At 42.1% G+C, this 288,358-nt stretch overlaps 1 long non-coding RNA gene across 1 annotated transcript; it reads right to left on the bottom strand.

Moving 5' to 3' along the window:
* Positions 1-109,231: 109,231 nt before the first annotated feature.
* On the bottom strand, positions 109,232-109,950 carry LOC106599637 (uncharacterized). Its single transcript, XR_014393117.1, has 2 exons — positions 109,904-109,950; positions 109,232-109,680 (listed from the first exon to the last, which is right to left on the bottom strand). It is a non-coding gene; the product is annotated as an uncharacterized LOC106599637 (long non-coding RNA).
* Between the last annotated feature and the right edge of the window lie 178,408 nt (positions 109,951-288,358).

Raw genomic sequence — 288,358 nt, 5'->3', positions numbered from 1 at the left:
AAACCAAAACCACAGCTAAATGCAGCACTAACCTTTGATGATCTTCATCAGATGACACTCCTAGGACATTATGTTATACAATACATGCATGTTTTGTTCAATCAAGTTCATATTAATATCAAAAACCAGCTTTTTACATTAGCATGTGACTAGCATGTGACTAGCATTCCCACCGAACACTTCCGGTGAATTGACTAAATTACTCACGATAAACGTTCACAAAAAATATAACAATTATTTTAAGAATTATAGATACAGAACTCCTTTATGGAATCGCGGTGTCCAATTTTTTTAAATAGCTTTTCGGTGAAAGCACATTTTGCAATATTCTGAGTAGATCGCCCGGCCATCACAGGCTAGCTATTTTGACACCCACCAAGTTTGGTACTCACCAAACTCAGATTTACTATATGAAAAATTGGATTACCTTTGCTGTTCTTCGTCAGAATGCACTCCCAGGACTTCTACTTAAACAACAAATGTTGGTTTGGTTCCAAATAATCCATAGTTATATCCTAATAGCGGCGCTTTGTTCGTGCGTTCAAGACACTATCCGAAGGGTAAAGAAGGGTGACGCGCCCGGCGCGTTTCGTGACAAAACATTTCAAAATATTCCATTACCGTACTTCGAAGCATGTCAAACGCTGTTTAAAATACATTTTTAGGCGATTTTTCTCGTAAAAAAAGTGATAATATTCCGACCGGGAGTCGTTGTTTTCGTTCAAAGACAGAGAAAGTAAAATGGACTCTTCTTGTGCACGCGCGCACCCGTCTCATTGTTCTCAGATCGACCACTTACCAAATGCGCTACTGTTTTTCAGCCAGAGACTGGAGAGTCATCATTCAACGTTCTGGCACCTTCTGAGAGCCTATGGGAGCCGTAGAAAATGTCACGTTACAGCAGAGATCCTTTGTTTTGGATAGAGATGATCAAGAAGGCCAAGAAATGGTCAGAGAGGGCGCTTCCTGTTTGGAATCTTCTCAGGTTTTGGCCTGCCATATGAGTTATGTTATACTCACAGACACCATTCAAACAGTTTTAGAAACTTTAGGGTGTTTTCTATCAAAATCAAACAATTGTATGCATATTCTAGTTACTGGGCAGGAGGAGTAACCAGATTAAATCGGGTACGTTTTTTATCCGGCCTTGCAAAAACTGCCCCCTATCCCAAACAGGTTAAGGGGGAGTAAAAGTGGTCGAGCGCTTTAGCAGCGCAAGTACTACAGTCAATGTGTTGATAGAACTTCGGTAACATTTTCCTCGAATTTGCTTTGTTAAAATCCCCAGCTACAATAAATGTGCCCTTAGGATATGTGGTTTCCAGTTTGCACAAAGTCCAGTGTAGTTCCTTGATGGCCGTCATGGTTTCTGCTTGAGGGAGAATATACACAGCTGTGACTATATCCCAGTATTCTCTTGGGAGGTTTTGATTAATTGTGAGGTATTCTAGGTCATGTGAACAAAAGGACTTGAGCTTCTGTATGTTATCACAATCACACCGTGCGTAACCATAACATCATAACATCATGACATCATGAAACATACACCATAACATCATGAAACATACAGCAGCGCCTTTCTTCTTCCTGGAGAAAGTTCTTTATTCCTGTCTGCGCAATGTACTGAGAACCCAGCTGGCTGTATGGACGGGGACAGTATATCAGGAGAGAACCATGATTCCGTGAAACACGGTATGTTACATTCCCTGATGTCTCTCTGGAAGGAGATCCTCGCCCTAAGCTTGTCTACTTTATTGTCCAACAACTGAACATTAGCGAGTAATATACTCGGAAGCGGTGGATGGTGTGCACGCCTGTAACGGGGTGAGTGACTGGTTGCCGGGAAGTCAGGCGCAGGAGAGCAGAGATGGGTGATAACAGGAGAACTTAAATATACACCCTGGCCCAATGGCACAGGCGAGGCAGCACAAAGCACTACCATGGTAACATGAACTGGATTAAACAAAACAAACACATCTAGGTTTGAACCAAACCTAGCGCAAGCCAGCCTGTAGCGTAACACCCTACACAAAGAACAATTCCACACACAGACATGGGGGAAACAGAGGGTAATATACATTTAGCCTGATGAGGGAATGTGAACCAGGTGTGCGGGAAAACAAGACAAAACAAATGGAAAATGAAAGGTGGAGCGGCGATGGCTAGAAGACCGGTGACGCTGACCGCCGAACGCCACCCGAACAAGGAGGGACTGACTTTGGCGGAAGTCGTGACAACGCCTCTTGAGTCGAACTAGAAGTCCACTCCAATTACCTCTTCTCCACCGAAGGTGTCTTGGAGCAGCCTCTGGGATAAATTCAATTGCCAGGGGGGTACGAACAAAGGATCCAATTCGGGAAAATCGTATCCCTGGTCATAATGCTGCTCAGTTACCGCCACTCTGATATCCAGAAGTTATTTCCGGCTGTATGTAATAACACAGGAAACATTCTGAGCTAATAATGTAAGAAATAAAAGACAAAACATTTAAATACTGAAAGTTGCTTAGGAACTAGAATCAGAGCTGCCAGGTCTGTCAACACCGTTTTATATTTCACGAAGCTCCCGATGAACAGTTCTTGTGCTGACATTGCTTCCAAAGGCAGCAGCTACACGCTTCATCACTCGGCGGTCCCGTTCTGTGATCTTGTGTGGACTACCACTTCACGGCTGAGCCATAAGACTGATAAATAGTTATATAATGGTACCTGGACTAACACACTGACCCTACATACATTCACAAGGTTATATATAAATACTATATACACACTCACTCACACCCACACACAATACATTGACACTCTCGCACAAAACCCACACACATTCATACACTACATACAGTATAAACACACGCACACATAAAAATACAAACACACAAAAACACACTTTTACACTGTTCTGCTCTGTTCTGTATGTACATATCGACCTCTAATACTGTATTATTATCTCTCCTGATGTCTAGTCACTTTACCCTGCCTTCATGTACATATCTACCTCAAATACTTTATTATTATCTCTCCTGATGTCTAGTCACTTTACCCTGCCTTCATGTACATATCTACCTCAAATACCTTATTATTATCTATCCTGATGTCTAGTCACTTTACCTTGCCTTCATATACATATCTACCTCCAATACCTTGTTATTATCTATCCTGATGCCTAGTCACTTTACCCTGCCTTCATGTACATATCCACCTCCAATACCTTGTTATTATCTATCCTGATGGCTAGTCACTTTAACCTGTTAGAGCTAGGGGGCAGTATTGACACGGCTGGATAAAAAACGTACCCGATTTAATCTGGTTACTACTCCTGCCCAGTAACTAGAATATGCATATAATTATTGGCTTTGGATAGAAAACACTCCAAAGTTTCTAAAACTGTTTGAATGGTGTCTGTGAGTATAACAGAACTCAAATGGCAGGTCAAAACCTGAGAAGATTCTGTACAGGAAGTACCCTGTCTGACCATTTCTTGGCCTTCTTTGCCATCTCTATCCATTACAAAGGAACTCTGCTGTTACGTGACACTTCCTACGGCTGCCATAGGCTCTCAGAAGGCGGCAAAAAGCTGAATCATGGCTTTGCAGGCTCTGGCTGAAAAAAAGTAGCGCGTTTGGGTAGTGGCTGGTTACAGTACTGTGAGACTCAGGCTCGTGCCCGCGTCGACCGAAAGCTTTGTTTTCTTTCCTCTATTTACCTAAACGGAGATTCCCGGTCGGAATATTATCGCTTTTTTACAAGAAAAATTGCATAAAAATGGATTTTAAACAGCGGTTGACATGCTTCGAAGTACGGTAATGGAATATTTAGAATTTTAATTGTCACGAATTGCGCCATGCTCGTAACCCTGATTTACCATTTCGGATACTGTCTGGAACGCACGAACAAAACGTCGCTATTTGGATATAACGATGGATTATTTTGGACCAAACCAACATTTGTTATTGAAGTAGCAGTCCTGGGAGTGCATTCTGACAAAGACAACAAAGGTAATCAAACTTTTGTAATAGTAAATCCGACTTTGGTCAGGGCTAAACTTGGTCAGTGTCTAAATGGCTAGCCGTGATGGCTGGGCTATCTACTGAGAATATTGCAAAATGTGCTTTCACCGAAAAGCTATTTTAAAATCGGACACCTCGATTGCACAGAGGAGTTCTGTATCTATAATTCTTAAAATAATTGTTATGCTTTTTGTAAACGTTTATCGTGAGTAATTTAGTAAATTGTTAGTAAATTCCCCGGAAGTTTGCGGGGGGTATGCTAGTTCTGAACGTCACATGCTAATGTAAAAAGCTGGTTTTTGATATAAATATGAACTTGATTGAACAAAACATGCATGTATTGTATAACATAATGTCCTAGGTGTGTCATCTGATGAAGATCATCAAAGGTTAGTGCTGCATTTAGCTGTCTTCTGGGTTTATGTGACATTATATGCTAGCTTGAAAAATGGGTGTCTGATTATTTCTGGCTGGGTACTCTGCTGACATAATCTAATGTTTTGTTTTTGTTGTAAAGCCTTTTTGAAATCGGACAGTGTGGTTAGATTAACGAGAGTCTGGCCACATGGCCCATAGAGAGACACAGGAAATTCTTCCAACTCACAGAATTGGGGAGCCAAGCGACATTTGTGTTCTGGAGAAGGTATGGAAGATTGGTGAAGAATCCAGCTACGAACTGGTCCGCTTGGTACAATTTTGTGATACTCAGAAGAGACAATATAGCCATATTACCATAAAACTGTTTATATAATAGCCTCAGCTTGAGACTTGCATCATAATGGTTGTATAAAATGTATTAATAAGGATAAATCTATTTGTAATACATTGAGATGCTATGTACTTATGTTAATGTGATAGAATTGGATTTCTGTACCAAGCTTCACTCAGCCATCGGCACGCCCCCAAGGGACACAGACGGGACCAGGCATCATTTGACAAGCCTGTTCAAGGGTCACTATAAAAATATACCCTGAGCTACATTTCTCGAGACCAGGCCTCCACTCCATGGCCAATAGGTTTTACCATCCAATTCCTCTACTGAAAGTGAACTACACCACGTGGTTAACTTTTAGACTATCGAGACCGACAGAATAAGAACAAGTCTTTGATATTAATTATTAGTCTGCAGCTAAGTAAATTATATCATCGAACGCGAAGAGCAACGAAACATCCATTCTATAACGACATTAATGAATGTCGCTTTGAAATATCCATTCTAACCGAGAGAGAGAGAGAGAGAACTCTCCATCAGAACGACGCTCAAACAAGGATCCCGACGACACAGGAGCGTAAATATATATTGATTGCAATTGTTCCCGAATGAGCGAGCTTTCAATTGTCAATTGTTAATATTAATGAACTCTGTGTACCTTCTCAGCTGACCGTTTATGACCCATTGTCTAACAGACCAGCCATGCCTGTTAGCCATTAGGGCACATTACTATACCAATCCTTTGTGACGATAATTACTGTTTGTATGTTTTCTGTTAACCTCTATGGGACCGGCGGGACGAATTCGTCCCACCTACGTAACATCCACTGCCAGCCTGTGGCGCGATTTTCAAAATCTTCAAAATCCTAATTACTTCAATTTCTCAAACATATGACTATTTTACAGCCATTTAAAGATAAGACTCTCGTTAATCTAACCACACTGTCCGATTTCAAAAAGGCTTTACAACGAAAGCAAAACATTAGATTATGTCAGCAGAGTACCAAGCCAGAAATAATCAGACACCCATTTTTCAAGCCAGCATATAATGTCACCAAAACCCAGAAGACAGCTAAATGCAGCACTCACCTTTGATGATCTTCATCAGATGACAACCCTAGGACATTATGTTATACAATACATGCATGTTTTGTTCAATCAAGTTCATATTTATATCAAAAACCAGCTTTTTACATTAGCATGTGACGTTCAGAACTAGCATACCCCCCGCAAACTTACGGGGAATTCGCTAACATTTTACTAAATTACTCACGATAAACGTTCACAAAAAGCATAACAATTATTTTAAGAATTATAGATACAGACCTCCTCTATGCACTCGATATGTCCGATTTTAAAATAGCTTTTTGGTGAAAGCACATTTTGCAATATTCTAAGTACATAGCCCAGGCATCACGGGCTCGCTATTTAGACACCCGGCAAGTTTAGCACTCACCATAATCATATTTACTATTATAAAAATGTCATTACCTTTTGTTGTCTTCGTCAGAATGCACACCCAGGACGTCTACTTCAATAACAAATGTTGGTTTGGTCCAAAATAATCCATCGTTATATCCGAATAGCGGCGTTTTGTTCGTGCGTTCCAGACACTATCCGAAATAGTAAAGAAGTGTCGCGCGCTTGGCGCAATTCCTGACAATAAAATTCAAAGTATTCCATTGCCGTACGTGGAAGCATGTCAACCGCTGTTTAAAATCAATTTTTACGTCATTTTTCTCGTAGAAAAGCGATAATATTCCGACAGGGAATCTCCTTTTCGGCAAACAGAGGAAAAAATCCCAAAGGCGGGGGCGGTCGGGGTCACGCGCATAAGCTAGTGTCTCTTGATCGGCCACTTGAGAAAGGCGATAATGTGTTTCAGCCTGAGGCTGGAATGACGACATTCTCTTTTTTCCCGGGCTATGAGAGCCTATGGACGACGTGGGAAGTGTCACGTTAGAGCAGAGATCCTTAGTAAATGATAGAGATGGCAAAGAAGTTCCAGAAATGGTCAGACAGGCCACTTCCTGTAAAGGAATCTCTCAGGTTTTGACCTGCCATTTGAGTTCTGTTATACTCACAGACACCATTCAAACAGTTTTAGAAAATTTAGGGTGTTTTCTATCCATATGTAATAAGTATATGCATATTCTAGTTACTGAGTAGGAGTGGTAACCAGATTAAATCGGGTATGTTTTTTATCCAGCCGTGTCAATGCTGCCCCCTAGCCCTAACAGGTTAATTACTTAGTGTAGTCAATAAATGATTTTAACCTCTATGGGCTAGGCGGGACGAATTTGTCCCACCTACGTAACAGCCACTTGAAGCCTGTGGCATGATTTTCAAAACCTTAAAAATCCTATTACTTCAATTTCTCAAACATATGACTATTTTACAGCTATTTAAAGACAAGACTCTCATTAATCTAACCACACTGTCCGATTTCAAAAAGGCTTTACAACGAAAGCAAAACATTAGATTATGTCAGCAGAGTACCAAGCCAGAAATAATCAGACACCCATTTTTCAAGCTAGCATATAATGTCACAAAAACCCAGAAGACAGCTAAATGCAACACTAACCTTTGATGATCTTCATCAGATGACAACCCTAGGACATTATGTTATACAATACATGCATGTTTTGTTCAATCAAGTTCATATTTATATCAAAAAACAGCTTTTTACATTAGCATGTGACGTTCAGAACTAGCAAACTTCCGGGGAATTCGCTAACATTTTACTAAATTACTCACGATAAACGTTCACAAAAAGCATAACAATTATTTTAAGAATTATAGATACAGACCTCCTCTATGCACTCGATATGTCCGATTTTAAAATAGCTTTTTGGTGAAAGCACATTTTGCAATATTCTAAGTACATAGCCCAGGCATCACGGGCTAGCTATTTAGACACCCGGCAAGTTTAGCACTCACCAATATCAGATTTACTATTATAAAAGTTTGATTACCTTTTGTTGTCTTCGTCAGAATGCACTCCCAGGACTGCTACTTCAATAACAAATGTTGGTTTGGTCCAAAATAATCCATCGTTATATCCGAATAGCGGCATTTGTTCGTGCGTTCCAGACACTATCCGAAATGGTAAAGAAGGGTCGCACGCATGGCGCAATTCGTGACAAAAAAATTCTAAATATTCCATTACCTTACTTCGAAGCATGTCAACCGCTGTTTAAAATAAATTTTTATGCCATTTTTCTCGTAGAAAAGCGATAATATTCCGACCGGGAATCTCCTTTTCGGCAAACAGAGGAAATATCACAAAGACGGGGGCGGCCAGGGTCACGCGCCTAAGCCCAGAGTCCCTTGATCGGCCACTTGAGAAAGGCGATAATGTGTTTCAGCCTGTGGCTGGGATGACGACATTCAGGTTTTTCCCGGGCTCTGAGCGCCTATTGACGACGTAGGAAGTGTCACGTTAGAGCAGAGATCCTTTGTAAAAGATAGAGATGGCAAAGAAGTTCCAGAAATGGTCAGACAGGCCACTTCCTGTAAAGGAATCTCTCAGGTTTTGACCTGCCATTTGAGTTCTGTTATACTCACAGACACCATTCAAACAGTTTTAGAAACTTTAGGGTGTTTTCTATCCATATGTAATAAGTATATGCATATTCTAGTTACTGGGTAGGAGTGGTAACCAGATTAAATCGGGTACGTTTTTTATCCAGCCATGTCAATACTGCCCCCTAGCCCTAACAGGTTAAGACAATTGATGTATGGATGATTTTAGTAAAGACTGGGTTCGTGCAGATACAACAATTTACGACGTTTGGAATGAGACTGGACTAGAGGTAAAATACACCATTTAAACCGGAAGATAATCGGCCTATATTATAATATACGAAAGTTATATTAGGAAAATTATAACTTTGTAATCTGAATATTCTCCTTGGTGCCCCGATCTCCTAGTTAATTACAATTAAACGATTAATCAGTTTAATCGCGTGATAATAATTACAGGGAGTAAATTGATAAACATGTCTTCAGTTTAATGGTACCCCAAAGACACGACATATATGGTGCCCCCTGTGAGGAATCTAAGATAGAATTGGACTTTGCTGTGAAATTCTATATATCAATTGTGCAAACAGAATTGTACAAACAGCCTGCTATCTAAACAAAGTGATTGTGTATTTTCCATTGAGAGAAGCTATTTAGAGTGGCCCCGGTCTTATGTCGATAGCAGTGAGGGATAAATTCCAGTTTTAGTCCGTTAGGCCAAACGGTACTATTTCTGTCGGTCAAAATTAACTTCTAGAGTAAGGTTAGAAATTAGAAGTTAACTGTCCGGTAACCGAGCCGAATAATTTGCCTACCGCACTAAGACAGTGTGGGCAGACCGTATGCGTATCTGTATTTAAGTACCGTGTCGCTCCGGTCAGCATAAACGCTAGCAGAATATGCTGAATGGGGTTAAGGTGAGACGTCACTAGAAAACCCACCCTTTCCATAGTGAAAGGATCCTATTTTGGTGCTTGGAAGTGATACTCCTGAACCAAGTAGCAATAGCTTAGCATTACGGGCAAGCTAACAGAGAGGGAACATTTTACCCTCCCCGTAACACGTTTAAAATTCCTCCGCTAGCGCGACGGAAGTCCGACCTTTGTACTTCCGTTTAATTTCAGCATTCTGCACCCTGGTGGAGAAGAATTGCCAGTACATCTCTAGGGGAAATTCAAACGTGGAGCACGGTAACATACCCAGACAATCTCAATAGACTGGATATGACGTCTCATTCAATTTAACTAACAAGTGAAATTGCCAGATTTACCTTTTCAAGTGGATCTTTCAAATAATATCCAAAATTGATTGGGCGTCTACAATGAGACATGATTAACTTTTTCCAAACTTAACTTAGATGAAGCAATGCTCTCAGGTTAATTGAAAGTTAATTCCCAGATAGCCTATACAGGTCTGATATATCATAAATAGATTAATCAGTAAAATCTGCTTTAGCAAAGCACAGTCAGTAAAACCCCTTTACTGACGCTCAGCCCCAGGGAGGAGCGTACCCTAGTGGTGAAGGGTCCCAACATTTGACCTACGGTTTACACTTATGATATCGAATCAATGGAGATTGTATGGATTATCGTCTCATTCAATTTAATAAGTTAAATTGTCGAACATACCTTTCTAGGTTCTTCCAATTAACCTGTTATGGCTAGGGGGCAGTATTTTCACGGCTGGATAAAAAACGTACCCGATTTAATCAGGTTACTACTCCTGCCCAGTAACTAGAATATGCATATAATTATTGGCTTTGGATAGAAAACACCCTAAAGTTTCTAAAACTGTTTGAATGGTGTCTGTGAGTATAACAGAACTCATATGGCAGGCAAAACACCTGAGAAGATTTCATGCAGGAAGTGGCCTGTCTGACAAGGTGTCGTTCTTCTTGTCTCTGTTTATTGAAGAGTGAGGATCTTAGCTGTCCCGTGACACTTCCTACGGCTGCCATAGGCTCTCAGAAGGTGGCAAAATGCTGAATCGTGGCTTTGCAGGCTCTGGCTGAAAAAAAGTAGCGCGTTTGGGTAGTGGCTGGTTACAGTACTGTGAGACTCAGGCTCGTGCCCGCGTCGACCGAAAGCTTTGTTTTCTTTCCTCTGTTTAGCTAAATGGACATTCCTGGTCGGAATATTATCGCTTTTTTTACGAGAAAAATGGCATAAAAATGGATTTTAAACAGCGGTTGACATGCTTCGAAGTACGGTAATGGAATATTTAGATTTTTTTTGTCACGAATTGCGCCATGCGCACGACCCTTCTTTACCATTCGGATAGTGTCTGGGACGCACGAACAAAACGCCGCTATTCGGATATAACGATGGATTATTTGGACCAAACCAACAATTGTTATTGAAGTAGCAGTCCTGGGAGTGCATTCTGACGAAGACAACAAAAGGTAATCAAACTTTTATAATAGTAAATCTGATATTGGTGAGTGCTAAACTTGCCAGGTGTCTAAATAGCTAGCCCGTGATGCCTGGGCTATGTACTTAGAATATTGCAAAATGTGCTTTCACCAAAAAGCTATTTTAAAATCGGACATATCGAGTGCATAGAGGAGTTCTGTATCTATAATTCTTAAAATAATTGTTATGCTTTTTGTGAACGTTTATCGTGAGTGATTTAGTAAATTGTTAGTAAATTCCCCGGAAGTTTGCGGGGGGTATGCTAGTTCTGAACGTCACATGCTAATGTAAAAAGCTGTTTTTTTATACAAATATGAACTTGATTGAACAAAACATGCATGTATGGTATAACATAATGTCCTAGGTGTGTCATCTGATGAAGATCATCAAAGGTTAGTGCTGCATTTAGCTGTCTTCTGGGTTTTTGTGACATTATATGCTAGCTTGAAAAATGGGTGTCTGATTATTTCTGGCTTGGTACTCTGCTGACATAATCTAATGTTTTGCTTTCGCTGTAAAGCCTTTTTGAAATCGGACAGTGTGGTTAGATAAAGGAGAGTCTTGTCTTTAAAATGCTGTGAAATAGTCATATGTTTGAAAAATTGAAGTTTTTGTATTTTTGAGGAATTTGTCATTCGCGCCACGCCTATCATTGGATATTGGAGCAGGTGTTCCGCTAGCGGAACGTCTAGATGTAAGAGGTTAAATGGTTAATTCATCTTAGTTATTTAGAATGTTATTTAAATGTTTAAACTAATTTAAATGTTTAATTAAGATGGTAACTTTTTGTTCTGTCTTTAAAGGTTTACAACCTAATTTACTGGCTAATTTACTGGCTAAATTACTGGACAGACCAATCAACTGAAGGCAAACTAGTTGTCCCTGTGTCCTTTGGATGGTAAACAAGAGGAGGACTTGACAGTTGTAGTCTCCATGTTATCAGAGTGTTATGGTCTAATACTTAGTGTTTAGTCTCCATGTTATCAGAGTGTTATGGTCTAATACTTAGTGTTTAGTCTCCATGTTATCAGAGTGTTATGGTCTAATACTTAGTGTTTAGTCTCCATGTTATCAGAGTGTTATGGTTTAATACTTAGTGTTTAGTCTCCATGTTATCAGAGTGTTATGGTCTAATACTTAGTGTTTAGTCTCCATGTTATCAGAGTGTTATGGTCTAATACTTAGTGTTTAGTCTCCATGTTATCAGAGTGTTATGGTCTAATACTTAGTGTTTAGTCTCCATGTTATCAGAGTGTTATGGTCTAATACTTAGTGTTTAGTCTCCATGTTATCAGAGTGTTATGGTCTAATACTTAGTGTTTAGTCTCCATGTTATCAGAGTGTTATGGTCTAATACTTAGTGTTTAGTCTCCATGTTATCAGAGTGTTATGGTCTAATACTTAGTGTTTAGTCTCCATGTTATCAGAGTGTTATGGTCTAATATTTAGTGTTTAGTCTCCATGTTATCAGAGTGTTATGGTCTAATACTTAGTGTTTAGTCTCCATGTTATCAGAGTGTTATGGTCTAATACTTAGTGTTTAGTCTCCATGTTATCAGAGTGTTATGGTTTAATACTTAGTGTTTAGTCTCCATGTTATCAGAGTGTTATGGTTTAATACTTAGTGTTTAGTCTCCATGTTATCAGAGTGTTATGGTCTAATACTTAGTGTTTAGTCTCCATGTTATCAGAGTGTTATGGTCTAATACTTAGTGTTTAGTCTCCATGTTATCAGAGTGTTATGGTCTAATACTTAGTGTTTAGTCTCCATGTTATCAGAGTGTTATGGTCTAATACTTAGTGTTTAGTCTACATGTTATCAGAGTGTTATGGTCAACCACTGGACTGGGGTCAGTAGGGTCATCTGTGTGTCCCAGTTTAAAGAGACCTGTCTGACTGTCAGGTTACCTGAAATAAGTCAAACAGGAGGTCAAACAGGAGGTCAAACAGGAGGTCAAACAGGAGGTCAAACAGGAGGTCAAACAGGAGGTCAAACAGGAGGTCAAACAGGAGCACTAACATTAGGTCAGGAAGTAGACTACAGGTATAAAGGCCTACTTTAGGTCTAACATTATGCCTACTGACTGACTACAGGTATAAAGGCCTACTTTAGGTCTAGCATTATGCCTACTGACTGACTACAGGTTTAAAGGCCTTCTGTAGGTGTAACATTAGGCCTACTGCCTGGCTACTGGTTTAAAGGCCTACTTGATGTATAAGAAAATACCTACTGCCTAACTATTGTAATAAAGGTCTACTTTAGGTCTAACATTAGGCCTACTTCCTGAATACAGGTAAAAAGGGCTACTTGATGTATGACATTAGACCTTCTGCCTTAATACAGGTATAAAGGCCTACTTTAGGTCTAACATTATGCCTACTGCCTCCTGCCTGACTACAGGTATAAAGGTGTACTTTAGGTCTAACATTAGGCCTACTGTCACAATACAGGTATAAAGCCCTACTTTATGTATAACATTATGCCTACTGCCTGACTACAGGTATAAAGGTCTACTTTAGATCTAATATTAGACATACTGCCTGACTACAGGTATAAAGGACTACTTTAGGTCTAACATTAGCTATACTTCCTGACTACAGGTATAAAGGTCTATGGTTCTATTTTAAGCCTCTGTATAAGTGTATTTTCTTGAAGGTTTAAAGGTCAACTCAGTCATCTAAATGTGTGTTTGTTTCTTCATAGAGTGTCTATAGGTCTCTTAAGGTGTTGCTATCTAAGGTGAACACCTCAAAGCTGAAAATGTTCCATTGACGTCACGTTGGTGTGAAACCTGTTTACCTCGATGCTAGACCCTCCTCTCCCTGTCACAACATGGGTTTCAGAGAAAAGGACCACGAGCTGAAAACTTTCCATTCGATCGAACCAATCGCTGCTCGTATGTCCTTTCATGGTAAAGTACATCTAGTCGTTAACACGGAAATAAGCAGCAAAGACCTTTATACTCAAAGACCCAGCTACTCTCTGACAGTCACCATCAGACCATCAGACCACCAGATGGACGGGCTGTGTGTCTCTCTGATTGGATCCTTATGTGAGTAACTCTTTTACTGGGCCTTATAGCTGGATGATAGATGATTTCTTGATGTGGTTTTATGGTTGACTAGATTTGTTATCTAATTATTGTGATATTGTGATGACTGTGGTAAAGACATGACGTTTATATTTTCATGTGGAGAAGTTTATGATGTCAAAATGACATTCTGTGATTATTCCAGTCAGTTCATCCTAACACTGTTCCTCTGCTACCTGTAGGTGCTGTTTCCTCCAGTCAGGATGGGATCTCTACAGCAGAGGTGGAGCTGAGAGTCAGACCAGGAGACAACATCACTCTCTACTGTGACTGTAACATAACTACTGAAGTATACATTATGTGGTATAGGAACTGTTCTCACAAGTACCAGCCTCCTCTAGTTATTTCAACTAAGTGTTTAAGTTCCATCTCTCTCCCTGGATATGTGGTGTGAACCCTCTAACAACTCCTATGATCTACTGATTGAGAACATCACTGAATCTGACTTGGGACTCTACTAATGTGGGACTATGGAGAACAAGGTAGTGGATGATGGAGGTAAAGGAGGTATCAAAGTGAAAGAGTTGTACCACTATGGAAACATCACCACTAGGATTTCACTTGGTAAGAACAGTTATAATTCTGTCTTCATCTTCTGGCTGTATCTTTGGTATTATTAATATTGTATTAGCATTGGTGTGTCTGGTTTCCTTGAATGAGAGGAGTTTAAATTGTTCGGAATTCCAAAGAAAATGCAACTTATTTTGAATCAACCCTCTGAGACTAATCTGAACTCATCAAATGTCTCCTCAAATTCATGTTTAAAATACCAAGAGTCATTATTAACAATAGATTGAGAAGGTCTTGATTGTTTCTAAGAGTGTAATTCTGTTTCTGTTTAATGTTTTGTCCAGATACCAGTCCTCCTCCTCCTGTAGACTGTGGTCTGTGTTGGATGTTGCTGTTCAGTCTGTGTCCTGTGTCTGCTCTCCTCTCCACTCTCCTCTCTCCTCTCCTCCACCTGTCTACTCCTTCTACAGAACAACAGGTAAACTTACTCTTTGTCAGGATTCACTTTTTCACTCATTCATGTTTTAAGTCTGGGTTCTACTAATCAATCTCACCTACTATTTAAACAATTACTGTTTGAATGTTAAATGACGAGACAGAGGCATTGATGCGAGTAACCAGTCTTGTTCAGTATATTGCAATACATCCGGGTATCTCAAGCACACCGGTAAAAACACTGGAGTTGCAGTAATTAACATTTACCAACAGATGGCATCACTGTGCAATCTTACACCCATAACAATTACCTGACTTTTTAATCGTCGTTTTTTTTTAAGGCATTTTGACCACAATAAGTAAACATCTAATAACTTAACTGAAATGTCCTAGTTCGACCTAAAACTCTGTTTTAATGGAGTTAACTCTTCCTCTGCAGCTCCAACTGAGACTCAGGTTTCTCTGAACAGGACTACAACCAGGGGAAGTGACAGCAGAGAGCAGACTACAGTCAGTGAGTATTGTAGTTTTATTTTGGGTTGCCATCTTGATTTGTAGTCCATGTGTTTGGTAACCCAGCCCTTTTCAGTCATTAATAACAGTAGATATATATATCAAAAAATATTGTATAATATTAATGTTCATTTGTTCATATGTCAATAAAATATAATTTATATTAGCTCTCTCTCTCTCGCTGTCTGTGTCTCTCTCTCTCAGGAGGAAGGAGACCTGTGTCACACCTCATTGGATATCCGTCAGGAACAGAGGAGACCAAGGAAGGAGTCCAGAACTCTGACTTCCATACCTACTCAGCCATCAATACCAGCAGAGTGAGACCTATACCAGCCATCAATACCAGCAGTGTGTGAGACCTATACCATCCATCAATACCAGCAGAGTGTGAGACCTGTACCATCCAGCAATACCAGCAAAGTGTGAGACCTGTACCATCCAGCAATACCAGCAGTGTGTGAGACCTGTACCATCCATCAATACCAGCAGAGTGTGAGACCTATACCATCCATCAATACCAGCAGAGTGAGAGACCTATACCATCAATCAATACCAGCATACTGAGATCTATACCAACATTGCTTGAGGACAAGGTGTGACAATAATTTTGATATTTAAGATTAACTTAAGGAATATTTTTGTACTTTTTAAACCTTTTCATACAAATGATTTATGATTTAACTTTTGTCTAACCTTTTCATAATAACAATAGTGATTTAGATGTTAAGATCAGGGAATAATGGTTATTGCTCGTTAGTCTAAGTTTGTAATTGTAGGTGTGAAACGTCATTGTTTTCCATTTAAGTGTATTGATGTGTTAATGTAGCTGAATAAATATTGATTCAGTTTAATTAGATTTGATTTAATTTTTTTTATTTTTTCCCCCTAAACTTCTTAGACCACGAGGTCATTGGTTTGCTGGAGCGTTTGTCAAACCAAATAATCAGAGCTATCTGAGGGTGTGGCTTAAGAGGATGACAAATGCATATACAGAGCATGGAGGCTAAGGGGTGTGGTTTATCACCTCCCTTTACAGAAACTATTGTGGTTCTTTGTTTCATACAAACACCCAGGAATCTTTAACCCTGTTACTGGAAGCTACCATCCTGTAGGTTCTCACTACAACCCTCATCTAGCACAATAGAAAATTATTCTAATAATCAGCTGGTTGATAAACTGAATCAGGTTAGTTACAACTGGGGTTGGAGTGAAAACCTACTGGAGGGTAGCTCTCAATGACCAGGGTTGGAGGGCCCTGACCCAGACTATGGTTGAACATTTTAAACGTTTTCAATGTTTCCCAGTAAAAGATTTCAGAGAAACATTCTAAACAGAGTTACATAGTGAAATCAGGTTAAACCACAGAACATTAATCTCTGAAAAACAATTTTATTCCAAAAGATATTTATTACAGGTATATTCACCAACTATAAATCAGACATTAACTCAATACAAACAGTAAATGCATACCAATAAAATGTAGACATTTTGAAATGGTAAATACAAATTACATTGTAAAAGAAAACAAAAAAGTTGAGAAAGTGAAAAGGCCTTCCCTGTGGCTCAGTTGGTAGAGCATGGTGTTTGCAACGCCAGCATGAAATGAAATGTATGCATTCTACTGTAAGTCGCTCTGGATAAGAGCGTCTGCTAAATGACTAAAATGTAATGTAAAATGAAATGTAAAAGTCCACATGTATATATTTTTAACTCCATTCCATAGAAGTGTGTGTATTGGGTATGTTCTGAAATTGCTAGATATTACTTGTTAGATATTACTGCACTGTCGGAGCTAGAAGAGCAAGCATTTCGCTACACTCGCAATAACATCTGCTAAACACCATGTGACCAATAACATCTGCTAAACACCATGTGACCAATAACATTTGATTTGATCTCTACGCACAAAAAAAAAAAAAAAAAGTTCAATTCACTACAGACATGGCGTTACGAATCCCTTTGGCCCAGCAATCTAGGGGGGATGGATACGAGACCCGTAACATAAATCATGCAAATTATAATAGTGATAAAGAACAGTGAGAACCAAAAACCACAGACAACTGAAATCTACCGTCAAACTCAAAAGGTTTATTTTAAACACACGGTAAAGGGGTGTGAGAAAAGGGGCTGAGTTGGACCCAAGCAAAGAAACAATAATCAAAAATGCCCCTAAACTAGACTAGCCTCTTTCAAGAACAGTTAGCTAACTAACCAAAAATACAGTGGGTGGTCCGCCCAGTTCTAACTAGGGTACTTAGACAAAGGATTCCTACGGGTAATGTATGCCCATGGGCGACTTGTTTTAGTACCCCCTTTTCCCCACCAAACAAACAGTCAACACTTTAACAAAATAATACTTACAGGTGGGATGGACAAAGTGACATGTAGTTGCAAAACAAAAGAGATCAATACAGAGATGTAGCGCTAGGGACACAGAGAGATTGAGAGAATGAACACAAAGATTGATTTGGGGAGTAAACAACTGACTGGGTTTTTAAACCAAGGGAAAGGGGCTGTGATTAGTTGAGGGAAAAGGAACAGGTGTCTTCTGATTGGGGACTGATTGATGACTGATTGGGGAGTGATGATTGTCACCTGTGAGGAGGAGAGCAAAGAAATACACATACAGGACACACTCAGGATACCTGTATCCGTAACACATGGAGAATGACTGGTCTCTGATAGAGAAGTTCAATTCACTACAGACATGGAGAATGACTGGTCTCTGACAGAGAAGTTCAATTGACTACAGACATGGAGAATGACTGGTCTCTGCTTCTTTTCTGAACTTCCCTCCTCTCCTTATGAAGTCCTGGTTTCAACAAAACACAACATGTAAAACAGGTTATCACATCACTGTAGTTGTTGAGAAATTAAGTTCATCTGAGAAGCCGTATGTCCTGACTGGGGTTTCTGTTAACCGGTAATAGCCGGCTTTTGGCCGGCCTATTGTCTGGGAGAAGAAGAAAAATCCCATTGAGAAATAATGTTAATTAATTAGCCTCTTCATTGTAGCCTAGGTCTACTGGTTGTATGAATTTGGAATCTATCGTCCCACAACTTTCTCAGAGTCTGTTTGGAATAGGATATTTATTTTCTCTACAAGCTGACCAATAGAATAGGTAAACTTTTCTACTATGGGGGACACTTGTCTTGTTGGCTGTGGAAAAGTAAATGTCTTCAAAGAGCCAATCAGAATTAGATAAGAAGGACCACACATTGTTGCATCCTTGACTTGCATGTTCTGTTGATATTAACTACCATAATCCAAATATGATTTGTCATTCTGAGCACTGTGGGTGGACACCCTAATCAGGTTACACACCCATTGTATATGGGTCGGGTAAATTTACCAAATGTCCGGTAAATTAACATGCGGATGTCAAATATCTGGTGCTTAACAGAAACCCTGGTCTTGACCCACCATGTGTGTTCCATGGCCCAGAAGGCAGCAGGAATGAGCAGCAGAAACAGAGCTTTGGAGGCCACCACCAGGACCCAGATCAGACCACAGTCAGGAAGGCAGTAGGAATGAGGAGCAGAAACAGAGCTTTGGAGGCCACCACCAGGACCCAGATCAGACCACAGTCAGCAGACACACCACAGTCAGGAAAGTCACAAGAGGTGATGGTGTTGGAGTCTTCTGTACAGTAGAGAGGTGATGGTGGGGGAGTCCTCTGTACAGTAGAGAGGTGATGGTGTGGGAGTTATCTGTACAGTAGAGAGGTGATGGTGTGGGAGTCCTCTGTACAGTAGAGAGGTGATGGTGTGGAAGTCCTCTGTACAGTAGAGAGTTGATGGTGTGGGAGTCCTCTGAACAGTAGAGAGGTGATGGTGTTGGAGTCCTCTGTACAGTAGAGAGGTGATGGTGGGGGAGTCCTCTGTACAGTAGAGAGGTGATGGTGGAAGAGTCCTCTGTAGAGTAGAGAGGTAATGGTGTTGGAGTCCTCTGTACAGTAGAGAGGTGAGGGTGTGGGAGTCTTCTGTACAGTAGAGAGGTGATGGTGGGGGAGTCCTCTGTACAGTAGAGAGGTGATGGTGTGGGAGTTATCTGTACAGTAGAGAGGTGATGGTGTGGGAGTCCTCTGTACAGTAGAGAGGTGATGGTGTGGAAGTCCTCTGTACAGTAGAGAGTTGATGGTGTGGGAGTCCTCTGAACAGTAGAGAGGTGATGGTGTTGGAGTCCTCTGTACAGTAGAGAGGTGATGGTGGGGGAGTCCTCTGTACAGTAGAGAGGTGATGGTGGAAGAGTCCTCTGTAGAGTAGAGAGGTAATGGTGTTGGAGTCCTCTGTACAGTAGAGAGGTGAGGGTGTGGGAGTCTTCTGTACAGTAGAGAGGTGATGGTGTTGGAGTCCTCTGTACAGTAGAGAGGTGATGGTGGGGGAGTCCTCTGTACAGTAGAGAGGTGATGTGGAAGAGTCCTCTGTAGAGTAGAGAGGTGATGGTGTTGGAGGCCTCTGTACAGTAGAGAGGTGATGGTGTGGGAGTCCTCTGTACAGTAGAGAGGTGATGGTGGGGGAGTCCTCTGTACAGTAGAGAGGTGATGGTGTGGGAGTCCTCTGTACAGTAGAGAGGTGATGGTGTGGGAGTCCTCTGTACAGTAGAGAGGTGATGGTGTGGGAGTCCTCTGTACAGTAGAGAGGTGATGGTGCGGGAGTCCTCTGTACAGTAGAGAGGAACAACATCACTACACAGCTTACTGTGTATGGTTAATGTAACCTATCATGTAGTCCACTGGATACAGTTACTACCAACTACGTGTTGTTTTAATATGAACTTTAAAAAGCTTCAGAACATGTTCACTACCATAGAACATGGACATTACTGGATGTTCACACAAGGAACACATTTTTACCAATTAAAATCCAAGTGGTGACCTTTCCATAGATGTAGTCCTGAATCTCCTCTTCATCATTAATCTCCTTAGTCCCACAGTAGTAGAGTCCCAGGTCATGCCCCTTCGTTGGGAGGATGGTCAACAGTAGTAGACCAGCTTTACTCCACACACAGAGTTGCAAACAAATATCTCCCTCGCCTTCCATTTGGCAAATTTGAACATAATTCTATCCTCCTGATTCCTGCTTACAAGCAAAAACTAAAGCAGGAAGCACGAGTGACTCGGTCAATAAAAAGTGATCAGATGAATCAGATTTTATTATTAATAAGCTACAGGACTGTTTTGCACAGACTGGAATATGTTAAAGGATTATTACGATGGCATTGAGGAGTACATCACATCAGTCACTGGCTTCATCAATAAGTGAATCGATGGTGTCTTCCCCACATTGACTGTACGCACATACCCCAGCCAGAAGCCATGGATTACAGGCAACATCCGCACTGAGCTGAAGGGTAGAGCTGATGCTTTCAAGGACGGGACTCTAACCCTGACGCATATAATCAAATCTAATCAAATGTATTTATATAGCACTTCTTACATCAGCTGATATCTCAAAGTGCTGTACAGAAACATATAAGACATCCCGCTATGCCCTCCGACAAACCATAAAACAGCCAAAGCATCAATACAGGACAAAGATTGAATCGTACTACACTGGCACCGATGCTCGTCGGATGTGACAAGACTTGCAAACTATTACAGACTACAAAAGGAAGCAAATCTCTGAGCTGCACAGTGACAGAAGCTTTCCAGTCAAGCTAAATTACTTTTATGCTTGCTTCGGGGCAAGCAACACCGAAACATGCATGAGAGCATCAGCTGTTCCGGACGACTGTGTTCACGCTCTCTGTAGCCGATGTGAGTAAGACCTTTAAACAGGTCAACATTCAAAAGGCTGCATTGCCAGACGGATTACCAGGAACTCGGAGCATGCGCTGACCAACTGGCAAGTGTCTTCACTGACACGTTCAACCTGTCCCTGACTGAGACTGTAATACCAACATATTTCAAGCAGACCACCATAGTCCCTTTGCCCAAGAACACTAAGGTAACCTGCCTAAATGACTACCGACCAATAGCACTCATGTCTGTAGCCATGAAGTGCTTTGCAAGGGTGGTCATGGCTCACATCAACACCATTATCCCAGAAACCCTAGACCCATTCCAATTTGCATTCAACCCCATAGTGCCCTCAATGCTCATCACTAAGCTAAGGACCCTGGGACTAAACACCTCCCTCTGCAACTGGATCCTAGACTTCCTGATGGGCCCACCCCAGGTGGTAATGGTAGGTAAAAACACATCTGCCACGCTGATCCCCAACACGGGGGCCAGGCACAACTCCAACACCATCATTAAGTTTGCAGATGACACAACAGTGGAAGGCCTGATAACTGACAACGATTAGACAGCCTAAAAGGAAGAGGTCAGATACCTGGCCGTGTGGTGCCAGGATAACAACCTCTCCCTTAAAGTTATCAAGCCAAAGAAGATTATTGTGGACTACAGGAAAAGGAGGACCAAGCACGCCCCCATTATCTTTGAAGTGGCCGTAGTGGAGCAGGTTGAGAGTTTCAAGTTCCTTAGTGTCCACATCAACAACAAACTATCATGCTTCAAACAAACCAAGACAGTCTCTGAAGAGGGAACGACAAAGCCTATTCCCTCTCAGGAGACTGAAAAGATTTGGCATGGGTCTTCAGATCCTCAAAAAGTTATACTGCTGCACCATCGAGAGCATCCTGACTGGTTGCATCACCTCCTCGTATGGCAACTGCTTGGCCCCGGACCGCAAGGCACTACAGAGGGCAATGCGTATGGCCCAGTACATCACTGGGGCCAAACTTCCTGCCATCCAGGACCTCTATACCAGGTGGTGTCAGAGGAAGGCCCTAAAATGTTCAAAGACTCCAGCCACCATAGTCATAGACTGTTCTCTCTGCTACCACATGGCAAGCGGTAACGGAGCGCCAAGTCTAGGTCCGAAAGGCTTCTTAACAGCTTCTACCCCCAAGCCAAAAGACTCCTGAACATCTAATCAAATGGTTGCCCATACTATTTGCATCGCCCCCCCCCCCTCCCCCTTCCCCCTTTTACGCTGCTGCTTTTCTCTGATTATAATCCATGCATTTTCACTTTAACTCTACCTACATGTACATTACACCTCAATTACCTCAACTAACCAGTGCCCCCTCACATTGACTCTCTACCGGTACCCCGTGTATATAGCCTCGCTAATGTAATTTCACTGCTGCTCTTTAATTATTTGTTATTTTCTACTTAAAGCTTATTTTTCTTAAAACTGCATTGTTGATTATGGGCTTATAAGTAAGCATTTCACTCTTATATTTGGGCATGTAACTGTTGAGGTAGGTTCCTTGTTCCTTGTCAATCATTGGCTTATTGTTGTTGCCGGGGTAAGTTCCATGTTCCTTGTCAATCATTGGCTTATTGGTGAAATCAGCAGTCTGACAATATCATCTTTAAGTAAATTAATCAAACCTTTATTAATGCAATTGCACACAGCTAACAGCTAACAATGGAAACACATAATGTATGTTTCAGAGTAAGTTCTGCACCCCACCTAAAGGCACAGCTGATTATATACATTTGATCACTCCCTGGTGGTATAATCACCAACGTCAGTGTATGTGTGCAGCAGTAAACTGAGGTTACCTTATAAAGTAACCTAGTACAGTAGCTTCTCTGAATTCATTAGCATTGTCCACTGTCACACAAGATCAACATGTCAAAACCAGACAGTGGTTACTTCTCTTTATCTAGTTTCAGTCTGACTCAGACCCAGCCTGCAGGTCACTCTCACAGCAGCCAGGGCTTAACCACAAAGACTAATATATATGCTTGTACAAATTATAGTGGCAGAGTTTTAGACACATAGCAACAGTATCTATTATAAGGCCTGCAGCAAAACATATGAATCTTAAAGTCCCTTTAATACATAATGGGGAGGGTATCTGTATTTCCGTGTTAACGACTAGATGTACTTTACCATGAAAGGACATACAAGCAGCGATTGGTTCGATTGAGTGGAAAGTTTTCAGCTCGTGGTCCTTTTCTCTGAAACCCATGTTGTGTGACATGAAGGAGGATTGTCTAGCATCGAGGTAAACAGGTTTGGAAAATATTCAGCTTCTTTGATGTGGTCGTTATAGATAGCAACACCTAAATAGCAGCAGCTGGTCAAGTCAACCTGCTGCAACATCATCAAACACAACATGAAGAACCAAACACTAATGTTGATGTAACTGTTGACCCTTGAAAGAGAAGACACTTCTGACAGAGACCTATCATGAGACAGAGACCTATCATGTGACAGAGACCTATCATGAGACAGAGACCTATCATGTGACAGAGACCTATCATGTGACAGAGACCTATCATGAGACAGAGAGCTATCATGTGACAGAGACCTATCATGTGACAGAGACCTATCATGAGACAGAGGCTTATTGTTGGCCTCTATAGCTGTAGCCTGCCAGTATTAATGTTTGATTTATCAAATTATGAACATCCAGTAATCATAACATTTAAATCTCAACATAATATGTATGAGCTAATTGAGGCATCCCAAAATGTAGTATTTATCCACAAAACATCTTGGCAACAAATAGGACATAGAAAAAGTGAGAAACGCCCTCAGTGTGAAATGTGAGTTCATCATCAGGAGAATAGCTGCACCATGGCAACAGAAACAGGAAGTAAGTGTGGGTTTCCAATGTGGTGAGTGTGTCTTCTCAGACAATCATGACTAGTTCTTAATGAGTACTGGAATTCCAACATCATAATATCAGACTTATCAACATTAGTGCGGATGTTAATTGATTGTCCACTGTTCATTGATAAACACAGAGATCATTCATCAAAGGGTATCACAAGAACTGTTTAACACTGGGTATATTGCACATCTTCCAATGCATCTTGGGTATTGTAGTTTAACTGTATTAAAACAGAACATTCAATGTTCAGTTAAGCGTGCATGAGGTCAAACATGATTTCTACTGCCTGACTACAGGATTAAAGGTCTATAGTTCAACTGAGCCTCTCTATAAGTGTATTTTCTTTAAGGTTTAAAGGTCAACTCTATCATCAAAATGTGTGTTTGATTCTTCTTAGTGTCTACACGTCTCTTAAGGTGTTGCTATCTAAGGTGAACACCTAAAATAAGCTGAATATTTTCCATTGACGTCACGTTGGTTTGAAACCTGTTTACCTCGATGCTAGACCCTCCTCTTCCTGTCACAAGATGGGTTTCAGAGAAAAGGACCACGAGCTGAAAACTTTCCACTCGAATGAACCAATCGCTGCTCGTATGTCCTTTCATGGTAATGTACAACAAGGCATGAACACAGAAATACGCAGCAAAGACCTTGTTACTCAAAGACCCAGCTACACTCTGACAGTCACCATCAGACCATCAGACGGACAGGCTCTGTGTCACTTTTTTTACTGTTCCTTATAGCTGGATGATAGATGATTTCTTGATGTGGTTTTATGGTTGACCAGATTTGTTATCTTGTTGTTGTGATACTGTGATGACTGTGGTAAAGAAATGACGTTTATATTTTCAGGTGGAGAAGTTTATGATGTAAAACTGACATTCTGTGAATCATCCAAACACTGTTCCTCTGCTACCTGTAGGTGCTGTTTCCTCCAGTCATTTCATCCTAACACTGTTCCTCTGCTACCTGTAGGTGCTGTTTCCTCCAGTCAGTTCATCCTAACACTGTTCCTCTGCTACCTGTAGGTGTTGTTTCCTCCAGTCATGATGGGATCTCTGCAGCAGAGGTGGAGCTGAGAGTCAGACCAGGAGACAATGTCACTCTCTACTGTGACTGTATCATAACTACTGGAGTATACATTATGTGGTATAGGAACTGTTCTCAGAAGTACCAGCCTCCTCTAGTTATTTCAACTAAGTTTTTAAGTTCCATCTCTCTACCTGGATGTCATGTGGTGTGGAACCCCTCTAACAACTCCTATGATCTACTGATTGAGAACATCACTGAATCTGATCTGGGACTCTACTACTGTGGGACTGTGGAGACGAACCTGGTTGGAGAAGGAAAACCATTTATACGTAAAGAGTTGTACCACTACGGAAACATCACCACTAGGATTTCATTTGGTAAGAACAGTTATTATTCTGTCTTTATCTTCCTGCTGTATCTTTGGTATTGGTTTCTTTGAAATGAGAGTTATGCCAATGAATCTTATTTTGTATCAACCCTCTGAGACTTATCTAAACTCATAAAATGTCTCCTTAAATTCATGTTTAAACAACCAAGAGTCATGATTGACAACAGATTATTGAGAAGACCTTGATTGTTTCTAAGAGAGTAGTTCTGTTTTTATTTCATCTTTATTTAACCAGGTAGGCTAGTTGAGAGCAAGTTCTCATTTACAACTGCGACCTGGCCAAGATAAAGCATAGCAATACGACACATACAACAACACAGAGTTACACATGGAATAAACAAAACATTCAGTCAAAAATACAATAGAACAAAAGAAAACAATGTTTATGTTTAATGTTTTGTCCAGAAACCAGTCCTCCCGAGCACTCCTCTTCCCCTCCACTTCCTGAAGACTGTGATGATGTCAGAACACCTGATGTCGACTGTGGGCTGTGTTGGATGTTGCTGTTCAGTCTGTGTCCTGTGTCTGCTCTCCTCCCTCCTCTCCTCCACTTGCGTCTACTCCTTCTACAAACAACAGGTGCACTGACTCTCTCAGTCAGGAATAACTTAATAACTCATTCATGTTTTAAGTCTGGGTACCTATGTTTTTAACCTTCTTTTTTTAAAGCATTTTGACCACAATATGTAAACATCTACTAACTATTAACTGAAATGTCCTAGTTTAACCTGAAACTTGGTGTTTTAATGGTGATAACTCTTCCTCTGCAGCTCCAGCTGAGACTCCACCAGGGGAAGTGACAGCAGAGAGCAGACTACAGTCAAAATGGGTGTTGTAGTTTTATTATGGGTAGCCATCTTGATTTGTAGTCCATGTATTAGGTAACCCTGCCCTTTTCAAATAGTTTTTTTGATGCCGATTATAGTCATTAATAACAGTAGATATATATATATATATATATATATATAAGTTGTAAAATATTAATGTTCACATATCACTAATATTAAAATATAACATAGAATCTCTCACTCTGTCTTTCTCTCGGCCTCTTTCTCTCTGTCTCTGTCTCAGTCTTGGCCTATTTCTCTGTCTGTCTGTCTCTCTCTCTATCTGTCTCTCAGGAAGAAGGACCTGTTTTATGCATTGTTGGATATCCGTCAGGAACAGAGGAGACCAAAGAAGAAGAAGAGAGTCCAGAACTCTGACTTCAGTACCTACTCAGCCATCAATACCAGCAGAGTGTGAGACCTATACCAGTCATCAATACCAGCAGAGTGAGACCTATACCAGCCATTAATACCAGCAGAGTGAGACCTATACCATCCATCAATACCAGCAGAGTGAGACCTATACCATCCATCAATACCAGCAGAGTGTGAGACCTATACCATCCATCAATATCAGCAGAGGGAGACCTATACCAGCCATCAATACCAGCAGAGTGTGACCTGTACCAGCTGTCAATACCAGCAGAGTGTGAGACCTATACCATCCATCAATACCTGCAGAGAATGAGACTTACACCATCTGTCAATACCAGCAGAGTGTGAGACCTATACCATCCATCAATACCAGCAGAGTGAGACCTATACCAGTCATCAATACCAGCAGAGTGTGACCTATACCATCCATCAATACCAGCAGAGTGTGACCTATACCAGCCATCAATACCAGCAGAGTGTGACCTATACCAGCCATCAATACCAGCAGAGTGTGAGACCGATACCAGCCATCAATACCAGCAGAGTGTGACCTATACCATCCATCAATACCAGCAGAGTGTGACCTATACCAGCCATCAATACCAGCAGAGTGTGAGACCTATACCATCCATCAATACCAGCAGAGTGTGACCTATACCATCCATCAATATCAGCAGAGGGAGACCTATACCAGCCATCAATACCAGCAGAGTGTGACCTGTACCAGCTGTCAATACCAGCAGAGTGTGAGACCTATACCATCCATCAATACCTGCAGAGAATGAGACTTACACCATCTGTCAATACCAGCAGAGTGTGAGACCTATACCATCCATCAATACCAGCAGAGAATGAGACTTACACCATCTGTCAATACCAGCAGAGTGTGAGACCTATACCATCCATCAATACCAGCAGAGTGTGACCTATACCAGCCATCAATACCAGCAGAGTGTGAGACCTTTACCAGCCATCAATACCAGCAGAGTGTGAGACCTATACCAGCCATCAATACCAGCAGAGTGTGAGACCTATACCAACATTGCTGGGAGGACAAGGTGTAACAACAGTAATTTTGATATTTTTTAGATTTACTTAATTTTTAGGGGAAAATGTTGTGCTTTTTAAAAACCCTTTCATGCAAATTGTTTATGTTTTAACTTTTGTCTGTAACCTTTTCATAATAATAACAATATTGATTTAGAAAATGTTTTGAAGCTCAGCGAATAATGTTTAAAAAGCTCTTGTTATAGTTTTAGTTTGTAATTCTAGGTGTTAAAGTTCATTGTTTTCCATTTGTAAGTGTATTGATATGTATTAATGAGTCTGAATAATTATTGATTCAGTTTAATTAGATGTTATTTCATCATTTATTTGTCTCCCCCTAACATCTCTTAGATCACGAGGTCGTCGTATTTTGTTTGACAAATGCTTCAGCAAACCAATCAGAGCTATCTGGGGGTGTGAATTAGATGTGAAGGGGTGTGACTTACAGGGGAATAAGGTGTGGCTTAGAAATAAAGAGGGTGTGGCTTTAGAGGATGACAGAGATGCATATACAGAGCATGAAGGCTAAGGGGTGTGGTTTATATGTTAAGGGGTGTGGTTTATATGTTAAGGGGTGTGGTTTATATGTTAAGGGGTGTGGTTTATATGTTAAGGGGTGTGGTTAATATGTTAAGTGGTGTGATCTATATGTTAAAACCTCTTACATCTAGATGTTCCGCTAGCGGAACACCACTCCAATATCCAATGATAAGGCGTGGCGCGAAATACAAACTCCTCGAAAATCCGAAAACGTCCATTTTTCAAACATATGACTATTTTACACCATTTTAAAGACAAGACTCTCCTTTATCTAACCACACTGTCCGATTTGAAAAAGGCTTTACAACGAAAGCAATACATTAGATTATGTCAGCAGAGTACCCAGCCAGAAATAATCAGACACCCATTTTTCAAGCTAGCATATAATGTCACAAAAACCCAGAAGACAGCTAAATGCAGCAATAACCTTTGATGATCTTCATCAGATGACACACCTAGGACATTATGTTATACAATTCATGCATGTTTTGTTCAATCAAGTTCATATTTATATCAAAAACCAGCTTTTTACATTAGCATGTGACGTTCAGAACTAGCATACCCCCCGCAAACCTCCGGTGAATTTACAAAATTACTCACGATAAACGTTCACAAAAAACATAACAATTATATTAAGAATTATAGATACAGAACTCCTTTGTGCAATCGAGGTGTCCGATTTTAAAATAGCTTTTTGGTGAACGCACATTTTGCAATATTCTGAGTAGATAGCCTGGCCATCATGGCTAGCTATTTTGACACCCACCAAGTTTAGCACTCACCAAACTCAGATTTACTATAAGAAAAATTGGATTACCTTTGCTGTTCTTCGTCAGAATGCACTCCCAGGACTTCTACTTCAATAACAAATGTTGGTTTGGTTCCAAATAATCCATAGTTATATCCAAATAGCGGCGTTTTGTTGTGCGTTCAAGACATTATCCGAAGGATAACGAAGGGTGATGCGCCCAGATCGTATCGTGACAAAAAAGGTCAAAATATTCCATTACCGTACTTCGAAGCATGTCAAACGCTGTTTAAAATCAATTTTTATGCGATTTTTCTTGAAAAAAAGCGATAATATTCCGACCGGGAGTCGTTGTTTTCGTTCAAATACTGAAAATTAAAACATGGAGTCGTCTCATGCATGCGCGCACCAGTGTCATTGTTCTCAGATCGACCACTTACCAAATGCGCTACTGTTTTTCAGCCATGGCCTGCAAAGTCATCATTCAACGTTCTGGCGCCTTCTGAGAGCCTATGGGAGCATTAGAAAATGTCACGTTACAGCAGAGATCCCCTGTTTTGGATAGAGATGGCAAAGAAGGCGAAGAAATTGTCAGACAGGGTACTTCCGGTACAGAATCATCTCAGGTTTTGGCCTGCCATTTGAGTTCTGTTATACTCACAGACACCATTCAAACAGTTTTAGAAACTTTGGAGTGTTTTCTATCCAAAGCTAATAATTATATGCATATTCTAGTTTCTGGGCAGGAGTAATAATCAGATTAAATCGGGTACGTTTTTAATCCGGCCGTGAAAATACTGCCCCCTATCCATAACAGGTTAAAACATCCTAAATATTGATGCTATACATCGTTTGACATGTTTCTACCAACGTAAATATAACTTTTTTTTACTTTTCGTCGTGACATTTTGCGTAGTGGACTAAACGCGTGAAAAAAAGGAGATATTTGAACATAAATGATGGACTTTATTGAACAATACAAACATTTATTGTGGAACTGGGATTCCTGGGAGTGCATTCTGATGAAGATCATCAAAGGTAAGTGAATATTTCTAATGTAATTTTTGTCATTTCTGTTGACTCCAAAATGGCGGGTATCTGTTTGGCTTGTTTTGATATCTGAGTACTGTACTCAGATTATTGCAAAATTTGCTATCGCCGTAAAGCTTTTTTGAAATCTGAGAGAGCGGTTCCATTAAGGACAAGTGTATCTGTAATTCTTTGAATAACTGTAGAATATTTTATCAACGTTTATGATGGGTATTTCTGTAAATTGATGTGCTCATTCACCGGAGGTTTTGGGAGGCAAAACATTTCTGAACATTACATGCCAATGTAAAATGCAGTTTTTGGATATAAATATGAACTTTATCGAGCAAAACATACATGTATTGTGTAACATGAAGTCCTAGGAGTGCCATCTGATGAAGATCATCAAAGGTTAGTGATTAATTTTAGCTGTATTTCTGGTTTATGTGACGCCTCTCCTTGCTTGGAAAATGGCTGTGTGGTTTTTCTTGTCTCGGCGCTGTCCTAACATAATCTAATGTTATGCTTTCGCCGTAAAGCCTTTTTGAAATCGGACAATGTGGTTGGATTAACGAGAAGTGTATCTATAAAATGGGATATAATAGTTGTATGTTTGAGAAATGTGAATTATGAGATTTTTGTTGTTTTGAATTTGCCGCCCTGCTATTTCACTGGCTGTTGAATAGTGTGTCCCGCGGGTGGGATGCTAGCGTCCCACATACCCCAGAGAGGTTACAGTCTCTAAGTTTAACTTTTCTTAGAGCACGAGGTCATGGTATTTGGTTTGACAAATTCTCTGGCAAGTCATTCAGATGTATTTCAGGGTGTGGCTTAAAGTTTTAGAGGGTGTAGATGACAGATATGCATAACCAAAGCTTGGAGGCTAAGGGGTGTGATTTATATGTTAAGGGGTGTGATTTATATGTTAAGGGGTGTGATTTATATGTTAAGGGGTGTGATTTATATGTTAAGGGGTGTGATTTAAATGTTAAGGTGTGTGATTTATATGTTAAGGTGTGTGATTTATATGTTAAGGTGTGTGATTTAAATGTTAAGGGGTGTGATTTATATGTTATATATGTTAAGGGGTGTGATTAAAATGTATGGGTTTTAAATTGCTTTTAAAGGAAGGGGTGTGGTTTTAGAAGTGAATGGGGTGTGGTTTTAGAGGAAGACAGAGTTGTTGAGTAGAAACACAGCAGTTTCTATGGTTTCATAAACATGAAGCCCAGGGCTCTTTAACCCTGTTCCTGGAAAGCTACCATCCTGTAGGTTTACACTACAACCCTAATTTAGCACAATAATAATCAGCTTGTTGATAAGAAGAATCAGGTTAGTTACAACTGGGGGTTGGAGTGAAAACCTACTGGAGGGTAGCTTTCAATGAACAGGGTTGGAGGGCCCTGACGCAGCCTATGGTTGAACATTTTAAATGTTTTCAATGTTTCTCAGTAAAGCTTTCAGAAAAAATATATTATCAATAGAGTTACATAGTGAAATCAGGTTAATTATACCACATTATCAATAGAGTTACATAGTGAAATCAGGTTAATTATACCACATTATCAATAGAGTTACATAGTGAAATCAGGTTAATTATACCACAATATCAATAGTTACATAGTGAAATCAGATTAATTATACCAAATCAAAGCAAATAAAAAAAATTCGGTTGCATACACAGTTTTACAGATGTTATCACGTGCAGCTGAAATGCTTGTTTATAGTTCCAACAGTGCAGCAATATCTGATGATATGACTAGAATACAGTATATATGTACATATGAAGTGGGTAAAACAGGATGGAAACATTATTGACTAGTATTCCATGACTATGTACATAGGGCAGCAGTCACTAAGGTGCAGGGTAGTAAAAATGTCTAAGGTGTGGGGTATAGTACTGAGTGGCTAGTGACAGTCTCTAAGGTGCAGGGTAGAGTACTCGGTGGTAGCCGACTAGAAACAGTGTCTAAGATGCACGGTAGAGTACCAGGTGGTAGCCGACTAGTAACAGTGTCTAAGGTGCAGGGTAGAGTACCGGATGGCTAGTAACAGTGTCTAAGGTGCAGGACATGGTACTGAGTGGAGGCCGGCTAGTGATAACTGTTTAACCTCTATGGGCTAGGTGGGACCTACTCAACAGCCAGTTGAATCCTGTGGCACGTTATTCAAATCCTTAGATATGCTATTACTTCAATTTTTAAAAAATATGACTATTTTACACCATTTTAAAGATAAGACTCTCGTTAATCTAACCACACTGTCCGATTTCAAAAAGGCTTTACAACGAAAGCAAAACATTAGATTATGTCAGCAGAGTACCCAGCCAGAAATAATCAGACAACCATTTTTCAAGCTAGCATATAATGTCACATAAACCCAAACCACAGCTAAATATAGCACTAACCTTTGATGATATTCATCAGATGACAACCCTAGGACATTATGTTATACAATACATGCATGTTTTGTTCAATCAAGTTCATATTTATATCAAAAACCAGCTTTTTGCATTAGCATGTGACTAGCATGTGACTAGCATTCCCACCGAACACTGCCGGTGAATTTACTAAATTACTCACGATAAACGTTCACAAAAAGCATAACAATTATTTTAACCTCTTACATCTAGACATTCCGCTAGCGGAACACCTGCTCCAATATCCAATGATAGGCGTGGCGCGAATTACAAATTCCTCAAAAATACAAAAACTTCAATTTTTCAAACATATGACTATTTCACAGCATTTTAAAGACAAGACTCTCCTTTATCTAACCACACTGTCCGATTTCAAAAAGGCTTTACAGCGAAAGCAAAACATTAGATTATGTCAGCAGAGTACCAAGCCAGAAATAATCAGACACCCATTTTTCAAGCTAGCATATAATGTCACAAAGACCCAGAAGACAGCTAAATGCAGCACTAACCTTTGATGATCTTCATCAGATGACAACCCTAGGACATTATGTTATACAATACATGCATGTTTTGTTCAATCAAGTTCATATTTATATCAAAAAACAGCTTTTTACATTAGCATGTGACGTTCAGAACTAGCATACCCCCCGCAAACTTCCGGGGAATTTGCTAACAATTTACTAAATTACTCACGATAAACATTCACAAAAAGCATAACAATTATTTTAAGAATTATAGATACAGAACTCCTCTATGCACTCGATATGTCCGATTTTAAAATAGCTTTTTGGTGAAAGCACATTTTGCAATATTCTAAGTACATAGCCCAGCCACCACTATGGGCTAGCTATTTAGACACCCGGCAAGTTTAGCACTCACCAATATCAGATTTACTATTATAATAGTTTGATTACCTTTTGTTGTCTTCGTCAGAATGCACTCCCAGGACTGCTACTTCAATAACAAATGTTGGTTTGGTCCAAAATAATCCATCGTTATATCCGAATAGCGGCGTTTTGTTTGTGCGTTCAAGACACTATCCGAAAGGGTAAATAAGGGTGACGAGCAAGGTGCAATTCGTGACAAAAAAATTCTAAATATTCCATTACCGTACTTCGAAGCATGTCAACCGCTGTTTAAAATCAATTTTTATGCCATTTTTCTCATAAAAAAGTGATAATATTCCGACCGGGAATCTGCGTTTAGGTAAACAGACGAAAGAAAATAAAGCATTCGGTCGACTCGGGCACACGCCTAAGCGCATAGTACTCTGATCGGCCACTTGCCAAAAGCGATAATGTGTTTCTGCCAGAGGCTGCCTCGATATCGTTCAGCTTTTTCCCGGGCTCTGAGAGCCTATGGGAGCCGTAGGAAGTGTCACGTTAGAGCAAAGATCCTCAGTCTTCAATAAAAAGAGCCAAGATGAAACACAACTTCTCAGACAGGCCACTTCCTGCATGGAATCTTCTCAGGTTTTGGCCTGCCATTTGAGTTCTGTTATACTCACAGACATCATTCAAACAGTTTTAGAAACTTTAGGGTGTTTTCTATCCAAAGCCAATAATTATATGCATATTCTAGTTACTGGGCAGGAGTAGTAACCAGATTAAATCGGGTACGTTTTTTATCAGGCCGTGTCAATACTGCCCCCTAGCCCTAACAGGTTAATATAACCTATCATCTAGTCCCCTGGATACAGTTACTACCAACTACGTGTTGTTTTAATATGATCTTTAAAAAGCTTCAGAACATGTTCACCACCAGAGGAACATGGACTTTACTGGATGTTCACACATGAAACAAGGAACACATTTTTACCAATTAAAATCCAAGTGGTGACCTTAGTCCCACAGTAGTAGAGTCCCAGGTCATGCCCCTTCGTTGGGAGGATGGTCAACAGTAGTAGACCACCTTTACTCCACACAAAGAGTTGCAAACAAATATCTCCCTCGCCTTCCATTTGGCAAATTTGAACATAATTCTATCCTCCTGATTCCTGCTTACAAGCAAAAACTAAAGCAGGAAACACGAGTGACTCGGTCAATAAAAAGTGATCAGATGAAGCAGATGTTATTAAGCTACAGGACTGTTTTGCACAGACTGGATTATGTTCTGGGATTCTTACGATGGCATTGAGGAGTACATCACATCAGTCACTGGCTTCATCAATAAGTGCATCGATGGTGTCATCCCCACATTGACTGTACGCACATACCCCAGCCAGTAGCCATGGATTACAGGCAACATCCGCACTGAGCTGAAGGGTAGAGCTGACGCTTTCAAGGACGGGACTCTAATCCTGACGCATATAATCAAATCAAATTAAATGTATTTATATAGCCCTTCTTACATCAGCTGATATCTCAAAGTGCTGTACAGAAACATATAAGACATCCCGCTATGCCCTCCGACAAACCATAAAACAGCCAAAGCATCAATACAGGACTAAGATTGAGTCATACTACACTGGCGCCGATGCTCGTCGGATGTGACAAGACTTGCAAACTATTACAGACTACAAAAGGAAGCAAAGCTTTGAGCTGCCCAGTGACAGAAGCTTTCCAGACAAGCTAAATTACTTTTACGCTTGCTTCGAGGCAAGCAACACCGAAACATGCATGAGAGCATCAGCTGTTCCGGACGACTGTGTTCACGCTCTCTGTAGCCGAAGTGAGTAAGACCTTTAAACAGGTCAACCTTCAAAAGGCCGCAGGGCCAGACTGATTACCAGGAACTCTGAGCTTGTGCTGACCAACTCGCAAGTGTCTTCACTGACATGTTCAACCTGTCCCTGACTGAGACTGTAATACCAACATATTTCAAGCAGACCACCATAGTCCCTGTGCCCAAGAACACTAAGGTAACCTGCCTAAATGACTACCGACCCATAGCACTCACACCTATAGCCATGAAGGTCTTTGAATGGATGGTCATGGCTCACATCAACATCATTATTCCAGAAACCCTAGACCCATTCCAAATTGCATTCAACCCCATAGTGCCCTCAAAGCTCATCACTAAGCTAAGGACCCTGGGACTAAAAACTTCCCTCTGCAACTGGATCCTGAACTTCCTGATGGGCCGACCTCAGGTGGTAATGGTAGGTAAAAACACATCTGCCACGCTGATCCACAACACGGGGGGCCCTCCTGTTCTCCCTGTGCACTCGTCCCTGGCCATGCAGTCATAACTCCAACACCATCATTAAGTTTGCAGATGACACAACAGTGGTAGGCCTGACAGACCAAGACAGTCTCTGAAGAGGGAACGACAAAGCCTATTCCCCCCCAGGAGACTGAAAAGATTTGGCATGGGTCTTCAGATCGTCAAAAAAGTTATACTGCTGCACCATCGAGAACATCCTGACTGGTTGCATCACATCCTGGTATGGCAACTGTTTGGCCCCCGACCGCAAGGCACTACAGAGGGCAAGGCGTATGGCCCAGTACATCACTGGGGCCAAACATCCTGCCATCCAGGACCTCTAAACCAGGTGGTGTCAGATGAAGGCCCTAAAATGTTCAAAGACTCCACCCACCCTAGTCATAGACTGTTCTCTCTGCTACCACATGGCACGCGGTAACGGAGCGCCAAGTCTAGGTCCGAAAGGCTTCTTAACAGCTTCTACCCCCAAGCCAAAAGACTCCTGAACATCTAATCAAATGGCTGCCCATACTATTTGCATTGCCCCCCTCCCCCTCCCCCTTTTTACGCTGCTGCTTCTCTCTGTAAATAATCTATGCATAGTCCCTTTAACTCTACCTACATGTACATTATACCTCAATTACCTTGACTAACCAGTGCCCCCTCACATTGACTCTCTACCGGTACCCCATGTACAGTATATAGCCTCGCTAATGTAATTTCACTGCTGCTCTTTAATTATTTGTTATTTTCTACTTAAAGCTTATTTTTCTTAAAACTGCATTGTTGATTATGGGTTTATAAGTAAGCATTTCACTGTTATATTTGGGCATGTGACTGTTGGGTTAGGTTCCTTGTTCCTTGTCAATCATTGACTTATTGTTGTTGCCGGGGTAGGTTCCTTGTTCCTTGTCAATCATTGGCTTATTGGTGAAATCAGCAGTCTGACAATATCATCTTTAAGTAAATTAATCAAACCTTCATTAATGCATTTGCAGACAGCTAACAGCTATCAATGGAAACACATCATGTATGTTTCAGAGTAAGTTCTGCACCCCACCTAAAGGGACAGCTGATTATATACATGTGATCACTCCCTGGTGGTATAATCACCAACGTCAGTGTATGTGTGCAGCAGTAAACTGAGGTTACCTTATAAAGTAACCTAGTACAGTAGCTTCTCTGAATTCATTAGCATTGTCCACTGTCACACAAGATCAACATGTCAAAACCAGACAGTGGTTACTTCTCTTTATCTAGTTTCAGTCTGACTCAGACCCAGCCTGCAAGCACACTCTCACAACAGCCAGGGCTTAACCACAAAGACTAATATACATGCTTGTTCAACATATAGTGGCAGAGTTTTAGACACATAGCAACAGTATCTATTATAAGGCCTGCAGCAAAACATATGAATCTTAAAGTCCCTTTAATACATAATGGGGAGGGTCTCTGTATTTCCGTGTTAACGACTAGATGTACTTTACCATGAAAGGACATACAAGCAGCGATTGGTTTGATCGAGTGGAACGTTTTCAGCTCGTGGTCCTTTTCTCTGAAACCCATGTTGTGTGACATGAAGGAGGATTGTCTAGCATCGAGGTAAACCGGTTTGGAAAATATTCAGCTTCTTTTCTGTGGTCGTTGTAGATAGCAACACCTAGTCAAGTCAACCTGCTGCAACATCATCAAACACAACATGAAGAACCAAACACTAATGATGATGTAACTGTTGACCCTTGAATGAGAAGACACTTCTGACAGAGACCTATCATGAGACAGAGACCTATCATGTGACAGAGACCTATCATGTGACAGAGACCTATCATGTGACAGAGACCTATCATGTGACAGAGACCTATCATGTGCGAGCCCAGGACGGACCTATCATGAGACAGAGGCTTATTGTTGGCCTCTATAGCTGTAGCCTGCCAGTATTAATGTTTGATTTATCAAATTATGAACATCCAGTAATCATAACATTTAAATCTCAACATAATATGTATGAGCTAATTGAGGCATCCCAAAATGTAGTATTTATCCACAAAACATCTTGGCAACAAATAGGACATAGAAAAAGTGAGAAACGCCCTCAGTGTGAAATGTGAGTTCATCATCAGGAGAATAGCTGCACCATGGCAACAGAAACAGGAAGTAAGTGTGGGTTTCCAATGTGGTGAGTGTGTCTTCTCAGACAATCATGACTAGTTCTTAAATGAGTACTGGAATTCCAACATCATAATATCAGACTGATCAACATTAGTAGTGGTCAATGTATGTACATGTTTACATGTGTTTATATGTATATATATATATAAGGACTATGCATGATATACAATCATATGGACACACCCCCATATACCCAACTCACACACACATACCCACACAAATATATATATGTATATACACACTGTCATGACGTTGGCCTGTGGGTAAGGTTTATGACCCCCCCCCCCCCATAAATACCTTTCTCCCTTCCCCTCTCTGACCCTACTGAAGGACTTGAATAGCCTGTGTTAAATATAGAGAGTCTGGGAACATCAAACAAATGGGGAAAAGGAACCATATTTTGGTAATAAAACCAGTTGGAAATATGCTTTAGAACGTAATGAGTATGGATTTCATTTCAGTTGTCATCTGAGACATTATGACTGATGACAGGACGACATAAACTGTACCTGGGAAAGTATCCACCCTCTAGTTATCAGAGTCACATGGAATTGTTATGCAATTGAAATGTTTGATATTGAAATTGTTTGTTAGGAGATTAAATGTAATTTTAGCTTCCAAATGAGAGAATTGGGTTTTCATAAGGAAAGTGCCCTGCTTGATCAGTGGCCCAACCCTGTGAAGAGACAGGGGTTATAAACGATGAAACACCTCCCTCCCCCTCTCCACTATATAAGCCTCTGACGAAAAGATAACCAGGTTGTTCCAGTACGGGAGGTCTGCAGCCTCTACGTTAGAAGGACACACATGTCAAGGACAGAACTAAGCCAACCTCGGCGTGAGCTATGGTATGAACTGGTATGAACTTTGAGCTTATTCACTACAGAAGTGCTACTTCCTAGCCGTTGAGTTAGCAGCGGCCGCTGTAGACGTGGGCTAGGAAAAGACGGATGACCGATCCAGTCTAACAGACGGACGAAGATACCACCACGTATCCAATTTACCACCAGAGACATTCTTCCGAGTATAGGAAGATCTGTTGGCCAACCCGGCCAGCATCTACGACCAATCTACCAAAGCGCAGCTCAGAGTAAATATTTATTGCATTTTCCTTTTCCAAATGGGCGGTAATTTAGAATGCATAAGATAATATATTTACGATAGCATAGCTGCTGTATCTGTGTTCCTAAATCTTCCCGCTCTTTCATTCAAGCCCAACCCCCTTTCCTCTGTGTAACCAGGTTCCGTCCACCAGGACGTTTTCTGTATGACATCATTTGATTCTGTGTATATGTAATTCTGTGTGATTAGTTTAGGTATTTAGTAAATAAATAATTTAACCCAATTTTGTATTGCTGATTCAACTTGTTAGCCAGGGTTCGTGAAGATAGCCAAGAATTTACAACTTTCATTATGAGACTGAAAATAAGACAAGGGTTAATATTGACTGTTATCGATGTAAAATATTACAAAGTATTTTAAGAGTTTATTCGGAAGATAACGGCTCTATAAACGTTCTTCCGTGGTGCCCCGACTTTCTAGTTAATTACATTTACATGATTCGCTTAATCAGGTAATATTAATTACAGAGAAATCATTTTATAAGTTAGCATGTCATATCACTTAATTCGGCATAGCCAAAGACACGACAACACATACATATATGTATGTATGTGTGATACTGTTAAAGGTGTGTCCATATGATTGTATATCATGCATAGTCCTTTTTGTGTTGTTGCTACTCTGATACTGTTACTGACAGACCCAGCTACTCTGATACTGTTACTGACAGACCCAGCTACTCTGACACTGTTAATGACAGACCTAGCTACTCTGATACTGTTACTGACAGACCCAGCTACTCTGATACTGTTACTGACAGACCCAGCTACTCTGACACTGTTACTGACAGACCCAGCTACTCTGATACTGTTACTGACAGACCCAGCTACTCTGATACTGTTACTGACAGACCCAGCTACTCTGATACTGTTACTGACAGACCCAGCAACTCTGATACTGTTACTGACAGACCCAGCTACTATGATACTGTTACTGACAGACCCAGCTACTCTGATACTGTTACTGACAGACCCAGCTACTCTGATACTGTTACTGACAGACCCAGCTACTCTGATACTGTTACTGACAGACCCAGCTTCTCTGACACTGTTACTGACAGACCCAGCTACTCTGATACTGTTACTGACAGACCCAGCTACTCTGATACTGTTACTGACAGACCCAGCTACTCTGATACTGTTACTGACAGACCCAGCTACTCCGATACTGTTACTGACAGACCCAGCTACTCTGATACTGTTACTGACAGACCCAGCTACTCTGATACTGTTACTGACAGACCCAGCTACTCTGATACTGTTACTGACAGACCCAGCTACTCTGATACTGTTACTGACAGACCCAGCTACTCTGATACTGTTACTGACAGACCCAGCTACTCTGACACTGCTCCTCAGACCTGAAACCCAGGCCCCCCTTAACCCCTCCCATACAGAGCAGCAGCACTAGCTGAGTAAACCACAACCACACACATAGTGATATATGAACCCACACATATGTTTTCACAAATGTGAACAGATCTACACACATGTAAACACATGTAAACATATACATACATCGACCACTACTGACGTTGATAAGTCTGATATTATGATGTTGGTGTTACAGTACTCATATAAGAGCTAGTCACTGATTGGCCAAGAGGACACACTCAGTACACAGGAATACCACACTGACTTCCTGTTGTTGTTGTCATGGTGCTGTCATTCAGCCTGAGGAAGAGAGTCCAAACATTGTTATTACAAGTTCATTTGTCACATATATCTCTCCCCTTCACACATATTGACTAGAGTGTGGATGTTAACTGATTGGCCACTGTTCATTGATAAACACAGAGATCATTCATCAGATGGGATAAAAACAACTGTTTAACACTGGGTATATAGCACATCCTCCAATGCATCTTGGGTATTGAAGTTTACTATTATCACCACCATAGTTTAGTGTTCCAAATAAAATGGTCAACAATGAAAAATAACACTATCTCTATTCACTAATTAAAAGTCAGTTTTAAAACTTGCTAGTTGAATGCTATATATTCATGAATGCTAATTGGCTATATATATGAGACAATATACCACAGGTACAATGCAAACAACTTATTTACTGTTCTAATTATGTTGGTAACCTGTTTATAACAGCAATATGGCACCTTGGGTGGTTGTGGTATATGGCCAATATATCACAGCTAATGGCTGTATCCAGGAACTCTGTGTTAAAGGTCTAAAGGTCTACTTTAGGTCTAACATTAGACCTACTTCCTGACTACAGGTATAAAGGTCTACTTTAGGTCTAACATTAGACCTACTTCCTGACTACAGGTATGAAGGTCTACTTTAGGTCTAACATTAGGACTACTTCCTGACTACAGATATAAAGGTCTACTTTAGGTCTAACATTAGGGCTACTGCCTGATTACAGTTATAAAGGATTATAGGTCTATTAGCCTATTTTTAGCCTCTGTATAAGTGTATTTTCTGGTTTAAAGGTTAACTCAGTCATCAAAATGTGTGGTTGTTTCTTCGTAATGTCTATAGGTCTCTTAAGGTGTTGCTATCTAAGGTGAACACCTCAAAGAAGCTGAATAATTTCCATTAACTTCACATTATTGTGAAACCTGTTTACCTCTATGCTAGACCCTCCCCTTAATGTCACACGAAAAGGTTTTCAGGGAAAAGGACCACAGGCTGAAAACCTTCCACTCGATCGAACCAATCGCTGCTCGTATGTCCTTTCATGGTATAGTACATCTAATCATGAACACAGAAATACACAGCAAAGACCTTTTTACTCAAAAACCCAGCTACTCTCTGACAGTCACCATCAGACCATCAGACCGCAACATGGACAGGCTGTGTGTCACCCTGATTGCATTCTTATGTGAGTAACTGTTTTACTTGGTCTTATAGCTGGATGAAAGCTGATTTCTTGATGTGGTTTTATGGTTGACCAGATGTCTTATCTTATTATTGTGATTTTGTGTGGACTGTGGTAAAGACATGACATTTACATTTTCATGTGGAGAAGTTTATGATGTCAAAGTGACATTCTGTGATTCATCCAAACACTGTTCCTCTGCTACCTGTAGGTGCTGTTTCCTCCAGTCAGGATGGGATCTCTGCAGCAGAGGTGGAGATGAAAGTCAGACCAGGAGACAACATCACTCTCTACTGTGACTGTAACATAACTTCTGGAATATACATAATGTGGTATAGGAACTGTTCTCACAAGTACCAGCCTCCTCTTGTTATTTTAACTAAGTTTTTAAGTTCCATCTCTCTCCCTGGATTTAATGTGTTATGGAACCCCTCTAACATCTCCTATGATCTACTGATTGAGAACATCACTGAATCTGACCTGGCACTCTACTACTGTGGGACTGTGAAGTACAAGTTTCAAGAAGGAAAACGAATGAAATATAAAGAGTTGGTCCACTGTGGAAACATCACCACTAGGATTTCACTTGGTAAGAACAGTTATTATTCTGTCTTTATCTTCCTGCTGTATCTTTGGTATTGGTTTCCTTGAATGAGAGTTACGCCAAAGTAAATGTATCTTATTTTGTATCAACCCTCTGAGACTAATCTAAACTCATAAAATGTCCCCTCAAACTGATGTTTAACCAACCAAGAGTCATGACTAACAATAGATTATTGAGAAGGTCTTGATTGTTTCTAAGAGTGTAGTTCTGTTTCTGTTTAATGTTTTGTCCAGAAACCAGTCCTCCTGAGTCCTCTTCCTCCTCCCCTCCTCCTGTAGACTGTGGGCGAAAAAAGATTCTCAATGAATTTCTTAATGTTTTCTTGTGTTTATGTCCAGAAACCTGTCCTCCTGCCAGTCTATGTCCAGAAACCAGTCCTCCTGAGCCATCCTCATCCTCCCCTCCTCCTGTAGACTGTGGTCTGTGTTGGATGTTGCTGTTCAGTCTGTGTCCTGTGTCTGCTCTCCTCTTCTCTGCCTGCGTCTACTCCTTCTATAGAACAACAGGTACACTGACTCTCTCACTCTCTGTCAGGATTGACTTTTTCACTCATTCATGTTTTAAGTCTGGGTACTCCTAATCAATCTTACCTATTATTTAAATAATTACCTACGTTTTAAGCCTTTGTTTTTTTTTAATCATTTAGACCGCAATATTTAAACATCTACCAACTTTAAACTGAACTATCCTAGTTTGACCTCAACTTGGTGTTTTAATGATGCTAACTCTTCCTCTGCAGCTCCAACTGAGACTCAGGTTCCTCTGAACAGGACTTCAACCAGGGTAAGTGACAGCAGAGAGCAGACTACTGTCAAAGTGGGTATTGTAGTTTTATTTTGGGAAGCCATCTTAATTTGAAGTCCATGTGTTTGGTAACCCAGTATTATTGAAATTGTATTTTAAATGGCAGATATAGTCATAAAAAACAGAAGGTAAAAAGTAACAATACATAATGTATAATCCTAATGTATGATGATAAATCATTAATATTAACAGATTATTATTATCTCTCGCGCTCATACTTCAGAACATACACATCTATCAATACCAACAGTGTGAGACCTATACCAGTCATCAATACCAGCAGAGTGAGACCTATACCAGCCATCAATACCAGCAGACTGATACCATTACCATCCATCAATACCAGCAGAGTGTGAGACCTATACCAATGTAGCTGGGAGGGCATTATTTTTAAGAGTTACTTAATTTTTTTTAACCTTTTCATACAAGTGATTTATTTTTAAACTTTTGTCTGTAACCTTTTAATAATAATAACAATAGTGATTTAGAAAATGTGGTTAAGATCAGGGAATAATGGTTAAATAGCTGTTGTTACAGTCTTAGTTTGTAATTCTAGGTGTTAAAGTTCATTGTTTTCCATTTGTAAGTGTATTGATATGTGTTAATGTAGCTGAATAAATATTGATTCAGTTTAATTACATTTTATTTGATTATTTATTTGTCTCCCCTTAACTTCTCTAAGAGCGTGAGGTCATTATATTTGGTTTGACAAATGCTCCAGCAAACCAATCAGAGCAATTTGAGGGTGTGGGTAGATGTGAAGGGTTGAGACTTTGGTGAAGAAGGTGTGGCTTAGAAATAAAGAGGGTGTGGCTTTAGAGGATGACTGAGATGCATATAAAGAGCATGGAGGTTAAGGGATGTGACGTATATGTTAAGGGTGTGATTTATATGTTAAGGGGTGTGATTTATATGTTAAGGGGTGTGATTTATATGTTAAGGGGTGTGATTTATATGTTAAGAGGTGTGATTTAAATGTTAAGGGGTGTGGTTTATATGTTAAGGTGTTATTTAAATGTTAAGGGGTGTGGTTTATATGTTAAGGGGTGTAATTTATATGTTAAGAGGTGTGATTTAAATGTTAAGGGGTGTGGTTTATATGTTAAGGTGTGTGGTTTATATGTTAAGGTGTGAATTAAATGTTAAGTGGGGTGGTTTATATGTTAAGAGGTGTGATTTATATGTTAAGAGATGTGATTTATATGTTAAGGAGTGTGATTTCTATGTTAAGGAGGAAATGTATATGTTAAGGGGTGTGATTTATATGTTAAGAGGTGTGATTTAAATGTTAAGGGGTGTGGTTTATATGTTAAGGTGTGTGGTTTATATGTTAAGGGGTGTAATTTATATGTTAAGAGGTGTGATTTAAATGTTAAGGGGTGTGGTTTAAATGTTAAGGGGTGTGGTTTAAATGTTAAGGGGTGTGGTTTATATGTTAAGGGGTGTAATTTATATGTTAAGGTGTGATTTAAATGTTAAGGGGTGTGGTTTAAATGTTAAGAGGTGTGGTTTATATGATAAGAGGTGTGATTTAAATGTTAAGAGGTGTGGTTTTAGTGGAATACAGAGTTGTTGAGTAGAACCAGAGTAGTTTCTATGGTTTCATAAACATGAAGCCCAGGTCTCTTTAACACTGTTCCTGGAAACCTACAGGATGGTAGTTTTTCACTCCAACCCTAATCTAGCACAAATAATAATTAGCTCGTTGATAAACTGATTCGGGTTAGTTACAACTGGGGTTGGATATCCCTGACCCTGTATATGGTTGAACATTTTAAGTTTTAAATGAAGCTCCGTGAAGCTTTCAGTGAAAGCACATTATCGATAGAGTTACATAGTGAAACCAGATTAATTATACTACATTATCAATGGAGTTACATAGTGAAATCAGGTGAATTATACCACATCATTAGAGTAACATAGTGAAATCAGGTTAATTATACCACATTATCAATAGAGTTACATAATGTAATCAGGTTAATTATACTACATTATAGATAGAGTTACATAGTGAAATCAGGTTGATTATACAACAAAACAGTAGTCTCTGAAAAAGCATGATTTAATTCCAGAAGTTAACCATTAGATGTATTTTCACCAAATACTAATCATACATGAAAAGTAGATAATTTCATCTGAATGAAGAGCAGATATAACAGAAAGTGCATGTTCAATCTATTAAAAGTAGAAAATAAATGTAAAAACTTTGAATGTTACCAAATTAACCTTTTGGTGACACTTCCTTAGTGGTTGGCATTTTCTGATTAATATCTGCATTTTTCCCAGATCAGATTACCACAGTAGAACAGTCCCAGATCAGATCATCACACTAGTACAGTCCCATGTCAGATTACCACAGTAGTACAGTCCCAGGTCAGATTACCACAGTAGACAAGTCCCAGTTTTAGATTAGCACAGTAGTACAGTCCCAGGTCAGATTACCACAGTAATACAGTCCAAGGTCAGATTACCACAGTAGTAGAGTCCCAGGTCAGATTACTACAGTAGTACAGTCCCAGGTTTAGATTACTACAGTAGTACAGTCCCAGGTTAGATTACCACAATAAAAAAGTCCAAGGTCACATTACCACAGTAACACAGTCCCAGGTCAGATAACCACAGTAGTACAGTCCCGGGTCAGATTACTACAGTAGAACAGTCACAGGTCAGATTACCACAGTACTAGAGTGCCAGGCCAGATTACCACAGTAGGACAGTCACCAGTCTGGTTTCCAAAGTACTACACTCCCAGGTCAGGTTACTACAGTATTAGAGTCCCAGGTGAGATTACCACAGTAGTAGAGTCCCAGGTCAGGTTACCACAGTAGTACATTCCCAGGCAGATTACTACAGTAGTACAGACCCAAGTTAGATTACGACAGTAGTACAGTCCCAGGTTAGATTACCACAATAAAAAAGTCCAAGGTCAGATTACCACAGTAACACAGCCCCAGGTCAGATAACCACAGTAGTACAGTCCCGGGTCAGATTACCACAGTAGAACAGTCATAGGTCAGATTACCACAGTACTAGAGTCCCAGGTCAGATTACCACAGTTGCAGAGTCCCAGGTCAGATTACCACAATAGGACAGTCACCAGTCTGGTTTCCAAAGTACTACACTCCCAGGTCAGGTTACTACATTATTAGAGTCCCAGGTGAGATTACCACAGTAGTAGAGTCCCAGGTCAGGTTACCACAGTAGTACATTCCCAGGCAGATTACTACAGTAGTACAGACCCAAGTTAGATTACCACAGTAGTAGAGTCCCAGGTCAGATTACCACAGTAGACCAGTCCCAGGTCAGATTACCACAGTAGTACAGTCCCTGGTCAGATTACCACAGCAGTAGAGTCCCAGGTCAGATTACCACAGTGGAACCGTCCCAGGTCAGATAACCATAGTAGTACAGTACCGGGTAAGATTACCACATTAGAACAGTCACCGGTCTAAATTCCAAATTAGTACAGTCCCAGGTCAGGTTACTACAATATTTCAGTCATAATGTCCTAGGGTTGTCATCTGATGAAGATCATCAAAGGTTAGTGCTGCATTTAGCTGTCTTCTGGGTTTTTGTGACATTATATGCTAGCTTGAAAAATGGGTGTCTGATTATTTCTGGCTTGGTACTCTGCTGACATAATCTAATGTTTTGCTTTCGTTGTAAAGCCTTTTTGAAATCGGACAGTGTGGTTAGATTAACGAGAGTCTTGTCTTTAAATAGCTATAAAATAGTCATATGTTTGAGAAATTGAAGTAATAGGATTTTTAAGGTATTTGAAAATCGCACCACTGGATTAGACTGGCTGTTGCGTAGGTGGGACGAATTCGTCCCGCCTAGCCCAGAGAGGTTAAACAGCGTTTGACATGCTTCGAAGTACGGTAATGGAATATTTTGAATTTTTTTGTCACGAAACACGCCGGGCGCGTCACCCTTCGTTACCCTTCCGATAGTGTCTTGAACGCATGAACGGATTATTTGGAACCAAACCAACATTTGTTATTGAAGTAGAAGTCCTGAAAGTGCATTCTGACGAAGAACAGCAAAGGTAATCCAATTTTTCTAATAGTAATTCTGAGTTTGGTGAGTACCACACTTGGTGGGTGTCAAAATAGCTAGCCTGTGGTGGCCGGGCTATCTAATCAGAATATTGCAAAATGTGCTTTCACCGAAAAGCTATTTTAAAATCGGACATAGCGATTGCATAAAGGAGTTCTGTATCTATAATTCTTAAAATAATTGTTATATTTTTTGTGAACGTTTATCGTGAGTAATTTAGTATATTCACCGGAAGTGTTCGGTGGGAATGCTAGTTACATGCTAGTCACATGCTAATGTAAAAAGCTGGTTTTTGATATAAATATGAACTTGATTGAACAAAACATGCCTGTATTGTATAACATAATGTCCTAGGATTGTCATCTGACGAAGATCATCAAAGGTTAGTGCTGCATTTAGCTGTGGTTTGGGTTTATGTGACATTATATGCTAGCTTGAAAAATGGGTGTCTGATTATTTCTGGCTGGGTACTCTGCTGACATAATCTAATGTTTTGCTTTCGTTGTAAAGCCTTTTTGAAATCGGACAGTGTGGTTAGATTAATGAGAGTCTTGTCTTTAAAATTGTGTAAAGTAGTCATATGTTTGAGAAATTGAAGTAATAGCATTTCTAAGGTATTTGAATAACGCGCCACGGGATTCCACTGGCTGTTGAGTAGGTGGGACGATTTCGTCCCACCCACCCTAGAGAGGCTAAAACCCTATTATGCACGTTCAACGGAGACTGAACAGTGGGAGTCTACAGAGAACGGTAAACCTGTTCTTTTGGCTGATACCGTTATATCCTTTGGTTCTTCTCATGCTAGGTCTGTGCATGATGAGAAAGATGTTCCTGGTCCCGACGATTGCATACTGCAAGGTAGATTGAAAAATTCAGACACTGGATATTTTGGACGACCTTCTTACTCATCTACCTGTTGATGGGCGAAAAGAGATGGTTGGTCTGATTCGGAAATTTCCAGTGTTGTTTTCTGATACACCAACACGTACAAACTAGATAGAGCATGATATTGACATTGGAGATGCTGACCCCATTCGTCAGCGGTTCTATAGAGTTTCTGTAGAGAAACTGCGTTGTCTGGATGCTGAGGTCAGGTACATGCTGGAGAGTAAGATAGCAGAGCCGTCTTTCTCCAGTTGGGCTTCTCCCTGTATCTTGGTCAGTAAACCGGAGGGAACAAACAGATTTTGTACGGACTACCGTAAGGTAAACGCTGTCACTAAGCCAGATTCATTTCCTCTTCCTCGGATGGAGGACTGCGTAGATCAAGTTGGAGCAGCTAAGTTTGTGAGCAAATTTGACCTGTTAAAGGGCTATTGGCAGGTGCCACTAACAAGTAGGGCACGTGAAATCTCTGCCTTTATTACACCCTCTGGTCTGTACTCATATTCGGTTATGAGTTTCGGCCTGTGTAATGCACCTGCCACTTTTCAGCGACTTATGAACAGGGTTGTCGCAGGTCTGGCCGGGTGCGCTGTTTATCTGGACGATGTAGTGATGTATGCAGATACCTGGGAGGAACATCTGTCCCGTATTCAAGCCTTGTTCGAACGTCTGGTTGCAGATCGCCTCACGATCAATTTGGCTAAATGTGAGTTTGCTCAGGCGACTGTTACATACCTTGGAAAGGTGGTTGGGCAGGGTGAATTGCGTCCTGTTCGGGCTAAAGTGGTAGCTATTGATGCTTTTCCACCACCAACTACAAAAAAGGAACTTATGCGTTTCTTGGGAATGATTGGTTACTACCGTGACTTTTGTAAGAACTTTTCTACTGTGGTCGCTCCCTTGACAGAATTGCTGAAAGCTAAGGCTGTTTACGTATGGTCTTCTCGTTGTCAACAGGCTTTTGAAGATGCAAAGAGGTTGCTTACCTCAACTCCGGTGCTGGCTGCCCCTCGCGTGGATTTGTCATTTACCTTGCAGGTGGATGCTAGTCATGTGGGGGCAGGGGCAGTTTTGCTGCAAGCAGATAAGTCTGGGGTTGAGAGGCCTGTTAGTTTCTTTTCCAAAAAGTTTAACCGTTATCAGTTGAACTATTCGGTCATTGAAAAAGAAGCGCTAGCACTCATTTGGGCGCTACAACACTTTGAAGTGTTTGTTGGGTCGGGAGTAGTACCTATTGTGGTCTACACCGACCATAACCCTCTCACCTTTTTCAGGTCCATGATGTGTCCTAATCAGAGGATAATGAGATGGTGTTTATTTTTACAATCCTTCCATCTCGATGTGCGGCACATCCGGGGAACTGATAACGTGATTGCTGATGCGCTCTCTCGTGCGCCCTGTTCCTGAATATTTACGTGACTGACCGTTGTTTGGTGTTGTCATGTTCTGTCTTTCCTGTGTGTTCCCTCCTGGTCTCATTTTCTTCTTTCCTCTTAAAAGTTGCTTCCTGTGAAAAGGTTGCTGAGGTCTGGGGAGGAGGAGGAAGTTGGTTGGGGCAGGTGGAACTGTGAACATGTAAGCCCTTGTCAATTTGGGACGCAGAGGCTAGTACGTTGTTCTGGGGTCCTTGTTGGTCCCCGGTTTTATGGGGGGGGGTGTGACGACCCTCCCACTCTGTCTGCCGTATTCTCTCTTTTTGTTCTTGTTTCCTTGTTGGGATGCGGGAGCTGGGAGGGTCGTCAGCTACATGGGAAACACCTGGGTCCGGGTGTGTCCCAGGATAAAGGCACCTCTTCCACATTCATGGAGGAGACTCTCTCCATGCAGCCACCTTGTTGTTTTTGGTTGTGATAGTTGTGGTTTTTTGGTTGTTTGCTTTGGCACCTTTCAACACTTTGCATTATGACATTCAGGTATGCAAAGCACTCACTTACACTACTGATTACACACACAATTGTTAATTACTTAGTTACTTTCTTTAATAAATATATATTTTGATACTCCTTGTCTCCACGTTGTCTCCCTTTTGTTGCGAACTCTGAGCCGGTTCGTAACAATAATAACCAGATTCTTTCCTTGACCCTTCACTAAGAGCCCTGCCATAGCTCCTTGCAGGCTCATTTCTCAGGCTCTCATTCATACTACAGGCCAAGGCCTTATCCTGTCTTTCTTGCCTTCTTATGATCTCTTTGTGTATTGATTTTGACTGTTCTAGTTCCTCTTCTATTCTTTGTGCCACTATTTGTCCTTCTCTCTCTATTTGTATCCTACAGGATCTATCATTCTCTTCCTCTTCTTCTTCTTCTTCTGCCTCGCTAGGACTATTACCTGATGCCCATTCTGCTAGTGTGTTTTGGCTTTTCCTGGAGTTCCCCTCTATTTGGTCTTTCGCTGTTCTTGTTTGTAGTTCTGATGTCTCCCTTTCTCCTATTGCTGTTTACATTAATGTTAGGGCTTTCCTCAGGCCACTATAGCAATTGAAACCTTCTTCTTTTGTTCTTATATGCTTCATAGTTTTTTCTTGCCTTGTTCTGTTGAATGTGAAGGTGCACACATTGCTCTAGGTGTGGTGATCCCTTCCCCTTCTTCCGTCACTTCCACTTCCCCTTTTATTTCATGGGAAACTGTCCATTGGAATACGGCGGGGGGCTGGTCCCCCACTCCGTTTTCTCTTTGCTTGTTTTATCATTCTTCTTTATGTAACGCCCTGGCCATAAAGAGGGGTTTTCTGTTCTTTATTTTGGTTAGGCCAGGGTGTTACATTGGGTGGGCGTTCTATGTTCGTTTTCTAGGTTTTTTGTATTTCTTTGTTTTGGGCCGTGTGTGGCTCCCAATCAGGCACAGCTGAAGTTCGTTGTTGCTGATTGGGAGTCACACATAAGGAGCATGTTTTTCCTTTGGGTTTTGTGGGTAATTGTTTCTGTTAGTGTTTTGCACCTGACAGGACCGTTTGGCTGTCTTTTTTTTCTTATTTTTGTATAGTGTTCTTTCTGCTATTAAATATTCAATGATGAACACTAACTCCGCTGCACCTTGGTCTACTCTCTCCCACGACAGCCGTTACAGAATTACCCACCAAAAACGGACCAAGCAGCGGAGGAAGGAGAGGAACCAGGAGATGGACTCATGGACTTTGGAGAAGATGGAGAGGAACATTCAGGATTCCTGGAGATGGGAGGAATTAATGGACGGAAAGGGACCATGGGCTCAAGCTGGGGAGTATCCGCGCCCGCAGTGGGAGATCGAGGCAGCGATAGCTGAGAGGCGCTGGTATGAGGAGAGAGAGCGCAACAGGCACGAGAGGCAACCCCACAAAAAATTGGAGGGGGGCACACGGGGAGTGTGGCGGAACCAGGAAGGAATTCTGGGCCAACTCCCCGTGCTTACGGCAGGCAGCGCAGTACTGGTCAGGCACCGTGTTATGCGGTAAAGCGCACTGTGTCCCCAGTATGCGTTCAAAGCCCGGTGCGCTACATACCAGCCCCCCGCAAGTGCCATGCAAGGGCAGGCATCGAGCCAGGACGGATGGTGCCAGCTCAGCGCGTCTGGTCTCCAGTGCGCCTCCTCGGTCGAGGTTATCCTGCGCCGGCGCTGCGCACTGTGTCTCCAGAGCGCTGGGAGGGCCCAGTTCGCCCAATGTCTGCGCTCCGCCCGTGCCGGGCCAAAGTGGGCATTCAGCCTGGAGTATGGGTAAAGAGCATAAAGTCTAGAACTCCAGTGCTCCCCCACAGCCCGGTTTATCCTGTGCCTCCTCCTCGGACCAGGCCTCCAGTGGATCTCTCCAGCCTGGTCCATCCTGTGCCACCTCCCAGGACTAGGCCTCCAGTGGGTCTCCCCATCCTGGTTAACCTCTATGGGACCGGCGGGACGAATTCGTCCCACCTACGTAACAGCCAGTTGAATCCTGTGGCGCGATTTTCAAAACCTTTGAAATGCTATTACTTCAATTTCTCAAACATATGACTATTTTACAGCTATTTAAAGACAAGACTCTTGTTAATCTAACCACACTGTCCGATTTCAGAAAGGCTTTACAACGAAAGCAAAACATTCGATTATGTCAGCAGAGTACCCAGCCAGAAATAATCAGAGACTCATTTTTCAAGCTAGCATATAATGTCACAAAAACCCAGAAGACAGCTAAATGCAGCACTAACCTTTGATGATCTTCATCAGATGACACACCTAGGACATTATGTTATCCTGTTGGGGCTAGGGGCAGTATTTTCACGTCTGGATAAAATAACGTACCCGATTTAATCTGGTTACTAATCCTACCCAGTAACTAGAATATGCATATACTTATTATATATGGATAGGAAACACCCTAAAGTTTCTAAAACTGTTTGAATGGTGTCTGTGAGTATAACAGAACTCATTTGGCAGGCAAAACCCTGAGACATTTTCTGACAGGAAGTGGATACCTGATGTGTTGAATTACCTTTAAGCCTATGCCATTGAAACACACAGGGGTTGATTAATGTTTTGGCACTTCCTATTGCTTCCACTAGATGTCACCAGCCTTTACAAAGTGTTTTGAGTCTTTTACTGTGAGATCTGACCGAACAAGAGCCTTGGAACGGTGATGGCCGATTACTCTGGCGCGCGAGTTCATGTTGGGTACCCTCGTTCCAATACGTTATAAAAGAGAATGCATTCGTCCACCTTGAATATTATTCATGTTCTGGTTAAAAAAGGCACTAATGATTTATGCTATACAACGTTTGACATGTTTGAACGAACGTAAATATATTTTTTCCCCTCGTTCATGACGAGAAGTCCGGCTGGCTTAGATCATGTGCTAACAACACGGAGCTTTTTGGACATAAATGATGAGCTTTTTTGAACAAAACTAAATTCGTTATGGACTTGGGATTCCTGGAAGTGACATGATGAAGATGAAGAGAATCAAAGGTAATGGATTATTTACATAGTATTTTCGATTTTAGATCTCTCCAACATGGCCGTTTGTCTGTATAGCAAAGCGTATTTTTCTGGGCGCAGTGCTCAGATTATTGCAAAGTGTGATTTCCCAGTAAGGTTATTTTTAAATCTGGCAAGTTGATTGCGTTCAAGAGATGTAAATCTATAATTCTTTAAATGACAATATAATATTTTACCAATGTTTTCTAATTTTAATTATTTAATTTGTGGTGCTGACTTGACTGCCGGTTATTGGAGGGAAACGATTTCCTGAACATCAACGCCATAGTAAACCGCTGTTTTTGGATATAAATATGAACTTGATAGAACTAAAAATGCATTTATTGTCTAACATAATGTCCTAGGAGTGTCATCTGATGGAGATTGTTAAAGGTTAGTGCATCATTTTAGCTGGTTTTATGGTTTTGGTGACGCCTGTCTTTGAATTGACAAAACATTACACACAGCTATTGTCAATGTACTCTCCTAACATAATCTAACTTTATGCTTTCGCCGTAAAACCTTTTTGAAATCGGACAACGTGGTTAGATTAAGGAGATGTTTATCTTTCAAAGGGTGTAAGATAGTTGTATGTTTGAAAAATTTGAATTTTGACATTTATTTGGTTTCAAATTTGCCGCTCTTGAAATGCACCTGCTGTTGATAGGGTGCACCACGGGTGGCACGCTAGAGTCCCACATAGCCCCAAGAAGTTATACAAAACATGCATTTTTTGTTCAATCAAGTTCATATTTATATCAAAAACCAGCTTTTTACATTAGCATGTGACGTTCAGAAAAAGCAAACTTCCGGGGAATTTACTAACAATTTACTAAATTACTCACGATAAACGTTCACAAAAAGCATAACAATTATTTTAAGAATTATAGATACAGAACTCCTCTATGCACTCGATATGTCCGATTTGAAAATAGCTTTTCGGATGAAGCACATTTTGCAATATTCTGAGTAGATAGCCGGCATCACAGGGCTAGCTATTTAGACACCCGGCAAGTTTAGCCTTCACCAAAATCCCATTTACTATAACAAAAATGGTCTTACCTTTCCTGTTCTTCATCAGAATGCACTCCTAGGACTGCTACTTCAATAACAAATGTTGGTTTGGTCCAAAATAATCCATCGTTATATTCGAATAGCGGCGTTTTGTTCGTGCGTCCCAAACACTATCCGAAATGGTAAATAACGGTCGTGCGCATGGCGCATTTCGTGACAAAAAAATTCTAAATATTCCATTACCGTACTTCGAAGCATGTCAACCGCTGTTTAAAATCAATTTTTATGCCATTATTCTCGTAAAAAAGCGATAATATTCCGACCGGGAATCTGCAATTAGCTAAACAGCCGAAGGAAAATACTGCACGGGGTCGAATCGGGCACGCGCCTAATTCCATTGTCCTCTGATGGGCCACTTGGAAAAGGCGATAATGTGTTTCAGCCTGAGGCTGCCTCGTCATCGTTCAGGTTTTTCCCGGGCTCTGAGAGCCTATTGGAGCCCTAGGAAATGTCACGTTACAGCTAAGATCCTGACTCTTCAATACACAGAAGCAAGAACAACAACACCTTGTCAGACAGGCCACTTCCTGCATGAAACCTTCTCAGGTTTTTGCCTGCCATAGGAGTTCTGTTATACTCACAGACACCATTCAAACAGTTTTAGAAACTTTAGGGTGTTTTCTATCCAAAGCCAATAATTATATGCATATTCTAGTTACTGGGCAGGAGTCGTAACCAGATTAAATCGGGTACTTTTTTTATCCGGATGTGAAAATACTGCCCCCTAGCCCAAAGAAGTTAAGCCTGTGCCTCCTCTTCGGACCAGGCCTCCAGTGGGTCTCCCCATCCTGGTCCGTCCTGTGCCGCCTCCCAAGACTAGGCCTCCAGTTGGTCTCCCCATCCTGGTTAAGCCTGTGCCTCCTCCTCGGACCAGGCCTCCAGTGGCTCTCCCCATCCTGGTCCGTCCTGTGCCGCCTCCTAGGACTAGGCCTCCAGTTGGTCTCGCCAGACTGGAGCCGCCAGAGCCGCCCGCCAGTCCGGAGCCACCAGAGCCGCCCGCCAGTCCGGAGCCGCCAGAGCCGCCCGCCAGCCCGGAGCAGTCAGAGCACCTTGGTCTACTCTCTCTCACTACAGCCTTTACACTTTAGTACTTCTCTTGCTGTCTTCATGCTTTGTAACAAACCCACTCCTTCTTTGAACATTCTCTGTATTTCATTTTCTCTTTCTCGTTTATTTTTCCTTTTTTGTTTCTTGTCCTTGGGTTTATAGTTCTTTATCAGAGTTTCCATTTCCTCACACACAGAGACATCCAATGTTCCCACCGCAGGCCATTTGGTGTTTAATTTTCTTGTGCATTTTTCCCATTTTTTATAGAGCTTTTTATTAACTCCTCTTTACTTAGTGTAACGCCCTGGCCATAGAGAGGGGTTTTTGTTCTTTATTTTGGTTTGGCCAGGGTGTTACATTGGGTGGGTGTTCTATGTGCATTTTTCTATGTTGGTTTGTTTCATTGATTTTGGCCGTGTGGCTTCCAATCAGGCACAGCTGTAGAGTGTTGTTGCTGATTGGGAGTCACACAAGTGCCTGTTTTTCCGTTGGGGTTTTGTGGGTAATTGTTTCTGTTTAGATTATTTCCGAACAGGACTGTTTTGCTGTCGGTTATCTTGTTTTTGTATAGTGTTCTTATGTTAATTAAATACAATCATGATGAACACTAACTCCGCTGCGCCTTGGTCTACTCTCTCTCCTGACAGCCATTACACTTAGGGGGTGTCTAATCCCTAATATTTCTACTGGTGTTTTGTTCATTTTATTGACTGTCTACAGTTTAGCTTTAATTTATTAAATCCTCCTTGCTATCTTGTTTTCCTTTTGATTTAATTCTTTATAATGTCTATCCTTTTTGTTTATATTTATTCACTCACTATATCCTATCTGATTGCTACTCATTGCTTTGCTCCTGTTTCACTCTATCTATTCTCAGTCCAAGTTCCTATTTTACCAGATTTTCTTCAAGCCTACTCTCTTCTAATGCTTATTACCTGATACTTCTGTCCTCCCTCAGACTGTAATCTCCAAAGGGTTCAGCAGCTTCAAAGTGTATAGTTGCCCACTGCTTCCCCCTACTGTCCTTTATAGTGTAGTAATATCTCTAGTAAGTACTACAGACCTATACCATGTATTTGTTGTTACTTATTCTAATAGCCTGAGTTTATTTTAACCATATAGTATATCTTATGCCTATCTGTATGTTTTGTCTCTCTACTTCACACATCAGTATATACTATATGTGCCTTGTTTAATACTTTATTCAACAAGTTCTATATATTCCGCAATGGTCACTTTAACCTACTCAACAGCCAGTGTAATCCCGTGGCGCGTTATTCAAGTACCTCAAAAATGACAAAAACTTCAATTTTTCAAACATATGTCTATTTTACACCATTTATAGTCAAGACTCTCATTAATCTAACCACACTGTCCGATTTCAAAAAGGCTTTACAACGAAAGCAAAACATTAGATTATTTCTGGCTGGGTACTCTGCTGACATAATCAGACACCCATTTTTCAAGCTAGCATATAATGTCACATAAACCCAAACCACAGCTAAATGCAGCACTAACCTTTGATGATCTTCATCAGATGACACACCTAGGACATTATGTTATACAATACATGCATGTTTTGTTCAATCAAGTTCATATTTATATCAAAAACCAGCTTTTTACATTAGCATGTGACTAGCATGTGACTAGCATTCCCACCGAACACTGCCGGTGAATTTACTAAATTACTCACGATAAACGTTCACAAAAAACATAACAATTATTTTAAGAATTATATATACAGAACTCCTCTATGCACTCGATATGTCCGATTTTAAAATAGCTTTTCGGTGAAAGCACATTTTGCAATATTCTCAGTAGATAGCCCGGCATCACAAGGCTGGCTATTTAGACACCCAGCAAGTTTAGCACTCACCAAAGTCAGATTTACTATAACAAAAATGTTATTACCTTTGCTGTTCTTCATCAGAATGCACTCCCAGGACTTCTACTTCAATAACAAATGTTGGTTTGGTCCCAAATAATCCATTGTTATATCCAAATAGCGGCGTTTTGTTCGTGCGTTCAAGACACTATCCGAAAGGGTAAATAAGGGTGACGAGCATGGCGCATTTCGTGACAAAAAAATTCTAAATATTCCATTACCGTACTTCGAAGCATGTCAACCGCTGTTTAAAATCAATTTTTATGCCATTTTTCTCGTAAAAAAGCGACAATATTCTGACCGGGAATCTGCGTTTAGGTAAACAGACGAAAGAAAATAAAGCATGGGGTCGACTCGGGCACGCGCCTAAGCCCATAGTACTCTGATCGGCCACCTGCCAAACGCGATAATGTGTTTCAGCCAGAGGCTGCCTCGATATCGTTCAGCTTTTTCCCGGGCTCTGAGAGCCAATGGGAGCCGTAGGAAGTGTCACGTTAGAGCAAAGATCCTCAGTCTTCAATAAAAAGAGCCAAGATGAAACACAACTTGTCAGACAGGCCACTTCCTGCATGGAATCTTCTCAGGTTTTGGCCTGCCATATGAGTTCTGTTATACTCACAGACACCATTCAAACAGTTTTAGAAACTTTAGGGTGTTTTCTATCCAAAGCCAATAATTATATGCATATTCTAGTTACTGGGCAGGAGTAGTAACCAGATTAAATCGGGTACGTTTTTTATCCGGCCGTGTCAATACTGCCCCCTAGCCCTAACAGGTTAACACATTATTATGTCAGTGTTTTATCTTTCCATAGCTTCTTTTGTCTGTTATCTATTTATTTTGTTCCCTTTTCCCAGTGAGAGTCAGATGCACTCTCCTTATCTTAATTTGGTTCACTGCCACAGAGGGGCTGCACAGTCCCTCCTCTGGCCCAAATGACACACACAAACACACACACACACTATTCTTCCTTCTTACTCCGCAACCCTGGCCTGCTCTGATATACTTTCTGAACACAGAGAAACTTCCATTCATTCAGACGTTTATTTGCACTCACACAAGTGTTTTATTCACATTTGTTCACTCATACTACGTTTTGCCTAAAACGACCTATATTTTTTAGCCTGACCTGTTTCACTTCCTCAATACAAGAGACAATATTCTACAGGATTTTACAGTATGATGGAAATTCTGCCTAAACGGGTCAGTTTTCCTTCATATCCCACTCACCCCCTCCCTGCTATACTCTGTTCCTCAGAGCAGCAACGCGGTGTGACCTACTGATCTGCCGACCCCGTTAGCTAGACGGAGCATTTTATCTGTAGGATTTTGTTTTGCAGTTGAACCTCGCCTAATCGGGTCAACGTTTTCCTGCGTCCTATCTATTCACCCAAGCAGACCCCCGTTTAATTGGGGCGGTATCGTGAATATGCCACCTAGAGCAGACCTTTTTTCAATTTTTTTAAAAAGCGGTATTTGTGTTGACAATATGTCCAGGCAGCCGCAGCCGCAGCCCCACACCAGGCCAGGCAGTCCAGCCAGGAGAGCAAACAAATGCACCAAGATCGTTGACATCTAGTGGAAGCCATAGGAAGTGCAAAATGATTCCTTTGTCACTGTGTGATTTATTACCAATGACTTGAAAATAGTACAGCCACAAAATTTTCATTTCCTGCTTTTATGTTTTCTCTGGTTTTTGCCTGCCATGTGAGTTCTGTTATACTTAGAGACACCATTCAAACAGTTCTAGAAACGTCAGAGTGTTTTCCATCCAAATCTACTAATACATATGCATATTCTATTTTCTGGGCCGGAGTAGTAACCTGTTTAAATTGGGTACGTTTTTCATCCGGCCGTGAAAATACTGCCCCCTAGCCCCTAGAGGATAACGTGATTGCTGATGCGCTCGCTCGTGCGCCCTGTTCCTGAATATCTATGTGACTGACCGTTGTTGGGTGTTGTCATGTTCTGTCTTTCCTGTGTGTTCCCTCCTGGTCTCATTTTCTTCTTTCCTCTTAAAAGTTGCTTCCTGTGAAAAGGTTGCTGAGGTCTGGGGATGAGGAGGAAGTTGGTTGGGGCAGGTGGAACTGTGAACATGTAACCCCTTGTCAATTTGGGACGCAGAGGCTGGTACGTTGTTCTGGGGTCCTTGTTGGTCCCCGGTTTTATGGGGGGGTGTGACGACCCTCCCACTCTGTCTGCCGTATTCTCTCTTTTTGTTCTTGTTTCCTTGTTGGGATGCGGGAGCTGGGAGGGTCGTCAGCTACATGGGAAACACCTGGGTCCGGGTGTGTCCCAGGATAAAGGCACCTCTTCCACATTCATGGAGGAGACTCTCTCCATGCAGCCACCTTGTTGTTTTTGGTTGTGATAGTTGTGGTTTTTTGGTTGTTTGCTTTGGCACCTTTCAACACTTTGCATTATGACATTCAGGTATGCAAAGCACTCACTTACACTACTGATTACACACACAATTGTTAATTACTTAGTTACTTCATTTAATAAATATATATATTGATACTCCTTGTCTCCACGTTGTCTCCCTTTTGTTGCGAACTCTGAGCCGGTTCATAACAATAATAACCAGATTCTTTCCTCGACCCTTCACTAAGAGCCCTGCCAGAAATGAGCTCCTTGCAGGCTCATTTCTCAGGCTCTCATTCATACTACGGGCCAAGGCCTCATCCTGTCTTTCTTGCCTTCTTATGATCTCTTTGTGTATTGATTTTGACTGTTCTAGTTCCTCTTCTATTCTTTGTGCCACTATTTGTCCTTCTCTCTCTATTTGTATCCTGCAGGATATATCATTCTCTTCCTCTTCTTCTTCTGCCTCGCTAGGACTATTACCTGATGCCCATTCTGCTAGTGTGTTTCGGCTTTTCCTGGAGTTCCCCTCTGTTTGGTCTTTCGCTGTTCTTGTTTGTAGTTCTGATGTCTCCCTTTCTCCTATTGCTGTTTACATTAATGTTAGGGTTTTCCTCAGGCCAATATAGCAATTGAAACCTTCTTCTTTTGTTCTTATATGCTTCATAGTTCTTTTCTTGCCTTGTTCTGTTGAATGTGAAGGTGCATACATTGCTCTAGGTGTGGTGATCCCTTCCCCTTCTTCCGTCACTTCCACTTCCCCTTTTATTTCCATGTGTCCAGTTATCATGGGAAACTGTCCATTGGAATACGGCGGGGGGCTGGTCCCCCACTCCGTTTTCTATTTGCTTGTTTTATCATTATTCTTTATGTAACGCCCTGGCCATAGAGGGGTTTTTTGTTCTTTATTTTGGTTAGGCCAGGGTGTTACATTGGGTGGGCGTTCTATGTTCGTTTTCTAGGTTTTTTGTATTTCTTTGTTTTGGGCCGTGTGTGGCTCCCAATCAGGCACAGCTGAATTTCGTTGTTGCTGATTGGGAGTCACACATAAGGAGCCATCACCGCCCGCCAGCCGGGCGCAGCTATCACCGCCCGCCAGCCGGGCGCAGTCAGGGTCGCCCACCAGACCTTCGGCGCGGCCAGGTGCGCCACCTAAGAGGGCGACTCCGAGGGTGGAGCAGAGACCACGTCCCGCACCTGAGCCGCCGCCGTAAGAAGTCCCACCCGGACCCTCCCCTTCAGTGTCAGGTTTTGCGGCCGGAGTCCGTACCTTGGGGGGGTACTGTAACGCCCTGGCCATAGAGAGGGGTTTTTTGTTCTTTATTTTGGTTAGGCCAGGGTGTTACATTGGGTGGGCGTTCTATGTTCGTTTTCTAGGTTTTTTGTATTTCTTTGTTTTGGGCCGTGTGTGGCTCCCAATCAGGCACAGCTGAAGTTCGTTGTTGCTGATTGGGAGTCACACATAAGGAGCATGTTTTTCCTTAGGGTTTTGTGGGTAATTGATTCTGTTAGTGTTTTGCACCTGACAGGACTGTTTGGCTGTCGGTTTTTTCTTATTTTTGTATAGTGTTCTTTCTGCTATTAAATATTCAATGATGAACACTAACTCCGCTGCACCTTGGTCTACTCTCTCTCACGACAGCCGTTACACCTTAGTACTTCTCTTGCTGTCTTCATGCTTTGTAACAAACCCACTCCTTTGAACATTCTCAGTATTTCATTTTCTCTTTCTCGTTTATTTTTCCTTTTTTGTTTCTTGTCCTAGGGTTTATAGTTCTTTATCAGAGTTTCCATTTCCTCACACACAGAGACATCCAATGTTCCCACCGCAGGCCATTTGGTGTTAAATTTTCTTGTGCATTTTTCCCATTTCATAGAGGTTTTTATTAAAACGTGGCGCGAATTACAAATTCCTCAAAAATACAAAAACTTCAATTTTTCAAACATATGACTATTTCACAGCATTTTAAAGACAAGACTCTCCTTTATCTAACCACACTGTCCGATTTCAAAAAGGCTTTACAGCGAAAGCAAAACATTAGATTATGTCAGCAGAGTACCAAGCCAGAAATAATCAGACACCCATTTTTCAAGCTAGCATATAATGTCACAAAAACCCAAAAGACAGCTAAATGCAGCACTAACCTTTGATGATCTTCATCAGATGACACACCTAGGACATTATGTTATACAATACATGCATGTTTTGTTCAATCAAGTTCATATTTATATCAAAAAACAGCTTTTTACATTAGCATGTGACGTTCAGAACTAGCTAACTTCTGGGGAATTTGCTAACAATTTACTAAATTACTCACGATAAACGTTCACAAAAAGCATAACAATTATTTTAAGAATTATAGATACAGAACTCCTCTATGCACTCGATATGTCCGATTTTAAAATAGCTTTTTGGTGAAAGCACATTTTGCAATATTCTAAGTACATAGCCCAGCCATCACGGGCTAGCTATTTAGACACCCGGCAAGTTTAGCCTTCACCAAAATCAGATTTACTATTATAAAAGTTTGATTACCTTTTGTTGTCTTCGTCAGAATGCACTCCCAGGACTGCTACTTCAATAACAAATGTTGGTTTGGTCCAAAATAATCCATCGTTATATCCGAATAGCGGCGTTTTGTTCGTGCGTTCCAGACACTATCCGAAATAGTAAAGAAGTGTCGCGCGCATGGCGCAATTCGTGACAATAAAATTCTAAATATTCCATTACCGTACTTCGAAGCATGTCAACCGCTGTTTAAAATCAATTTTTACGACACTTTTCTCGTAGAAAAGCGATAATATTCCGACAGGGAATCTCCTTTTCGGCAAACAGAGGAAAAAATCCCAAAGGCGGGGGCGGTCGGGGTCACGCGCATAAGGCCAGTGTCCCTTGATCGGCCACTTGAGAAAGGCGATAATGTGTTTCAGCCTGGGGCTGGAATGACGACATTCTGTTTTTTCCCGGGCTCTGAGCGCCTATGGACGACGTGGGAAGTGTCACGTTAGAGCAGAGATCCTTAGTAAATGATAGAGATGGAAAAGAAGTTCAAGAAATGGTCAGACAGCCCACTTCCTGTAAAGGAATCTCTCAGGTTTTGACCTGCCATTTGAGTTCTGTTATACTCACAGACACCATTCAAACAGTTTTAGAAAATTTAGGGTGTTTTCTATCCATATGTAATAAGTATATGCATATTCTAGTTACTGGGTAGGAGTGGTAACCAGATTAAATCGGGTATGTTTTTTATCCAGCCGTTTCAATACTGCCCCCTAGCCCTAACAGGTTAACCTGTTGGGTCTAGGGGGCAGTATTTGCACGTCTGGATAAAAAAAATGTACCCGATTTAATCTGGTTACTAATCCTACCCAGTAACTAGAATATGCATATACTTATTATATATGGATAGAAAACACTCTAAAGTTTCCAAAACTGTTTGAATGGTGTCTGTGAGTATAACAGAACTCATTTGGCAGGCAAAACCCTGAGACATTTTCTGACAGGAAGTGGATACCTGATGTGTTGTATTGACTTTAAACCTATCCCATTGAAAAACACAGGGGTTTAGGAATATTTTGGCACTTCCTATTGCTTCCACTAGATGTCACCAGCCTTTACAAAGTGTTTTGAGTCTTCTGGAGGGAGATCTGACCGAACAAGAGCCATGGAACGGTGATGTCCCATTAGACACCTGGCGCGCTAGTTCATGTTGGGTACCCTCGTTCCAATACGTTATAAAAGAGTATGCATTCGTCCACCTTGAATATTATTCATGTTCTGGTTAAAAAAGGCCCTAATGATTTATGCTATACAACGTTTGACATGTTTGAACGAACGGAAATATATTTTTTCCCCTCGTTCATGACGAGAAGTCCGGCTGGCTTACATCATGTGCTAACGAGACGGAGATTTTTGGACATAAATGATGAGCTTTTTTGAACAAAACTACATTCGTTATGGACCTGTGATACCTGGAAGTGACATCTGATGAAGAGAATCAAAGGTAATGGATTATTTACATAGTATTTTCGATTTTAGATCTCCCCAACATGGCGTCTAGTCTGTATCGCAACGCGTATTTTTCTGGGCGCAGTGCTCAGATTATTGCAAAGTGTGATTTCCCAGTAAGGTTATTTTTAAATCTGGCAAGTTGATTGCGTTCAAGAGATGTAAATCTATAATTCTTTAAATGAAAATATAATATTTTACTAATGTTTTCTAATTTTAATTATTTAATTTCTGACGCTGACTTGACTGCCGGTTATTGGAGGGAAACGATTTCCTCAACATCAATGCCATAGTAAAACGCTGTTTTTGGATATAAAAATGAACTTGATAGAACTAAAAATGCATGCATTGTCTAACATAATGTCCTAGGAGTGTCATCTGATGGAGATTGTAAAAGGTTAGTGCATCATTTTAGCTGGTTTTATGGTTTTGGTGACCCTGTCTTTGACTTGACAAAACATTACACACAACTCTTGTAAATGTACTGTCCTAACATACTCTAAATTTATGCTTTCGCCGTAAAACCTTTTTGAAATCGTAAAACGTGGTTAGATTAAGGAGATGTTTATCTTTCAAATGGTGTAACATAGTTGTATTTTTGAAAAATTTGAATTTTGACATTTATTTGGATTCAAATTTGCCGCTCTTGAAATGCACCTGCTGTTGATGGAGTGCACCACGGGTGGCACGCTAGCGTCCCACCTAGCCCCAAGAGGTTAAGGGAGAGGTTGTTATCCTGGCACCACACAGCCAGGTCTCTGACCTCTTCCTTTTAGGCTGTCTAATCGTTGTCAGTGATCTGGCCTTTTACTGTTGTGTCATCTGCAAACTTAATGATGGTGTTGGAGTTGTGCCTGGCCCCCTGTGTTGATGATCAGCGTGGCAGATGTGTTTTTACCTACCATTACCACCTGGGGTGGGCCCATCAGGAAGTCCAGGATCCAGTTGCAGAGGGAAGTTTTTAGTCCCAGGGTCCTTAGCTTAGTGATGAGCTTTGAGGGCACGATGGGGTTGAATGCAAATTGGAATGGGTCTAGGGTTTCTGGGAAAATGGTGTTGATGTGAGCCATGACCACCCTTTCAAAGCCATTCATGGCTACAGGCGTGAGTGATATGGGTCGGTAATCATTTAGGCAGGTTACCTTAGTGTTCTTGGGCACAGGGGCTATGGTGGTCTGCTTGAAATATGTTGGTATTACAGTCTCAGTCAGGGACAGGTTGAACATGTCAGTGAAGACACTTGCCAGTTGGTCAGCGGATGCTCCGAGTTCCTGGTAATCCATCTGGCCCTGCAGCCTTTTGAATGTTGACCTGTTTAAAGGTCTTACTCACATCGGCTACAGAGAGCGTGAACACAGTCGTCCGGAACAGCTGATGCTCTCATGCATGTTTCTGTGTTGCTTGCCTCGAAGCAAGCATAAAAGTAATTTAGCTTGTCTTGAAAGCTTCTGTCACTGGGCAGCTCAGAGCTTTGCTTCCTTTTGTAGTCTGTAATAGTTTGCAAGTCTTGTCACATCCGACGAGCATCGGTGCTAGTGTAGTACGATTCGATCTTAGTCCTGTATTGATGCTTTGACTGTTTTATGGTTTGTCGGAGGGCATAGCGGGATGTCTTATATGTTTCTGTACAGCACTTTGAGAAATCAGCTGATGTAAGAAGGGCTATACAAATACATTTGATTTGATTTGATTATATGCGTCAGGGTTAGAGTCCCGTCCTTGAAAGCATCAACTCTACCCTTCAGCTCAGTGTGGATGTTGCCTGTAATCCATGGCTTCTGGCTGGGCTATGTGCGTACAGTCAATGTGGGGACGACACCATCGATGCACTTATTGATGAGGCCAGTGACTGATGTGATGTACTACTCAATGCCATCATAAGAATCCTGGAACATATTCCAGTCTGTGCAAAACAGTCCTGTAGCTTAATAGCATCTGATTCATCTGATCACTTTTTATTGACCGAGTCACTCGTGCTTCCTGCTTTAGTTTTTGCTTGTAAGCGGTAATCAAGAGGATAGAATTATGTTCAAATTTGCCAAATGGAAGGCAAGGGAGAGATTTGTTTGCAACTCTGTGTGTGGAGTAAAGCTGGTCTACTACTGTTGACCATCCTCCCAACGAAGGGGCATGACCTGGGACTCTACTACTGTGGGACTAAGGAGATGAATGATGAAGAGGAGATTCAGGTCTACCACTATGGAAAGGTCACCACTTGGATTTTAATTGGTAAAAATGTGTTCCTTGTGTGAACATCCACTAAAGTCCATGTTCCTCTGGTAGTGGACATATTCTGAAGCTTTTTAAAGTTCATATTAAAACAACACGTAGTTGGTAGTAACTGTATCCAGGGGACTACATGATAGGTTACATTAACCATACACAGTAAGCTGTGTAGTGATGTTGTTCCTCTCTACTGTACAGAGGACTCCCCCACCATCACCTCTCTGCTGTACAGAGGACTCCCACACCATCACCTCTCTACGGTACAGAGGACTCCCCCACCATCACCTCTCTACTGTACAGAGGACTCCCCCACCATCACCTCTCTACTGTACAGAAGACTCCCCCACCATCACCTCTCTACTGTACAGAGGACTCCCCCACCATCACCTCTCTACTGTACAGAGGACTCCCCCACCATCACCTCTCTACTGTACAGAGGACTCCCACCCCATCACCTCCCTACTGTACAGAGGACTCCCACCCCATCACCTCTCTACTGTACAGAGGACTCCCCCACCATCACCTCTCTACTGTACAGAGGACTCCCCCACCATCACCTCTCTACTGTACAGAGGACTCCCCCACCATCACCTCTATACTGTACAGAGGACTCCCCCACCATCACCTCTCTACTGTACAGAGGACTCCCCCACCATCACCTCTCTACTGTACAGATGACTCCCCCACCATCACCTCTCTACTGTACAGAGTACTCCCCCACCATCACCTCTCTACTGTACAGAGGACTCCAACACCATCACCTCTCTACTGTACAGAGGACTCCCACACCATCACCTCTCTACTGTACAGAGGACTCCCACACCATCACCTCTACGTAACTATGTTTAGAATGTTGTTTCACTGAAAGCTTTGCTGAGAAACAATGAAAACATTTAAAATGTTCAACCATAGTCTGAGTCAGGGCCCTCCAACCCTGGTCATTGAGAGCTACCCTCCAGTAGGTTTTCACTCCAACCCCAGTTGTAACTAACCTGATTCAGTTTATCAACCAGCTGATTATTAGAATCATTTTCTATTGTGCTAGATGAGGGTTGGAGTGAAAACCAACTGGATGGTAGCTTCCAGTAACAGGGTTAAAGATTCCTGGGTGTTTGTATGAAACTACAGAAACTATTGTGGTTCTTTATATGTTAAGGGAGGTGATATAAATCACACCCCTTATCATATAAACCACACCCCTTAACATTTAAACCACACCCCTTAACATTTAAACCACACCCCTTAGCCTCCATGCTCTGTATACAGATTTCTTTCATCCTCAGATAGCTCTGATTGGTTTGCTGGAGCATTTGTCAAACAAAATACAATGACCTCGTGGTCTAAGAGAAGTTTAAGGGAAACATAAAAATAATTAAATCAAATCAAATCTAATTAAACTGAATCAATATTTATTCAGCTATATCAATACACTTACAAATGGAAAACAATATAGTTTCACACCTACAATTACAAACTAAGACTGTAACAAGAGCAATTTAACCATTATTCCCTGATCTTAGCATCATTATCTTAACATCATTATCTTAACATCATTATCTAAATAACTATTGTTATTATTATGAAAAGGTTACAGACAAAAGTTAAATCATAAATCATTTTAAAAAGTACAAAAATATTCCTCGATAAAAATCTTGAAAATATCAAAATTATTCTTGTCACACCTTGTCCTCAAGCAATGTTGGTATAGAACTTACTCTATGCTGGTATTGATGGATGGTATAGGTCTCACACTCTGCTGGTATTGATGGATGGTATCGGTCTCAAACTCTGCTGGTATTGATGGATGGTATCGGTCTCACACTCTGCTGGTATTGATGGCTGAGTAGGTACTGAAGTCAGAGTTCTGGACTCCTTCTTCCTTGGTCTCCTCTGTTCCTGACGGATATCCAACGAGGCGTGACACAGGTCTCCTTCCTCCTGAGAGAGAGAGAGAGTTATATAAATTATATTTTATTGACATATGAACAAATGAACATTAATATTATACAATATTTGTTGATAATATATATATATATATATATATATATATATATACTGTTATTAATGACTGTAAATGGCATTAGAATACTCTTTGAAAAGGGCTGGGTTACCAAACACATGGACTACAAATCAAGATGGCAACCCAAAATATGGCTACAACACCCACTTTGACTGTAGTCTGCTCTCTGCTGTCATTTCCCCTGGTGGTAGTCCTGTTCAGAGGAACCTGAGTCTCAGTTGGAGCTGCAGAGGAAGAGTTAACTTCATTAAAACACTGAGTTTTAGGTAGAACTAGGACATTTCAGTTAAGTTATTAGATGTTTACTTATTGTGGTCAAAATGCTTAAAAAAAAAACTACGATTAAAAAGTCAGGTAATTGTTATGGGTGTAAGATGGCAGTGATTCCATCTGTTGGTAAATGTTAATTACTGCAACTCCAGTGTTTCTACCGGTGTGATAAAAATACCCGGATGTATTGCAATATACTGAACAAGACTGGTTACTCGCATCAATGCCACTGTCTCGTCATTTAACATTCAAACACTATTGTTTAAATAGTAGGTGAGATTGATTAGTAGTACCCAGACTTAAAACATGAATGAGTGAAGAAGTGAATCCTGACTGAGAGAGAAGTTTACCTGTTGTTCTGTAGAAGGAGTAAACACAGGCGGAGTAGAGGAGAGCAGATACAGGACACAGACTGAACAGCAACATCCAACACAGACCACAGTCTACAGGAGGAGGGGAGGAGGAGGAGGAGGGAGGACTGGTGTCTGGACAAAACATTAAACAGAAACAGAATTACACTCTTAGAAACAATCAAGACCTTCTCAATAATCTATTGTTAATAATGACTCTTGGTTGTTTAAACATGAATTTGAGGAGACATTTGATGAGTTTAGATTAGTCTCAGAGGGTTGATTCAAAGTAAGTTGCATTTTCTTTGGAATTCCGAACAACTTAACCTCCTCTCATTCAAGGGAACCAGATACACCAATACTAACACAATATTAATAATACCGAAGATATAGACAGAAGATGAAGACAGAATAATAACTGTTCTTACCAAGTGAAATCCTAGTGGTGATGTTTCCATAGTGGTACAACTCTTTCTGTTTAATTAGTTTTCCTTCTTTCACCACGTTAGTGTCCACAGTCCCACAGTAGTAGACTCCCAGGTCAGATTCAGTGATGTTCTCAATCAGTAGATCATAGGAGTTGTTAGAGGGGTTCCACACCACATGATATCCATGGAAAGGGTTGTAACTTGAAACCCTAATTGAAAAAAATTGAGGAGGCTGTTACTTGTGAGTACAGTTCCTATACCACATAATGTATACTCCAGTAGTTATGTTACAGTCACAGTAGAGAGTGATGTTGTCTCCTGGTCTGACTCTCAGCTCCACCTCTGCTGCAGAGATCCCATCCTGACTGGAGGAAACAGCACCTACAGGTAGCAGAGGAACAGTGTTAGGATGAACTGACTGGAGGAAACAGCACCTACAGATAGCAGAGGAACAGCGTTAGGATGAACTGACTGGAGGAAACAGTACCTACAGATAGCAGAGGAACAGTGTTAGGATGAACTGACTGGAGGAAACAGCACCTACAGATAGCAGAGGAACAGCGTTAGGATGAACTGACTGGAGGAACCAGCACCTACAGATAGCAGAGGAACAGTGTTAGGATGAACTGACTGGAGGAAACAGCACCTACAGGTAGCAGAGGAACAGTGTTAGGATGAACTGACTGGAGGAAACAGCACCTACAGATAGCAGAGGAACAGCGTTAGGATGAACTGACTGGAGGAAACAGTACCTACAGATAGCAGAGGAAGAAACAGTGTTGAACTACACATTGTAATTTGGTTCATCATAAACTTCTCTACATGCAGAAGTATAACAAACATCACAGTCATCACATTATCTCAATAACAAATCTAGTCAACCATAAAACCACATAAATAAATCAGATATCAGGCAGCTATTAGACCCAGTTAAACAAAGGTACTCACACAAGAGAGTGATGAGAGAAACATACAGCCTGTCCATCTGGTGGTCTGATGGTCTAATGGTGACTGTCAGAGAGTAGCTGGGTCTTTGAGTAACAAGGTCTTTGCTGATTATTTCCATGTTCATGACTTGATACACTTTACCATGAAAGGACATAGGAGTAGCGATTGGTTCGATCGAGAGGAAAGTTTTCAGCTTGTGGTCCTTTTCTCTGAAACCCATGTTGTGACAGGAAGAGGAGGGTCTAGCATCGAGGTAAACAGATTTCACACCAACGTAACATCAATGGAAAATATTCTGCTTTGGGGTGTTCACCTTAGATAGCAACACCTTAAGAGACCTACAGACACTCTATGAAGAAACAAACTCACATTTTGATGACTGAGTTGACCTTTAAACCAGAAAATACACTTATACAGACGCTTAAAGAAGAACTTTAGGCCTTTATACCTGTAGTCAGGAAGTATAGCTAATGTTAGACCTATAGTAGGCCTTTATACCTGTAGTCAGGAAGTATAGCTAATGTTAGACCTAAAGTAGGCCTTTATACCTGTAGTCAGGAAGTATAGCTAATGTTAGACCTAAAGTAGACCTTTATACCTGTAGTCAGGAAGTATAGCTAATGTTAGACCTAAAGTAGACCTTTATACCTGTAGTCAGGAAGTATAGCTAATGTTAGACCTAAAGTAGGCCTTTATACCTGTAGTCAGGAAGTATAGCTAATGTTAGACCTAAAGTAGACCTTTATACCTGTAGTCAGGCAGTAGGCCTATTGTTAGACCTAAAGTAGGCCTTTATACCTGTAGTCAGGAAGTATAGCTAATGTTAGACCTAAAGTAGACCTTTATACCTGTAGTCAGGCAGTAGGCCTATTGTTAGACCTAAAGTAGACCTTTATACCTGTAGTCAGGCAGTAGGCCTATTGTTAGACCTAAAGTAGGCCTTTATACCTGTAGTCAGGCAGTAGGCCTATTGTTAGACCTAAAGTAGGCCTTTATACCTGTAGTCAGGCAGTAGGCCTATTGTTAGACCTAAAGTAGACCTTTATACCTGTAGTCAGGCAGTAGGCCTTACTGACCCTAGTCTATTGGTTGACCATAACACTCTGATAACATGGAGACTAAACACTAAGCATTAGACCATAACACTGATAACATGGAGACTAAACACTAAGTATTAATAGAAACCTCTATGAAATGGGAAATATGCACAAGAAAATTAAACACCAAATGGCCTGCGTTGGGAACATTGGATGTCTGTGTGTGAGGAAATGGAAACTCTGATAAAGAACTATAAACCCAAGGACAAGAAACAAAAAAGGAAAAATAAACGAGAAAGAGAGAATGAAATACTGAGAATGTTCAAAGAAGGAGTGGGTTTGTTACAAAGCATGAAGACACCAAGAGAAGTACTAAAGTGTAACGGCTGTCGTGAGACAGAGTAGACCAAGGTGCAGCGGAGTTAGTGTTCATCATTGAATATTTAATAGCAGAAAGAACACTATACAAAAATAAGAAAAAACCGACAGCCAAACAGTCCTGTCAGGTGCAAAACACTAACTGAAACAATTACCCACAAAACCCAAAGGAAAAACATGCTCCTTATGTGTGACTCCCAATCAGCAACAACGAACTTCAGCTGTGCCTGATTGGGAGCCACACACGGCCCAAAACAAAGAAATACAAAAAACCTAGAAAATGAACATAGAACGCCCACCCAATGTAACACCCTGGCCTAACCAAAATAAAGAACAAAAAACCCCTCTCTATTGCCAGGGCGTTACAGTACCCCCCCAAGGTACGTACTCCGGCCGCAAAACCTGACACTGAAGGGGAGGGTCCGGGTGGGACTTCTTACGGCGGCGGCTCAGGTGCGGGACGTGGCGTCTGCTCCACCCTCGGCATCGCCCTCTTAGGTGGCTCACCTGGCCGCGCCGAAGGTCTGGTGAGCGACCCTGACTGCGCCCGGCTGGCGGGCGGCGATGGCTGCGCCCTGCTGGCGGGCGACCCTAATTGCGCCCAGATGGCGGGCGGTGATGGTTGCGCCCGGCTGGCGGGTGACTCTGGTTGTGCTCAGCTGGCGGGCGGTGATGGCTGCGCCCGGCTGGCGGGCGTCCCTAGCTGCACCCGGCTGGAGGGCGTCCCTGGCGGCTCCGGCGGCACTGACCCAGGATTCACCAGGCTGAGGAGACATGTAAAAGGCCTGGCCCTAGGTGCAGGCACAGGACTCACCAGGCGGCTCTGACTTCTCCGGACTGGCGGGCGGCTCTGGCGGCTCCGGACTGGCGGGCGGCTCTGGCGGGCGGCTCCGGACTGGCGGGCGGCTCTGGCGGGCGGCTCGGGACTGGCGGGCGGCTCTGGCGGGTGGCTCCGGACTGGCGGGCGGCTGTGGCGGGCGGCTCCGGACTGGCGGCGGCTCTGGCGGCTCCGGACTGGCGGGCGGCTCTGGCGGCTCCGGACTGGCGGCTCTGGCGGCTCCGGACTGGCGGCTCTAGCGGCTCCGGACTGGCGGACGGCTCTGGCGGCTCCGGACTGGCGAGACCCACTAGAGGCCTAGTCCTAGGAGGTGGCACAGGACGGACCAGGATAGGGAGACCCACTGGAGGCCTGGTCCGAGGAGGAGGCACAGGCTTAACCAGGATGGGGAGACCCACTGGAGGCCTAGTCCTGGGAAGTGGCACAGGTCCGAGGAGGAGTCACAGGATAAACCGGGCTGTGGGGGAGCACTGGAGTTCTAGACTTTATGCTCTTTACCCATACCTCAGGCTGAATGCCCACTTTGGCCCGGCACGGGCAGAGCGCAGGCATTGGGCGAACTGGGCCCTCCCAGCGCTCTGGAGACACAGTGCGCAGCGCCGGCGCAGGATAACCTGGACCGAAGAGGCGCACTGGAGACCAGACGCGCTGAGCTGGCACCATCCGTCCTGGCTCGATGCCTGCCCTCGCATGGCACTTGCGGGGGGCTGGTATGTAGCGCACCGGGCTTTGAACGCGTACTGGGGACACCGTGCGCTTTACCGCATAACACGGTGCCTGACCAGAGTTGGCCCAGAATTCCTTCCTGGTTCCGTCACACTCCTCGTGTGCCCCTGCCTCTCGTGCCTGTTGCGCTCTCTCTCCTCATACCAGCGCCTCTCAGCTATCGCGGCCTCGATCTCCCACTGCGGGCGGCGATACTCCTCAGCTTGAGCCCATGGTCCCTTTCCGTCCATTAATTCCTCCCATCTCCAGGAATCCTGAACGTTCCTCTCCATCTTCTCCAAAGTCCATAAGTCCTTCTCCTGGTTCCTCTCCGTCCTCCGCTGCTTGGTCCGTTTTTGGTGGGTAATTCTGTAACGGCTGTCGTGAGAGAGAGTAGACCAAGGTGCAGCGGAGTTAGTGTTCATCATTGAATATTTAATAGCAGAAAGAACACTATACAAAAATAAGAAAAAACCGACAGCCAAACAGTCCTGTCAGGTGCAAAACACTAACTGAAACAATTACCCACAAAACCCAAAGGAAAAACATGCTCCTTATGTGTGACTCCCAATCAGCAACAACGAACTTCAGCTGTGCCTGATTGGGAGCCACACACGGACCAAAACAAAGAAATACAAAAAACCTAGAAAACGAACATAGAACGCCCACCCAATGTAACACCCTGGCCTAACCAAAATAAAGAACAAAAAAACCCTCTCTATGGCCAGGGCGTTACATAAAGAATAATGATAAAACAAGCAAATAGAAAACGGAGTGGGGGACCAGCCCCCCGCCGTATTCCAATGGACAGTTTCCCATGATAACTGGACACATGGAAACAAAAGGGGAAGTGGAAGTGACGGAAGAAGGGGAAGGGATCACCACACCTAGAGCAATGTGTGCACCTTCACATTCAACAGAACAAGGCAAGAAAAGAACTATGAAGCATATAAGAACAAAAGAAGAAGGTTTCAATTGCTATAGTGGCCTGAGGAAAACCCTGACATTAATGTAAACAGCAATAGGAGAAAGGGAGACATCAGAACTACAAACAAGAAGAGCGAAAGACCAAACAGAGGGGAACTCCAGGAAAAGCCGAAACACAAAAGCAGAATGGGCATCAGGTAATAGTCCTAGCGAGGCAGAGGAAGAAGAGGAAGAGAATGATAGATCCTGTAGGATACAAATAGAGAGAGAAGGACAAATAGTGGCACAAAGAATAGATGAGGATCTAGAACAGTCAAAATCAATACACAAAGAGATCATGAGAAGGCAAGAATGACAGGATGAGACCTTGGCCCGTAGTATGAATGAGAGCCTGAGAAATGAGCCTGCAAGGAGCTATGGCAGGGCTCTTAGTGAAGGGTCGAGGAAAGAATCTGGTTATTATTGTTACGAACCGGCTCAGAGTTCGCAACAAAAGGGAGACAATGTGGAGACAAGGAGTATCAAAATATATATTTATTAAATAAAGTAACTAAGTAATTAACAATGGTGTTTGTAATCAGTAATCAGTAATGTAAGTGAGTGCTTTGCATACCTGAATGTCATAATGCAAAGTGTTGAAAGGTGCCAAAGCAAACAAGCAAAAAACCACAACTTTCACAACCAAAAACAACAAGGTGGCTGCATGGAGAGAGTCTCCTCCATGAATGTGGAAGAGGTGCCTTTATCCTGGGACACACCCGGACCCAGGTGTTTCCCATGTAGCTGACGACCCTCCCAGCTCCCGCATCCCAACAAGGAAACAAGAACAAAAAGAGAGAATACGGCAGACAGAGTGGGAGGGTCGTCACACCCCCCCTATAAAACCGGGGACCAACAAGGACCCCAGAACAACGTACCAGCCTCTGCGTCCCAAATTGACAAGGGGTTACGTGTTCACAGTTCCACCTGCCCCAATCAACTTCCTCCTCCTCCCCAGACCTCAGCAACCTTTTCACAGGAAGCAACTTTTAAGAGGAAAGAAGAAAATGAGACCAGGAGGGAACACACAGGAAAGACAGAACATGACAACACCCAACAACGGTCAGTCACATAGATATTCAGGAACAGGGCGCACGAGAGAGCGCATCAGCAATCACGTTATCCTCTAGGGGCTAGGGGGCAGTATTTTCACGGCCAGATGAAAAACGTACCCAAATTAAACAGGTTACTACTCCGGCCCAGAAATTAGAATCTGCATAGTATTAGTAGATTTGGATTGAAAACACCCTAAAGTTTCTAAAACTGTTTGAATGGTGTCTCTAAGTATAACAAAACTCATATGGCAGGCAAAAACCTGAGAAAACATAAAAGCAAGAATTGAACATTTTGTTGCTTAACTATTTTCAAGTAATTGGTAATAAATCACACAGTGACAAAGGAATCATTTTGCACTTCCTATGGCTTCCACTAGATGTCAACGATCTTTATAAAGTTGTTTGAAGAGTCTATGATGAACAGAGACCGGATGAGAAGGAAAGGAAGTTGACGTCCCTGGGAGGACGTCTCTTCATTATTGTGCGCACATGCGCCTTCATGTGAGGCGAGACATTTTTCAAAACTTGTTTCAAGACACAGGAGAGGTCGAGTTGAAATATTACTGATGTTTCACGTTAAAAATGGACCAAAATATTGATGCTAAACAACGTTTGACATGTTTGAACGAACGTAAATAGATTTTTTTTAACTTTTCCCTCCCATTTTGAGTAGCCTACGAACGCGCTAACAACACGGAACAGCATGGAGTTCTTTAGACATAAATTATGAACTTCTTCGAAAAAACAACAACATTTGTTGTGGACCTGAGATGCCTGGAAGTGCCTTCTGATGAAGATTAAAGGTAAGGGAATATTGCTAATGTTATTGATGGTTTTAGATGATTCCAACATAGCGGCTAGCTTTTAATCAGATTAAATCGGGTACGTTTTTTATCCGGCCGTGAAAATACTGCCCCCTACTCATAATAGGTTAACCAGCTAAAATTATGCACTTTCTTCTTTTGGTGACGCCTGTCCTTGAATTGAAAATGGATGTGTGTACTTTTTTGGCTATGTACTCTCCTAACATAATCTAACTTTATGCTTTCGCCGTAAAGCCTCTTTGAAAATCGGACAATGTGGTTTGATTAACCTGTTATGGATAGGGGGCAGTATTTTCACGGCCGGATAAAAAACGTACCCGATTTAATCTGATTATTACTCCTGCCCAGAAACTAGAATATGCATATAATTATTAGCTTTGGATAGAAAACACTCCAAAGTTTCTAAAACTGTTTGAATGGTGTCTGTGAGTATATCAGAACTTATTTGGCAGGCCAAAACCAGAGAAGATTCCTTACAGGAAGTGCCCTCACTGACCATTTCTTGGCCTTCTACACTCTCTTTATGGAAAACTGAGGATCTCTGCTGTAACCTGACGCTTCCTACGGCTCCCATAGGCTCTCAGAATGCGGCAGAAAGGGGAATGACGCCTTTGCAGCCCATGGCTGAAAAACAGAAGCTCATTTGGATAGTGGTCGATCTGAGAACAATGAGACTGGGGGCGCGTGCACGAGAAGACTCCATGTTTTTATTTTCAGTCTTTGAACAAAAACAACGACTCCCGGTCAGAATATTATCGCTTTTTTACGAGAAAAATGGCATAAAAATTGATTTTAAACAGCGTTTGACATGCTTCGAAGTACGGTAATGGAATATTTTGAATTTTTTTGTCACGAAACGCGTCGGGCGTGTCACCCTTCGGATAGTGTCTTGAACGCACAACAAAATGCCGCTATTTGGATATAACTATGGATTATTTGGAACCAAACCAACATTTGTTTTTGAAGTAGAAGTCCTGGGAGTGCATTCTGACGAAGAACAGCAAAGGTAATCCAATTTTTCTTATAGTAAATCTGAGTTTGGTGAGGGCAAAACTTGGTGGGTGTCAAAATAGCTAGCCCGTGATGGCGAGCTATCTACTCAGAATATTGCAAAATGTGCTTTCACCGAAAAGCTATTTTAAAATCGGACATAGCGATTGCATAAAGGAGTTCTGTATCTATAATTCTTAAAATAATTATTATGTTTTTTGTGAACGTTTATCGTGAGTAATTTAGTAAATTCACCGGACGTTTTCGGTGGGTATGCTAGTTCTGAACGTCACATGCTAATGTAAAAAGCTGTTTTTTGATATATGAACTTGATTGAACAAAACATGCATGTATTGTATAACATAATGTCATAGGAGTGTCATCTGATGAAGATCAAAGGTTAGTGCTGCATTTAGCTGTGGTTTTGTTTTTTGTGACATTATATGCTAGCTTGAAAAATGGGTGTCTGATTATTTCTGGCTGGGAACTCTGCTGACATAATCTAATGTTTTGCTTTCGCTGTAAAGCCTTTTTGAAATCGGACAGTGTGGTTAGATAAAGGAGAGTCTTGTCTTTAAAATGGTGTAAAATATGTTTGAAAAATTGAAGTTTTGGGATTTTCGTTGACTTTGTATTTCGCGCCACGCCCATCATTGGATATTGGAGCAGGTGTTTCGCTAGCGGAACGTCTAGATGTAAGAGGTTAAGGAGATGTTTATCTTTTAAATGGTGTAAAATAGTTGATTGTTTGAGAAATTGAAATTATCAGATTTTTGATGTTTTGAATTTCCCGCCTTGCTAGCAATCCCGTCACAGGGATTAGGTTACCCTTGATCCCCAAGAGGTTAAAACCTGTTAGGGCTACCCCCCCACTTCTCTTAATTTCCGCCTGAAGACATACCCAAATCTAACTGTCTGTAGCTCAGGCCCAGTAGCAAGGATATGCATTTTCTTGGTTTCATTTGAAAGGAAACACTCTGAAGTTTGTGGAAATGTGAATTGAATGTAGGAGAATATAACACAATAGATCTGGTAGAAGAAAATACAAGGAAACAAAAATACGTTTTCTGGTTTCTATTGTTGTTGCACCATCTTTCAACTGAAAAGGAACAGCCAAACATTCAGATAGGATGCTGGGGATAATTTCTATGCAGAATGTAAGAGGGCAACAGTATCTGATTAAAGTTTCAGAAACATATCTTCAGGTTTTCCTGTTTCCGGTCACAACTTGCAGACTTGTTTACGCTGCTGTGCGTTTTTGTTGCCGATCTTACTTTGATACCTGATGGTTTTTTACTTTTTCATTACCGTATATTTTTACTTTTTCCCTCACTCAACTTTTTTCATTCAACTTTTTCACCCCGGAGGTTTTATCTGGACATGGTTCGTCAGGACTTCAAACAGCCGAAGCTAAGTAACATTAACATGATGCCTTCTAATTGCAGTCGTTGTACTTATAATATACAGGAGAACGATCGCCTTACGGCAAGGATAGCTGTGCTGCAAGCCCAGCTTCAGACGCGATCGTTAGGCAAGGGTAATTTCAGTGTAGGAAAGGATGAAACAGCGTCTGTGCCACCAGTAAGTACAGATAGTAACGTTAGTATAAACCCCCTCGCACGGTCCCCGCAGCCGGACATCTTTCTCATGGCTTCTGGAGGGAAACGCTGTAGGAATGCTCAACCGGTGTCGCTTATTCAGCCGACAGAAACTTTCAACCGGTTCTCCCCATTAAGCGAGTCGGAGTCGGAGGCCGAGACTTCTCTGGTCTCTACTCCTCCCGTTGTGGGGTCTGAGACGCCGACGGCTCCCACCATTAGCTCTGACAAATTGAAAACCCTAGTCATTGGCGACTCCATTACCCGCAGTATTAGACTTAAAACTAATCATCCAGCGATCATACACTGTTTACCAGGGGGCAGGGCTACCGACGTTAAGGCTAATCTAAAGACGGTGCTGGCTAAAGCTAAAACTGGCGAGTGTAGAGAGTATAGAGATATTGTTATCCACGTCGGCACCAACGATGTTAGGATGAAACAGTCAGAGGTCACCAAGCGCAACATAGCTTCAGCGTGTAAATCAGCTAGAAAGATGTGTCGGCATCGATTAATTGTCTCTGGCCCCCTCCCAGTTAGGGGGAGTGATGAGCTCTACAGCAGAGTCTCACAACTCAATCGCTGGTTGAAAACTGTTTTCTGCCCCTCCCAAAAGATAGAATTTGTAGATAATTGGCCCTCTTTCTGGGACTCACCCACAAACAGGACCAAGCCTGGCCTGTTGAGGAGTGACGGACTCCATCCTAGCTGGAGGGGTGCTCTCATCTTATCTACGAACATAGACAGGGCTCTAACTCCTCTAGCTCCACAATGAAATAGGGTGCAGGCCAGGCAGCAGGCTGTTAGCCAGCCTGCCAGCTTAGTGGAGTCTGCCACTAGCACAGTCAGCGTAGTCAGCTCAGCTTTCCCCATTGAGACCGTGTCTGTGCCTCGATCTAGGTTGGGCAAAATTAAAAATGGCGGTGTTCGCTCTAGCAATCTCACTAGTATAAAGACCTCCTCCATTCCTGCCATTATTGAAAGAGATTGTGATACCTCACATCTCAAAATTGGGTTACTTAATGTTAGATCCCTCACTTCCAAGGCAGTTATAGTCAATGAACTAATCACTGATAATAATCTTGATGTGATTGGCCTGACTGAAACATGGCTTAAGCCTGATGAATTTACTGTGTTAAATGAGGCCTCACCCCCAGGTTACATTAGTGACCATACCCCCCGTGCATCCGGCAAAGGCGGAGGTGTTGCTAACATTTACGATAGCAAATTTCAATTTACAAAAAAAAAAACAACAATGACGTTTTCGTCTTTTGAGCTTCTAGTCATGAAATCTATGCAGCCTACTCACTCACTTTTTATAGCTACTGTTTATAGGCCTCCTGGGCCATATGCAGTGTTCCTCACTGAGTTCCCTGAATTCCTATCGGATCTTGTAGTCATAGCAGATAATATTCTAATTTTTGGTGACTTTAACATTCACATGGAAAAGTCCACAGACCCACTCCAAAAGGCTTTCGGAGCCATCATCGACTCAGTGGGTTTTGTCCAACATGTCTCTGGACCTACTCACTGCCACAGTCATACTCTGGACCTAGTTTTGTCCCATGGAATAAATGTTGTGGATCTAAATGTTTTTCCTCATAATCCTGGACTATCGGACCACCATTTTATTACGTTTGCAATTGCAACAAATAATCTGCTCAGACCCCAACCAAGGAGCATTAAAAGTCGTGCTATAAATTCTCAGACAACCCAAAGATTCCTTGATGCCCTTCCAGACTGCCTCTGCCTACCCAAGGACGTCAGAGGACAAAAATCAGTTAACCACCTAACCGAGGAACTCAATTTAACCTTGCGCAATACCCTAGATGCAGTTGCACCCCTAAAAACTAAAAACATCTGTCATAAGAAACTAGCTCCCTGGTATACAGAAAATACACGAGCTCTGAAGCAAGCTTCCAGAAAATTGGAACGGAAATGGCGCCACACCAAACTGGAAGTCTTCCGACTAGCTTGGAAAGACAGTACCGTGCAGTATCGAAGAGCCCTTACTGCTGCTCGATCATCCTATTTTTCCAACTTAATTGAGGAAAATAAGAACAATCCGAAATTTCTTTTTGATACTGTCGCAAAGCTAACTAAAAAGCAGCCTTCGCAAATGGAGGATGGCTTTCACTTCAGCAGTAATAAATTTATGAACTTCTTTGAGGAAAAGATCATGATCATTAGAAAGCAAATTACAGACTCCTCTTTAAATCTGGGTATTCCTCCAAAGCTCCATTGTCCTGAGTCTGCACAACTCTGCCAGGACCTAGGATCAAGGGAGATACTAAAGTGTTTTAGTACTATATCTCTTGACGCAATGATGAAAATAATCATGGCCTCCAAACCCTCAAGCTGCATACTGGACCCTATTCCAACTAAACTACTGAAAGAGCTGCTTCCTGTGCTTGGCCCTCCTATGTTGAACATAATAAACGGCTCTCTATCCACCGGATGTGTACCAAGCTCACTAAAAGTGGCAGTAATAAAGCCTCTTTTGAAAAAGCCGAATCTTGATCCAGAAATTATAAAAAACTATCGGCCTATATCGAATCTTCCATTCCTCTCCAAAATTTTAGAAAAAGCTGTTGCACAGCAACTGACTGCCTTCCTGAAGACAAACAATGTATACGAAACGCTTCAGTCTGGTTTTAGACCCCATCATAGCACTGAGACTGCACTTGTGAAGGTGGTAAATGACCTTTTAATGACGTCAGACCGAGGCTCTGCATCTGTCCTCGTGCTCCTAGATCTTAGTGCCGCTTTTGATACCATCGATCACCACATTCTTTTGGAGAGATTGGAAACCCAAATTGGTCTACATGGACAAGTTCTGGCCTGGTTTAGAACTTATCTGTCGGAAAGATATCAGTTTGTCTCTGTGAATGGTTTGTCCTCTGACAAATCAATTGTAAATTTCGGTGTTCCTCAAGGTTCCGTTTTAGGACCACTATTGTTTTCACTATATATTTTACCTCTTGGGGATGTCATTCGAAAACATAATGTTAAATTTCACTGCTATGCGGACGACACACAGCTGTACATTTCAATGAAACATGGTGAAGCCCCAAAATTGCCCTCGCTAGAAGCCTGTGTTTCAGACATAAAGAAGTGGATGGCTGCAAACTTTCTACTTTTAAACTCGGACAAAACAGAGATGCTTGTTCTAGGTCCCAAGAAACAAAGAGATCTTCTGTTGAATCTGACAATTAATCTGGATGGTTGTACAGTCGTCTCAAATAAAACTGTGAAGGACCTCGGCGTTACTCTGGACCCTGATCTCTCTTTTGAAGAACATATCAAGACTGTTTCAAGGACAGCTTTTTTCCATCTACGTAACATTGCAAAAATCAGAAATTTTCTGTCCAAAAATGACGCAGAAAAATTAATCCATGCTTTTGTTACTTCTAGGCTGGACTACTGCAATGCTCTACTTTCCGGCTACCCGGATAAAGCACTAAATAAACTTCAGTTAGTGCTAAATACGGCTGCTAGAATCCTGACTAGAACCAAAAAATTTGATCATATTACTCCAGTGTTAGCCTCCCTACACTGGCTTCCTGTTAACCTGTTAGGGCTAGGGGGCAGCATTGACACGGCTGGATAAAAAACATACCCGATTTAATCTGGTTACCACTCCTACTCAGTAACTAGAATATGCATATACTTATTACATATGGATAGAAAACACCCTAAATTTTCTAAAACTGTTTGAATGGTGTCTGTGAGTATAACAGAACTCAAATGGCAGGTCAAAACCTGAGAGATTCCTTTACAGGAAGTGGCCTGTCTGACCATTTCTGGAACTTCTTTGCCATCTCTATCATTTACTAAGGATCTCTGCTCTAACGTGACACTTCCCACGTCGTCCATAGGCTCTCATAGCCCGGGAAAAAAGAGAATGTCGTCATTCCAGCCCCAGGCTGAAACACATTATCGCCTTTCTCAAGTGGCCCATCAAGAGACACTAGCTTATGCGCGTGACCCCGACCGCCCCCGCCTTTGGGATTTTTTCCTCTGTTTGCCGAAAAGGAGACTCCCTGTCGGAATTTTATCGCTTTTCTACGAGAAAAATGACGTAAAAATTGATTTTAAACAGCGGTTGACATGCTTCGACGTACGGCAATGGAATACTTTGAATTTTATTGTCAGGAATTGCGCCAAGCGCGCGACACTTCTTTACTATTTCGGATAGTGTCTGGAACGCACGAACAAAACGCCGCTATTCGGATATAACGATGGATTATTTTGGACCAAACCAACATTTGTTATTGAAGTAGACGTCCTGGGTGTGCATTCTGACGAAGACAACAAAAGGTAATGACATTTTTATAATAGTAAATATGATTATGGTGAGTGCTAAACTTGCCGGGTGTCTAAATAGCGAGCCCGTGATGCCTGGGCTATGTACTTAGAATATTGCAAAATGTGCTTTCACCAAAAAGCTATTTTAAAATCGGACATATCGAGTGCATAGAGGAGGTCTGTATCTATAATTCTTAAAATAATTGTTATGCTTTTTGTGAACGTTTATCGTGAGTAATTTAGTAAAATGTTAGCGAATTCCCCGTAAGTTTGCGGGGGGTATGCTAGTTCTGAACGTCACATGCTAATGTAAAAAGCTGGTTTTTGATATAAATATGAACTTGATTGAACAAAACATGCATGTATTGTATAACATAATGTCCTAGGGTTGTCATCTGATGAAGATCATCAAAGGTGAGTGCTGCATTTAGCTGTCTTCTGGGTTTTGGTGACATTATATGCTGGCTTGAAAAATGGGTGTCTGATTATTTCTGGCTTGGTACTCTGCTGACATAATCTAATGTTTTGCTTTCGTTGTAAAGCCTTTTTGAAATCGGACAGTGTGGTTAGATTAACGAGAGTCTTATCTTTAAATGGCTGTAAAATAGTCATATGTTTGAGAAATTGAAGTAATAGGATTTTGAAGATTTTGAAAATCGCGCCACAGGCTGGCAGTGGATGTTACGTAGGTGGGACGAATTCGTCCCGCCGGTCCCATAGAGGTTAAGGCAAGGGCTAATTTCAAGGTTTTACTGCTAACCTACAAAGCATTACATGGGCTTGCTCCTACCTATCTTTCCGATTTGGTCCTGCCGTACATACCTACACGTACGCTACGGTCACAAGACGCAGGCCTCCTAATTGTCCCTAGAATTTCTAAGCAAACGGCTGGAGGTAGGGCTTTCTCCTATAGAGCTCCATTTTTATGGAATGGTCTGCCTACCAATGTGAGAGACGCAGACTCAGTCTCAACCTTTAAGTCTTTACTGAAGACTTATCTCTTCAGTAGGTCCTATGATTAAGTATAGTCTGGCCCAGGAGTGTGAAGGTGAACGGAAAGGCTGGAGCAACGAACCGCCCTTGCTGTCTCTGCCTTGCCGGTTCCCCTCTTTCCACTGGGATTCTCTGCCTCTAACCCTTTTACAGAGGCTGAGTCACTGGCCTACTGGTGTTCTTCCATGCCGTCCATGGGAGGGGTGCGTCACTTGAGTGGGTTGAGTCACTGACGTGGTCTTCCTGTCTGGGTTGGCGCCCCCCCCTTGGGTTGTGCCGTGGCGGAGATCGTTGTGGGCTATACTCGGCCTTGTCTTAGGACGGTAAGTTGGTGGTTGGAGACATCCCTCTAGTGGTGTGGGGGCTGTGCTTTGGCAAAGTGGGTGGGGTTATATCCTGCCTGTTTGGCCCTGTCCGGGGGTATCATCGGATGGGGCCACAGTGTCTTCTGATCCCTCCTGTCTCAGCCTCCAGTATTTATGCTGCAGTAGTTTATGTGTCGGGGGGCTAGGGTCAGTCTGTTACATCTGGAGTATTTCTCTTGTCTTATCCGGTGTCCTGTGTGTATTTAAATATGCTCTCTCTAATTCTCTCTTTCTCTCTTTCTGTCTTTCTCTCGGAGGACCTGAGCCCTAGGACCATGCCTCAGGACTACCTGGTATGATGACTCCTTGCTGTCCCCAGTCCACCTGGCCGTGCTGCTGCTCCAGTTTCAACTGTTCTGCCTGCGGCTATGGAACCCTGACCTGTTCACCGGACGTGCTTGTTGCACCCTCGACAACTACTATGATTATTATTATTTGACCATGCTGGTCATTTATGAACATTTTAACATTTTAACATTTTGACCATGTTCTGTTATAATATCCACCCTGCACAGCCAGAAGAGGACTGGCCACCCCTCATAGCCTGGTTCCTCTCTAGGTTTCTTCCTAGGTTTTTGGCCTTTCTAGGGAGTTTTTCCTAGGGAGTTTTTCCTAGCCACCGTGCTTCTTTCACATGCTTTGCTTGCTGTTTGGGGTTTTAGGCTGGGTTTCTGTACAGCACTTTGAGAATATCAGCTGATGTACGAAGGGCTATATAAAAATAAATTTGATTTGATTTGATTTGATTTGAATGAGCGAGCTACATGACATTGAGTATGAAGTCACCCAGGTGTCCCACACAAATGTACCCAAATGTACCCAAGTGGCCAAATTGGTACAGTGATACATTTTGATGTAAAAAACTAAATACAAAATACAAAAATTATATTCTAACACACCCCTCAAAAAAAGTACAAAAAAAATACAAATATAAAATGTTGAAACATTTTAATAACAAGGGTAACTATTTACATACATTCAATATTGTGAGGACCCTCAGTCCTCTACACAAAATTGTGCTGCTTGTGCCATGGCCCATAGCAGTCTCTTTCTGCTGTAAAGCAGAGGGTTACTGAACAGGTGGTGCAGGTGATGGGGCTTTTCCTGTGACAAAGGGCACATCGTCGCCTCCCCACTGTGCCCTTTTTGCCCTGAGGCACATTCATGCCTGCAGAGATGAATTTAGGCAGGTGAACACCACTGGTTGAAGGAGCAGAAGAGGTAGAGGGGACAGAGGTAGAGGGGACAGAAGGAGCTGCAGTGGACTTGCTGTAGCCAGCAAGCTCCTGGATGAGCAGCTCTCGGAAGGCTAGCTGTGAGATGGGGGGCTTTCCACAGCTCTTGGCCATTTCCTTCTGTGTGATGAATGAATTCACAACAGCAATGTCAATGAAATGATAAAAAAAAGTATTGTACCATTTCATGGTCTTGTGGAGCACATTATAGTAGCCTATCAGTGCATCTGACAGGTCTACAGCCCCCATGCTCTTGTTATAGTCCTTGATAGCTGCAGGAAAGGGGACATTTTTGGCTGTCCATGCTCCAGTAGCGCCCTTCACACGCCTGACGACGTGATCTCCACTGAAGGACTTGTGGATACTGGAGCACATGACCACCTCTCTGGTATCCATCCACTTCACAAAGAGCAGGCCATCTTGGCGAATCCATCGCATGGTACCCCGCTCAGCCGCTTAGGCATGTCGTTCTCCTTGGTTTTTGGAAAGCCCACTCTGTTGGGCCGAATGGTGCCACAAGCCCACACCTCCAGCTTCCTCAGGTCTGTGAACAGGGTAGGGCTTGTGTAGAAATTGTCCACAAACAGTTTGTAGCCCTTCCCCAGCAGTTGAAAATCCAATAATGCCATGACAGAATCATAGCTGAGTCCCTTACCGGTCGCAAAACAGCTCTTCCCCTCATTAACAAAAAAATTGCATGTGTATGCACACGCAGAATCAGCCAAAACAAACAGTTTGTAACCCCACTTGGTTGGCTTGTTACGCATGTACTGTTTTAGTCTGATTCTGGCCTTTGAGGCTACCATCCTCTCATCAATGGAAAGGTTCTGGGCGGGCTGAAAATAGGTCTTGCAGGCCTCAACCATACTGCGGTAGAGAGGTTTAATTTTGCAGAGCCTATCATACCCTGCTGTGCCTCGCTTCTTGTTGTCCCCGTCAACTTCTGGGTCACTGATATGAAGCGCCCATGAGATTGTCAGAAACCTTTTGCACGACATGACAGTGGAGGGGAAAGGCAGTTGATAGAGGGGTGCAGTTTTCCAATACTGTTTCAGGGTTTTCAGCTTCACTAGACCCATGTATATGACCATTGACAAATAACAAAAAATATCTGACATGGAAATAGGCTTCCATGCCTCTTTTTTGCCTGCCTGCTTCTTAGCACCATATTTATTAGTGTTCAAGACAAGGGAATCAATCACTGAAGATGTAAAAAACAGTTGAAAAAGTTGCATGGGGCTGTAGTTGGAGGTCATGTCCAGCTGAGGTCCTGGTGGCCTTTTAGGTCTGAATATTGGAGGTGGTGGGCCCACATCCTCCACCGTCACAGAGTGCCAACGACCCTCCTCCTCTCTGATTGCTGGTTTAGCTTTGCCCCATCTCCGTTTCTTTGTCACAGACTTCACACCTAGCCGGGTGGGGGTAGGTGTGGAGCCGGAGACAGCAGGGGTCCGGCTAGCTGATTCAGCTCCTGTGGGGGATGGGCACCTTGGCAGTGGGGGCTCCCAGTCAGAATCAGAAGGACTGTGAAGACACAGACACAGATTATATACAGAGTTGTGAAACCCATGTCTAGATAAAATACATGTAAAAAATATTTTAGATATACAGACAGATTATATACACAGTTGGGAACCCCATGTCTAGATAAAATACATGTAAAAAATATTTTAGATATACAGACAGACTATATACAGAGTTGTGAACCCCATGTCCAGATAAAATACATGTACATTTTTTTTTAGATATACAGACAGATTTAACATTTAACATTTAAGTCATTTAGCAGACGCTCTTATCCAGAGCGACTTACAAATTGGTGCATTCACCTTATAATATCCAGTGGAACAACCACTTTACAATAGTGCATCTAAATCTTTTAACCGGTTAGGGCTAGGGGGCAGCATTGACACGGCTGGATAAAAAACATACCTATTTAATCTGGTTACCACTCCTACCCAGTAACTAGAATATGCATATACTTATTACATATGGATAGAAAACACCCTAAATTTTCTAAAACTGTTTGAATGGTGTCTGTGAGTATAACAGAACTCAAATGGCAGGTCAAAACCTGAGAGATTCCTTTACAGGAAGTGGCCTGTCTGACCATTTGTTGAACTTCTTTTCCATCTCTATCATTTACTAAGGATCTCTGCTCTAACGTGCTTCGAAGTACGGTAATGGAATATTTAGAATTTTATTGTCACGAATTGCGCCATGCGCGCGACACTTCTTTACTATTTCGGATAGTGTCTGGAACGCACGAACAAAACGCCGCTATTCGGATATAACGATGGATTATTTTGGACCAAACCAACATTTGTTATTGAAGTAGCAGTCCTGGGTGTGCATTCTGACGAAGACACCAAAAGGTAATCAAACTTTTATAATAGTAAATATGATTATGGTGAGTGCTAAACTTGCCGGGTGTCTAAATAGCGAGCCCGTGATGCCCGGGCTATGTACTTAGAATATTGCAAAATGTGCTTTCACCAAAAAGCTATTTTAAAATCGCACATATCGAGTGCATAGAGGAGGTCTGTATCTATAATTCTTAAAATAATTGTTATGCTTTTTGTGAACGTTTATCGTGAGTAATTTAGTAAAATGTTAGCGAATTCCCCGGAAGTTTGCGGGGGTTATGCTACTTCTGAACGTCACATGCTAATGTAAAAAGCTGGTTTTTGATATAAATATGAACTTGATTGAACAAAACATGCATGTATTGTATAACATAATGTCCTAGGGTTGTCATCTGATGAAGATCATTCATCAAAGGTGAGTGCTGCATTTAGCTGTCTTCTGGGTTTTGGTGACATTATATGCTGGCTTGAAAAATGGGTGTCTGATTATTTCTGGCTTGGTACTCTGCTGACATAATCTAATGTTTTGCTTTCGTTGTAAAGCCTTTTTGAAATCGGACAGTGTGGTTAGATTAACGAGAGTCTTGTCTTTAAATGGCGGTAAAATAGTCATATGTTTGAGAAATTGAAGTAATAGGATTTTTAAGGTTTTGAAAATCGCGCCACAGGCTGGCAGTGGCTGTTACGCAAGCGTCCCACCTAGCCCATAGAGGTTAAAATCAATTTTTATGCGATTTTTCTCATAAAAAAGCGATAATATTCCGACGTTGTTTTCGTTCAAAGAGAGAGAAAGTAAACATGGTGTCGACTCGTGCACACGCCTCCAGTCTCATTGTCCTCAGATCGACCACTATCCAAATGCGCTAATGTTTTTCAGCCATGGCCTGCAAAGTCACCATTCATCGTTCTGGCCCCTTCTGAGAGCCTATGGGAGCGTTAGAAAATGTCACGGTATGCCAGAGATCCCCTGTTTTGGTTCGAGATGATCAAGAAGGCCAAGAAATAGTCAGAGAGAGTGCTCCTGTTTGGAATCTTCTCAGGTTTTGGCCTGCCAAATGAGTTCTGTTATACTCACAAACACCATTCAACCAGTTTTAGAAACTTTAGGGTGTTTTCTATCCAAATCAAACAATTATATGCATATTCTAGTTACTGGGCAGGAGTAGTAACCAGATGAAATCGGGTACGTTTTTTTATCCGGCCGTGCAAATACTGCCCCCTATCCCCAACAGGTTAATGTATCCTAGGAAATTGGCCATAATAAAATGTCAAGCACACAAAAAAGGTAACAACTTTGTTATTAGGGGTAATAATGCAGCTGATGAAGCTGCCAAAAAGGCATCTAGATGTATTGTCCCTATTTTAACTGTACATTTGCTGGATGTAATTGGAATTGCACCATTCACAACTCCAGCTGAGTTGAATCAAATTCAGGCTCATGCCACAATTACTGAGAAAAATACCTGGGTACAGAGGGGAGCCTCTGTCGATAGACATGGGGTATGGAGAACACATGATGGTGCCATACTTGCCACCACTACCTTATTGGCCTTGCTTATTAATGAAGCACATGATCTAGATCATTGTGCAAGGGGGAGGTAGTGAGACAAATCAAAAAACAAGGTTTTTGGTCACCTTATCTACAGGCAACAGTAGATGAGATCTTGTCAAAATGTGAAATATGTGCGAAAAACAACATACGTAAAGGTATAACCACGCCCATAGGTCACATACCGGTTCCAGAAGGTCCATCCCGACACATTGTGATGGATTACGTAGATATGATAAAACCTGTACATGGTAAAAGATACATGCTGGTCATCGTAGATAGGTTTAGCAGATGGATACAAGCAATACCATCGGCTGATCAAGGAGCAGGCACCGTGATAAAATTCTTATCAAAATAAATAATACCTAGGTTTGGTATCCCATCAGAAATCAGCTCGGACAATGGCTCAACGTTTATACAAAAAGTGGTAAAAATCATAATACAACAGTTAAGGATGAAACAATGACTAGGATGTGTGTATCATCCCCAATCGCAAGGTATCGTAGAGAGAGCTAACGGCTCGCTGAAAAATAAAATAAAGATTTGCCTATCCACAGGGCTTAATTGGATAGATGCTTTGCCACTTGCACTAATGAGTTGTCGCATGGAAACTAACAGAAACACGCATTTGTCACCGCATGAAATGCTTACGGGTCGACCCATGCCTGTGCCAACACTAGGAGGACTATACAAAGGTCCCTTTCTAGATATACTAGAAAAATAATTAAAATCATATGTGAAACACCTATCTGAGATACACGAAGCTATATATTCACAGGAGAAAAAGAAAGTACCTTAGCCGAGACCAGAGGGGCCTCGCCAGGTGATACCAGAGGACCTGGTCTACATTCGGTGTTCCAGAGGAAGTAGGATCAGCCGAGGAGAGAAGGACCCTACGAGGTGGCCAACGCAACGACAACAGCCGTCCAGGTGAAAGGCAGCAAGACGTGGTATCATCTAAACCACTGCACCAGAGTCCCAACAGAAAGAAGGATACAACCATACAGAGATGAGGACCCAGAGGATGCTGATACACCAGACAGGGGCCCAAACGGAGCGGGAGCAGCGGAAGAGATCAAGGCTCCGGAAGGAGGCCAGGAAGCTAATAGGCCAAGTGGAAGCCAAGACACGACTAATACACCGCCAACTGCTCTCAGAAGAAGCAAAAGGAGAGACAGGGCGGGAGAAGAAACCGGCGAACCACCACTATTCAATCCTGTGGGACCAGAGACTCCAGGGTGGGGGGAAAACGACATGCCTGATACTCCTGGTGATATACCTACTGTGGCAGATATCCCTGGCGGAAGCCCTATACAATGGGACCCAGAAGTACACCCTAGAGAATGGGAACATCTCTTCCCTGGAATTGATGCCTTTCCAGACAGGAGTCCAAATGGGTCAGAGGAGGGAGCTCCCCAAACAGAAGAAGGGGGAGCCACTGTAGGAGAAGCCACCCCAACAGGAGCCACTGAAGGAGAAGCTACCCAGGCAGGAGGAGGAGAAGCCACTCCAGCAGCGGGAGGAGAAATCTCTCAAAGAGGAGAAGAAGGAAACGCTCCGAGGGCCGAAGGACAAGGGGATTTCCCCTCAATTGACTTTTCGGCTCTTGCCTGGTCCCCTCGATAAACATTTGGCAGTAAGAAAAGGGAAGAACATTGACACTGACACAGCACATGAATCAGTGAACATTGGTGAAGACACAACAGACTCACGTGCAATCAAACAGCATGATAGAGGCAGGCAGAAAAGAGAAGCACCTGCTGAACAATCTGGAAGAACAAACAAGGTTAGCATTCTAGTCCCACCTCAAATCTTAACAGAAACAGAAGAACAGAGATCAGTTGCAGTCTATAGGATTAAACCCCTACCTGAGATTGCATTCTGTGGATGGACACATCATCAGATGAAGGGAGAAGTGATCTGGGACCCGAAAGGATGTGACCTAACAATAACCAAAGAAGAAGATGAATGGGTGCTCACCATGAATAAGATTGAACCCATTGAAGGAGAATAATTTATAGTTGAAATAACACAGACAAGACTGACTGAAGGGAGCAGTTCAACCATCATTAAAATCGAATCTACACCGGCACCCAAACAGGAGGTGCTTGCAACGACTAGAACCACGACAACTGTGGCAGCTGCTGTTAACACCACAGTAGCTACTACTAGAGTACCAACTACTACTCTGGGTGAGAAATCCACTATACCCACAAAGAAACCAGAAGCATCAGAATCAGGTTTTTTTATGGACATTTGGAACTTGTTGACAAACACTAACAGCCTATCTCAAAACGAAAACACTGATGCAATAACAAGTATGTTAGACCCAGAACCATTCAAGGACAAAACAATGGAAGAAGTGGTAAAGAATGACTGGTATAAATGGGCTAGGTATACGGCAGACCAACATAGAATGGACAATTGTATTTTATGCAGCAAGTCACCTTTGTCTGATCTTTTGATAGTACCTGAACCATTTGACGACTGTGCTAATTGGAAAAATGCTAATTGTGTTCAGAAAAAGTACCATATGCCTTTATGCAACATAGAATGTAGAATTGCATTGGGTAGTACCAGGGGTAAGATTATGTTAAATGAGACTGTGTTGGCTGATAAAGAATGTGCAACTTATAACATTAGAACTGAATTGGATGGACCCCAAATAGACAAAAGTACTGTTAAGGGAATATACGAATGTTTCTATAGCCATGGTACGGATGGAATTAATGTAGGAAACACAACTGTTAAATGTGATACTATCTGGGTGTTAGAAGTTGCAGGGGTTCGCAAATTTAGTGAGAAAGGTTTAATTATAAATAGAAGGGGTCTGTGTGGTCACATTACTCAGGTTACACTATCTCTTACTATGAACCAAGATAGAGGTATTACTGATAGCTTTTGGATGTGTGGAGAGAACAGACTTCTGAATGTTCTTCCTGAAGGATGGACTGGGTTGTGTGCTTTAGTCAGAGCAGTCCAACAGGTTACCATCATCAAAGCACCTCAGGAGGAACATGTTAAAACTAGAGTTAAAAGGGAGTATTGTCACACAAGTTGTCATGTAGAGGACCAAGGCGCAGCAGGATTGTGGACACTCATGTTTATTAAAGGAAACATGTAAAGCATCCACTTGAACAAGAAAACAATAAACAGTACTTACAATGGTAACAGTGTGGCAGGCTCAAACCAACGCAGTGCACACAAACAACCACCCACAACCCCAAAGAAAAACACACACACCTATATAGGATTTCCAATCAAAGGCAACTCAACACACCTGCCTTCAATTGGAAGTCCCAATCACCCACACAACATTTAACAAACACAAACCACCTGCCACATCCTGACCAAGACTAACACAATACACCCTCTGCTGGTCAGGACGTGACAAGTATGAATAAGATCCTAGAGTGTACCTTGATGCAATTGGACAACCTAGAGGTGTGCCCAATGAATTTAAGGCCAGAGATGAGATTAAATCTGGATTTGAATCTATATTTTTATGGATAACACCCAACAAGAACTTAGAGTGGATTAATTATATATACTACAATCAACAAAGATTTCTTAATTACACTGACTCGGCTTTAACAGCCTTGGGAGAACAAGTAAGGGCCACTAGCAAAATGACATGGCAGAATAGACAGACTCTCAACTGGCTCTTCGCAGAGAAGGGGGGAGTTTGTGTAATGTATGGAGATGCTTGCTGTACTTTCATTCCCAATAACACTGCACCTAATGGATTATTTTCCGTGGCTATGACTAAATTTAAAGGGTTAAGAGCAGAAGTAAAGGCTAATGCTGGATTTGATTCTCATGTCTTGGATTGGTTGGACCTAGCTTTGGGAAAATGGGGTGCTATGTTTACTAGACTGGCTATCATGTTGGGTGGAGATCTAGTGGCATTGGGCATTGTATTTTGTTGTGTTCTGCCAATGATAAGATCCTTTTTGGTCAAGACCACTGTTAAACAGATGTCAGTGCGTAGAGCCAACCCAAGATATATGAAGGGTTCGAGAGTAAGGTTATCGGGTAATCAGTTTAAAGATCGCATACTAGATCCACCTATTATAATCAATCCAGTTCCTGGTAACCCTGGACATTATACGAATAGGAATGGAAAACCTTGCAATGCTGTTGGAGGACCCCTTGATTGCCCTTTTGGTAATCCTAACTGTCTTCATGGAGTGATACGTGGAGGAGGTTATGAGTGCCATGATTGGCTTCCTTGTGGTCTTCCTGTGTATGCCAAAGCACCTGGCTCGGATTAATATGTGCTTGTTCATGTACACACAAAATGCCCTCAGTTTAATCGTTGCAAGTGGTGCTCCAAAGATTGTAGCGAAGGGCATTACCATCATGCTGATCCCCTGTACTGTGCTATGTGCCATCAAGGGGATTGTCCTATCTGTGAAAATGAGGAATGTGCTCCCATGATATGAAATCTAGTATATCCTTGAATAAGCCTAAAGTTTTTGTTGTGTTTTATGTGTGTTTGGGTTTTTATACATATTTAAATGTATGACTATTCTTTTAATTCAAGCTAGTTTTGCCTTCCTAAATGAGGATAATTTATTATACGCTAGGTAACAGAGGGTATTCCGGTTACGAGTTTCTACAGACCATGTCCTTAATCTTCTAGCAGAGATGGGTAATGATGCCAATTTTCTGTTAGAGAGGTGTCCGCGAGGGAGGATCGTGTTAGAGTGTCTCAATTTGGAAAGTTGTCTTGTTACTTTTATTTTACGACTTAAGGCTTGTTATTCTGTCCCAATTCCCATTAATGTAATTATTCTCTCTATATTCTACATAACTGAGATGACCTCAGGCAAGGCTATGTACTACATGCTCATTGCTTCATCATAATATATTGGTTTATTATGTGTGTTTTAATTTTAATTTCTAAGTTTGACTGGGTCTTTTACTCCTGTATATGTTATTGGATTGGAGATGTTTGGTCCAGTTTATGTCTATATCTTATTTCACATATAGTTCTAATGTTCATTATTCTGTGTGTGATTCATTCTGCTTCCATCCTTGTCGCTTGTATTTAGATATTATTTTGGTGTGGGACTAATTAGTCCCAGAGGAGGGATTTATGTGGGAGATAAGCAGCTGTGCTGAAGGAGAAAGAACATAAATACATTGGCTATAGGAGGAGAAGATGACATCTGGTTCTGATAGAGCAACAGGCCACAGTGGAAGGCATAGCGACCTGACAACTGTACTTGAGTTATGCAGAAAGGGCCCAAAATACATTCAAGATAGTCAGACAAAGGGGCACAGAGAAAAGGATGAGCATGCAAGACATGCAGTATTTTTTGTATCAACATAAGGAGGTTTCAGCCACCATTATAATATAAATCGAAAGCAGATGTGGGCGTTATCCTAAAAATTGGGCGTTATGCATAGGGTTGAAAGATAATGGTGCCAGAAAACCTAAGAGAAATGACTTCATTTAAATAAAGGATGTACCATATGAAATGTATGTATAAAAAGCAGAGCCGAGCTTGGGGAAGTCAGTTGTTACCGCGGACCAGCTCGGCTTTGCTACTCTGTATTAAAGTCTATATTGAATTTACAAGTTCTTGTAAAAGTGTTATATTTTAAGACTATTTTCCAGGACATAATCTGACATGGGACTCTACTACTGTGGTAATCTGAACTGGGACTCTACTTCTGTGGTAATCTGACCTGGGACTCTACTACTGTGGTAATCTGACCTGGGACTCTACTGCTGTGGTATTTTCACCTGAGACTCTACTACTGTGGTAATCTAACCTGGGACTGTATTACTGTGGTAATCTGACCTGGGACACTACTACTGTGGTAATCTGAAAAGGGACTCTACTACTGTGGTATTCTGACCTGAGACTATATTACTGTGGTAATCTGACCTGGGACTCTACTACTGTGGTAATCTGACCTGGGAATCGACTGAAATTATAATCTGACCTGGGACTCTACTGCTGTGCTTATCTGACCTGGGACTTTACTACTGTGGTAATCTGACCCTTGGACTGTATTACTGTAGTAATCTGACCTGGGACTGTAATACTGTGGTAATCTGACATGGGATTTTAATACTGTAGTAATATGACCTGGAACTGTACAACTGTGTTAATCTGACCTCGGACTGTACTACTGTGGTAATCTGACCTGGGAATCTGCTACGATAATAATCTGACCTGGGACTCCACTACTGTAGTAATGTGACCTGGGACTCTACTAAAGTGGTAATCTGACCTGGTACTGTATTAATGTGGTAATCACACCTGGGATTCTAATACGGTAGTAATCTGACCTGGGACTGTACTACTTTGGTAATCTCCCCAGGGAACCTCCAACAACTGTGGTAATCTGATTTGGGACTCTACTGCTGTGGTAATCTGACCTGGGACTCTACTGCTATGGTAATCTGACCTGGGACTGTACTACTGTGGTAATCTGACCTGGGACTCTACCACTGTGGTAATTTGACCTGGGACTCTAATACTGTGTTAAACTGACCTGGTACTGTACTACTGTGGAAATCTGACCTGGGAATCTACTACAATGACAATCTGACCTGGGACTCTACTGCTGTGGTAATCTGACCTGGGACTCGACTGCTGTGGTAATCTGACCTGGGACTGTACTACTGTGGTAATCTGACCTGGGACTACTACTATGGTAATTTGACCTGGGGCTATGCTACTGTGGTAATCACACCTGGGACTCTACTACTGTGGTAATCTGACCTGGGACTCTAACACTGTAGTAATCTGAACTGGGACTGTACTACTGTGGTAATCTAACCTGGGACTGTACTACTGTGGTATTCTGACCTGAGACTCTACTACTGTGGTAATCTGACCTGGGAATATACTACTGTGGTAATCGGAACAGGGACACTACTACCGTCGTAATGTGACCTGGGACTCTACTAAAGTGGTAATCTGACCTGGGACTGTATTACTGTGGTAATCAGACCTGGGACTGTACTACTGTGTTAATCTGACCCGGGACTGTACTACTCTGGTAATCTGACCTGGGACTGTACTACTGTGGTAATCGGACCTGGGACTCTAAAACTGTGGAAATCTGACCTGGGACTTTACTACTGTGGTAATCTGACCTGGGAATGAACTAAAATGATAATCTGACCTGTGACTCTACTGCTGTGCTTATCTGACCTAGGACTTTACTACTGTGATAATCTGACCCGGGACTGTACTACTGTGGTAATCTGACCTGGGACTTTACTACTGTGGTAATCTGACCTGGGACTCCACTACTGTGGTAATCTGACCTGGGAACTCTACTTCTGTGGTTATCTGAACCTGGGACTCCACTACTGTGGTAATACGACCTGGGACTGTACAATTGTGGTAATCTGACCTGAGACTCTAATACTGTAGTAATCTGACCTGGGACTGTACTACTGTGGTAATTTAACTTGGGACTGTACTACTGTGGTAATCTGACCTGGGACTCTACTACTGTGGTAATCTGACCTGGGGCTCTACTACTGTGTTAATCTGAACTGGGACTCTACTACTGTGGTAATCTGAACTGGGACTCTTCTTCTGTGTTAATCTGACCTGGGACTCTACTACTGTGGTAATCTGACCTTGGCCTGCACTTCTGTGGTTATCTGACCTGGGGACTCTAATACTGTTGTAATCTGAACTGGTACTCTACTACTGCGGAAATCTTACTTGGGACTCTACTTCTGTGGTAATCTGACCTGGGACTCTACTACTTTGGTAATCTGACCTGGGACTGTACTACTGTGGTAATCTGACCTGGGCCTGTTCTACTGTGGTAATCTGACCTTGGACTGTACTTCTGTGGTAATCTGACCTGGGACTTTACTACTGTGGTAATCTGACCTGGGACTCCACTACTGTGGTAATCTGACCTGGGAACTCTAATACTGTGTTAATCTGACTAGGACTTCAATACTGACCAATCTGACCTGGGACTCTACTTCTGTGGTAATCTGACCTGGGACTCTACTACTTTGATAGTCTGACCTGGGACTGTACTACTGTGTTAATCTGAACTGTGACTGTACTACTGTGGTAATCTGACCTGGGTCTCTACTACTGTGGTAATCTGACCTGGGTCTCTACTACTGTGCTAATCTGAACTGGGACTCTACTACTGTGGTAATCTGACCTGGGACTCTACTTCAGTGGTTATCTGACCTGGGACTCTACTACTGTGGTAATCTGACCTTGGCCTACACTTCTTTGGTTATCTGACCTTGGGACTCTAATACTGTGGTAATCTGACCTGGGACTCTACTACTGTGGTAATCTGACCTGGGACTGTACTACTGTGTTAATCTGAACTGTAACTGTACTACTGTGTTAATCTGACCTGGGCCTGTTCTACTGTGGTAATCTGACTTTATACTCTAATACTGTAGTAATCTGATCTGGGACTCTACTACTGTGGTAATCTGATCTGGGACTCTACTACTCTGGTAATCTGATCTGGGACTCTACTACTGTGGTAATCTGACCTGGGACTCTACTACTGTGGTAATCTGACCTTTGACTCTACTTCTGTGGGTATCTGACCTGGGACTCCACTACTGTGGTAATCTGACCTGGGACTGTACTACTTTAGTAATCTGACCTTTGACTCTAACACTGTAGTAATCTAACCTGGGACTGTCCTACTGTGGTATTCTGACCTGAGACTCTACTACTGTGGTATATCTGACCTGGGAATATACTACTGTGGTAATCGGAACAGGGACACTACTACCGTCGTAATGTGACCTGGGACTCTACTAAAGTGGTAATCTGACCTGGGACTGTATTACTGTGGTAATCAGACCTGGGATTCTAACACTGTAGTAATCTGACCTGGGTCTGTACTACTGTGTTAATCTGACCCGGGACTGTACTACTCTGGTAATCTGACCTGGGACTGTACTACTGTGGTAATCGGACCTGGGACTCTAAAACTGTGGAAATCTGACCTGGGACTTTACTACTGTGGTAATCAGACCTGGGAATAAACTAAAATGATAATCTGACCTGGGACTCTACTACTGTGGTAATCTGATCTGGGACTTTACTACTGTGGTAATCTGACCTGGGACTCTACTTCTGTGGTTATCTGACCTGCGACTCCACTACTGTGGTAATCTGACCTGGGACTGTACTACTTTGGTAATCTGACCTGGGACTCTAATACTGTAGTAATCTGACCTGGGACTGTACTACTGTGGTAATCTAACTCGGGACTGTACTACTGTGGTAATCTGACCTGGGACTCTACTACTGTGGTAATCTGACCTGGGTCTCTACTACTGTGTTAATCTGAACTGGGACTCTACTACTGTGGTAATCTGACCTGGGACTCTACTTCAGTGGTTATCTGACCTGGGACTCTACTACTGTGTTAATCTGACCTGGGACTCTACTACTGTGGTAATCTGACCTTGGCCTGCACTTCTGTGGTTATCTGACCTGGGGACTCTAATACTGTTGTAATCTGAACTGGTACTCTACTACTGCGGAAATCTTACTTGGGACTCTACTTCTGTGGTAATCTGACCTGGGACTCTACTACTTTGCTAATCTGACCTGGGACTGTACTACTGTGGTAATCTGACCTGGGCCTGTTCTACTGTGGTAATCTGACCTTGGACTGTACTTCTGTGGTAATCTGACCTGGGACTTTACTACAGTGGTAATCTGACCTGGGACTCCACTACTGTGGTAATCTGACCTGGGAACTCTACTACTTTGATAGTCTGACCTGGGACTGTACTACTGTGTTAATCTGAACTGTGAATGTACTACTGTGGTAATCTGACCTGGGCCTGTTCTACTGTGGTTATCTGACCTGGGACTGAACTACTGTGGTATTCTAATTTGGGACTGTACTACTTTGGTAATCTGACCTGGGACTCTACTACTGTGGTAATCTGATCTGGGACTCTACTACTCTGGTAATCTGATCTGGGACTCTACTACTGTGGTAATCTGACCTGGGACTCTACTACTGTGGTAATCTGACCTTTGACTCTACTTCTGTGGTTATCTGACCTGGGACTCCACTACTGTGGTAATCTGACCTGGGACTGTACTACTTTAGTAATCTGACCTGGGACTCTAACACTGTAGTAATCTGACCTGGGACTGTACTACTGTGGTAATCTAACCTGGGACTGTACTACTGTGGTATTCTGACCTGATGCTCTACTACTGTGGTAATCTGACCTGGGAATATACTACTGTGGTAATCGGAACAGGGACACTACTACCGTCGTAATGTGACCTGGGACTCTACTAAAGTGGTCATCTGACCTGGGACTGTATTACTGTGGTAATCAGACCTGGGATTCTAACACTGTAGTAATCTGACCTGGGACTGTACTACTGTGTTAATTTGACCCGGGACTGTACTTCTCTGGTAATCTGACCTGGGACTGTACTACTGTGGTAATCGGACCTGGGACTCTAAAACTGTGGAAATCTGACCTGGGACTTTACAACTGTGGTAATCTGACCTGGGAATAAACTAAAATGATAATCTGACCTGGGACTCTACTACTGTGGTAATCTGACCTGGGACTCTACTACTGTGGTAATCTGACCTGGGACTCTACTACTGTGGTAATCTGACCTGGGTCTCTACTACTGTGGTAATCTGACCTGGGACTCTACTACTGTGGTAATCTGACCTGGGTCTCTACTACTGTGGTAATCTGACCTGGGACTCTACTTCAGTGGTTATCTGACCTGGGACTCTACTACTGTGGTAATCTGACCTTGGCCTGCACTTCTTTGGTTATCTGACCTTGGGACTCTAATACTGTGGTAATCTGACCTGGGACTCTACTACTGTGTTAATCTGACCTGGGACTGTACTACTGTGTTAATTTGAACTGTAACTGTAGTACTGTGTTAATCTGACCTGGGCCTGTTCTACTGTGGTAATCTGACTTTATACTCTAATACTGTAGTAATCTGATCTGGGACTCTACTACTGTGGTAATCTGACCTGGGACTCTACTACTGTGGTAATCTGACCTGGGACTCTACTTCTGTGGTTATCTGAACCTGGGACTCCACTACTGTGGTAATCCGACCTGGGACTGTACAATTGTGGTAATCTGACCTGAGACTCTAATACTGTAGTAATCTGACCTGGGACTGTACTACTGTGGTAATTTAACTTGGGACTGTACTACTGTGGTAATCTGACCTGGGGCTCTACTACTGTGTTAATCTGAACTGGGACTCTACTACTGTGGTAATCTGACCTGGGACTCTACTACTGTGGTAATCTGACCTGGGACTCTACTTCTGTGGTTATCTGAACCTGGGACTCCACTACTGTGGTAATCCGACCTGGGACTGTACAATTGTGGTAATCTGACCTGAGACTCTAATACTGTAGTAATCTGACCTGGGACTGTACTACTGTGGTAATTTAACTTGGGACTGTACTACTGTGGTAATCTGACCTGGGGATCTACTACTGTGTTAATCTGAACTGGGACTCTACTACTGTGGTAATCTGAACTGGGACTCTTCTTCTGTGGTAATCTGACCTGGGACTCTACTACTGTTGTAATCTGACCTTGGCCTGCACTTCTGTGGTTATCTGACCTGGGGACTCTAATACTGTTGTAATCTGAACTGGTACTCTACTACTGCGGAAATCTTACTTGGGACTCTACTTCTGTGGTAATCTGACCTGGGACTCTACTACTTTGGTAATCTGACCTGGGACTGTACTACTGTGGTAATCTGACCTGGGCCTGTTCTACTGTGGTAATCTGACCTTGGACTGTACTTCTGTGGTAATCTGACCTGGGACCCTACTACTGTGGTAATCTGAACTGGTACTCTACTACTGTGGTAATCTGACATGGGACTGTACTACTGTGTTAATCTGACCTGTAACTGTACTACTGTGTTAATCTGACCTGGGCCTGTTCTACTGTGGTAATCTGACTTTATACTCTAATACTGTAGTAATCTGATCTGGGACTCTACTACTGTGGTAATCTGACCTGGGACTCTACTACTGTGGTAATCTGACCTGGGACTCTACTACTCTGGTAATCTGATCTGGGACTCTACTACTGTGGTAATCTGACCTGGGACTCTACTACTGTGGTAATCTGACCTGGGACTCTACTTCTGTGGTTATCTGACCTGGGACTCCACTACTGTGGTAATCTGACCTGGGACTTTACTACTTTAGTAATCTGACCTGGGACTCTAACACTGTAGTAATCTGACCTGGGACTGTACTGCTGTGGTAATCTAATTTGGGACTGTACTACTTTGGTAATCTGACCTGGGACTCTACTACTGTGGTAATCTGATCTGGGACTCTACTACTGTGGTAATCTGACCTGGGACTCTACTACTGTGGTAATCTGACCTGGGACTCTACTTCTGTGGTTATCTGACCTGGGACTCCACTACTGTGGTAATCTGACCTGGGACTGTACTACTTTGGTAATCTGACCTGGGACTCTAATACTGTAGTAATCTGACCTGGGACTGTACTACTGTGGTAATCTAACTCTGGACTGTACTACTGTGGTAATCTGACCTGGGACTCTACTACTGTGGTAATCTGACCTGGGTCTCTACTACTGTGTTAATCTGAACTGGGACTCTACTACTGTGGTAATCTGACCTGGGACTCTACTACTGTGGTAATCTGACCTGGGGCTCTACTACTGTGTTAATCTGAACTGGGACTCTACTACTGTGGTAATCTGAACTGGGACTCTTCTTCTGTGTTAATCTGACCTGGGACTCTACTACTGTGGTAATCTGACCTTGGCCTGCACTTCTGTGGTTATCTGACCTGGGGACTCTAATACTGTTGTAATCTGAACTGGTACTCTACTACTGCGGAAATCTTACTTGGGACTCTACTTCTGTGGTAATCTGACCTGGGACTCTACTACTTTGGTAATCTGACCTGGGACTGTACTACTGTGGTAATCTGACCTGGGCCTGTTCTACTGTGGTTATCTGACCTGGGACTGAACTACTGTGGTATTCTAATTTGGGACTGTACTACTTTGGTAATCTGACCTGGGACTCTACTACTGTGGTAATCTGATCTGGGACTCCACTACTTTGGTAATCTGACCTGGGACTGTACTACTTTGGTAATCTGACCTGGGACTCTAATACTGTAGTAATCTGACCTGGGACTGTACTACTATGGTAATCTAACTCGGGACTGTACTACTGTGGTAATCTGACCTGGGACTCTACTACTGTGGTAATCTGACCTTGGTCTCTACTACTGTGTTAATCTGAACTGGGACTCTACTACTGTGGTAATCTGACCTGGGACTCTACTTCAGTGGTTATCTGACCTGGGACTCTACTACTGTGGTAATCTGACCTTGGCCTGCACTTCTTTGATTATCTGACCTTGGGACTCTAATACTGTGGTAATCTGACCTGGGACTCTACTACTGTGGTAATCTGACCTGGGACTGTACTACTGTGTTAATCTGAACTGTAACTGTACTACTGTGTTAATCTGACCTGGGCCTGTTCTACTGTGGTAATCTGACTTTATACTCTAATATTGTAATAATCTGATCTGGGACTCTACTACTGTGGTAATCTGACCTGGGACTCTACTACTGTGGTAATCTGACCTGGGACTCTACTTCTGTGGTTATCTGAACCTGGGACTCCACTACTGTGGTAATCTGACCTGGGACTGTACAATTGTGGTAATCTGACCTGAGACTCTAATACTGTAGTAATCTGACCTGGGACTGTACTACTGTGGTAATTTAACTTGGGACTGTACTGCTGTGGTAATCTGACCTGGGACTCTACTACTGTGGTAATCTGACCTGGGACTCTACTTCTGTGGTTATCTGACCTGGGACTCCACTACTGTGGTAATCTGACCTGGGACTTTACTACTTTAGTAATCTGACCTGGGACTCTAACACTGTAGTAATCTGACCTGGGACTGTACTGCTGTGGTAATCTAATTTGGGACTGTACTACTTTGGTAATCTGACCTGGGACTCTACTACTGTGGTAATCTGATCTGGGACTCTACTACTGTGGTAATCTGACCTGGGACTCTACTACTGTGGTAATCTGACCTGGGACTCTACTTCTGTGGTTATCTGACCTGGGACTCCACTACTGTGGTAATCTGACCTGGGACTGTACTACTTTGGTAATCTGACCTGGGACTCTAATACTGTAGTAATCTGACCTGGGACTGTACTACTGTGGTAATCTAACTCGGGACTGTACTACTGTGGTAATCTGACCTGGGACTCTACTACTGTGGTAATCTGACCTGGGTCTCTACTACTGTGTTAATCTGAACTGGGACTCTACTACTGTGGTAATCTGACCTGGGACTCTACTACTGTGGTAATCTGACCTGGGGCTCTACTACTGTGTTAATCTGAACTGGGAATCTACTACTGTGGTAATCTGAACTGGGACTCTTCTTCTGTGTTAATCTGACCTGGGACTCTACTACTGTGGTAATCTGACCTTGGCCTGCACTTCTGTGGTTATCTGACCTGGGGACTCTAATACTGTTGTAATCTGAACTGGTACTCTACTACTGCGGAAATCTTACTTGGGACTCTACTTCTGTGGTAATCTGACCTGGGACTCTACTACTTTGGTAATCTGACCTGGGACTGTACTACTGTGGTAATCTGACTTGGGCCTGTTCTACTGTGGTTATCTGACCTGGGACTGAACTACTGTGGTATTCTAATTTGGGACTGTACTACTTTGGTAATCTGACCTGGGACTCTACTACTGTGGTAATCTGATCTGGGACTCTACTACTCTGGTAATCTGATCTGGGACTCTACTACTGTGGTAATCTGACCTGGGACTCTACTACTGTGGTAATCTGACCTGGGACTCTACTACTGTGGTAATCTGACCTGGGACTCTACTTCTGTGGTTATCTGACCTGGGACTCCACTACTTTGGTAATCTGACCTGGGACTGTACTACTTTGGTAATCTGACCTGGGACTCTAATACTGTAGTAATCTTACCTGGGACTGTACTACTGTGGTAATCTAACTCGGGACTGTACTACTGTGGTAATCTGACCTGGGACTCTACTACTGTGGTAATCTGACCTTGGTCTCTACTACTGTGTTAATCTGAACTGGGACTCTACTACTGTGGTAATCTGACCTGGGACTCTACTTCAGTGGTTATCTGACCTGGGACTCTACTACTGTGGTAATCTGACCTTGGCCTGCACTTCTTTGATTATCTGACCTTGGGACTCTAATACTGTGGTAATCTGACCTGGGACTCTACTACTGTGGTAATCTGACCTGGGACTGTACTACTGTGTTAATCTGAACTGTAACTGTACTACTGTGTTAATCTGACCTGGGCCTGTTCTACTGTGGTAATCTGACTTTATACTCTAATACTGTAATAATCTGATCTGGGACTCTACTACTGTGGTAATCTGACCTGGGACTCTACTACTGTGGTAATCTGACCTGGGACTCTACTTCTGTGGTTATCTGAACCTGGGACTCCACTACTGTGGTAATCTGACCTGGGACTGTACAATTGTGGTAATCTGACCTGAGACTCTAATACTGTAGTAATCTGACCTGGGACTGTACTACTGTGGTAATTTAACTTGGGACTGTACTGCTGTGGTAATCTGACCTGGGACTCTACTACTGTGGTAATCTGACCTGGGGCTCTACTACTGTGTTAATCTGACCTGGGACTCTACTACTGTGGTAATCTGAACTGGGACTCTTCTTCTGTGTTAATCTGACCTGGGACTCTACTACTGTGGTAATCTGACCTTGGCCTGCACTTCTGTGGTTATCTGACCTGGGGACTCTAATACTGTTGTAATCTGAACTGGTACTCTACTACTGCGGAAATCTTACTTGGGACTCTACTTCTGTGGTAATCTGACCTGGGACTCTACTACTTTGGTAATCTGACCTGGGACTGTACTACTGTGGTAATCTGACCTGGGCCTGTTCTACTGTGGTAATCTGACCTGGGACTGTACTTCTGTGGTAATCTGACCTGGGACCCTACTACTGTGGTAATCTGAACTGGTACTCTACTACTGTGGTAATCTGACCTGGGACTCTACTACTGTGGTAATCTGACCTGGGACTCTACTTCTGTGGTTATCTGACCTGGGACTGTACTACTGTTTTAATCTGAACTGTGACTGTACTACTGTGGTAATCTGACCTGGGCCTGTTCTACTGTGGTAATCTGACCTGGGACTCTAATACTGTAGTATTCTGACCTGGGACTGAACTACTGTGGAATTCTAACTTGTGACTGTACTACTTTGGTAATCTGACCTAGGACTCTACTACTGTGGTAATCTGATCTGGGACTCTACTACTCTGGTAATCTGACCTGGGACTCCACTACTGTGATAATCTGACCTGGGACTCTACTACTGTGTTAATCTGAACTGGGACTCTACTACTATGGTAATCTGACCTGGGATTCTACTACTGTGGTAATCTGACCTGGGACTCTACTTCTGTGGTTATCTGACCTGGGACTGTACTACTTTGGTAATCTGACCTGGGACTCTAATACTGTAGTAATCTGACCTGGTACTGTACTACTGTGGTAATCTAACTTGGGACAGTACTACTGTGGTAATCTGACCTGGGACTCTACTACTGTGGTAATCTGACCTGGGTCTCTACTACTGTGGTAATCTGACCTGGGACTCTACTACTGTGGTAATCTGACCTGGGACTGTACTACTGTGTTAATCTGAACTGTAACTGTACTACTGTGGTAATCTGACCTGGGCCTGTTCTACTGTGGTAATCTGACTTTATACTCTAATACTGTAGTAATCTGATCTGGGACTCTACTACTGTGGTAATCTGACCTGGGACTCTACTACTGTGGTAATCTGACCTGGGACTCCACTTCTGTGGTTATCTGAACCTGGGACTCCACTACTGTGGTAATCTGACCTGGGACTGTACAATTGTGGTAATCTGACCTGAGACTCTAATACTGTAGTAATCTGACCTGGGACTGTGTTACTGTGGTAATATTACCTGGGACCGTACTACTCTGGTAATCTGTCCTGGGACTCTAATACTGTAGTAATCTTCCCTGGGACTTTACTACTGTTGTAATCTAACTTGGGACTGTACTACTGTAGTAATCTGACCTGGGACTGAACTACTGTGGTAACCTGAACTGGGACTCTACTACTGTGGTAATCTCACCTGGGACTGTAGTACTTTGGAAACCAGACTGGTGACTGTCCTACTGTGGTAATCTGACCTGGGACTCTACAACTGTGGTAATCTGACCTGGGACTCTAGTACTGTGGTAATCTGACCTGTGACTGTTCTACTGTGGTAATCTGACCCGGGACTGTACTACTGTGGTTATCTGACCTGGGACTGTGTTACTGTGGTAATCTGACCTTGGACTTTTTTTTTGTGGTAATCTAACCTGGGACTGTACTACTATAGTAATCTAAAACTGGGACTGTACTACTGTAGTAATCTGACCTGGGACTCAACTACTGTGGTAATCTGACCTTGGACTGTATTACTGTAGTAATCTGACCTGGGACTGTACTACTTTGCTAATCTAAAACTGGGACTTGTCTACTGTGGTAATCTGACCTGGGACTCTACTACTGTGGTAATCTGACATGGGACTGTACTAGTGTGATGATCTGATCTGGGACTGTTCTACTGTGGTAATCTGATCTGGGAAAAATGCAGATATTGATCAGAAAATTCCAACCACTAAGGAAGTGTCACCAAAAGGCTTTAATTTGGTTACATTCAAAGTTTTTACATTTATTTTCCACTTTTAATAGATTGAACATGCACTTTCTGTTGTATCTGCTCTTCATTCAGATGAAATTATGTACTTTTCATGTATGATTAGTATTTGGTGAAAATACATGTAATGGTTATCTTCTGGAATTAAATCATGCTTTTTCAGAGACTACTGTTTTGTGGTATAATTAACCTGATTTCACTATGTAACTCTGTTGATAATGTGGTATAATTAACCTGATTTCACTATGTAACTCTATTGATAATGTGGTATAATTAACGTGATTTCACTATGTAACTCCATTGATAATGTGATACAATTAACCTGATGTTACTGTGTAACTCTATCGATAATGTAGTATAATTAACCTGATTACATTATGTAACTCTATTGATAATGTGGTATAATTAACCTGATTTCACTATGTTACTCTAATGATGTGGTATAATTCACCTGATTTCACTATGTAACTCCATTGATAATGTAGTATAATTAACCTGGTTTCACTATGTAACTCTATTGATAATGTGCTTTCACTGAAAGCTTCACGGAGCTTCATTTAAAACTTCAAATGTTCAACCATATACAGGGTCAGGGATATCCAACCCCAGTTGTAACTAACCCGAATCAGTTTATCAACGAGCTAAATATTATTGTGCTAGATTAGGGTTGGAGTGAAAACCTACAGGATGGTAGTTTTCCAGGAACAGGGTTAAAGAGCCCTGGGCTTCATGTTTATGAAACCATAGAAACTACTCTGGTTCTACTCAACAACTCTGTATTCCACTAAAACCACACCTCTTAACATTTAAATCACACCTCTTAACATATAAATTACACCCCTTAACCTCTATGGGCTAGGTGGGACGCTTGCGGGGGAATTCGCTAACATTTTACTAAATTACTCACGATAAACGTTCACAAAAAGCATAACAATTATTTTAAGAATTATAGATACAGACCTCCTCTATGCACTCGATGTCCGGGAAAAAACAGAATGTCGTCATTCCAGCCCCAGGCTGAAACACATTATCGCCTTTCTCAAGTGGCCGATCAAGGGACACTGGGCTTATGCGCGTGACCCGACCGCCCCCGTCTTTGGGATTTTTTCCTCTGTTTGCCGAAAAGGAGATTCCCGGTCGGAATATTATCGCTTTTTTACGAGAAAAATGGCATAAAAATGGATTTTAAACAGCGGTTGACATGCTTCGAAGTACGGTAATGGAATATTTAGATTTTTTTTGTCACGAATTGCGCCATGCGCGCGACCCTGATTTACCATTTCAGATAGTGTCTGGGACGCACGAACAAAACGCCGCTATTCGGATATAACGATGGATTATTTTGGACCAAACCAACATTTGTTATTGAAGTAGCAGTCCTGGGTGTGCATTCTGACGAAGACAACAAAAGGTAATCAAACTTTTATAATAGTAAAGCTGATATTGGTGAGTGCTAAACTTGCCGGGTGTCTAAATAGCTAGCCCGTGATGCCTGGGCTATGTACTTAGAATATTGCAAAATGTGCTTTCACCAAAAAGCTATTTTAAAATCGGACATATCGAGTGCATAGCGGAGTTCTGTATCTATAATTCTTAAAATAATTGTTATGCTTTTTGTGAACGTTTATCGTGAGTAATTTAGTAAAATGTTAGCGAATTCCCCGGAAGTTTGCGGGGGGTATGCTAGTTCTGAACGTCACATGCTAATGTAAAAAGCTGGTTTTTGATATAAATATGAACTTGATTGAACAAAACATGCATGTATTGTATACCATAATGTCCTAGGGTTGTCATCTGATGAAGATCATCAAAGGTTAGTGCTGCATTTAGCTGTCTTCTGGGTTTTTGTGACATTATATGCTAGCTTGAAAAATGGGTGTCTGATTATTTCTTTCTTGGTACTCTGCTGACATAATCTAATGTTTTGCTTTCGTTGTAAAGCCTTTTTGAAATCGGACAGTGTGGTTAGATTAACGAGAGTCTTGTCTTTAAATAGCTGTAAAATAGTCATATGTTTGAGAAATTTAAGTAATAGGATTTTTAAGGTTTTGAAAATCGCGCCACAGGCCTCAAGTGGCTGTTACGTAGGTGGGACGAATTCGTCCCGCCTAGCCCATAGAGGTTAACATATAAACCACACACCTTAACATATAAACCACACCCCTTAACATTTAAATCACACCTCTTAACATTTAAATCCCCTCCCTTAACATATAAATCATCACCCTTAACATTTAAATCACACCTTAACATATAAACCACACACCTTAACATATAAACCACACCCCTTAACATTTAAATCACACCTTAACATATAAACCACACACATTAACATATAAATCACACACCGTAACATTCAAATCACACCTCTTAACATATAAATTCACCCCCTTAACATATAAACCACACCCCTTAACATTTAAATAACACCTTAACATATAAACCACACCCCTTAACATTTAAATCACACCTCTTAACATATAAATCACACCCCTTAACATATAAATCACACCCCTTAACATATAAATCACACCCTTAACATATACGTCACACCCCTTAACCTCCATGCTCTTTATATGCATCTCAGTCATCCTCTAAAGCCACACCCTCTTTATTTCTAAGCCACATCTTCTTCACCAAAGTCTCAACCCTTCACATCTAAGCCACACCCTCAAATAGCTCTGATTGGTTTGCTGGAGCATTTGTCAAACCAAATATAATGACCTCACGCTCTAAGAGAAGTTAAGGGGAGACAAATAAATAATCAAATAAAATGTAATTAAACTGAATCAATATTTATTCAGCTACATTAACACATATCAATACACTTACAAATGGAAAACAATGAACTTTAACACCTAGAATTACAAACTAAGACTGTAACAACAGCTATTTAACCATTATTCCCTGATCTTAACCACATTTTCTAAATCACTATTGTTATTATTATTAAAAGGTTACAGACAAAAGTTTTTAAAAAAATCACTTGTATGAAAAGGTTAAAAAAAATTAAGTAACTCTTAAAAATAATGCCCTCCCAGCTACATTGGTATAGGTCTCACACTCTGCTGGTATTGATGGATGGTAATGGTATCACTCTGCTGGTATTGATGGCTGGTATAGGTCCCACGCTCTGCTGGTATTGATGGATGGTATAGGTCTCACTCTGCTGGTATTGATGACTGGTATAGGTCTCACACTCTGCTGGTATTGATAGATGTGTATGTTCTGAAGTATGAGCGCGAGAGATAATAATAATCTGTTAATATTAATGATTTATCATCATACATTAGGATTATACATTATGTATTGTTACTTTTTACCTTCTGTTTTTTATGACTATATCTGCCATTTAAAATACAATTTCAATAATACTGGCTTACCAAACACATGGACTTCAAATTAAGATGGCTTTGACTTTGACAGTAGTCTGCTCTCTGCTGTCACTTACCCAGGTTGAAGTCCAGTTCAGAGGAACCTGAGTCTCAGTTGGAGCTGCAGAGGAAGAGTTAGCATCATTAAAACACCAAGTTGAGGTCAAACTAGCATAGTTCAGTTTAAATTTGGTAGATGTTTAAATATTGCGGTCTAAATGATTTAAAAAAAAACAAAGGTTTAAAACGTAGGTAATTAATTAAATAATAGGTAAGATTGATTAGGAGTACCCGGACTTAAAACATGAATGAGTGAAAAAGTCAATCCTGACTGAGAGAGTGAGAGAGTCAGTTTACCTGTTGTTCTGTAAAAGGAGTAGACGCAGGCGAAGTAGAGGAGAGCAGACACAGGACACAGACTGAAAACCAACATCCAACACAGACCACAGTCTACAGGAGGAGGGGAGGACGAGGATGGCTCAGGAGGACTGATTTCTGGCAATAGACAGTCAGGAGGACTGGTTTCTGGCAATAGACTGGCAGGAGGACTGGTTTCTGGACATAAACACAAGAAAACATTAAGAAATTAATTGAGAATCTTTTTTCGCCCACAGTCTACAGGAGGAGGGGAGGAAGAGGAGGGCACAGGAGGACTGGTTTCTGGACAAAACATTAAACAGAAACAGAACTACACTCTTAGAAACAATCAAGACCTTCTCAACAATCTATTGTTAGTCATGACTCTTGGTTGGTTAAACATCAGTTTGAGGGGACATTTTATGAGTTTAGATTAGTCTCAGAGGGTTGATACAAATTAAGATACATTTACTTTGGCGTAACTCTCATTCAAGGAAACCAATACCAAAGAAACAGCAGGAAGATAAAGACAGAATAATAACTGTTCTTACCAAGTGAAATCCTAGTGGTGATGTTTCCATACTGGAACAACTCTTTATATTTCATTCGTTTTCCTTCTTGAAACTTGTACTCCACAGTCCCACAGTAGTAGAGTCCCAGGTCAGATTCAGTGATGTTCTCAATCAGTAGATCATAGGAGATGTTAGAGGGGTTCCACACCACATTATATCCAGGAAGAGAGATGGAACTTAAAAACTTAGTTAAAATAACAAGAGGAGGCTGGTACTTGTGAGAACAGTTCCTATACCACATAATGTATATTCCAGAAGATAAGTTACAGTCACAGTAGAGAGTGATGTTGTCTCCTGGTCTGACTCTCATCTCCACCTCTGCTGTAGAGATCCCATCCTGACTGGAGGAAACAGCACCTACAGGTAGCAGAGGAACAGTGTTTGGATGAATCACAGAATGTCACTTTGACATCATAAACTTCTCCACATGAAAATGTAAACGTCATGTCTTTACCACAGTCCACACAAAATCACAATAATAAGATAAGAAATCTGGTCAACCATAAAACCACATCAAGAAATCAGCTTTCATCCAGCTATAAGACCAAGTAAAACAGTTACTCACATAAGAATGCAATCAGGGTGACACACAGCCTGTCCATGTTGCGGTCTGATGGTCTGATGGTGACTGTCAGAGAGTAGGTGGGTCTTTGAGTAAAAAGGTCTTTGCTGTGTATTTCTGTGTTCATGATTAGATGTACTTTACCATGAAAGGACATACGAGCAGCGATTGGTTCGATCGAGTGGAAAGTTTTCAGCCTGTGGTCCTTTTCCCTGAAAACCTTTTCGTGTGACATGAAGGGGGGGGTCTAGCATCGAGGTAAACAGGTTTCACAATAACGTGAATTTAATGGAAATTATTCAGCTTCTTTGAGGTGTTCACCTTAGATAGCAACACCTTAAGAGACCTGTAGACATTACGAAGAAACAAACACACATTTTGATGACTGAGTTAACCATTAAACCAGAAAATACACTTATACAGAGTCTTAAAATAGGCTAATAGACCTATAATCCTTTATAACTGTAATCAGGCAGTAGCCCTAATGTTAGACCTAAAGTAGACCTTTATATCTGTAGTCAGGAAGGAGTCCTAATGTTAGACCTAAAGTAGACCTTCATACCTGTAGTCAGGAAGTAGGTCTAATGTTAGACCTAAAGTAGACCTTTAGACCTTTAACACAGAATTCCTGGATACAGCCATTAGCTTTGATATATTGGCCATATACCACAACCACCCAAGGTGCCATATTGCTATTATAAACAGGTTACCAACATAATTAGAACAGTAAATAAGTTGTTTGCATTGTACCTGTGGTATATTGTCTCATATATAGCCAATTAGCATTCATGAATATATAGCATTCAACTAGTGAGTTTTAAAACTGACTTTTAATTAGTGAATAGAGATAGTGTTATTTTTCATCGTTGACCATTTTATTTGGAACACTAAACTATGGTGGTGATAATAGTAAACTTCAATACCCAAGATGCATTGGAGGATGTGCTATATACCCAGTGTTAAACAGTTGTTTTTATCACATCTGATGAATGATCTCTGTGTTTATCAATGAACAGTGGCCAATCAGTTAACATCCACACTCTAGTCAATATGTGTGAAGGGGAGAGATATATGTGACAAATGAACTTGTAATAACAATGTTTGGACTCTCTTCCTCAGGCTGAATGACAGCACCATGAAAACAACAACAGGAAGTCAGTGTGGTATTCCTGTGTACTGAGTGTGTCCTCTGTGACCAATCAGTGACTAGCTCTTATATGAGTACTGTAACACCAACATCATAATATCAGCCTTATCAACATCAGTAGTGGTCAATGTATGTATATGTTTACATGTGTTTACATGTGTGTAGATCTGTTCACATTTGTGAAAACATATGTGTGGGTTCATATATCACTATGTGTGTGGTTGTGGTTTACTCAGCTAGTGCTGCTGCTCTGTAGGGGAGAGGTTAAGGGGGGCCTGGGATTCAGGTCTGAGGAGTAGTGTCAGAGTAGTTGGGTCTGTCAGTAACAGTATCAGAGTAGCTGGGTCTGTCAGTAACAGTATCAGAGTAGCTGGGTCTGTCAGTAACAGTATCAGAGTAGCTGAGTCTGTCAGTAACAGTATCAGAATATCTGGGTCTGTCAGTAACAGTATCAGAGTAGCTGGGTCTGTCAGTAACAGTATCAGAGTAGCTGGGTCTGTCAGTAACAGTATCAGAGTAGCTGGGTCTGTCAGTAACAGTGTCAGATTATCTGGGTCTGTCAGTAACAGTGTCAGATTATCTGGGTCTGTCAGTAACAGTATCAGAGTAGCTGGGTCTGTTAGTAACAGTATCAGAGTAGCTGGGTCTGTCAGTAACAGTATCAGAGTAGCTGGGTCTGTCAGTAACAGTATCAGAGTAGCTGGGTCTGTCAGTAACAGTGTCAGATTATCTGGGTCTGTCAGTAACAGTATCAGAGTAGCTGGGTCTGTTAGTAACAGTATCAGAGTAGCTGGGTCAGTCAGTAACACTATCAGAGTAGCTGGGTCTGTCAGTAACAGTATCAGAGTAGCTGGGTCTGTCAGTAACAGTATCAGAGTAGCCTGGTCTGTCAGTAACACTATCAGAGTAGCTGGGTCTGTCAGTAACAGTATCAGAGTAGCTGGGTCTGTCAGTAACAGTATCAGAGTAGCTGGGTCTGTCAGTAACAGTATCAGAGAAGCAGGGTCTGTCAGTAACAGTATCAGAGTAGCTGGGTCTGTCAGTAACAGTATCAGAGTAGCTGGGTCTGTCAGTAACAGTATTAGAGTAGCTGGGTCTGTCAATAACAGTATCAGAGTAGCTGGGTCTGTCAGTAGCAGTATCAGAGTAGCAGGGTCTGTCAGTAACAGTATCAGAGTAGCTGGGTCTGTCAGTAACAGTATCAGAGTAGCTGGGTCTGTCAGTAACAGTATCAGAGTAGCTGGGTCTGTCAGTAACAGTGTCAGAGTAGCTGGGTCTGTCAGTAACAGTATCAGAGTAGCTGGGTCTGTCAGTAACAGTATCAGAGTAGCTGGGTCTGTCAGTAACAGTATCAGAGCAGCTGGGCTTGTCAGTAACAGTGTCAGAGTAGCTGGGTCTGTCAGTAACAGTGTCAGAGTAGCTGGGTCTGTCAGTAACAGTATCAGAGTAGTTGGGTCTGTCAGTAACAGCATCAGAGTAGCTGGGTCTGTCAGTAACGGTGTCAGAGTAGCTGGGTCTGTCAGTAACAGTATCAGAGTAGCTGGGTCTGTCAGTAACAGTATCAGAGTAGCAGGGTCTGTCAGTAACAGTATCAGATTATCTGGGTCTGTCAGTAACAGTATCAGAGTAGCTGGGTCTGTTAGTAACAGTATCAGAGTAGCTGGGTCAGTCAATAACACTATCAGAGTAGCTGGGTCTGTCAGTAACAGTATCAGAGTAGCTGGGTCTGTCAGTAACAGTATCAGAGTAGCTGGGTCTGTCAGTAACAGTGTCAGAGTAGCTGGGTCTGTCAGTAACAGTATCAGAGTAGTTGGGTCTGTCAGTAACAGCATCAGAGTAGCTGGGTCTGTCAGTAACGGTGTCAGAGTAGCTGGGTCTGTCAGTAACAGTATCAGAGTAGCTGGGTCTGTCAGTAACAGTATCAGAGTAGCAGGGTCTGTCAGTAACAGTATCAGATTATCTGGGTCTGTCAGTAACAGTATCAGAGTAGCTGGGTCTGTTAGTAACAGTATCAGAGTAGCTGGGTCAGTCAATAACACTATCAGAGTAGCTGGGTCTGTCAGTAACAGTATCAGAGTAGCTGGGTCTGTCAGTAACAGTATCAGAGTAGCTGGGTCTGTTAGTAACAGTATCAGAGTAGCTGGGTCAGTCAGTAACACTATCAGAGTAGCTGGGTCTGTCAGTAACAGTATCAGAGTAGCTGGGTCTGTCAGTAACAGTATCAGAGTAGCTGGGTCTGTCAGTAACAGTATCAGAGTAGCTGAGTCTGTCAGTAACAGTATCAGAGTATCTGGGTCTGTCAGTAACAGTATCAGAGTAGCTGGGTCTGTCAGTAACAGTATCAGAGTAGCTGGGTCTGTCAGTAACAGTATCAGAGTAGCTGGGTCTGTCAGTAACAGTATCAGAGTAGCTGGGTCTGTCAGTAACAGTATCAGAGTAGCAGGGTCTGTCAGTAACAGTATCAGATTATCTGGGACTGTCAGTAACAGTATCAGAGTAGCTGGGTCTGTTAGTAACAGTATCAGAGTAGCTGGGTCAGTCAATAACACTATCAGAGTAGCTGGGTCTGTCAGTAACAGTATCAGAGTAGCTGGGTCTGTCAGTAACAGTATCAGAGTAGCTGGGTCTGTTAGTAACAGTATCAGAGTAGCTGGGTCAGTCAGTAACACTATCAGAGTAGCTGGGTCTGTCAGTAACAGTATCAGAGTAGCTGGGTCTGTCAGTAACAGTATCAGAGTAGATGGGTCTGTCAGTAACAGTATCAGAGTATCTGAGTCTGTCAGTAACAGTATCAGAGTATCTGGGTCTGTCAGTAACAGTATCAGATTATCTGGGACTGTCAGTAACAGTATCAGAGTAGCTGGGTCTGTTAGTAACAGTATCAGAGTAGCTGGGTCAGTCAATAACACTATCAGAGTAGCTGGGTCTGTCAGTAACAGTATCAGAGTAGCTGGGTCTGTCAGTAACAGTATCAGAGTAGCTGGGTCTGTTAGTAACAGTATCAGAGTAGCTGGGTCAGTCAGTAACACTATCAGAGTAGCTGGGTCTGTAAGTAACAGTATCAGAGTAGCTGGGTCTGTCAGTAACAGTATCAGACTAGCTGGGTCTGTCAGTAACAGTATCAGAGTAGCTGAGACTGTCAGTAACAGTATCAGAGTATCTGGGTCTGTCAGTAACAGTATCAGAGTAGCTGGGTCTGTCAGTAACAGTATCAGAGTAGCTGGGTCTGTCAGTAACAGTATCAGAGTAGCTGGGTCTGTCAGTAACAGTGTCAGATTATCTGGGTCTGTCAGTAACAGTATCAGAGTAGCTGGGTCTGTTAGTAACAGTATCAGAGTAGCTGGGTCAGTCAGTAACACTATCAGAGTAGCTGGGTCTGTCAGTAACAGTATCAGAGTAGCTGGGTCTGTCAGTAACAGTATCAGAGTAGCTGGGTCTGTCAGTAACAGTATCAGAGTAGCCTGGTCTGTCAGTAACACTATCAGAGTAGCTGGGTCTGTCAGTAACAGTATCAGAGTAGCTGGGTCTGTCAGTAACAGTATCAGAGTAGCTGGGTCTGTCAGTAACAGTATCAGAGAAGCAGCGTCTGTCAGTAACAGTATCAGAGTAGCTGGGTCTGTCAGTAACAGTATCAGAGTAGCTGGGTCTGTCAGTAACAGTATTAGAGTAGCTGGGTCTGTCAATAACAGTATCAGAGTAGCTGGGTCTGTCAGTAGCAGTATCAGAGTAGCAGGGTCTGTCAGTAACAGTATCAGAGTAGCTGGGTATGTCAGTAACAGTATCAGAGTAGCTGGGTCTGTCAGTAACAGTATCAGAGTAGCTGGGTCTGTCAGTAACAGTATCAGAGTAGCTGGGTCTGTCAGTAACAGTATCAGAGTAGTTGGGTCTGTCAGTAACAGTATCAGAGCAGCTGGGCTTGTCAGTAACAGTGTCAGAGTAGCTGGGTCTGTCAGTAACAGTGTCAGAGTAGCTGGGTCTGTCAGTAACAGTATCAGAGTAGTTGGGTCTGTCAGTAACAGTATCAGAGTAGCTGGGTCTGTCAGTAACGGTGTCAGAGTAGCTGGGTCTGTCAGTAACAGTAACAGAGTAGCTGGGTCTGTCAGTAACAGTATCAGAGTAGCAGGGTCTGTCAGTAACAGTATCAGATTTTCTGGGTCTGTCAGTAACAGTATCAGAGTAGCTGGGTCTGTTAGTAACAGTATCAGAGTAGCTGGGTCAGTCAATAACACTATCAGAGTAGCTGGGTCTGTCAGTAACAGTATCAGAGTAGCTGGGTCTGTCAGTAACAGTATCAGAGTAGCTGGGTCTGTTAGTAACAGTATCAGAGTAGCTGGGTCAGTCAGTAACACTATCAGAGTAGCTGGGTCTGTCAGTAACAGTATCAGAGTAGCTGGGTCTGTCAGTAACAGTATCAGAGTAGCTGGGTCTGTCAGTAACAGTATCAGAGTAGCTGAGTCTGTCAGTAACAGTATCAGAGTATCTGGGTCTGTCAGTAACTGTATCAGAGTAGCTGGGTCTGTCAGTAACAGTATCAGAGTAGCTGGGTCTGTCAGTAACAGTATCAGAGTAGCTGGGTCTGTCAGTAACAGTGTCAGATTATCTGGGTCTGTCAGTAACAGTGTCAGAGTAGCTGGGTCTGTCAGTAACAGTATCAGAGTAGCTGGGTCTGTTAGTAACAGTATCAGAGTAGCTGGGTAAGTCAGTAACACTATCAGAGTAGCTGGGTCTGTCAGTAACAGTATCAGAGTAGCTGGGTCTGTCAGTAACAGTATCAGAGTAGCTGGGTCTGTCAGTAACAGTATCAGAGAAGCAGGGTCTGTCAGTAACAGTATCAGAGTAGCTGGGTCTGTCAGTAACAGTATCAGAGTAGCTGGGTCTGTCAGTAACAGTATTAGAGTAGCTGGGTCTGTCAATAACAGTATCAGAGTAGCTGGGTCTGTCAGTAGCAGTATCAGAGTAGCAGGGTCTGTCAGTAACAGTATCAGAGTAGCTGGGTATGTCAGTAACAGTATCAGAGTAGCTGGGTCTGTCAGTAACAGTATCAGAGTAGCTGGGTCTGTCAGTAACAGTATCAGAGTAGCTGGGTCTGTCAGTAACAGTATCAGAGTAGCTGGGTCTGTCAGTAACAGTATCAGAGTAGCTGGGTCTGTCAGTAACAGTATCAGAGCAGCTGGGCTTGTCAGTAACAGTGTCAGAGTAGCTGGGTCTGTCAGTAACAGTGTCAGAGTAGCTGGGTCTGTCAGTAACAGTATCAGAGTAGTTGGGTCTGTCAGTAACAGCATCAGAGTAGCTGGGTCTGTCAGTAACGGTGTCAGAGTAGCTGGGTCTGTCAGTAACAGTATCAGAGTAGCTGGGTCTGTCAGTAACAGTATCAGAGTAGCAGGGTCTGTCAGTAACAGTATCAGATTATCTGGGTCTGTCAGTAACAGTATCAGAGTAGCTGGGTCTGTTAGTAACAGTATCAGAGTAGCTGGGTCAGTCAATAACACTATCAGAGTAGCTGGGTCTGTCAGTAACAGTATCAGAGTAGCTGGGTCTGTCAGTAACAGTATCAGAGTAGCTGGGTCTGTTAGTAACAGTATCAGAGTAGCTGGGTCAGTCAGTAACACTATCAGAGTAGCTGGGTCTGTCAGTAACAGTGTCAGATTATCTGGGTCTGTCAGTAACAGTGTCAGATTATCTGGGTCTGTCAGTAACAGTATCAGAGTAGCTGGGTCTGTTAGTAACAGTATCAGAGTAGCTGGGTCTGTCAGTAACAGTATCAGAGCAGCTGGGCTTGTCAGTAACAGTGTCAGAGTAGCTGGGTCTGTCAGTAACAGTGTCAGAGTAGCTGGGTCTGTCAGTAACAGTATCAGAGTAGTTGGGTCTGTCAGTAACAGTATCAGAGTAGCTGGGTCTGTCAGTCACGGTGTCAGAGTAGCTGGGTCTGTCAGTAACAGTATCAGAGTAGCTGGGTCTGTCAGTAACAGTATCAGAGTAGCAGGGTCTGTCAGTAACAGTATCAGATTATCTGGGTCTGTCAGTAACAGTATCAGAGTAGCTGGGTCTGTTAGTAACAGTATCAGAGTAGCTGGGTCAGTCAATAACACTATCAGAGTAGCTGGGTCTGTCAGTAACAGTATCAGAGTAGCTGGGTCTGTCAGTAACAGTATCAGAGTAGCTGGGTCTGTTAGTAACAGTATCAGAGTAGCTGGGTCAGTCAGTTACACTATCAGAGTAGCTGGGTCTGTCAGTAACAGTATCAGAGTAGCTGGGTCTGTCAGTAACAGTATCAGAGTAGCTGGGTCTGTCAGTAACAGTATCAGAGTAGCTGAGTCTGTCAGTAACAGTATCAGAGTATCTGGGTCTGTCAGTAACAGTATCAGAGTAGCTGGGTCTGTCAGTAACAGTATCAGAGTAGCTGGGTCTGTCAGTAACAGTATCAGAGTAGCTGGGTCTGTCAGTAACAGTGTCAGATTATCTGGGTCTGTCAGTAACAGTATCAGAGTAGCTGGGTCTGTTAGTAAAAGTATCAGAGTAGCTGGGTCAGTCAGTAACACTATCAGAGTAGCTGGGTCTGTCAGTAACAGTATCAGAGTAGCTATGTCTGTCAGTAACAGTATCAGAGTAGCCTGGTCTGTCAGTAACACTATCAGAGTAGCTGGGTCTGTCAGTAACAGTATCAGAGTAGCTGGGTCTGTCAGTAACACTATCAGAGTAGCTGGGTCTGTCAGTAACAGTATCAGAGAAGCAGGGTCTGTCAGTAACAGTATCAGAGTAGCTGGGTCTGTCAGTAACAGTATCAGAGTAGCTGGGTCTGTCAGTAACAGTATTAGAGTAGCTGGGTCTGTCAGTAACAGTATCAGAGTAGCTGGGTCTGTCAGTAGCAGTATCAGAGTAGCAGGGTCTGTCAGTAACAGTATCAGAGTAGCTGGGTATGTCAGTAACAGTATCAGAGTAGCTGGGTCTGTCAGTAACAGTATCAGAGTAGCTGGGTCTGTCAGTAACAGTATCAGAGTATCTGGGTCTGTCAGTAACAGTATCAGAGTAGCTGGGTCTGTCAGTAACAGTATCAGAGTAGCTGGGTCTGTCAGTAACAGTATCAGAGTAGCTGGGTCTGTCAGTAACAGTATCAGAGTAGCTGGGTCTGTCAGTAACAGTATCAGAGTAGCTGGGTCTGTCAGTAACAGTGTCAGAGTAGCTGGGTCTGTCAGTAACAGTATCAGAGTAGCTGGGCCTGTCAGTAACAGTATCAGAGTAGCAGGGTCTGTCAGTAACAGTATCAGAGTAGCTGGGTCTGTCAGTAACAGTATCAGAGTAGCAGGGTCTGTCAGTAACAGTGTCAGAGTAGCTGGGTCTGTCAGTAACAGTGTCAGAGTAGCTGTGTCTGTCAGTAACAGTGTCAGAGTAGCTGGGTCTGTCAGTAACAGTATCAGAGTAGCTGGGTCTGTCAGTAACAGTATTAGAGTAGCTGGGTCTGTCAGTAACAGTATCAGAGTAGCTGGGTCTGTCAGTAGCAGTATCAGAGTAGCTGGGTCTGTCAGTAACAGTATCAGAGTAGCCTGGTCTGTCAGTAACACTATCAGAGTAGCTGGGTCTGTCAGTAACAGTATCAGAGTAGCTGGGTCTGTCAGTAACAGTATCAGAGTAGCTGGGTCTGTCAGTAACAGTATCAGAGAAGCAGGGTCAGTCAATAACACTATCAGAGTAGCTGGGTCTGTCAGTAACAGTATCAGAGTAGCTGGGTCTGTCAGTAACAGTATCAGAGTAGCTGGGTCTGTTAGTAACAGTATCAGAGTAGCTGGGTCAGTCAGTAACACTATCAGAGTAGCTGGGTCTGTCAGTAACAGTGTCAGATTATCTGGGTCTGTCAGTAACAGTGTCAGATTATCTGGGTCTGTCAGTAACAGTATCAGAGTAGCTGGGTCTGTTAGTAACAGTATCAGAGTAGCTGGGTCTGTCAGTAACAGTATTAGAGCAGCTGGGCTTGTCAGTAACAGTGTCAGAGTAGCTGGGTCTGTCAGTAACAGTGTCAGAGTAGCTGGGTCTGTCAGTAACAGTATCAGAGTAGTTGGGTCTGTCAGTAACAGTATCAGAGTAGCTGGGTCTGTCAGTCACGGTGTCAGAGTAGCTGGGTCTGTCAGTAACAGTATCAGAGTAGCTGGGTCTGTCAGTAACAGTATCAGAGTAGCAGGGTCTGTCAGTAACAGCATCAGATTATCTGGGTCTGTCAGTAACAGTATCAGAGTAGCTGGGTCTGTTAGTAACAGTATCAGAGTAGCTGGGTCAGTCAATAACACTATCAGAGTAGCTGGGTCTGTCAGTAACAGTATCAGAGTAGCTGGGTCTGTCAGTAACAGTATCAGAGTAGCTGGGTCTGTTAGTAACAGTATCAGAGTAGCTGGGTCAGTCAGTTACACTATCAGAGTAGCTGGGTCTGTCAGTAACAGTATCAGAGTAGCTGGGTCTGTCAGTAACAGTATCAGAGTAGCTGGGTCTGTCAGTAACAGTATCAGAGTAGCTGAGTCTGTCAGTAACAGTATCAGAGTATCTGGGTCTGTCAGTAACAGTATCAGAGTAGCTGGGTCTGTCAGTAACAGTATCAGAGTAGCTGGGTCTGTTAGTAAAAGTATCAGAGTAGCTGGGTCAGTCAGTAACACTATCAGAGTAGCTGGGTCTGTCAGTAACAGTATCAGAGTAGCTGGGTCTGTCAGTAACAGTATCAGAGTAGACAGGTCTGTCAGTAACACTATCAGAGTAGCTGGGTCTGTCAGTAACAGTATCAGAGTAGCTGGGTCTGTCAGTAACAGTATCAGAGTAGCTGGGTCTGTCATTAACCATATCAGAGAAGCAGGGTCTGTCAGTAACAGTATCAGAGTAGCTGGGTCTTTCAGTAACAGTATCAGAGTAGCTGGGTCTGTCAGTAACAGTATTAGAGTAGCTGGGTCTGTCAGTAACAGTATCAGAGTAGCTGGGTCTGTCAGTAGCAGTATCAGAGTAGCAGGGTCTGTCAGTAACAGTATCAGAGTAGCTGGGTATGTCAGTAACAGTATCAGAGTAGCTGGGTCTGTCAGTAACAGTATCAGAGTAGCTGGGTCTGTCAGTAACAGTATCAGAGTATCTGGGTCTGTCAGTAACAGTATCAGAGTAGCTGGGTCTGTCAGTAACAGTATCAGAGTAGCTGGGTCTGTCAGTAACAGTATCAGAGTAGCTGGGTCTGTCAGTAACAGTATCAGAGTAGCTGGGTCTGTCAGTAACAGTGTCAGAGTAGCTGGGTCTGTCAGTAACAGTATCAGAGTAGCTGGGTCTGTCAGTAACAGTATCAGAGTAGCAGGGTCTGTCAGTAACAGTATCAGAGTAGCTGGGTCTGTCAGTAACAGTATCAGAGTAGCAGGGTCTGTCAGTAACAGTGTCAGAGTAGCTGGGCCTGTCAGTAACAGTGTCAGAGTAGCTGTGTCTGTCAGTAACAGTGTCAGAGTAGCTGGGTCTGTCAGTAACAGTATCAGAGTAGCTGGGTCTGTCAGTAACAGTATTAGAGTAGCTGGGTCTGTCAGTAACAGTATCAGAGTAGCTGGGTCTGTCAGTAGCAGTATCAGAGTAGCTGGGTCTGTCAGTAACAGTATCAGAGTAGCCTGGTCTGTCAGTAACACTATCAGAGTAGCTGGGTCTGTCAGTAACAGTATCAGAGTAGCTGGGTCTGTCAGTAACAGTATCAGAGTAGCTGGGTCTGTCAGTAACAGTATCAGAGAAGCAGGGTCTGTCAGTAACAGTATCAGAGTAGCTGGGTCTGTCAGTAACAGTGTCAGATTATCTGGGTCTGTCAGTAACAGTATCAGAGTAGCTGGGTCTGTTAGTAACAGTATCAGAGTAGCTGGGTCTGTCAGTAACAGTATCAGAGCAGCTGGGCTTGTCAGTAACAGTGTCAGAGTAGCTGGGTCTGTCAGTAACAGTGTCAGAGTAGCTGGGTCTGTCAGTAACAGTATCAGAGTAGCAGGGTCTGTCAGTAACAGTATCAGATTATCTGGGTCTGTCAGTAACAGTATCAGAGTAGCTGGGTCTGTTAGTAACAGTATCAGAGTAGCTGGGTCAGTCAATAACACTATCAGAGTAGCTGGGTCTGTCAGTAACAGTATCAGAGTAGCTGGGTCTGTCAGTAACAGTATCAGAGTAGCTGGGTCTGTTAGTAACAGTATCAGATTAGCTGGGTGAGTCAGTTACATTATCAGAGTAGCTGGGTCTGTCAGTAACAGTATCAGAGTAGCTGGGTCTGTCAGTAACAGTATCAGAGTAGCTGGGTCTGTCAGTAACAGTATCAGAGTAGCTGAGTCTGTCAGTAACAGTATCAGAGTATCTGGGTCTGTCAGTAACAGTATCAGAGTAGCTGGGTCTGTCAGTAACAGTATCAGAGTAGCTGGGTCTGTCAGTAACAGTATCAGAGTAGCTGGGTCTGTCAGTAACAGTGTCAGATTATCTGGGTCTGTCAGTAACAGTATCAGAGTAGCTGGGTCTGTTAGTAAAAGTATCAGAGTAGCTGGGTCAGTCAGTAACACTATCAGAGTAGCTGGGTCTGTCAGTAACAGTATCAGAGTAGCTGGGTCTGTCAGTAACAGTATCAGAGTAGCCTGGTCTGTCAGTAACACTATCAGAGTAGCTGGGTCTGTCAGTAACAGTATCAGAGTAGCTGGGTCTGTCAGTAACAGTATCAGAGTAGCTGGGTCTGTCAGTAACAGTATCAGAGAAGCAGGGTCTGTCAGTAACAGTATCAGAGTATCTGGGTCTGTCAGTAACAGTATCAGAGTAGCTGGGTCTGTCAGTAACAGTATCAGAGTAGCTGGGTCTGTCAGTAACAGTATCAGAGTATCTGGGTCTGTCAGTAACAGTATCAGAGTAGCTGGGTCTGTCAGTAACAGTATCAGAGTAGCTGGGTCTGTCAGTAACAGTATCAGAGTAGCTGGGTCTGTCAGTAACAGTATCAGAGTAGCTGGGTCTGTCAGTAACAGTATCAGAGTAGCTGGGTCTGTCAGTAACAGTGTCAGAGTAGCTGGGTCTGTCAGTAACAGTATCAGAGTAGCTGGGTCTGTCAGTAACAGTATCAGAGTAGCAGGGTCTGTCAGTAACAGTATCAGAGTAGATGGGTCTGTCAGTAACACTATCAGAGTAGCAGGGTCTGTCAGTAACAGTGTCAGAGTAGCTGGGTCTGTCAGTAACAGTGTCAGAGTAGCTGTGTCTGTCAGTAACAGTGTCAGAGTAGCTGGGTCTGTCAGTAACAGTATCAGAGTAGCTGGGTCTGTCAGTAACAGTATTAGAGTAGCTGGGTCTGTCAGTAACAGTATCAGAGTAGCTGGGTCTGTCAGTAGCAGTATCAGAGTAGCAGGGTCTGTCAGTAACAGTATCAGAGTAGCTGGGTATGTCAGTAACAGTATCAGAGTAGCTGGGTCTGTCAGTAACAGTATCAGAGTAGCTGGGTCTGTCAGTAACAGTATCAGAGTAGCTGGGTCTGTCAGTAACAGTATCAGAGTAGCTGGGTCTGTCAGTAACAGTATCAGAGTAGCTGGGTCTGTCAGTAACAGTGTCAGAGTAGCTGGGTCTGTCAGTAACAGTATCAGAGTAGCTGGGTATGTCAGTAACAGTATCAGAGTAGCTGGGTCTGTCAGTAACAGTATCAGAGTATCTGGGTCTGTTAGTAACAGTATCAGAGTAGCAGGGTCTGTCAGTAACAGTATCAGAGTAGCTGGGTATGTCAGTAACAGTATCAGAGTAGCTGGGTCTGTCAGTAACAGTATCAGAGTAGCTGGGTCTGTCAGTAACAGTATCAGAGTATCTGGGTCTGTCAGTAACAGTATCAGAGTAGCTGGGTCTGTCAGTAACAGTATCAGAGTAGCTGGGTCTGTCAGTAACAGTATCAGAGTAGCTGGGTCTGTCAGTAACAGTATCAGAGTAGCTGGGTCTGTCAGTAACAGTATCAGAGTAGCTGGGTCTGTCAGTAACAGTGTCAGAGTAGCTGGGTCTGTCAGTAACAGTATCAGAGTAGCTGGGTCTGTCAGTAACAGTATCAGAGTAGTAGGGTCTGTCAGTAACAGTATCAGAGTAGCTGGGTCTGTCAGTAACAGTATCAGAGTAGCAGGGTCTGTCAGTAACAGTGTCAGAGTAGCTGTGTCTGTCAGTAACAGTGTCAGAGTAGCTGGGTCTGTCAGTAACAGTATCAGAGTAGCTGGGTCTGTCAGTAACAGTATTAGAGTAGCTGGGTCTGTCAGTAACAGTATCAGAGTAGCTGGGTCTGTCAGTAGCAGTATCAGAGTAGCAGGGTCTGTCAGTAACAGTATCAGAGTAGCTGGGTATGTCAGTAACAGTATCAGAGTAGCTGGGTCTGTCAGTAACAGTATCAGAGTAGCTGGGTCTGTCAGTAACAGTATCAGAGTATCTGGGTCTGTCAGTAACAGTATCAGAGTAGCTGGGTCTGTCAGTAACAGTATCAGAGTAGCTGGGTCTGTCAGTAACAGTGTCAGAGTAGCTGGGTCTGTCAGTAACAGTATCAGAGTAGCTGGGTATGTCAGTAACAGTATCAGAGTAGCTGGGTCTGTCAGTAACAGTATCCGAGTATCTGGGTCTGTTAGTAACAGTATCAGAGTAGCTGGGTCTGTCAGTAAAAGTATCAGAGTAGCTGGGTCTGTCAGTAACAGTATCAGAGTAGCCTGGTCTGTCAGTAACAGTATCAGAGTAGCTGGGTCTGTCAGTAACAGTATCAGAGTAGCTGGGTCTGTCAGTAACAGTATCAGAGTAGCTGGGCTTGTCAGTAACAGTGTCAGTGTAGCTGGGTCTGTCAGTAACAGTGTCAGAGTAGCTGGGTCTGTCAGTAACATTATCAGAGTAGTTGGCTCTGTCAGTAACAGTATCAGAGTAGCTGGGTCTGTCAGTAACGGTGTCAGAGTAGCTGGGTCTGTCAGTAACAGTATCAGAGTAGCTGGGTCTGTCAGTAACAGTATCAGAGTAGCAGGGTCTGTCAGTAACAGTATCAGATTATCTGGGTCTGTCAGTAACAGTATCAGAGTAGCTGGGTCTGTTAGTAACAGTATCAGAGTAGCTGGGTCAGTCAATAACACTATCAGAGTAGCAGGGTCTGTCAGTAACAGTGTCAGAGTAGCAGGGTCTGTCAGTAACAGTGTCAGAGTAGCTGGGTCTGTCAGTAACAGTGTCAGAGTAGCTGTGTCTGTCAGTAACAGTGTCAGAGTAGCTGGGTCTGTCAGTAACAGTGTCAGAGTAGCTGGGTCTGTCAGTAACAGTATCAGAGTAGCAGGGTCTGTCAGTAACAGTATCAGATTATCTGGGTCTGTTAGTAACAGTATCAGAGTAGCTGGATCTGTCAGTAACAGTATCAGATTATCTGGGTCTGTCAGTAACAGTATCAGAGTATCTGGGTCTGTTAGTAACAGTATCAGAGTAGCTGGGTCTGTCAGTAAAAGTATCAGAGTAGCTGGGTCTGTCAGTAACAGTATCAGAGTAGCTGGGTCTGTCAGTAACAGTATCAGAGTAGCTGGGTCTGTCAGTAACAGTATCAGAGTAGCTGGGTCTGTCAGTAACAGTATCAGATTATCTGGGTCTGTCAGTAACAGTATCAGAGTAGCTCGGTCTGTTAGTAACAGTATCAGAGTAACTGGGTCTGTCAGTAACAGTATCAGAGTAGCTGGGTCTGTCAGTAACAGTATCAGAGTAGCTGGGTCTGTCAGTAACAGTATCAGAGTAGCTGGGTCTGTCAGTAACAGTATCAGAGTAGCTGGGTCTGTCAGTAACAGTATCAGAGTAGCTGGGTCTGTCAGTAACAGTATCAGAGTAGCAACAACACAAAAAGGACTATGCATGATATACAATCATATGGACACACCTTTAACAGTATAACACATACATACATATATGTATGTGTGTATATACATATATATATTTGTGTGTATGTGTGTGTGTGTGTGTGTGAGTTGGGTATATGGGGGTGTGTCCACATGATTGTATATATATATACATATAAACACATTTAAACATGTACATACATTGACCACTACTAATGTTGATAAGTCTGATATTATGGTGTTGGAATTACAGTACTCATTTAAGAACTAGTCATGATTGTCTGAGAAGACACACTCACCACATTGGAAACCAACACTTACTTCCTGTTTCTGTTGCCATGGTGCAGCTATTCTCCTGATGATGAACTCACATTTCACACTGAGGGCGTTTCTCACTTTTTCTATGTCCTATTTGTTGCCAAGATGTTTTGTGGATAAATACTACATTTTGGGATGCCTCAATTAGCTCATACATATTATGTTGAGATTTAAACGTTATGATTACTGGATGTTCATAATTTGATAAATCAAACATTAATACAGCAGGCTACAGCTATAGAGGCCAACAATAAGCCTCTGTCTCATGATAGGACTCTGTCAGAAGTGTCTTCTCTTTCAAGGGTCAACAGTTACATCAACATTAGTGTTTGGTTCTTCATGTTGTGTTTGATGATGTTGCAGCAGGTTTACTTGACCAGGTGCTGCTATTTAGGTGTTGCTATCTACAACGACCACAGAAAAGTCAAACCTGTTTGCTGCAGGCCTTATAATAGATACTGTTGCTATGTGTCTAAAACTCTGCCACTATAATTTGTACAAGCATATATATTAGTCTTTGTGGTTAAGCCCTGGCTGCTGTGCGAGTGAGCTGCAGGCTGCATCTGAGACAGACTGAAACTAGATAAAGAGAAGTAACCACTGTCTGGTTTTGACATGTTGATCTTGTGTGACAGTGGACAATGCTAATGAATTCAGAGAAGCTACTGTACTAGGTTACTTTATAAGGTAACCTCAGTTTACTGCTGCACACATACACTGACGTTGGTGATTATACCACCAGGGAGTGATCAAATGTATATAATCAGCTGTGCCTTTAGGTTGAGTGCAGAACTTACTCTGAAACATACATTATGTGTTTCCATTGTTAGCTGTTAGCTGTGTGCAATTGCATTAATAAAGGTTTGATTAATTTACTTAATGATGATATTGTCAGACTGTTGATTTCACCAATAAGCCAATGATTGACAAGGAACAAGGAACCTACCCCGGCAACAACAATAAGTCAATGATTGACAAGGAACAAGGAACCTAACCCAACAGTCACATGCCCAAATATAACAGTGAAATGCTTACTTATAAGCCCATAATCAACAATGCAGTTTTAAGAAAAATAAGCTTTAAGTAGAAAATAACAAATAGTAAAAGAGCAGCAGTGAAATTACATTAGCGAGGCTATATACTGTACATGGGGTACTGGTAGAGAGTCAATGTGAGGGGGCACTGGTTAGTCAAGGTAATTGAGGTATAATGTACATGTAGGTAGAGTTAAAGGGACTATGCATAGATTATTAACAGAGAGAAGCAGCAGCGTAAAAAGGGGGAGGTGGAGGGGGGGCAATGCAAATAGTATGGGCAGCCATTTGATTAGATGTTCAGGAGTCTTTTGGCTTGGGGGTAGAAGCTGTTAAGAAGTCTTTCGTACCTAGACTTGGCGCTCCGTTACCGCGTGCCATGTGGTAGCAGAGAGAACAATCTATGACTAGGGTGTCTGGAGTCTTTGAACATTTTAGGGCCTTCATCTGACACCACCTGGTATAGAGGTCCTGGATGGCAGGAAGTTTGGCCCCAGTGATGTACTGGGCCATACGCATTGCCCTCTGTCGTGCCTTGCGGTCGGGGGCCAAACAGTTGCCATACCAGGATGTGATGCAACCAGTCAGGATGTTCTCGATGGTGCAACAGTATAACTTTTTTGATGATCTGAAGACCCATGCCAAATCTTTTCAGTCTCCTGGGGGGGGATAGGCTTTGTCGTTCCCTCTTCAGAGACTGTCTTGGTGTGTTTGAAGCATGATAGTTTGTTGTTGATGTGGACACCAAGGAACTTGAAGATCTCAACCTGCTCCACTCTGGCCACTTCAAAAATAATGGGGGCGTGCTTGGTCCTCCTTTTCCTGTAGTCCACAATAATCTCCTTTGGCTTGATAAGTTTAAGGGAGAGGTTGTTATCCTGGCACCACACGGCCAGGTCTCTGACCTCTTCCTTTTAGGCTGTCTAATCGTTGTCAGTTATCAGGCCTTCCACTGTTGTGTCATCTGCAAACGTAATGATGGTGTTGGAGTTATGACTGCATGGCCAGACACGAGTGCACAGGGAGAACAGGAGGGGCCCCCGTGTTGTGGATCAGCGTGGCAGATGTGTTTTTACCTACCATTACCACCTGGGGTCTGCCCATCAGGAAGTTCAGCATCCAGTTGCAGAGGGAAGTGTTTAGTCCCAGGGTCCTTAGCCATTTGGAATGGGTCTAGGGTTTCTGGGATAATGGTGTTGATGTGAGCCATGACCATCCTTTCAAAGACCTTCATGGCTACAGGCGTGAGTGCTATGGGTCGGTAGTCATTTAGGCAGGTTACCTTAGTGTTCTTGGGCACAGGGACTATGGTGGTCTGCTTGAAATATGTTGGTATTACAGTCTCAGTCAGGGACAGGTTGAACATGTCAGTGAAGACACTTGCGAGTTGGTCAGCACAAGCTCAGAGTTCCTGGTAATCCGAACACACACACAGCCTTAACCCTGGCAGGAGGAAACCCCTCGATACACCTGGAGACACACACATCTGACGAGCATCGGTGCCAGTGTAGTACGACTCAATCTTAGTCCTGTATTGATGCTTTGGCTCTTTTATGGTTTGTCGGAGGGCATAGCGGGATGTCTTATATGTTTCTGTACAGCACTTTGAGATATCAGCTGATGTAAGAAGGGCTATATAAATACATTTCATTTGATTTGATTATATGCGTCAGGGTTAGAGTCCCGTCCTTGAAAGTGTCAGCTCTACCCTTCAGCTCAGTGCGGATGTTGCCTGTAATCCATGGCTTCTGGCTGGGGTATGTGCGTACAGTCAATGTGGGGATGACACCATCGATGCACTTATTGATGAAGCCAGTGACTGATGTGATGTACTCCTCAATGCCATCGTAAGAATCCCAGAACATATTCCAGTCTGTGCAAAACAGTCCTGTAGCTCAATAACATCTGCTTCATCTGACCACTTTTTATTGACCGAGTCACTCGTGCTTCCTGCTTTAGGTTTTGCTTGTAAGCAGGAATCAGGAGGATAGAATTATGTTCAAATTTGCCAAATGGAAGGCGAGGGAGAGATTTGTTTGCAACTCTGTGTGTGGAGTAAAGCTGGTCTACTACTGTTGACCATCCTCCCAACGAAGGGGCATGACCTGGGACTCTACTACTGTGGGACTAAGGAGACGAATGATGAAGAGGATATTCAGGTCTACCACTATGGAGAGGTCACCACTTGGATTTTAATTGGTAAAAATGTGTTCCTTGTTTCATGTGTGAACATCCAGTAAAGTCCATGTTCCTCTGGTAGTAAACATGTTCTGAAGCTTTTTAAACTTCATATTAAAACAACATGTAGTTGGTAGTAACTGTATCCAGGGGACTAGATGATAGGTTATATTAACCATACACAGTAAGCTGTGTAGCGATGTTGTTCCTCTCTACTGTACAGAGGACTCCCCTCCATCACCTCTCTACTGTACAGAGGACTCTCACACATCACCTCTCTACTGTACAGATGACTCCCCCACCATCACCTCTCTACTGTACAGAGGACTCTCAAACATCACCTCTCTACAGTTCAGAGGACTCCCCCACCATCAACTCTTGTGAATGTCCTGACTGTGGTGTGTCTGCTGACTGTGGTCTGAGCTGGGTCCTGATGGTGGCCTCCAAAGCTTTGTTTCTGCTCCTCATTCCTGCTGCCTTCTCGGCCATGGAACACACACGGTGGCTCAAGAGCAGGGTTTCTGTTAGGCTGCAGACATTTGACATCCACACTTGAAATTACCGAACATTTGGTAAATTTACCTGACCCATATGCATTGGGTGTGTAACCTGATTAGGGTGTCCACCCACGGTGCTCAGAATGACTATCATATTTATATTATGGTAATTAATATCAACAGAACATGCAAGTCAAGGATGCAACAATGTGTGGTCCTTCTTCCCTAATTCTGATGCGCACTTTGAAGACATTTACTTTCCCTCAGCCAACAAGACGAGTTTCCCCCATTGTAGAAAAGTTGACCTATTCTATTGGTCAGCTTGCAGAGAAAATAAATAGCCTATTCCAAACAGACTCTGGGACAGTTGTGGGACGATAGATCCCAAATTCATACAACCAGTAGACCTAGGCTACAATGAAGAGGCTAATAAGCATTATTTTTTAATGGGATTTTTTATTCTTCTCCGAGACAATTGGCCGGTATTCAATTTTATTTATTTGCTTTTCAAATGTTTTATCGGTCAAAAGCCAGCTATTACCGGTTAACGGAAACCCCAGTCAGGACATGAGGCTACTCATATTAAAACCTGTTATGGCTAGGGGGCAGTATTTTCACGGCTGGATAAAAAACGTACCCGATTTAATCTGATTATTACTCCTGCCCAGAAACTAGAATATGCATATAATTATTAGCTTTGGATAGAAAACACTCCAAAGTTTCTAAAACTGTTTGAATGGTGTCTGTGAGTATAACAGAACTCATTTGGCAGGCCAAAACCTGAGAAGATTCTGTACAGGAAGTACCCTGTCTGACCATTTTTTGCCCTTCTTGATTATCTCTATCCATTACAGGGCATCTCTGCTGTTACGTGACACTTACTACGGCTCCCATGGGATCTCAGAAGGCGGCAAAAAGCTGAATCGTGGCTTTGCAGGCTCTGGCTGAAAAACATTAGCGCGTTTGGATAGTGGCCAGTAACAGTACTATGAGATTCAGGCTCGTGCACGAGGGGATCCCATGCTTTTATTTTCTCTCTCTTTGTACGTATACACGCTTTCCCGATCGGAATATTATCGCTTTTTTACGAGAAAAATGGCCTAAAAATTGATTTTAAACAGCGGTTGACATGCTTCGATGTACGGTAATGAAATATTTAGAAATCTTTTGTCACGAAATGCGCCATGCTCGTGACCCTTATTTACACTTCGGATAGTGTCTTGAACGCACGAACAAAACGCCGCTGTTTGGATATAACTATGGATTATTTTGGACCAAACCAACATTTGTTATTGAAGTAGAAGTCCTGGGAGTGCATTCTGACGAAGAACACCAAAGGTATTCAAACTTTTCTAATAGTAAATCGGAGTTTGGTGAAGGCTAAACTTGCTGGGTTTCTAAATAGCTAGCCCTGTGATGCTGGGCTATCTACTGAGAATATTGCAAAATGTGCTTTCACCGAAAAGCTATTTTAAAATCGGACATATCGAGTGCATAGAGGAGTTCTGTATCTATAATTCTTAAAATAATTGTTATGTTTTTTGTGAACGTTTATCGTGAGTAATTTAGTAAATTCACTGGAAGTTTGCGGGGGGTATGCTAGTTCTGAACGTCACATGCTAATGTAAAAAAGCTGTTTTTTTATATAAATATGAACTTGATTGAACAAAACATGCATGTATTGTATAACATAATGTCCTAGGTGTGTCATCTGATGAAGATCATCAAAGGTTAGTGCTGCATTTAGCTGTCAGAATCTGTCTCAGGGTTTTGCCTGCCAAATGAGTTCTGTTATACTCCCAGACACCATTCAAACAGTTTTAGAAACTTTAGGGTGTTTTCTATCCATATATAATAAGTATATGCATATTCTAGTTACTGGGTAGGATTAGTAACCAGATGAAATCGGGTACATTTTTTTATCCAGCCGTGCAAATACTGCCCCCTAGCCCTAACAGGTTAACTGAATTTCTCAACCACTACAGTGACGTGATAACCAGTTTTACATGTTGTGTTTTGTTGTGTTAATGGAACCGCTCTCTTAGATTTCAAAAAAGCTTTACGGCGATAGCAAATTTTGCAATAATCTGAGTACAGTCCTCAGATATCAAAACAAGCCATACAGATACCCGCCATTTTGGAGTCAACAGAAATGACAAAAATTACGTTAGAAATATTCACTTACCTTTGATGATCTTCATCAGAATGCACTCCCAGGTATCCCAGTTCCACAATAAATGTTTGTATTGTTCGATAAAGTCCATCATTTATGTTCAAATATCTCATTTTTTTCACGCGTTTAGTCCACTACTCCAAATGCAGGAAGCGCGAGCAAAATGTCACAACGAAAAGTCAAAAAAAGTTATATTTACGTTCGTAGAAACATGTCAAACGATGTATAGTATCAATATATAGGATGTTTTAATCATAAATCTTCAGTAATATTCCAACCGGACAATTCCAATGGCTTCAAAAAAGAAAAGGAACACAGCTAACTCTCACGTGAGTGCACGCCTCTGAGCTCATGTCATTTTTTCACTCATCTACTTCCAGGAGCTCTTATTCCCTCCCCATTCACAGTAGAAGCATGAAACAACGTTCTAAAGACTGTTGACATTTAGTGGAAACCGTAGGAAGTGCAAAATGAGCCCTAAGTCACTGTATACTGTATTGGCAATCACTTGAAAAACTACAAACCTCAGATTTCCACACTTCCTGGTTGGATTTTTCTCATGTTTTTCCCTGCCATATGAGTTCTGTTATACTCACAGACATCATTCAAACAGTTTTAGAAACTTCAAAGTGTTTTCTATCCAAATCCACTATTATATGCATATCCTACCTTCTGAGTCTGAGTAGCAGGCAGTTTACTACTGGCATGCCTTTCATCCGGACGTCAAAATACTGCCCCCTACCCTAGAGAAGTTAAAGGAAGACAAAGAAATTATGAAATTAAATCAATTAAACCGAATCAATATTTATTTAGCCTCATTAACACATATCAATACACCTACAAATGAAATACAATAAACTTTCATAACTACTATTACAAACTAAAACTATAACTGCCACACCCTGGCCATAGAGAGGGTTTTATTCTCTATTTTGGTTAGGCCAGGGTGTGACTAGGGGGGGGGCATTCTATGTCCCTTTTTCTATGTTTTGTGTATTTCTTTGTTTTGGCTGGGTATGGTTCTCAATCAGGGACAGCTGTCTATTGTTGTCTCTGATTGGGAGCCATACTTAGGTAGCCTTTTCCCACAGTGTTTTTGTGGGTAGTTGTTTTCTGTATTGTGTTTTTCACCTGACAGATTTGTTGCGCTTTGTTCCACTTTGTTTTTGATTCAGTGTTCAGAACTAATAAACATGATGAACACCTACCACGCTGCACCTTGGTCCTCTCCTTGCAACAACCGTTACAATAACAAGAGATATTTAACCATTATTCGCTGAGCTTTAAAACATTTTCTAAATCACTATTGTTATTATTATTAAAAGGTTACATACAAAAGTTGTAAAAAATATCACTGGTATTAAATTATTTCAAAATTAAGTAACTTAAAAATATCAACACTGTCGTCATACCAGCTACATTTGTATAGGTCTTCTGGCTGTGTAGGTACTGAAGTGAGTGAGTGACTGAGTGTGAGAGAGAGAGATTATTAATAATCTGTTAATTTTAATGATATATCATCACACATTAGGATTTGACATTATGTATTGTTGCTTTTTATCTTCTGTTTTTTATGTGTCTATCTACCATTGAAAATACTATTTCAATAAGGCAGGGTTACCAAGCGCATGGACTACAAATTAAGATGACTTCTTAAAATAAAACTACAACACCCACTTTGACTGTAGTCTGCTCTCTGCCGTCACCTCCCCTGAGTCTCAGTTGGAGCTGCAGAAGAAGAGTTATCACCATTAAACAACAGTTTTAGGTCAAACTAGGACATATCAGTTAAAAGTTGGTAGATGTTTACTTATTGTGGTAAAAACACAAAGGTTAAAAAAATAGGTAATTATTATAATAATAAGTAAGACTCATTAGGAATACCCAGACATAAAAAATGAATAAGTGAAAAAGGGAATCCTCACTAAAAAGGTGAGAATGAGTTTACCTGTTGTTCTGCAGAAGGAGTAGAAACAGACGGAGGAAAGGAGGGAGGAAAGGAGAACAGACACAGGACACAGGCTGAACAGCAACATCCAACACAGACCACAGTCTACGTCAGATGTTCCGGCATCTGAACAAAACACACAGGAAAAAATGCGGGACTACGATCATAGAGCTCATTCTCCTCTCATTCAAGGAACCAGACATGCTATACCAAAACCAAATATACAGCCATTAAATAAATAAAGAATAATGCATAGGTCTTACCAAATGAAAGCCTTCTCATGACATGTCCATTGTGGTAGACATTTTTCTGTTCAATACGTTTTTCTTTTTCCATATTACTCTCTATAGTCCCACAGTAGTAGAGTCCCAGGTCAGATTACCACAGTAGTAGAGTCCCAGGTCAGATTACCACAGTATTAGAGTCCCAGGTCAGATTACCACAGTAGTAGAGTCCCAGGTCAGATTACCACAGTAGTAGAGTCCCAGGTTAGATTTCCACAGTAGTAGAGTCCCAGGTCAGATTACCACAGTAGTAGAGTCCCAGGTTAGATTACCACAGTAGTAGAGTCCCAGGTCAGATTACCACAGTAGTAGAGTCCCAGGTCAGATTACCACAGTAGTAGAGTCCCAGGTCAGATTACCAAAGTAGTAGAGTCCCAGGTTAGATTACCACAGTAGTAGAGTCCCAGGTCACATTACCACAGTAGTAGAGTCCCAGGTCAGATGCAGTGATGTTCTCATAATATGTAATAACATATGTAATAACAAGAGGAGGATGGTGCTCATGAGACCAATTCCTGAACCAGACTGTGTACATTGCATTTGTTGTTCTACAGTCAGTATAGAGGATGAACTGACTGGAGGAAACATCACCTACAAGTAACAGAGGAACAGTGTTAGGATGAACTGAGTGGAGGAAACAGCACCTACAGGTAGCAGAGGAACAGTGTTAGGATGAACTGACTGGAAAAAACAGCACCTATAGGTAGCAGAGGAAGGAACAGTGTTAGGATGAAGTACACATTGTCATTTGGTTCATCATAAACTTCTCTACATGCAGAAATATAACAAACATCACAGTCATCATACTATCTCAATAACACATCTAGTCAACCATAAAACCACATCAAGGAATCAGCATTCTTCAGCAAAAAAGTTACTCACATAAGAATGCAATCAGAGTGACCCACAGCCTGTCCATCTGGTGGTCTGATGGTCTGATGGTGACTGTCAGAGAGTAGCTGGGTCTTTGAGTAACAAGGTTTTGCTGCGTATTTCCGTGTTCATGACTAGATGTACTTTACCATGAAAGGACATGCGAGCAGCGATTGGTTCGATCGAGTGGAAAGTTTTCAGCTCGTGGTCCTTTTCTCTAAAACCCATGTTGTGACAGGTCTAGCATCGAGGTAAACAGGTTTCACAACAACGTGACGTCAATGGAAAATATTCAGCTTTGAGGTGTTTTCCTTAAATAGCAACACCTTAAGAGACCTATAAACACTCAATGAAGAAACAAACACAGATTTTGATGACTGAGTTAGATCATCATGATTGACCTCATGTTTGCTTATTTGAACATTGAGTATTGCTTTTTTTATACAGTTAAATGTATAAATCAAATCCTGCCCCTGATTTATGAATTATTTTAGGTAACCTGACAGTCAGACAGGTCTCTAAACTGGGACACACAGATGACGCTACTGACCCCAGTCCAGTGGTTGACCATAACACTCTGATAACATGGAGACTAAACACTAAGTATTAGACCATAACACTCTGATAACATGGAGACTAAACACTAAGTATTAGACCATAATACTCTGATAACATGGAGACTAAACACTAAGTATTAAACCATAACACTGATAACATGGAGACTAAACACTAAGTATTAGACCATAACACTCAGATAACATGGAGACTAAACACTAAGTATTAAACCATAACACTCTGATAACATGGAGACTAAACACTAAGTATTAAACCATAATACTCTGATAACATGGAGACTAAACACTAAGTATTAGACCATAACACTCTGATAACATGGAGACTAAACACTAAGTATTAGACCATAACACTCTGATAACATGGAGACTAAACACTAAGTATTAAACCATAACACTCTGATAACATGGAGACTAAACACTAAGTATTAGACCATAATACTCTGATAACATGGAGACTAAACACTAAGTATTAGACCATAACACTCTGATAACATGGAGACTAAACACTAAGTATTAAACCATAACACTCTGATAACATGGAGACTAAACACTAAGTATTAAACCATAACACTCTGATAACATGGAGACTAAACACTAAGTATTAGACCATAACACTCTGATAACATGGAGACTAAACACTAAGTATTAGACCATAACACTCTGATAACATGGAGACTAAACACTAAGTATTAAACCATAACACTGATAACATGGAGACTAAACACTAAGTATTAGACCATAACACTCTGATAACATGGAGACTAAACACTAAGTATTAGACCATAACACTCTGATAACATGGAGACTAAACACTAAGTATTAGACCATAACACTCTGATAACATGGAGACTAAACACTAAGTATTAAACCATTACACTCTGATAACATGGAGACTAAACACTAAGTATTAGACCATAACACTCTGATAACATGGAGACTAAACACTAAGTATTAGACCATAACACTCTGCACTCTGCTATTAACACTCTGCTATTACAATACCCAAGATGCACTAGGTGATGTGTTGGTATAACCATGTTAAGCTGTTGTAGTTCTTTTTATCCTGGTTGATGCTGCTCTGTTGATATCAATGAATAGTGGGCATGTAAATAACATATGTGAGAAATAAACATATACAACTTGTTATAACTTGGATGTACTCTCATCCTCAGGCCAAATGGCTGACAGACAGACAGCACCATGGCAACAGGAAGTCAGTGTGGTTTCCTGTATGAGGTGTGTCTTCTCAGGCAATCAGTGACTAGCTCTTATATGAGATCTGTAATACCAGCATCATAATATCAGACTTAACAACATTAGTATGGGTCAATGTATATATATGTTTACATGTGTTTACATGTGTGCATATATATAAATATGTATGTGGGTATATGGTATATTCTGCTTCTTGAGTCTGCTCTCGGCCTCAAGTCTGTGGGGACGTATAAGGGGTTAAGAGGGCCTTGTGTTTAGGTCTGAGGGGAGGACTGAGGGCTTAAGGGGGGCCTGGGTTTCAGATCTGAGGGGAGGACTGAGGGCATAAGAGGGCCTTGGTTTCAGGTCTGAGGGGAGGACTGAGGGCTTAAGGGGGGCCTGGGCTTCAGGTCCGAGGGGAGGACAAAAGGGTTAAGAGGGGCTTCAGGTCGGAGGGGAGGACTCAGGGGTTAAGAGGTGCCTGGGTTTCAGGTCTGAGGGGAGGACGAGGGCAGGACTGAGGGGTTAAGAGGGTCTTCAGGTCTAAGGGGTTAAGAGGGCCTTGGCGTCAGGTCTGAGGGGAGGACTGAGGGGTTAAGAGGGGGCTTCAGGTCTGAGGGGAGGACTGAGGGGTTACGAGGGGTTTGGCTTCAGGTCTGAGGGGTTAAGGGGGGGGCTTCAGGTTTGAGTGGTTAACTTCTTATGGATAGGGGGCAGTATTTTCACGGCCTGATAAAAAACGTACCCGATTTAAACTGATTATTACTCCTGCCCAGAAACTACAATATGCATATAATTATTAGCTTTGGATAGAAAACACTCCAAAGTTTCTAAAACTGTTTGAATGGTGTCTGTGAGTATAACAGAACTCAAATGGCAGGCCAAAACCTGAGAAGATTCTGTACAGGAAGTACCCTGTCTGACAATTTCTTGGCCTTCTTTGCCATCTCTATTCAAAACAGGGGATCTCTGCTGTAATGTGACATTTTCTAATGCTCCCATAGGCTCTCAGAAGGCGCCAGAACGTTGAATGATGACTTTGCAGGCCATGGCTAAAAAACAGTAGCGCATTTGGTAAGTGGTCGATCTGAGAACAATGACACTGGTGCGCGCGTGCACGAGACGACTCCATGTTTACATTTTCAGTCTTTGAATGAAAACAACTACTCCCGGTCGGAATATTATCGCTTTTTTACGAGAAAAATCGCATAAAAATTGATTATAAACAGCGTTTGACATGCTTCGAAGTACGGTAATGGAATATTTTGACATTTTTTGTCACGATACGCGCCAGGCGCGTCACCCTTCGTTACCCTTCGGATAGTGTCTTGAACGCACAACAAAACGCCGCTATTTGGATATAACTATGGATTATTTGAAACCAAACCAACATTTGTTATTGAAGTAGAAGTCCTGGGAGTGCATTCTGACGAAGAACAGCAAAGGTAATCCAATTTTTCTTATAGTAAATCTGAGTTTGGTGAGTGCTAAACTTGGTGGGTGTCAAAATAGCTAGCCATGATGGCCGGGCTATCTACTCAGAATATTGCAAAATGTGCTTTCACCGAAAAGCTATTTTTAAATCGGACACCGCGATTGCATAAAGGAGTTCTGTATCTATAATTCTTAAAATAATTGTTATGCTTTTTGTGAACGTTTATCGTGAGTAATTTAGTAAATTGTTAGTGAATTCGCCGGAAGTTTGCGGGGGGTAAGCTAGTTCTGAACGTCACATGCTAATGTAAAAAGCTGGTTTTTGATATAAATATGAACTTGATTGAACAAAACATGCATGTATTGTATAACATAATGTCCTAGGTGTGTCATCTGATGAAGATCATCAAAGGTTAGTGCTGCATTTAGCTGTCTTCTGGGTTTTTGTGACATTATATGCTAGCTTGAAAAATGGGTGTCTGATTATTTCTGGCTTGGTACTCTGCTGACATAATCTAATGTTTTGCTTTCGTTGTAAAGCCTTTTTGAAATCGGACAGTGTGGTTAGATTAACGAGAGTCTTGTCTTTAAATAGCTGTAAAATAGTCATATGTTTGAGAAATTGAAGTAATAGCATTTCTAAGGTATTTAAAAATCGCGCCACAGGATTCAACTGGCTGTTACGTAGGTGGGACGATTTGGTGCCACCTAGCCCAGAGAGCTTAATAATAATTAGGCAAAGACTCAGCATCTGCAAAAGGTTTGTACGGTTTATTCAGAGAACGTTCTGAAGTACAATACAAAAAGATGTTCATTTTATGCTTACTCCCCGCTTACGGACATATCGACACACAAACAATAGATACACTACACACATACATACACACATACATACATACACACTAACAGCAGATGAATTGTATCCCTTCCGTTCACAAAAAGCATAACAATTATTTTAAGAATTATAGATACAGAACTCATCTATACACTCGATATGTCCGATTTTAAAATAGCTTTTTGGTGAAAGCACATTTTGCAATATTCTAAGTACATAGCCCAGCCATCACGGGCTAGCTATTTAGACACCCAGCAAGTTTAGCCTTCACCAAAATCAGATTTACTATAACAAAATTGTTATTACCTTTGGTGTTCTTCGTCAGAATGCACTCCCAGGACTTCTACTTCAATAACAAATGTTGTTTTGGTCCAAAATAATCCATCGTTATATCCAAATAGCGGCGTTTTGTTCGTGCGTTCTAGACACTATCCGAAATGATAAATCAGGGTTACGAGCATGGCGCAATTCGTGACAAAAAAATTCTAAATATTCCATTACCGTACTTCGAAGCATGTCAACCGCTCTTTAAAATCAATTTTTATGCAATTTATCTCGTAAAAAAGCGATAATATTCCAACCGGGAATCTGCGTTTCGGTAAACAGAGGAAAAAACAGAAAGACGGGGCAGGCAGTGCACGCGCCTAAGCCCACTGTCCCCTGATCGGCCACTTGACAAAGGCGATAATGTGTTTCAGCCTGTGGCTGGAATGACGACATTCAGCTTTTTCCCGGGCTCTGAGAGCCTATTGGACCCGTGGGAAGTGTCACGTTACCGCAGAGATCCTTTGTTTTGGAAAGAGATGTCAAAGAAAGCCAATAAATGGTCAGACAGGCCACTTCCTGTAAAGGAATCTCTCAGGTTTTTGCCTGCCATATGAGTTCTGTTATACTCACAGACACCATTCAAACAGTTTTAGAAACTTTAGGGTGTTTTCTATCCATATATAATAAGTATATGCATATTCTAGTTAATGGGTAGGAATAGTAACCAGATTAAATCGGGTACGTTTTTTATCCGGTGGTGTAAATACTGCCCCCTAGCCCTAAGAGGTTAACATATTAACCCCTGTGCGGCCTCCGTCCCGTATGCGGGACGGACATCCAGCGAAAAATCATATCGCCATTAGCATAACAAAATTTAATAAAACATTTTTTCTTTTTTTTTTCTCAAATTATATCGTTTTATAGATACACCTCTCCTGAATCGAACCACGTTGTCCGATTTAAAAAAGGCTTTACAGCAAAAGCAAAACATTAGATTATGTTAGAGGAGTATATCGTAAAAGTAGCCACATAGCCATTTTCCGACCAACCACATGCATCACAAATATCCAAAAAACAGCTAAATGCAGCACTAACCTTTGACAATCTTCATCAGATAACACACCTAGGACATCATGTTACACAATACATGCATTCTTTTGTTCGATAAAGTTCATATTTATATATAAAAACAGCATTTACATCGGTGCGTAACTTTGACTAACTATTTTCCCTCAAATGCATCCGATGAAACAGAGCTACAATTTACTAAATTACTATTCGAAAACATTTTTAAAATGTAATATTGTCATTCTAAGATTTATAGATGAATATCTCTTGAAAGCACCTGTAATGCCAGATTTAAAATTAACTTTACTGGGTAATCATACTTTGCGATGAAAGGGGATGCGATACTCTGAAAAATAGGCTAACGTTACAGGTCAGCGCCATCTTGGAACAATCAAATATCACATCTAGTCTTGTATACTATTGTCAATAATCCCTTACCTTTGGTTGTCTTCATCAGAAAGCACTTCCAGGCATCCCAGGTCCACAACAAATGTATTTTCGTACGAAAAAATTACTCCTTTATGTTCCAAGAGCTTGTTCTTGTTAGCGCGTCTGAAAGCTGATCCAAATGCTCCGTCGGCCACGGGACAGCCATTTCGAGAAAATGCATTTTTTTCCCATTTAGGTTTGTTCAAACATGTCAAACGTTGTATAACATAAATCTTCAGGGCGTTTTTCAACAAGAGAGCCAATAAGATTCAAGGAGGATGATTGCATTGTGTTTCAAAACGTTTCGAAAGGGGAGGATAACCAGGGGCGTCGGCGTCATAATGGTGATGGCCCTCTCCGTGTGACCACGTTCCACTGCATCTCATTCATTCAGTTTTCACAGTAGGAGTCTCAAATCACTTTTTAAAGACTGGGGACATCTAGTGGAAGCAATAGGAAGTGCTCCATGAACCATAGCTCACGGTGTGATTAATAGGCAACGTGATGAAGTTGAGTTCGCAATTCAGAATTCCACTTCCTGTTTCCATCTGTCTCGGGGTTTTGACTGCCATATGAGTTCTGTTATACTCACAGACACCATTCAAACAGTTTTAGAAACTTTAGGGTGTTTTCTATCCACAAGAATTAATTATATGCATATCCTAGCTTCTGAGTTTTAGTAGTAGGCCGTTTAAAATGGGCACACATTTTTTTCAAAATGCGCTGTGGCGCCCCCTATCCTAGGGTAACCGCTTAACATATAAACCACACCCCTTAACATATAAACCACACCCCTTAGCCTTCATGCTCTGTATATGCATCTCTGTCATCCTCTAAAGCCACACCCTCTTTATTTCTAAGCCACACCTTATTCACCTGTAAGTCACACCCCTTCACATCTAATTCACACCCCCAGATAGCTCTGATTGGTTTGCTGAAGCATTTGTCAAACAAAATACGACGACCTCGTGCTCTAAGAGAAGTTAGGGGGAGACAAATAAATAATGAAATAATATCTAATTAAACTGAATCAATAATTATTCAGACTCATTAAGACATATCAATACACTTACAAATGGAAAACAATGAACTTTAACACCTAGAATTACAAACTAAAACAAGAGCTTTTTAAACATTATTCCCTGAGCTTCAAAACATTTTCTAAATCAATATTGTTATTATTATGAAAAGGTTACAGACAAAAGTTAAAACATAAACAATTTGCATGAAAGGGTTTTTAAAAAGCACAACATTTTACCCTAAAAATTAAGAAAATCAAAAAAATATCAAAATTACTGTTGTTACACCTTGTCCTCCCAGCAATGTTGGTATAGGTCTCACACTCTGCTGGTATTGATGGCTGGTATAGGTCTCACTCTGCTGGTATTGACAGATGGTGTAAGTCTCACTCTCTGCTGGTATTGATGGATGGTATAGGTCTCACACTCTGCTGGTATCGACGGCTGGTACAGGTCACACTCTGCTGGTATTGATGGCTGGTATAGGTCTCCCTCTGCTGATATTGACGGCTGGTATAGGTCTCACTCTGCTGGTATTGATGGCTGGTATAGGTCACACTCTGCTGGTATTGATGGATGGTATAGGTCTCACACTCTGCTGGTATTGATGGTTGGTATAGGTCACACTCTGCTGGTATTGATGGATGGTATAGGTCTCACACTCTGCTGGTATTGATGACTGGTATAGGTCTCACACTCTGCTGGTATTGATGGATGGTATAGGTCTCACACTCTGCTGGTATTGACGGCTGGTATAGGTCTCACACTCTGCTGGTATTGATGACTGGTATAGGTCTCACTCTGCTGGTATTGATGGATGGTATAGGTCTAACACTCTGCTGGTATTGATGGATGGTATAGGTCTAACACTCTGCTGGTATTGATGGCTGGTATAGGTCTCACTCTGCTGGTATTGATGGATGGAATAGGTCTCACACTCTGCTGGTATTGATGACTGGTATAGGACACACTCTGCTGGTATTGATGACTGGTATAGGTCTCACACTCTGCTGGTATTGATGACTGGTATAGGTCTCACACTCTGCTGGTATTGATGACTGGTATAGGTCTCACACTCTGCTGGTATTGATGGCTGGTATAGGTCTCTCACTCTGCTGGTATTAATGGCTGGTATAGGTCACACTCTGCTGGTATTGATGGCTGGTATAGGTCTCACACTCTGCTGGTATTGATGGCTGAGTAGGTACTGAAGTCAGAGTTCTGGACTCTCTTCTTCTTCTTTGGTCTCCTCTGTTCCTGACGGATATCCAACAATGCATAAAACAGGTCCTTTTTCCTAAGAGACAGATAGAGAGAGTCAGAGAGAAAGATAGACAGACAGAGAAATAGGCCAAGACTGAGACAGAGACAGAGAGAGAGAGAGAAAGAGGCCGAGAGAAAGACAGAGTGAGAGATTATATGTTATATTTTAATATTAGTGATATGTGAACATTAATATTTTACAACTTATATATATATATATATATATTAATCTACTGTTATTAATGACTATAATCGGCATCAAAAAAACTATTTGAAAAGGGCAGGGTTATCTAATACATGGACTACAAATCAAGATGGCTACCCATAATAAAACGACAACACCCATTTTGACTGTAGTCTGCTCTCTGCTGTCACTTCCCCTGGTGGAGTCTCAGCTGGAGCTGCAGAGGAAGAGTTATCACCATTAAAACACCAAGTTTCAGGTTAAACTAGGACATTTCAGTTAATAGTTAGTAGATGTTTACATATTGTGGTCAAAATGCTTTAAATAAAGAAGGTTAAAAACGTAGGTACCCAGACTTAAAACATGAATGAGTTATTAAGTTATTCCTGACTGAGAGAGTCAGTGCACCTGTTGTTTGTAGAAGGAGTAGACGCAAGTGGAGGAGAGGAGGGAGGAGAGCAGACACAGGACACAGACTGAACAGCAACATCCAACACAGCCCACAGTCGACATCAGGTGTTCTGGCATCATCACAGTCTTCAGGAGGTGGAGGGGAAAAGGAGTGCTCGGGAGGACTGGTTTCTGGACAAAACATTAAACATAAACATTGTTTTCTTTTGTTCTATTGTATTTTTGACTGTATGTTTTGTTTATTCCATGTGTAACTCTGTGTTGTTGTATGTGTCGTATTGCTATGCTTTATCTTGGCCAGGTCGCAGTTGTAAATGAGAACTTGTTCTCAACTAGCCTACCTGGTTAAATAAAGATGAAATAAAAACAGAACTACTCTCTTAGAAACAATCAAGGTCTTCTCAATAATCTGTTGTTAATCATGACTCTTGGTTGTTTAAAAATGAATTTGAGGAGACATTTTATGAGTTGAGATAAGTCTCAGAGGGTTGATTCAAAATAAGATACATTTTCATAACTCTCATTCAAAGAAACCAATACCAAAGATACAGCAGGAAGATAAAGACAGAATAATAACTGTTCTTTCCAAATGAAATCCTAGTGGTGATGTTTCCATAGTGGTACAACTCTTTACGTATAAATGGTTTTCATTCTTCCACCAGGTTAGTCTCCACAGTCCCACAGTAGTAGAGTCCCAGGTCAGATTCAGTGATGTTCTCAATCAGTAGATCATAGGAGTTGTTAGAGGGGTTCCACACCACATGATATCCAGGGAGAGAGATGGAACTTAAAAACTTAGTTGAAATAACTACAGGAGGCAGGTACTTGTGAGTACAGTTCCTATACCACATAATGTATACTCCAGTAGTTATGATACAGTCACAGTAGAGAGTGACATTGTCTCCTGGTCTGACTCTCAGCTCCACCTCTGCTGCAGAGATCCCATCCTGACTGGAGGAAACAGCACCTACAGGTAGCAGAGGAACAGTGTTAGGATGAACTGACTGGAGGAAACAGCACCTACAGGTAGCAGAGGAACAGTGTTAGGATGATTCACAGAATGTCAGTTTGACATCATAAACTTCTCCACCTGAAAATATAAACGTCATGTCTTTACCACAGTCATCACAGTATCACAACAACAAGATAACGAATCTGGTCAACCATAAAACCACATCAAGAAATCATCTATCATCCAGCTATAAGGCACAGTAAAAATAGTGACACACAGCCTGTCCATCTGGTGGTCTGATGTTCTGAAGGTACTGTCAGAGTGTAGCTGGGTCTTTGAGTAACAAGGTATTTGCTGCGTATTTCTGTGTTCATGCCTTGTTGTACATTACCATGAAAGGACATACGAGCAGCGATTGGTTCATTCGAGTGGAAAGTTTTCAGTTCGTGGTCCTTTTCTCTGAAACCCATGTTGTGACAGGAAGAGAAGGGTCTAGCATCGAGGTAAACAGGTTTCAAACCAACGTGACGTCAATGGAAAATATTCAGCTTATTTTAGGTGTTCACCTTAGATAGCAACACCTTAAGAGACGTGTAGACACTAAGAAGAATCAAACACACATTTTGATGATAGAGTTGACCTTTAAACCTTAAAGAAAATACACTTATAGAGAGACTCAGTTGAACTATAGAACTTTAATCCTGTAGTCAGGCAGTAGACATCATGTTTGACCTCATGCACGCTTAACTGAACATTAAATGTTCTGTTTTAATACAGTTAAACTACAATACCCAAGATGCATTGGAAGATGTGCAATATACCCAGTGTTAAACAGTTCTTGTGATACCCTTTGATGAATGATCTCTGTGTTTATCAATGAACAGTGGACAATCAATTAACATCCACACTCTGGTCAATATGTGTGAAGGGGAGAGATATATGTGACAAACGAACTTGTAATAACAATGTTTGGTCTCTCGTCCTCAGGCTGAATGACAGCACCATGGCAACAACAACAGGACGCCAGTGTGGGTTTCCTGTGTACTGAGAGTGTCTTCTCAGCCAATCAGTGACTAGCTCTTATATGAGTACTGTAATACCAACATCATAATATCAGACTTATCAACATTAGTAGTGGTCAATGTATGTATATGTTTACATGTGTTTATATATATGTACGTGGGTATATGGTAGTGTGTCCATACATTTGCATATCATGTATAGTCCTATGTGTGTGGTTATGGTTTACTCAGCTAGTGCTGCTGCTCTGTGGGGGAGGGGTTAAGGGGGCCTGGGTTTCAGGTCTGAGGAGCAGTATCAGAGTAGCTGGGTCTGTCAGTAACAGTATCAGAGTAGCTGGGTCTGTCAGTAACAGTATCAGAGTAGCTGGGTCTGTCAGTAACAGTATCAGAGTAGCTGGGTCTGTCAGTAACAGTATCAGAGTAGTTGGGTCTGTCAGTAACAGAGTAGCTGGGTCTGTCAGTAACAGTATCAGAGTAGCTGGGTCTGTCAGTAACAGTATCAGAGTAGCTGGGTCTGTCAGTAACAGTATCAGAGCAGCTGGGTCTGTCAGTAACAGTATCAGAGTAGCTGGGGTCTGTCATTTACATTTACATTTTAGTCATTTAGCAGACGCTCTTATCCAGAGCGACTTACAGTAGTGAATGCATACATTTCATCCATTTCATTTCATGCATTTTTTCTACTACCCCCCGTGGCAATCAAACCCACAACCCTGGCATTGCACACACCATGCTGGCGTTGCAAACACCATGCAAACACCATGTCCATTGAGACCGTGTCTGTGCCTTGACCTAGGTTGGGCAAAACTAAACATGGCGGTGTTCGCCTTAGCAATCTCACTAGAATAAAGACCTCCTCCATTCCTGCCATTATTGAAAGAGATCGTGATACCTCACATCTCAAAATAGGACTACTTAATGTTAGATCCCTCACTTCCAAGGCAGTTATAGTCAATGAGCTAATCACTGATCATAATCTTGATGTGATTGGCCTGACTGAAACATGGCTTAAGCCTGATGTATTTCCTGTGTTAAATGAGGCCTCACCTCCTGGTTACACTAGTGACCATATCCCCCGTGCATCCCGCAAAGGCGGAGGTGTTGCTAACATTTTCGACAGCAAATTTCAATTTACAAAAAAAAACAACGTTTTCGTCTTTTGAGCTTCTAGTCATGAAATCTATGCAGCTACTCAATCACTTTTTATAGCTACTGTTTACAGGCCTCCTGGGCCATATACAGCGTTCCTCACTGAGTTCCCTGAATTCCTATCGGACATTGTAGTCATAGCAGATAATATTCACAATTTTGGTGACTTTAATATTCACATGGAAAAGTCTACAGACACACTCCAAAAGGCTTTCGGAGCCATCATCGACTCAGTGGGTTTTGTCCAACATGTCTCTGGACCTACTCACTGCCACAGTCATACTCTGGACCTAGTTTTGTCCTGTGGAATAAATGTTGTGGATCTTAATGTTTTTCCTCATAATTCTGGACTATCGGACCACCATTTTATTACGTTTGCAATCGCAACAAATAATCTGCTCAGACCCCAACCAAGGAGAATCAAAAGTTGTGCTATAAATTCTAAGACAACCCAAAGATTCCTTGATGCCCTTCCAGACTCCCTCTGCCTACCCAAGGACATCAGAGGACAAAAACCAGTTAACCACCTAACTGAGGAACTCAATTTAAATTTGCGCAATACCCAAGATGCAGTTGCTCCCCTAAAAACTAAAAACATATGTCATAAGAAACTAGCTCCCTGGTATACAGAAAATACACGAGCTCTGAAGCAAGCTTCCAGAAAATTGTAACGGAAATGGCGCCACACCAAACTGGAAGTCTTCCGATTAGCTTGGAAAGACAGTACCGTGCACTATCGAAGAGCCCCCACTGCTAATCGATCATCCTATTTTTCCAACTTAATTGAGGAAAATAAGAACAATCCGAAATTTCTTTTTGATACTGTCGCAAAGCTAACTAAAAAGCAGCATTCCCCAAGAGAGGATGGCTTTCACTTCAGAAGTGATAAATTCATGAACTTCTTTGAGGAAAAGATCACGATCATTAGAAAGCAAATTACGGACTCCTCTTTAAATCTGCGTATTCCTCCAAAACTCCGTTGTCCTGAGTCTGCACAACTCTGCCAGGACCTAGGATGAAGGGAGATACTAAAGTGTTTTAGTACTATATCTCTTGACACAATGATGAAAATAATCATAGCCTTCCCTGTGGCACAGTTTTTAGAGCATGGTGTTTGCAACGCCAGCATGGTGTGTGCAACGCCAGGGTTGTAGGTTCAATTCCCACGGGGGGCCAGTACAAAAAAAAAAAATGTATGCATTCACTACTGTAAGTTGCTCTGGATAAGAGCGTCTGCTAAATGACTAAAATGTAAATGTAAACCTTCAAGCTGCATACTGGACCCTATTCCAACTAAACTACTGAAAGAGCTGCTTCCTGTGCTTGGCCCTCCTATGCTGAACATAATAAACGGTTCTCTATCCACCAGATGTGTACTACACTCACTAAAAGTGGCAGTAATAAAGCCTCTCTTGAAAAAGCCAAACCTTGACCCAGAAAATATAAAAACCTATCGAATCTTCCATTCCTCTCAAAAGTTTTGAAAAAGCTGTTGCGCAGCAACTCACTGCCTTCCTGAAGACAAACAATGTATACGAAACGCTTCAGTCTCGTTTTAGACCCCATCATAGCACTGAGACTGCACTTGTGAAGGTGGTAAATGACCTTTTAATGATGTCAGACCGAGGCTCTGCATCTGTCCACGTGCTCCTAGATCTTAGTGCTGCTTTGATACCATCGATCACCATATTCTTTTGGAGAGATTGGAAACCCATATTGGTCTACACGGACAAGTTCTGGCCTGGTTTAGATCTTATCTGTCGGAAAGATATCAGTTTGTCTCTGTGAATGGTTTGTCCTCTGACAAATCAACTGTAAATGTTGGTGTTCCTCAAGGTTCCGTTTTAGGACCACTATTGTTTTCACTATATATATATATATATATATATATATATATATATATATATATATATATTTTTTTTTTACCTCTTGGGGATGTCATTCGAAAACAGAATGTTAAATTTCACTGCTATGCGGATGACACACAGCTGTACATTTCAATGAAACATGGTGAAGCTCCAAAATTGCCCTCGCTAGAAGCCTGTGTTTCAGACATAAGGAAGTGGATGGCAGCAAATGTTATACTTTTAAACTCGGACAAAACAGAGATGCTTGTTCTAGGTCCCGAGAAACAAAGAGATCTTCTGTTAAATCTGACAATTAATCTTGATGGTTGTACAGTCGTCTCAAATAAAACTGTGAAGGACCTCGGCGTTACTCTGGACCCTGATCTCTCTTTTGAAGAACATATCAAGACTGTTTCAAGGGCAGCTTTTTTCCATCTACGTAACATTGCAAAAATCAGAAACTTACTGTCCACTAATGATGCAGAAAAATTAATCCATGCTTTTTTTACTTCTAGGTTGGACTACTGCAATGCTCTACTTTCTGGCTACCCGGATAAAGGACTAAATAAACTTCAGTTAGTGCTAAATACGGCTGCTAGAATCCTGACTAGAACCAAAAAAATGTGATCATATTACTCCAGTGTTAGCCTCCCTACACTGGCTTCCTGTTAAGGCAAGGGCTGATTTCAAGGTTTTACTGCTAACCTACAAAGCATTACATGGGCTTGCTCCTACCTATCTTTCCGATTTGGTCCTGCCGTACATACCTACACGTACGCTACGGTCACAAGACGCAGGCCTCCTAATTGTCCCTAGAATTTCTAAGCAAACAGCTGGAGGCAGGGCTTTCTCCTATAGAGCTCCATTTTTATGGAATAGTCTGCCTACCCATGTGAGAGATCCAGACTCGGTCTCAACCTTTAAGTCTTTACTGAAGACTCATCTCTTCAGTGGGTCCTATGATTGAGTGTAGTCTGGCCCAGGAGTGTGAAGGTGAACGGAAAGGCTCTAGAGCAACGAACCGCCCTTGCTGTCTCTGCCTGGCCGGTTCCCCTCTCTCCACTGGGATTCCCTGCCTCTAACCCTATTACAGGGGCTGAGTCACTGGTTTATTGGTGTTCTTCCATGCCGTCCCTAGGAGGGGTGCGTCACTTGAGTGGGTTGAGTCACTGACCTGGTCTTCCTGTCTGGGTTGGCGCCCCCTCTTGGGTTGTGCCGTGGCGGAGATCTTTGTGGGCTATACTCGGCCTTGTCTCAGGATGGTAAGTTCGTGGTTGAAGTGTCCCTCTAGTGGTGTGGGGGCTGTGCTCTGGCAAAGTGGGTGGGGTTATATCCTTCCTGTTTGGCCCCCTCCTGTCTCAGCCTCCAGTATTTATGCTGCAGTAGTTTATGTGTCGGGGGGCTAGGGTCAGTCTGTAATATCTGGAGTATTTCTCCTGTCTTATCTGGTGTCCTGTGTGAATTTAAGTATGCTCTCTAATTCTCTCTTTCTCTCTTTCTCTCTCTCGGAGGACCTGAGCCCTAGGACCATGTCTCAGGACTACCTGACATGATGACTCCTTGCTGTCCCCAGTCCACCTGACCGTGCTGCTGCTCCAGTTTCAACTGTTCTGCCTGCGGCTATGGAACCCTGACCTGTTCAATGGACGTGCTATCTGTCCCAGACCTGCAGTTTTTAACTCTCTAGAGACAGCAGGAGAGGTAGAGATACTCTCAATGATCGGCTATGAAAAGCCAACTGACATTTACTCTTGAGGTGCTGACTTGTTACACCCTCGACAACTGTGAATATTATTATTTGACCATGCTGGTCATTTATGAACATTTGAACATCTTGGCCATGTGCTGTTATAATCTCCACCCGGCACAGCCAGAAGAGGACTGGCCACCCCTCAGAGCCTGGTTCCTCTCTAGGTTTCTTCCTAGGTTTTGGCCTTTCTAGGGAGTTTTTCCTAGCCACCGTGCTTCTACACCTGGATTGCTTGCTGTTTGGGGTTTTAGGCTGGTTTTCTGTACAGCACTTTGATATATCAGCTGATGTAAGAAGGGCTATATAAAAACATTTGATTTGATTAGATTTGCTCTACCAACTGAGCCACAGGGAAAGCTGGGTCAGAGTAACAGTATCAGAGTAGCTGGGTCTGTCAGTAACAGTATCAGAGTAGCTGGGTCTGTCAGTAACAGTATCAGAGTTATTACTATTCGATGCTAATGCAGAATGCCACAGGATGTTTTTGTGCTGGTCAAGGGCAGACAGGTCTGGAGTGAACCAAGGAATATATATATTACTAGTTCTAAATTTTTTGAGTGTATCAGAGTTGCTGGGACTGTCAGTAACAGTATCAGAGTAGCTGGGTCTGTCAGTAACAGTATCAGAGTAGCAACAACACAAAAAGGACTATGCATGATATACAATCATATGGACACACCCCCATATACCCCCCCCCCCACACACACACACACATATATACATACATATACATACATATATATATCTAAACACATGTAAACATATACATACATTGACCACTACTAATGTTGATAAGTCTGATATTATGATGTTGGAATTCCAGTACTCATATAAGAGCTAGTCACTGATTGGCTGAGAAGACACACTCAATACACAGGAAACCCAGACTTACTTCCTTTATGCTGTTGCCATGGTGCAGCTATTCTCCTGATGATGAACTCACATTTCACACTGAGTGTGTTTCTCACTTTTTCTATGTCCTATTTGTTGCCAAGATGTTTTGTGGATAAATACTACATTTTGTGACACCTCAATTAGCTCATACAGATTATGTTGAGATTTAAATGTTATGATTACTGGATATTCATCATTTGATAAATCAAACATTAATACTGGCAGGTTACAGGTATAAAGGCCAACAATAAGCCTCTGTCTCATGATAGGTCTCTGTCTCATGATTGGTCTCTGTCAGAAGTGTCTTCTCTTTCAAAGGTCAACAGTTACATCAACATTAGTGTTTGGTTCTTCATGTTGTGTTTGATGATGTTGCAGCAGGTTGACTTGACCAGGTGCTGCTATTTAGGTGTTGCTATCTACAACGACCACATCAAAGAAGCTGAATATTTTCCAAACCTGTTTACCTCGATGCTAGACAATCCTCCTTCATGTCACACAACATGGGTTTCAGAGAAAAGGACCACGAGCTGAAAACTTTCCACTCGATCGAACTAATCACTGCTTGTATGTCCTTTCATGGTAAAGTACATCTAGTCGTTAACACGGAAAAACAGAGACCCTCCCCATTATGTATTATGGGGACTTTAAGATTCATATGTTTTGCTGCAGGCCTTATAATAGATACTGTTGCTATGTGTCTAAAACTCTGCCACTATACTATAGCATGTATATTAGTCTTTGTGGTTAAGCCCTGGCTGCTGTGAGAGTGACCTGCAGGCTGGATCTGAGACAGACTGAAACTAGATAAAGAGAAGTAACCACTGTCTGGTTTTGACATGTTGATCTTGTGTGACAGTGGACAATGCTAATGAATTCAGAGAAGCTACTGTACTAGGTTACTTTATAAGGTAACCTCAGTTTACTGCTGCACACATACACTGACGTTGGTGATTATACCACCAGGGAGTGATCAAATGTATATAATCAGCTGTGCCTTTAGGTGGGGTGCAGAACTTACTCTGAAACATACATTATGTGTTTCCATTGTTAGCTGTTAGCTGTGTGCAATTGCCAATTCACCAATAAGCCAATGATTGACAAGGAACATGGAACTTACCCCCGCAACAACAATAAGCCAATGATTGACAAGGAACAAGGAACCTACCTCAACAGTTACATGCCCAAATATAACAGTGAAATGCTAACTTATAAGCCCATAATCATCAATGCAGTTTTAAGAAAAATAAGCTTTAAGTAGAAAATAACAAATAAGAGCAGCAGTGAAATTACATTAGCAAGGCTATATACACGGGGTACCGGTAGAGAGTCAATGTGAGGGGGCACTGGTTAGTCAAGGTAATTGAGGTGTAATGTACATGTAGGTAGAGTTAAAGTGACTATGCATGGATTATAATCAGAGAAAAGCAGCAGCGTAAAAGGGGGGAGGGGGGGGGGGGGGCGATGCAAATAGTATGGGCAACCATTTGATTAGATGTTCAGGAGGCTTTTGGCTTGGGGGTAGAAGCTGTTAAGAAGCCTTTTGGACCTAGACTTGGCACTCCGTTACCGCTTGCCATGTGGTAGCAGAGAGAACAGTCTATGACTAGGGTGGCTGGAGTCTTTGAACATTTTAGGGCCTTCCTCTGACACCACCTGGTATAGAGGTCCTGGATGGCAGGAAGTTTGGCCCCAGTGATGTACTGGGCCATACGCATTGCCCTCTGTAGTGCCTTGCGGTCGGGGGCCAAGCAGTTGCCATACCAGGGAGTGATGCAACCAGTCAGGATGCTCTCGATGGTGCAGCAGTATAACATATAGATCACACCACTTAACATATAAATCACATCCCTTAACATATTAACCCCTGTGCGGCCTCCGTCCCGTATGCGGACGGAGGCCGTATGCGGACGGAGGCCGTATGCGGACGGTGGTTAAATTTTTTTTTCAAATTATATCATTTTATAGAGACACCTCTCCTGAATCGAACCACGTTGTCCGATTTCAAAAAGGCTTTACAGCAAAAGCAAAACATTAGATTATGTTAGAGGAGTATATCGTAAAAGTAGCCACATAGCCATTTTCCGACCAACCACATGCATCACAAATAACCAAAAAACAGCTAAATGCAGCACTAACCTTTGACAATCTTCATCAGATGACACACCTAGAACATCATGTTACACAATACATGCATTATTTTGTTCGATAAAGTTCATATATATATATAAAAACAGCATTTTACATCGGTGCGTAATGTTGACTAACTATTTTCCCTCAAATGCATCCGATGAAACAGAGCTACAATTTACTAAATTACTATTCGAAAACATTTTTAAAATGTAATATTGTCATTCTAAGATTTATAGATGAATATCTCTTGAAAGCACCTGTAATGCCAGATTTAAAATTAACTTTACTGGGTAATCATACTTTGCGATGAAAGGGGATGCGATACTCTGAAAAATAGGCTAACGTTACAGGTCAGCGCCATCTTGGAACAATCGCATATCACATCTAGTCTTGTATACTATTGTCAATAATCCCTTACCTTTGGTTGTCTTCATCAGAAAGCACTTCCAGAAATCCCAGGTCCACAACAAATGTATTTTCGTTCGAAAAAATTACTCCTTTATGTTCCAAGAGCTTGTTCTTGTTAGCGCATCTGAAAGCTGATTCAAATGCTCCGTCGGCCACGGGACAGCCATTTCGAGAAAATGCATTTTTTTCCCATTTAGGTTCGTTCAAACATGTCAAACGTTGTATAACATAAATCTTCAGGGCGTTTTTCAACAAGAGAGCCAATAAGATTCAAGGAGGATGATTGCATTGTGTTTCAAAACGTTTCGAAAGGGGAGGGTAACCAGGGGCGCCTGCGTCATAATGGTGATGGCCCTCTCCGTGTGACCACGTTCCACTGCGTCTCATTCATTCAGTTTTCACAGTAGGAGTCTCAAATCACTTTGTAAAGACTGGGGACATCTAGTGGAAGCAATAGGAAGTGCTCAATGAACCATAGCTCACGGTGTGATTAATAGGCAACGTGATGAATTTGAGTTCGCAATTCAGAATTCCACTTCCTGTTTCCATCTGTCTCGGGGTTTTGACTGCCATATGAGTTCTGTTATACTCACAGACACCATTCAAACAGTTTCAGAAACTTTAGGGTGTTTTCTATCCACAAGTATTAATTATATGCATATCCTAGCTTCTGAGTTTGAGTAGTAGGCCGTTTAAAATGGGCACGAATTTCTTTCAAAATGCGCTGTGGCGCCCCCTATCCTAGGCGACCGTCAAGAGGTTAAAATGTAATATTGTCATTCTAAGATTTATAGATGAATATCTCTTGACAGCACCTGCAATGCCAGATTTAAAATGAACTTTACTGGGTAATCATACTTTGCGATGAAAGGGGATGCGATACTCTGAAAAATAGGCTAACGTTACAGGTCAGCGCCATCTTGGAACAATTGCATATCACATCTAGTCTTGTATACTATTGTCAATAATCCCTTACCTTTGGTTGTCTTCATCAGAAAGCACTTCCAGGAATCCCAGGTCCACAACAAATGTATTTTCGTTCGAAAAAATTACTCCTTTATGTTCCAAGAGCTTGTTCTTGTTAGCGCGTCTGAAGGCTGATTAAAATGCTCCGTCGGCCGCGGGACAGCCATTTCGAGAAAATGCATTTTTTTCCCATTTAGGTTCGTTCAAACATGTCAAACGTTGTATAACATAAATCTTCAGGGCGTTTTTCAACAAGAGAGCCAATAAGATTCAAGGAGGATGATTGCATTGTCTTTCAAAACGTTTCGAAAGGGGAGGGAAGCCAGGGCCGCCGGCGTCATAATGGTGATGGCCCTCCTCATGTGACCAATTTCAACAGCGTCTCATTCATTCAGTTTTCACAGTAGGAGACTCAAACCACTTTGTAAAGACTGGGGACATCTAGTGTGGAGCGAGCAGAGCGAGCAGTCGCACCACGCTTCGCTCCACAGGTAATATTCCACTTCGCTACATTACAACGGCTTGATTTGTTTGATCTGAGCAATTCTTCTTAGCTAGCTACATAGCCGTCTTTGTATCAAAGATAATTGTGTAGTTTAGAGTAACTGAGTAATTATCGAGGCTAGCTATCTTCGTCCTCCTAACGTTGTCAACACTGCTAGCTGCTAGCTAGCTAGTCATCACCGTTAGCTAGCCAACTTCTACCGACTAGCAGAAACTATTACATTACAACGCAACGACTTGATTAGTGTGGTGTTAGTGTTAGTTAGCCAGCTACATAGTTGTCCGTGCTGTCTCTGTATCTAAGATAATTGTGTAGTTTGAGTTTGAGTATTATCGAGGTGTGCTAGCCAGCCGCGACGCGGCGCCAGACTTACTCAACACACCTAGTCATCACTAACCCACTGCCAGCTAGCCATCCGTTACCGACTAGCAGCGCTGTAGTTACTAATACTAAACAACGGAACGATTAGACTAGTGCAGTGTTACCTAGCTAGCTACCTAGTTGTCTTTGTCATAACTTGATAATTGTTAATTGATAATTGTTAGCTAGCCAGGCATCGAGGTTAGCTAGCCAGCTATTTCCGTCCCCCGCGACGCCATTTTTCCTAACCTAGCCAACTATTACCGACAAGCAGCATTGTTGAAACTAAATACACTACAAGGAACGTCTTGATTAGTGTTATGTTAGCTAGCTAGCTACAAAGTTGCTTTGTATCATGACAAGGTGTAGTACTGAAACTACCGAGGTTACCTAGCCAGCTACACGTTCAAAGTCAACAACGCAGCCACTGCTAGCTAGCCTACTCCACCAGCCAGCAGTACTGTATCATCTTAGTCAATAACATTTTTGCAACGTAAGCTTAACTTCCTGAACATTCGAGACGTGTAGTCCACTTGTCACTCCAATCTCATTTGCATTAGCGTAGCCTCTTCTGTAGCTTGTCTACTATGTGTCTGTCTATCCCTGTTCTCTCTCCTCTGCACAGGCCATACAAACGCTCCACACCGCGTGGCCGCTGCCACTCTAACCTGGTGGTCCCAGCGCGCACGACCCACGTGGAGTTCCAGGTCTCCGGCAGCCTCTGGAACTGCCGGTCTGCGGCCAACAAGGCTGAGTTCATCTCAGCCTATGCTACCCTCCAGTCCCTAGACTTCCTGGCGCTGACGGAAACATGGATCACCACAGATAACACTGCTACTCCTACTGCTCTCTCCTCGTCTGACTACGTGTTCTCGCATACCCCTAGAGCATCGAGCCAGCGGGGTGGTGGCACTGGAATCCTCATCTCTCCCAAGTGGACATTCTCTCTTTCTCCCCTGACCCATCTGTCTATCTCCTCATTTGAATTCCATGCTGTCACAGTTACCAGCCCTTTCAAGCTTAACATCCTTATCATTTATCGCCCTCCAGGTTCCCTTGGAGAGTTCATCAATGAGCTTGACGCCTTGATAAGTTCCTTTCCTGAGGATGGCTCACCTCTCACAGTTCTGGGTGACTTTAACCTCCCCACGTCTACCTTCGACTCATTCCTCTCTGCCTCCTTCTTTCCACTCCTCTCCTCTTTCGACCTCACCCTCTCACCTTCCCCCCCTACTCACAAGGCAGGCAATACGCTTGACCTCATCTTTACTAGATGCTGTTCTTCCACTAATCTCATTGCAACTCCCCTCCAAGTCTCCGACCACTACCTTGTATCCTTTTCCCTCTCGCTCTCATCCAACACTTCTCACTCTCCCCCTACTCGGATGGTATTGCGCCGTCCCAACCTTCGCTCTCTCTCTCCCGCTACTCTCTCCTCTTCCATCCTATCATCTCTTCCCTCTGCTCAAACCTTCTCCAACCTATCTCCTGATTCTGCCTCCTCAACCCTCCTCTCCTCCCTCTCTGCATCCTTTGATCTCCTCTGTCCCCTATCCTCCAGGCCGGCTCGGTCCTCCCCTCCTGCTCCGTGGCTCGACGACTCACTGCGAGCTCACAGAACAGGGCTCCGGGCAGCCGAGCGGAAATGGAGGAAAACTCGCCTCCCTGCGGACCTGGCATCCTTTCACTCCCTCCTCTCTACATTTTCCTCTTCTGTCTCTGCTGCTAAAGCCACTTTCTACCACTCTAAACTCCAAGCATCTGCCTCTAACCCTAGGAAGCTCTTTGCTACCTTCTCCTCCCTCCTGAATCCTCCTCCCCCTCCCCCCCCCCCTCCTCCCTCTCTGCGGATGACTTCGTCAACCATTTTGAAAAGAAGGTTGACGACATCCGATCCTCGTTTGCTAAGTCAAACGACACTGCTGGTCCTGCTCACACTGCCCTACCCTGTGCTTTGACCTCTTTCTCCCCTCTCTCTCCAGATGAAATCTCGCGTCTTGTGACGGCCGGCCGCCCAACAACCTGCCCACTTGACCCTATCCCCTCCTCTCTTCTCCAGACCATTTCCGGAGACCTTCTCCCCTACCTCACCTCGCTCATCAACGCATCCTTGACCGCTGGCTACGTCCCTTCCGTCTTCAAGAGAGCGAGAGTTGCACCCCTTCTGAAAAAACCTACACTCGACCCCTCCGATGTCAACAACTACAGGCCAGTATCCCTTCTTTCCTTTCTCTCCAAAACTCTTGAACGCGCCGTGCTTGGCCAGCTCTCTTGCTATCTCTCTCAGAATGACCTTCTTGATCCTAATCAGTCAGGTTTCAAGACTGGGCATTCAACTGAGACTGCTCTTCTCTGTGTCACGGAGGCTCTCCGCACTGCTAAAGCTAACTCTCTCTCCTCTGCTCTCATCCTTCTAGACCTATCTGCTGCCTTTGATACCGTGAACCATCAGATCCTCCTCTCCACCCTCTCCGAGCTGGGCATCTCTGGCACCGCGCACGCTTGGATTGCGTCCTACCTGACAGGTCGCTCCTACCAGGTGGCGTGGCGAGAATCTGTCTCCGCACCACGTGCTCTCACCACTGGTGTCCCCCAGGGCTCTGTTCTTGGCCCACTCCTATTCTCGCTATACACCAAGTCACTTGGCTCTGTCATATCCTCACATGGTCTCTCATATCATTGCTATGCAGATGACACACAATTAATCTTCTCCTTTCCCCCTTCTGACAACCAGGTGGCGAATCGCATCTCTGCATGTCTGGCAGACATATCAGTGTGGATGACGGATCACCACCTCAAGCTGAACCTCGGCAAGACGGAGCTGCTCTTCCTCCCGGGGAAGGACTGCCCGTTCCATGATCTCGCCATCACGGTTGACAACTCCCTTGTGTCCTCCTCCCAGAGTGCTAAGAGCCTTGGCGTGACCCTGGACAACACCCTGTCGTTCTCCACCAACATCAAGGCGGTGACCCGATCCTGTAGGTTCATGCTCTACAACATTCGCAGAGTACGACCCTGCCTCACACAGGAAGCGGCGCAGGTCCTAATCCAGGCACTTGTCATCTCCCGTCTGGATTACTGCAACTCGCTGTTGGCTGGGCTCCCTGCCTGTGCCATTAAACCCCTACAACTCATCCAGAACGCCGCAGCCCGTCTGGTGTTCAACCTTCCCAAGTTCTCTCACGTCACCCCGCTCCTCCGCTCTCTCCACTGGCTTCCAGTCGAAGCTCGCATCCGCTACAAGACCATGGTGCTTGCCTACGGAGCTGTGAGGGGAACGGCACCTCCGTACCTTCAGGCTCTGATCAGGCCCTACACCCAAACAAGGGCACTCCGTTCATCCACCTCTGGCCTGCTCGCCTCCCTATCTCTGAGGAAGCACAGTTCCCGCTCAGCCCAGTCAAAACTGTTCGCTGCTCTGGCACCCCAATGGTGGAACAAGCTCCCTCACGACGCCAGGACAGCGGAGTCAATCACCACCTTCCGGAGACACCTGAAACCCCACCTCTTCATGGAATACCTGGGATAGGATAAGGTAATCCTTCTAACCCCCCCCCCCTTAAAAGATTTAGATGCACTATTGTAAAGTGGTTGTTCCACTGGATATTATAGGTGAATGCACCAATTTGTAAGTCGCTCTGGATAAGAGCGTCTGCTAAATGACTAAAATGTAAATGTAAAATGTAGTGGAAGCAATAGGAAGTGCTCAATGAACCATAGCTCACGGTGTGATTAATAGGCAACGTGATGAATTTGAGTTCGCAATTCAGAATTCCACTTCCTGTTTCGATCTGTCTCGGGGTTTTGACTGCCATATGAGTTCTGTTATACTCACAGACACCATTCAAACAGTTTTAGAAACTTTAGGGTGTTTTCTATCCACAAGTATTAATTATATGCATATCCTAGCTTCTGAGTTTGGGTAGTAGGCCGTTTAAAATGGGCATTCATTTTTTTCTAAATGCGCTGTGGCGCCCCCTATCCTAGGCGAAAGTCAAGAGGTTAAACACACCCCTTAACATATAAACCACACCCCTTAACATACAAACCCCACCCCTTAACATATAAGCCACACCCCTTAACATATAAACCACACCCCTTAGCCTTCATGCTCTGTATATGCATCTCTGTCATCCTCTAAAGCCACACCCTCTTTATTTCTAAGCCACACCTTATTCCCCTGTAAGTCACACCCCTTCACATCTAATTCACACCCCCAGATAGCTCTGATTGGTTTGCTGAAGCATTTGTCAAACAAAATACGACGACCTCGTGCTCTAAGAGAAGTTAGGGGGAGACAAATAAATAATGAAATAACATCTAATTAAACTGAATCAATAATTATTCAGACTCATTAAGACATATCAATACACTTACAAATGGAAAACAATGAACTTTAACACCTAGAATTACAAACTAAAACAAGAGATTTTTAAACATTATTCCTTGAGTTTCAAAACATTTTCTAAATCAATATTGTTATTATTATGAAAAGGTTACAGACAAAAGTTAAAACATAAACAATTTGCATGAAAGGGTTTTTAAAAAGCAAAACATTTTCCCCTAAAAATTAAGTAAATCTAAAAAATATCAAAATTACTGTTGTTACACCTTGTCCTCCCAGCAATGTTGGTATAGGTCTCACACTCTGCTGGTATTGATGGCTGGTATAGGTCTCACTCTGCTGGTATTGACAGATGGTGTAAGTCTTCTTCTCTGCTGGTATTGATGGATGGTAAAGGTCTCACTCTCTGCTGGTATTGACAGATGGTGTAAGTTTCATTCTCTGCTGGTATTGATGGATGGTATAGGTCTCACACTCTGCTGGTATTGACGGCTGGTACAGGTCACACTCTGCTGGTATTGATGACTGGTATAGGTCTCACTCTGCTGGTATTGATGGATGGTATAGGTCTAACACTCTGCTGGTATTGACGGCTGGTATAGGTCTAACACTCTGCTGGTATTGATGGCTGGTATAGGTCTCACTCTGCTGGTATTGATGGCTGGTATAGGTCTCACACTCTGCTGGTATTGATGGCTGGTATAGGTCACACTCTGCTGGTATTGATGGCTGGTATAGGTCTCACACTCTGCTGGTATTGATGGATGGTATAGGTCGCACTCTGCTGGTATTGATGACTGGTATAGGTCTCACACTCTGCTGGTATTGATGGCTGAGTAGGTACTGAAGTCAGCGTTCTGGACTCTCTTCTTCTTCTTTGGTCTCCTCTGTTCCTGACGGATATCCAACAATGCATAAAACAGGTCCTTCTTCCTGAGAGACAGATAGAGAGAGAGACAGACAGACAGAGAAATAGGCCAAGACTGAGACAGAGACAGAGAGAGAGAGAGAGAGAAAGAGGCCGAGAGAAAGACAGAGCGAGAGATTATATGTTATATTTTAATATTAGTGATATGTGAACATTAATATTTTACAACTTATATATATATATTAATCTACTGTTATTAATGACTATAATCGGCATCAAAAAAACTTTTTGAAAAGGGCAGGGTTACCTAATACATGGACTACAAATCAAGATGGCTACCCATAATAAAACTACAACACCCATTTTGACTGTAGTCTGCTCTCTGCTGTCACTTCCCCTGGTGGAGTCTCAGCTGGAGCTGCAGAGGAAGAGTTATCACCATTAAAAGACCAAGTTTCAGGTTAAACTAGGACATTTCAGTTAATAGTTAGTAGATGTTTACATATTGTGGTCAAAATGCTTTAAAAAAAGAAGGTTAAAAACGTAGGTACCCAGACTTAAAACATGAATGAGTTATTAAGTTATTCCTGACTGAGAGAGTCAGTGCACCTGTTGTTTGTAGAAGGAGTAGACGCAAGTGGAGGAGAGGAGGGAGGAGAGGAGAGCAGACACAGGACACAGACTGAACAGCAACATCCAACACAGCCCACAGTCAACATCAGGTGTTCTGACATCATCACAGTCTTCAGGAGGTGGAGGGGAAGAGGAGTGCTCGGGAGGACTGGTTTCTGGACAAAACATTAAACATAAACATTGTTTTCTTCTGTTCTGTTGTATTTTTGACTGAATGTTTTGTTTATTCCATGTGTAACTCTGTGTTGTTGTATGTGTCGTATTGCTATGCTTTATCTTGGCCAGGTCGCAGTTGTAAATGAGAACTTGTTCTCAACTAGCCTACCTGGTTAAATAAAGATGAAATAAAAACCGAACTACTCTCTTAGAAACAATCAAGGTCTTCTCAATAATCTATTGTTAATCATGACTCTTGGTTGTTTAAACATGAATTTCAGGAGACATTTTATGAGTTTAGATTAGTCTCAGAGGGTTGATACAAAATAAGATACATTTTCATTGGCGTAACTCTCATTCAAAGAAACCAATACCAAAGATACGGCAGGAAGATAAAGACAGAATAATAACTGTTCTTTCCAGGTGAAATCCTAGTGGTGATGTTTCCGTAGTGGTACAACTCTTTACGTAAAAATGGTTTTCCTTCTCCAACCAGGTTCGTCTCCACAGTCCCACAGTAGTAGAGTCCCAGATCAGATTCAGTGATGTTCTCAATCAGTAGATCATATGAGTTGTTAGAGGGGTTCCACACCACATTATATCCAGGGAGAGAGATGGAACTTAAAAACTTAGTTGAAATAACTAGAGGAGGCTGGTACTTGTGAGAACAGTTCCTATACCACATAATGTATACTCCAGTAGTTATGATACAGTCACAGTAGAGAGTGACATTGTCTCCTGGTCTGACTCTCAGCTCCACCTCTGCTGCAGAGATCCCATCCTGACTGGAGGAAACAGCACCTACAGGTAGCAGAGGAACAGTGTTAGGATGAACTGACTGGAGGAAACAGCACCTACAGGTAACAGAGGAACAGTGTTAGGATGAAATGACTGGAGGAAACAGCACCTACAGGTAGCAGAGGAACAGTGTTAGGATGAACTGACTGGAGGAAACAGCACCTACAGGTAGCAGAGGAACAGTGTTAGGATGAAATGACTGGAGGAAACAGCACCTACAGGTAGCAGAGGAACAGTGTTAGGATGAACTGACTGGAGGAAACAGCACCTACAGGTAGCAGAGGAACAGTGTTAGGATGATTCACAGAATGTCAGTTTGACATCATAAACTTCTCCCCCTGAAAATATAAACGTCATGTCTTTACCACAGTCATCACAATATCACAATAATAAGATAAGAAATCTGGTCAACCATAAAACCACATCAAGAAATCATCTATCATCCAGCTATAAGGCACAGTAAAAAAAGTGACACACAGCCTGTCCATCTGGTGGTCTGATGTTCTGAAGGTACTGTCAGAGAGTAGCTGGGTCTTTGAGTAACAAGGTCTTTGCTGCGTATTTCTGTGTTCATGCCTTGATGTACATTACCATGAAAGGACATACGAGCAGCGATTGGTTCATTCGAGTGGAAAGTTTTCAGCTCGTGGTCCTTTTCTCTGAAACCCATCTTGTGACAGGAAGAGGAGGGTCTAGCATCGAGGTAAACAGGTTTCAAACCAACGTGACGTCAATGGAAAATATTCAGCTTATTTTAGGTGTTCACCTTAGATAGCAACACCTTAAGAGACCTGTAGACACTAATAAGAATCAAACACACATTTTGATGATAGAGTTGACCTTTAAACCTTAAAGAAAATACACTTATAGAGAGACTCAGTTGAACTATAGACCTTTAATCCTGTAGTCAGGCAGTAGAAATCATGTTTGACCTCATGCACGCTTAACTGAACATTGAATGTTCTGTTTTAATACAGTTAAACTACAATACCCAAGATGCATTGGAAGATGTGCAATATACCCAGTGTTAAACAGTTCTTGTGATACCCTTTGATGAATGATCTCTGTGTTTATCAATGAACAGTGGACAATCAATTAACATCCAAACTCTGGTCAATATCTGTGAAGGGGAGAGAAATATGTGACAAACGAACTTGTAATAACAATGTTTGGTCTCTCGTCCTCAGGCTGAATGACAGCACCATGGCAACAACAACAGGACGCCAGTGTGGGTTTCCTGTGTACTGAGAGTGTCTTCTCAGCCAATCAGTGACTAGCTCTTATATGAGTACTGTAATACCAACATCATAATATCAGACTTAACAACATTAGTAGTGGTCAATATATGTATATGTTTACATGTGTTTATATATATGTATGTGGGTATATGGTAGTGTGTCCATACATTTGCATATCATTTATAGTCCTATGTGTGTGGTTGTGGTTTACTCAGCTAGCGCTGCTGCTCTGTAGGGGAGGGGTTAAGGGGGCCTGGGTTTCAGGTCTGAGGAGCAGTATCAGAGTAGCTGGGTCTGTCAGTAACAGTATGAGAGTAGCTGGGTCTGTCAGTAACAGTATGAGAGTAGCTGGGTCTGTCAGTAACAGTATCAGAGTAGCTGGGTCTGTCAGTAACAGTATCAGAGTAGCTGGGTCTGTCAGTAACAGTATCAGAGTAGCTGGGTCTGTCAGTAACAGTATGAGAGTAGCTGGGTCTGTCAGTAACAGTATCAGAGTAGCTGGGTCTGTCAGTAACAGTATCAGAGTAGCTGGGTCTGTCAGTAACAGTATCAGAGTAGCTGGGACTGTCAGTAACAGTATCAGAGTAGCTGGGTCTGTCAGTAACAGTATCAGAGTAGCTGGGTCTGTCAGTAACAGTGTCAAAGTAGCTGGGTCTGTCAGTAACAGTATCAGAGTAGCTGGGTCTGTCAGTAACAGTATCAGATTATCTGGGTCTGTCAGTAACAGTATCAGAGTAGCTGGGACTGTTAGTAACAGTATCAGAGTAACTGGGTCTGTCAGTAACAGTATCAGAGTAGCTGGGTCTGTCAGTAACAGTATCAGAGTAGCTGGGTCTGTCAGTAACAGTATCAGAGTAGCTGGGTCTGTCAGTAACAGTATCAGAGTAGCTGGGTCTGTCAGTAACAGTATCAGAGTAGCAACAACACAAAAAGGACTATGCATGATATACAATCATATGGACACACCTTTAACAGTATCACACATACATACATATATGTATGTGTGTATATACATATATATATTTGTGTGTATGTGTGTGTGCGTGTGTGTGTGAGTTGGATATATGGGGGTGTGTCCATATGATTGTATATCATGCATAGTCCTTATATATATATATATATATATATAAACACATGTAAACATGTACATACATTGACCACTACTAATGTTGATCAGTCTGATATTATGATGTTGGAATTCCAGTACTCATTAAGAACTAGTCTCAATTGTCTGAGAAGACACACTCACCACATTGGAAACCCACACTTACTTCCTGTTTCTGTTGCCATGGTGCAGCTATTCTCCTGATGATGAACTCACATTTCACACTGAGGGCGTTTCTCACTTTTTCTATGTCCTATTTGTTGCCAAGATGTTTTGTGGATGAATACTACATTTTGGGATGCCTTAATTAGCTCATACATATTATGTTGAGATTTAAATGTTATGATTACTGGATGTTCATAATTTGATAAATCAAACATTAATACTGGCAGGCTACAGCTATAGAGGCCAACAATAAGCCTCTGTCACATGATAGGTCTCTGTCTCATGATAGGTCTCTGTCAGAAGTGTCTTCTCTTTCAAGGGTCAACAGTTACATCAACATTAGTGTTTGGTTCTTCATGTTGTGTTCCATGTTGTCTCCAAAAATGCAGTTGTACTGTAATTATGAAACGGTTACATTTTTAATTGAAATGCACTGCAGATATGAGTGAAATTGTGTAAAGTAACTCCATCACACTGTATAAAGCTATGATAGATTTTTTGATATTTTTACTGAAAACAAGACAAAAATACCAAGTAATTTTTTGCAGTGTGACTCCATTAAATGTGTGTGTGTGTGTGTGTGTGTGTAGATTAAACATGAACGGGCCAAAACGGACATGGCAGCAGGTCAAAATCAAATACAAGAACATTCTGCAGAATGGTATGGTCCCTGACTAATATTTAACAAAGCACAAGCATATATTGTACCCAGAAGGTGCCTGCTCACACATTGTCTGTACTGTTTTAGCAGTGAAAAAGAATACCCACAGACAAGGCACGGGTGGTGGGTCACCAAAGGCTGACCTTACCCCAGCAGAGGACATGGCCTTGGAGCTAAATAAAGGCAGGCCCGTCTTAGAGGGGATCCCTGGGGGGAAAGAGACGAGCATAGGTTCCTCCCAAGATGCCACCCGCTTCATTCAAGGTATGTCCTTCCATCTCTACATGGGATACAACCACATTCATATTGAATCAATTTGGACTGTCTGACTTTGGTTTACCTATTGCCTTGCAGTGTCTGGCAGCACTGTGTTCCTGTTAGAGCCACCAGCACAAGCACCAGACGATGCTGATCCAGTGAGTACTCCATCAAAGGCATACTGTAGGCCTGGCATGTCTTGTCTACTAGCTTCAATATGAATCCGATTAAATGTGATAGGGTGAAGGCCCCAGTGCAGCAGCAACAGCACATGATGGAGACGATGATGAGGAGGAGACCATCTCTCTGGATTCCAGAAGGCATGAGGTATCATGTTAAGACTGTGAAAGTACTATTTACTCTACAATGGTGAGGAGTCCTCATCAAAATCAAAAAATCTAATTTCTTTTACAGGACCCAGATGCTATACAGTGGGAAAACCAGCCTGGCAACATAGTGCGTATTAATAAAAGGACACCACATCCTGCCAAATTCCAGCTGCGCTAATTGTATTGTGTTCACAGAGCTCACAAGCTATCAGAAAGTTGTATGGCAACCACCTCCGGCGCCAAATAGAACTGGCAGACATAGACATTCAGTACAAGAAGAAAAAGATGGAATATCTTGCACTGGAGTCCGAAATAAAAAAGAGGACAATTAGGAAACTGGACCTTGAAATAAAAAAACTTGAGAGGGAGGTGAGATATGCCTTCAATGTACACTGTATGCTAACTGTAACACAAATGTATTAATCATTATTTTTCTTTCCTCCCCCAGCTCCAAGAAGATGACACAGCTCAAAATAAAAATTAGGTATATTCTCGTAAAGTCAAGTGAGCCATGACATATGAGCTCTTATTGTGAGCACACAGGACGGTGGCATCTTTCTAAGGTTTTTTTTATTTTCCCAGCAATCAGTACAACCAAGTCATCGTTATAAGGCATCGCCCTCTTTTGCCCACCCCCCCAGCACCAGGTGTGGCCACTAGCCTATATGAAGGCCCAAAATTGTGTGTTCCTTTCTGCTCTGACAATGGCATGCCCATTCGTGCGAGATGTGGTGGATGAAGAAGCACTTGTGCTGAGGAGAGCCTTCAGGCGAGAAAGGGTCTTCAGGGACCGGTTGGACCCACTGGCCTTCCCTGATGACCATCTATATGAAAGATACAGGTTTTCTGCAGATGGCATCAGGTATCTATGCAGACTACTGGGTCCCAGGATTAAGCACCGCACTGCACGGAGCCATGCACTGAGTGTGGAGCAAATGGTTTGTGTGGCCTTGCGCTTTTTTTCTAGTGGAGCCTTCCTGTACTCAGTGGGGGATGCAGAACAGCTGAACAAGGCCACAATTTGCCGCACAATAAGGAGTGTGTGTCTGGCTATCAAAGCATTAGCAGATGTCTTCATCTCCTTCCCTGGCCACAGAAGACTCTGTGACATCAAAGAGGAGTTCTATAGGATTGCAGGTAAGAGGATCTACAAATTACAGGACAACTGTTAACACATAGTAGGATACTCATTACTTTGTGTGACAGGTTTCCCCAATGTCATTGGTGCAGTGGACTGCACACACATAAGGATAAAAGCCCCCTCAGGTGCCCATGAGGCCGATTTTGTGAATAGGAAATCCTTTCACAGCATTAATGTTCAGGTGAACATAACTTTTTGATATTGTCCATTGACGAACACTCTGCATTGCCAGTGATGTGCATTGATTGGTGTAATATTCCTCATCTTATGATTTCAGATGGTCTGCAATGCTGACTGTGTGATCAGCAATGTTGTGGCAAAATGGCCTGGCTCAGTCCATGACTCCAGAATCTTTCGGGCCTCTGAAATCTATCAGTGCCTATCACAAGGTAAGCCACACAACCCCTATTTATAACCATCATGGCTGTGTCAAGAATATCACTGTGTTTATGAGGTAGTAATGATGAGATTTTGTGTTGACAGGTGAATTCTCTGGTGTGCTGCTGGGAGACAGGGGGTATGGCTGCCAGCCTTTTCTCCTGACACCTTTCACAGACCCCCAGGAAGCACAGCAGGCCTACAACCATGCCCATGCCAGGACCAGGGCCAGAGTTGAAATGACCTTTGGCCTCCTGAAGGCACGCTTTCACTGCCTTCACAAATTAAGGGTCAGCCCTGTTAGGGCATGTGATATTACTGTGGCTTGTGCTGTCCTCCACAATGTGGCCTGCCTGAGGAAGGAGAGGGCCCCCAGAGTGCCACCAGCCATGGACTGGGACAATCCGGCAATCTTCCCTGATGACGACAGTGGTCGGCTGCTGAGGGACCAATATGTGTTGAATTATTTTAGTTAGTATGTGTGCTTTCAATTTTGGTTAAATATGTCCTGCGGTGGCAGAGGAATTGGGTTTTTTTTGGGTTCGTTTTTTTACGAATTTGGCCTCTTATGATGTTTGTGCGGTATACTGTGTGTAATACAAGGCTGCAGGGAGGCTACTGCATCCATTCATTTGTCTGTTCAGTTGATGTGTATGGATTTGTCCTGCATTTATTTTAGTGTGCAGACATGCAGGGTGTGTTATATACAGACCTTTGAATGTGTATGTATCATTTTGTATAATATGCTTGGATTCTGTGCTTTCCATCTTGTAGTCACTGTGACTTCAGTTTCGAAAGGAGCTGATGGTTTACCTGCTTTGTTTTGTCCTTATTCAATAAAGGAACATAATGTTACACATTGTGTTTTTATATTCATATGGAATGTGTATTTGTTTATATGACAGAGTACTAGGGCCACACTGAAGAAAAAGGATAAAGTCATAAATTTATGAGGCTGGTTCTTTCTGCAGAAAAGCTACATATTGTTTTTACAGTTTTGATACTTATGACAATGTGATACTTAATATTCTGGCACATCAGCATGTCTTTGTTTATGAAACCATACTGAAGTACAATTTCACGAAATGCCCCACATCTGTCATTTTAACAACTGTCCTCCTTTAAAACAACCGGTTACAATATTATTACTTGTGTTTTTTTCCCCTCTGTGGCCCTAATATTCTATCATTTTATATATAGCCTTATAGTCTATGGGAAACTGTAAATTATCTAATGATAGCAACATAATCTAAAAATTATTTTTTATCCAAAATCATTGAAATTAATGATCACAAACGTTTAAATAATGACAGTGGGTCTAGTTATGTGATAACAATGTATAGTGAGCAGTGAAATAACTATTGGTTTCCATTTGTGGTGACTGCTGACTGACATTAGGGATGAGATTAAATAGATCCTGGAATTTAGCCTGGTCTGGAGCAGGCTAGCTCCACAGAATAAATCTCCATGGTAATTTATACCATAACATATCCTCCTGCCCCCTATCCATCTTTAGTGCAACCGGATTACGGATCAATTGAGCCAGGATCACCAAGATATCCTGGCTTAATCCCTTATCCTAGTTTTGTGCAACAGGCCCCTGGTGCTGCTATTTAGGTGTTGCTATCTACAACGACCACAGAAAAGTCAAACCTGTTTACCTCGATGCTAGACCCTCCTCTTCCTGTCACAACATGGGTTTCAGAGAAAAGGACCACGAGCTGAAAACTTTCCACTCGATCGAACCAATCGCTGCTCGTATGTCCTTTCATGGTAAAGTACATCTAGTCGTTAACACGGAAATACAGATACCCTCCCCATTATGTATTAAAGGGACTTTAAGATTCATATGTTTTGCTGCAGGCCTTATAATAGATACTGTTGCTATGTGTCTAAAACTCTGCCACTATAATTTGTACAAGCATGTATATTAGTCTTTGTGGTTAAGCCCTGGCTGCTGTGAGAGTGTGCTTGCAGGCTGGGTCTGAGTCAGACTGAAACTAGATAAAGAGAAGTAACCACTGTCTGGTTTTGACATGTTGATCTTGTGTGACAGTGGACAATGCTAATGAATTCAGAGAAGCTACTGTACTAGGTTACTTTATAAGGTAACCTCAGTTTACTGCTGCACACATACACTGACGTTGGTGATTATACCACCAGGTAGTGATCACATGTATATAATCAGCTGTGCCTTTAGGTGGGGTGCAGAACTTACTCTGAAACATACATTATGTGTTTCCATTGTTAGCTGTTAGCTGTGTGCAATTGCATTAATAAAGGTTTGATTAATTTACTTAAAGATGATATTGTCAGAATGCTGATTTCACCAATAAGCCAATGATTGACAAGGAACATGGAACTTACCCCGGCAACAACAATAAGCCAATGATTGACAAGGAACAAGGAACCTACCTCAACAGTTACATGCCCAAATATAAGAGTGAAATGCTAACTTATAAGCCCATAATCAACAATGCAGTTTTAAGAAAAATAAGCTTTAAGTAGAAAATAACAAATAATTAAAGAGCAGCAGTGAAATTATATTAGCGAGGCTATATACACGGGGTACCGGTAGAGAGTCAATGTGAGGGGGCACTGGTTAGTCGAGGTAATTGAGGTGTAATGTACATGTAGGTAGAGTTAAAGTGACTATGCATGGATTATAATCAGAGAAAAGCAGCAGCGTAAAAGGGGGGAGGGGGGGGGCGATGAAAATAGTATGGGCAACCATTTGATTAGATGTTCAGGAGTCTTTTGGCTTGGCGGGTAGAAGCTGTTAAGAAGCCTTTTGGACCTAGACTTGGCACTCCGTTACCGCTTGCCATGTGGTAGCAGAGAGAACAGTCTATGACTAGGGTGGCTGGAGTCTTTGAACATTTTAGGGCCTTCCTCTGACACCACCTGGTAAAGAGGTCCTGGATGGCAGGAAGTTTGGCCCCAGTGATGTACTGGGCCATACGCATTGCCCTCTGTAGTGCCTTGCGGTCGGGGGCCAAGCAGTTGCCATACCAGGGAGTGATGCAACCAGTCAGGATGCTCTCGATGGTGCAGCAGTATAACATCTTGAGGATCTGAAGACCCATGCCAAATCTTTTCAGTCTCCTGAGGGGGAATAGGCTTTGTCGTTCCCTCTTCAGAGACTGTGTTGGTGTGTTTGAAGCATGATAGCTTGTTGTTGATGTGGACACCAAGGAACTTGAAGCTCTCAACCTGCTCCAATATGGCCGCTTCAAAGATAATGGGGGCGTGCTTTGTCCTCCTTTTCCTATAGTCCACAATCATCTTCTTTGGCTTGATAACTTTAAGGGAGAGGTTGTTATCCTGCCACCACACAGCCAGGTCTCTGACCTCTTCCTTTTAGGCTGTCTAATCGTTGTCAGTGATCTGGCCTTCTACTGTTGTGTCATTTGCAAACTTAATGATGGTGTTGGAGTTGTGCCTGGCCCCCTGTGTTGAGGATCAGCGTGGCAGATGTGTTTTTACCTACCATTACCACCTGGGGTAGGCCCATCAGGAAGTCCAGGATCCAGTTGCAGAGGGAAGTGTTTAGTCCCAGGGTCCTTAGCTTAGTGATGAGCTTTGAGGGCACGATGGGGTTGAATGCAAATTGGAATGGGTCTTGGGTTTCTGGGAAAATGGTGTTGATGTGAGCCATGATCACCCTTTCAAAGCCCTTCATGGCTACAGGCGTGAGTGCTATGGGTCGGTAATCATTTAGGCAGGTTACCTTAGTGTTCTTGGGCACAGAGGCGATGGTAGTCTGCTTGAAATATGTTGGTATTACAGTCTCAGTCAGGGACAGGTTGAACATGTCAGTGAAGACACTTGCCAGTTGGTCAGCACATGCTCCGAGTTCCTGGTAATCCGTCTGGCCCTGCAGCCTTTTGAATGTTGACCTGTTTAAAGGTCTTACTCAAATCGGCTACAGAGAGCGTGAACACAGTCGTCCTGAACAGCTGATGCTCTCATGCATGTTTCTGTGTTGCTTGCCTCGAAGCGAGCATAAAAGTAATTTAGCTTGTCTTGAAAGCTTCTGTCACTGGGCAGCTCAGAGCTTTGCTTCCTTTTGTAGTCTGTAATAGTTTGCAAGTCTTGTCACATCCGACGAGCATCGGTGCCAGTGTAGTACGATTCGATCTTAGTCCTGTATTGATGCTTTGGCTGTTTTATGGTTTGTCGGAGGGCATAGCGGGATGTCTTATATGTTTCTGTACAGCACTTTGAGATATCAGCTGATGTAAGAAGGGCTATATAAATACATTTGATTTGATTTGATTATATGCGTCAGGGTTAGAGTCCCGTCCTTGAAAGCGTCAGCCTTACCCTTCAGCTCAGTGCGGATGTTGCCTGTAATCCATGGCTACTGGCTGGGGTATGTGTGTACAGTCAATGTGGGGATGACACCATCGATGCACTTATTGATGAATCCAGTGACTGATGTGATGTACTCCTCAATGCCATCGTAAGAATCCCAGAACATATTCCAGTCTGTGCAAAACAGTCCTGTAGCTTAATAACATCTGCTTCATCTGACCACTTTTTATTGACCGAGTCACTCGTGCTTCCTGCTTTAGTTTTTGCTTGTAAGCAGGAATCAGGAGGATAGAATTATGTTCAAATTTGCCAAATGGAAGGCGAGGGAGAGATTTGTTTGCAACTCTTTGTGTGGAGTAAAGGTGGTCTACTACTGTTGACCATCCTCCCAACGAAGGGTCATGACCTGGGCCTCTACTACTGTGGGACTAAGGAGATGAATGATGAAGAGGAGATTCAGGTCTACCACTATGGAAAGGTCACCACTTGGATTTTAAATGGTAAAAATGTGTTCCTTGTTTCATGTGTGAACATCCAGTAAAGTCCATGTTCCTCTGGTAGTGAACATGTTCTGAAGCTTTTTAAAGTTCATATTAAAACAACACGTAGTTTGTAGTAACTGTATCCAGGGGACTAGATGATAGGTTATATTAACCATACACAGTAAGCTGTGTAGTGATGTTGTTCCTCTCTACTGTACAGAGGACTCCCCCACCATCACATCATGTGACTGTCCTGACTGTGGTGTGTCTGCCGACTGTGGTCTGAGCTGGGTCCTGATGGTGGCCTCCAAAGCTTTGTTTCTGCTCCTCATTCCTGCTGCCTTCTGGGCCATGGAACACACACGGTGTCTCAAGACCAGGGTTTCTGTTAGGCTGCAGACATTTGACATCCACATTTGAAATTACCGAACATTTCGCAAATTTACCTGACCCATATGCCTTGGGTGTGTAACCTGATTAGGGTGTCCAAACACGGTGCTCAGAATGACTATCATATTTATATTATGGTAATTAATATCAACAGGACATGCAAGTCAAGGATGCAACAATGTGTGGTCCTTCTTCCCTAATTCTGATGCGCACTTTGAAGACATTTACTTTCCCTCAGCCAACAAGACGAGTTGTAGAAAAGTTGACCTATTCTATTGGTCAGCTTGCAGAGAAAAGAAATAGCTTATTCCAAACAGACTCTGGGACAGTTGTGGGACGATAGATCCCAAATTCATACAACCAGTAGACCTAGGCTACAATGAAGAGGCTAATAAGCATTATTTCTTAATGGGATTTTTTATTCTTCTCCGAGACAATTGGTCGGTATTCAATTTTATTTATTTGCTTTTCAAATTTTTTATCGGTCAAAAGCCAGCTATTATCGGTTAACGGAAACCCCAGTCAGGACATATGGCTTCTCATATCAACCTAATTTTTCAACAACTACAGTGATGTGATAACCGGTTTTACATGTTGTGTTTTGTTGTGTTAAAACCAGAAGTTCATAAGGAGAGGAGGGAAGTCCAGAAAAGAAGCAGAGACCAGTCATTCTCCATGTCTCTAGTGAATTGAACTTCTCTATGAGAGACCAGTCATTCTCCATGTCTGTAGTGAATTGAACTTCTCTTCTACGTGTCCAAGGAGATCAGCATGAATCTGTTGTCATGTGGTTTCATCATTTGCTGGTCTGTCCAATTCTTTCTCTATTACCCAGATGTTTTTTTTGCCTAGAATTTTTATGTAAGAGCTTGGATATTGTTTCCTATCACATTTCAATATTTTTTTTGCAGTTTTTTTTATTTATTAAAAAATATATTTGAAAAGATCTACACAATTATAGTTGTATTCTTATGGACTTTATATTGAGCTTTGATCATGTCTTATTTGTGATTGGTCAATATGTCTGTAATGGCTATCTTCTGGAATAAAATAGATTCTATTGTTCTGTGGTACAAACAAGATCTAGCTCCTAGCCAACGTTGAAGTATTTATTTTATTTTATTTCTTACAATATTTGCTCAGAACGTTTCTAGTGTTATAACTTTTGGATATTAGATCGGTGGTCACTCACCAGAAATTTGACCAGAAATTAAACTTCCCTGACCTGGATCCTTTGTTTGGACTTCACTAGGCAACCAAATTCATGCCGGGTGCCAGACGAAAACATTAAATCTGGAGAAGAGGGAGGAGAAGTGGGGCTCAGGCGGCGAGAAAACAGTTCACCACATCCAAGTATATTACTTTCTTAAGTTCAGACCCTGGACAATAAAGTAGACGAGCTCAGGGCGAGGATCTCTGTTCAGAGAGAGATTGAAATATACTATGTTTAACGGTCATGGCTCTCCAGATATATTGTCCCCATTCATACAGCCAGCGGGGTTCTCCATTCATCACACCAACAGGAAGAAATAACGCTCCGTTAAAATCAGAGGTGGAGGGGTATGTCTCATGATTATCTCATGTTGTGATTGTGGTAACCTACAGGAACTAAAGTCCTTTTGTTCTCCCGATCTGGAATGCCTCAACACCAAATGCCAACTGCATTACATCGAGATAATATAATTTTGGTTATTGTTACTGCCGTGTATATTCCCCCCCAAGCCGACTCCTCGACAGCTCTCAAGGAACTACACTGGATATTGTGCAAACTGGAATCCGCATATCCTGAGGCTGTATTTATTGTAATTGGGGATTTAAAAAAAGGAAATTGCAGGAAAATGCCCCCGAAATTCTCCTGTGCTACATGCGGAGAGAAAACACTTGACCGTTGATACTCTCTCTTCCGGGATGCCTACAAGACCCTCCCCTGCCCTCCCTTCACCAAATCAGATCACACCTCCACCTGCTCCTCCCTGCCTATAGGCAGGAACTTAAACAGGATGCACCTGTGGTAAGGTCAATTCAATGTTGGTCTGACCAATCAGAATCTATTCTTCAGGACTGTTTTGATCACACTGACTGGGAAATGTCCCAGGTCGCCTCTTGGAATAGTATCAATGTATACAGTACACTGACTCAGTGACTGGGTTCATCAGGAAGTGCATTTCAAGAGCGGCAAATTTGAATCCAAATAAATGTCAAAATTCAAATTTTTCAAACATACAACTATTTTACACCCTTTGAAAGATAAACATCTCCTTAATCTAACCACGTTTTACGATTTCAAAAAGGTTTTACGGCGAAAGCATAAATTTAGAGTATGTTAGGACAGTACATTTACAAGAGTTGTGTGTAATGTTTTGTCAATTCAAAGACAGGGTCACCAAAACCATAAAACCAGCTAAAATGATGCACTAACCTTTTACAATCTCCATCAGATGACACTCCTAGGACATTATGTTAGACAATGCATGCATTTTTAGTTCTATCAAGTTCATATTTATATCCAAAAACAGCGTTTTACTGTGGCGTTGATGTTCAGGAAATCGTTTCCCTCCAATAACCGGCAGTCAAGTCAGCACCACAAATTAAATAATTAAAATTAGAAAACATTGGTAAAATATTATATTGTCATTTGAAGAATTATAGATTTACATCTCTTGAACGCAATCAATTTGCCAGATTTAAAAATAACCTTACTGGGAAATCACACTTTGCAATAATCTGAGCACTGCGCCCAGAAAAATACGCGTTGCGATACAGACTAGCCGTCATGTTGGGGAGATCTAAAATCGAAAATACTATGTAAATAATCCATTACCTTTGATTCTCTTCATCAGATGTCACTTCCAGGTATCACAGGTCCATAACGAATGTAGTTTTGTTCAAAAAAGCTCATCATTTATGTCCAAAAATCTCCGTCTTGTTAGCACATGATCTAAGCCCGCCGGACTTCACTTCATGAACGAGGGGAAAAAATATATTTACGTTCGTTCAAACATGTCAAACGTTGTATAGCATAAATCATTAGGGCCTTTTTTAACCAGAACATGAATAATATTCAAGGTGGACGAATGCATTCTCTTTTATAACGTATTGGAACGAGGGTACCCAACATGAACTCGCGCGCCAGGTGTCTAATGGGCCATCATCGTTCCATGGCTCTTGTTCGGTCAGATCTCCCTCCAGAAGACTCAAAACACTTTGTAAAGGCTGGTGACATCTAGTGGAAGCAATAGGAAGTGCCAAAATATTCCTCAGCCCCTGTGTTTTTCAATGGTATAGGTTTAAAGGTAATACAACACATCAGGTATCCACTTCCTGTCAGAAAATGTCTCAGGGTTTTGCCTGCCAAATGAGTTCTGTTATACTCACAGACACCATTCAAACAGTTTTAGAAACTTTAGAGTGTTTTCTATCCATATATAATAAGTATATGCATATTCTAGTTACTGGGTAGGATTAGTAACCAGATTAAATCGGGTACATTTTTTTATCCAGCCGTGCAAATACTGCCCCCTAGCCCTAACAGGTTATTAACCCTCACAAGGCTGCCGGCCCAGATGGCATCCCAAGCCACGTCCTCAGAGTATAGGCAGACCAGCTGGCTGGAGTGTTTACAGACAAAGTCAATCTCTCCCTATCAAAATCTGTTCTCCTCACTTGCATCAAGATGTCCACCATTGTTCCTGTACCCAAGAAAGTAAAGGTAACTGAACTAAATGACTATCGCCTCGTAACACACACTCACTTCTGTCATCATGAAGAGCTTTGAGAGGCAGGTGAAGGATCATATCACCTCCACCATACCGCTCCAACAGATCCACGGACGAATGCACTGCACAATGCCAGCTTACAGAGAGGAGGTGAGAGCCCTGGAACAGTGGTGCCAGGAAAAAAACCTATCCTTCAATGTCAATAAAATGAAGAGTTGATAGTGGACTATAGAAGATTGCAGAGGGCGCACGCCCCCATCCACATCGACAAGGCCACAGTGGAGAGGGTCAAAAGCTGCAAGTTCCTCTGCGTGTACCTCTCTGAGGACCTAAAACGGTCCTTTCACACCGACAGCGTAGTGAAGAAGGCGCAATAGGTCCTGAAGAAATGTAGCTTAGCCCCTAAGGCCCTCACAAATTTCTACAGATGCACCATCGAGAGCATTCTGTCTGGCTGTATCACCACCTGGTACGACAACTGCACTGATGGTAACCACAGGGCTGTCCAGAGGGTGGTGTGGTCAGCCCAACGCATCATCGGGGTCATACTGCCTGCCCTTCAGGACATCTACAGCACCCGGTGTCACAGGGCGGCCAAGAAGATCATGAAGGACCTCAGCCACCTGAGCCACGGCTTGTTCAACCCGCTACCATCTAGAAGATCATCAAGGACCTCAGCCACCCGAGCCACGGCCTGTTCACCCCGCTACCATCTAGAAGATTATCATGGACCTCAGCCACCCGAGCGACGGCCTGTTCGCCCCGCTACCATCTAGAAGATCATCAAGAACCTCAGCCACCCGAGCCACGGCCTGTTCACCCCGCTACCATCTAGAAGATCATCAAGGACCTCAGCCACCCGAGCCACGGCCTGTTCACCCCGCTACCATCTAGAAGATCATCAAGGACCTCAGCCACCCGAGCCACGGCCTGTTCACCCCGCTACCATCTAGAAAATCATCAAGGACCTCAGCCACCCGAGCCACGGCCTGTTCACCCCGCTACGATCTAGAAGATCATCAAGGACCTCAGCCACCCGAGCCACGGCCTGTTTACCATACCACCACCTAGAAGGCAGAGACAGTATAGAGGAATCAAAGCTGGGACCAATATACAGAAACTGTTTCTCAATCTCCAGGTCATCAGATTGTTAAACAGTTATCACTAGCCGGCCTCCACCCAGTACCATGTCCTGCACCTTAGACACTGTTACTAGCCATTCGGTACTCTACCCTGCACCTTAGACAATGTTAGTAGTCGGCTACCACCTGGTACTCTACCCTGCACCTTAGAGACTGTCACTAGCCACTCAGTACTATACCCTACACCTTAGACAATTTTACTACCCTGCACCTTAGTGACTGCTGCCCTATGTACATAGTCATGGAATACTAGTCAATAATGTTTCCATCCTGTTTTACCCACTTCATATGTACATATATACTGTATTCTAGTCATATCATCAGATATTGCTGTACTGTTGGAGCTAGAAACAAGCATTTCAGCTGCACGTGATAACATCTGTTAAACTATGTATGCAACCGAAAAACTTTGATTTGGAATAATTAACCTGATTTCACTATGTAACTCTATTGATAATGTGGTATAATTAACCTGATTTCACTATGTAACTCTATTGATAATATGGTTTTTCTGAAAGCTTTACTGAGAAACATTGAAAACATTTAAAATGTTCAACCATAGGCTGGGTCAGGGCCCTCCAACCCTGTTCATTGAGAGCTACCCTCCAGTAGGTTTTCATTCCAACCCCAGTTGTAACTATGTGACATTATATGCTAGCTTGAAAAATGGGTGTCTGATTATTTCTGGCTGGGTACTCTGCTGACAAAATCTAATGTTTTGCTTTCGCTGTAAAGCCTTTTTGAAATCGGACAGTGTGGTTAGATAAAGGAGAGTCTTGTCTTTAAAATGGTGTAAAATAGTCATATGTTTGAAAAATGGAAGTTTTCGGATTTTCGAGGACTTTGTATTTCGCGCCACGCCCATCATTGGATATTGGAGCAGGTGTTCCGCTAGCGGAACGTCTAGATGTAAGAGGTTAATCCAGTTCATGTTACCGTGGTAGTGCTTTGTGCTGCCTCGCCTGTGCCTTTGGGCCAGGGTGTATATTTAAGTTCTCCTGTTATCACCCATCTCTGCTCTCCTGCGCCTGACTTCCCGGCAACCAGTCACTCACCGCGTTACAGGCGTGCACACCATCCACCGCTCCGAGTATATTACTCGCTAATGTTCAGTTGTTGGACAATAAAGTAGACAAGCTTAGGGCGAGGATCTCCTTCCAGAGAGACATCAAGGACTGTAACATACCGTGTTTCACGGAATCATGGTTCTCTCCTGATATATTGTCCCCGTCCATACAGCCAGCTGGGTTCTCAGTACATTGCGCAGACAGGAATAAAGAACTTTCTCCAGGAAGAAGAAAGGTGCTGCTGTATGTTTCATGATGTTATGGTGTATGTTTCATGATGTCATGATGTTATGGTTACGCACGGTGTGATTGTGATAACATACAGAAGCTCAAGTCCTTTTGTTCACATGACCTAGAATACTTCACAATTAATCAAAACCTCCCAAGAGAATGCTGGGATATAGTCACAGCTGTGTATATTCTCCCTCAAGCAGAAACCATGACGGCCATCAAGGTACTACACTGGACTTTGTGCAAACTGGAAACCACATATCCTAAGGGCACATTTATTGTCGCTGGGGATTTTAACAAAGCAAATTCGAGGAAAATGTTACCGAAGTTCTATCAACACATTGACTGTAGTACTCGCGCTGCTAAAGCGCTCGACCACTTTTACTCCCCCTTAACCTCTATGGGCTAGGCGGGACGAATTCGTCCCACCTACGTAACAGCCACTTGAAGCCTGTGGCGCGATTTTCAAAACCTTAAAAATCCTATTACTTCAATTTCTCAAACATATGACTATTTTACAGCTATTTAAAGACAAGACTCTCGTTAATCTAACCACACTGTCCGATTTCAAAAAGGCTTTACAACGAAAGCAAAACATTAGATTATGTCAGCAGAGTACCAAGCCAGAAATAATCAGACACCCATTTTTCAAGCTAGCATATAATGTCACAAAAACCCAGAAGACAGCTAAATGCAGCACTAACCTTTGCTGATCTTCATCAGATGACAACCCTAGGACATTATGTTATACAATACATGCATGTTTTGTTCAATCAAGTTCATATTTATATCAAAAACCAGCTTTTTACATTAGCATGTGACGTTCAGAACTAGCATACCCCCCGCAAACTTCCGGGGAATTCGCTAACATTTTACTAAATTACTCACGATAAACGTTCACAAAAAGCATAACAATTATTTTAAGAATTATAGATACAGAACTCCTCTATGCACTCGATATGTCCGATTTTATAATAGCTTTTTGGTGAAAGCACATTTTGCAATATTCTAAGTACATAGCCCAGCCATCACGGCTAGCCATTTAGACACCCGGCAAGTTTAGCACTCACCAATATCAGCTTTACTATTATAAAAGTTTGATTACCTTTTGTTGTCTTCGTCAGAATGCACTCCCAGGACTGCTACTTCAATAACAAATGTTGGTTTGGTCCAAAATAATCCAGCGTTATATCCGAATAGCGGCGTTTTGTTCGTGCGTCCCAGACACTATCTGAAATGGTAAATCAGGGTCGCGCGCATGGCGCAATTCGTGACAAAAAAAATCTAAATATTCCATTACCGTACTTCGAAGCATGTCAACCGCTGTTTAAAATCCATTTTTATGCCATTTTTCTCGTAGAAAAGCGATAATATTCCGACCGGGAATGTCCATTTAGCTAAACTGAGGAAAGTAAACAAAGCTTTCGGTCGACGCGGGCACTCGCCTGAGTCTCACAGTACTGTAACCAGCCACTACCCAAACGCGCTACTTTTTTTCAGCCAGAGCCTGCAAAGCCACGATTCAGCTTTTTGCCGCCTTCTGAGACCCTATGGCAGCCGTAGGAAGTGTCACGGGACAGCTAAGATCCTCACTCTTCAATAAACAGAGACAAGAAGAACGACACCTTGTCAGACAGGCCACTTCCTGCCTGAAACCTTGTCAGGTTTTTGCCTGCCAAATGAGTTCTGTTATACTCACAGACACCATTCAAACAGTTTTAGAAACTTTAGGGTGTTTTCTATCCATGTGAAATAAGTATATGCATATTCTAGTTACTGGGTAGGAGTGGTAACCAGATTAAATCGGGTACGTTTTTTATCCAGCCGTGTCAATACTGCCCCCTATCCTAAACAGGTTAATGGATGCCTTCAAGGCCCACCCTCCCTTCGGAAAATCATATCTCAACTCTATATTGCTATAGGCAGAAACTCAAACAGGAAGTACCGGTGCTGAGGTCTATTCAATGCTGGTCTGAGCAATCGGAATCCATGCTTCAAGAATGTTATGATCACGTGGACTGGGATATATTCCGGGTTGCCTCTGACAATAACCTTGACATATACACGGACACGGTGACTGAGTTTATCAGGAAGAGTATAGGGGATGTTGTTCCCACTTTGACTATTAAAACCTACCCAAACCAGAAACACTGTATAGATGGAAGCATTCGGGAAAACTGAAAGCGCGAACCATCGCATTTAACCATGACAAGGTGACTGGAAATATGTTTGAATACAAACAGTGCAGTTATTCCCTCTGTAAGGAAATCAAATAGGCAAAACGTCAGTACAGAGACAAAATGAAGTCACAAATTAACGGCTCAGATACGAGACATATGTGACAGGGTGTACAGACAATCACGGATTACAAAGGGAAAACTACCGACATCTTGCTCCCGGACAAGCTAAACTCCTACTTCAGCTTCTTTGAGGATAACACAGTACCACCAACGTGGCCGCGTCGTCAGAGCATGCGCAGTCCAGCTGGCTGGAGTTTTTACGGACATATTCAATCTCTCCCTATCCCAGTCTGTAGTCCCCACTCGTTCCTCTACCCAAGAAAAAAAAGACAACTGAACTAAATGACTATTGCCCCGTAGCACTCACATCTGTCATCATGAAGTGCTTTGAGAGGCTAGTTAAGGATCATATCACCTCTACCTTTCCTGACACCCTAGATCCAGTTCAATTTGCATACTGCTGAAAAGTTCAACAGACGATGCAATCGCGTTCGCACTGCACACTGCCCTATCCCGTCTGGTCAAGAGTAATACCTATGTAAGAATGCCGTTCATTGACTATCAACACCATAATATCCTCCAAGCTGGGTCTGAATCCCGCCCTGTGCAACTGGGTCCTGGGCTTCCTGATGGGCCGCCCCCAGGTGGTGGAAGTTGGAAACAACACCTCCACTTCTCTGATCCTCAACACAGGGGCCCCAGAAGAGTGCGTGCTCAGTCCCCTCCTGTGCTCCCTGTTCACCCACCACTACGTGGCCAAGCACGTCTCCAACTCAATCATCAAGTTTGCAGACGACACTACAGTAGTAGGCCTGATTACAAACATTGATGAGACAGCTTATAGGGAGGAGGTGATCTCTCAGCTCGTTACCTGTATAAAAGACACCTGGGAGCCAGAAATGTTTCTGATTGAGAGGGGGTCAAATACTTATTTCCCTCATTAAAATGCAAATCAATTTATAACATTTTTGACATGCGTTTTTCTGGATTTTTTTGTTGTTATTCTGTCTCTCACTGTTCAAATAAACCTACCAATTATAGACTGATGATTTCTTTGTCAGTGGGCAAATGTACAAAATCAGCAGGATCAAATACTTTTTTCCCTCACTGTAGCATTAGACCTGTTGAGTTGACTTGGGTGACAGACCTCTAGCTTCTACACCACATCCCCCCCTTCTCCTGCTCTAACACTTGACCTCATCAGTACTCATTTTGGGTGCTGGTACTGTTTATATTTAGGTGCTGGAACATTAAGCCAATATTCTATAAGAGGTGAACTCAGCAGAAAGATAGAGGTGATATTATACCACACACTATGTGAAACGTTGCTGCTCTGTCAGCAGTTTCCTGTGGAGTTTTTCAGTTTGCTGTAGTGTGTTCAACCACTGATTGTCACGGTTGTCGAAAGGAGAAGCAGACCAAAGTGCAGCGTGTATGTCGTTCCACATTTTATTTACTCTGTGAAACTATGCAATACATAAATAAACAAAACAAACCGTGACACAGAGGTGAAACATACACAACTCAAAATGAATCTCCCACAAACCCGGGTGGAAAAAAAACCTACTTAAGTATGATCTCCAATTAGAGACAACGAGAACCAGCTGCCTCTAATTGGAGATCATCCCAAACAAAACCAACATAGAAATACAAAACTAGAACATGAAATAGAAATACAAAACATAGAAAAACACCCCCTGTCACGCCCTGACCTACTCTTCAATAGAAAATAACATTTTACTGCGGTCAGGACGTGACAGTACCCCCCCCCCAAAGGTGCGGACTCCGACCGCACCTAAACAAAACACCAAAAACCCCCCCCCCAAAAAAAGGGAGGGTAGGGTGGGTAACTTCTGTCTATGGCGGCTCTGGTGCAGTACACATAACCTTCTTATCCCGCGGATCCTCCAACAGAGGCGGCGGCTCTAGTACGGGGCGTAATCCCCGCTCCGCCCGCTGATCCCTCTGCTTCTGTGCCACCGGACCGTGGATCATCGCCGGAGGTTCTGGGCTGCGGATCATCGCCGGAGGTTCTGGGATGCAGGCCACTGCCAAAGACTCCGGGCTGCAGGCCGTCTCAGGAGGTTCCGGATTGCAGGCCGTCTAAGGAGGTTCCGGACTGCAGGCCGTCTCAGGAGGTTCCGGACTGCAGGCCGTCTCAGGAGGTTCCGGACTGCAGGCCATCTCAGGAGGTTCCGGACCGGGGACCGTCGCTACAGGCTCCATGCCATGGATTATCACTGCAGGCTCCGTGCCATGGATCACCACTGGAGGCTTTGTGTCATGGATAATCCTTGGAGGCTCCAGACCATGGATTATCACTGGAGGCTTTGTGCCATGGATCATCTCTACAGGCTCCGGGCCATGGATCATCCCTACAGGCTTCTTGCCATGGATTATCTCTACAGGCTCCGGGCCATGGATCATCACTGGAGGCTTCGTAAGTGGAGCCGGAACAGGTCTTACCGGACTAAGTCCGGAGGCTCCGGACTGGGGAACTTCGCTGAGAGCTCTGGACTAGGGAACATTGCTGGAGGCCGGGTGCGCAGAGCAGGCACAGGGTATACTGGGCTGTGGAGGCGCACTGGAGGTCTGGAGCTTATGGCTGGCACAACCCGTCCTGGCTGGATGCTCAACCTAGAACGGAAAATGCGGGGCGCAGGCGCAGATCTCACCGGGCTGTGAATGCGCACTGGCGACACAGTGCGCATCACCGCATAACACGGTGCTTGCATCTTCACTCGCTCCCCATGGTAAGCACGGGGAGTTGGCTCAGGTCTCCACCCTGACTCTACCAATCTCCCCGTGTGCCTCTCGAGCTTCCGTCGTTGCCGTGCTAGTTCCTCATAACGTTGCCATTCCTCCCTCGCTGTCTCCCCCTGCTTCCATGGCAGGGTCTTGTCCCCTGTCATTACCTCCGCCCATGTCCAGGACGTCCTCCATTCTTTCCTCTCCTGGGCCCAGGATCCTGCTCCTCCTGGGCACGCTGCTTGGTCCTTTGGTGGTGGGAGATTCTGCCACGGTTGTCGAAAGGAAAAGCGGACCAAAGTGCAGCGTATATGTCGTTCCACATTTTATTTACTCTGTGAACTATGCAATACATAAATAAACTGAATGACAAAAACAACGCAGAGGTGAAACATACACTACTCAAAATTAATCTCCCACAAACCCAGGTGGAAAAAACCCTACTTAAGTATGATCTCCAATTAGAGACAACGAGGACCAGCTGCCTCTAATTGGAGATGATCCCAAACAAAAGCAACATAGAAATACAAAACTAGAACATGAACACAGAAATACAAAACATAGAAAAACACTCCTTGTCACGCCCTGACCTACTCTACCATAGAAAATAACATCTTACTATGGTCAGGACGTGACACTGATCCAAGATATGTTGCTAAGAAGTTTATCTCACATCAAAAACCTATTGAACTAATGACATAGAAGTCATATAGCCTAACTTCTAGTATAGAAAGTACCTCAAACTAGAACCCAACACTGTCCATATGGGGACAGACACTAACAACAGTTAAGGTGTGATGGTGTCATGCATCTGAATGTTGTATAATCAGTGTGTCAATGATTGTATCTATATGTCTCTATCTAAATGAATGAGATGATATATTATACATTATTTTGGTCTAATGTTAGAGTAGGAGAAGGGGGAGGGGGGTTGTAGAACCTAGAGGTCTATGACTTGAGTCAAGATCAACAAGCCTGATGCTATATGTCAGGAAGAGATAGAGAGAGAGAGATAGAGAAATAGAGAATGAGACAGAGCACACGGCGCGCGCGAGAGAGAGAGAGAGAAAGATGTGCAGAGAGAGATGGAGGAGAGAGGAGGGGTGGGTAGGGCAGAGGAGAGAGTAGTAGATAAAGAGAGTAGGGGAGAAAGAGAGTAGTGGAGAAAGAGGGGAGGGGAGAGAGAGATTTGTGGAGGAGAGAGAAAGAGTAAGGAAGGGATAGTGAGGGAGATGTCCATCAACAGAATATATTTTCAAAACTGACTTCTCACCAGTGATCATAACCAGTAATATTTTGCACTCTTCCACTTTTGGTCCAGCTCACCTTGACCTCTGACCTATGGAAATGAATGTTTGAAAAAACAAACAGACGACAGCTAATGTGTTAAATTAGGTATACTGTAAACTCATCTGCAAAGAGAGGTTCACATGGAAGGGGAATGTGTGTACACATGTGTGTACACATGGGTGTTGTTGCACCATACCAACGATAAGCCTGTCACGTCCTGACCGCACGTCCTGACCGCAGTAAAATGTTATTTTCTATTGAAGAGTAGGTCAGGGCGTGACAGGGGGTGTTTTTCTATGTTTTGTATTTCTATTTCATGTTCTAGTTTTGTATTTCTATGTTGGTTTTGTTTGGGATGATCTCCAATTAGAGGCAGCTGGTTCTCGTTGTCTCTAATTGGAGATCATACTTAAGTATTAAGTATGAAAAGTATTAGCACGTCATCTCAAAGGGGAAACAGTGACTGTTTCCTGTTTCCGGTCACAACTTGCAGACTTGTTTACGCTGCTGTGCGTTTTTGTTGCCGATCTTACTTTGATACCTGACGGTTTTTTACTTTTTCATTACCGTATATTTTTACTTTTTCCCTCACTCAACTTTTTTCATTCAACTTTTTCACCCCGGAGGTTTTATCTGGACATGGTTCGTCAGGACTTCAAACAGCCGAAGCTAAGTAACATTAACATGATGCCTTCTAATTGCAGTCGTTGTACTTATAATATACAAGAGAACGATCGCCTTACGGCAAGGATAGCTGTGCTGCAAGCCCAGCTTCAGACGCGATCGTTAGGCAAGGGTAATTTCAGTGTAGGAAAGGATGAAACAGCGTCTGTGCCACCAGTAAGTACAGATAGTAACGTTAGTATAAACCCCCTCGCACGGTCCCCGCAGCCGGACATCTTTCTCATGGCTTCTGGAGGGAAACGCTGTAGGAATGCTCAACCGGTGTCGCTTATTCAGCCGACAGAAACTTTCAACCGGTTCTCCCCATTAAGCGAGTCGGAGTCGGAGGCCGAGACTTCTCTGGTCTCTACTCCTCCCGTTGTGGGGTCTGAGACGCCGACGGCTCCCACCATTAGCTCTGACAAATTGAAAACCCTAGTCATTGGCGACTCCATTACCCGCAGTATTAGACTTAAAACTAATCATCCAGCGATCATACACTGTTTACCAGGGGGCAGGGCTACCGACGTTAAGGCTAATCTAAAGACGGTGCTGGCTAAAGCTAAAACTGGCGAGTGTAGAGAGTATAGAGATATTGTTATCCACGTCGGCACCAACGATGTTAGGATGAAACAGTCAGAGGTCACCAAGCGCAACATAGCTTCAGCGTGTAAATCAGCTAGAAAGATGTGTCGGCATCGATTAATTGTCTCTGGCCCCCTCCCAGTTAGGGGGAGTGATGAGCTCTACAGCAGAGTCTCACAACTCAATCGCTGGTTGAAAACTGTTTTCTGCCCCTCCCAAAAGATAGAATTTGTAGATAATTGGCCCTCTTTCTGGGACTCACCCACAAACAGGACCAAGCCTGGCCTGTTGAGGAGTGACGGACTCCATCCTAGCTGGAGGGGTGCTCTCATCTTATCTACGAACATAGACAGGGCTCTAACTCCTCTAGCTCCACAATGAAATAGGGTGCAGGCCAGGCAGCAGGCTGTTAGCCAGCCTGCCAGCTTAGTGGAGTCTGCCACTAGCACAGTCAGTGTAGTCAGCTCAGCTTTCCCCATTGAGACCGTGTCTGTGCCTCGATCTAGGTTGGGCAAAATTAAAAATGGCGGTGTTCGCTTTAGCAATCTCACTAGTATAAAGACCTCCTCCATTCCTGCCATTATTGAAAGAGATTGTGATACCTCACATCTCAAAATTGGGTTACTTAATGTTAGATCCCTCACTTCCAAGGCAGTTATAGTCAATGAACTAATCACTGATAATAATCTTGATGTGATTGGCCTGACTGAAACATGGCTTAAGCCTGATGAATTTACTGTGTTAAATGAGGCCTCACCCCCAGGTTACATTAGTGACCATACCCCCCGTGCATCCGGCAAAGGCGGAGGTGTTGCTAACATTTACGATAGCAAATTTCAATTTACAAAAAAAATAACAACAATGACGTTTTCGTCTTTTGAGCTTCTAGTCATGAAATCTATGCAGCCTACTCACTCACTTTTTATAGCTACTGTTTATAGGCCTCCTGGGCCATATGCAGTGTTCCTCACTGAGTTCCCTGAATTCCTATCGGATCTTGTAGTCATAGCAGATAATATTCTAATTTTTGGTGACTTTAACATTCACATGGAAAAGTCCACAGACCCACTCCAAAAGGCTTTCGGAGCCATCATCGACTCAGTGGGTTTTGTCCAACATGTCTCTGGACCTACTCACTGCCACAGTCATACTCTGGACCTAGTTTTGTCCCATGGAATAAATGTTGTGGATCTAAATGTTTTTCCTCATAATCCTGGACTATCGGACCACCATTTTATTACGTTTGCAATTGCAACAAATAATCTGCTCAGACCCCAACCAAGGAGCATTAAAAGTCGTGCTATAAATTCTCAGACAACCCAAAGATTCCTTGATGCCCTTCCAGACTGCCTCTGCCTACCCAAGGACGTCAGAGGACAAAAATCAGTTAACCACCTAACCGAGGAACTCAATTTAACCTTGCGCAATACCCTAGATGCAGTTGCACCCCTAAAAACTAAAAACATCTGTCATAAGAAACTAGCTCCCTGGTATACAGAAAATACACGAGCTCTGAAGCAAGCTTCCAGAAAATTGGAACGGAAATGGCGCCACACCAAACTGGAAGTCTTCCGACTAGCTTGGAAAGACAGTACCGTGCAGTATCGAAGAGCCCTTACTGCTGCTCGATCATCCTATTTTTCCAACTTAATTGAGGAAAATAAGAACAATCCGAAATTTCTTTTTGATACTGTCGCAAAGCTAACTAAAAAGCAGCCTTCGCAAATGGAGGATGGCTTTCACTTCAGCAGTAATACATTTATGAACTTCTTTGAGGAAAAGATCATGATCATTAGAAAGCAAATTACAGACTCCTCTTTAAATCTGGGTATTCCTCCAAAGCTCCATTGTCCTGAGTCTGCACAACTCTGCCAGGACCTAGGATCAAGGGAGATACTAAAGTGTTTTAGTACTATATCTCTTGACGCAATGATGAAAATAATCATGGCCTCCAAACCCTCAAGCTGCATACTGGACCCTATTCCAACTAAACTACTGAAAGAGCTGCTTCCTGTGCTTGGCCCTCCTATGTTGAACATAATAAACGGCTCTCTATCCACCGGATGTGTACCAAGCTCACTAAAAGTGGCAGTAATAAAGCCTCTCTTGAAAAAGCCGAATCTTGATCCAGAAATTATAAAAAACTATCGGCCTATATCGAATCTTCCATTCCTCTCCAAAATTTTAGAAAAAGCTGTTGCACAGCAACTGACTGCCTTCCTGAAGACAAACAATGTATACGAAACGCTTCAGTCTGGTTTTAGACCCCATCATAGCACTGAGACTGCACTTGTGAAGGTGGTAAATGACCTTTTAATGACGTCAGACCGAGGCTCTGCATCTGTCCTCGTGCTCCTAGATCTTAGTGCCGCTTTTGATACCATCGATCACCACATTCTTTTGGAGAGATTGGAAACCCAAATTGGTCTACATGGACAAGTTCTGGCCTGGTTTAGATCTTGTCTGTCGGAAAGATATCAGTTTGTCTCTGTGAATGGTTTGTCCTCTGACAAATCAATTGTAAATTTCGGTGTTCCTCAAGGTTCCGTTTTAGGACCACTATTGTTTTCACTATATATTTTACCTCTTGGGGATGTCATTCGAAAACATAATGTTAAATTTCACTGCTATGCAGACGACACACAGCTGTACATTTCAATGAAACATGGTGAAGCCCCAAAATTGCCCTCGCTAGAAGCCTGTGTTTCAGACATAAAGAAGTGGATGGCTGCAAACTTTCTACTTTTAAACTCGGACAAAACAGAGATGCTTGTTCTAGGTCCCAAGAAACAAAGAGATCTTCTGTTGAATCTGACAATTAATCTGGATGGTTGTACAGTCGTCTCAAATAAAACTGTGAAGGACCTCGGCGTTACTCTGGACCCTGATCTCTCTTTTGAAGAACATATCAAGACTGTTTCAAGGACAGCTTTTTTCCATCTACGTAACATTGCAAAAATCAGAAATTTTCTGTCCAAAAATGACGCAGAAAAATTAATCCATGCTTTTGTTACTTCTAGGCTGGACTACTGCAATGCTCTACTTTCCGGCTACCCGGATAAAGCACTAAATAAACTTCAGTTAGTGCTAAATACGGCTGCTAGAATCCTGACTAGAACCAAAAAATGTGATCATATTACTCCAGTGTTAGCCTCCCTACACTGGCTTCCTGTTAAGGCAAGGGCTGATTTCAAGGTTTTACTGCTAACCTACAAAGCATTACATGGGCTTGCTCCTACCTATCTTTCCGATTTGGTCCTGCCGTACATACCTACACGTACGCTACGGTCACAAGACGCAGGCCTCCTAATTGTCCCTAGAATTTCTAAGCAAACGGCTGGAGGTAGGGCTTTCTCCTATAGAGCTCCATTTTTATGGAATGGTCTGCCTACCAATGTGAGAGACGCAGACTCAGTCTCAACCTTTAAGTCTTTACTGAAGACTTATCTCTTCAGTAGGTCCTATGATTAAGTATAGTCTGGCCCAGGAGTGTGAGGGTGAACGGAAAGGCTGGAGCAACGAACCGCCCTTGCTGTCTCTGCCTTGCCGGTTCCCCTCTTTCCACTGGGATTCTCTGCCTCTAACCCTTTTACAGAGGCTGAGTCACTGGCCTACTGGTGTTCTTCCATGCCGTCCATGGGAGGGGTGCGTCACTTGAGTGGGTTGAGTCACTGACGTGGTCTTCCTGTCTGGGTTGGCGCCCCCCCCCCCCCCCCCTTGGGTTGTGCCATGGCGGAGATCGTTGTGGGCTATACTCGGCCTTGTCTTAGGACGGTAAGTTGGTGGTTGGAGACATCCCTCTAGTGGTGTGGGGGCTGTGCTTTGGCAAAGTGGGTGGGGTTATATCCTGCCTGTTTGGCCCTGTCCGGGGGTATTATCGGATGGGGCCACAGTGTCTTCTGATCCCTCCTGTCTCAGCCTCCAGTATTTATGCTGCAGTAGTTTATGTGTCGGGGGGCTAGGGTCAGTCTGTTACATCTGGAGTATTTCTCTTGTCTTATCCGGTGTCCTGTGTGTATTTAAATATGCTCTCTCTAATTCTCTCTTTCTCTCTTTCTGTCTTTCTCTCGGAGGACCTGAGCCCTAGGACCATGCCTCAGGACTACCTGGTATGATGACTCCTTGCTGTCCCCAGTCCACCTGGCCGTGCTGCTGCTCCAGTTTCAACTGTTCTGCCTGCGGCTATGGAACCCTGACCTGTTCACCGGACGTGCTTGTTGCACCCTCGACAACTACTATGATTATTATTATTTGACCATGCTGGTCATTTATGAACATTTTAACATTTTAACATTTTGACCATGTTCTGTTATAATATCCACCCTGCACAGCCAGAAGAGGACTGGCCACCCCTCATAGCCTGGTTCCTCTCTAGGTTTCTTCCTAGGTTTTTGGCCTTTCTAGGGAGTTTTTCCTAGGGAGTTTTTCCTAGCCACCGTGCTTCTTTCACATGCTTTGCTTGCTGTTTGGGGTTTTAGGCTGGGTTTCTGTACAGCACTTTGAGAATATCAGCTGATGTACGAAGGGCTATATAAAAATAAATTTGATTTTGATTTGAACCCCTTCACGTCATGAAAGGTCATGTTGATTTTCATTTCTCGTCTCAATTCAGTTCAAATGAGCTTTATTTGCATGGGAAATAGTGCATTCAGAAAGTATTCAGACCCCTTAACTTTTTTCACATTGTGTTACGTTACAGCCTTATTTTAAAATGTATTCTATTGTTTTTTTTCTCATCAATTTACACACAATACAACATAATGACATCACAATAACCCATAATGACATCACAATACTCCATAATGACATCACAATACCCAATAATTACAAAGCAAAAACATTTTTTTCTCCCCCTCTCCTCTTCTTGTCTCCTCTTCTCCTCCCTCTCCTCTTCGTCTCCCCCCTTCTCCCCCCTCTCCTCTTCATCTCCTTTTCTCCCCCCTCTCTTCTTTGCCCCCTTCTCCCCTTCTCACCCGCTCCCCTTCTCACTCCTCTCCCCTTCTCCCCCTCTCCCCTTCTCACTCCTCTCCTCCTCCCTCCTCTCTTCTTCTCCCCCCTCTCTTCTTCTCTCCTCTTCTCACTCCTCTCCTCTTCTCCCTCCTCTCCTCTTCTCCTCCCTCTCCTCTTCTTCTCTCCTCTTCTCCCCCATCTCTTCTTCTCTCATCTTCTGTCCCCTCTAGCTTCTACACCACATCCCCCCTTGTCCTGCTCTAACATGAGACCTCATCAGTACTCATTTTGGGTGCTGGTACTGTTTATATTTAGGTGCTAGAACATTCAGCCAATATTCTATAAGAGGTGAACTCAAGCAGTAGAAAGTTAGAGGTGATATTATAGCACACACTATGTGTAACTTTTCTGCTCTGTCAGCAGTTTCCTGTGGAGTTTTTCTAATGTCAGTGTTTCCTGTAGGTAGGTGGGTTTAACCACTGATCTGATCCGCTTAACAGTTTGTCATATCAAACCAAGTTTATTCACCCACTGTGTCACACAGCTTCATAAGACAAAGACCTGTTTACACCAACCCATATTTATAACATGCTGAGTATCCTCCTTACACATCTGGACAGCCAATACATCTCTGTTGCTAGACTGGACTTTAATTACAGCTGTTCTTTTCTCTCTTCATCTGACCTGACCTCTGACCTGACCTGACCTCTGACCTGACCTGACCTCTGACCTGACCTCGGCCCATAAATTCCTAACTAATCCACAGTTATCCACCCTTATCAGTGACCGCAAGCATGTGATTGCCTTTTCCCTTACTTAGTTCCTTTTCAGGCCCTGGCACTTATACAACCTCCATTGATCCCAGCATATACATTTTCTCATCCATGTAACCATTAACTTCTAGTAAAATATTTCAAACTAGAACCCAACACTGTCCATCTGGGGACAGACACTAATGTCAGTTAAGGTGTGATGGTGTCATGCATCTGACTGTTGTATATTAAGTGTCAATGACTGATTGCATATGTCTCTATGTAAATTAATGAAAGTATATATTTAATTGATAATGCCCTCAGGTTTTATTTTTTTACCTTTTTTATAACGAGGCAAGTCAGTTAAGAACAAATTCTTATTTTCAATGATGGCCTAGGAACAGGGGGTTAACTGCCTTGTTCAGGGGCAGAACGGCAGCTTTTTACCTTGTCAGCTCGGGGATTCAAACTTGCAACCTTTCGGTTACAAGTCCAACACTCTAACCACTAGACTAAGCTGCCACCCCGTTATTCGTCAAGGGCAGGAAAACCGGGTCAATATATCCTCCAGTCACCGGCTTCGAGGGCATTATCACTTTTATATAACGGGTTAACAACATATTCAAATAATGATTAACAATATTATTTTGCTTAATTTATTCATACTTTTTCATCTTTTCACAAGATATAGTCCCGACACAAATCTAGGGTTGCTACCCAAGCTGGCTGGTCGTTCGTTCTATTGGTTCGGTTGCTGCCAGAGACGCGACCCAGTCGTTCAGTCTTTTTGTTCTGTATCTATGGACGCGACCCAGTCGTTCAGTCTTTTTGTTCTGTATCTATGGACGCGACCCAGTCGTTCAGTCTTTTTGTTCTGTATCTATGGACGCGACCCAGTCATTCAGTCTTTTTGTTCTGTATCTATGGACGCGACCCAGTCGTTCAGTCTTTTTCTTCTGTATCTATGGACGCGACCCAGTCGTTCAGTCTTTTTGTTCTGTATCTATGGACGCGACCCAGTCGTTCAGTCTTTTTGTTCTGTATCTATGGACGCGACCCAGTCGTTCAGTCTTTTTGTTCTGTATCTATGGACGGGACCCAGTCGTTTGTTCTGAATGTTCCATTGCCATACTGGCTGGCAAAGTTCTTATCCCTTCCTCGCTAACTAGCCAACTATGGCTAACTTATAGTCACATCAAACAGTGCAGCCAAAATAACAACAGTAGCTGCATTTGCATTTGTTTAAGCAGTTTTCTAATGACATTTATTGGTCACATCCATAACAATGAGCTAATGAGGCACGATTTCACTTGGGATAGAAAATGTTCTCACTCGTCAGGACACTGTTTTTCAGAGGAGCTAGCCAACGACACAGCTAACACAGTCACTTCAAACTGAAGCTTTAAAGACTGCAAACTAGCTGCACTTTGTTTGGTTTTACCTGTTTTCAAATGATCTTTCTTTGTATATATCCATAAACATGATGCTGATTCATGATTTAAGCTGAGAATCGCTGCCTGCGTGTCTGTCTCGTCCCGACTCCCGACATGTTCAATACTATGGGACAGCTGGAGATTTGAATTTGAATATTGAAACAATGTTGTAAATGCTGGAGAGACAGACAGCAGTTTATGCAAATCTCTAATGTTGAAAACTAAATGTTAGTCTTAAAGAAATGTGAGATAATGTCTAGATGCTTTTTATAGTAGAGATCAAGTTTATAAGTTGCCTGGCTGGCCTGATGAGACAGTGGATTGTACAATCAGATTGAACAGAGTAAATAGGCATTTAAATGACATAGATTTAGCCGGTGGTAACTTGTGGAATAGACACCGGCTGGAATGCAGTTTTAACCAATCAGCATTCAGGATTAGACCCACTCATTGTATAATATGTTTTATATATGTCTTATGTTACAGATGGAGAAGGGAGGGGTGTAGATGATAGAGGTCTGTTACCTGAGTCAAGATCAACAGGCCTGATGCTATATGTCAAGAAGAGAGAGAGAGAGATAAGGGAAGGGGGGAGAGAGGGAGATGTCAAAAGAGATAGGGCTGATAGACTAACATGCAGTCAACTGAATATCTTTTCATAACTGACTTCTCACCAGTGATGTCATCATAACCAGTAACCTTTTCCACTCTTGGTCCGGCTCAGCTTGACCCTGACAAAAGCAAATTTATTAAATTAGATTTAAACTCCTCTGCAAAGAGAGTTACACATTTGCATGGAAGGGAAATGTACACTACATGACCAAAAGTATGTGGAAACCTGCTCATCTAACATCTCATTCCAAAATCATGGGCATTAATATAGAGTTGGTCCCCCTTTGCTGCTATAACAGCCTCCACTCTTCTGGGAAGGCTTTCCACTAGATTTTGGAACATTGCTGCAGGGACTTGCTTCCATTCAGCAACAAGAGCATTAGTGAGGTTGGGCACTGATGTTGTGCGATTAGACCTGACTCGAAGTCGGCATTTGAGCTCAGGACTCTGTGCAGGCCAGTCAAGGTCTTCCACACCAATCTTGACAAACCACTTCTGTATGGACCTCGCTTTGTGCACGGGGGAACTGTCATGCTGAAACAGGAAAGGGGCTTTCCCAAAACTGTTGCCACAAAGTTGGAAGCACAGAATCGTCTAGCATGTCAATGTATGCTGTAGCATTAAGATTTCCCTTCACTGGAACTAAGGGGCCTAGACCATTATTCCTCCCCCACCAAACTTTACAGTTGGCACTACTCATTGTGGCAGGTAGCGTTCTCCTGGCATCTGCCAAACCCAGATTTTTCCTTGGTCTTCCGGATGTTGAAGTATGATTCATCGCTCCAGAGAACTGGTTTTCATCGCTCCAGAGAAAGTGTTTTCATCGCTCCAGACAACGTGTTTTCTCCAGAGTCCAATGGAGGCGAGCTTTACATCTCTCCAGCTGACCCTTAGCGTTGTGCATGGTGATCTTAGGCTTGTGTGTTGCTGCTTGGCTATAAAAACCCATTTCATGAAGCTCTCAACGAACAGTTCACGTGCTGACGTTGCTTCCAGAGGCCGTTTGGAAATTGGTAGTGAGACGATTTTTATGCTCTATGTTGCTCCTAGACGTCTCCTCTTCACAATAACAATAACATTGGTCTGAATCTGTTCGTATGGTAGAGAAATGGTCTGTATCTGTTGGTATCGTAGAGAATTGGTCTGTGTATCTTGGTATGGTAAAGAATTGGTCTGTATCTGATGGTGTGGTAGAGAATTGGTCTGTATCTGATGGTGTGGTAGAGAATTGGTCTGTGTCTTTTGGTATGGTACATAATTGGTCTGTATCTATTGGTATGGTCTGTATCTGATGGTATGGTAGAGAATTGGTCTGTATCTGTTGGTATTGTAGAGAATTGGTCTGTATCTGATGGTATGGTAGAGAATTGGTCTGTATCTATTGGTATGGTAGATAATTGGTCTGTATCTGATGGTATGGTAATGAATTGGTCTGTATCATTCACTTTATTTTATGTGATCAACCAGTTTTGTATCTTTTAGAGCGAGAGAGCAAGAGAGCGAGAGAGAGAGAGAGAGACATTACCAGTAATTGTCTGACTGTTGGTGCTGTGACTCCCTAGCCCACCAGGAGGCAGAAGACAGTGAACAGGGTGAGCAGCATGGATCTTTATGTCAATGCCATGGAGATGGTCTCTCTGAGCTCCAGAGCTGAAGCTGGACCGGGAGAGGAGAGAGCAGCCCAGGGGACGGAGTAGGAGTAGAATGAAGCTGACCCTACATGCTGATCTTAGGTCAGTTTTGTGTTTTAAATCGATGGTCAGCAATGGACTGGTGTTTAAAATGTTGTGACAAACCTGAAGTGGTTCTAATTTTAATAACAAGTTCAGAATTAGTTTATCTTTCTACAACCTTGGAAGAAATCTAAAAGGACTGACTCCAACATGGTAACATGCGGTTTTGGGTAATATGTGGTTTTGATTATTTTAAGAGGGTAGCTCAAATACGTTTGATTTGTGTTCCAGAATTTATAGATTTTTGTCTTTATCTTATTTAGTGTCTCTTAGATTCTTTGTCTTATTTAGTGTCTATTAGATTCTTTATCTTATTTAGTGTCTCTTAGATTCTTTGTCTTATTTAGTGTCTCTTAGATTCTTTATCTTATTTAGTGTCTCTTAGATTCTTTATCTTATTTAGTGTCTCTTAGATTCTTTATCTTATTTAGTGTCTCTTAGATTCTTCATCTTATTTAGTGTCTCTTAGATTCTTTATCTTGAAGTGTTTCCATTATTAGTCCATGTATTATTATAATCATCTGTTCATTCTTTGTATTTTGAAACATGTTTTAATAAAGGGGTCATCTTTTTCTCAAGTCATTTTGGTTTGTTGTTGTGGTCTGTTTTGTTGTTGCTGTTGTTTACCTCATGATGTTATTGATTATGAATGTTATCATATTGATTATGATATAGATTATTCTTATGATGTTGTTATTAGTATAGAGATAATTATATTATTGATTATAAATGTTATGATATTGATTGATTATGAATGTAATGATATTGATTATGATGTACATTATTGCTATGATGTTGTTAGTAGTATATAGAGATAATGTTATTGATTATAAATGTTATATTGATTATTGATTATGAAGTAGATTATTGTTATATTGCTCTCTAAACTGTCATATAATCACTGAATGCTTTTAATAAACTGACAGGCTGTCAGTCTTGTGAGATTTCCCCTCCAGTTTTTTATTTCCCAGTGGTCAAGAAGTTATTGATCATTAGTGATTCCATCAGTGACACCAGACATCAGCTCAGCCCAGAGGTCCAGCTCAGCACCTTGACCCTTAGTGACCTCTCCCCCAGACAGACAGACAGACAGACAGACAGACAGACAGACGGACAGACGGAGGCAGAATTCTGCATCTTCATATCACAATAACAGCTTTCTAATGCAGCTGGAGGTGTTCTGAATATCACTACACAGGACAACAACTCCCATTGTTAGAGACATAGACATGAGCATCTTGTCACTATATACAGATCTCTGGAGATGTTCTGAATATCACTACACAGGACAACAACTCCCATTGTTAGAGACATAGACATGAGCATCTTGTCACTATATACAGATCTCTGGAGGTGTTCTGAATATCACTACACAGGACAACAACTCCTATTGTTAGAGACATAGACATGAGAATCTTGTCACTATAAACAGATCTCTGGAGGTGTTCTGAATATCACTACACAGGACAACAACTCCCATTGTTAGAGACATAGACATGAGCATCTTGTCACAATATACAGATCTCTGGAGGGGTGGAGACAATATACACCTGCTACTTTACGAAAGATACACACAGGCTATAAATCAGACATTATCTCAATTTGAACTATAAATCAGACATGATCATTATGTCCATACAAAATAGAAAATGCATAACAATAAGATGTTGGATACATTTTCAAATTGAAAAAAAATATCACATTGTAAAAGAAGCGACAAAAAAGTTCAGATAAAAGTAGAAACTTTGTGTTAAAAAAATCTCTATGCACAAAAAAAAGAAAGGCAAATAACAAATGGCAAAAGTTTGATGCTGATCTAGTTGGACACGAGGAAGAGAAGTTCATTACAAACAAGGAGCATGACTGGTCTCTGATAGAGAAGTTCAATTCACTACAGACAAGGAGAATGACTGGTCTCTGATAGAGAAGTTCAATTCACTACAGACAAGGAGAATGACTGGTCTCTGGTAGAGAAGTTCAATTCACTACAGACATGGAGAATGACTGGTCTCTGCTTCTTTTCTGGACTCCCCTCCTCTCCTTATGAACTCCTGGTTTTAATACAACAACACAACACACAACATGCTAAAACCTCACTAGGGTAGGGGGCAGTATTTTAACGTCCGGATGAAAAGCATGCCCAAAGTAAACTGCCTGCTACTCAGGCCCAGAAGCTAGGATATGCATACGTTAAAATAATGTCTGTGAGTATAACAGAACTGATGAAAACCTGAGTAAAATCCATCCAGGAAGTGGGATTTTTTTATGTTTGTAGTTTTCTATTGAATGCCATTACAGTATCCATTGACGTAGGACTCAAATTGCACTTCCAATGGCTTCCACTAGATGTCAACAGTCTTTAGAAATTGTTTCAGGCTTGTACTCTGAAAAATGAGGGAGTAAGACCACTTTGAATGAGTGGACACTGCAGTGTCCCAGAGGTTTTTCATGCGCAAGACTGAGGGCACTCCTTTCTTGTTTTCCTTTTATATTGACGAAGCTGTTGTCCGGTTGAAATGTTATTGATTATTATGACTAAAAACAACCTGAGGATTGATTATAAACATTGTTTGACGTGTTTCTACGAACTTTGAATAGTACTGGGTTACAAATAACATGGACTACAAAGCAAGATGGCCACCAGTCAAAGAACTACAAACCTCAATCTGACTATACCTTCTCCCTTCTCTCACTTCCCCTGGTGGTGGACTTGTTCAGAGGAACCTGAGTCTCAGTTGCAGCTGCAGAGGAAGAGTTATCACCATTAAAACACCAAATAAAGAACACATCTGATATTGATTTGTCAATTTAACATGGTCTACATTAGTTTACCAGAGTATTAGAAAGAAGGTTTGACTGGTTGAATGATTGATTGAGTTGATAGTAAAACAGATTAAGTGAGAGTGAGTGTGTACAGACTTAAGTAAAATAATACATTTTGTATATTTCTGATGTAGTCAATAACTGAAGATTAGGCTATAGGATGTTCCTTACTTTAATAGTTAGTTATTCAATTAAAATCCATCACATCAACAAACTGAATGAGTGAGTTCATGTTATAAAGAGTGAAAGAGCACATACTGCTGTTAATAATGAAGTTAGTTTACCTGTTGTTCTGCAGAAGGAGTAGACACAGGTGGAGGAGAGGAGAGAGGAGAGCAGACACAGGACACAGACTGAACAGCAACATCCAACACAGACCACAGTCTACAGGAGGAGGGGAGGACTCAGGAGGACTGGTGTCTGGACAAAACATTAAACACAAACAGAAGTTCACTCTTAGATGATCTACTGCTGATTGAATGTTTACAGATGAACTGGAGGCTGTGTTTTATGACCTTAGATCAGCCTCTGGTGATTGATTCAAAATAAGATACAGTTTCATTGGTGTTCCTTACCATCTTTTTAACTGTTAACAATAGTCTTTCTAGTAATCAATCTTGGTTCAGACCTAAACACAGTACTATTACGGCCACTGTACGTGTTGTAAATTATATTTCTAATGCCCTGGATAATAGAAAGTACTGTGCCGCCTTGTTCATAGATTTATCTAAAGCTTTTGACCCTGTAGACCACGCAATACTTTTGGGTGAGCTGTCGTCAATAGGACTGGGATTGGATGCCTGTCGTTGGTTTCATGACTATCTAAAGGATAGAAGTCAGGCTGTTAGAGTCGACTGCCTCCAGTCGGAGCCATTGGAGTTGGTTAAAGGGGTCCCACAAGGTTCTATACTTGGTCCATTACTGTTCACTCTCTACATAAAGAATATCGGTGATGAGATAAGAAATGGTCAAATTCATTTATATGCTGATGACACTGTCATGTGCTCTAACGCGTCAACGGCTGACCAAGCATTATCACTATTGGAGACAGATTTTAAGATACTACAAGTGTCTTTTGTACAGCTGAAACATTTTTTTTAAATGCAAAGAAAACACATTTTATGATTTTTGAAAGGTTAAAAAAGTTGGATTAAAATAAACTTGTACTTTCAAGCTTAGATGGTTCTTGAATTAATCAGGCCTCTGCATATAAATAGTTAGGGATATGGTTGGACGATAAACTGTCTTTTAAAATGCATATTGACGAACTTTGAAAACGGCTAAAAGTCAAGCTAGGCTTCCTCTATAGAAACAGGTGTGCTACTTTTATGTCTGTTATAGATTATGGGGATATTATCTACATACTACGGCATCAACACTTAAATCGCTGGATGCTACTTATCCTGTTATGGCTAGGGGGCAGTATTTTCACGGCTGGATAAAAAACGTACCCGATTTAATCTGGTTACTACTCCTGCCCAGTAACTAGAATATGCATATAATTATTGGCTTTGGATAGAAAACACCCTAAAGTTTCTAAAACTGTTTGAATGGTGTCTGTGAGTATAACATAACTCATATGGCAGGCAAAAACCTGAGAAGATTTCATGCAGGAAGTGGCCTGTCTGACAAGGTGTCGTTCTTCTTGTCTCTGTTTATTGAAGAGTGAGGATCTTAGCTGTCCCGTGACACTTCCTACGGCTGCCATAGGTTCTCAGAAGGCGGCAAAACGCTGAATCGTGGCTTTGCAGGCTCTGGCTGAAACAAAGTAGCGCGTTTGGGTAGTGGCTGGTTACAGTACTGTGAGACTCAGGCTCGTGCCCGCGTCGACCGAAAGCTTTCTTTTCTTTCCTCTGTTTAGCTAAATGGACATTCCCGGTCGGAATATTATCGCTTTTTTTACAAGAAAAATGGCATAAAAATGGATTTTAAACAGCGGTTGACATGCTTCGAAGTACGGTAATGGAATATTTAGATTTTTTTTGTCACGAATTGCGCCATGCGCACGACCCTTCTTTACCATTCGGATAGTGTCTGGGACGCACGAACAAAACGCCGCTATTCGGATATAATGATGGATTATTTTGGACCAAACCAACATTTGTTATTGAAGTAGCAGTCCTGGGAGTGCATTCTGACGAAGACAACAAAACGTAATAAAACTTTTATAATAGTAAATCTGATATTGGTGAGTGCTAAACTTGCCGGGTGTCTAAATAGCTAGCCCGTGATGGCTGGGCTATGTACTTAGAATATTGCAAAATGTGCTTTCACCAAAAAGCTATTTTAAAATCGGACATATCGAGTGCATAGAGGAGTTCTGTATCTATAATTCTTAAAATAATTGTTATGTTTTTTGTGAACGTTTATCGTGAGTAATTTAGTAAATTGTTAGCAAATTCCCCGGAAGTTTGCGGGGGGTATGCTAGTTCTGAACGTCACATGCTAATGTAAAAAGCTGTTTTTTGATATAAATATGAACTTGATTGAACAAAACATGCATGTATTGTATAACATAATGTCCTAGGGTTGTCATCTGATGAAGATCATCAAAGGTTAGTGCTGCATTTAGCTGTCTTCTGGGTTTTTGTGACATTATATGCTAGCTTGAAAAATGGGTGTCTGATTATTTCTGGCTGGTACTCTGCTGACATAATCTAATGTTTTGCTTTCGCTGTAAAGCCTTTTTGAAATCGGACAGTGTGGTTAGATAATGGAGAGTCTTGTCTTAAAATGCTGTGAAATAGTCATATGTTTGAAAAATTGAAGTTTTTGTATTTTGGAGGAATTTGTAATTCGCACCACGCCTATCATTGGATATTGGAGCAGGTGTTCCGCTAGCGGAACGTCTAGATGTAACATTGCACACTTAGGTTTATTACAGGTGCTAGCTACAGAACTAGAACTCACCACTGTGTTTTATATCAACATGTGGGTTGCACTTCGCTGTCCGTGAGACGAGAACAACATGCTCTCGTGTTTGTCTATAAAGCACCTCTGAATAAACTACCTTCTTATTTATCATCACTCATCAATATTAGAATTAGAATTCCTAAAACCAGACCTCAAGCATGGATTACACTTGAGGCCCATGTGATTTCCACAGAGTTGGGTATGTCTGCCTTTTCCTGTTACGCTCCTTGCCTATGGAATAGCCTGCAGACTAAACTTAAACTTGAGACTCTTGTCCCCCTTGCCCATTTTAAATATTTATTGGAGGATTTTTATTTTTGTATTGCTTGTAACTGTTTCGGGTAATGCAAGCTCTTGTGCTGTTAGGGGAATAACCTATGTGTAAATGTAACAATCTGTTGCTGTACCATCTGTGATGATTTTGTTTGTCTTGTGTAGTATCTTAATCATTGTACCTAAACTGTATGTGTAAACATGTATACGCAGAGCCCAGCTGTAAAAGAGACCTTGGTCTCAGTCTGTGTTCCTTGTTGAAATAAAGGTAGAATAACTCAACCTCCTCTCATTCATGGAAACCAGACACACCAAGACTAATACAAAATTAATAATACTAAATATATAGCCAGAAGATAAAGACAGAATTATAACTGTTCTTACCAAGTGAAATCCTATTGCTGATGTTTCCATAGTGGTACAACTCTTTCTGTTTAATTCCTCCTTTACCTCCATCATCCACTACCTTGTTCTCCATAGTCCCACAGTAGTAGAGTCCCAGGTCAGATTCAGTGATGTTCTCAATCAGTAGATCATAGGAGTTGTTAGAAGGGTTCCATAACACATTAAATCCAGGGAGAGAGATGGAACTTAAAAACTTAGTTGAAATAACTACAGGAGGCAGGTACTTGTGAGTACAGTTCCTATACCACATAATGTATACTCCAGTAGTTATGTTACAGTCACAGTAGAGAGTGATGTTGTCTCCTGGTCTGACTCTCAGCTCCACCTCTGCTGCAGAGATCCCATCCTGACTGGAGGAAACAGCGCCTACAGGTAGCAGAGGAACAGTGTTAGGATGAACTGACTGGAGGAAACAGCACCAACAGGTAGCAGAGGAACAGTGTTAGGATGAATCACAGAACATCATAAACTTCTTCACATGAAAATATAAACGTCATGTCTTTACCACAGTCATCACAATATCACAATAATAAGTTAACAAATCTGGTCAACCATAAAACCACATCAAGAAATCATCTATCATCCAGCTATAAGGCCCAGTAAAAAAGTTACACACGTATGAATGCAATCAGGGTGACACACAACTTGTCCATCTGGTGGTCTGATGGTCTGATGGTGACTGTCAGAGAGTAGCTGGGTCTTTGAGTAAAAAGGTCTTTGCTGTGTATTTCTGTGTTCATGATTAGATGTACTTTACCATGAAAGGACATACGAGCAGCGATTGGTTCGATCGAGTGGAAAGTTTTCAGCCTGTGGTCCTTTTCCCTGAAAACCTTTTCGTGTGACATGAAGGGGGGGTCTAGCATCGAGGTAAACAGGTTTCACAATAACGTGAATTTAATGGAAATTAATCAGCTTCTTTGAGGTGTTCACCTTAGATAGCAACACCTTAAGAGACCTGTAGACATTACGAAGAAACAAACACACATTTTGATGACTGAGTTAACCTTTAAACCAGAAAATACACTTATACAGAGGCTAAAAATAGGCTAATAGACCTATAATCCTTTATAACTGTAATCAGGCAGTAGCCCTAATGTTAGACCTAAAGTAGACCTTTATATCTGTAGTCAGGAAGTAGTCCTAATGTTAGACCTAAAGTAGACCTTCATACCTGTAGTCAGGAAGTAGGTCTAATGTTAGACCTAAAGTAGACCTTTAGACCTTTAACACAGAATTCCTGGATACAGCCATTAGCTTTGATATATTGGCCATATACCACAACCACCCAAGGTGCCATATTGCTATTATAAACAGGTTACCAACATAATTAGAACAGTAAATAAGTTGTTTGCATTGTACCTGTGGTATATTGTCTCATATATAGCCAATTAGCATTCATGAATATATAGCATTCAACTAGTGAGTTTTAAAACTGACTTTTAATTAGTGAATAGAGATAGTGTTATTTTTGATGGTTGACCTTTTTATTTGGAACACTAAACTATGGTGGTGATAATAGTAAACTTCAATACCCAAGATGCATTGGAGGATGTGCTATATACCCAGTGTTAAACAGTTGTTTTTATCCCATCTGATGAATGATGTCTGTGTTTATCAATGAATAGTGGCCAATCAGTTAACATCCACACTCTAGTCAATATGTGTGAAGGGGAGAGATATATGTGACAAATGAACTTGTAATAACAATGTTTGGACTCTCTTCCTCAGGCTGAATGACAGCACCATGACAACAACAACAGGAAGTCAGTGTGGTATTCCTGTGTACTGAGTGTGTCCTCTTGGCCAATCAGTGACTAGCTCTTATATGAGTACTGTAACACCAACATCATAATATCAGACTTATCAACGTCAGTAGTGGTCAATGTATGTATATGTTTACATGTGTTTACATGTGTGTAGATCTGTTCACATTTGTGAAAACATATGTGTGGGTTCATATATCACTATGTGTGTGGTTGTGGTTTACTCAGCTAGTGCTGCTGCTCTGTAGGGGAGAGGTTAAGGGGGGCCTGGGTTTCAGGTCTGAGGAGTAGTGTCAGAGTAGTTGGGTCTGTCAGTAACAGTATCAGAGTAGCTGGGTCTGTTAGTAACAGTATCAAAGTAGCTGGGTCAGTCAGTAACACTATCAGAGTAGCTGGGTCTGTCAGTAACAGTGTCAGACTATCTGGGTCTGTCAGTAACAGTATCAGAGTAGCTGGGTCTGTTAGTAACAGTATCAGAGTAGCTGGGTCAGTCAGTAACACTATCAGAGTAGCTGGGTCTGTCAGTAACAGTATCAGAGTAGCTGGGTCTGTCAGTAACAGTATCAGAGTAGCTGGGTCTGTTAGTAACAGTATCAGAGTAGCTGGGTCAGTCAGTAACACTATCAGAGTAGCTGGGTCTGTCAGTAACACTATCAGAGTAGCTGGGTCTGTCAGTAACAGTATCAGAGTAGCTGGGTCTGTCAGTAACAGTATCAGAGTAGCTGGGTCTGTCAGTAACAGTATCAGAGAAGCAGGGTCTGTCAGTAACAGTATCAGAGTAGCTGGGTCTGTCAGTAACAGTTTCAGAGTAGCTGGGTCTGTCAGTAACAGTATTAGAGTAGCTGGGTCTGTCAGTAACAGTATCAGAGTAGCTGGGTCTGTCAGTAGCAGTATCAGAGTAGCAGGGTCTGTCAGTAACAGTATCAGAGTAGCTGGGTATGTCAGTAACAGTGTCAGATTATCTGGGTCTGTCAGTAACAGTATCAGAGTAGCTGGGTCTGTCAGTAACAGTGTCAGAGTAGCTGGGTCTGTCAGTAACAGTATCAGAGTAGCAGGGTCTGTCAGTAACAGTATCAGAGTAGCAGGGTCTGTCAGTAACAGTTTCAGAGTAGCTGGGTCTGTCAGTAACAGTGTCAGAGTAGCTGGGTCTGTCAGTAACAGTGTCAGAGTAGCTGGGTCTGTCAGTAACAGTATCAGAGTAGCAGGGTCTGTCAGTAACAGTATCAGATTATCTGGGTCTGTCAGTAACAATATCAGAGTAGCTGGGTCTGTTAGTAACAGTATCAGAGTAGCTGGATCTGTCAGTAACAGTATCAGATTAACTGGGTCTGTCAGTAACAGTATCAGAGTAGCTGGGTCTGTTAGTAACAGTATCAGAGTAGCTGGGTCTGTCAGTAACAGTATCAGAGTAGCTGGGTCTGTCAGTAACAGTATCAGAGTAGCAACAACACAAAAAGGACTATGCATGATATACAATCATATGGACACACCTTTAACAGTATCACACATACATACATATATGTATGTGTGTATATACATATATATATTTGTGTGTATGTGTGTGTGTGTGTGTGAGTTGGGTATATGGGGGTGTGTCCATATGATTGTATATCATGCATAGTCCTTATATATATATATACATATAAACACATTTAAACATGTACATACATTGACCACTACTAATGTTGATCAGTCTGATATTATGGTGTTGGAATTCCAGTACTCATTTAAGAACTAGTCATGATTGTCTGAGAAGACACACTCGCCACATTGGAAACCAACACTTACTTCCTGTTTCTGTTGCCATGGTGCAGCTATTCTCCTGATGATGAACTCACATTTCACACTGAGGGCGTTTCTCACTTTTTCTATGTCCTATTTGTTGCCAAGATGTTTTGTGGATAAATACTACATTTTGGGATGCCTCAATTAGCTCATACATATTATGTTGAGATTTAAACGTTATGATTACTGGATGTTCATAATTTGATAAATCAAACATTAATACAGCAGGCTACAGCTATAGAGGCCAACAATAAGCCTCTGTCTCATGATAGGACTCTGTCAGAAGTGTCTTCTCTTTCAAGGGTCAACAGCTACATCAACATTAGTGTTTGGTTCTTCATGTTGTGTTTGATGATGTTGCAGCAGGTTGACTTGACCAGGTGCTGCTAGTTAGGTGTTGTTATCTACAACGACCACATAAAAGAAGCTGAATATTTTCCAAACCGGTTTACCTCGATGCTAGACAATCCTCCTTCATGTCACAACATGGGTTTCAGAGAAAAGGACCACGAGCTGAAAACTTTCCACTCGATCGAACCAATCGCTGCTTGTATGTCCTTTCAGAGGCGTGTTTAACAATTCTAAGTGTGTTTTATGTTTGGGATTCTTCGGGGTAGCCGCCCTTTGCCTTGAGGACCGCTTTGCACACTCTTGGCATTCTCTCAACCAGCTTCATGAAGTAGTCACCTGGAATGCATTTCAATTAGCAGGTGTGCCTTTTTAAATGGTAATTGGTGGAATTTATTTCCTTCTTAATGCGTTTCAGCCAATCAGTTGTGTTGTGACAAGGTACAGTTGGTAAAAGACCAAGTCCATATTATGGCAAGAACAGCTTAAATAAGCAAAGAGAAACAACAGTCCATAATTACTTTAAGACATGAAGGTCAGTCAATCCGGAAAATGTCAAGAAGTTTCTTCAAGTGCAGTCGCAAAAAACCATCATTCGCTATGATGAAACTGGCTCTCATGAGGACCGCCACAGGAAAGAAAGACCCAGAATTACCTCTGCTGCAGAGGATACTTTCTTTAGAGTTACCAGCCTCAGAAATCGGCAATTAACTGCACCTCAGATTGCAGCCCAAATAAATGCTTCACAGAGTTCAAGTAACAGACACATTTCAACATCAACTGTTCAGAGGAGATTGTGTGAATCAGGCCTTCATGGTCGAATTGCTGCAAAGAAACCACTACCAAAGGACACCAATAAGAAGAAGAGACTTGCTTGGGCCAAGAAACACGTGCAATGGAACTTAGACCGGTGGAAATCTGTCTTTTGGTTTGATGAGTCAAAATGTGAAATTTTTGGTTCCAACCGCCATGTCTTTGTGAGACGCAGAGTAGGTGGACGGATGATCTCTGCATGTGTGGTTCCCACCGTGAAACATGGAGGAGGAGGTGTGATGGTGTGGGGTGCTTTGCTCGTGACACTGTCTGTGATTTATTTAGAATTCAAGGCACACTTAACAAGCATGGCTACCACAGCATTCTGCAGCGACACGCCATCCCATCTGGTTTGCACTTAATGGGACTATCATTTGTTATTCAACAGGACAATGACCCAACACACCTCCAGGCTGTGTAAGGGCTATTTAAAAACATAAAAAGCCAGACTACGGTTTGCAACTGCACATGGGGACAAATATCGTATTTTTTGGAGAAATGTCCTCTGGTCTGATGAAACAAAAATAAAACTGCTTGCAAGCCGAAGAACACAATCCCAACCGTGAAGCACGGGGGTGGCAGCATCATGTTGTGTGGGTGCTTTGCTGCAGAAGGGACTGGTGCACATCACAAAATAGATGGCATCATGAGGTAGGAAAATTATGTGGATATATTGAAGCAACATCTCAAGACATCAGTCAGGAAGTTAAAGCTTGGTCGCAAATGGGTCCTCCAAATGGACAATTACCCCAAGCATACTTCCAAAGTTGTGGTAAAATGGCTTAAGGACAACAGCATGGCTACCACAGCATTCTTCAGCGATACGCCATCCAATCTGGTTTGCGCTTAGTGGGACTATCACTTGTTTTTCAACAGTACAATGACCCAAAACACACTTCCAGGCTGTTTAAGGGTTATTTAACCCTTAAGGAGAGTGATGGAGTGCTGCATAAGATGACCTGGCCTCCCCAATCACCCGAACTCAACCCAATTGAGATGGTTTTGGATGAGTTGGACCGCGGAGTGAAGGAAAAGTAGACAACAAGTGCTCAGCATATGCGTTGGAAAAGCATTCCTCATGGGGCTGGTTGGGAGAATGCCAAGAGTGTGGGGGGCTGTCGTCAAGGCGGGGGGTGGCTCCTTTGAAGAATCTAAAATATATATATATATATTGATTTGTTTAGCACTTTTTGGGTTGCAGCATGATTCCATATGTGTTGTTTCATGGTTTGGATGTCTTCACTGTTGTTCTGCATTGTAGAAAATAGTAGAGAGTGGGGAAGAACCCTTGAATGATGAGGTGTGTCCAAACTTTTGACTGGTACTGTATATATATATTTTTTTTGCTAAACAGGTGTCTCAGAACAGGTGGGGTTTAGCCTCAGCTGCCCTGAATGACGGGTCGCCACTGCAATCATGTCCCTAATCCCACATTCTATGCGTCTAACTTTTCTTTCTGTGCTTAGCACAGTCATGTCATGGTTGTTGGTATTAAAATGATATAGTTAAGTCTAGGCTTCTCTATAAAATGTTTCTATTTAAGGTCAGGAAGTAGGCTATTTACTTTGAACAAGATTGAATACTCAACAATGACATATACAGCAAACAATTACATTTTGTTTATGAATGCAGAGCCAACCTAACAGGATAACACTATATTAAGAAAACATGAGAAGAAAAATAACATAATGGATTCTATAAGGATTCCTGTACAAAACACATTTTAACCGTACAGGAATTTCATTAAAGAAAAGACAAAATTGAGATGCTAAAATCCTCTCAATGAAAAGTTGAGACATGTCCTCTGTGTGCATCTGGCATTTGTTTTGAAAAGTGAGTGATCATGGTGTAAAGAGATCCTGGGGCTTGTGTTGGTAAGACCTGATGTTGTACAATGGGTCAAGTGTTCCCAAACTTTTTCACTCAGGCCCCCCTTCCAGGATTGGGGAAAGGTATGCAATGACTGACATGACGAGAAAAAACTGATGATGCACTTCCCAATTTGTGCATTCTACTATTACAACTTTCAAGAGTAAGTTAAAAGCCGGACTGAGTTCCTTACATTTAAAAAAAAAAAGTTTGTCAACCACTGGAAAGGGCGATAAGCCGTATCTGGCTGTGCAGAATATAGAAGTGATCCACACGCCTGTTACGTTAAATGCAACATATTGGAGTCTAAATTCAATAGAGTGTGTGTTGTAAGGGCTCTCTTTCGATATAATGATGGAACTATCATATGCTCACTTGATCGAGGATTTAGTCTGTGTTTGAGACTGATAGCATTGAGAAAGATGTCGGCAGCAGTTTTGTGTTGAATTGCTGTACATCAATCAGTCAATCAAATGTATTTATAAAGCCCTTCTTACATCAGCTGATGTCACAAAGTGCTGTACAGAAACCCAGCCTAAAACCCCAAACAGCAAGCAATGCAGGTGTATAAGCACGGTGGCTAGGAAAAACTCCATAGGAAGGCCAGAACCTAGGAAGAAACCTAGAGAGGAACCAGGCTATGAGGGGTGGCCAGTCCTCTTCTGGCTGTGCCGGGTGGAGATTATAACAGAACATGGCCAAGATGTTCAAATGTTCATAGATGACCAGCAGGGTCAAATAATGATAATCACAGTGGTTGTAGAGGGTGCAACAGGTCAGCATCTCAAGAGTAAATGTCAGTTGGCTTTTCATAGATGATCATTCAGAGTATCTCTACCGCTCGTGCTATCTCTAGAGAGCTGGAAACAGCAGGTCTGGAATAAGGTAGCATGTCCGGTGAACAGGTCAGGGTTCCATAGCCCACTCAACCCACTCGAGTGACGCACCCCTCCCAGGGACGGCATGGAAGAGCACCAGTAAGCCAGTGACTCAGCCCCTGTAATAGGGTTTGAGGCAGAGAATCCCAGTGGAGAGAGGGGAACCGGCCAGACAGAGATAGCATGTTGGTTCTTTGCTGCAGTGCCTTTCCGTTTACCTTCACACTACTGGGCCAGACTACATTCAATCATAGGGCCTACTGAAGAGATGAGTCTTCAGTATAGACTTAAAGGTCGAGACCGAGTCTGCGTCTCTCACATGGATAGGCAGACCATTCCATAAAAATGGAGCTCTATAGGAGAAAGCCCTGCCTCCAGCTGTTTGCTTAGACATTCTAGGGACAGTTAGGAGGCCTGCGTCTTGTGACCGTAGCGTACGTGTAGGTATGTACGGCCGGACCGAATCGGAAAGATAGGTAGGAGCAAGCCCATGTAATGCCTTGTAGGTTAGAAGTAAAACCTTGAAATCAGTGCTTCATCCGGGTAGCCAGAAAGTAGAGCATTGCAGTAGCTCCCTGTGGCTCAGTTGGTAGAGCATGGTGTTTGCAATGGTGTTTGCAAGGCCAGGGTTGTGGGTTTGATTCCCATGGGGGCCAGTACGAAAAAAATAATAAAATGTATGAAATGTATGCATTCACTACTGTAAGTCGAGCTAGATAAGAGCGTCTGCTAAATGACTAAAATGTTTTAAGAAATGTAAAATGTATGGTAAAGTACATCTAGTCGTTAACACGGAAATACAGAGACCCTCCCCATTATGTATTAAAGGGACTTTAAGATTCATATGTTTTGCTGCAGGCCTTATAATAGATACTGTTGCTATGTGTCTAAAACTCTGCCACTATATGTTGAACAAGCATCTATATTAGTCTTTGTGGTTAAGCCCTGGCTGCTGTGAGAGTGAGCTGCAGGCTGCATCTGAGTCAGACTGAAACTAGATAAAGAGAAGTAACCACTGTCTGGTTTTGACATGTTGATCTTGTGTGACAGTGGACAATGCTAATGAATTCAGAGAAGCTACTGTACTAGGTTACTTTATATGGTAACCTCAGTTTACTGCTGCACACATACACTGACGTTGGTGATTATACCACCAGGGAGTGATCAAATGTATATAATCAGCTGTGCCTTTAGGTTGGGTGCAGAACTTACTCTGAAACATACATTATGTGTTTCCATTGTTAGCTGTTAGCTGTCTGCAATTGCATTAATAAAGGTTTGATTAATTTACTTAATGATGATATTGTCAGACTGTTGATTTCACCAATAAGCCAATGATTGACAAGGAACAAGGAACCTACCCCGGCAACAACAATAAGTCAATGATTGACAAGGAACAAGGAACCTAACCCAACAGTCACAAGCCCAAATATAACAGTGAAATGCCTACTTATAAGCCCATAATCAACAATGCAGTTTTAAGAAAAATAAGCTTTAAGTAGAAAATAACAAATAGTAAAAGAGCAGCAGTGAAATTACATTAGCGAGGCTATATACTGTACATGGGGTACCGGTAGAGAGTCAATGTGAGGGGGCACTGGTTAGTCAAGGTAATTGAGGTATAATGTACATGTAGGTAGAGTTAAAGGGACTATGCATAGATTATTAACAGAGAGAAGCAGCAGCGTAAAAAGGGGGAGGGGGAGGGGGGCAATGCAAATAGTATGGGCAGCCATTTGATTAGATGTTCAGGAGTCTTTTGGCTTGGGGGTAGAAGCTGTTAAGAAGTCTTTCGGACCTAGACTTGGCGCTCCGTTACCGCGTGCCATGTGGTAGCAGAGAGAACAGTCTATGACTAGGGTGTCTGGAGTCTTTGAACATTTTAGGGCCTTCATCTGACACCACCTGGTATAGAGGTCCTGGATGGCAGGAAGTTTGGCCCCAGTGATGTACTGGGCCATACGCATTGCCCTCTGTAGTGCCTTGCGGTCGGGGGCCAAACAGTTGCCATACCAGGATGTGATGCAACCAGTCAGGATGTTCTCGATGGTGCAACAGTATAACTTTTTTGATGATCTGAAGACCCATGCCAAATCTTTTCAGTCTCCTGGGGGGGAATAGGCTTTGTCGTTCCCTCTTCAGAGACTGTCTTGGTGTGTTTGAAGCATGATAGTTTGTTGTTGATGTGGACACCAAGGAACTTGAAGCTCTCAACCTGCTCCACTCTGGCCACTTCAAAAATAATGGGGGCGTGCTTGGTCCTCCTTTTCCTTTAGTCCACAATAATCTCCTTTGGCTTGATAACTTTAAGGGAGAGGTTGTTATCCTGGCACCACACAGCCAGGTCTCTGACCTCTTCCTTTTAGGCTGTCTAATCGTTGTCAGTTATCAGGCCTTCCACTGTTGTGTCATCTGCAAACGTAATGATGGTGTTGGAGTTATGACTGCATGGCCAGACACGAGTGCACAGGGAGAACAGGAGGGGCCCCCGTGTTGTGGATCAGCGTGGCAGATGTGTTTTTACCTACCATTACCACCTGGGGTCTGCCCATCAGGAAGTTCAGCATCCAGTTGCAGAGGGAAGTGTTTAGTCCCAGGGTCCTTAGCCATTTGGAATGGGTCTAGGGTTTCTGGGATAATGGTGTTGATGTGAGCCATGACCATACTTTCAAAGACCTTCATGGCTACAGGCGTGAGTGCTATGGGTCGGTAGTCATTTAGGCAGGTTACCTTAGTGTTCTTGGGCACAGGGACTATGGTGGTCTGCTTGAAATATGTTGGTATTACAGTCTCAGTCAGGGACAGGTTGAACATGTCAGTGAAGACACTTGCGAGTTGGTCAGCACAAGCTCAGAGTTCCTGGTAATCCGAACACACACACAGCCTTAACCCTGGCAGGAGGAAACCCCTCGATACACCTGGAGACACACACATCTGACGAGCATCGGTGCCAGTGTATTACGACTCAATCTTAGTCCTGTATTGATGCTTTGGCTCTTTTATGGTTTGTCGGAGGGCATAGCGGGATGTCTTATATGTTTCTGTACAGCACTTTGAGATATCAGCTGATGTAAGAAGGGCTATATAAATACATTTCATTTGATTTGATTATATGCGTCAGGGTTAGAGTCCCGTCCTTGAAAGTGTCAGCTCTACCCTTCAGCTCAGTGCGGATGTTGCCTGTAATCCATGGCTTCTGGCTGGGGTATGTGCGTACAGTCAATGTGGGGATGACACCATCGATGCACTTATTGATGAAGCCAGTGACTGATGTGATGTACTCCTCAATGCCATCGTAAGAATCCCAGAACATATTCCAGTCTGTGCAAAACAGTCCTGTAGCTCAATAACATCTGCTTCATCTGACCACTTTTTATTGACCGAGTCACTCGTGCTTCCTGCTTTAGGTTTTGCTTGTAAGCAGGAATCAGGAGGATAGAATTATGTTCAAATTTGCCAAATGGAAGGCGAGAGAGATTTGTTTGCAACTCTGTGTGTGGAGTAAAGCTGGTCTACTACTGTTGACCATCCTCCCAACGAAGGGGCATGACCTGGGACTCTACTACGGTGGGACTAAGGAGACGAATGATGAAGAGGATATTCAGGTCTACCACTATGGAAAGGTCACCACTTGGATTTTAATTGGTAAAAATGTGTTCCTTGTTTCATGTGTGAACATCCAGTAAAGTCCATGTTCCTCTCGTAGTAAACATGTTCTGAAGCTTTTTAAACTTCATATTAAAACAACATGTAGTTGGTAGTAACTGTATCCAGGGGACTAGATGATAGGTTATATTAACCATACACAGTAAGCTGTGTAGTGATGTTGTTCCTCTCTACTGTAGGCTGCAGACATTTGACATCCACACTTGAAATTACTGAACATTTGGTAAATTTACCTGACCCATACGCATTGGGTGTGTAACCTGATTAGGGTGTCCACCCACGGTGCTCAGAATGACTATCATATTTATATTATGGTAATTAATATCAACAGAACATGCAAGTCAAGGATGCAACAATGTGTGGTCCTTCTTCCCTAATTCTGATGCGCACTTTGAAGACATTTACTTTCCCTCAGCCAACAAGACGAGTTTCCCCCATTGTAGAAAAGTTGACCTATTCTATTGGTCAGCTTGCAGAGAAAATAAATAGCCTATTCCAAACAGACTCTGGGACAGTTGTGGGACGATAGATCCCAAATTCATACAACCAGTAGACCTAGGCTACAATGAAGAGGCTAATAAGCATTATTTTTTAATGGGATTTTTTATTCTTCTCCGAGACAATTGGCCGGTATTCAATTTTATTTATTTGCTTTTCAAATGTTTTATCGGTCAAAAGCCAGCTATTACCGGTTAACGGAAACCCCAGTCAGGACATGAGGCTACTCATATTAAAACCTGTTATGGCTAGGGGGCAGTATTTTCACGGCCGGATAAAAAACGTACCCGATTTAATCTGATTATTACTCCTACCCAGAAACTAGAATATGCATATAATTATTAGCTTTGGATAGAAAAGACTCCAAAGTTTCTAAAACTGTTTGAATGGTGTCTGTGAGTATAACAGAACTCATTTGGCAGGCCAAAGCCTGAGAAGATTTCATGCAGGAAGTGGCCTGTCTGACAAGATGTCGTTCTTCTTGTCTCTGTTTATTGAAGAGTGAGGATCTTAGCTGTCCCGTGACACTTCCTACGGCTGCCATAGGCTCTCAGAAGGCGGCAAAATGCAGATCGTGGCTTGGCAGGCTCTGGCTGAAACAAAGTAGCGCGTTTGGGTAGTGGCTGGTTACAGTACTGTGAGACTCAGGCTCGTGCCCGCGTCGACCGAAAGCTTTGTTTACTTTCCTCTGTTTAGCTAAATGGACATTCCCGGTCGGAATATTATCTCTTTTTTACGAGAAAAATGGCATAAAAATGGATTTGAAACAGCAGTTGACATGCTTCGAAGTACGGTAATGGAATATTTAGATTTTTTTGTCACGAATTGCGCCATGCGCGCGACCTTGATTTACCATTTCGGATAGTGTCTGGGACGTTAATCCGACCACATTGTCCGATTTCAAAAAGGCTTTACGGCGAAAGCATAACATTAGATTATGTTAGGACAGCGCCGAGACAAGAAAAACCACACAGCCATTTTCCAAGCAAGGAGAGGCGTCACAAAAACCAGAAATACAGCTAAAATGAATCACTAACCTTTGATGATCTTCATCAGATGGCACTCCTAGGACTTCATGTTACACAATACATGTATGTTTTGCTGGATAAAGTTCATATTTATATCCAAAAACAGCATTTTACATTGGCAAGTAATGTTCAGAAATGTTTTGCCTCCCAAAACCTCCGGTGAATGAGCACATCAATTTACAGAAATACTCATCATAAACGTTGATAAAATATTCTACAGTTATTCAAAGAATTACAGATACACTTCTCCTTAACCTGTTATGGCTAGGGGGCAGTATTTTCACGGCTGGATAAAAAACGTTCCCGATTTAATCTGGTTACTACTCCTGCCCAGTAACTAGAATATGCATATAATTATTGGCTTTGGATAGAAAACACTCCAAAGTTTCTAAAACTGTTTGAATGGTGTCTGTGAGTATAACAGAACTCAAATGGCAGGTCAAAACCTGAGAGATTCCTTTACAGGAAGTGGCCTGTCTGACCATTTCTTGAAATTCTTTGCCATCTCATTCAATTACAAAGGATCTCTGCTCTAACGTGACACTTCCTACGTCTTCCATAGGCTCTCAGAGCCCGGGAAAAAACAGAATGTTGTCATCCCAGCCCCAGACTGAAACACATTATCGCCTTTCTCAAGTGGCCGATCAAGGGACTGTGGGCTTAGGCGCATACCCTGACCGCCCCCGTCTTTGTGATTTTTCCTCTGTTTGCCGAAAACGAGATTCCCGGTCAGAATATTATCACTTTTTTACGAGATAAATTGCATAAAAATTGATTTTAAACAGCGGTTGACATGCTTCGAAGTACGGTAATAGAATATTTCGATTTTTTTTGTCACGAATTGCGCCCTGATATACCATTTCGGATAGTTTCTGGAACGCACGAACAAAACGCCGCTATTCGGATATAACGATGGATTATTTGGGACCAAACCAACATTTGTTATTGAAGTAGCAGTCCTGGGAGTGCATTCTGACGAAGACAACAAAGGTAATAACATTTTTGTAATAGTAAATCTGATTTTGGTGAAGGCTAAACTTGCCAGGTGTCTAAATAGCTAGCCCGTGATGGCTGGGCTATGTACTTAGAATATTGCAAAATGTGCTTTCACCAAAAAGCTATTTTAAAATCGGACATATCGAGTGCATAGAGGAGTTCTGTATCTATAATTCTTAAAATAATTGTTATGCTTTTTGTGAACGTTTATCGTGAGTAATTTAGTAAATTGTTAGTAAATTCCCCGGAAGTTTGCTGGGGGTATGCTAGTTCTGAACGTCACATGCTAATGTAAAAAGCTGTTTTTTGATATAAATATGAACTTGATTGAACAAAACATGCATGTATTTTATAACATAATGTCCTAGGTGTGTCATCTGATGAAGATCATCAAAGGTTAGTGCTGCATTTAGCTGGTCTTCTGGGTTTTTGTGACATTATATGCTAGCTTGAAAAATGGGTGTCTGATTATTTCTGGCTGGGTACTCTGCTGACATAATCTAATGTTTTGCTTTCGCTGTAAAGCCTTTTTGAAATCGGACAGTGTGGTTAGATAAAGGAGAGTCTTGTCTTTAAAATGCTGTGAAATAGTCATATGTTTGAAAAATTGAAGTTTTTGTATTTTTGAGGAATTTGTAATTCGCGCCACGCCTATCATTGGATATTGGAGCAGGTGTTCCGCTAGCGGAACGTCTAGATGTAAGAGGTTAATGGAACCGCTCTCTTAGATTTCAAAAAAGCTTCACGGCGATAGCAAATTTTGCAATAATCTGAGTACAGTACTCAGATATCAAAACAAGCCATACAGATGCCCGCCATTTTGGAGTCAACAGAAATGACAAAAATTACGTTAGAAATATTCACTTACCTTTGATGATCTTCATCAGAATGCACTCCCAGGTATCCCATTTCCACAATAAATGTTTGTATTGTTCGATAAAGTCCATCATTTATGTTCAAATATCTCATTTTTTTCACGCGTTTAGTCCACTACTCCAAATGCAGGAAGCGCGCGCAAAATGTCACGACGAAAAGTCAAAAAAAGTTATATTTACGTTGGTAGAAACATGTCAAACGATGTATAGTATCAATATTTAGGATGTTTTAATCATAAATCTTCAGTAATATTCCAACCGGACAATTCCAATGGCTTCAAAAAAGAAAAGGAACACAGCTAACTCTCACGTGAGTGCGCGCCTCTGAGCTCATGTCATTTTTTCACTCATCTACTTCCAGGAGCTCTTATTCCCTCCCCATTCACAGTAGAAGCATGAAACAACGTTCTAAAGACTGTTGACATTTAGTGGAAACCGTAGGAAGTGCAAAATGAACCCTAAGTCACTGTATACTGTATTGGCAATCACTTGAAAAACTACAAACCTCAGATTTCCACACTTCCTGGTTGGATTTTTCTCATGTTTTTGCCTACCATATGAGTTCTGTTATACTCACAGACATCATTCAAACAGTTTTAGAAACTTCAAAGTGTTTTCTATCCAAATCCACTATTATATGCATATCCTACATTCTGAGTCTGAGTAGCAGGCAGTTTACTACTGGCATGCCTTTCATCCGGACGTCAAAATACTGCCCCCTACCCTAGAGAAGTTAAAGGAAGACAAAGAAATTATGAAATTAAATCAATTAAACTGAATCAATATTTATTTAGCCTCATTAACACATATCAATACACCTACAAATGAAATACAATAAACTTTCACAACTACTATTACAAACTAAAACTATAACTGTCCCGCCCTGGCCATAGAGAGGGTTTTATTCTCTATTTTGGTTAGGCCAGGGTGTGACTAGGGGGGCATTCTATGTCCCTTTTTCTATGTTTTGTGTATTTCTTTGTTTTGGCTGGGTATGGTTCTCAATCAGGGACAGCTGTCTATTGTTGTCTCTGATTGGGAGCCATACTTAGGTAGCCTTTTCCCACAGGATTTTTGTGGGTAGTTGTTTTCTGTATTGTGTTTTTCACCTGACAGAGTTGTTGCGCTTTGTTCCACTTTGTTTTTGATTCAGTGTTCAGAACTAATAAACATGATGAACACCTACCATGCTGCACCTTGGTCCTCTCCTTGCAACAACCGTTACAATAACAAGAGATATTTAACCATTATTTGCTGAGCTTTAAAACATTTTCTAAATCACTATTGTTATTATTATTAAAAGGTTACATACAAAAGTTGTAAAAAATATCACTGGTATTAAATTATTTCAAAATTAAGTAACTTAAAAATATCAACACTGTCGTCATACCAGCTACATTTGTATAGGTCTTCTGGCTGTGTAGGTACTGAAGTGAGTGAGTGACTGAGTGTGAGAGAGAGAGATTATTAATAATCTGTTAATTTTAATGATATATCATCACACATTAGGATTTGACATTATGTATTGTTGCTTTTTATCTTCTGTTTTTAATGTGTCTATCTACCATTGAAAATACTGTTTCAATAAGGCAGGGTTACCAAACGCATGGACTACAAATTAAGATGACTTCTTAAAATAAAACTACAACACCCACTTTGACTGTAGTCTGCTCTCTGCCGTCACCTCCCCTGAGTCTCAGTTGGAGCTGCAGAAGAAGAGTTATCACCATTAAACAACAGTTTTAGGTCAAACTAGGACATATCAGTTAAAAGTTGGTAGATGTTTACTTATTGTGGTAAAAACACAAAGGTTAAAAACATAGGTAATTATTATAATAATAAGTAAGACTCATTAGGAATACCCAGACATAAAAAATGAATAAGTGAAAAAGGGAATCCTCACTACAAATGTGAGAATGAGTTTACCTGTTGTTCTGCAGAAGGAGTAGAAACAGACAGAGGAAAGGAGGGAGGAAAGGAGAACAGACACAGGACACAGGCTGAACAGCAACATCCAACACAGACCACAGTCTACGTCAGATGTTCCGGCATCTGAACAAAACACACAGGAAAAAATGCGGGACTACGATCATAGAGCTCATTCTCCTCTTATTCAAGGAAACCAGACATGCTATACCAAAACCAAATATACAGCCATTAAATAAATATAGAATAATGCATTGGTCTTACCAAATGAAAGCCTTCTCATGACATGTCCATAGTGGTAGACATTTTTCTTTTCAATACGTTTTTCTTTTTCCATATTACTCTCTATAGTCCCACAGTAGTAGAGTCCCAGGTCAGATTACCACAGTAGTAGAGTCCCAGGTCAGATTACCACAGTAGTAGAGTCCCAGGTCAGATTACCACAGTAGTAGAGTCCCAGGTCAGATTACCACAGTAGTAGAGTCCCAGGTCAGATTACCACAGTAGTAGAGTCCCAGGTCAGATTACCACAGTAGAAGAGTCCCAGGTCAGATTACCACGGTAGTAGAGTCCCAGGTTAGATTACCACAGTAGTAGAGTCCCAGGTCAGATTACCACAGTAGTAGAGTCCCAGGTCAGATGCAGTGATGTTCTCATAATATGTAATAACATATGTAATAACAAGAGGAGGCTGGTGCTCATGAGACCAATTCCTGAACCAGACTGTGTACATTTCATTTGTTGTTCTGCAGTCACTATAGAGAGTGATGTTGTCTCCTGGTCTGACTCTCAGCTCCACTTCTGCTACCGAGATCCCATCTTGACTGGAGGAAACAGCACCAACAGGTAGCAGAGGAACAGTGTTAGGATGAACTGACTGGAGGAAACAGCACCTACAGGTAACAGAGGAACAGTGTTAGGATTTACTGACTGGAGGAAACAGCACCTACAGGTAGCAGAGGAACAGTGTTAGGATGAACTGACTGGAGGAAACAGCACCTACAGATAGCAGAGGAACAGTGTTAGGATGAACTGACTGGAGGAAACAGCACCTACAGGTAACAGAGGAACAGTGTTAGGATTTACTGACTGGAGGAAACAGCACCTACAGGTAGCAGAGGAACAGTGTTAGGATGAACTGACTGGAGGAAACAGCACCTACAGGTAGCAGAGGAACAGTGTTAGGATGAACTGACTGGAGGAAACAGCACCTACAGGTAGCAGAGGAACAGTGTTAGGATGAACTGACTGGAGGAAACAGCACCTACAGGTAGCAGAGGAACAGTGTTAGGATGAACTGACTGGAGGAAACAGCACCTTCAGGTAACAGAGGAACAGTGTTAGGATGAACTGACTGGAGGAAACAGCACCTACAGGTAGCAGAGGAACAGTGTTAGGATGAACTGACTGGAGGAAACAGCACCTACAGGTAGCAGAGGAACAGCGTTAGGATAAACTGACTGGAAAAAACAGCACCTATAGGTAGCAGAGGAAGGAACAATGTTAGGATGAAGTACACATTGTCATTTGGTTCATCATAAACTTCTCTACATGCAGAAATATAACAAACATCACAGTCATCACACTATCTCAATAACACATCTAGTCAACCATAAAACCACATCAAGGAATCAGCTATCTTCAGCAAAAAAGTTACTCACATAAGAATGCAATCAGAGTGACCCACAGCCTGTCCATCTGGTGGTCTGATGGTCTGATGGTGACTGTCAGAGAGTAGCTGGGTCTTTGAGTAACAAGGTTTTGCTGCGTATTTCCGTGTTCATGACTAGATGTACTTTACCATGAAAGGACATGCGAGCAGCGATTGGTTCGATCGAGTGGAAAGTTTTCAGTTCGTGGTCCTTTTCTCTAAAACCCATGTTGTGACAGGAAGAGGAGGGTCTAGCATCGAGGTAAACAGGTTTCACAACAACGTGACGTCAATGGAAAATATTCAGCTTTGAGGTGTTTTCCTTAAATAGCAACACCTTAAGAGACCTATAAACACTCAATGAAGAAACAAACACTGATTTTGATGACTGAGTTAGATCATCATGATTGACCTCATGTTTGCTTATTTGAACATTGAGCATTGCTTTTTTTATACAGTTAAATGTATAAATCAAATCCTGCCCCTGATTTATGAATTATTTCAGGTAACCTGACAGTCAGACAGGTCTCTAAACTGGGACACACAGATGACGCTACTGACCCCAGTCCAGTGGTTGACCATAACACTCTGATAACATGGAGACTAAACACTAAGTATTAGACCATAACACTCTGATAACATGGAGACTAAACACTAAGTATTAGACCATAACACTCTGATAACATGGAGACTAAACACTAAGTATTAAACCATAACACTCTGATAACATGGAGACTAATCACTAAGTATTAGACCATAACACTCTGATAACATGGAGACTAAACACTAAGTATTAGACCATAATACTCTGATAACATGGAGACTAAACACTAAGTATTAAACCATAACACTCTGATAACATGGAGACTAAACACTAAGTATTAGACCATAACACTCTGATAACATGGAGACTAAACACTAAGTATTAGACCATAATACTCTGATAACATGGAGACTAAACACTAAGTATTAAACCATAACACTCTGATAACATGGAGACTAAACACTAAGTATTAGACCATAACACTCTGATAACATGGAGACTAAACACTAAGTATTAGACCATAACACTCTGCTATTAAAATGAGAAACTACAATACCCAAGATGCACTAGGTGATGTGTTGGTATAACCATGTTAAGCTGTTCTAGTTCTTTTTATCCTGGTTGATACTGCTCTGTTGATATCAATGAATAGTGGGCATGTAAATAACATATGTAAGAAATAAGCATATACTCTCATCCTCAGGCCAAATGGCTGACAGACAGACAGCACCATGGCAACAGGAAGTCAGTGTGGTTTCCTGTATGCAGTGTGTCTTCTCAGGCAATCAGTGACTAGCTCTTATATGAGTACTGTAATACCAGCATCATAATATCAGACCTAACAACATTAGTGGGGGTCAATGTATATATATGTTTACATGTGTTTACATGTGTGCATATATATAAATATGTATGTGGGTATATGGTATATTCTGCTTCTTGAGTCTGCTCTCGGCCTCAGGTCTGTGGGGACGTATAAGGGGTTAAGAGGGCCTTGTGTTTAGGTCTGAGGGGAGGACTGAGGGCATAAGAGGGCCTGGGTTTCAGATCTGAGGGGAGGACTGAGGGCATAAGAGGGCCTGGGTTTCAGGTCTGAGGGGAGGACTGAGGGCTTAAGAGGGTGCTTCAGGTCTGAGGGGAAGACTGAGGGGTTACGAGGGGTTTGGCTTCAGGTCTGAGGGGTTAAGGGGGGTTTCAGGTCTGAGTGGTTAAGAGGGCCTTGGCTTCAGGTCTTAGGGGAGGACTGAGGAGTTGAACCATTTTGGACGATACAGCCCTTTCGTGAGATGACCGATTTCGGGTATCTCATGGTCTGACAAACATCCCTGTAGTTCGGCCACCTTCCACCTCAGATGTGGAAGGCCGCCATAAGCGGATGTGGTGGATTTAGACACAGCCCATAAAATAAATAATCAATTCCTAGGGGGAGTGGTGTTCCAACTTGAGATATCATTAAAAACATGTACCCCCTTCCCATAATTCCAAGTATTTTCCCCTAACCCTCCCCTTGTATTTGAAATAAAGTATATTACCCTTCCCGTTTCGTTGAATTAACTATATAATGATTACGACCACAGTAACTGCCTTCACAATAGTATAGCAAGCCTGTGTTACTAAGCCCAGATATTGACTATGCATTGTTTTGTGGAGGCAGACTAGAAAACAATCTGATGACCACCCTGAAAATGTATGACCACCCTGAAAATTGATGACCACCCTGAAAATGGAACTAAACCTGATCAAAATGTGGACAGACTCGAGGAGTGCTGTGTTGGATTTGGAGCTCAGCTCAGAAACAGAAAGAGTTTTTTGTAAACTGAGTGACAGAGTTCCAGTCCTTGACCAATCCAGAGTCAGGGTCACATATTGAAGGGAAAACAAATCCAGCTGACCTCCCTACAAGAGGACAAAGTATTTGAAACATGACACAGAGCCAGCTATGTTGGAACAGAGCCAGCATTCTGACATCACCCGATCAGTCAGAGGAGACTGATGATGAGGTTCCAGAAGAGGTGAATACAGAACTCAAGTCCAGTCGTCAGGTCACTGTACAGCTCACAGCAAACAGCACAGACATCACTGAACCAGTGTTGGAGTTTATAAAGTTGTTGGGTTCTGCCCAAGTATTAATACAAAAAATAACTTTAATCTTCATAACCGACATCCCGAGTCATTACTTTGAAGAAAGTTATTCTATATCTAAAGCCAAACCCCCCTAGCTTCTAAAACCACACCCTCTTTGTATTTTAACCACACCCCTTCACATCTAAGCCACACCCTCAAATACATCTGATTGGTTTGCTGGAGCATTTGTCAAACCAAATATCATGACCGTCACGTCCTGACCAGCAGAGTGTGTTGTTGTGTAGTTTTGGTCAGGATGTGGCAGAGTATGTCTGTGTATGTGTGTTCTGGGTGTTGTATTTCTATGTGGGTCTGTGTGGCTCCCGATCAGGGACAGCTGGTTATCGTTGTTCCTGATTGGGAGTCATATAATTAGGAGTATGTTTGTCACTTGGGGTTGTGCTAACACTGCTAGTTTTGGTATGTACGTAGCATGTTAGTCGTTTCTGTTTATTGGTTTTTCCCGTGGATACTTTGCTCTTATATATATATATATATATATATATATATATATATATATATATATATATATATATATATATATATATATATACACATTTCACCTGCTGCAGTTTGGTCTCTTCAACACGGCTGTAATTATGACAATGACCTTGTACTCAGAGACTTTAAGGGGAGACAAAAAAATAATTAAATTAAATCTAATTAAACTGAATCAATGTTTATTCAGCTACATTAACACATATCAATACACTTACAAATGAAAACAATGAACTTTAACACCTACAAAAACCATAACAAGAGCTATTTAACCATTATTCCCTGAGCTTAACAACATTTTCTAAATCACTATTGTTATTATTATTAAAAGGTTACCGATAAAAGTAAAACATGAAAAATCTCATAATAAAAAGTAAAACATATTTCCCCCAAAATTAAGTAAAAGCATTAAAACTGTTGTTGTCAAACCTTGTCCTCCCAGCTATATTGGTGTAGGTCTCACACTCTGTTGGTATTGATGGAGGGTAATGGTATCAGTCTGCAGGTATTGATGGCTGGTATAGGTCTCACTCTCTGCTGGTATTGATGGATGGTATAGGTCTCACACTCTACTGGTATTGATGGGTGGTATAGGTCTCACACTCTGATGGTATTGATGGATGGTATAGGTCTCACTCTCTGCTGGTATTGATGGATGGTATAGGTCTCACACTCTGATGGTATTGATGGATGGTACAGGTCTCACTCTCTGCTGGTATTGATGGATGGTATAGGTCTCACACTCTGCTGGTATTGATGGCTGGTATAGGTCTCACTCTGCTGGTATTGATGGATGGTATAGGTCTCACACTCTGATGGTATTGATCGATGGTATTGGTCTCACTCCACTGGTATTGATGGATGTATAGGTCTCACACTCTGATGGTATTGATCGATGGTATTGGTCTCACTCCACTGGTATTGATGGATGGTATAGGTCTCACTCTCTGCTGGTATTGATGGATGGTATAGGTCTCACACTCTACTGGTATTGATGGATGGTATAGGTCTCACACACTGCTGATATTGATGGATGGTATAGGTCTCACTCTCTGCTGGTATTGATGGATGGCATAGGTCTCACTCTGCTGGTATTGATGGCTGGTATAGGTCTCACTCTGCTGGTATTGATGGGTGGTATAGGTCTCACACTCTGCTGGTATTGATGGATGTTATTAGTCTCACACTCTGCTGGTATTGATGACTGGTATAGGTCTCACACTCTGCTGGTATTGATGGATGGTATTGGTCTCACTCCACTGGTATTGATGGATGTATAGGTCTCACACTCTGATGGTATTGATCGATGGTATTGGTCTCACTCCACTGGTATTGATGGATGTATAGGTCTCACACTCTGATGGTATTGATCGATGGTATTGGTCTCACTCCACTGGTATTGATGGATGGTATAGGTCTCACACTCTGATGGTATTGATGGATGGTATAGGTCTCACACTCTGCTGGTATTGATGGATGGTATTGGTCTCACTCCACTGGTATTGATGGATGGTATAGGTCTCACACTCTGATGGTATTGATGGATGGTATAGGTCTCACTCTGCTGGTATTGATGGGTGGTATAGGTCTCACACTCTGATGGTATTGATGGATGGTATAGGTCTCACTCTGCTGGTATTGATGGATGGTATTGGTCTCACTCCACTGGTATTGATGGATGGTATAGGTCTCACACTCTGATGGTATTGATGGTATAGGTCTCACTGTTAGATGGTATAGGTCTCACAGAGAGAGAGAATAGAGATGTATTTTATAAATGATCTGTTAACTTTATAATATTATCATCATAAATAATGTATTGTTGCTAATGAATTTACAATGTAAAAAAAATGGAATAAGACTGGGATACAAGAAATGTGTACTACAAATAAAGATGGCCACTTGTTATAGAACTACAACACCCACTCTTACTGTAAAGTGACAGTACCTTCTCTCTGCTGTCACCCCCCCTGGTGGTAGTCCTGTTCAGAGGAACCTGAGTCTCAGTTGTAGCTGTGGAGAAGAGTTTTGCCAAATCAGTTAAATATGTTTTTTTGTGTTATTAATATTGTAGTCAAAAACAAAAAGGTTAGGGTAAGAAAGTTCTTTACCTTAATACAAAAATACAATATGAATGAATTAGTGACTTCATACTATAAAAGAATGAAAGAGCACATAATGCTATTAATAATGAAGTCAGTTCACCTGTTGTTCTGCAGAAGGAGTAGACACAGGTGGAGGAGAGGAGAGAGGAGAGGAGAGCAGACACAGGACACAGACTGAACAGCAACATCCAACACAGCCCACAGTCTACAGGAGGAGGGGAGGAGGAGGGCTCTGGAGGACTGGTTTCTGGCAACAGACAGTCAGGAGGACTGGTTTCTGGACATAAACACAAGAAAACATGAAGAACTTGATTGAGAAATGTCTGTAAATATATTTTCTATGGCTGTATGTTCTTACCAAATGAAAGTCTGGTGATGACATTTCCATTGTTAGATATGAACGTTTCTACTGTATCGCTAACCCCTTCAAAGTTCAGAAACTTCTTCTTCCAGCTCCCACAGTAGTAGAGTCCCAGGTCAGATTCAGTGATGTTCTCAATCAGTAGATCCCAGAACTGTTGAGAACGCCACAGGAAATAGAAGCGAGGGACAGGATTGTCCATTATATCCTGGTTTGAAACACTGAAACGACCCACATTCTCAATGGAGCTGTTTCTATGCCAATGTGTTTTATCATGGTGTTTGACATCACAGTGAAGAACAACGTTGTCTCCTGGTCTGACTCTCAGCTCCACCTCTGTTCCAGAGATCCCATCCTGACTGGAGGAAACAGCACCTACAGGTAGCAGAGGAACAGTGTTAGGATGAACTGACTGGAGGAAACAGCACCTACAGGTAGCAGAGGAACAGTGTTAGGATGAACTGACTGGAGGAAACAGTACCTACAGGTAGCAGAGGAACAGTGTTAGGATGAACTGACTGGAGGAAACAGCACCTACAGGTAGCAGAGGAACAGTGTTAGGATGAACTGACTGGAGGAAATAGCACCTACAGGTAGCAGAGGAACAGTGTTAGGATGAACTGACTGGAGGAAACAGCACCTACAGGTAGCAGAGGAACAGTGTTAGGATGAACTACACATTGCCATTTGGTTCATCATGAACTTCTCTGCATTTAAAATACAGCAAACAACACTGTCGCAATAACAAATCTAGTCAACCATAAAACCACATCAAGAAATCATCTATCATCCAGCTATAAGGCCCAGTAAAAAAGTTACTCACATAAGAATGCAATCAGAGAAACACACAGACTGTCCATCTGGTGGTCTGATGGTCTGATGGTGACTGTCAGAGAGTAGCTGGGTCTTTGAGTAACAAGGTCTTTGCTGTGTATTTCCATGTTTATGAATAGATGTACTTTACCATGAAAGGACATACGAGCAGCGATTGGTTCGATGGAGAGGAACGTTTTCAGCTTGTTTTCACCTTCTATCTGAAACCCATGTTGTGACATGAAGGGGATTGTCTAGCATCGAGGTAAACAGGTTTCAAACCAATGTGACGTCACTGGAAAATATTTAGCTTTGAGGTCGTCTCTGTACTGTAGATAGCAACACCTAACTAGCAGCACCTGGTCAAGTCAACCTGCTGCAACATGATCAACCAAACACTCATTCTGGTGTCAATGTTGACCCTTGAAGGAAAAGACTCTTGAGACAGAGACCTATCATGTGACAGAGACCTATCATGTGACAGAGACCTATCATGAGACAGAGACCTGTCATGTGACAGAGACCTATCATGTGACAGAGACCTATCATGAGACAGAGACCTGTCATGTGACAGAGACCTATCATGAGACAGAGACCTGTCATGTGACAGAGACCTATCATGAGACAGAGACCTATCATGAGACAGAGACCTGTCATGTGACAGAGACCTGTCATGTGACAGAGACCTATCATGTGACAGAGACCTGTCATGTGACAGAGACCTATCATGAGACAGAGACCTATCATGTGACAGAGACCTATCATGAGACAGAGACCTATCATGAGACAGAGACCTGTCATGAGACAGAGACCTATCATGTGACAGAGACCTATCATGTGACAGAGACCTGTCATGTGACAGAGACCTATCATGAGACAGAGACCTATCATGTGACAGAGACCTATCATGTGACAGAGACCTATCATGAGACAGAGACCTATCATGAGACAGAGACCTATCATGAGACAGAGACCTGTCATGAGACAGAGACCTGTCATGTGACAGAGACCTATCATGTGACAGAGACCTGTCATGTGACAGAGACCTATAATGAGACAGAGACCTATCATGTGACAGAGACCTATCATGTGACAGAGACCTATCATGTGACAGAGACCTATCATGAGACAGAGACCTATCATGAGACAGAGACCTATCATGAGACAGAGACCTATCATGAGACAGAGACCTATCATGTGACAGAGACCTATCATGAGACAGAGACCTATCATGTGACAGAGACCTATCATGAGACAGAGACCTATCATGTGACAGAGACCTATCATGAGACAGAGGCTGAAGGTTGGCCTCTATACCTGTATCCTGCCAGTATTAATGTTTGATTGATGAAATGATGAACATCCAGTAATCATAACATTTAAATCTCACCATGATCTGTATGAGCTAATTGAGGCGTCACAAAATGTAGTATTTATCCACAAAACATCTTAGCCTCTCCAATCTTAGACAGCCTGAATTGAAGTCGGCCAGAAACTACAATCAGTTACTACAATAACCATGATGCTCTGGAGCGGATGTGATGGTACAGCTATGCCTATTCTAGTTCTTAATCTCTTTTCATTCAGGATTAGTGGGAAAACAAATAGGACATAGACAGAGAGAGAAATGCACTCATTGTAAAATGTGAGTTCATCATCAGGAGAACAGCTGCACCATGGGTGAACAACTACTTATAACTTGGATGTCCTCTCTTCCTCAGGCCAAACGGTAGACAGAAAGACAGACAAACAGACAGACAGCACCATGGCAACAGCAACAGGAAGTGTGGGTTTCCTGTGTACTGAGAGTGTCTTCTCAGCCAATCAGTGACTAGCTCTTATATGAGTACTGTAATACCAACATCATAATATCAGAATTATCAACATTAGTAGTGGTCAATGTATGTATACCTTTACATGTGTTTACATGTATTTATATATAAATTATGTGGGTATATGGGAGTGTTTGTCCATATGATTGTATATCATTTATAGTGATTGTATATCATATATATCATATGTGTGTGGTTGTGGTTTACTCAGCTAGTGCTGGTGCTCTGTAGGGGAGGGGTTAAGGGGGGCCTGGGTTTCAGATCTGAGGGGAGGACTGAGGGGTTAAGGGGGCCTGGGTATCAGGTCTGAGGGAGGTCTGAGGGGCTAAAGAGGGCCTGGATTTCAGGTCTGAGGGGGGGACTGAGGGGTTAAGGGGGCCTGGGTATCAGGTCTGAGGGTTTAAAGAGGGCCTGGATTTCAGGTCTGAGGGGAGGACTGAGGGGTTAAGGGGGGCCTGGGTTTCAGGTCTGAGGGGAGGTCTGAGGGGTTAAGGGGGCCTGTGTTTCAGACAGTTGCTGGGCCTGGTACTGAGAGAGGGGGGAAGATAGAGAGAGTGAGAGAGAGTACAGCAGTTCACATCACTTCAGATCTGAGGGGTAGTTTTCAGGTCTGTAGAAACCACAATGTTTCCATCTACTTGACACGTGATGTGTCAACTGCTTGGCCAGCCACTGTGGAACTGCACGTGTGTGTGTGCGCGCGTGCGTGTGTGTGTGTGTGTGTGTGTGTGTGTGTGTGTGTGTGTGTGTGTGTGTGTGTGTGTGTGTGTGTGTGTGTGTGTGTGTGTGTGTGTGTGTGTGTGTGTGTGTGTGTGTGTGTGTGTGTGTGTGTGTGCGTGTGTGTGTGTGTGTGTGTGAGCATTCGTGAACGTGCGTTTATAAGTGTGTGTGTGCAAAATACTATGTGACATTATTATTACTTAATAATATGTAATATTTCTCCAGTATGCATGGTATAAAGTGTAGTATTAACAGTCTGTATGAGGGACCAGATACTAGATAGATACTTTATGACGTTGCTTTGACTGAAATAACAAATTCATTCAGCTGTATCAACACTTCTAAGACTCAAGTCATGAGGTGTGACTTCCTCATGTGGTGTGGGTCCATCTCAGTCTGGCTGTGTTCCACATCTGGAGTCTAACATTACCCATCAGACCTTGAGATGGACTAGTTCAAGTCAAGAGGTGTGAACTGTTAACATGAGAGGGCAGGGCAGTAGTTGTGATTGTATCCTTTATGGTTGTGTTTACCTGTTATACTAACTGATATCTGGATCAGAGACCCAGTTACTCTGAAACTGTTACTGAAAGATCCAGTTACTCTGATACTGTTACTGACAGACCCAGCTACTCTGATACTGTTACTGACAGACCCAGCTACTCTGATACTGTTACTGACAGACCCAGCTCCTCTGATACTGTTAATGACAGACCCAGTTACTCTGATACTGTTACTGGCGTAACAATGATCCCAAACCTTTTCCTGGATATAATGTGGTGTGGAACCCCTCTAACAACTCCTATGATCTACTGATTGAGAACATCACTGAATCTGACTTGGGACTCTACTAATGTGGGACTATGGAGAACAAGGTAGTGGATGATGGAGGTAAAGGAGGTATTAAACAGAAAGAGTTGTACCACTATGGAAACATCACCACTAGGATTTCACTTGGTGAGAACAGTTATTATTCTGTCTTTATCTTCTGGCTGTATCTTTAGTATTATTAATATTGTATTAGTATTGGTGTGTCTGGTTTCCATGAATGAGAGGAGGTTGAGTTATTCTACCTTTATTTCAACAAGGAACACAGACTGAGACTATTTTACAGCTGGGCTCTGCGTATACATGTTTACACATACAGTTTAGGGACAATGATTAAGAAACTACACAAGACAAACAAAACCATCACAGATGGTACAGCAACAGATTGTTACCTTTACACATAGGTTATTCCCCTAACAGCACAAGAACTTGCATTACCCGAAACAGTTACAAGCAATACAAAAATAAAAATCCTCCAATAAATATTTAAAATGGGCAAGGGGGACAAGAGTCTCAAGTTTAAGTTTAGTCTGCAGGCTATTCCATAGGCAAGGAGCATAACAGGAAAAGGCAGCCATACCCAACTCTGTGGAAATCACATGGGCCTCAAGTGTAATCCATGCTTGAGACCTGGTTTTAGGAATTATAATTCTAATATTGATGAGTGATGATAAATCAGAAGGTAGTTTATTCAGAGGTGCTTTATAGACAAACACGAAAGCATGTTGTTCTGGTCTCACGGACAGCGAAGTCCAACCCACATGTTGATATAAAACACAGTGGTGAGTTCTGTAGCTAGCACCTGTAATAAACCTAAGTGTGCAATGATAAGTAGCATCCAGCGATTTAAGTGTTGATGCCGTAGCATGTAGATAATATCCCCATAATCTGTAACAGACATAAAAGTTGCACACCTGTTTCTATAGAGGAAGCCTAGCTTGACTTTTAGCCGTTTACCATGTTCGTCAGTATGCATTTTAAAAGACAGTTTATCATCCAACCATATCCCTCACTATTTATATGCAGAGACCTGATTAATTTGAGAACCATCTAAGCTTGAAAGTACAAGTGTATTTTAAATCAACTTTTTGAACCTATTAAAAATCATAAAATGTGTTTCCTTTGCATTTAAAACAAGTTCCAGCTGTATAAAAGACCCTTGTAGTATCTTAAAATCTGTCTCCAATAGTGATAATGCTTGGTCAGCCGTTGAAGCGATAGAGCACATGACAGTGTCATCAGCATATAAATGAATTTAACCCTTCTTATCTCATCACCGATATTGTTGATGTAGAGAGTGAACAGTAATGGACCAAGTATTGAACCTTGTGGGACCCCTTTAACCAACTCCAATGGCTCTGACTGGATGTAGTTGAATCTAACAGCCTGACTTCTATCCTTTAGATAGTCATGAAACCAACGACAGGCATCCAATCCCAGTCCTATTGACGACAGCTTCCCCAAAAGTATTGCATGGTCTACAGTGTCAAAAGCTTTAGATAAATCTATGAACAAGGCGGCACAGTACTTTCTATTAACCAGGGCATTAGTAATATCATTTACAACACGTACAGTGGCCGTAATAGTACTGTGATTAGGTCTGAAGCAAGATTGATTACTAGAAACAGTATTGTTAACAGTTAAAAAGATTGTAAGGAACACCAAAGAAACTGCATCTTATTTTGAATCAATCACCAGAGGCTGATCTAAGGTCATAAAACACAGCCTCCAGTTCATCTGTAAACATTCAATCAGCAGTAGATCATCTAAGGTCATAAAACACAGCCTCCAGTTCATCTGTAAACATTCAATCAGCAGTAGATCATCTAAGAGTGTACTTCTGTTTGTGTTTAATGTTTTGTCCAGACACCAGTCCTCCTGAGTCCTCCTCCTCCTCCCCTCCTCCTGTAGACTGTGGGCTGTGTTGGATGTTGCTGTTCAATCTGTGTCCTGTGTCTGCTCTCCTCTCCTCTCTCCTCTCCTCCACCTGTGTCTACTCCTTCTGCAGAACAACAGGTAAACTCACTTGATTATTAACAGCAGTATGTGCTCTTTCACTCTTTATAACATTAACTCACTCATTCAGTTTGTTGATGTGATGGATTTTAATTGAATAACTAACTATTAAAGTAAGGAACATCCTATAGCCTAATCTACAGTTATTGACTACATTAGAAATATTCTACATGTATTATTTTACTTAGAAAGTCCGTATACACTCACTCTCACTTAATTTGTTTTACTATCAACTCAATCAATCAATCAACCAGTAAAACCTTCTTTCTAATACTCTGGTAAACTAATGTAGAACATGTTAAATTGACAAATCAATATCAGATGTGTTCTTTATTTGGTGTTTTAATGGTGATAACTCTTCCTCTACAGCTGCAACTGAGACGCAGGTTCCTCTGAACAAGACCACGACCAGGGGAAGTGAGAGAAGGGAGAAGCCATAGTCAAATTGAGATTTGTAGTTCTTTGACTGATGGCCAACTTGATTTGTAGTCCATTTTTATTTAAAAACTAAAGGAATAAGCAGTAAAACATAATGATATGATGAATTTCAAGAAATAATCACAATGTACGACTATATATCAGTAATATTAATCAGATTAATTGTAAAATCTCTGTGTTTCTCTCTCTCTCTCTCTCTCTCTCTCTCTCTCTCTCTCTCAGGAGGAAGGAGACCTGTTTTACGCCTCGTTGGATATCCGTCAGGGACAGAGGAGACCAAAGAAGAAGAAGAAGAGACCTATACCATCCATCAATACCAGCAGAGTGTGAGACCTATACCATCCATCAATACCATTAGAATGTGAGACCTATACCATCCATCAATTCCAACAGAGTGAGACCTATACCATCCATCAATACCAGCAGAGTGTGAGACCTATACCATCCATCAATACCAGTGGAGTGAGACCTATACCATCCATCAATACCAGCAGAGTGAGACCTATACCATCCATCAATACCAGCAGAGAGTGAGACCTAAACCAGCTATCAATACCAGCAGAGTGAGACCTATACCATCCATCAATACCAGCAGAGTGAGACCTATACCATCCATCAATACCAGCAGAGTGAGACCTATACCATCCATCAATACCAGCAGAGTGAGACCTATACCAGCAGTGTGAGACCTATACCATCCATCAATACCAGCAGAGTGAGACCTATACCAGCAGAGTGAGACCTATACCAGCCATCAATACCAGCAGAGTGAGACCTATACCAGCAGAGTGAGACCTATACCATCCATCAATACCAGCAGAGTGAGACCTATACCAGCCATCAATACCAGCAGAGTGAGACCTATACCATCCATCAATACCAGCAGAGAGTGAGACCTATACCAGCTATCAATACCAGCAAAGTGAGACCTATACCAGCAGAGTGAGACCTATACCATCCATCAATACCAGCAGAGTGAGACCTATACCATCCATCAATACCAGCAGAGTGAGACCTATACCATCCATCAATACCAGCAGAGTGAGACCTATACCATCCATCAATATCAGCAGTGTGAGACCTATACCATCCATCAATATCAGCAGTGTGAGACCTATACAACAATAATAACATTTGGACTCTCTTCCTCAGGCTGAATGACAGCACCATGGCAACAACAACAGAAAGTGTGGTTTTCCTGTGTACAGAGTGTGTCCTCTCAGCCAATCAGTGACTAGCTCTTATATGAGTACTGTAATGCCAACATCATAATATCAGACTTAACAACATTAGTAGTGGTCAATGTATGTATATTGTTCCTAATTTCCTTGCCTAGTTAAATAATGGTTATATGAAAAATAAATAAAATTAAATGTTTACATATAAATGATGTGGGTATATGGGAGTGTGTCCATATGATTGTGTCATGTATGTCATGTATATGTGTGTTGTTGTGGTTTACTCAGCTAGTGCTGCTGCTCTGTAGGGGAGGGGTTATGGGGGGCCTGGGTTTCAGGTCTGAGGGGAGGTCTGTTTCTGCTCCTCGCTCCTGCTGCCTTCTGGGTCGGGAAAACACATGGTGGGTCAGGACATGGTGATACTCATATCAGTTTGTGTTAACTTAACTTTTTATCCAGTGAAGTGATGTGGCATCAGTTTAACCTTTCTAGGGGGTGCGGGACGCTACCGTCCCACCTGGCCAACCTCCAGTGAAATTGCAGAGCACCAAATTCAAAAACAGAAATACTCATTATAAAAATTCATAAATCATACAAGTGTTATACATCTGTTTAAAGATTAACTTCTTGTTAATCCAACCACGGTGTCAGATTTGAAAAAGGCTTTACGGTGAAAGCAAACCATGTGATTATCTGAGAACAGCACCCTGCATACAAATCATTACAAACAGTTAACAGCCTAGTAGAGGAGTTACACAAGTCAGAAATAGTGATAAAATTAAGCACTTACCTTTGATGATCTTCATATGGTTGCACTCACAAGACTCCCATTTACTCAATAAATCTTTGTTTTGTTCGATAAAGTTCCTCTTTATATCTTTATATCCAAAAACCTCTGTTTTGTTCGCACGTTTTGTTCAGTAATCAACAGGCTCAATGGCAGTCACAACAGACAGACGAAAAATCCGAAAAGTAGCAGTAAAGTTCGTAGAAACATGTAAAACGATGTTTATAATCAATCCTCAGGTTGTTTTTAGTCATAATAATCAATAACATTTCAACCGGACAACAGCTTCGTCAATATAAAAGGAAAACAAGAAAGGAGTGCCCTCGGTCTCGCGCATGAAAAACCTCTGGGACACTGCAGTGTCCACTCATTCCAAGTGGTCTTACTCCCTCATTTTTCAGAGTACAAGCCTGAAACAATTTCTAAAGACTGTTGACATCTAGTGGAAGCCATAGGAAGTGCAATTTGAGTCCTAAGTCAATGGATACTGTAATGGCATTGAATAGAAAACTACGAACATGAAAAAAATCCCACTTCCTGGATGGATTTTTCTCAAGTTTTCACCTGCCATATCAGTTCTGTTATACTCACAGACATTATTTTAACATATGCATATCCTAGCTTCTGGGCCTGAGTAGCAGGCAGTTTACTTTGGGCATGCTTTTCATCTGGACGTCAAAATACTGCCCCCTACCCTAGTGAGGTTTTAACATGTTGTGTGTTGTGTTGTTGAATTAAAACCAGGAGTTCATAAGGAGAAAGGGAAGTCCGGAAAAGAAGCAGAGGCCAGTCATTCTCCTTGTCTGTAGTGAATTGAACTCCTCTATCAGAGACCAGTCATTCTCCATGTCTGTAGTGAATTGAACTCCTCTATCAGAGACCAGTCATTCTCCATGTCTGTAGTGAATTGAACTCCTCTATCAGAGACCAGTCATTCTCCATGTCTGTAGTGAATTGAACTCCTCTATCAGAGACCAGTCATTCTCCTTGTCTGTAATGAATTGAACTTCTCTATCAGAGACCACTCATTCTCCTTGTCTGTAATGAATTGAACTTCTCTATCAGAGACCACTCATTCTCCTTGTCTGTAGTGAATTGAACTTCTCTATCAGAGACCAGTCATTCTCCTTGTCTGTAATGAATTGAACTTCTCTATCAGAGACCACTCATTCTCCTTGTCTGTAGTGAATTGAACTTCTCTATCAGAGACCAGTCATTCTCCTTGTCTGTAGTGAATTGAACTCCTCTATCAGAGACCAGTCATTCTCCATGTCTGTAGTGAATTGAACTCCTCTATCAGAGACCAGTCATTCTCCATGTCTGTAGTGAATTGAACTCCTCTATCAGAGACCAGTCATTCTCCATGTCTGTAGTGAATTGAACTCCTCTATCAGAGACCAGTCATTCTCCTTGTCTGTAATGAATTGAACTTCTCTATCAGAGACCACTCATTCTCCTTGTCTGTAATGAATTGAACTTCTCTATCAGAGACCACTCATTCTCCTTGTCTGTAGTGAATTGAACTTCTCTATCAGAGACCAGTCATTCTCCTTGTCTGTAATGAATTGAACTTCTCTATCAGAGACCACTCATTCTCCTTGTCTGTAGTGAATTGAACTTCTCTATCAGAGACCAGTCATTCTCCTTGTCTGTAGTGAATTGAACTTCTCTATCAGAGACCAGTCATTCTCCTTGTCTGTAATGAACTTCTCTTCTTCGTGTCCAATTAGATCAGCATCAAACTGTTGCCATTTGTTATTTTGCCTTTCTTTTTTTGTGCATAGAGATTTTTTAACACAAAGTTTCTACTTTTATCTGAACTTTTTTGTCGCTTCTTTTACAATGTCATTTTCTTTACCATTTGAAAATGTATCCAACATCTTATTGTTATGCATTTTCTATTTTTTATGGATATAATGATCAGGTCTGATTTATAGTTCAAAGTGAGATAATGTCTGATTTATAGCCTGTGTGTATCTTTCCTAAAGCAGCAGGTGTAAAAGTGTATCCACCCTCCAGAGATCTGTATATAGTGACAAGATGCTCATGTCTATGTCTCTAACAATGGGAGTTGTTGTCCTGTGTAGTGATATTCAGAACACCTCCAGAGATCTGTATATAGTGACAAGATGCTCATGTCTATGTCTCTAACAATGGGAGTTGTTGTCCTGTGTAGTGATATTCAGAACACCTCCAGTTGCAGTAGAAAGCTGTTATTGTGATATGAAGATACAGAATTCTGACCTTAGTTGGCTAGCGTCTGTAAGCTGTTAGTGTCTTAATGACCGTTCCACAGGTGCATGTTCATTCATTGTTTATGGTTCATTGAACAAGCATGGGAAACAGTGTTTAAACCCTTTACAATGAAGATCTGTGAAGTTATTTGGATTTTTATAAATTATCTTTGAAAGACAGGGTCCTGAAAAAGGGACATTTCTTTTGTTGCTGAGTTTCTCTCTCTCATCTCTCTTCCTCCTCCCTTGTGTCCTTCTCCCAACTAAGTCTGTCAGTAAGTAAGCTCTCTCTCTCTCCCTCCCCCTCCTGAGAAATACTGCTAGGCTATATGACTTCTATAATGTGACACACTTTTAAGCAGACAAGATCAGTGGTTAAACCCACCTAGCTACAGGAAACACTGACATTAGAAAAACTCCACAGGAAACTGCTGACAGAGCAGCAAGGTTTCACATAGTGTGTGTTATAATATCACCTCTAACTTTCTACTGCTTGAGTTCACCTCTTATAGAATATTGGCTTAATGTTCCAGCACCTAAATATAAACAGTACCAGCACCCAAAATGAGTACTGAGCAGGAGAAGGGGGGATGTGGTATAGAAGCTAGAGGTCTGTTACCCAAGTCAACTCAACAGGTCTGATGCTATATGTCAGGGTCAGGCTGGGCTGGGACAAGAGAGGAAAAGGTTACTGGTTATGATGACATCACTGGTGAGCAGTCAGTGATACAAAAATGAAGAGGAGAGGAGAGGAGAGGAGAGGAGAGGAGAGGAGAGGAGAGGAGAGGAGAGGGGAGAGAAAAGGAGAGAGAGAAGAGGAGGATGGGAGAAAGGGGAGAGGAGGTACTGTTTGTCTCCCACCGTTCCACTCAGAGGACTCAACCTTCTGTTATCAAGTGGGCGTTTCCACTATATTTAGTATACCAGTCATTTCAGTGAAGGGAACAAGTGCACACTTTAGCATAAAGGAGAGATAATTAGGACAATGCTTCTTTCTAGTCTACAGTCCTGAGTCTGTGACACCAGATTACCACCTAGTGGTCATAAGAGGAACTGTCCTGTCAGTGTGTTTTTACTGCTGGCTCAAAACAACACATGAACTGCATACATGATATGATTAATGTGTGAGTACTAAAAGCATATGAATATAGTATATTATCCTGTTAGGGCTAGGGGGCAGTATTTGCACGGCTGGATAAAAAAATGTACCCGATTTAATCTGGTTACTAATCCTACCCAGTAACTAGAATATGCATATACTTATTATATATGGATAGAAAACACTCTAAAGTTTCTAAAACTGTTTGAATGGTGTCTGTGAGTATAACAGAACTCATTTGGCAGGCAAAACCCTGAGACATTTTCTGACAGGAAGTGGATACCTGATGTGTTGTATTACCTTTAAACCTATGCCATTGAAAAACACAGGGGCTGAGGAATATTTTGGCACTTCCTATTGCTTCCAATAGATGTCACCAGCCTTTACAAAGTGTTTTGAGTCTTCTGGAGGGAGATCTGACCGAACAAGAGCCATGGAACGATGATGGCCCATTAGACACCTGGCGCGCGAGTTCATGTTGGGTACCCTCGTTCCAATACGTTATAAAAGAGAATGCATTCGTCCACCTTGAATATTATTCATGTTCTGGTTAAAAAAGGCCCTAATGATTTATGCTATACAACGTTTGACATGTTTGAACGAACGTAAATATATTTTTTTCCCTCGTTCATGAAGTGAAGTCCGGCGGGCTTAGATCATGTGCTAACAAGACGGAGATTTTTGGACATAAATGATGAGCTTTTTTGAACAAAACTACATTCGTTATGGACCTGTGATACCTGGAAGTGACATCTGATGAAGAGAATCAAATGTAATGGATTATTTACATAGTATTTTCGATTTTAGATCTCCCCAACATGACGGCTAGTCTGTATCGCAACGCGTATTTTTCTGGGCGCAGTGCTCAGATTATTGCAAAGTGTGATTTCCCAGTAAGGTTATTTTTAAATCTGGCAAGTTGATTGCGTTCAAGAGATGTAAATCTATAATTCTTTAAATGACAATATAATATTTTACCAATGTTTTCTAATTTTAATTATTTAATTTGTGGTGCTGACTTGACTGCCGGTTATTGGAGGGAAACGATTTCCTCAACATCAATGCCATAGTAAAAATCTGTTTTTGGATATAAATATGAACTTGATAGAACTAAAAATGCATGCATTGTCTAACATAATGTCCTAGGAGTGTCATCTGATGGAGATTGTAAAAGGTTAGTGCATCATTTTAGCTGGTTTTATGGTTTTGGTGACCCTGTCTTTGAATTGACAAAACATTACACACAACTCTTGTAAATGTACTGTCCTAACATACTCTAAATTTATGCTTTCGCCGTAAAACCTTTTTGAAATCGTAAAACGTGGTTAGATTAAGGAGATGTTTATCTTTCAAAGGGTGTAAAATAGTTGTATGTTTGAAAAATTTGAATTTTGACATTTATTTGGATTCAAATTTGCCGCTCTTGAAATGCACCTGCTGTTGATGGAGTGCACCACGGGCTAGCCCATAGAGGTTAAAGTATATTTATTATATATGTGGGTCTGATAAGGAAACACTTTATGTTTGCTGTTTTATCACTAAGAACATTGGTCACTATGTAACCAAACACATGTGAAACCTCATGATGTCAGTGATAAGAAGTGTTTAAAAAGGTGGGTTCTGAACCCTGTAGACTACTGCACTACTTCTGAAGAAGACCAGAGTCATTTCAGAATGAAGACTGCTATAGTTCTGATGGTGTTGCTGTTCTGTCTGTCTGGGGCCTGGACTCAGGGAGAGAGTGGAGGGGTGACTAGTAGTTCTGTCTGTCTGTCTGTCTGTCTGTCTGTCTGTCTGTCTGTCTGTCTGTCTGTCTGTCTGTCTGTCTGTCTGTCTGTCTGTCTGTCTGTCTGTCTGTCTGTCTGTCTGTCTGTCTGTCTGTCTGTCTGTCTGTCTGTCTGGGGGAGGGTCAAGGGTCAAGGTGCTGAGCTGGACCTCTGGGCTGAGCTGATGTCTGGTGTCACTGATGGAATCATTAATGATCAATAACCCCTTGACCACTGGGAAATAAAAAACTGCAGGGGAAATCACACAAGACTGACAGCCTGTGAGTTTATTAAAAGCATTCAGTGATTACATGGCAGTTTAGAGAGCAACAACATAACAATAATCTACTTCATAATCAATAATCAATATCATAACATTTATAATCAATAACATCATTATCTATATACTACTAACAACATAACAATAATCTACATCATAATCAATATCATTACTTTCAAAATCAATAATCAATATCATAACATGTATAATCAATAATATAATTAACTCTATACTAATAACAACATCATAAGAATAATCGATATCATAATCAATATCATAACATTCATAATCAATAACATCATGAGAGGTAAACAACAACAACAACAAACCAAAATGACTTGAGGAAAAGATGACCCCTTTATTAAAATGTTTTTCAAAATGCAAAGAATGAACAGATGATTATAATAATACATGGACTAATAATGGAAACACTTCAAGATAAAGAATCTAAGAGACACTAAATAAGATAAAGAATCTAAGAGACACTAAATAAGATAAAGAATCTAAGAGACACTAAATAAGATGAACAATCTAAGAGATACTAAATAAGATAAAGACAAAAATCTATAAATTCTGGAACACAAAACAAACATATTTGAGCAACCCTCTTAAAATAATCAAAACCCCACGTTACCATGTTGCAGTCACTCCTTTTAAATTTCTTCCAAGGTTCTAGAAAGATAAACTAATTCTGAACTTGTTATTAAAATTAGAACCACTTCAGGTTTGTCACCACATTTTAAACACCAGTCCACTGCTGACCATCCATTTAAAACACAAAACTGACCTAAGATCAGCATGTAGGGTCAGCTTCATTCTACTCCTACTCCGTCCCCTGGGCTGCTCTCTCCTCTCCCGGTCCAGCTTCAGCTCTGGAGCTCAGAGAGAATATCTCCATGGCATTGACATAAAGATCCATGCTGCTCACCCTGTTCACTCTCTTCTGCCTCCTGGTGGGCTAGGGAGACACAGCACCAACAGTCAGACATTTACTGGTAATATCTCTCTCTCTCTCTCTCTCTCTCTCTCTCTCTCTCTCTCTCTCTCTCTAAAAGATACAAAACTTGATGATCACATAAAATAAAGTGAATGATTCAGACCAATTCTCTACCATACGAACAGATACAGACCAATTGTCCACCATACCATCAGATACAGACCAATTATCTACCATACCAACAGATACAGACCATACCAATAGATACAGACCAATTATGTACCACACCAATAGATACAGACCAATTGTCCACCATACCATCAGATACAGACCAATTCTCTACCATAACAACAGATACAGACCATACCAAAAGACACAGACCAATTATCTACCATACCAATAGATACAGACCAATTCTCTACCACACCATCAGATACAGACCAATTCTCTACCATACCATCAGATACAGACCAATTCTCTACCATAACAACAGATACAGACCACACCAACAGATACAGACCAATTCTCTACCATACCAACAGATACAGACCAATTCTCTACCATACCAACAGATACAGACCAATTCTCTACCATACCATCAGATACAGACCAATTATCTACCATACCAACAGATACAGACCAATTATCTACCATACCATCAGATACAGACCAACTCTCTACCATACCAACAGATACAGTCAGTCATTAAACAAAGAAAGTCTAACAAACTAATCTTCCCCAATACGAATGGAAATATCAGTCTGATCAAAGACAAACATTTACTTCAAATGACTTGTAACGTCTGAGTAAATGTCTTTACCTTGTAGTACAGGTAGGAGGTGGTGATACCTGTCAGTAGGATCAGCAGCACTACAACGTGTCTGATGATGAAGGCTGGCAGAGGAGAGGCTGCAAACAGAAACACCTTTGATGAGGGGACTGATCCTCATCAGATAGATCTGTGGGAAATCTGTCAATGACAAAGTTTTAAGTCTGGTTCGTGTTCAGTTACCTGTGACGGTGAGGGAGAGGAGCTCACTCTCAGAGGAGAAGTTATGAGAGACAACATAATTGTCATAAACACAGCTGTAGTTCCCTTGGTGGGAGTCATCTGCAGCAGGGAAGAGGAAGGCAGTAGAGTGATTGACAGCTGGCTGGGTCTGGGTTCTGTTGGAGCCGGTGAACATGAGGAGGAAGGAGCCTCCTGGGTACTGTGGCTGAGTGGAGCAGGTGATGGTGAAGTTGTAGCCCCTGAACATCTCGGGCCCCTGGTGGCCCCTGGAGACCCCTCCCATTGAGTCAGTCAGGGAGATATCAGGCTGGAACAGGAGATCTGTAACAATAAAAGAGAACAAGAAAAACCTCTTCAACTAGTTTCCTATAGATATGACAATAACATCAGCATGTAACAGTGCTAGCCACCCTCCCTCACAGGGCATCATGAGTAGTGGGCCTACAGTCACTGAGACAACATATGTTGATATCAGGCTTAAGCAGGACATCTGGAACAAGAGGAGAGAAAAAGAAAACGTAGCTCCTCAACTACTTTCCTCATTTAGATATGACAATAACATGACATGTGACAGTGGTAGAGAGTAGAGACGTTCACTGAGATAACTCTCAAATACAAAAGCATTCTGGGATATTTAAGTTGTATTTGATTCCTACTTGACTGAGTGATCTATTTAGTAAAGCAGACTGACAAGCTAAACAGTCATCATGGGAGGTGCAGAGGAAGTTGTATGAATGAAGGAAATCAGTTGAATAATATTATAATATCTTGTTGTTACCTGAGCAGATCACTGTGAGTCCAGGAAGGAGATCATATCCTCTCCAACACCCCCTCAGTGAAGGCTCAGACCCAGAACAGGAAGCTCCAAACCCTCTAGTGGTGTTTCCAGGTAGAACTGAAACAGTGGAGTCACAACCCAGCTGTCTACACTCTACTACAGCTACATCCCCCCAGTAATCATCTCCCACAGTCCTCCACTCTCCCTGGTCGTACTGCTCCACTCCACCAGCACAGCGACTGCCTCCCCCCACCAGCCTCACATCATCAGGCTCTGAGAAAAGAAAAGAGAGAGACAGTAATCTTACTATTTTCTCACTAAAACACACCTATATTGTCTCTCATATTCTTCACTCCAGGTCAGAAACAATGTTATTTGAGTGACAAACTACGCAGACGAGACCATTCTGTATACTTCTGGCCCTTCTTTTGACACTGTGATAACAAACCTTCAGACGAGCTTCAATGCCATACAACTCTCCTTTCGTGGCCTCCAAATGCTCTGAAACGCAAGTAAAACTAAATGCATGCTCTTCAACCGATCGCTGTCCGCACCTGCCCGCCCGTCCAGCATCACTACTCTGGACGGTTCTGACTTAGAATATGTGGCCAACTACAAATACCTAGGTGTCTGGTTAGACTGTAAACTCTCCTTCCAGACTCATATCAAACATCTCCAATCCAAAATCAAATCTAGAATAGGCTTCCTATTTCGCAACAAAGCATCCTTCACTCATGTTGCCAAACAGACCCTCATAAAATGGACTATCCTGCCAATCCTTGACTTCGGCGATGTCATTTACAAAATAGCCTTCAACACTCTACTCAGCAAATTGGATGCTGTCTATCACAGTGCCATCCGTTTTGTCACCAAAGCCCCATATACTACCCACCACTGCGAGCTGTACGCTCTCGTTGGCTGACCCTCGCTTCACATTCGTCGCCAAACCCACTGGCTCCAGGTCATCTATAAGTCTTTTCTAGGTAAAGCTCCGCCTTATCTCAGCTCACTGGTCACCATAGCAGCACCCACCCGTTGCACGCGCTCAAGCAGGTATATTTCACTGGTCACCCCCAAAGCCAATTCCTCGTTTGGCCGCCTTTCCTTCCAGTTCTCTGCTGCCAATGACTGGAACGAATTGCAAAAATCATTGAAGCTGGAGACCCATATGTCCTTCACTAACTTTAAGCACCAGCTGTCAGAGCAGCTCACAGATCCATGCACCTGTACATAGCCCATCTGTAAATAGCCCATACAACTACCTCATCCCCATACTGTTATTTATTTTTTTGCTCCTTTGCACCCCAATATCTCTACTTGCACATTCATCTTCTGCACATCTATCACTCCAGTGTTTAATTACTAAATTGTAATTATTTCGCCACTATGGCCTATTTATTGCCTACCTCCCTTATCTTACCTCATTTTCACACACTGTATATAGACTTTTATTTCTCTATTGTTCTACTGTATTATTGACTGTATGTTTTGTTTATTCCATGTGTAACTCTGTGTTGTTGTATGTGTCAAATTGCTACGCTTTATTTTGGCCAGGTCGCAGTTGCAAATGAGAACTTGTTCTCAACTAGACTACCTGGTTAAATAAAGGTGAAATTAATAAAATAAAATTGACTGTATGTTTGTTTATTCCATGTGTAACTCTGTGTTGTTGTTTATGTTGCACTGCTTTGCTTTATCTTGGCCAGGTCGCAGTGGTAAATGAGAACTTGTTCTCAACTAGCCTACCTGGTTAAATAAAAAAAAAATGTTTCTTACCTGAGCAGGTGAGTCCAACAGCATTACCAGGTAGACAGGTGTTGTTTTCTCTGTCTGAGGTGTCACAGTCCAGGAGAAGGGACTCTTTGCCTTTACACTGGAACTCTTTATCCCAGGTCTGACCCTCACCTTCTCCATAGAGCCCCCCCTGTAGAGCTGCAGGAGCCCCACAGCCAATCTCCCCACAGACTACCTCTGCATCCTGCCGGTCAAAGTCAGCTTCACACACTGAGGCCCAGGACTGATTGGACTTCACCTCCACTCTCCCAGAGCAGAGACCAGCTCCATCCACAAGCCGCACAGACTCTGGAGAAAAAGACTTGGTTGAACATTCAATCAGTTTTGTTGATGACACTGTCAAGGACTAAACACAAATATGTTGGATAAAAGATTGTAGTTTGCTATGTTTGATACTGTAAGAGGTAGAAATGTGTTCTTAGTCACTCAGGATAGGGTTGGGAATAATGCAGGCAGGAGACAGGAATAAGTTCACTTCACTTTATAGAAAATAAACAGCTGGACATCCATCAGGCAGCTTCACTTCAGTACCATCTGAACTACAATGATCTGCCCATGAACATCTCCCATAAACCAAGATGACAAACACAAATATAATGTTTAAATACATCTGACATCTCTCCCTCTATTTAAATGAAATAAAAACACATAAAACATGATACATGGTAATATTGTATAATGTATAAATAAATCTCTCAATATGACCAGTCTCTTACCTGAACAGATCACGTGATGATAATATCCACCTTCACATGTGTAGGTTTTGGTGACACACTGTCTTAAAGTAGACTCATGTCCATTACAACTACTCTCTAGTCTGACTCCTCCTCTTCCCTCTTTAACCAGAGGTCTAGATTCAGCTACAGGATTCCCACAGTCCAGCTCTCTACACACAACCTTAGTCTCTCTCATGCTCCACCACCCAGGACATAGACCCAACCACTTTCCTTTATAAAATACTTCCACTGTCCCAGAACAGGAAGTGGTCCCATTCACCAGTCTGACTGAGTATTCAGCTGTAAACAGCAGAGAGGAAAACACAGTGGTGAGGACAGATGATGACAGTGATTCTGTTATTCTAACAGCAGTAGTGCTTTGTGGTTGACAAGTATTAGTAGTTCCATAAAACACTACTTGTTATTGGGGTTTAGAATGGTTTGTATGGACACATGAATTTCTTCATGTGGGATAATAAAGTTGACTAATATTGAACTGCTATAATCACTGTAGAGTTATACTCTACCTACCTGGTGGACTGACGATTTGAGCCTGGAGATCTGAGGAGAAAGAGAGAGACAGAGGAGAAAGAGAGAGAAAGAGACAGAGAGATAGAGAGAAACAAAGGAGAAAGGGAGGAGTCAGAGGAAGAGAGAGACAGAGGTTAAATGAACATCAACATGACCTTTCAAGATGTGATGGGGAAGATAGGCTTATCGTTGGTATGGTGCAACAACACCCATGTGTACATACACTATATATACAAAAGTATGTGGACACCCCTTCAAATTATTGGATTCTATTTCAGCCACACCCCTTCCTGACAGATGTATAAATCAAGCACTCAGCCATGCAATCTCCATAGACAAACATTGGCAGTAGAATGGCCTTAATGAAGAGTTCAGTGACTTTCAACGTGGCACAGTGATAGGATGCCACATTTCCAAGTCAGATGGTCAAATGTCTGCCCTGCTAGAGCTGCCCAGGTCAACTGTAAGTGCTGTTATTGTGAAGAGGAGACGTCTAGGAGCAACATAGAGCATAAAAATCGTCTCACTACCAATTTCCAAACGGCCTCTGGAAGCAACGTCAGCACGTGAACTGTTCGTTGAGAGCTTCATGAAATGGGTTTCTATAGCCAAGCAGCCACACACAAGCCTAAGTTCACCATGCACAACGCTAAGGGTCATCTGGAGAGATGTAAAGCTCGCCTCCATTGGACTCTGGAGAAAACACGTTCTCTGGAGCGATGAAAACATGTTCTGAAAACACATTGTCTGGAGCGATGAAAACACGTTGTCTGGAGCGATGAAAACACGTTCTCTGGAGCAATGAAAACACGTTGTCTGGAGCGATGAAAACACGTTGTCTGGAGCGATGAAAACACGTTGTCTGGAGCGATGAAAACACGTTGTCTGGAGCGATGAAAACACGTTCTCTGGAGCGATGAAAACACGTTGTCTGGAGTGATGAAAACACGTTGTCTGGAGCGATGAAAACACGTTCTCTGGAGCGATTAAAACATCTTCTCTGGAGCGATGAAAACATGTTCTCTGGAGTGATGAAAACACGAGACCTTGTCTGGCCTGCACATAGTCCTGAGCTCAAACGCCGATGAGTCAGGTCTAATCGCACAACATCAGTGCCCAACCTCACTAATGCTCTTGTTGCTGAATGGAAGCAAGTCCCTGCAGCAATGTTCCAACATCTAGTGGAAAGCCTTCCCAGAAGAGTGGAGGCTGTTATAGCAGCAAAGGAGGGACCAACTCCATATTAATGCCCATGATTTTGGAATGAGATGTTAGATGAGCAGGTGTCCACATACTTTTTGTCATGAAGTGTACATTCCCCTTCCATGCAATGTGTAAGAGGAGTTTAAATCTAATTTAATACATTTGCTTTTGTCAGTTTTTTAAATCATTAATTTCAGAGGTCAGGGTCAAGCTGAGCCGGACCAAGAGTGGAAAAGGTTACTGGTTATGATGGCATCACTGGTGAGAAGTCAGTAATGAAAAGATATTCAGTTGACTGCATGTTAGTCTGTCAGCCCTATCTCTGATGACATCTCCCTTTCTCTCCTCCCCTTCCCTTATCTCTCTCTCTCTCTTCTTGACATATAGCATCAGGCCTGTTGATCTTGACTCAGGTAACAGACCTCTATCATCTACACCCCTCCCTTCTCCATCTGTAACATAAGACCAATATAAAACATATTATACAATGGGTGGGTCTAATCCTGAATGCTGATTGGTTGAATCCGCATTCAAGCCATTGTCTATTCCACAAGTTACCACCGGCTAAATCTATGTTGTTTAAATGCTTATTTACTCTGTTCCATCTGATTGTACAATCCACTGTCTCATCAGCCCAGCCAAGCAACTTATAAACTTTATCTCTACTATAAAAAGCATCTAGATATTATCTCACATTTTTTAAGACTAACATTTAGTTTTCAACATTAGAGATTTGTATAAACCTGCTGTCTGTCTCTCCAGCATTTACAACATTGTTTCAATATTCAAATTCAAATCTCCAGCTGTCCCATAGTATTGAACATGTCGGGAGTCGGGACGAGACAGACACGCAGGCAGCGATTCTCAGTTTAAATCATGAATCAGCATCATGTTTATGGATATATACAAAGAAAGATCATTTGATAACAGGTAAAACCAAACAAAGTGCAGCTAGTTTGCAGTGTTTCCAGCTTCAGTTTGAAGTGACTGTGTTAGCTGTGTCGTTGGCTAGCTCCTCTGAAAAACAGTGTCCTGACGAGTGAGAACATTTTCTATCCCAGGTGAAATCGTGCCTCATTAGCTCATTGTTATGGATGTGACCAATAAATGTCATTAGAAAACTGCTTAAACAAATGCAAATGCAGCTACTGTTGTTATTCTGGCTGCACTGTTTGATGTGACTATAAGTTAGCCATAGTTGGCTAGTTAGCGAGGAAGGGATAAGTACTTTGCCAGCCAGTATGGCAATGGAACATTTAGAACGAACGACTGGGTCGCGTCCATAGATACAGAACAAAAAGACTGAACGACTGGGTCGTGTCCATAGATACAGAACAAAAAGACTGAACGACTGGGTCGCGTCCATAGATACAGAACAAAAAGACTGAACGACTGGGTCGTGTCCATAGATACAGAACAAAAAGACTGAACGACTGGGTCGCGTCCATAGATACAGAACAAAAAGACTGAACGACTGGGTCGCGTCCATAGATACAGAACAAAAAGACTGAACGACTGGGTCGCGTCCATAGATACAGAACAAAAAGACTGAACGACTGGGTCGCGTCTCTGGCAGCAACCGAACCAATAGAACGAACGACCAGCCAGCTTGGGTAGCAACCCTAGATTTGTGTCGGGACTATATCTTGTGGAAAGATGAAATAGTATGAATAAATTCATCAAAATAATATTGTTAATCATTAATTGAATATGTTGTTAACCCGTTATATAAAAGTGATAATGCCCTCGAAGCCGGTGACTGGAGGATATATTGACCCGGTTTGCCTGCCCTCGACGAACAACGGGGCGGCAGCGTAGTCTAGTGGTTAGAGTGTTGGACTTGTAACCGAAAGGTTGCAAGTTTGAATCCCTGAGCTGACAAAGTAAAAATCTGTCGTTCTGCCCCTGAACAAGGCATTTAACCCACTGTTCCTAGGCCATCATTGAAAATAAGAATTTGTTCTTAACTGACTTGCCTAGTTAAAAAAAAGGTTAAAAAAATAACACCTGAGGGCATTATCAATTAAATATATACTTTCATTCATTTACATAGAGACATATACAATCAGTCATTGACACTGAATATACAACAGTCAGATGCATGACACCATCACACCTTAACTGACATTAGTGTCTGTCCCCAGATGGACAGAGTTGGGTTCCAGTTTGAAATATTTTACTAGAAGTTAATGGTTACATGGATGAGAAAATGTACACGCTGGGATCAATGGAGGTTGTATAAGTGCCAGGGCCCTGAAAAGGAACTAAGTAAGGGAAAAGGCAATCACATGGTTGAAGTCACTGATAAGGGTGGATAACTGTGGATTATTGAGGAATTTATGGGCCGAAGTCAGGTCAGAGGTCAGGTCAGAGGTCAGAGGTCAGGTCAGATGAAGAGAGAAAAGAACAGCTGTAACTAAAGTCCAGTCTAGCAACAGAGATGTATTGGCTGTCCTGATGTGTAAGGAGGATACTCAGCATGTTATAAATATGGGTTGGTGTAAACAGGTCTTTGTCTTATGAAGCTGTGTGACCCAGTGGGTGAATAAACTTGGTTTGATATGACAAACTGTTAAGCGGATCAGATCAGTGGTTAAACCCACCTACCTACAGGAAACACTGACATTAGAAAATCTCCACAGGAAACTGCTGACAGAGCAGAAAAGTTACACATAGTGTGTGCTATAATATCACCTCTAACTTTCTACTGCTTTAGTTCACCTCTTATAGAATATTGGCTGAATGTTCCAGCACCTAAATATAAACAGTACCAGCACCCAAAATGAGTACTGGTGAGGTCTCATGTTAGAGCAGGAGAAGGGGGGATGTGGTGTAGAAACTAGAGGGACAGAAGATGAGAGAAGAAGAGATGGGGGAGAAGAGGAGAGGAGGGAGAAGAGGAGAGGAGTGAGAAGGGGAGAGGGGGGCAAAGAAGAGAGGGGGGAGAAAAGGAGATGGGGAGAAGAGGAGAGGGGGGAGAAGAGGAGAGACGAAGAGGAGAGGGAGGAGAAGAGGAGAGAAGAAGAGGAGAGGGGGAGAACAGGAGAGAAGAAGAGAGGGAGGAGAAGAGGAGAGGGGGGGAGAAGAGGACAGGGGGAGAAGAAGAGAGGGGCAGAAAAAAAAAGTTTTTGCTTTTTAATTATTGGGTATTGTGATGTCATTATGGGGTATTGTGATGTCATTATGTTGTATTGTGTGTAAATTGATGATAAAAAAAACAATTGAATACATTTTAAAATAAGGCTGTAACATAACACAATGTGAAAAAAGTCAAGGGGTCTGAATAATTTCTGAATGCACTATTTCCCATGCAAATAAAGCTGCTTTGAATTGAATTGAGACGAGAAATGAAAATCAATATGACCTTTCATGATGTAAAGGGGAAGACAGGCTTATCGTTGGTATGATGCAACAACACCCATGTGTACATACATTCCCCTTCCATGTGAACCTCTCTTTGCAGATGAGTTTACAGTATACCTAATTTAACACATTAGCTGTCGTCTGTTTTTTTTTTTCAATCATTCAGTTCCATAGGTCAGAGGTCAATCCAAAAGTGGAAGAGTGCAAAAGATTACTGGTTATGATCACTGGTGAGAAGTCAGTCTTGAAAATATATTCTGTTGACGTACATCCCCCTCACTCTTTCTCTCTCCTCCACAAATCTCTCTCTCCCCTCCCCTCTTTCTCTACTACTCTCTCCTCTGCCCTACCCATCTCTCTCTCTCTCTCTCTCTCTCTCTCCTCTGCCCTACCCATCTCTCTCTCTCTCTCTCTCTCTCTCTCTCTCTCTCTCTCTCTCTCTCTCTCTCTCTCTCTCTCTCTCTCTCTCTCTCTCTCGCTGACATATAGCATCAGGCTTGTTGATCTTGACTCAAGTCATAGACCTCTAGCTTCTACAACCCCCCTCCCCCTTCTCCTACTCTAACAATAGACCAAAATAATATATTATATATAATCACATTCATTTACATAGAGACATATAGAATCAATCATTGACACACTGATTATACAACATTCAGATGCATGACACCATCACACCTTAACTGATGTTAGTGTCTGTCCCCAGATGGACAGTGTTGGGTTCTAGTTTGAAGTACTTTCTATACTAGAAGTTAGGCTATATGACTTCTACGTCATTAGTTCAATAGGTTTTTGATGTGAGATAAACTTCTTAGCAACATATCTCTGATCAGTGTCACGTCCTGACCATAGTAAGATGTTATTTTCTATGGTAGAGTAGGTCAGGGCGTGACAGGGGGTGTTTTTCTATGTTTTGTATTTCTGTGTTCATGTTCTAGTTTTGTATTTCTATGTTGCTTTTGTTTGGGATGATCTCCAATTAGAGGCAGCTGGTCCTCGTTGTCTCTAATTGCAGATCATACTTAAGTAGGGGTTTTTCCACCTGGGTTTGTGGGAGATTAATTTTGAGTAGTGTATGTTTCACCTCTGCGTTGTTTTTGACATTCAGTTTATTTATGTATTGCATAGTTCACAGAGTAAATAAAATGTGGAACGACATACACGCTGCACTTTGGTCCGCTTCTCCTTTCGACAACCGTGACAGAATCTCCCACCACCAAAGGACCAAGCAGCGTGCCCAGGAGGAGCAGGGATCCTGGGCCCGGGAGAGGAAAGAATGGAGGACGTCCTGGACATGGGCGGAGGTAATGACAGGGGACAAGACCCTGCCATGGAAGCAGGGGGAGACAGCGAGGGAGGAACGGCAACGTTATGAGGAACTAGCACGGCAACGACGGAAGCTCGAGAGGCACACGGGGAGATTGGCAGAGTCAGGGTGGAGACCTGAGCCAACTCCCCGTGCTTACCATGGGGAGCGAGTGAAGAAGCAAGCACCATGTTATGCGGTGATGCGCACTGTGTCGCCAGTGCGCATTCACAGCCCGGTGCGATCTGTGCCTGCGCCCCGCATTTGCCGTTCTAGGTTGAGCATCCAGCCAGGACGGGTTGTGCTAGCCATAAGCTCCAGACCTCCAGTGCCCCTCCACGGCCCAGTATACCCTGTGCCTGCTCTGCGAACCCGGCCTCCAGCAATGTTCCCTAGTCCAGAGCTCTCAGCGAAGTTCCCCAGTCCGGAGCCTCCAGCGACGTTCCCTAGTCCGGTAAGACCTGTTCCGGCTCCATGTACGAAGCCTCCAGTGATAATCCATGGCCCGGAGCCTGTATGGATAATCCATGGCAAGAAGCCTGTAGGGATGATCCATGGCCCGGGGCCTGTAGAGATGATCCATGGCACAAAGCCTCCAGTGATAATCCATGGCCCGGAGCCTCCAAGGATTATCCATGACACAAAGCCTCCAGTGGTGATCCATGGCATGGAGCCTGTAGCGACAGTCCCCAGTCCGGAACCGCCTGAGACGGCCTACAAACCGGAACCTCCTGAGACGTCCTACAACCCGGAACCTCCTGAGACGGCCTGCAGTCCACAACCTCCTGAGACGGCCTGCAGTCCGGAACCTCCTGAGACGGCCTGCAGTCCGGAACCTCCTGAGACGGCCTGCAGCCTCGAGTCTTTGGCGGTGGCCTGCATCCCAGAACCTCCGGCGATGATCCGCAGCCCAGAACCTCCGGCGATGATCCACGGTCCAGTGGCACAGAAGCAGAGGGATCAGCGGGCGGAGCAGGGATTATGCCCCGTCCCAGAGCCGCCGCCTCTTTTGGAGGATCCGCGGGATAAGAAGGATATGTGTACTGCACCAGAGCCGCCATAGACAATAGTTTCCCACCCTACCCTCCCATTTCTTTTTTTTGTTTTTTGGGGGGGGCGGTTTGGTGTTTTGTTTAGGTGTGGCACCTTCTGAGAGCCTATGGGAGCCGTAGAAAATGTCACGTTACAGCAGAGATCCTTTGTTTTGGATAGAGATGATCAAGAAGGCCAAGAAATGGTCAGAGAGGGCGCTTCCTGTTTGGAATCTTCTCAGGTTTTGGCCTGCCATATGAGTTATGTTATACTCACAGACACCATTCAAACAGTTTTAGAAACTTTAGGGTGTTTTCTATCAAAATCAAACAATTATATGCATATTCTAGTTACTGGGCAGGAGGAGTAACCAGATTAAATCGGGTACGTTTTTTATCAGGCCTTGCAAAAACTGCCCCCTATCCCCAACAGGTTAACCTGTTAGAGCTAGGGGGCAGTATTGACACGGCTGGATAAAAAACGTACCCGATTTAATCTGGTTACTACTCCTGCCCAGTAACTAGAATATGCATATAATTATTGGCTTTGGATAGAAAACACTCCAAAGTTTCTAAAACTGTTTGAATGGTGTCTGTGAGTATAACAGAACTCAAATGGCAGGTCAAAACCTGAGAAGATTCTGTACAGGAAGTACCCTGTCTGACCATTTCTTGGCCTTCTTTGCCATCTCTATCCATTACAAAGGAACTCTGCTGTTACGTGACACTTCCTACGGCTGCCATAGGCTCTCAGAAGGCGGCAAAAAGCTGAATCATGGCTTTGCAGGCTCTGGCTGAAAAAAAGTAGCGCGTTTGGGTAGTGGCTGGTTACAGTACTGTGAGACTCAGGCTCGTGCCCGCGTCGACCGAAAGCTTTGTTTTCTTTCCTCTGTTTACCTAAACGGAGATTCCCGGTCGGAATATTATCGCTTTTTTACAAGAAAAATTGCATAAAAATGGATTTTAAACAGCGGTTGACATGCTTCGAAGTACGGTAATGGAATATTTAGAATTTTTTTGTCACGAATTGCGCCATGCTCGTAACCCTGATTTACCATTTCGGATACTGTCTGGAACGCACGAACAAAACGTCGCTATTTGGATATAACGATGGATTATTTTGGACCAAACCAACATTTGTTATTGAAGTAGCAGTCCTGGGAGTGCATTCTGATGAAGACAACAAAGGTAATCAAACTTTTGTAATAGTAAATCCGACTTTGGTCAGGGCTAAACTTGGTCAGTGTCTAAATGGCTAGCCGTGATGGCTGGGCTATCTACTGAGAATATTGCAAAATGTGTTTTCACCGAAAAGCTATTTTAAAATCGGACACCTCGATTGCACAGAGGAGTTCTGTATCTATAATTCTTAAAATAATTGTTATGCTTTTTGTGAACGTTTATCGTGAGTAATTTAGTAAATTGTTAGTAAATTCCCCGGAAGTTTGCGGGGGGTATGCTAGTTCTGAACGTCACATGCTAATGTAAAAAGCTGGTTTTTGATATAAATATGAACTTGATTGAACAAAACATGCATGTATTGTATAACATAATGTCCTAGGTGTGTCATCTGATGAAGATCATCAAAGGTTAGTGCTGCATTTAGCTGTCTTCTGGGTTTATGTGACATTATATGCTAGCTTGAAAAATGGGTGTCTGATTATTTCTGGCTGGGTACTCTGCTGACATAATCTAATGTTTTGTTTTTGTTGTAAAGCCTTTTTGAAATCGGACAGTGTGGTTAGATAAAGGAGAGTCTTGTCTTTAAAATGCTGTGAAATAGTCATATGTTTGAAAAATTGAAGTTTTTGTATTTTTGAGGAATTTGTCATTCGCGCCACGCCTATCATTGGATATTGGAGCAGGTGTTCCGCTAGCGGAACGTCTAGATGTAAGAGGTTAAATGGTTAATTCATCTTAGTTATTTAGAATGTTATTTAAATGTTTAAACTAATTTAAATGTTTAATTAAGATGGTAACTTTTTGTTCTGTCTTTAAAGGTTTACAACCTAATTTACTGGCTAATTTACTGGCTAAATTACTGGACAGACCAATCAACTGAAGGCAAACTAGTTGTCCCTGTGTCCTTTGGATGGTAAACAAGAGGAGGACTTGACAGTTGTAGTCTCCATGTTATCAGAGTGTTATGGTCTAATACTTAGTGTTTAGTCTCCATGTTATCAGAGTGTTATGGTCTAATACTTAGTGTTTAGTCTCCATGTTATCAGAGTGTTATGGTCTAATACTTAGTGTTTAGTCTCCATGTTATCAGAGTGTTATGGTCTAATACTTAGTGTTTAGTCTCCATGTTATCAGAGTGTTATGGTCTAATACTTAGTGTTTAGTCTCCATGTTATCAGAGTGTTATGGTCTAATACTTAGTGTTTAGTCTCCATGTTATCAGAGTGTTATGGTTTAATACTTAGTGTTTAGTCTCCATGTTATCAGAGTGTTATAGTCTAATACTTAGTGTTTAGTCTCCATGTTATCAGAGTGTTATGGTCTAATACTTAGTGTTTAGTCTCCATGTTATCAGAGTGTTATGGTTTAATACTTAGTGTTTAGTCTCCATGTTATCAGAGTGTTATGGTCTAATACTTAGTGTTTAGTCTCCATGTTATCAGAGTGTTATGGTTTAATACTTAGTGTTTAGTCTCCATGTTATCAGAGTGTTATGGTCTAATATTTAGTGTTTAGTCTCCATGTTATCAGAGTGTTATGGTCTAATACTTAGTGTTTAGTCTCCATGTTATCAGAGTGTTATGGTCTAATACTTAGTGTTTAGTCTCCATGTTATCAGAGTGTTATGGTCTAATACTTAGTGTTTAGTCTCCATGTTATCAGAGTGTTATGGTCTAATACTTAGTGTTTAGTCTCCATGTTATCAGAGTGTTATGGTCTAATACTTAGTGTTTAGTCTCCATGTTATCAGAGTGTTATGGTTTAATACTTAGTGTTTAGTCTCCATGTTATCAGAGTGTTATGGTCTAATACTTAGTGTTTAGTCTCCATGTTATCAGAGTGTTATGGTCTAATACTTAGTGTTTAGTCTCCATGTTATCAGAGTGTTATGGTCTAATACTTAGTGTTTAGTCTCCATGTTATCAGAGTGTTATGGTCTAATACTTAGTGTTTAGTCTCCATGTTATCAGAGTGTTATGGTCTAATACTTAGTGTTTAGTCTCCATGTTATCAGAGTGTTATGGTCAACCACTGGACTGGGGTCAGTAGGGTCATCTGTGTGTCCGAGTTTAAAGAGACCTGTCTGACTGTCAGGTTACCTGAAATAAGTCAAACAGGAGGTCAAACAGGAGGTCAAACAGGAGGTCAAACAGGAGGTCAAACAGGAGGTCAAACAGGAGCACTAACATTAGGTCAGGAAGTAGACTACAGGTATAAAGGCCTACTTTAGGTCTAACATTATGCCTACTGACTGACTACAGGTATAAAGGCCTACTTTAGGTCTAGCATTATGCCTACTGACTGACTACAGGTTTAAAGGCCTTCTGTAGGTGTAACATTAGGCCTACTGCCTGGCTACTGGTTTAAAGGCCTACTTGATGTATAAGAAAATACCTACTGCCTAACTATTGTAATAAAGGTCTACTTTAGGTCTAACATTAGGCCTACTTCCTGAATACAGGTAAAAAGGGCTACTTGATGTATGACATTAGACCTTCTGCCTTAATACAGGTATAAAGGCCTACTTTAGGTCTAACATTATGCCTACTGCCTCCTGCCTGACTACAGGTATAAAGGTGTACTTTAGGTCTAACATTAGGCCTACTGTCACAATACAGGTATAAAGCCCTACTTTATGTATAACATTATGCCTACTGCCTGACTACAGGTATAAAGGTCTACTTTAGATCTAATATTAGACATACTGCCTGACTACAGGTATAAAGGACTACTTTAGGTCTAACATTAGCTATACTTCCTGACTACAGGTATAAAGGTCTATGGTTCTATTTTAAGCCTCTGTATAAGTGTATTTTCTTGAAGGTTTAAAGGTCAACTCAGTCATCTAAATGTGTGTTTGTTTCTTCATAGAGTGTCTATAGGTCTCTTAAGGTGTTGCTATCTAAGGTGAACACCTCAAAGCTGAAAATGTTCCATTGACGTCACGTTGGTGTGAAACCTGTTTACCTCGATGCTAGACCCTCCTCTCCCTGTCACAACATGGGTTTCAGAGAAAAGGACCACGAGCTGAAAACTTTCCATTCGATCGAACCAATCGCTGCTCGTATGTCCTTTCATGGTAAAGTACATCTAGTCGTTAACACGGAAATAAGCAGCAAAGACCTTTATACTCAAAGACCCAGCTACTCTCTGACAGTCACCATCAGACCATCAGACCACCAGATGGACGGGCTGTGTGTCTCTCTGATTGGATCCTTATGTGAGTAACTCTTTTACTGGGCCTTATAGCTGGATGATAGATGATTTCTTGATGTGGTTTTATGGTTGACTAGATTTGTTATCTAATTATTGTGATATTGTGATGACTGTGGTAAAGACATGACGTTTATATTTTCATGTGGAGAAGTTTATGATGTCAAAATGACATTCTGTGATTATTCCAGTCAGTTCATCCTAACACTGTTCCTCTGCTACCTGTAGGTGCTGTTTCCTCCAGTCAGTTCATCCTAACACTGTTCCTCTGCTACCTGTAGGTGCTGTTTCCTCCAGTCAGTTCATCCTAACACTGTTCCTCTGCTACCTGTAGGTGCTGTTTCCTCCAGTCAGGATGGGATCTCTACAGCAGAGGTCGAGCTGAGAGTCAGACCAGGAGACAACATCACTCTCTACTGTGACTGTAACATAACTACTGAAGTATACATTATGTGGTATAGGAACTGTTCTCACAAGTACCAGCCTCCTCTAGTTATTTCAACTAAGTGTTTAAGTTCCATCTCTCTCCCTGGATATGTGGTGTGAACCCCCTCTAACAACTCCTATGATCTACTGATTGAGAACATCACTGAATCTGACTTGGGACTCTACTAATGTGGGACTATGGAGAACAAGGTAGTGGATGATGGAGGTAAAGGAGGTATTAAACAGAAAGAGTTGTACCACTATGGAAACATCACCACTAGGATTTCACTTGGTGAGAACAGTTATTATTCTGTCTTCATCTTCTGGCTGTATCTTTGGTATTATTAATATTGTATTAGCATTGGTGTGTCTGGTTTCCTTGAATGAGAGGAGTTTAAATTGTTCGGAATTCCAAAGAAAATGCAACTTATTTTGAATCAACCCTCTGAGACTAATCTGAACTCATCAAATGTCTCCTCAAATTCATGTTTAAAATACCAAGAGTCATTATTAACAATAGATTGAGAAGGTCTTGATTGTTTCTAAGAGTGTAATTCTGTTTCTGTTTAATGTTTTGTCCAGATACCAGTCCTCCTCCTCCTGTAGACTGTGGTCTGTGTTGGATGTTGCTGTTCAGTCTGTGTCCTGTGTCTGCTCTCCTCTCCACTCTCCTCTCTCCTCTCCTCCACCTGTCTACTCCTTCTACAGAACAACAGGTAAACTTACTCTTTGTCAGGATTCACTTTTTCACTCATTCATGTTTTAAGTCTGGGTTCTACTAATCAATCTCACCTACTATTTAAACAATTACTGTTTGAATGTTAAATGACGAGACAGAGGCATTGATGCGAGTAACCAGTCTTGTTCAGTATATTGCAATACATCCGGGTATCTCAAGCACACCGGTAAAAACACTGGAGTTGCAGTAATTAACATTTACCAACAGATGGCATCACTGTGCAATCTTACACCCATAACAATTACCTGACTTTTTAATCGTTGTTTTTTTTAAGGCATTTTGACCACAATAAGTAAACATCTAATAACTTAACTGAAATGTCCTAGTTCGACCTAAAACTCTGTTTTAATGGAGTTAACTCTTCCTCTGCAGCTCCAACTGAGACTCAGGTTTCTCTGAACAGGACTACAACCAGGGGAAGTGACAGCAGAGAGCAGACTACAGTCAGTGAGTATTGTAGTTTTATTTTGGGTTGCCATCTTGATTTGTAGTCCATGTGTTTGGTAACCCAGCCCTTTTCAGTCATTAATAACAGTAGATATATATATATCAAAAAATATTGTATAATATTAATGTTCATTTGTTCATATGTCAATAAAATATAATTTATATTAGCTCTCTCTCTCTCGCTGTCTGTGTCTCTCTCTGTGTGTCTCTCTCTCTCAGGAGGAAGGAGACCTGTGTCACACCTCATTGGATATCCGTCAGGAACAGAGGAGACCAAGGAAGGAGTCCAGAACTCTGACTTCCGTACCTACTCAGCCATCAATACCAGCAGAGTGAGACCTATACCATCCATCAATACCAGCAGTGTGTGAGACCAATACCATCAGAGTGTGAGACCTGTACCATCCAGCAATACCAGCAAAGTGTGAGACCTGTACCATCCAGCAATACCAGCAGAGTGTGAGACCTATACCATCCATCAATACCAGCAGAGTGTGAGACCTGTACCATCCAGCAATACCAGCAAAGTGTGAGACCTGTACCATCCAGCAATACCAGCAGTGTGTGAGACCTGTACCATCCATCAATACCAGCAGAGTGTGAGACCTATACCATCCATCAATACCAGCAGAGTGAGAGACCTATACCATCAATCAATACCAGCATACTGAGATCTATACCAACATTGCTTGAGGACAAGGTGTGACAATAATTTTGATATTTAAGATTAACTTAAGGAATATTTTTGTACTTTTTAAACCTTTTCATACAAATGATTTAACTTTTGTCTAACCTTTTCATAATAACAATAGTGATTTAGATGTTAAGATCAGGGAATAATGGTTATTGCTCGTTAGTCTAAGTTTGTAATTGTAGGTGTGAAACGTCATTGTTTTCCATTTAAGTGTATTGATGTGTTAATGTAGCTGAATAAATATTGATTCAGTTTAATTAGATTTGATTTAATTTTTTTTATTTTTTCCCCCTAAACTTCTTAGACCACGAGGTCATTGGTTTGCTGGAGCGTTTGTCAAACCAAATAATCAGAGCTATCTGAGGGTGTGGCTTAAGAGGATGACAAATGCATATACAGAGCATGGAGGCTAAGGGGTGTGGTTTATCACCTCCCTTTACAGAAACTATTGTGGTTCTTTGTTTCATACAAACACCCAGCAATCTTTAACCCTGTTACTGGAAGCTACCATCCTGTAGGTTCTCACTACAACCCTCATCTAGCACAATAGAAAATTATTCTAATAATCAGCTGGTTGATAAACTGAATCAGGTTAGTTACAACTGGGGTTGGAGTGAAAACCTACTGGAGGGTAGCTCTCAATGACCAGGGTTGGAGGGCCCTGACCCAGACTATGGTTGAACATTTTAAACGTTTTCAATGTTTCCCAGTAAAAGATTTCAGAGAAACATTCTAAACAGAGTTACATAGTGAAATCAGGTTAAACCACAGAACATTAATCTCTGAAAAACAATTTTATTCCAAAATATATTTATTACAGGTATATTCACCAACTATAAATCAGACATTAACTCAATACAAACAGTAAATGCATACCAATAAAATGTAGACATTTTGAAATGGTAAATACAAATTACATTGTAAAAGAAAACAAAAAAGTTGAGAAAGTGAAAAGGCCTTCCCTGTGGCTCAGTTGGTAGAGCATGGTGTTTGCAACGCCAGCATGAAATGAAATGTATGCATTCTACTGTAAGTCGCTCTGGATAAGAGCGTCTGCTAAATGACTAAAATGTAATGTAAAATGAAATGTAAAAGTCCACATGTATATATTTTTAACTCCATTCCATAGAAGTGTGTGTATTGGGTATGTTCTGAAATTGCTAGATATTACTTGTTAGATATTACTGCACTGTCGGAGCTAGAAGAGCAAGCATTTCGCTACACTCGCAATAACATCTGCTAAACACCATGTGACCAATAACATTTGATTTGATCTCTACGCACAAAAAAAAATAAATGTTCAATTCACTACAGACAAAGACAATGACTGGTCTCTGATAGAGAAGTTCAATTCACTACAGACATGGAGAATGACTGGTCTCTGCTTCTTTTCTGAACTTCCCTCCTCTCCTTATGAAGTCCTGGTTTCAACAAAACACAACATGTAAAACAGGTTATCACATCACTGTAGTTGTTGAGAAATTAAGTTCATCTGAGAAGCCGTATGTCCTGACTGGGGTTTCTGTTAACCGGTAATAGCCGGCTTTTGGCCGGCCTATTGTCTGGGAGAAGAAGAAAAATCCCATTGAGAAATAATGTTAATTAATTAGCCTCTTCATTGTAGCCTAGGTCTACTGGTTGTATGAATTTGGAATCTATCGTCCCACAACTTTCTCAGAGTCTGTTTGGAATAGGATATTTATTTTCTCTACAAGCTGACCAATAGAATAGGTAAACTTTTCTACTATGGGGGACACTTGTCTTGTTGGCTGTGGAAAAGTAAATGTCTTCAAAGAGCCAATCAGAATTAGATAAGAAGGACCACACATTGTTGCATCCTTGACTTGCATGTTCTGTTGATATTAACTACCATACTCCAAATATGATTTGTCATTCTGAGCACTGTGGGTGGACACCCTAATCAGGTTACACACCCATTGTATATGGGTCGGGTAAATTTACCAAATGTCCGGTAAATTAACATGCGGATGTCAAATGTCTGGTGCTTAACAGAAACCCTGGTCTTGACCCACCATGTGTGTTCCATGGCCCAGAAGGCAGCAGGAATGAGCAGCAGAAACAGAGCTTTGGAGGCCACCCCCAGGACCCAGATCAGACCACACTCAGGAAGGCAGCAGGAATGAGGAGCAGAAACAGAGCTTTGGAGGCCACCACCAGGACCCAGATCAGACCACAGTCAGCAGACACACCACAGTCAGGAAAGTCACAAGAGGTGATGGTGTTGGAGTCTTCTGTATAGTAGAGAGGTGATGGTGTTGGAGTCCTCTGTACAGTAGAGAGGTGATGGTGTTGGAGTCCTCTGTACAGTAGAGAGGTGATGGTGGGGGAGTCCTCTGTACAGTAGAGAGGTGATGGTGTGGGAGTCCTCTGTACAGTAGAGAGGTGATGGTGTGGGAGTTATCTGTACAGTAGAGAGGTGATGGTGTGGGAGTCCTCTGTACAGTAGAGAGGTGATGGTGTGGAAGTCCTCTGTACAGTAGAGAGTTGATGGTGTGGGAGTCCTCTGAACAGTAGAGAGGTGATGGTGTTGGAGTCCTCTGTACAGTAGAGAGGTGATGGTGGGGGAGTCCTCTGTACAGTAGAGAGGTGTGGGTGTGGGAGTCTTCTGTACAGTAGAGAGGTGATGGTGTTGGAGTCCTCTGTACAGTAGAGAGGTGATGGTGGGGGAGTCCTCTATACAGTAGAGAGGTGATGGTGGGGGAGTCCTCTGTACAGTAGAGAGGTGATGGTGTTGGAGTCCTCTGAACAGTAGAGAGGTGATGGTGGAAGAGTCCTCTGTAGAGTAGAGAGGTGATGGTGTTGGAGGCCTCTGTACAGTAGAGAGGTGATGGTGTGGGAGTCCTCTGTACAGTAGAGAGGTGATGGTGGGGGAGTCCTCTGTACAGTAGAGAGGTGATGGTGTGGGAGTCCTCTGTACAGTAGAGAGGTGATGGTGTGGGAGTCCTCTGTACAGTAGAGAGGTGATGGTGTGGGAGTCTTCTGTACAGTAGAGAGGTGATGGTGTGGGAGTCCTCTGTACAGTAGAGAGGTGATGGTGTGGGAGTCCTCTGTACAGTAGAGAGGTGATGGTGTGGGAGTCCTCTGTACCGTAGAGAGGTGATGGTGTGGGAGTCCTCTGTACAGTAGAGAGGTGATGGTGGGGGAGTCCTCTGTACAGTAGAGAGGAACAACATCACTACACAGCTTACTGTGTATGGTTAATGTAACCTATCATGTAGTCCACTGGATACAGTTACTACCAACTACGTGTTGTTTTAATATGAACTTTAAAAAGCTTCAGAACATGTTCACTACCATAGGAACATGGACATTACTGGATGTTCACACAAGGAACACATTTTTACCAATTAAAATCCAAGTGGTGACCTTTCCATAGATGTAGTCCTGAATCTCCTCTTCATCATTAATCTCCTTAGTCCCACAGTAGTAGAGTCCCAGGTCATGCCCCTTCGTTGGGAGGATGGTCAACAGTAGTAGACCAGCTTTACTCCACACACAGAGTTGCAAACAAATCTCTCCCTCGCATTCCATTTGGCAAATTTGAACATAATTCTATCCTCCTGATTCCTGCTTACAAGCAAAAACTAAAGCAGGAAGCACGAGTGACTCGGTCAATAAAAAGTGATCAGATGAATCAGATTTTATTATTAATAAGCTACAGGACTGTTTTGCACAGACTGGAATATGTTCCAGGATTATTACGATGGCATTGAGGAGTACATCACATCAGTCACTGGCTTCATCAATAAGTGCATCGATGGTGTCGTCCCCACATTGACTGTACGCACATACCCCAGCCAGAAGCCATGGATTACAGGCAACATCCGCACTGAGCTGAAGGGTAGAGCTGATGCTTTCAAGGACGGGACTCTAACCCTGACGCATATAATCAAATCAAATCAAATGTATTTATATAGCACTTCTTACATCAGCTGATATCTCAAAGTGCTGTACAGAAACATATAAGACATCCCGCTATGCCCTCCGACAAACCATAAAACAGCCAAAGCATCAATACAGGACAAAGATTGAATCGTACTACACTGGCACCGATGCTCGTCGGATGTGACAAGACTTGCAAACTATTACAGACTACAAAAGGAAGCAAAGCTCTGAGCTGCCCAGTGACAGAAGCTTTCCAGACAAGCTAAATTACTTTTATGCTTGCTTCGGGGCAAGCAACACCGAAACATGCATGAGAGCATCAGCTGTTCCGGACGACTGTGTTCACGCTCTCTGTAGCCGATGTGAGTAAGACCTTTAAACAGGTCAACATTCAAAAGGCTGCATTGCCAGACGGATTACCAGGAACTCGGAGCATGCGCTGACCAACTGGCAAGTGTCTTCACTGACACGTTCAACCTGTCCCTGACTGAGACTGTAATACCAACATATTTCAAGCAGACCACCATAGTCCCTTTGCCCAAGAACACTAAGGTAACCTGCCTAAATGACTACCGACCAATAGCACTCATGTCTGTAGCCATGAAGTGCTTTGCAAGGGTGGTCATGGCTCACATCAACACCATTATCCCAGAAACCCTAGACCCATTCCAATTTGCATTCAACCCCATAGTGCCCTCAATGCTCATCACTAAGCTAAGGACCCTGGGACTAAACACCTCCCTCTGCAACTGGATCCTAGACTTCCTGATGGGCCCACCCCAGGTGGTAATGGTAGGTAAAAACACATCTGCCACGCTGATCCCCAACACGGGGGCCAGGCACAACTCCAACACCATCATTAAGTTTGCAGATGACACAACAGTGGAAGGCCTGATAACTGACAACGATTAGACAGCCTAAAAGGAAGAGGTCAGATACCTGGCCGTGTGGTGCCAGGATAACAACCTCTCCCTTAAAGTTATCAAGCCAAAGAAGATTATTGTGGACTACAGGAAAAGGAGGACCAAGCACGCCCCCATTATCTTTGAAGTGGCCGTAGTGGAGCAGGTTGAGAGTTTCAAGTTCCTTAGTGTCCACATCAACAACAAACTATCATGCTTCAAACAAACCAAGACAGTCTCTGAAGAGGGAACGACAAAGCCTATTCCCTCTCAGGAGACTGAAAAGATTTGGCATGGGTCTTCAGATCCTCAAAAAGTTATACTGCTGCACCATCGAGAGCATACGGCCTCCGTCCGCATACGGCCTCCGTCCGCATACGGGACGGAGGCCGCACAGGGGTTAATATGTTAAGGGATGTGATTTATATGTTAAGTGGTGTGATCTATATGTTATACTGCTGCACCATCGAGAGCATCCTGACTGGTTGCATCACTCCCTGGTATGGCAACTGCTTGGCCCCCGACCGCAAGGCACTACAGAGGGCAATGCGTATGGCCCAGTACATCACTGGGGCCAAACTTCCTGCCATCCAGGACCTCTATACCAGGTGGTGTCAGAGGAAGGCCCTAAAATGTTCAAAGACTCCAGCCACCCTAGTCATAGACTGTTCTCTCTGCTACCACATGGCAAGCGGTAACGGAGTGCCAAGTCTAGGTCCAAAAGGCTTCTTAACAGCTTCTACCCCCAAGCCAAACGACTCCTGAACATCTAATCAAATGGTTGCCCATACTATTTGCATCGCCCCCCCCCTCCCCCTTCCCCCTTTTACGCTGCTGCTTTTCTCTGATTATAATCCATGCATTTTCACTTTAACTCTACCTACATGTACATTACACCTCAATTACCTCAACTAACCAGTGCCCCCTCACATTGACTCTCTACCGGTACCCCGTGTATATAGCCTCGCTAATGTAATTTCACTGCTGCTCTTTAATTATTTGTTATTTTCTACTTAAAGCTTATTTTTCTTAAAACTGCATTGTTGATTATGGGCTTATAAGTAAGCATTTCACTCTTATATTTGGGCATGTAACTGTTGAGGTAGGTTCCTTGTTCCTTGTCAATCATTGGCTTATTGTTGTTGCCGGGGTAAGTTCCATGTTCCTTGTCAATCATTGGCTTATTGGTGAAATCAGCAGTCTGACAATATCATCTTTAAGTAAATTAATCAAACCTTTATTAATGCAATTGCACACAGCTAACAGCTAACAATGGAAACACATAATGTATGTTTCAGAGTAAGTTCTGCACCCCACCTAAAGGCACAGCTGATTATATACATTTGATCACTCCCTGGTGGTATAATCACCAACGTCAGTGTATGTGTGCAGCAGTAAACTGAGGTTACCTTATAAAGTAACCTAGTACAGTAGCTTCTCTGAATTCATTAGCATTGTCCACTGTCACACAAGTTCAACATGTCAAAACCAGACAGTGGTTACTTCTCTTTATCTAGTTTCAGTCTGACTCAGACCCAGCCTGCAAGCACACTATCACAACAGCCAGGGCTTAACCACAAAGACTAATATATATGCTTGTACAAATTATAGTGGCAGAGTTTTAGACACATAGCAACAGTATCTATTATAAGGCCTGCAGCAAAACATATGAATCTTAAAGTCCCTTTAATACATAATGGGGAGGGTCTCTGTAATTCCGTGTTAACGACTAGATGTACTTTACCATGAAAGGACATACAAGCAGCGATTGGTTTGATCGAGTGGAACGTTTTCAGCTCGTGGTCCTTTTCTCTGAAACCCATGTTGTGTGACATGAAGGAGGATTGTCTAGCATCGAGGTAAACCGGTTTGGAAAATATTCAGCTTCTTTTCTGTGGTCGTTGTAGATAGCAACACCTAACTAGCAGCACCTGGTCAAGTCAACCTGCTGCAACATCATCAAACACAACATGAAGAACCAAACACTAATGTTGATGTAACTGTTGACCCTTGAAAGAGAAGACACTTCTGACAGAGACCTATCATGAGACAGAGACCTATCATGTGACAGAGACCTATCATGTGACAGAGACCTATCATGAGACAGAGACCTATCATGTGACAGAGACCTATCATGTGACAGAGACCTATCATGAGACAGAGAGCTATCATGTGACAGAGACCTATCATGTGACAGAGACCTATCATGAGACAGAGGCTTATTGTTGGCCTCTATAGCTGTAGCCTGCCAGTATTAATGTTTGATTTATCAAATTATGAACTTCCAGTAATCATAACATTTAAATCTCAACATAATATGTATGAGCTAATTGAGGCATCCCAAAATGTAGTATTTATCCACAAAACATCTTGGCAACAAATAGGACATAGAAAAAGTGATAAACGCCCTCAGTGTGAAATGTGAGTTCATCATCAGGAGAATAGCTGCACCATGGCAACAGAAACAGGAAGTAAGTGTGGGTTTCCAATGTGGTGAGTGTGTCTTCTCAGACAATCATGACTAGTTCTTAATGAGTACTGGAATTCCAACATCATAATATCAGACTTATCAACATTAGTGTGGATGTTAATTGATTGTCCACTGTTCATTGATAAACACAGAGATCATTCATCAAAGGGTATCACAAGAACTGTTTAACACTGGGTATATTGCACATCTTCCAATGCATCTTGGGTATTGTAGTTTAACTGTATTAAAACAGAACATTCAATGTTCAGTTAAGCGTGCATGAGGTCAAACATGATTTCTACTGCCTGACTACAGGATTAAAGGTCTATAGTTCAACTGAGCCTCTCTATAAGTGTATTTTCTTTAAGGTTTAAAGGTCAACTCTATCATCAAAATGTGTGTTTGATTCTTCTTAGTGTCTACACGTCTCTTAAGGTGTTGCTATCTAAGGTGAACACCTAAAATAAGCTGAATATTTTCCATTGACGTCACGTTGGTTTGAAACCTGTTTACCTCGATGCTAGACCCTCCTCTTCCTGTCACAAGATGGGTTTCAGAGAAAAGGACCACGAGCTGAAAACTTTCCACTCGAATGAACCAATCGCTGCTCGTATGTCCTTTCATGGTAATGTACATCAAGGCATGAACACAGAAATACGCAGCAAAGACCTTGTTACTCAAAGACCCAGCTACTCTCTGACAGTACCTTCAGAACATCAGACCACCAGATGGACAGGCTGTGTGTCACTATTTTTACTGTGCCTTATAGCTGGATGATAGATGATTTCTTGATGTGGTTTTATGGTTGACCAGATTCGTTATCTTGTTGTTGTGATACTGTGATGACTGTGGTAAAGACATGACGTTTATATTTTCAGGTGGAGAAGTTTATGATGTCAAACTGACATTCTGTGAATCATCCTAACACTGTTCCTCTGCTACCTGTAGGTGCTGTTTCCTCCAGTCAGTTCTTCCTAACACTGTTCCTCTGTTACCTGTAGGTGCTGTTTCCTCCAGTCAGGATGGGATCTCTGCAGCAGAGGTGGAGCTGAGAGTCAGACCAGGTGACAATGTCACTCTCTACTGTGACTGTATCATAACTACTGGAGTATACATTATGTGGTATAGGAACTGTTCTCACAAGTACCAGCCTCCTCTAGTTATTTCAACTAAGTTTTTAAGTTCCATCTCTCTACCTGGATATCATGTGGTGTGGAACCCCTCTAACAACTCCTATGATCTACTGATTGAGAACATCACTGAATCTGATCTGGGACTCTACTACTGTGGGACTGTGGAGACGAACCTGGTTGGAGAAGGAAAACCATTTATACGTAAAGAGGTGTACCACTACGGAAACATCACCACTAGGATTTCATTTGGAAAGAACAGTTATTATTCTGTCTTTATCTTCCTGCTGTATCTTTGGTATTGGTTTCTTTGAATGAGAGTTATGAAAATGTATCTTATTTTGAATCAACCCTCTGAGACTTATCTAAACTCATAAAATGTCTCCTCAAATTCATGTTTAAACAACCAAGAGTCATGATTAACAACAGATTATTGAGAAGACCTTGATTGTTTCTAAGAGAGTAGTTCTGTTTTTATTTCATCTTTATTTAACCAGGTAGGCTAGTTGAGAGCAAGTTCTCATTTACAACTGCGACCTGGCCAAGATAAAGCATAGCAATACGACACATACAACAACACAGAGTTACACATGGAATAAACAAAACATTCAGTCAAAAATACAACAGAACAAAAGAAAACAATGTTTATGTTTAATGTTTTGTCCAGAAACCAGTCCTCCCGAGCACTCCTCTTCCCCTCCACCTCCTGAAGACTGTGATGATGCCAGAACACCTGATGTCGACTGTGGGCTGTGTTGGATGTTGCTGTTCAGTCTGTGTCCTGTGTCTGCTCTCCTCTCCTCCCTCCTCTCCTCCACTTGCGTCTACTCCTTCTACAAACAACAGGTGCACTGACTCTCTCAGGAATAACTTAATAACTCATTCATGTTTTAAGTCTGGGTACCTACGTTTTTAACCTTCTTTTTTTAAAGCATTTTGACCACAATATGTAAACATCTACTAACTATTAACTGAAATGTCCTAGTTTAACCTGAAACTTGGTGTTTTAATGGTGATAACTCTTCCTCTGCAGCTCCAGCTGAGACTCCACCAGGGGAAGTGACAGCAGAGAGCAGACTACAGTCAAAATGGGTGTTGTAGTTTTATTATGGGTAGCCATCTTGATTTGTAGTCCATGTATTAGGTAACCCTGCCCTTTTCAAATAGTTTTTTTGATGCCGATTATAGTCATTAATAACAGTAGATTAATATATATATATAAGTTGTAAAATATTAATGTTCACATATCACTAATATTAAAATATAACATATAATCTCTCACTCTGTCTTTCTCTCGGCCTCTTTCTCTCTCTCTCTCTCTGTCTCTGTCTCAGTCTTGGCCTATTTCTCTGTCTGTCTGTCTCTCTCTCTCACTCTCTCTATCTGTCTCTCAGGAAGAAGGACCTGTTTTATGGATTGTTGGATATCCGTCAGGAACAGAGGAGACCAAAGAAGAAGAAGAGAGTCCAGAACTCTGACTTCAGTACCTACTCAGCCATCAATACCAGCAGAGTGTGAGACCTATACCAGCCATCAATACCAGCAGAGTGTGACCTATACCAGCCATTAATACCAGCAGAGTGTGAGACCTATACCAGCCATCAATACCAGCAGAGTGAGACCTATACCAGCCATCAATACCAGCAGAGTGTTAGACCTATACCAGCCGTCAATACCAGCAGAGTGTTAGACCTATACCATCCATCAATACCAGCAGAGTGAGACCTATACCATCCATCAATACCAGCAGAGTGAGACCTATACCATCCATCAATACCAGCAGAGGGAGACCTATACCAGTCATCAATACCAGCAGAGTGTGACCTGTACCAGCCGTCAATACCAGCAGAGTGTGAGACCTATACCATCCATCAATACCAGCAGAGAATGAAACTTACACCATCTGTCAATACCAGCAGAGAGTGAGACCTTTACCATCCATCAATACCAGCAGAGAAGAAGACTTACGCCATCTGTCAATACCAGCAGAGTGAGACCTATACCAGTCATCAATACCAGCAGAGTGAGACCTATACCAGCCATCAATACCAGCAGAGTGTGAGACCTATACCAACATTGCTGGGAGGACGAGGTGTAACAACAGTAATTTTGATATTTTTTAGATTTACTTAATTTTTAGGGGAAAATGTTTTGCTTTTTAAAAACCCTTTCATGCAAATTGTTTATGTTTTAACTTTTGTCTGTAACCTTTTCATAATAATAACAATATTGATTTAGAAAATGTTTTGAAACTCAGGGAATAATGTTTAAAAATCTCTTGTTTTAGTTTGTAATTCTAGGTGTTAAAGTTCATTGTTTTCCATTTGTAAGTGTATTGATATGTCTTAATGAGTCTGAATAATTATTGATTCAGTTTAATTAGATGTTATTTCATTATTTATTTGTCTCCCCCTAACTTCTCTTAGAGCACGAGGTCGTCGTATTTTGTTTGACAAATGCTTCAGCAAACCAATCAGAGCTATCTGGGGGTGTGAATTAGATGTGAAGGGGTGTGACTTACAGGTGAATAAGGTGTGGCTTAGAAATAAAGAGGGTGTGGCTTTAGAGGAAGACAGAGATGCATATACAGAGCATGAAGGCTAAGGGGTGTGGTTTATATGTTAAGGGGTGTGGTTTATATGTTAAGGGGTGTGGTTTATATGTTAAGGGGTGTGTTTAACCTCTTGACGTTTGCCTAGGATAGGGGGCGCCACAGCGCATTTTGAAAGAAATTCGTGCCCATTTTAAACGGCCTACTACTCAAACTCAGAAGCTAGGATATGCATATAATTAATACTTGTGGATAGAAAACACCCTAAAGTTTCTGAAACTGTTTGAATGGTGTCTGTGAGTATAACAGAACTCATATGGCAGTCAAAACCCCGACACAGATGGAAACAGGAAGTGGAATTCTGAATTGCGAACTCAACTTCATCACGTTGCCTATTAATCACACCGTGAGCTATGGTTCATTGAGCACTTCCTATTGCTTCCACTAGATGTCCCCAGTCTTTACAAAGTGATTTGAGACTCCTACTGTGAAAACTGAATGAATGAGACGCAGTGGAACGTGGTCACACGGAGAGGGCCATCACCATTATGACGCCGGCGCCCCTGGTTACCCTCCCCTTTCGAAACGTTTTGAAACACAATGCAATCATCCTCCTTGAATCTTATTGGCTCTCTCGTTGAAAAACGCCCTGAAGATTTATGTTATACAACGTTTGACATGTTTGAACGAACCTTTTCTCGAAATGGCTGTCCCGTGGCCGACGGAGCATTTGAATCAGCTTTCAGATGCGCTAACAAGAACAAGCTCTTGGAACATAAAGGAGTAATTTTTTCGAACGAAAATACATTTGTTGTGGACCTGGGATTTCTGGAAGTGCTTTCTGATGAAGACAACCAAAGGTAAGGGATTATTGACAATAGTATACAAGACTAGATGTGATATGCGATTGTTCCAAGATGGCGCTGACCTGTAACGTTAGCCTATTTTTCAGAGTATCGCATCCCCTTTCATCGCAAAGTATGATTACCCAGTAAAGTTAATTTTAAATCTGGCATTACAGGTGCTTTCAAGAGATATTCATCTATAAATCTTAGAATGACAATATTACATTTTAAAAATGTTTTCGAATAGTAATTTAGTAAATTGTAGCTCTGTTTCATCGGATGCATTTGAGGGAAAATAGTTAGTCAACGTTACGCACCGATGTAAAATGCTGTTTTTATATATATATATATGAACTTTATCGAACAAAATAATGCATGTATTGTGTAACATGATGTTCTAGGTGTGTCATCTGATGAAGATTGTCAAAGGTTAGTGCTGCATTTAGCTGTTTTTTGGTTATTTGTGATGCATGTGGTTGGTCGGAAAATGGCTATGTGGCTACTTTTACGATATACTCCTCTAACATAATCTAATGTTTTGCTTTTGCTGTAAAGCCTTTTTGAAATCGGACAACGTGGTTCGATTCAGGAGAGGTGTCTCTATAAAATGATATAATTTGAAAAAAAAATTTAACCACCGTCCGCATACGGCCTCCGTCCGCATACGGCCTCCGTCCGCATACGGGACGGAGGCCGCACAGGGGTTAATATGTTAAGGGATGTGATTTATATGTTAAGTGGTGTGATCTATATGTTATACTGCTGCACCATCGAGAGCATCCTGACTGGTTGCATCACTCCCTGGTATGGCAACTGCTTGGCCCCCGACCGCAAGGCACTACAGAGGGCAATGCGTATGGCCCAGTACATCACTGGGGCCAAACTTCCTGCCATCCAGGACCTCTATACCAGGTGGTGTCAGAGGAAGGCCCTAAAATGTTCAAAGACTCCAGCCACCCTAGTCATAGACTGTTCTCTCTGCTACCACATGGCAAGCGGTAACGGAGTGCCAAGTCTAGGTCCAAAAGGCTTCTTAACAGCTTCTACCCCCAAGCCAAAAGACTCCTGAACATCTAATCAAATGGTTGCCCATACTATTTGCATCGCCCCCCCCCTCCCCCCTTTTACGCTGCTGCTTTTCTCTGATTATAATCCATGCATAGTCACTTTAACTCTACCTACATGTACATTACACCTCAATTACCTGGACTAACCAGTGCCCCCTCACATTGACTCTCTACCGGTACCCCGTGTATATAGCCTTGCTAATGTAATTTCACTGCTGCTCTTTAATTATATGTTATTTTCTACTTAAAGCTTATTTTTCTTAAAACTGCATTGTTGATTATGGGCTTATAAGTTAGCATTTCACTGTTATATTTGGGCATGTAACTGTTGAGGTAGGTTCCTTGTTCCTTGTCAATCATTGGCTTATTGTTGTTGCGGGGGTAAGTTCCATGTTCCTTGTCAATCATTGGCTTATTGGTGAATTGGCAATTGCACACAGCTAACAGCTAACAATGGAAACACATAATGTATGTTTCAGAGTAAGTTCTGCACCCCACCTAAAGGCACAGCTGATTATATTCATTTGATCACTCCCTGGTGGTATAATCACCAACGTCAAGTGTATGTGTGCAGCAGTAAACTGAGGTTACCTTATAAAGTAACCTAGTACAGTAGCTTCTCTGAATTCATTAGCATTGTCCACTGTCACACAAGATCAACATGTCAAATCCAGACAGTGGTTACTTCTCTTTATCTAGTTTCAGTCTGACTCAGATCCAGCCTGCAGGTCACTCTCACAGCAGCCAGGGCTTAACCACAAAGACTAATATACATGCTATAGTATAGTGGCAGAGTTTTAGACACATAGCAACAGTATCTATTATAAGGCCTGCAGCAAAACATATGAATCTTAAAGTCCCCTTAATACATAATGGGGAGGGTCTCTGTTTTTCCGTGTTAACGACTAGATGTACTTTACCATGAAAGGACATACAAGCAGCGATTAGTTCGATCGAGTGGAAAGTTTTCAGCTCGTGGTCCTTTTCTCTGAAACCCATGTTGTGTGACATGAAGGAGGATTGTCTAGCATCGAGGTAAACAGGTTTGGAAAATATTCAGCTTCTTTGATGTGGTCGTTGTAGATAGCAACACCTAAATAGCAGCACCTGGTCAAGTCAACCTGCTGCAACATCATCAAACACAACATGAAGAACCAAACACTAATGTTGATGTAACTGTTGACCTTTGAAAGAGAAGACACTTCTGACAGAGACCAATCATGAGACAGAGACCTATCATGTGACAGAGGCTTATTGTTGGCCTCTATACCTGTAACCTGCCAGTATTAATGTTTGATTTATCAAATGATGAATATCCAGTAATCATAACATTTAAATCTCAACATAATCTGTATGAGCTAATTGAGGTGTCACAAAATGTAGTATTTATCCACAAAACATCTTGGCAACAAATAGGACAAAGAAAAAGTGAGAAACGCACTCAGTGTGAAATGTGAGTTCATCATCAGGAGAATAGCTGCACCATGGCAACAGCATAAAGGAAGTAAGTCTGGGTTTCCTGTGTATTGAGTGTGTCTTCTCGGCCAATCAGTGATTAGCTCTTATATGAGTACTGGAATTCCAACATCATAATATCAGACTTATCAACATTAGTAGTGGTCAATGTATGTATATGTATACATGTGTTTAGATATATATATGTATGTATATGTATGTATATATGTGTTTGTGTGTGTGGGGGGGGGGGTATATGGGGGTGTGTCCATATGATTGTATATCATGCATAGTCCTTTTTGTGTTGTTGCTACTCTGATACTGTTACTGACAGACCCAGCTACTCTGATACTGTTACTGACAGTCCCAGCAACTCTGATACACTCATATTCCTTGGTTCACTCCAGACCTGTCTGCCCTTGACCAGCACAAAAACATCCTGTGGCATTCTGCATTAGCATCGAATAGTAATAACTCTGATACTGTTACTGACAGACCCAGCTACTCTGATACTGTTACTGACAGACCCAGCTACTCTGATACTGTTACTCTGACCCAGCTTTCCCTGTGGCTCAGTTGGTAGAGCAAATCTAATCAAATCAAATGTTTTTATATAGCCCTTCTTACATCAGCTGATATATCAAAGTGCTGTACAGAAAACCAGCCTAAAACCCCAAACAGCAAGCAATCCAGGTGTAGAAGCATGGTGGCTAGGAAAAACTCCCTAGAAAGGCCAAAACCTAGGAAGAAACCTAGAGAGGAACCAGGCTCTGAGGGGTGGCCAGTCCTCTTCTGGCTGTGCCGGGTGGAGATTATAACAGCACATGGCCAAGATGTTCAAATGTTCATAAATGACCAGCATGGTCAAATAATAATATTCACAGTTGTCGAGGGTGTAACAAGTCAGCACTTCAAGAGTAAATGTCAGTTGGCTTTTCATAGCCGATCATTGAGAGTATCTCTACCGCTCCTGCTGTCTCTAGAGAGTTAGAAACTGCAGGTCTGGGACAGATAGCACGTCCATTGAACAGGTCAGGGTTCCATAGCCGCAGGCAGAACAGTTGAAACTGGAGCAGCAGCACGGTCAGGTGGACTGGGGACAGCAAGGAGTCATCATGTCAGGTAGTCCTGAGACATGGTCCTAGGGCTCAGGTCCTCCGAGAGAGAGAAAGAGAGAAAGAGAGAATTAGAGAGCATACTTAAATTCACACAGGACACCAGATAAGACAGGAGAAATACTCCAGATATTACAGACTGACCCTAGCCCCCCGACACATAAACTACTGCAGCATAAATACTGGAGGCTGAGACAGGAGGGGGCCAAACAGGAAGGATATAACCCCACCCACTTTGCCAGAGCACAGCCCCCACACCACTAGAGGGACACTTCAACCACGAACTTACCATCCTGAGACAAGGCCGAGTATAGCCCACAAAGATCTCCGCCACGGCACAACCCAAGAGGGGGCGCCAACCCAGACAGGAAGACCAGGTCAGTGACTCAACCCACTCAAGTGACGCACCCCTCCTAGGGACGGCATGGAAGAACACCAATAAACCAGTGACTCAGCCCCTGTAATAGGGTTAGAGGCAGGGAATCCCAGTGGAGAGAGGGGAACCGGCCAGGCAGAGACAGCAAGGGCGGTTCATTGCTCTAGAGCCTTTCCGTTCACCTTCACACTCCTGGGCCAGACTACACTCAATCATAGGACCCACTGAAGAGATGAGTCTTCAGTAAAGACTTAAAGGTTGAGACCGAGTCTGGATCTCTCACATGGGTAGGCAGACTATTCCATAAAAATGGAGCTCTATAGGAGAAAGCCCTGCCTCCAGCTGTTTGCTTAGAAATTCTAGGGACAATTAGGAGGCCTGCGTCTTGTGACCGTAGCGTACGTGTAGGTATGTACGGCAGGACCAAATCGGAAAGATAGGTAGGAGCAAGCCCATGTAATGCTTTGTAGGTTAGCAGTAAAACCTTGAAATCAGCCCTTGCCTTAACAGGAAGCCAGTGTAGGGAGGCTAACACTGGAGCAATATGATCACATTTTTTTGGTTCTAGTCAGGATTCTAGCAGCCGTATTTAGCACTAACTGAAGTTTATTTAGTCCTTTATCCGGGTAGCCAGAAAGTAGAGCATTGCAGTAGTCCAACCTAGAAGTAAAAAAAGCATGGATTAATTTTTCTGCATCATTAGTGGACAGTAAGTTTCTGATTTTTGCAATGTTACGTAGATGGAAAAAAGCTGCCCTTGAAACAGTCTTGATATGTTCTTCAAAAGAGAGATCAGGGTCCAGAGTAACGCCGAGGTCCTTCACAGTTTTATTTGAGACGACTGTACAACCATCAAGATTAATTGTCAGATTTAACAGAAGATCTCTTTGTTTCTTGGGACCTAGAACAAGCATCTCTGTTTTGTCCGAGTTTAAAAGTATAACATTTGCTGCCATCCACTTCCTTATGTCTGAAACACAGGCTTCTAGCGAGGGCAATTTTGGAGCTTCACCATGTTTCATTGAAATGTACAGCTGTGTGTCATCCGCATAGCAGTGAAATTTAACATTCTGTTTTCGAATGACATCCCCAAGAGGTAAAAAAAAAATATATATATATATATATAGTGAAAACAATAGTGGTCCTAAAACGGAACCTTGAGGAACACCAACATTTACAGTTGATTTGTCAGAGGACAAACCATTCACAGAGACAAACTGATATCTTTCCGACAGATAAGATCTAAACCAGGCCAGAACTTGTCCGTGTAGACCAATATGGGTTTCCAATCTCTCCAAAAGAATATGGTGATCGATGGTATCAAAGCAGCACTAAGATCTAGGAGCACGTGGACAGATGCAGAGCCTCGGTCTGACATCATTAAAAGGTCATTTACCACCTTCACAAGTGCAGTCTCAGTGCTATGATGGGGTCTAAAACGAGACTGAAGCGTTTCGTATACATTGTTTGTCTTCAGGAAGGCAGTGAGTTGCTGCGCAACAGCTTTTTCAAAATTTTTGAGAGGAATGGAAGATTCGATAGGTTTTTATATTTTCTGGGTCAAGGTTTGGCTTTTTCAAGAGAGGCTTTATTACTGCCACTTTTAGTGAGTGTAGTACACATCTGGTGGATAGAGAACCGTTTATTATGTTCAACATAGGAGGGCCAAGCACAGGAAGCAGCTCTTTCAGTTTAGTTGGAATAGGGTCCAGTATGCAGCTTGAAGGTTTACATTTACATTTTAGTCATTTAGCAGACGCTCTTATCCAGAGCAACTTACAGTAGTGAATGCATACATTTTTTTTTTTTGTACTGGCCCCCCGTGGGAATTGAACCTACAACCCTGGCGTTGCACACACCATGCTGGCGTTGCAAACACCATGCTCTACCAACTGTGCCACAGGGAAGGCTATGATTATTTTCATCATTGTGTCAAGAGATATAGTACTAAAACACTTTAGTATCTCCCTTCATCCTAGGTCCTGGCAGAGTTGTGCAGACTCAGGACAACGGAGTTTTGGAGGAATACGCAGATTTAAAGAGGAGTCCTGTAATTTGCTTTCTAATGATCGTGATCTTTTCCTCAAAGAAGTTCATGAATTTATTACTGCTGAAGTGAAAGCCATCCTCTCTTGGGGAATGCTGGTTTTTAGTTAGCTTTGCGACAGTATCAAAAATAAATTTCGGATTGTTCTTATTTTCCTCAATTAAGTTGGAAAAATAGGATGATCGATTAGCAGTGGGGGCTCTTCGATAGTGCACGGTACTGTCTTTCCAAGCTAATCGGAAGACTTCCAGTTTGGTGTGGCGCCATTTCCGTTCCAATTTTCTGGAAGCTTGCTTCAGAGCTCGTGTACTTTCTGTATACCAGGGAGCTAGTTTCTTATGACATATGTTTTTAGTTTTTAGGGGAGCAACTGCATCTTGGGTATTGCGCAAATTTAAATTGAGTTCCTCAGTTAGGTGGTTAACTGGTTTTTGTCCTCTGATGTCCTTGGGTAGGCAGAGGGAGTCTGGAAGGGCATCAAGGAATCTTTGGGTTGTCTGAGAATTTATAGCACAACTTTTGATTCTCCTTGGTTGGGGTCTGAGCAGATTATTTGTTGCGATTGCAAACGTAATAAAATGGTGGTCCGATAGTCCAGAATTATGAGGAAAAACATTAACCTCTATGGGACCGGCGGGACGAATTCGTCCCACCTACGTAACATCCACTGCCAGCCTGTGGCGCGATTTTCAAAATCTTCAAAATCCTATTACTTCAATTTCTCAAACATATGACTATTTTACAGCCATTTAAAGATAAGACTCTCGTTAATCTAACCACACTGTCCGATTTCAAAAAGGCTTTACAACGAAAGCAAAACATTAGATTATGTCAGCAGAGTACCAAGCCAGAAATAATCAGACACCCATTTTTCAAGCCAGCATATAATGTCACCAAAACCCAGAAGACAGCTAAATGCAGCACTCACCTTTGATGATCTTCATCAGATGACAACCCTAGGACATTATGTTATACAATACATGCATGTTTTGTTCAATCAAGTTCATATTTATATCAAAAACCAGCTTTTTACATTAGCATGTGACGTTCAGAACTAGCATACCCCCCGCAAACTTACGGGGAATTCGCTAACATTTTACTAAATTACTCACGATAAACGTTCACAAAAAGCATAACAATTATTTTAAGAATTATAGATACAGACCTCCTCTATGCACTCGATATGTCCGATTTTAAAATAGCTTTTTGGTGAAAGCACATTTTGCAATATTCTAAGTACATAGCCCAGGCATCACGGGCTCGCTATTTAGACACCCGGCAAGTTTAGCACTCACCATAATCATATTTACTATTATAAAAATGTCATTACCTTTTGTTGTCTTCGTCAGAATGCACACCCAGGACGTCTACTTCAATAACAAATGTTGGTTTGGTCCAAAATAATCCATCGTTATATCCGAATAGCGGCGTTTTGTTCGTGCGTTCCAGACACTATCCGAAATAGTAAAGAAGTGTCGCGCGCTTGGCGCAATTCCTGACAATAAAATTCAAAGTATTCCATTGCCGTACGTCGAAGCATGTCAACCGCTGTTTAAAATCAATTTTTACGTCATTTTTCTCGTAGAAAAGCGATAAAATTCCGACAGGGAATCTCCTTTTCGGCAAACAGAGGAAAAAATCCCAAAGGCGGGGGCGGTCGGGGTCACGCGCATAAGCTAGTGTCTCTTGATGGGCCACTTGAGAAAGGCGATAATGTGTTTCAGCCTGGGGCTGGAATGACGGCATTCTCTTTTTTCCCGGGCTATGAGAGCCTATGGAAGACGTGGGAAGTGTCACGTTAGAGCAGAGATCCTTAGTAAATGATAGAGATGGCAAAGAAGTTCCAGAAATGGTCAGACAGGCCACTTCCTGTAAAGGAATCTCTCAGGTTTTGACCTGCCATTTGAGTTCTGTTATACTCACAGACACCATTCAAACAGTTTTAGAAAATTTAGGGTGTTTTCTATCCATATGTAATAAGTATATGCATATTCTAGTTACTGAGTAGGAGTGGTAACCAGATTAAATCGGGTATGTTTTTTATCCAGCCGTGTCAATGCTGCCCCCTAGCCCTAACAGGTTAAGATCCACAACATTTATTCCACAGGACAAAACTAGGTCCAGAGTATGACTGGCAGTGAGTAGGTCCAGAGACATGTTGGACAAAACCCACTGAGTCGATGATGGCTCCGAAAGCCTTTTGGAGTGTGTCTGTAGACTTTTCCATGTGAATATTAAAGTCACCAAAATTGTGAATATTATCTGCTATGACTACAATGTCCGATAGGAATTCAGGGAACTCAGTGAGGAACGCTGTATATGGCCCAGGAAGCCTGTAAACAGTAGCTATAAAAAGTGATTGAGTAGCTGCATAGATTTCATGACTAGAAGCTCAAAAGACGAAAACGTTTTTTTTTTGTAAATTGAAATTTGCTGTCGAAAATGTTAGCAACACCTCCGCCTTTGCGGGATGCACGCGGGATATGGTCACTAGTGTAACCAGGAGGTGAGGCCTCATTTAACACAGGAAATACATCAGGCTTAAGGCATGTTTCAGTCAGGCCAATCACATCAAGATTATGATCAGTGATTAGATCATTGACTATAACTGCCTTGGAAGTGAGGGATCTAACATTAAGTAGTCCTATTTTGAGATGTGAGGTATCACGATCTCTTTCAATAATGGCAGGAATGGAGGAGGTCTTTATTCTAGTGAGATTGCTAAGGCGAACACCGCCATGTTTAGTTTTGCCCAACCTAGGTCGAGGCACAGACACGGTTTCAATGGGCATGGTGTTTGCATGGTGTTTGCAACGCCAGCATGGTGTGTGCAATGCCAGGGTTGTGGGTTTGATTGCCACGGGGGGTAGTAGAAAAAATGCATGAAATGAAATGGATGAAATGTATGCATTCACTACTGTAAGTCGCTCTGGATAAGAGCGTCTGCTAAATGACTAAAATGTAAATGTAAATGACAGACCCCAGCTACTCTGATACTGTTACTGACAGACCCAGCTGCTCTGATACTGTTACTGACAGACCCAGCTACTCTGATACTGTTACTGACAGACCCAGCTACTCTGATACTGTTACTGACAGACCCAACTACTCTGATACTGTTACTGACAGACCCAGCTACTCTGATACTGTTACTGACAGACCCAGCTACTCTGATACTGTTACTGACAGACCCAGCTACTCTGATACTGTTACTGACAGACCCAGCTACTCTGACACTGCTCCTCAGACCTGAAACCCAGGCCCCCTTAACCCCTCCCCCACAGAGCAGCAGCACTAGCTGAGTAAACCATAACCACACACATAGGACTATACATGATATGCAAATGTATGGACACACTACCATATACCCACATACATATATATAAACACATGTAAACATATACATACATTGACCACTACTAATGTTGATAAGTCTGATATTATGATGTTGGTATTACAGTACTCATATAAGAGCTAGTCACTGATTGGCTGAGAAGACACTCTCAGTACACAGGAAACCCACACTGGCGTCCTGTTGTTGTTGCCATGGTGCTGTCATTCAGCCTGAGGACGAGAGACCAAACATTGTTATTACAAGTTCGTTTGTCACATATATCTCTCCCCTTCACACATATTGACCATAGTGTGGATGTTAATTGATTGTCCACTGTTCATTGATAAACACAGAGATCATTCATCAAAGGGTATCACAAGAACTGTTTAACACTGGGTATATTGCACATCTTCCAATGCATCTTGGGTATTGTAGTTTAACTGTATTAAAACAGAACATTTAATGTTCAGTTAAGCGTGCATGAGGTCAAACATGATGTCTACTGCCTGACTACAGGATTAAAGGTCTATAGTTCAACTGAGCCTCTCTATAAGTGTATTTTCTTTAAGGTTTAAAGGTCAACTCTATCATCAAAATGTGTGTTTGATTCTTATTAGTGTCTACACGTCTCTTAAGGTGTTGCTATCTAAGGTGAACACCTAAAATAAGCTGAATATTTTCCATTGATGTCACGTTGGTTTGAAACCTGTTTACCTCGATGCTAGACCCTCCTCTTCCTGTCACAACAAGGGTTTCCAAGAAAAGGACCACGAGCTGAAAACTTTCCACTCGAATGAACCAATCCTGCTCGTATGTCCTTTCATGGTAATGTACATCAAGGCATGAACACAGAAATACGCAGCAAAGACCTTGTTACTCAAAGACCCAGCTACTCTCTGACAGTACCATCAGACCATCAGACCACCAGATGGACAGGCTGTGTGTCACTTTTTTTACTGTGCCTTACAGCTGGATGATAGATGATTTCTTGATGTGGTTTTATGGTTGACTAGATTTGTTATCTTATTATTGTGATATTGTGATGACTGTGGTAAAGACATGACGTTTATATTTTCAGGTGGAGAAGTTTATGATGTCAAACTGACATTCTGTGAATCATCCAAACACTGTTCCTCTGCTACCTGTAGGTGCTGTTTCCTCCAGTCAGTTCATCCTAACACTGTTCCTCTGCTACCTGTAGGTGCTGTTTCCTCCAGTCAGTTCATCCTAACACTGTTCCTCTGCTACCTGTAGGTGTTGTTTCCTCCAGTCAGGATGGGATCTCTGCAGCAGAGGTGGAGCTGAGAGTCAGACCAGGAGACAATGTCACTCTCTACTGTGACTGTATCATAACTACTGGAGTATACATTATGTGGTATAGGAACTGTTCTCACAAGTACCAGCCTCCTCTAGTTATTTCAACTAAGTTTTTAATTTCCATCTCTCTCCCTGGATATCATGTGGTGTGGAACCCCTCTAACAACTCCTATGATCTACTGATTGAGAACATCACTGAATCTGATCTGGGACTCTACTACTGTGGGACTGTGGAGACGAACCTGGTTGGAGAAGGAAAACCATTTATACGTAAAGAGTTGTACCACTACGGAAACATCACCACTAGGATTTCATTTGGAAAGAACAGTTATTATTCTGTCTTTATCTTCCTGCTGTATCTTTGGTATTGGTTTCTTTGAAATGAGAGTTATGCCAATGAATCTTATTTTGAATCAACCCTCTGAAACTTATCTAAACTCATAAAATGTCTCCTCAAATTCATGTTTAAACAACCAAGAGTCATGATTAACAACAGATTATTGAGAAGACCTTGATTGTTTCTAACCTGTTGGGGCTACAGGTTAGCAATGAACCCCGAGTCGGGATTGCTAACAAGGCTGGAAATTCAAAACATCAAAAATCTAATAATTTCAATTTCTCAAACCATCAACTATTTTACACAATTTAAAAGATAAACATCTCCTTAATCTAACCACATTGTTCGATTTTCAAAGAGGCTTTACGGCAAAAGCATAAAGTTAGATTATGTTAGGACAGTACATAGCCACAAAAGTACAAACATCCATTTTCAATTCAAGGTCAGGCGTCACCAAAAGCAGAAACCAGCTAGAATTATGCACTAACCTTTGTCAATCTCCATCAGATGACACTCCTAGGACATTATGTTATACAATACATGCATTTTTTGTTCCATCAAGTTCATATTTATATCCAAAAACAGCATTTTACAGTAGCGTGAAATTCAGATTTTTTTCTTCTCTGAAATGCTTCCGGTGAACATAACAAAATTACTATTCGACAACATTGGTAAATTATAATATTGTCATTCAAAGAATAATATATTATCATCTCGTAATTGCTACCGAATGGCCAGATCTCAAAATAACTTTACTGGGAAATCACATTTTGCAATAAACGGGGTGCTATGCTAAGAACAACAGGCTATGCTATACAGTTAGCATCATCTAAAATCGATAATAACATTGTAAATACCCCCTTACCTTTGATTATCTCCATCAGAAGGCAGGATCCCAGGTCCGGAAGGCATTCCAGGTCCGGAACAAATGTGGTTTCTTTTGACAAAGTTCATAATTTATGTCCAAATAACACCAAGTACTTAGCGTTCATTATGCTCCCACAAAACGTGGTTGAGGGGCTGGTAAAATCACGCCGAAAAGCTAAAAAAACCTAGTAAATAATCTATTTATGTTCGTTCAAACATGTCAAATGTTGTTTAGCATTAATCTTTTGGTCCATTTTTAACGTTAAACATCAGTAATATTTTCACACAACCTATCCTATGTCTAGATAAAAAATGATGACAAACTCACGTTTCTCAGATTTATGCGCAGGAGCAAAAAAATGAAGTGATGACATGTCAACTTCCTTGGATTCTAATTTGCTCTCTGTTTATCATAGACGCTTCAAACAACTTTATAAAGATCGTTGACATCTAGTGGAAGCCGTAGGTGTTGCGAAATGAATCCTTTCTCACTATGGTATCTATAAAACAATGACACTAAATAGTACAGTCACAAAATTCACATTTTTTTTAATCTATTTTTCACAGGTTTTTGCCTGCAATATGAGTTTTGTTATACTTACAGACACCATTCAAACTGTTTTAGAAAATTCAGAGTGTTTTCTATCCGAATGTGTTAATAATATGCATATCCTAGCTTCTGAGTTGGTGTAGGAGGCAGTTAAAAATGGGCACATATTTTTTTCAAAATGTCTCAATACTGCCCCCGAGCCCCAACAGGCTAAGAGAGTAGTTCTGTTTTTATTTCATCTTTATTTAACCAGGTAGGCCAGTTGAGAACAAGTTCTCATTTACAACTGCGACCTGGCCAAGATAAAGCATAGCAATACGACACATACAACAACACAGAGTTACACATGGAACAAACAAAACATTGAGTCAAAAATACAATAGAACAAAAGAAAACAATGTTTATGTTTAATGTTTTGTCCAGAAACCAGTCCTCCCGAGCACTCCTCTCCCCCTACCTCCTGAAGACTGTGATGATGCCAGAACACCTGTTGTTGACTGTGGGCTGTGTTGGATGTTGCTGTTCAGTCTGTGTCCTGTGTCTGCTCTCCTCCCTCCTCTCCTCCACTTGCGTCTACTCCTTCTACAAACAACAGGTGCACTGACTCTCTCAGTCAGGAATAACTTAATAACTCATTCATGTTTTAAGTCTGGGTACCTACGTTTTTAACCTTCTTTTTTTAAAGCATTTTGACCACAATATGTAAACATCTACTAACTATTAACTGAAATGTCCTAGTTTAACCTGAAACTTGGTGTTTTAATGGTGATAACTCTTCCTCTGCAGCTCCAGCTGAGACTCCACCAGGGGAATTGACAGCAGAGAGCAGACTACAGTCAAAATGGGTGTTGTAGTTTTATTATGGGTAGCCATCTTGATTTGTAGTCCATGTATTAGGTAACCCTGCCCTTTTCAAATAGTTTTTTTGATGCCGATTATAGTCATTAATAACAGTAGATATATATATATATATATATAAGTTGTAAAATATTAATGTTCACATATCACTAATATTAAAATATAACATAGAATCTCTCACTCTGTCTTTCTCTCGGCCTCTTTCTCTCTCTCTCTCTGTCTCTGTCTCAGTCTTGGCCTATTTCTCTGTCTGTCTGTCTCTCTCTCTATCTGTCTCTCAGGAAGAAGGACCTGTTTTATGCATTGTTGGATATCCGTCAGGAACAGAGGAGACCAAAGAAGAAGAAGAGAGTCCAGAACTCTGACTTCAGTACCTACTCAGCCATCAATACCAGCAGAGTGTGAGACCTATACCAGTCATCAATACCAGCAGAGTGAGACCTATACCATCCATCAATACCAGCAGAGTGAGACCTATACCAGCCATCAATACCAGCAGAGTGTGACCTATACCAGCCATCAATACCAGCAGAGTGTGAGACCGATACCAGTCATCAATACCAGCAGAGTGTGACCTATATCATCCATCAATACCAGCAGAGTGTGACCTATACCAGCCATCAATACCAGCAGAGTGTGAGACCTATACCATCCATCAATATCAGCAGAGGGAGACCTATACCATCCATCAATACCAGCAGAGTGAGACCTATACCATCCATCAATATCAGCAGAGGGAGACCTATACCATCCATCAATACCAGCAGTGTGAGACCTATACCATCCATCAATACCAGCAGAGTGAGACCTATACCATCCATCAATACCAGCAGAGAATGAGACTTACACCATCTGTCAATACCAGCAGAGTGTGAGACCTATACCATCCATCAATACCAGCAGAGAATGAGACTTACACCATCTGTCAATACCAGCAGAGTGTGAGACCTATACCATCCATCAATACCAGCAGAGTGTGACCTATACCAGCCATCAATACCAGCAGAGTGTGAGACATATACCAGCCATCAATACCAGCAGAGTGTGACCTGTACCAGCTGTCAATACCAGCAGAGTGTGAGACCTATACCATCCATCAATACCAGCAGAGAATGCGACTTACACCATCTGTCAATACCAGCAGAGTGTGAGACCTATACCAGCCATCAATACCAGCAGAGTGAGACCTATACCAGCCATCAATACCAGCAGAGTGTGAGACCTATACCAACATTGCTGGGAGGACAAGGTGTAACAACAGTAATTTTGATATTTTTTAGATTTACTTAATTTTTAGGGGAAAATGTTGTGCTTTTTAAAAACCCTTTCATGTAAATTGTTTATGTTTTAACTTTTGTCTGTAACCTTTTCATAATAATAACAATATTGATTTAGAAAATGTTTTGAAGCTCAGCGAATAATGTTTAAAAAGCTCTTGTTATAGTTTTAGTTTGTAATTCTAGGTGTTAAAGTTCATTGTTTTCCATTTGTAAGTGTATTGATATGTATTAATGAGTCTGAATAATTATTGATTCAGTTTAATTAGATGTTATTTCATCATTTATTTGTCTCCCCCTAACATCTCTTAGATCACGAGGTCGTCGTATTTTGTTTGACAAATGCTTCAGCAAACCATTCAGAGCTATCTGGGGGTGTGAATTAGATTTGAAGGGGTGTGACTTACAGGTGAATAAGGTGTGGCTTAGAAATAAAGAGGGTGTGGCTTTAGAGGATGACAGAGATGCATATACAGAGCATGAAGGCTAAGGGGTGTGGTTTATATGTTAAGGGGTGTGGTTTATATGTTAAGGGGTGTGGTTTATATGTTAAGGGGTGTGGTTAATATGTTAAGGGATGTGATTTATATGTTAAGTGGTGTGATCTATATGTTAAAACCTCTTACATCTAGATGTTCCGCTAGCGGAACACCACTCCAATATCCAATGATAAGGCGTGGCGCGAAATACAAACTCCTCGAAAATCCGAAAACGTCCATTTTTCAAACATATGACTATTTTACACCATTTTAAAGACAAGACTCTCCTTTATCTAACCACACTGTCCGATTTGAAAAAGGCTTTACAACGAAAGCAATACATTAGATTATGTCAGCAGAGTACCCAGCCAGAAATAATCAGACACCCATTTTTCAAGCTAGCATATAATGTCACAAAAACCCAGAAGACAGCTAAATGCAGCACTAACCTTTGATGATCTTCATCAGATGACACACCTAGGACATTATGTTATACAATTCATGCATGTTTTGTTCAATCAAGTTCATATTTATATCAAAAACCAGCTTTTTACATTAGCATGTGACGTTCAGAACTAGCATACCCCCCGCAAACCTCCGGTGAATTTACTAAATTACTCACGATAAACGTTCACAAAAAACATAACAATTATATTAAGAATTATAGATACAGAACTCCTTTGTGCAATCGAGGTGTCCGATTTTAAAATAGCTTTTCGGTGAACGCACATTTTGCAATATTCTGAGTAGATAGCCTGGCCATCATGGCTAGCTATTTTGACACCCACCAAGTTTAGCACTCACCAAACTCAGATTTACTATAAGAAAAATTGGATTACCTTTGCTGTTCTTCGTCAGAATGCACTCCCAGGACTTCTACTTCAATAACAAATGTTGGTTTGGTTCCAAATAATCCATAGTTATATCCAAATAGCGGCGTTTTGTTGTGCGTTCAAGACATTATCCGAAGGATAACGAAGGGTGATGCGCCCAGATCGTATCGTGACAAAAAAGGTCAAAATATTCCATTACCGTACTTCGAAGCATGTCAAACGCTGTTTAAAATCAATTTTTATGCGATTTTTCTTGAAAAAAAGCGATAATATTCCGACCGGGAGTCGTTGTTTTCGTTCAAATACTGAAAATTAAAACATGGAGTCGTCTCATGCATGCGCGCACCAGTGTCATTGTTCTCAGATCGACCACTTACCAAATGCGCTACTGTTTTTCAGCCATGGTCTGCAAAGTCATCATTCAACGTTCTGGCGCCTTCTGAGAGCCTATGGGAGC

The sequence above is a fragment of the Salmo salar genome, chromosome 08, assembly GCF_965601325.2.
Source record: "Salmo salar chromosome 08, fSalSal1, whole genome shotgun sequence".
Taxonomy (NCBI): domain Eukaryota; kingdom Metazoa; phylum Chordata; class Actinopteri; order Salmoniformes; family Salmonidae; genus Salmo; species Salmo salar.
This window is presented reverse-complemented; position numbering and strand designations above follow the sequence as displayed.